The sequence below is a fragment of the Alosa alosa genome, chromosome 18 (genome assembly GCF_017589495.1).
Source record: "Alosa alosa isolate M-15738 ecotype Scorff River chromosome 18, AALO_Geno_1.1, whole genome shotgun sequence".
Classification (NCBI taxonomy): Eukaryota; Metazoa; Chordata; class Actinopteri; order Clupeiformes; family Clupeidae; genus Alosa; species Alosa alosa.
This window is the reverse complement of record NC_063206.1, coordinates 24,737,760-24,984,095: the sequence shown is the minus strand read 5'-3', so window position 1 is coordinate 24,984,095 and position 246,336 is coordinate 24,737,760. Positions and strand designations below refer to the sequence as shown.

Sequence of the window (246,336 nt, the reverse complement as noted above, 5' to 3'; positions counted from 1 at the left end):
TGTGTTTTCGCACTCACCTTGGTGAGGTAGTCGTGGATGTTTGATTGTGACTAGGTGTGTGTGTGTGTGTGTGTGTGTGTTTTTGCACTCACCTTGGTGAGGTAGTCGTGGATGTTTGATTGTGACTAGGTGTGTGTGTGTGTGTTTTGCACTCACCTTGGTGAGGTAGTCGTGGATGTTTGATTGTGACTAGGTGTGTGTGTGTGTGTTTTGCACTCACCTTGGTGAGGTAGTCGTGGATGTTTGATTGTGACTAGGTGTGTGTGTGTGTGTTTTGCACTCACCTTGGTGAGGTCATCATGTTTGGAGAAAGTGGACAGGCGTCTGTGTGTGTGTGTGTTTTGCACTCACCTTGGTGAGGTCATCATGTTTGGAGAAAGTGGACAGGCGTCTGTGTGTGTGTGTGTTTTGCACTCACCTTGGTGAGGTCATCATGTTTGGAGAAAGTGGACAGGCGTCTGTGTGTGTGTGTGTGTGTGTGTGTTTTGCACTCACCTTGGTGAGGTAGTCGTGGATGTTTGATTGTGACTAGGTGTGTGTGTGTGTGTTGAGCTCATCTTGGCGAGGAGGTGCTGTGGATGCCAATGTTGGGCAGGGGAGTGTGTTTGTGTTGTGAGATAATCTTACTGAGGTAGTCGTGGATGTTTGATTGTGACTAGGTGTGTGTGTGTGTGTGTGTGTGTGTGTTGAGCTCATCTTGGCGAGGAGGTGCTGTGGATGCCAATGTTGGGCAGGGGAGTGTGTTTGTGTTGTGAGATAATCTTACTGAGGTAGTCGTGGATGTTTGATTGTGACTAGGTGTGTGTGTGTGTGTTGAGCTCATCTTGGCGAGGAGGTGCTGTGGATGCCAATGTTGGGCAGGGGAGTGTGTTTGTGTTGTGAGATAATCTTACTGAGGTAGTCGTGGATGTTTGATTGTGACTAGGTGTGTGTGTGTGTGTGTGTGTTTTGCACTCACCTTGGTGAGGTAGTCGTGGATGTTTGATTGTGACTAGGTGTGTGTGTGTGTGTGTGTGTGTGTTTTGCACTCACCTTGGTGAGGTAGTCGTGGATGTTTGATTGTGACTAGGTGTGTGTGTGTGTGTTTTGCACTCACCTTGGTGAGGTAGTCGTGGATGTTTGATTGTGACTAGGTGTGTGTGTGTGTGTTTTGCACTCACCTTGGTGAGGTAGTCGTGGATGTTTGATTGTGACTAGGTGTGTGTGTGTGTGTTTTGCACTCACCTTGGTGAGGTAGTCGTGGATGTTTGATTGTGACTAGGTGTGTGTGTGTGTGTTTTGCACTCACCTTGGTGAGGTAGTCGTGGATGTTTGATTGTGACTAGGTGTGTGTGTGTGTGTTTTGCACTCACCTTGGTGAGGTAGTCGTGGATGTTTGATTGTGACTAGGTGTGTGTGTGTGTGTTTTGCACTCACCTTGGTGAGGTAGTCGTGGATGTTTGATTGTGACTAGGTGTGTGTGTGTGTGTGTGTGTGTGTTTTGCACTCACCTTGGTGAGGTAGTCGTGGATGTTTGATTGTGACTAGGTGTGTGTGTGTGTGTTTTGCACTCACCTTGGTGAGGTAGTCGTGGATGTTTGATTGTGACTAGGTGTGTGTGTGTGTGTTTTGCACTCACCTTGGTGAGGTAGTCGTGGATGTTTGATTGTGACTAGGTGTGTGTGTGTGTGTGTGTGTGTGTTTTGCACTCACCTTGGTGAGGTAGTCGTGGATGTTTGATTGTGACTAGGTGTGTGTGTGTGTGTTTTGCACTCACCTTGGTGAGGTAGTCGTGGATGTTTGATTGTGACTAGGTGTGTGTGTGTGTGTGTGTGTGTTTTGCACTCACCTTGGTGAGGTAGTCGTGGATGTTTGATTGTGACTAGGTGTGTGTGTGTGTGTGTGTTTTGCACTCACCTTGGTGAGGTAGTCGTGGATGTTTGATTGTGACTAGGTGTGTGTGTGTGTGTTTTGCACTCACCTTGGTGAGGTAGTCGTGGATGTTTGATTGTGACTAGGTGTGTGTGTGTGTGTTTTGCACTCACCTTGGTGAGGTAGTCGTGGATGTTTGATTGTGACTAGGTGTGTGTGTGTGTGTTTTGCACTCACCTTGGTGAGGTAGTCGTGGATGTTTGATTGTGACTAGGTGTGTGTGTGTGTGTTTTGCACTCACCTTGGTGAGGTAGTCGTGGATGTTTGATTGTGACTAGGTGTGTGTGTGTGTGTTTTGCACTCACCTTGGTGAGGTAGTCGTGGATGTTTGATTGTGACTAGGTGTGTGTGTGTGTGTTTTGCACTCACCTTGGTGAGGTAGTCGTGGATGTTTGATTGTGACTAGGTGTGTGTGTGTGTGTTTTGCACTCACCTTGGTGAGGTAGTCGTGGATGTTTGATTGTGACTAGGTGTGTGTGTGTGTGTTTTGCACTCACCTTGGTGAGGTAGTCGTGGATGTTTGATTGTGACTAGGTGTGTGTGTGTGTGTGTGTGTGTGTGTGTGTTTTGCACTCACCTTGGTGAGGTAGTCGTGGATGTTTGATTGTGACTAGGTGTGTGTGTGTGTGTTTTGCACTCACCTTGGTGAGGTAGTCGTGGATGTTTGATTGTGACTAGGTGTGTGTGTGTGTGTTTTGCACTCACCTTGGTGAGGTAGTCGTGGATGTTTGATTGTGACTAGGTGTGTGTGTGTGTGTTTTGCACTCACCTTGGTGAGGTAGTCGTGGATGTTTGATTGTGACTAGGTGTGTGTGTGTGTGTTTTGCACTCACCTTGGTGAGGTAGTCGTGGATGTTTGATTGTGACTAGGTGTGTGTGTGTGTGTTTTGCACTCACCTTGGTGAGGTAGTCGTGGATGTTTGATTGTGACTAGGTGTGTGTGTGTGTGTTTTGCACTCACCTTGGTGAGGTAGTCGTGGATGTTTGATTGTGACTAGGTGTGTGTGTGTGTGTTTTGCACTCACCTTGGTGAGGTAGTCGTGGATGTTTGATTGTGACTAGGTGTGTGTGTGTGTGTGTTTTGCACTCACCTTGGTGAGGTAGTCGTGGATGTTTGATTGTGACTAGGTGTGTGTGTGTGTGTTTTGCACTCACCTTGGTGAGGTAGTCGTGGATGTTTGATTGTGACTAGGTGTGTGTGTGTGTGTTTTGCACTCACCTTGGTGAGGTAGTCTTCAATCAAATTGAGCAGTTTTATTCTGAGGTGTTTGAGTAAGTATAAGCATATATATTCTTTTGATCCGGTGAGGATGCATTTATCCCAATCCATGAATTAGTGAAACACACACAGCACACAGTGTACACACAGTGAGGTGAAGCACACACTAATCCCGGCGCAGTGAGCTGCCTGCATCAACAGCGGCGCTCGGGGAGCAGTGAGGGTTAGGTGCCTTGCTCAAGGGCACTTCAGCCGTGCCTACTGGTCGGGGTTCGAACCGGCAACCCTTCCGGTTACAGGTCCGTTACAAGTGCTAACCAGTAGGCCACGGCTGCCCAAATGCCTTGATTGGATTTCAATTGAATCAGATTCCAATCAGACTAAATGTGCCCGTTCAAAGCTCTAAAGTAACCTAATGAAAGCTAATTAGACTAAACACAGACAAGAGTAGTCAGGCAACTTGCCTCTATATGGACACACGGACACACGGACACACACACACACACACACACACACACAATTACCATCTGCCCCGTATTGACAACAGAAAAAGCCTGACAGTGAAGAATATATCACTAAATATTCAAGTATCATTAAATATTCAATATCCATCTTTCTGGCTCTGTAGGTTACACAACAAAATCGTGCGACTGTCCTTGTTTTGAATGTTTCCTTGTTGTCTTGTCCTGCTTTCTGTTAATGGTGGAGCCTCTCATCTCTCATGTGGTCCTGTCATGTGGTCATCAGAGAGAGGAGTATGGATGAGCCCATGAAAGCTGTGTTTTGTCTGTGCCGTAAACTGAAAACAGTCCACACGTTTGTCCTCTCTGGACAGAAACAAGGCTCCTGCCATAATTACCGGCTGGGCCTTCACAGGAGGAACGGAACGCAGACTTAAAGGTACTTTTATGTGGCACTTGTGAGACGGCCCCAGGGACACGTCACAAACATAAACCGCAACACAACCAGAGACTTACGCAAGGTTGGGCCAAGAGGGACTCATGTTCTTGTTTGTTGGGAAAATTATTCCAAGCGTAAATAGATCAGGAAGTGGGACAAAGAAACCCTATTCCTCACAACCACAAGTGTATCATAGCTCAGCAGCACCTTACCAAACACTGGTGTGAGTACTGTTTACCAGATATGTTCACAGGGAGAACAGCAACCCTGCATTTACAGCGCAAGAGAAGTGCTAGTGCATACATACCGTTTTCATCAGCCAGAAACAGTAAAGCCTTATTCATAGTGTACGCAAGCTACACGAACACAAACAGAACCAGCTGGAGCAGGAGGGGCCTGGCGCCTACTTCCGTAGTAAAATGTGCCGTCCAATTTTTTTGTAACGCAACACAAGCGTGAGTGGCATGTCCGAGGGAGAACGGCAAACCTGCATTTACAGTGTAACAAAAGCACATCTGCACACGTACTATTGGCATCAGCCAGAAACAGTAACATACCAGTGAGGTTGAGCTTTGGCACAGGTAGGGGTTCTGTAGGCACGGGCCGGTAGGAAAACAGGGTGAAGAGGCCTCTGCCAACGGGCAGTGCCATGGTGCGCTGGCACAGCAGCAGGAGCCTATTACAGACAGAGGAGGGAAGAACATATGGACTGAATTTATGTCCATTCCAGAACACTCAGTTGACCACTCGCTCACTGCAGTGCAATGTTTCGATAAGTTCAAATGCATTTATAAGGCTCAAATGAGAATATGGCAAAAGTAGTAATTCATACACATTAACATAAGCAGTCATTAATCAGGCAAGTCTCCTCCATCATATATTTTATTATTATTTCACTGTATCCTAAAAATGTACAGTACAGCTTTACATACATTTATACATTCATTAATTCATTCCACCTTCACTTATTCTCATAGGTTCAGAGTCAAAGATTCAGAGTTTAGGCTACAGGGTACTGAGTAAGTCGTGGGGTCAAGTGAAGACACAGCCAGACCTGATTTGACTCACTACAGAAGTGGAAGCTCAACGCTGCCGATGTGTCAACCATGTAAATCTGCATATGTGCAAGACTCCACCAGTAGCTGACATCTGACTGCACATGACATGGCTAACCCCAGCAGCACTTTTACTTTCTCCGCTTCAGCTCTGTCTGCCTGCACTACTGAAATCTGCGGTGAACACACCGTGCCGTTAACACGCCTGAGTGACTGTAGGAAAGTGCGTGTGAGAGAGTAAATGCATGCATGCATGGTTAACTGCATACACTTCTCTCTGTGCGTGTGTGTGTGTGTGTGTGTGTGTGTGTGTGTGTGTATGTAAATGTGCGTACTGCATACATGGGTAATTGTGTGTTTGCTTCTCTGTCTGTCTGTGTGTGTGTGTGTGTGTGTGTGTGTGTGTGTGTGTGTGTGTGTGTGTGTGTGTGTGCGCATGTGCATGTGTGTGTGTGTGAATGTGCATACTGCATACATAAGTAATTGTGTGTTTGCTTCTGTGTGCGTGTGTGTGTGTGTGTGTGTGTGTTCAAGAGCATTTGTCTTTGGACTTTGGTGTGCGTACATGAGAGACAGTAGAAGTGCATCACTGTGTGTGTGTGTGTGTGTGTGTGTGTGTGTGTGTGTGTGTGTGTGTGTGTACACACTGACTTGTTCTCCTTCTCCTCGATGTACTCATGATCGCTGACCTCGGGCAGCTGGGCCACATTGACGCGGACGGGCCGCGAGCTCTGCAGCAGCCGCCGCACCTCCTGCACGCGCAGGTCCTGACTCCAGATCAGCCCCGTCACCTCGGGGTCCAGGTCCGCCATGCCGTCCTCCTCCTCGTCAGCCTCACTGGGCACCGGCACATCAAGCATCTCGCCCCCAAGGCCTACCGACTGCTCACACACACACACCAACAAAACACACAGACAAACAGACAAACAAACAAACAAACACGCACGCACGCATACGTACACAGACACACAGTCACAGTGGAATACAAGTAGTCATGTATGATGGTTGCAAACACAATTTCGCATTTAAGATTGAAAAAAGTAAAAAACCTAGTATACCTATTTTAAAAAAAAAACACACACAAATACACACATACACATTTGTGTATGTACTGTATATACGAGCATTAAAATATTTTTCTAATTTAACTCTTCGGTAGCAAAACGGATATAGGCAAGTAGCGCTAAAAATTCATCTCAGACTTTCTAACATCATAAAACTTCAATCCTCTAATGCATGGTTAGTGCCCTCTCTCAAACACATTCCAGCTTATCACACTTACCGTTTTGGCCTTGGTAGGAGTGACTTTGTGTGCCTGTTTGGTGAGGTCCTGCCGTCCAATCAGTGCACAAACATCTTCGGACCAATCAGAGCACGGGTGCTCTCGGCACTGGTAGATGGCATCTCTGATTGGCAGGGCCGCCCCAAATGGTACCGACTCGAGGTCCTTCAGAGTGAACCCTTTAAAATGAACACCAAGCATTAACAAGCAATTAACTAAATTATGAATTAACTAAATGGACTTATTAAACTACATGTTATGTTGCACAGTTACGGACTTTAATACTGGTATGTTTTTCAAGCTGTGTGAAAAGGAATTACATTTTTACTAATTTATATAGTTATTAGCAAATATCTCCTCAAGGAACTTGACCGGTGTAAGGGACCCTGATATTAGAGAGGTATGAAGACAACAGGCTTCAAACTACGTAAATTAATCAGTTACACTTGAAAAGCACATTATTGTTCTAATTTAAAGTCATCGGTGGGGGGTGTGTTTGGATGCAACAGGTGTTTGCGTCTGACAGGCGGAAAGTCGGAGTGCCGCACCAGCAGAGGTCAGCCACTCCATCAGCCTCTCGGCCAGGTTCCCCTGCGGGGCCTCAAACTTCACGCTGCTCTCTCTGCAAACATTCACACATGCGCGCGCACACACACACACACACACACACGCACACAAAGATGATGAGTCACTTTTTTTTACTCAGAAGTTATTTGGGGGGAGGCAGGTGACAAATGCCATCTGATTCCAGCGTGTGGTTTAGGGGCCGTTTATACGAGAACGATTGCGAAGGAAGACGACAAAATATTTTATCATAAGTGCCTTTCGTTTACACGGCGACCCCGCCATCGGGGCTTGAAGACGCAAAAATCTGAAGACTCCTTCCAGAGTGTAGAGTTTTGAAGACGACCCGGGTTGCGTCTCCGTCTAAACCAAAGATCCTAGATTACCTCTCTGGCTAAACTGTCAAATTAGAATGTCTGCGCGTGACGTACCGGGGTTCTATCACACCACCACTAGTGCTGGGCGGTATGACCAAAAATGTATATCACGGTATTTTTCAAAATTCTTACGGTTTCACGGTATATGACGGTATTTTATTTCCCCCATGCATAATCAGATGTTCACAGCATTTTCTACAGGTTGAGAGAGGAATTGCTGCAGTACACCAACTAAGGATGGTCTATTTTACTGTCATGATGTATAAAAACCACACTAGTGGTAATGCAGTTTTGCATGCCCCCCGAAAATGATGCCGTTTACAAAGAGCCACTCATGATTCTAATGAAGAATCTAATCAGAATGCAAAGACAATTGCAGTCAAAATACAGAACTTTTACTGTGCAAATTTCACAAACAAAAGTAGTGCAACTTGCAATAATTATACTTTTTTTGAAAATTATACAATTTAAAATAAAACCTCTCTGCTAATATGCTTACGCTGTCAAATAGGCCTATCATAAACATGCCTTGTTGTTATTGTGTGGTTTACATGACGTTAGTGGTAGGCTAACGTTAACGTCATGTGGATGTGGATGTCTTGTTAGCCTGCCATGAGCTTCGGTTCGGTTCGCTAGGCAAAACATTAAAGGAACCATATGTAAGATTGTGGCCAAAACTGGTACTGCAATCACTTTCAAAATACTGAAGAGTGATGTATCCCCTCCCCCTCCCCCCTGACTCGAGGTTGCCAACCCTGATGGCGAAACACTACTGACTTCGTGATTAGTAGATAGGTGGAGGGTGGCGCATCAGGCCAAAACACAACATGACATGACAAAACACAACATCAACATGATTTCTTAATGTCTAGTGACATATCAGGGCCATTTTATGATTAATTGAAATATTTTTCTTACATACGGTTCCTTTAACAAAAAAGTTTGTTTTGGTGCACTGATGACAGTCAGGATCATTTCTAACTAGCCAGCTAGTATTGCTCAGTGCATGTCTATAACATGCTTTACTTGCTACCTGGATCATTTCAGCGAATATCCTTAAGGTGAGATGAATGATAAGAACATTAAACTTCACTGTGTTGAACAATCTCAATAGAATTTTCGTGACGGAAATCCAGAAAGGGTTAAAGCGGAGCTAGTAATCAAGGATCTTTGGTAAATCCCTTTCAATGCAGTATCCCTTAACATTTTTCCTTAACTAAAGAAACAATTGAAGGTATCCTGTGCAACACCCTTAAATAAATCCCTTACCTAAGGAGAAATTAAGCCTTAAGGGTCATACTTCAGGGGAAAAACTTGCCTCGCCTCACTAATGCCTCGCAGTGGCACCATGCGTGCGTGTGAAAAAAGTCCCGTCTGAAACACTGTCGTGCGGCGCAGCGTTCCAAACGTTGTGTAATCAAATACACTGGTATGGCGGTATATTAAAAATTCATATCATAACGAAAATATACACCGGTATACGGTGTGAACCGGAATACTGCCCAGCACTAAACACCACCCAGCGGTCTGGAATGCATATCCAATCGAATATCATATACTCTTGCGTCTTCATATTTCCCCCTGAGAATGCTCGTCTAAACGCGAATAAAAAAATGAAGACGAGACGCCACTTCTGCATCTTCTCTTTTCATCGTCACCGTATAAACGTAGCCTAAGACTAGTGCCACAAAAGGGCACCAGGGACTGATGAGTCTGATAACAGACTGCACTTCTGCCAAGTCTCAGGTCTCGTTGAGGAAATCAATTACTCTGCGATAAGATGATTTCCTCATTTATTTATTTATTTTCTTAACTACACAAATCCTCTGAATGCAAGTAAGTGATAACAAGGGTGAGAGCACACTCCTGATCTCATTCAGAAAGATAATAATTACAATAACGATATTACAACCCAACAACAACAACAAACATCTTTCAAGCATTTGCACTAGATGCTTTCCAAGAAATGGATAAGACACCAGGCCTTCAATGACTAATTCTACTCAAAAAGTAGTCACTGTTCCATAGATCCCGATGCTGAAAAAAAAAAACGTACCTCCTGATTTCGGGAATTTGATCACAGATGTTCTTCTTCTGCCCTGTGATGGAGAAGCACAGTATTAACAAAGATAGATAGATAGATAGATAGATACTTTATTGATCCCTCTTTCTGATGGGGAAATTCAAAGGACATGCATAAACAACTGTGTGCTTACAGGTCATGTGTGGCAAAATAAAACTTCTGCCAATAATGCGTCATCTCTAAACCATATTACATGTACAATAAATTCAATTCTGTTTTCTCCTCACCCTTGGAGACCATGGAAAGTCTTCATTTGTGCTATGCAAAATCACATTATATGCCTTCAGCACTGTTTATTCATCCAATTACTATTTCCATATTGCAATATGTTTATCATGCCCCCCCGCACTCTGCCCCCTCCACCCCCACTGCCCATGGGAGTGTCTTATTGTCAGAGGGGCACAGCATGTCAATCTCAGACAGACACAGTGACCCGGCCTGTGAAAACTCAGCTCAGCTCACCTGCAGAGATCTTGGCCAGGTATTTAGAGACGTTTTCCGACACCGCATTCTTGTCTCCAGCCACGTACAACGCGTAACTCTAGAGAGAGAGAGAGAGAGAGAGAGAGAGAGAGAGAGAGAGAGAGAGAGAGAGAGAGAGAGAGATAGATAGATAGATAGAGAAAGAGAGAGAGAGACGGAGAGAGAGAAAGAGACAGGGAGACAGAGATATATAGATAGATAGAGAGAAAGAGAGAGAGAGACAGAGAGAGAGAGAGACAGAGATGGATAGATAGATAGATAGAGAGAAAGAGAGAGATACAAATAGATAGAGAGATTAGAGATTAGAGAGGATGAGGGGAGGGTTGGTGGAATGAATGGGTCAAATAACATAGTGGAGATGAGGGGTGGGAGAAAGAGAAGGAGACAGAAAGAAATAACAAATAAACAACCGAATGAAAGAACAAAAGAAAGAAAGATATTGGGTGGGAACACGAGTAATGAAAGATAAAAAGAAGAGAGAGAACGAGAGAGAAAAAGTCAGTAGGGGTGGAGGGGATGAGAGAAGCCGATTGAGTATCTGCAGTGGGACAGCACCGTTGTGGTTTTAGTGGCAATGACTAAACCCGTCTGCTTTAGAAAATAATAGCGCAAAGACATTCAGACTTCCAGGCTCGTCCTCATTCATTCATCACATTCCAGTGTGCGGCCGACCACGGCCCAATTTTAGCGTGCTTAGAATGACGGGCTAAACATTGCCTGATTTTGTAGTCCATCAGGACTAAAGCAGGAATCTGAAGGAGAGAGAAACAATTCTGTTCCGGCTGACACAGGAAATTGCGTGTGAGAGAGGGGTTGATGGAGGTTTAAACAAGTTAAGCAAAGCCAGTAATGTTCTGTCCGGTAATCAGGTGGATGGTAGGGAAGGGGATGTAGTGTGTGTGTGTGTGTGTGTGTGTGTGTGTGAGTGTGTGAGAGGAGGACTAGGGTAAATACAGGCTATAATTGCATGACATGTCGTTAGTGTCTCTCTGTCCATTGTGCGTCACTGTGCTTGGCACGATGGTAGGACAGACAAACCATCCCCTTCCCCCTCTTCTGTCAAACACACACAAACACACACCCCACTCAGCGTCACTCCTCCATCAACCTCCCACCATCACTCATGATTCAGACCTCCAATGCTTAATTAAGGTTAGGCAGCTCTTATCCAACACACACACACACACACACAGACACACACACAGACACAGGAGAAGAGGGACACAGATGCCATTGGAGGAACTCAGAACAGACCGAGTAAACAGATGGAAAAATGTCACTGTGATTAGCTGGGAGCAAAATGCCGACTAACTAGTTGACATTTCCATTGAGCATGCGAGAGCTACAGCACCATGTGACCCCACATTTGCACCTCTGTTATTAAAGGATTCCGTCATGACCTCCCGTCAACCCTGCAGGAACTCGCCGAGAGGCAAGGTAGCACTTTCGAGTGGGCACGTAGCTCTGCACCTAGATGTCTTACTGATCCCAACAAGACGCTTAGGAACACTGCCCCCTGCTGGGCATGGGCCACTGAGGAATCAGTACTGCCTAAACTCAATACATTCTTTCCATGTTCCTCCTCCTAGGATACACTATATCCATTCTGCACCTAATTCTGCTAATGAAGGATTCTGTAAGCCACGCTGTGCGTAACTACTGTGGTAGAAGTACTAGAGACCAAAGAAGCACGTGTTACAGAGTAACCTGGCCCATAAAAGCTGTAGGTGAAAAGTAAGCAGAGGTCTTGTCTGAACGTTCCTGTGGAAAGTCACTGAATGTAGCTACTGTGAGAAAGTCAACCCATTAGTGAAGACAAAGTGCTTTTCAGGGGGGCATCATTTACACATGTGTGATAGATAAGGCTTCATTCATCATCACATCACTTCTCAATGCTGATAAAAAAAAGAAATGCTCAGCCACTTACAAGCACCAGTAGTTTGGTCCTCTCGCAAATGCCAGGCAGGTAGGGGAAAGGTGGCACGTCCTCCCCTCTGAGGCAGTGGCGGAGCCAGCCAAACACACAGGGTGGCTCCGGCGTCAGGAACGAGGGCCGGGTCATCTGCTCCATCTGGGCTGAGGGGGGCAACAAGGAGGGGGGATTAGGGGCAATTTAGGCCATGACAGAACAGCATACGATACAGTACATATGCCAGTCTCCCCAATCATCACACACCATGAACCTAACAATTGATACAGCCTCAATTATCTCCATCTCGTCCATCCTAATTCTAGATAGATCCAGAGGGAGTGAGTGATAGTTAATGAAGAGAGATGAGAAGAGAAAACAAGAATTAATTTGTCAAAAAAAAGTTGGCAATAGTGGAAGAAGAAAACAGAGAGAGAGAAGAAAAGATGTGAGATGCTGAGAGAGGGATTGTACGATAGAACAAACCAAAAAAAACAAAACAAGACAAGGGAGCACTGGCCATTCTAATGAGAGGCCCTATGACGGGCGCCTCCATTGATTTGCCACTTACCCTGGTCGATCACGCAGGACTCGTGGAACGTTTTGATGAACGAGGGGTAATCGCGCCAGTACAGATCAATGTACTCCTCCAGCTGCAGGTCTCTGATGAGAGAGATGGGGAAACAATCAGCACCAGCCTTCAACACTAACACCACCTCCACCCGACCAACCTGACCCCACACCCCCACACCATCTCAACCAGGGGTTCTTCATCTCAGCTTGGTCAGCTAATCGATACTTACACTAATACTAATAGCAGCCCTAACCAGCCCATGAATCACCAGCAGCGCTACGTCACAGCCGTAAGAGTCCAGACTCAGAGTAAAACACACGCTGAAAAATGAGGCTGGGGGACCGGGGGAGGTCGACACTGGAGTGAATTAATGAGACCTTTCTGGAGGACTAATTTGGCTCCCCTTTCAGATATCAGAGCTGTATCTAGGTCTAGACAACAAAATGTGTTTTCAGTCTGAATCTTGTCTAAATGGTTTTTAATGTTAATAAAAATGGTCCTCGAATTACCACAGTGCAATAATTCTGAAAATGATGGGCCATCTCTTAAGATTCCAGGTTTCAAGTTTTCTTCCTACAAAGTTTCTTGCCTGTTGCCTTAGTGCTTGGACAAGAAAGATTAAGAAACAAGTTCAAGCTGGGCTCTGTTAAGTACCTTGTGACATTGTCTTATGTTATGGTACCAAACTAAACTGAATTAAATATTCTACTCCTGTTAATGTTTATTATCTAATAAATAATTATACCAAGAAATACAAAAAAAAAAACACTTCAAAAAGATCAAAGTGAATAGAACACACAGGGAAGTGTATCTTGACTGTTTGTGAGCTTGATGGTCTTTTGGGCCCCCACTGTCAACTTCAAGGCAGCGCTGCCAGTTGACTTCAAGGCACCTAATCCTAACCTAACCCTAGCGCCTTCAAGACGGTACTGCCTTGAAGTCGACGATGGGGGCCCAAAAGACCATATAACAATGCGTGTGGTAAAAGTATCTATTGTTACTCTAAGGTCCCCTACTGCACTGTAGCTTGAATGTCATTTCTCTTAAGTCACTTTGGATAAATGCAACGTGCTGTAATGTCATATGTAAATATTTAGGGCTGTGCAATTAATCAAATTAATTCCTTAATTATCAACTATGACTTGCAATCATTATGAAAACATCATTATCAAAATGTAACGATTTTTTTGCTGCATTTGCTTTAATGCCATCTTTTTGACTAGTGCATCCCTTTGCTTTAAAGTGGTAACAGTTGTATACATCATCTTTTTTTGCACAACTTTGTTTTGTTTTTTTCAGTTGAATTATATTTAACATTCAATGTAACTAGTGCAGTGCCTGTTCAAACATGTCATTCCTGTAGAAAACCTGTAGCCCAATTACATGCCCGCAGGTATGCATGCTTTAAAAATAGGATGATAGGGAAAACATCATTCCAGCTAAGCATTCAATAAATATTATATTAGAATATATTAGCCTATAATTGATGTGCAGTAAGCAAAATTTAGGCATGGCTGCATGTGATATTTTTACAAATCAAAATGACATAAGCCTAGCAGCTGTTTTGAGTTAGGGCTATATGTTTATTGTTAAGCTTATTGAATAACTTCCTGATAAGAGAAGAGAAACCATTTTGTGGAATGACGCATAATCATATGAAATTTGCAACGATGTGACTCAACAATCTCTGATAGTCTATAAGTGTCTGCCACTCGTTGTCTGTAGCTGATCGAAATGACATAAGCCTAAAGCTTTGATGTAAGGCTATATGTTCAGCCTATTGAGTAACTTAATGATATAGAAGGCAAACCATTTTGTAGAAAGATGCATCATCATTTGAAATTTGCAATAATGTGACTTTGGTAACATACAGTAAGTGACATGTCGCTCTGTCTGTCACTCATTGTCTAGCTGTGTGGCATTCTGAAACGTCTTTAAATTTTACATCATTTTGAATAGCCACTGCATACCCGTGTTTGTTGGCGTATTGTTGCAAAATCTGCGGAATCATTTTATGCAAGCAAACTACATACATGTCAGACATGATAATCATCCAAACATCTTGCATCTTGACCTGTGCCCTGATATAGTGCTGCTCTGTGCTGTGTGAGAGGGGGAGTGGCTTCAGTATAGTATATATACTGTAGTAGAGTGAAGAAAGCCAATGTGTGCTTCTTTTACAAATTTATTTAACAATATATTTTGCATTACTTATCCAAACAATGTCAAACTTGGCGCTGCACTTACTCGTGCCCGTAGCAAGACACCTGCCAAGTTTGAAATCAATCGGATAAACGGTTCGAAAGATGTGCGAATAACGGACAGACATTCCTGTAATGTATAGATAGATAGATGGTGATGGTAGCATAGAGGCTAAGGAGCTGAGCTAGCATGCAGTAGGCAGCCTAGGCTGTACACAAGTGTGGGCTGATACAAAAAAACATTTCAATAAGGGCAAAATGAGTAGAATGCGAAGGGATTTTGGGAATGTTAAGGTCTTGTATTGCACTTCAGCTTAAATGTTATTTCTCTTTTGATGTCGCTTTGGATAAATGTAACATAATAGTGCTGGGCGGTCTGACCAAAAATGTATATCACGGTATTTTTCAAAATTCGGTTTCACGGTAAATGACGGTATTTTTTTTTCATGCATAATCAGATGTTCACAGCATTTTCTACAGGTTGAGAGAGGAATTGCTGCAGTAGATTGACTAAGGATGGTCTATTTTACTGTGATGATTGATGAATAACTCCACACTAGTGGTAATGCAGGTTTGCATGGCCCCAGAAAATTATGCTGTTTCATGATTCTAGCAGCTGCTCGTAATCAAATAACCGGGTATGTCGGTATCTTAATAATTCATATCATAACGAAAATATACACCGGTATACGATGTGAACCGGTATACAGCCCAGCACTATAACATAATGTAATGCAATTAGAGACGTAAAAGTCTGGGCTCAGAAAGGAAAAGTCCTGCCATGTATCGGTTCTACCTGTGCCCTTAACACAGTTGATTTCACTAATTACTCTACCTGGCTTAAAGGGATATTCCACCATTTGGGGAAATACACGCCACCATTTGGGGAAATGCACTCGTTTTCCACCTCCCCTTGAGTTTTACCTTTCCCCAGTTCATCCAGCCGTTCTCTGAATCTTAAAGTAACACTTTTAGCTCCAGCTCATTGAATCAGATTAGACCGTTAGCTTATAGGAGAGATGCTAACGGTCTAATCTGATTCAATGAGCTGGAGCTAAAAGTGCTACTGTCAGACTCAGAACGGCTGGATGGTGGAATATCCCTTTAAGACCTGTGCTAAGACCCGAATCACCTGAAAAAGTGAATGGTTGGAACAAAAATGTGGCAGGGCTTTTACTTTCTGGAGCTGGACTTTTACACCTCTGAATGTAATATATGGCGTAGTCAGTGGAATATGTAAAGGTAAAAAGGTAATAATTCAAAGGTAAGTGACAGGCCAACCTGGCCATCTGCTGCAGGAGGCCCACTAGGGAGCGGGCTCCACTTCTTTGCAGCTCGTCCAGCTTCAGGTCTTCGTAGAGCAGGTGCAGCACAGCGAACAGGGACGGGATGTGCTGAAACAAAGGGGCCGAGGAGTCCACACTGAGCACAGACATCTGCTCTTCCCTGGCACCAGAGGGCGCCAGAGTGCCCAGCCCCGGCACCCCCGCCACATGCTGCATGGACAGCTGCCAGTGGTAATCCGAGCTGCGCAGGTAGTCCCAGTCCTAAAAAACATTAAGACCTTTTTGTCTTAATCCTGGACCCAACCATTGATGGATCGTTAAAAGTCTTACAACTCAGGTATCATGACTTTCACAACAACACTACACTATGCAAACAAACTCCATTACATAGTCGTGATGACCTTCGTAATGCCAAGGATTAAATTAACGCAGCATCCAACAAGCTAAAAACCCATAATTGATTATCACCCATCAGCCAAGTCCTGAGGATTACATTAGAATGTGACCTTTTGACTCTGTCAGCTAATAACGCTTAAATGCCCACTTCTGATCAAGCCAATATCCCTGATGAGGTCAGTCAAAGGGTGAGACAGACCAAGACAATTTGACAACTATTTTGATGTTTTTGCAAATTTTGCATTGATAGGTGTATTCAGGACATTGAAAGCATTATAAGAAAGATATCTAAATCGCACATGAATGATCCTTCTTAACCAAAAACAAACAAACAAAAAAAAAACGAATCAAGCACTTCTAAAAACGTTTCAAACAGCTCTTTTAATAACAAGGATTAGAGACATCAATGCAAGTCCCACATGGCTCCCACTGAGCAAAACCTGTGCACTGCTAAAACAGAGGGCACTCCTACCTCGTCTGAGCCCGTGTCGGCAGGTCTAGCCTTCTTCGGAGCGACTGGGGAGAGGGGCACTTCAATATGGAGCTGTGGAGAGGCAAAGGGGGTCAGGGGTCATATACAAGTACATCTCAGATGCGAGTGGTCCGGCCGCTCTCTTAAGGACAAGGAGGAGGCCAATTTACACAACCACTACCACCACCACACTTTAAAAAGTCAGCAGTGCGTATGATGTTGGAGCTAATTTTAGATGTGAAGAGGCAGCCTTTGTGTGCTTGTGTGCGACTGGAAATATGATAGCTCGCCTTTAATTGTCAATCCGCCTCTTCCTGTTATCACAAAAAAACACACATTTAAAAAACAGAAATTGATGCTGCAACATTTTGTTGTTATTGCTATTGCTGCTGCTGTTATTGCTGTTGTTGTTGAGACGTCACTCACGTTGCGGGTCCACGTCAGCCGATCGGTGTTGTAGCCCATCATCGTCATGAAGCAGGAGAGGAACAGGTTCCACTCCTGGTGTGTGCTGGGACCACCAGGGGCGTTGTAAGTATTGTACCACTTGACCAGCACTTTCATTGCCATGTCCTTGGGCAGAATGAAGCGGATGGCCTGAAGGCATCGTCTCACTGGGGGAGTCAGACAGAGAATAATAAAAAACAAACTCCGCTGCATCTCCGTAGGAATTGACATCCGCAATTTCCCCCTTGGGGATGAACAAAGTAATTATCTATCTATCTATCAACACCAAGACGGACATCGATGAATACTAACTGACATCTTTGGAACAGCACGGAACAGCTTAATAATGCTATGAATCTTATTTTACGGTATTATGAAATGTTTGATTCATTATACATAATAAAATCATGTCTACTTACTAATGACTACATTAAAGTGAAACATTAATATTATTCCAAATCCCTATTTCACTGTTCTAAACAGTTTACATATACATAACATAAACTACTCTACTAATATAACAATAGTGTCATTGACGTATAAAACATAGGTTACTGGATTTGTGTTGCAGTCGTTGAACAACGGCAATTAAGTAGCCCTTAAAAGCCATCATAAGCATCTACAGTAATCTAATCATTACACTAATAGCAAAAAACATTAAACAGATAGGTTTGTGATTTCTAAAATATAAATATCAACCTGTTTGTGTGTAATTTTAATGTGCATCTCACAACATGTGTACTAAATCACTGCCTTTACAGTCCAATTCAGCAAATTTAAAACATTACATTTAAGAAATTTAAAACTGTCCGTGCAATTTAAAAGCACCACATCATCAAGCCAATAATGAACTGTGGTCAGTTTCTTCCTTGTTCGACAAGCTTCAAAAGGTCAAAACATAGATGGATGGAATGTCATTTCATTAGTCGCAGAACCCTGTGCTTTTAGACTAAATGATTAAGGCATGGTGGACAAGCTAACTTTAATTGCTGGGTGGTGGGGGTAGGAAGGAATATCAAGAAATAGGGGAGAGATTACAGACAATGATGTCATACGATAAAACAGACCTATTAGTGCCGCTAACCAGACAGAGCTCCACCCAAAACCTATCCAACCCAAATCCAATATGCATATTTCAAATAGTCATATTTCATGTGCGCAAGTACACACACACACACAGTCTACTTGTGCAACAATGCACATGTAAAAGGCCCCTGCTACAAAACTGAAGTTGAATTCCAGGTAATCAACAGCATGGGCTTGCTCAGTGTAATGAGATCGCCTTGGGCACTGTTCTGGCTGAGCACCATTAGGCTCGCCATCTTAACGCGGCGTTCAGCAACCTTAGCCTTCTCTAGTGGCTCCCTTGCTTTGTCTAAAAATGAGAATGAATGGAAAGAATAATTTTGTTAAAATTTGAAAAAATTAATATTATTATTAAGCTTTTAGCCATTCTTACATTATCAATTTGTGAAAATACATAGCCTATACACAGAGTAAAATGTGTAAAAACCACATACATTTCAGTTATTTATCAACTAAAGTCACTTCTTTGCACCCCAAGTTAGCAATGGTGTCAAGATCCCAAAAAAGGTCATTCACAACTGGATTAGCACACTGTCTGATCTTGCAGCGTGGGGGCAAACACATCAAAAGACATCTCCAAAAGTAGGTAATTCACAGAGCGCAGATCTCCATGTAGACCAAATGCTATGTCATGCAACATAGCGAAAGTTTAAGTTGCCCCGCGCCTCGAAATGGCTGCAAAATTTAATGGATTCTTCCTTAGCTCATCCTACAGCTTTTCCGACAACTTTCATGAAAATTGTGTTGGCAGTTGTGTGTACTCCTTAGGGAAACAAAGAAATCATCTAGAAGGTAACACTGTATTTGAACACTTGGCAGAAATGTCAAGGTCATTACGTGCTTACATAGCCAGCAAGGTAGATGCTTATAATAAATGTAATTGCTCTGATTATTATTTTGGTAAGGTAAAAGAGACATTGGAATGAGAACCATTTAGAATCAACCTAAAGACACAGCGGGGAACACTCCTCAACTTGTTTGATTGGCTTACGTTCTGACTAGAGGTCTGCAAAAGACTGTTTTTTACAGTCCCGCGCCCGCCCACTCCTGCAATAATGTGTCATTTTTTGTCTCGCTCCCGCCCGCATCTGTAACATGAAGACTGTCAGATGTCTGATTTAAGTTTCTTGGTTCTGAATGTAGGCTAGGCTACCTTTCTTTACAAAGACACTTGACTAAACACTGAAGTAGCCTAACGGTGCCCTCTTCCTCTGTCATGCTTTCAATTTCAAGTTGTGACAGGGAGCAGCAGGAAACAATTGAAAGCACGTAAACGACTAGGCTAGGTCCCTCCATCAGTTGGGCTTAAAGCCCGTTTAATGCTGCCTAACAAGAACATCCAGCTCAAATATACTTATGTACACTACAATATTATTTCCATTTAATTTTACGCACATATTTAATTTGCTGGAATTTGCAGGAAATTATCTGTTTCTCCCGCACCCGCGAACACACCCCTCTCATTCCGCCCGCTCCTGCAAAGAGCATCCAAAACTTGCATCTAAAGGACACAAATATTTTGGCAGCCCCAGAGATTTTTTTATCATTACCGGTATTTCTGGTAAAAATAAAAATAAAAAAACGCTCTTTTGAAAGGAAATGTTGCCAACTCCTGATTTAGTGGGTATACCAGAGCTCATCTGTCCGAACGATAAACATTCCAGCCAACCCACATGATGTCTCGGGATCACAGGAGGGATGGGTATAATGTCAACAACCTTACTACAGAATGACAGACTGAATCTTCTAACAGGACTTATTTTTCGCCAAAAAGGAAGTGCAGCAGCAGCAGTAGCAGCAGTAGCAGCATGGCCATGCTTGGGTAGAAACGACGATGGTGGGGGTTGTTGAGAGGGATGCAATTTTTTACGTTATCCCTCTGCAACCACTCGAGCTCTCGTCAGAGGCTGTGAGGGCTGAGCTGGCAGCTGTGATTCAAGTGCGTCGTCACTAACGATGACAGCAAACGCAGAAGTGTGCGGAGGGAGGCAGGTTGGGCTTCGTGGCCGTATGTGGTGGTCTCATGTGTCTGCCATCAACTCACCGAGCTCCGATGTCGCTATCTCGGGAATGGTTATCCTCTGCATTGAGCCATTGCTCAGCTCCTGAAACAGACAGGGAGACGGATCAAACCGGTGCACTCAAGCATTTCACACAAACAGGGAGAACAACAACAACAGTGATCCGACGCATTAAGGACTCAAAACAAAACATGTTTCCAGGCATTCAGCCTCTAGGCTTTTAAACGGTCCTTTTAAAAGGTAGCTCCGTCATACAAAACGATTTGGGCAGGTGAGAGATTGAAAGGTCTCCCAGCAGGAAAACATGTCACAGTGATGTTGACATCTAGGGGCCTGTGGGCAGGTATGGCAGCCCAGAGATCTGGAGCCTTATTGACCCTTGTCTGCACACTGACAGACCTTCAAACTGGTTTCTGATGAGATATTGGTCCTTCTTTTTATTTCTTGTCCTCAAAAATGTCAAGTAGTCTTCAAGTAGTAGCAATAAGACACACAACAGGGGAAATTACCGGGTGTGGTCTACACAATGCCTCCAGCCACACACACACACACACAAGGGTATAGACACAAACACACTATACTGTATATAGATATATCCAAACATGTTCTCACACAGAAAAAAAAAAAAGAGAGAGACACACACACACACTTTCTCTCTCTCCCTCTCTCTCACACACACACACACACACACGGCTCACCAGGGTAACTCTGCTGCTGACGGAGTCTCGGAGTGTGTGCACGTGGGGCACGGTTTGCTGGAAGTTGAAGTCTTCCACCCAGGATGTCTCGTGGTGCTTGACTGCGCCCATCCCGTCGGCCACAGGAGAGGGCATCACACCAATCTGAACCCAGACAGAGGAAGGGGCAACAGAACAGAACAGGGGCAAAGTCAGAGACAGTCAGACATCTATTAACCTCACTGACACACATCCGACAATGAATCTCATTTACCTGCATGAGGTAAAGCCATAAGCCAGTGCCCTATAAAATACCCAAATGCATGCCTTCATGGTGTAGACACGGTAATGGTTATGGAATTTCTATTAAAGGTTAATAGTACATTTCTGCTTTTGTACATCATGCTCTTATGACATTTACATGTTCTATTTTTTTAAATGTTTAATCAATGACTCATTTCAGCTACAGTGTTTACTTTACTACATCCTGTGATTAAGCATCACTTTGATCCATCCACTGGCCAAAGTGCATTAACTTATTTGATTCATAAGGAATAGCCAGGACTAATGTTATTATTGATCAAGCTTTAGTAATTACTGATTGTACCTTTCCAGGCTGAGCCATTCCTACAACTCTATTTAACTCCGAGACGAGCTGTCTGAAGACAGACTGACTCTGACAAGACTGTCCAAAATATCTTACTTAAGTCATTTTGAATGCCCCTGCTGTGCATAGCTTAAGCAGCTTTCAAATCAATGTGTCTGGCTTGAAGGGAGCATTTTTCACTGAAAGCACAGATCCTTTCACACATCTCCTATCCTACTCATTATAACTCTCACTGAGATTGTTATTGCTATGGTATTTAGCAGACGCTTTTATCTCAAACGACTTACACAATTAACAATATCAGCAAACACTACAATAACATTAAGAGCATAAATTATAGAAAAAAAAAACAGATTTTAAAATAACCTCATAATAATAACAACACTGATTTAAATTAAAAAAACACATCTACTACTACTAGCAATATTATTATTGCTGTTGTTCATGTCAATCAATAATATCAATAATAATAATCATCGCAATCATCATCATCATCATCGTCCCCACATGAACCCCCCATGAGTGTGCACCTCCTCCAGGTTGCTGAGGTGTCTGACAGTGGACTTGGCCGGGGTGCTGACACTGTCCATGGAGCTGCAGTGATGCGGCAGGCAGCTGATCACGCTGAGCGACGGCGGCAGCAGGCCCGGCACAAACACCTTACTGACCTTCAGCCAGAAGGAAATGCCAATCAATCATTAATCAATCTAATCAATAGAATACATTACAGTTTAAACTACCAAATTCTATATGGCTCCACGCAAAACAATTCTGTTCCGACTGAATTACATAATGAACTTGACACTACACGTCGGCGTAACTTAACTCACCCAAAAAAAACAAGATGACTGGGTAGTATGATTATTTTTTTTGAGAGCAATCATGTGATTCTAGCCCAAGGGATGTCTCATGGACAGATCAAGCTGTTAAGGTCAGTAATAGCTGGTGATTAAGTGATTGTTTACCCGTGTAACTCCAGTGTACAAGACCAGGCTCCCGTTGACCTCGAGGACAAGCATGCAGTCACGGTCCTGAGGAGAGGAAACTTGTTAATTAACGTGACAACCGGTAACTGGGAGACAGCCAGGAAGAGAGCAGGAAGCAGAGCAGGATATAGCATTGACCATTTTGTGGTTAATAACACAGGAGAATTAAAGGATTACAAAATGTGTTTGTATTATTAACATAAATCCCTCCAAATTGATTTCCGACCACCCGTTTTTCCAAAGGGCCCACCCATGTTAAGCTATTTATGACCTGTGCAGTGACAGAATTAAAGTGGAGATACGCCTTATGTCAATCTGTGCTTTGGCACACCAAACGTGTGTGTTAATAAATCAAAATTGAAGGAATAACTTAATATGAATACACGGAATACATGACACAAACAGTTAAAGGAGGAATTTGGGTGTTTATTGTGTGTGTGGAACTGTGTGTTCGGTTCAGATTTTTTCTGTCTGAGAGAGAGAGAAGAGAAATGCAGAAAATGTGTTGTTTTCCTACAAAGGTCTGCAGGGCACACACACTCACACACACACACACACACACACACACACACACACACACTCACACACACACACACACACACACACACACACACACACACACACACACACACACACACACACACACACGAGTAGAAATGCTACAGCACACGGCTGTCTGCAGGGCCTTTGTCATAATAATGTAATATTTGTCAAGGCTTTTCCATTTGGATACACAAAAGGCCTCGTGCGCCTAAATCTAAGCACTTGAAGCCATGTTTGAGGCAATGTGCGTTGCAAGAGGCATGGCGAACGAAGCAAAGAAATGTGAGTGAGATGACTCATCCCCATGCCTGTTCACTGCAGACATGCCAACACACACTCACACACACACACACACGAGTAGAAATGCTACAGCACACGGCTGCGTGCACACATCCAACAGAACACTATTCTGGAGCAGAGACAGCCGTGGGTGCATTTACAGGGTACACTCAAAATAGTGTAATGTGTTAAAATAATTCACAGTAATTTCACAAAGGCCTTTATGAATGAAGAGGTGTATGTAATGAATGGAGGTGTAATGAAGAGGTGTAAAAATATGTATAAAGAGAGACTGATTTACCAAGACCAATTCTACTTCAAAATCTGTCAAGTTGGAGTTATCAATGGAAGGAAATTTGTTCACGCCTTGGCTTTACCTGCAAAGGTGCAGCATTCTTGGCTGGGATACTGGACACGGACACAAAGAGGAGTTGGGGTGGATGGTTACTTTCTAGGAATTTCACACATCTACAAAAAAAACAAAAAAAAACCCATCACATTAGGAATGACACAAATGTCATTAGGGAACACAGGGGTCCACGTCAAAGAATGAACTCAACGAAGGTGACACATCTGTCATATCTGTGGCATCAAAAATTCACCATCATAAAGTCCTGCATAAAGGCCTTCACACCAAAGAAAGTTAATGTGTTCAAATGACCTTTAGAGGGGTAGACTAGTGGTCACCCAAGGAGGTATGGGAAAAAAAGGAAGAAAGTTTTAATTGAATTTCTGATACTGCAGTCATGGCAGATGAGGACAGAATTCTATATTAAGCTCCATTACAGCTTTGTCAGCATCAAATAAATGTCTTAATTCATCTGCAAGTAGGCGAGTGGTTTTAACTGTACTATATTAAACGCTGGAAAATGAGTTCAAATAAAATATTTAATTCAACACTATGTGATGCAGTAATGCTCAGCCTACACCCTGAGGCTGAGCCTTTAATTCAAAAATTAAGGCTTGTGCCAAAGTGTTTCACTCCAGAGAAGAGGCCCTTGGAGACAGAGAGAGCTGTTGTAGATGGTGACGGTTGTGATGTCCAGCGAGATGCTCACCTGAGCTCTTGATGAGACTCCACCAGGAAACACAGGTATTTGTTCTCACACAGGTCTGAGGTGATAAACACTTTAGATGTCTGGCAACTCTTGTCCCTATCAAAAGAAAAGTGCACTCAAATCAAAATGTGCCCCAAACTGTCAAACTTTTCCAGTAAAAATGTATGACCAAGTGAAGCAATGACTGCAAGCTCTCCCAACAATCATTTTTTATATACATGTTGAGCAAATTGATATGGGAATTTCATAATGGTTTAGTTCCAGTGGCAAAACAATATTGGTCCTGAGTCACCCAAACCCTTTTCCTCTTTCTGTGATCACAAAAGCATGAATGCAATGGGATTGCTCTATAAGTGAGAGTGTGTGTGTGTGTGTGTGTGTGTGTGTGTGTGTGTGTGCATGAGTTTGTGTGTGTGCATGTGTTTGCACTTCAGTGTGTGTGTGTGCACAGCTGACAGACCTGTGTGAGGTGGAAGTCTCACTCCACAGCTGCTCGATGCACAGGTCCGGGATGATGGGCTCTCTCTCAGGTAACAGCGCCGACTCGTTCATGGTGCTGTTGGGTGAGGCCAGCAGGCTGTGCCCGCGGGGCGACGGTGAGTGGCACGACACGTTGAATCGCTGGGCATTGCAGAAGGATGGCGCAGCTATGCCGGGGTTGTGGGAACGGCTAAAGACCACAGGGAATATGTTTGAATACGTTCAGAACAGCACAAAACATATGGTGGTGCATCAAATGTCTGCGCTATGATGATTTGTAACAACTTCAAGGAATGACTTTCACTCCAACTGTTCTACCTTTGCGAAAAGGCTTTTGATGTGAACGTAAAGCATTTCTCTATTTAGACTAGTTCAGAGTATAAGTCGGGTTTCCATCGCAGGAACTTACATGGTTTACGCCTCATACATGTCTCACACCACTGCATAAGCCACCCAGCAGTTTCAGGGCCGCTGAAAAGTACCTACCCCTGAGCAGGGACTAATTTCACCCCTGCAAAAAGTTCCTGAAAGTGATCATACAGGAGCGGTTCCTACGGTGGGGACTAACAAAGAGGTGAAACCCCTAAAAACTGTCTCCAAGTTCCTACAGTGGAAAACGGACCAATATTGGTCAGCAGTGGCCATCAGCTTACCTGAGGGCGGCCATGTTGGATATCCCAGGGGAGTGGGCACGGGAGTGCAGACTGGGAGAGGCCGCCAGGCGGCTCTGGTTGTGCAGGGTATGACAGTGAAGTGGCGAGGCGGGCGAGTCCAGGGGGGAGACGTTGCGCAGGTGTGCACCCAGGAAGCTGGCAGCACCTGTTCCTGGTCCGGGTTCCGGGCACTTCAGCAGCACTGACTGCTCCTGCCACACACAGGGTCAGAGGTCAAGGGGTCAGAGGGCAAAAGTCAGAGTGACCGTGATGACAACTCACCCTTCTTCCAGAGACAGACTGAGCCAAACTGAATACATATCCAGACATTGGTGAACCGATGTTCTAAAGAATCTTTGATACAGATTTTATCTACTGTATATTTCCAACTATCAAATGACAAGGGAAAGCAGAGAGAAAGAAAGAAACTGACAAATAAACAATAACGGAAAGACAGACAGAAAAACACTGACAGACAAGCAAAGAGAGAAAGACAGAAAAAGAGAGACAGCATGACCAGAGCAGTACAGGAACTACTGCGGGTAGAGAAGCTAACATGCACATGTAGAGTACCACAGAGGTACAGGAACTATTGCGGCTAGTGAAGCTAACATGCACATGTAGAGTACCACAGAGGTACAGGAACTACTGCGGCTAGTGAAGCTAACATGCACCACAGAAGTACAGGAACTACTGCGGCTAGTGAAGCTAACATGCACCACAGAGGTACAGGAACTACTGCGGCTAGTGAAGCTAACATGCACCACAGAGGTACAGGAACTACTGCGGCTAGTGAAGCTAACATGCACCACAGAGGTACAGGAACTACTGCGGCTAGTGAAGCTAACATGCACCACAGAGGTACAGGAACTACTGTGGCTAGTTAAGCTAACATGCACCCCAGAGGTACAGGAACTACGGCGGGTAGTGAAGCTAACGTGCACATGTAGAGTACCACAGAGGTACAGGAACTACTGAGGCTAGTGAAGCTAACATGTACCACAGAGGTACAGGAACTACTGTGGCTAGTGAAGCTAACGTGCACATGTAGAGTACAACTTACCTCCACAGTGACTTTGCGCAGCAGCCACACAGTGTGCGTGCACTGCACTGTATCGTAGGTCATGATGATGGAGGGGTCGCAGGAGGTAAACACCACCCTCAGCATGCTGTCCGACACGTACTGGATGCGAGGAAGGTCAAACAGGGCTGCAAATACAGGAAGCAAGTCTTCAGCCTCTCAGGGAATATCAACATTGACTTCATGCAGCACTGTGCAGATCTGGCTGAGTGTGATGCATGCTGAACTCAACGCAATGCAAATCCAGAATACATCACCTTCACAGAGCTGTATTTAGTCGACTGAGCCTAATATCATGCTATCAAAAAGACAGCTACAGTTAACACTGATGATTACATGAGCGAAGCCCTGAAATACTAGCATCAGGTAGGGCTAGGATATATGACCTAAAATACATTTAAATCATTTAACAGATTTAACTTGGAGACAATAAATCCATGATAGCTTTTCTTGTATTAGCAAGTTTTAAAATACTACTTTGATAAATTACTTGGGGATAGTAAATGTCTGTATAATATCCTGATCTGTTTAAAGGTCTCAAAAATATTATGAAACCCTGGTATGTCATTTCTAATGAACATAACTGATAATGCAACATGGACTAAGCTTCAGTGCCGTACTACCTGTTGACCTGCACACCAGGGGAGCAATCTCATCCAGAGGATGCAGCATACTGAAGAGAGAGGGGAGAGGCTCCCTGGGAACAGAGGAGAGGGAGAGTCAACTACTACACATAAACATTATACATCATCCATCTTCCAGAGATCTCATGGAATCAGCTTCACCGAGGACTGTGAAATTAATCGCAATCTATTGATTGATAGTCAATTCTGACTTTAAAAGATTATGGAAATAACATAATCGCAATATTATAAATATTTAGCTGCAGTCTGTTTTGCAACAAAGCTCTTGCTTTGTCTTTTCTTATTGACGGATTACAGTATATTAGTTCTTACTAATTATATTCAAAATTCAATTTTAATTCCCTGTTAATTTTTAAGTTTAGAACGTTTCCAAAACCATTGAGTATTAATGTAAAATTATCGTAATGTCAGTAATGACCAAAATATCTACCCATCTTGACCCAGATGTTTCCTTTTAAATTTAACAGTAAATTCATTAGGTTTTTACATTGATGTAGAATGGATGTAAGTGATATTCTTCTCTGCAAAAAACCATCTGCTTCACATTATCACAACACTGAATCATCACTACCCTCCCCAAGGACTCTAAGTGGTTAATTATTTCCACTCTAGGTTTAACATGGAACCAGGCATCATTATGAATGCGGTTTCTAATTCTATAGGTTTTACAATGGTATGGCATTTCTGTATCATTATCAAAAGCAGGGGGTCGGTTAGACACTGCCTGATAAAAATAAATCAGTAGGGCCTAATTTATTTGGCGGGAAAAGTCCAAAGTCTGTAAGCAAGCAACATTCTTGTGCATGAAATACAGCTATCGTGTGCCATATAGGAGCATTTAGCACACGGTCATCAATGTTTGAGCTTCAATGTCTTGCCCATGACGTTAAACTTTCAAATAAGATTTTGTCTAGTTATTAAATCAGCTTTGGTTAGAGACTTTGCCCATCATTCAAATGAGGGCCCAGCATATGGCCAGGCCTCAGGTATCCTACCTGCTGGGAGGACTCATAGGAATATCAGAGGTGAGGTTTTTGCGCTCCAGCAGGAGGCCAAACATGGTGGGCCACAGCGTGGAGACCTGGAAGCAGACGAGGAGATGCCGTGAGGACCAGTTTTGAACCATTTCTCTAACCCCCGTCATCTACCTAACCTTATCTACCCAAACATGACCCACACACTCAAACTTCATACTAGAAATGCCATGAGTGAAATAAGACTGCACCAGATGCACTGAGGACAAGTTTTTAAAAGAACACGCCAACTTCTTGGAAAACTAGCTCATTTGCCTTCTACCACAGAGGTAGATAAGAAGCTAAATACCCTTCTCTTCTCTGTGAGTAAAATAGCCCAGTCTGACACTGTTAGACCAGTTAACTTATAGCTCCCTTTTAACTGATCAAACCCACTTCCAGTGAACTAATGCCCAACCCCTGTCAGGTTCTACCCTCATCTATCCAAACATGACCCACACATTCAACCTCCATACAAGAACTGCTACGAGTGTAATGAAACTCTGACAATAGAAACACCAGAACCAGCACCATTATGTTTGTCGGAAAGTAGCTATTCCGATAACAAAACATGTTTTTGCATGTCACTTACTCTACAGACACTTTTTTACCAAAACTCAGCGATTAGCAACACAGGAGAGCCACGTCATCGTGTGTTTACGCCAAAAACATTACACATGCCAGGATATCTAATTACTCTGTCCACGCCACACTGGCCCGGGCTCTCAGGGATCCCCTTCCTCAGATGGGAGTGGGCCAAATTACCCATTACAGCTGCTGGTAAAACGAAATGGACAGGTCCTGGAGAATATCAACCATGTAGCAAAACAAGGAGATTATGATTCACTCCCCATAATTATACCTCACTGTGGAATATAAAGACTCTGCAACAGATTGACTACCAAGGGAATTCCACATCAGTGATACACACAAGAAATCCAAATGCAGTAGCTCCTGCAATTATACTTTATTTTTCAAAGAAACAAAAGATACAAATTCTCATTGTATGTTTATTTTTAGGATGCATCCTAAAAATAAACAGAGGCACTCCCCACATAAACAGCTTTGATGTACACGATTCTCCAAAAAACACTAACAGTGTCCACTGTTTTCACTAAAGCAGAGTTCAACATCCAATCGGAAAACATACAGGTGAATTGATTGATCTGTAGCCATATTATATTTTACAGAATTCAAGCATGCAGGAATATGCCTCTCCGACCTATTTTCATGATGGGCAAAACAGATTTCAGACACAGGCTTACAGGACAGGCCTAAACCTCAGCTTAAAGTGTAACTGGAGTAAAAACAACCTAGGGTCTATTTACGGTAGTTAACAAGTTCAAGCTTTTGATTGAGAGCACAATTACGTTTTTGGTGGAGTTTTGTGCAAGATCGTGAACACTGAATGAGCTTATTAGTGAAAGCTAAAGGGGCAGCTAGCACATCAAAAAACAAACGCTATTTTATACCACCCTATTACAGACCCTAGGTTGTTTTCACTCCGGAGTTACGCTTTACCTTTTAAACCTTCTTTGGTAGGTGATTGGTGTGCAATGCATTTTCACACACCTGTAAAACCATTTCACTGTTCCCATTACTGTTTTCTTCATCATCATCATCATCATCATCATAACACTTAATTTCAATTCATGGATGCAAAAGGAATTTCATATGAGGAGACGGTGAATGACTTACCTGGAAAGGTAGGGGAGCAATGAAGTCTTTTCCACTCACACTGTGGACATTCACACACGTGTCCTGGGCAATGCAAACTGTATGCTCCACAATCTCCTTTGCTGGAAGCCATAAAGGAACAAACACATGAGCAGCTATAAGGCAAATGTACTGTAATTTTTTACAGTTTAGTGACAAACAAAAACCTCCCAAGAATGCACTTACAGGACTTTTTATTTTGTGGAACCCTGAAGTAGCACCACAAGGCCTGAAAAGATAAGTAAAATGTGATCACCTATATCATTATTATCAACACATCACAAATTTGCAGTTCAGTAGATTCAGTTAGTTCAGTTCAGATCATGACTAATGAGTATAAACTACCTGCTGCACTGTGCTGTCCACAGTAAATGCCTTGTAGACACAGGAGGCTTGGCCTTTGGTTCCACGGCTCCAGATAACCATGTTGCCAGCCACATAAAGCTCCTCCTCAAACTCAATTTCATCACCAGCGCCATCTGAACCCTTTCTAAGTTGCCAGGATTCCTGCCACACAGAGTTTTCAAGTTATGCTGATTTTGTTCAAAGTCCTGCCCATCATGTGTATGCTTGTTTTGTTCAAAGAGTAAAATTAAATCATGTCATTTAAATAAAGGGTGAAGTCAGCTCATACCTTCTCTCGCTCATGAAGAGTGACCTCTTGAAGGGACCCCACAAGCCCGGCCGCGCCATCTGAGGACCACAACTCAGACGCAGGCTGCAGCTGTCGCAGCTGGATGTTAACGGCGTTCGGGTGATTTTTGCAGTGCTCACGACCGAACGGGACAAACGACTGCAGTTCCCCAGCGGCTATCATTGTGGCTCTCTCTTCATAGACGTTCGACATGAGTTCCCGATATCAGCATTATTTCTGCAAAAGTTGAAACCAAATGTCAACAGCCTAGCCTAGTATCAATACGCATGCAATACCACAGGGCGCTGTCTTACAGCATAACATTTAACGTTAGTTATCTGTTGACAAGCTAAACACTTCTCACTCAAAATAGCTAAGAGTTAAAACTTGGATTAATAAAGTAATGTTAGACCAGACTAGTCTAGTCAACTAACGTTGTTCAAACCATCGTTTGATATGTAACGTGCCTTGCTAGCTAGCAAAATGACAAACTCAGTTTACTCTAATGCTAAATGCAACGAATTCTAAATCCTGACAGGTCAGCATGTTACATGCTTTTGTTTCAATTTACCATTCTTCCTCAAAAACATGTTCACAAACTCTCCAGAACGCAGTTGATACAAGACAGGAACCTGTCAACTTTGCGCATGAATCTAACAAGTTAGCTAGCTAGCATAGTCAGCTAACCTAGCTCTATGCGCGGGCGCATTCATTTTCACATGTTTGCGCTGATTGGGCATTAAGAATCAAGCTAACAAGCTAGCTAACAAGTAGCAGTGAAGCTAACACAGTGCTAGCTAGTGATGGGTTACCGGTCTAACCTGTTAATAACAAATTGTATGGCTCTTGGCTCGGAGTCCTCGTATTTTCTTTATATGATTCCGGTTTCTTTTATATGTTGCATTATTAAAAAATCGACATACGAACACAGAAAAGAGGGAACTCATCGATAATAAACACTCCTTTTCAAATGAACGCGGACATCTTGCTATCCCGTGAATCTCCTTCAGACTTCTCAGCCAATCATGAACGAGGCGAAGAAGGGTTGGGTTTGACGAATGCAGCAGAGAGGTTTTTCAGCAGGTTCACGTGAAGGTGAGATGCTACTGTGTAAGTGGGCTATTTGCAACTGGAGACGCATGATTTTGTGGCCAAAGAGACACTTTGTTACTTTTTTTCTGAATGTAAAAGTTACACTTTCTAATTGACTCACTGTATCTCACTGTCATTTGTCCTGCCCTCCACTTAGCCCCCCATACAACTAAAACACTTTCAATTCAATTTACCACACGTTGACATTTTGTTGGGTAGCCTAAGTTAGGCCACCTCAAAAACACCAAGTCCCCAATAATGCCCCATATTGAATCAGACAAAAGGGTAATTCTGTGTCAGGTCAGGCAGAGAGTTCAAGAGGTTACCACAGGGCAATTCCATGGATTTTTTTTTTTTGTAACATCCATCCAACACCAATAAAATGTGATGATGTGAATGATTACATGAAATTTGAGCATTTGCTATTTTTGGTTGAAGAATGTACATGAGAAAAAATGCACAAAAAATGAATGTTGTCATTCACATCATACAAATGCCAAGGCATTTCACTGGCGTTATGGATGTGACCAAAAGTCCATTTTCCATAGAATTACCCCACACCATCTCAATTTTTCTCAGTTTGTCTACATGATGTCTCAAACTAAGACCTGTAAACAATGTTTTATTAAATTACAATGTTTTTATTGTCATTGAGATGAAGAATCCCCTTTTCAAGAGAGACCTGGCAGCAGTCCAAGAGGAAAAGAGGAATGAGCTCAAATCCCTTGCTTTGTATGGCTATTCTCCAACTTTGAGATGTCATAGTTGAAGATTAACAACTGTTTCATTGGCAAAGGAAAAAGGCTTTTTTTTACAAAGTATTAGATACAGCAATAATTGTGTTGAATAGTGACAATGGTGTTCATTTTGTTTCTCAGAATAAATTCACTCCTTTTGAAGGTTAGATTTTTTTTCATGGTTTTCATTGAGACCAAGATAAATGGTTTTACTCAACCTTAGCAGGGCTGTCAATAAATGTGGAGGTGCAACAAAAGATGCAACATTAAATCAGAGCAAGTACAGTACATTTCAGAGCATACAAGAAAAATACAATGATCACTAATCAAAACATTTGAAGTTTGGATAGACTCAGACTCAATGGACTTAAAATATCTTTAAAATCATTGGCATTTATATGTCCTCAGCCACGCCTTTTGCCCACCATGAAGGGACCGTCCACCGAAGAGCAAGGTAACTCAAGTCAAAGAAACACTTAGTGAACAAATGTTTGTCTTGTACTGTATTTGCACTGTCAGTAGCTCAAGAGAAAAAATTGTATCAATTTCATTTGACTTTGTAAATTATAACTGATGTGATGTCAAAAGGATCAAAGGTAAGAACTTAATAACAATGTAATGTCAATATGCCTATGGGGACCCTAAAATTTATCCGCACCTTTTAGACACTGACAACAAATTCCTTGCCCTCATAATTGTATGTAGTTACTAATATGCACTGTTTGGTTTTTGAAATAAATTAGTCAACATAAACCTCACTCTTTGTGGTATTTTAAATTATTTTGTTGAAACTGTTGATTATGAACACATCAGTGACTGTTATTTTACATAAATGAATGAGGTCTTCTGAGGTGCATGTGATATCTAGCAGGAAAAGTCGTGCCTTCTCTACTCTCAGTTGAACCACTCTAGAGACAGGTGACACATGGTGGGATGGAGATGGATGTGTCAGGTCAGTGTGAATTCAATAGAGGCTGTGAAGAGGCTCCTCTGCCACCCATTTGTGTGCTCTAAACTAGTTTTTTTGTCTTCCAATATTCTTCTTTGTCCCGCGGTAAATCGTGAGAGGAATGTGAATGCACATCTGCTATTATACTTGATTATTTTTCAATATTGCTGTCCTCTCTGGTACCTATGGCTGTCATCACAGAAGCCTATAGCTTTCTGTAGAAATGAGTATATCTGTACTGCTTGATTCATGCATGTCTGTCACAAACAAATAATGACCACTTGAATAGTTAAAGCTAATATGTGACTTGTTGTACAGCTAGATGTTGAATGATGACAGACAGATGGACACAAGGATGTATAAAAGAGGTGTAAACCTTGTTTAACAGGCCTGGTTACCCATGGTAAAATTAGCTTTTGAACAACAAAGCTCTACTGTAATTGTTGTGGAACCTTTTTTTCTAAAGCTTAAACCCATTCTTCAATAAATAAATGTGAACTTGGGACACCGAACTTGCACAACAGCCTGATGTAACCCTGGAGATGGCCCCAAATCAATACAATAATAATAATAATACCATCAGTGCCCTTCAACTCAGCGGCCTGAGGGACCAGCAGCCTGTGATGCACTATCTGCTTAACATCGGAGGAAATGAATGTGGCTAAAGGAGAGGGAAAGCATAATTTGATTGGTCCCAGTGACTGCTGGTCTCAGGAGCGTTGTCCTGCAGTCTGTGGCTGTGATTAGCAGCCTAATGATGTACTGAAAGCATTATTGAAGGTAATGCCTTCCATGTGGCTTGAATTAGATGTATTTTACAGCATTAGTTAGGAGGCAATGAAGAGTTGTGCGTTTAATTGATCCATTGCGGGGATTTCTGACTATAACAAGATCACAATCCCTCTGCGCTCGTGAAGGAACTACATGCAGATTTCCATTTCAACAGTCTTGTTATTGATTTGGTTGGATACTGATATGAATTCCATCAAATTCAGTGGAATTCAACTTCAGCTATTCCTGTTACATCTTGTATCTAAGGAAACCAAGTATTTGAAAACATCAATATGAATTTAAGGCACCAAAAAGTTGTATCCAAATTTCAATGCAAGTGTACTGCAAAAAGTTAGATTATATTTTCTGTAGCAGTAAGTATAAGGCAGGATTGTCCTGTTCCAAATATCTAAAGTGAATGAATGAAGATTAGGCAGTAACCACCTCATAGGGTGGGCAAGTCTAATATGCAGTTACCCTTTCGATCACCTCCATAGGTGAAGATATAAATTTGCTGGCGGTTCCAACCCTGACAAGCTTCCTCCTCTTTGGGCTGATTTATTGGGCCACATCCTGGTCCGTAATTCATTCATTAATCACATCATTCTCATGGATCTTACCACTGGAGATAGGGGAGCAGATAAAATCATTAAAAAGACGTTAAGGTCACGCTACCAGATATGGCACCACTGCTGCATTAAACCATAACAAGCATCTCAATCTATGCCACCTTACCACCTGCTGCAAGAACAAATATGACCTGTGTACTAAACCTACAGGCACTTCCATGACCGAAAATCTACATACTGTAGATAAAATATGAGTGTTGAACAGATGTGTTAACAAGAACAATAATATGAACATTCCTGTGTGTTGGGTCTCAACCAGATGCAGGTCTAAATCATAATTTTCAAGAATATGATCGTGTTTCCTCTTAGCTTGTATGTAATCTAGTTTGCCATAATTAGATTAGCATTATGATTCAATCAGTCTGTAGTTGCAGTGTGGATGCCTGGCCTTTTCCATTCTACCTTGTGCCGCCCACAATACACAATACTGATGTTCAACACATGATGTACCTATGAGGGTAAGGTATTATGTTACTGAGTGACAGTAGGTACATTCGAGAGGGATGTTGTTGCATTGTCTTGAAACTCAAAGAGGAATTATTTGTATGGGTATGGGATGATGACAGTTTGTATAGGAGGTCGCTGCAATGTCTGAAAGATAGGGAGGATTACTCTCTTTTGTAACAGAGCACAGATATGACAAGACACCAATCCTCTGCTGACACTGAGGTGGGATGTGTGCACTAATTCACTCTTTCCCAAGCTAATCTGCTAAATAGGGTTTGTCTGTCAAAACCAATGAGGAGGCTCGGAAAAAATGTGTGGTTTACTCTGGTGGGTGAGTCATTCATATACACGAAGGCATTCCTTTGGAGCGTAGCCACAGCATCCATTTCAATGTGCTATTTGTGACAGTGGACTCGAGCAGGCGCCCTTGTAGTCAGCATGATGCTTTAAACAAAAAATAGGGGTACAACAAATCAGATATGAGTACAGAATAAATGGAAAATAAGTTATCTTGAGATATATAATCCAAATTGGTTTAGGTGAAGTGATGAAATGCCACAGTGTGTCTGCGCAAAGTAAAGCGTTTCAACAATTGCGCATTGTTTGGCGATTCCAAAACTTCCTCACACGCTAAAAACTGTCAGAAATGTGCTGTCTCCTCTGAGTATGTCATCACATGATGAGTCAAGACAAAAGAAAGTCAGAAAGCATTCTATTTTGTTAGAGCAAAACTTAATTTCACGATGGTGTGCCATATGTTGGGTATGCGAGTGCGCAATGACGAACGCGCCAATCCCGCTGGAATTGTTATGACGTATAAAGACTGATCAAATCTGATTGCTCCTAGTTCCATGAAAAGTGTTCAGATGTATAAAACGAGGGTATGGGGAGATGATCCAAACAGACGCCAGACAGTGAAGGAACCACGGAAAGCGCCAGCTTCAACTTAAGGAGATAATACAAAAGGACTGTGATTTCAGTACCACGGTCAGCGCATCAAGGGGTTCGAAGAGGATCATACCATACAACCTACGTGAGTACCTGGATATTTTCATCACTGAGCATAGACATTGACGATTAACACAATTGGTTTGAAGCAATCATTGTTTCTCTGCATGCCATCGAGGCAACTTTAGACTTTTTTTTCCAAGAGCCACAAAATTTAAAAAGAATTTAAAACAGATTTCTACTGGAAGAAATCTGAGGAGCCTTTACATTTCATCACTTTGATCGAACCCACAAAGATTATAAACGGGTTACTTTTCCATAATCTACAGTAATGTACCATAGTTCGACTTATTTCTGAATAAAGTTTAACGTTTTTACAACCTATCACATAACTTTCTTTGATATAGCCCAATTAATAAGATCTTCCCTTAACAGGTGTAAAGCGATGTTACAGAGAAACGGCTCCCAGCTCTTGCTCATAATAGCCCTGTGCAGTGTTTTGTATTCCCGGACTGTGAGTTTACCTTATGCTTCTATGAGGTAGGTGCACGATTTTGACCACAAATCACAATTTTACGTTAATATTTCACGACCGCACTACACTTACCGTTAAATGGACAGTGTCAAATACAACCTATTTGTTGTTGAATATCAACATATATTCAAAAGACAGCAGCCCAAATGAATGTATGCAATGTCAAAGATTAGGCTAATTGTGGAGTTTGAACTCTATTTACATTGACTTGCTCCTGTTGGCATTGACTAATATTTCCGATATGCAATAAAGATTCATTGTTTGACTTGCTTAAGTTATCATTACCAACTGGTGTTGTTGTTATAGGTCAATCTCTTTCGTTGTGTACTGTAAGTAAAGATGGATAGCCTAAATAAAAACATTTTGTGTTGGCAGACCCTCAAGGCACGCAGACGGTCTTTTCACGAGTGGTTACAGCAAACTTTTAGGACAGTTATCCGCGAGAAGATATTTGGAGTCATTGATTGGAAAGCGAGTAAGGTAGGTAGCATATAAACTGTAAATTAATTACACTAAAACGTTGAGTCAGAAGTGCCAACGACGCTTTCATGTTTTTTCCCCATCGTGTTTCATGTTTTTTCCCCATGTTAAGCGCACGTCTCTGCCTCCATTACGCAAAACGTAGAAACAAACTACAAACAGAAAAAAATCAGAAACTGAGTAGGCTAATATTGTGGGACTTTTTTTCATTAATAAATTATGCATTTTAAATTACTTTATTTTCAGAAGCTCGCAGTTGTAGACAACATCTGTATCCATTCTAATCTAAAGACACTAAAGAATAAAAAATCTAAAGAATAAATATGGTGAATGCAATTTCTAATGAATGATTACAGGCATGTAGGCATCATATCATACAGTGCCATGACTTCTGTGGAGAGGCAGCCAACAAACAGGTTTTCGTGTATGTTTCAGTGAGGACATGATGGAGGACCAAAGTCCAGTAAAGCGGCATTCAGATGCAATTTTTACAGACAACTACAGCCGTTTCCGGAAACAGATGGCAGTGAAGAAGTACCTGAACTCTGTCCTGTCGGGACAGAAAAGAAGGTTTGTCTGCCTACTGTTCAATCTCTCTATCAAAACTGACATGGTAGAATACAACAGTATATGAGAGAGACCAGGTGCAAATTCACTCAAATACAGCAGTTTCATACTCAGTCTTAGACTTGGTTCCATGAAATTACTTCTTCAGGATTTGCATTTGTGATTCTCTTTCACACTGTCCAGCCAAGAAGACCCTCCTAATGTACAAGAAGAGTCCACCAGAAGTGAGAGCGCCTTCCCAGAAAGCTTTGACGATGTCAGAGTAGAAGACTTTTTCAACCACCTTCAACTGGTGAGCTCAGGATTTTGAGTTGTCTAAAATGATTGTCCAACAGTGGAATCTTCCATTCCTCAATGTTAGCAAAAATGTTTTGTTTTTGCCCAAAAATATGATAACTACATTTCTGTATTCTGTTCTGACAATTATATATTTCTCCATGCATATTCCTCCCATTCTGCAGCCATTATGAGGAAGACCCATTGGAGAGGATAAGCCAATCTGCCAACCTCATTGATGTGCCATATGCAGAATATCAGAAAGGACATCAACATTAACAAAATACTGTACATTTCAAATTAGAAATATCACATGGTTATCTATAAATGACAAGTTTACACTGTATATACCAAATATATACTGTAGAGTGAGGTGCAGGACAGTTAAACATGTCTGTTGGCCCTTGAACCCAGAAATTTGCTTCGAAAAGTCCTCTGTGAATGGTTTCTCAATAAATGCATTGAATGAAGTATTGGGCTGACAAAGAACAATCACAAAATCCTGACCTAAGGTCCATAGCATTTAATCTACCATTGAGTACCATGCCTGGATCATATAGTGACGTAACATTCTCCCAGTCTTTGGAAAAATGTCCATGCATTTTGTAAATCTGAATAATTTTGTAAAAAGTATATCGATGTTGCCTCTACCTTGATGCTAAAATGGCGGGGACAATGGGGAACATGGGTGGGAATCGGGCATGAGAGATTTTTATTTTTATTTTTTTCATTCAAGGAAAATAAAAAAATTTGAAGAGCTAAACTCTGGCTGTAATCCATTCAAAGTGCCACCTTCTACCAGACTCTAAACCCATAAGCGCATAAGAGGACTTCTATTCAAGTCACATAATGGACACAGCACCTCGTGCTGGTAATAGTGCTAGATCCGTTCTCTGCTTCTAAAGAGTTGACAACAATATTGAGGTATGACATGCAACTTTAAGGTGTTTGTATCATTCTTTGTTAAAGTGTGTGTGTGTGTGTGTGTGTGTGTGTGTGTGTGTGTGTGTGTGTGTGTAAAACACTGCTGTGTAAAACAGCATTAATCACAATATGCATAACTTCACTCTAATTTAGAATTAATTGTATTCAGACAAGACTGCTTAAACACGCATAGATTAGAAATAAATATTGAACATCCATGTCTCATTTATATATTTAGTCAATCATCAATAATCATTTAATAAATTGTAGATTTCCACAGAGAGATCTGTTTTAAGATACATGTCATTTCAGTGCTGTCATTAAGCTTGACTTTAGATAGTTAGGTTATTTATTCACAACCTCTGAATGGTTTGGTGAACTAATAACCCTTTAAATAGAGACCTGTCTGGGTCTCAGGGGGAGAACATAAATCCCACAGCCTCCAATTGACAAGAAAAGCAGCCTACAGTAAAAAGGACATTTGGTATATAGATTTTCTACCAGAGACCTCATGGTCTCCTCATAATGTAGGTGATGTTTTTGGCAAATGAAGGATCAATTCACTTCAGATTTCTCCAGACACTATTGGTTCATTTGTGATCTTAGACAGCCCCATACCAGCAAACCACTTTTAGTATCCCGTTCAATATCAAATAAGCATGGAGTCTAGCTCCCATGCCGTTAGTGCAGTACGATGATGTAGTCATATGGTTTTGTGCGGGTGATGGAGAGGTTCGAAAATAGCTGTAGACTGAGTCAGCATAAAGTGTTTTGACGCATAAATGTCAAACGCACTGTGCTGTCTAGGAGAGCATGAACATTAGTGATGTTGTGTTTTAATGCCCCATGCCTACATTCATGATGCATTCAGAGGATGTTATGATTTAATGTGACGTGTGGGTGCCTTAAATGTTAAATTCAATTAAGTGGGGTTTTTTTATTATTAATAATGAGTACATGTCATTTGAATATTTAGATCCACATCTTTTAGATTAATCTACAGTACAAAAATGTAATCTTGGAATACAGAACACCCAAGTATACAAGCTGCCAGTCAGGAAATAATACACATTTATTAATGTTACATGTTGCAACAAATGTTTTTTATTTATGTTTTATTATGTGGAAAAACATAATAAAAAAGTAAAACAAAGGCTTCCTCAAACTCTGAATAATTATTTCAGATCATACAAAAAGTCACATGCAACACACATTGAAGATATACACACATGCACAATAAAGTGTGGATGATGCATGATCATAGTCCAAGGTTTCCCATAATTAACCTTGTGTTGATGGCATTAACCTGCTATCTGTGATGACTTCTTCAGCATTGTCAGATGATGATGGCATGGTGTTTGAACTCCATCTCTGCTAGGCCTACTCTGGCTGTGATTCAGCTCCTGGTACTTGCAATTACCCCTTATGTATTGTGTCATTGGGAGAGATGTGCATCGGTATAGAATAACACACAATATGATGTGAAAGGACACAAAATGAATAACGGTTTGTCACATTACGTACCCATCACCCTGTTACTAGAGGGCAAGGAAAACTGTTTAAAAAAGGAGAAGAATAAAGACGTGACAAATCTAGAGATGAGTAAATGCAAAAACAATTTTAAAAGTTGTTTTTTTTTCTAGCAGAGCAAATGTGAATTATGACAACAGAGATGGATAGCCAAGGGTCAGATTAGCAAAAGAATGAAGTAAATGTTTGGGTGAAAGTTTATCAGTTTTATCTTTCATCACCTCGTGTACTAAAATATTAATGTGTATGTATAGTTCATGACATTTACATTTTATATTAATTTGCATATGCATTTATTCATTTAGAAGATGCTTTTTCCAAGCCTTTACAGAGCTTACAAGATATTTCTTTAGAAAGAGTGGCTACACACTTTTTGGACATAAGTCAGACAAAGTGTAATGTGTAGATCCCCTGTTGAGTTAAATTAGAATAACTTTTTCATGTTAGCTGTTAGAAATTAGATGTGGTATGTTTTCAATTAGTGAATTAGTGCTCAGTTATTCCTTTCCTATACCCAATGTCCATCAACATAATTCAACAAAAGAATGTATCACCTCGCCATCCACCTCACTCTGTGTGTGTGTGTGTGTGTGTGTTTATGTGCAAGTGTGTTTAAGTGTGTCCGTTCCCTGTTGCAAATCACATGGCATGTGATTTTCCGAGCCTTGTGGGTAGGGTAGCTACTCTCATTAGCCCTCATTATTTGGGATCTAATGGTCAGTCGGCCTGCTGCACGTAAAAATAGACCAGCCTCTGGTCCACTCTGGCCAGGCCATTCTCCATCACTCTGGGGTAATTGCAGTGCTCCCACTTAAAGTGATTTCCCGCAGAAATGGACAGACATTTTTTTCTTCTTTGTCGATTTTTCTTTGCTTGGTTGTGTGTGTGTGTGTGTGTGTGTGTGTGTGTGTGTGTGTGTGTGTGTGTGTGTGTGTGTGTGTGTTTGTGTGCGTGTGTGTTTGTGAGTCATGTGATTATTACAATATTTCTGATCAAGGTTCAGGTTTATGATTCCATTAAGTATTACATCAAATAAAATTGGTTAATGATGCAAGACATGTAGTGCTTTATGTCACCAATCGATCCCAGCAGGCAGCAGTAGTAACCAGGCATCCATAATGTGGAAATCTATAAGCACAAGATCAGAAAAACCTCGAGAATGCATTTCTGCTTGTAAACAGGCAAGATCACCCTGTGGCAAACTTCTCTGAAGAAAACTCACGGGTAAAGCACCTTTCTGAATAGTACGCCTGTTTCCTCCCACGCTGTCATAGCATCGTTTGTATGGGCTAGATGACACAGCCGTCTGCACCCCCTCTCTCCACCCCTCTTGCCCCCATGCCCGATGGCACAACAGGGCTGGCATATGAAGACTGGTGGCCTGACAGCAGGCAGCGAGGCCGACCTTTAGCTCTGTGACTTATGTCTTGGTGACAGGTGCCAGTCGCTCATCATGTGCATCACATGTGCACCCAGTACTAGTCATCCGGCCCCTCAGGCCTGGGTACCATGTGTGTGTGAGTGTTTGTGTGAGTGTCTGCATGTGTGTGTGTGTGTGTGTGAGTGTGCATACAGGTGTCTGTCTGTCTGTCTGTCTGTGTATTTGTTTGGATGAAACTACTGAGAGATGGTGTGGACAGAGGAATGTGAACAGGGGTGTAGTCGTAAAATAAGAGGTGTGTGTGTGTTTGAGAGACAGAGAGTGTGTCTGTTTGTCTGTAGGTGAGTGTGCATACAGGTGTCTGTGTCTGTCTGTCTGTCTGTGTGTTTGTTTGGATGAAATACTGAGAGATGGTGTGGAAAGAGGGATGTGAACAGGGGTGTAGGCGTAAAATAAGAGGTGTGTGTGTGTGTGTGTGTCAGGGTTGTGCAAAATTTGAATTGCAATTCTGCTTCCTGTTTGCTACCTCAATTGAAATGCAAATGAAATTCAAGAATTGAATTGAAATTTAAGAGCAATTCAATTCTGGAATTTTGCACAACCCTGGTGTGTGTATGTGTGTGAGCAGAGGTGTAGAGGTAAAATAAGAGGTGTGTGTGTGTGTGAGCAGGGGTGTAGTGGTAAAATAAGAGGTGTGTGTGTGTGTGAGCAGAGGTGTAGAGGTAAAATAAGAGGTGTGTGTGTGTGTGAGCAGAGGTGTAGAGGTAAAATAAGAGGTGTGTGTGTGTGTGAGCAGGGGTGTAGTGGTAAAATAAGAAGTGGGTGAACTATGAATTCTGTGATCACAATAGGTGGACTGGGCCATGCGGTATATAGGATTTTTTTAAAAGGCAGTCAGAACATGTAACGATACCAGTGGTATTAAATGGTTCCTAGAGTGTTGATGAGTGTATTATGAATGTGGATAATACAGTGTGATTTCTGAATGTTAAAAGTTGCAATTGGTAAATAAAATCTTTTGAGAAGTGGATAAACTGCAATAGGAGGTGGATAAACTGCATTTATTTGCGTTTAGCCTCCACTCCATCCATGGATATGAGTGCCAAAGAAAGAAAAAAAGTAATTATGCTGGTGGTGATGGAAGAAAATATGCTGCTGATGTGATCAGTAGCTGTAATGTATACAGGGGTATGTATGTACATACAAATGTTGTGTTGACAAACAAAAAATTACATTGACACAATTTTGTCCATTTAAGTTCAATAATAGAACCTTACCCGTGCCAGACATCTCATTTTCTGCATTCTAAATGGCATGACTCACAGAGTGCTGAGAATCCGCATTCATCATCAGTTGGCTGACATCTGTAAACATCTGTTTCTTTCTCTCATAACATGCCCTGCTGCCTGGTGGCCCCTTTGTTTTCCAATCCACAGGTTTAATTTGGGTCTGCTGTAGTCGGAATCAATAAATCACATGAACAGTAATACAAATGCAGCCTCAGAGCTGTGTGGTCCAGCAAAGGGCAACTGAGAGATTAATTGGAGTTGTGTGAGTGGCCTAATGATGGAGCATCTCACGTGCAGACTCCTGTTGTCATCCCATCCCTCCCCTCTTCTCTTACCTGGTCCTTAGCAGAGGCGTATCAAGCTTAATCAAAGCAGGGGCGGTTCTGGGTTAGGGAAGTAAAATAATCCCGGCCACATTATAAATAACTCATTTCTACATTCTCATGACAAAAAGTGTGTGTGTGTGGGGGGATAGAATTATGTTTCAGCAAAAGTGTATAACACCCCTAACCCCCCAGCATGCAACGCTCATGGTCCTTAGAGTTTCCCATCATTCCTTTTTTAAGAGAACTGTTCACCAACAGTGGCGACTTTAGCTAAAATATTCCTGCTCTTTTATCAACCAAGCTGACCTTAACTAAGTCCACAGAGATGAATTACCTATTTGAGTGAACAGGCTGGCTACTTATTGTCTCATTCATACTCTATGAGTTTTTAAAAGCTGCTTATCTGCTGATATTTAGGTCCCTCAGTGTAGCTGAAAAGGGATGATTTGTTCAAAATCATGTTATATAGGCTGTATGCATTACTGGCTACATGAGAATGAAATAAGTACATTTCAAGGCAAATTGATGCCATAAGATGAAATGACATTGTGTTTTACTCATAACAAGAGAAAAGTGTTAGAATCATATCAGTTCAACCCATTGTATGCAGGAGGTATTTTCACTGACCGTTGTCGAGCCATGTACACAGCTGCATCAGGACAGAACACGATTTTCATCAGGAAGAAAACTATTTTGGTATTTCACGTCAAGGAGAGAAGCATTGCTAAATCAATTAAAGTGCAGCAGGGAGGCTGTATTGTATTCCTTGAGTGAAATGTCCTTGCAAATCAAAATCATCCATTTTGTGTTTCATTACATTTTAATCAGGAGTAGAAATTGCTCTAACACGTGTAAAATTGGCCTGGGGCTATGTTGCATCTAAACAAATATCTAATGTTAAATGTTGTTTCAGGGCACATCAATCACAACTTAACATCCAAAGCCAGCTATCCTCATTTTGCTGAAATAACAGGGGCAAACAAAACAGTGATACAGATCTCCATATCTAATCACTGATAGGTTTCAGGATTTGAAACTCCCCATATCCCCCAATAGTTTTGATGACTATGAGAGTGCTGGGGTTACCAAAGTTTTCAGGTCATGATAAATGCATTATTATTTGCCTCTTTCGGCACAAATCTCACAAGGGAGACAATTACTGCTGTCTACAAACACCTCTTCTACTCCCGCAGATACCAATTCAAATCTCACCACGTAGCATGATAATTGTTCTCTGTGGGTGCAGGCCCTTTGATGTTACATTAAACATGCTCCGAGTCCATTTTACCGATCAGATATACCATTAAACAATTAAATTCAATTCTCAAATTGAAGATCAATCAGCACTTGCAAAGATGACAAGGCTGTGGCATGACATTGTGTGACGACCAGTAATCCGTCATTTGGGTCAATGCATTATGGGCCCAATCAGTGTGTGGGGAAAGACCTAGATATTATAAACAGTCAAGTTTAATTCGATCAGTTTGCCCTTCAGGTCGCCAGGCCTAAAGGTCTTGGTTTAATAGTGCATACATACTTTAATGAAAAGTCCCAAATTAAGAAATTTAAAGCAGTGTATTAAACAGTACCTTTTAAACAATGGCCAATTACTAGCCCTTGTACCTTGCAACTTATTTTAAGTTAATATAGTTTAACAACCGCCGCCGCCCCCCCAACAAATTTTATTGAGCCAAATACACCCCAAAAAATGCACTAGAATAACTCCTGACAAAAAGATTTGGGAACTGTTTGCGAAATCAAGCAATAGACTATCCGCTAGTTGTTATAATTGTTTGATTTGGGTAGATCAAAACCATTTCAGAAAATCCAAGATAAAAACAAAATTGCCTATAAATTGACAAACACGGAATCTGGCTTTCCCCCCAAATCTTGGCAGTATGGCACCATCTAGGCAATAACTTTGGAATTGCAAAGGAGGCTAGAACAGTAAAATGACAAATATTTTATTTGAAACAAACAAATATTTACATTTTGGACCATATATTTTCCATATGACCGGACAATACATATAAAAAAACACTTATAATATAAAACTTTCACATCAATTCTCTTGTATTTACAAATATAGTCCTTTTATATACAATATCATTGACATCAAACCATTGACATCATTGTTCAGTCTAACCTTAGATTATCAACAAGGACAGACATGAAAATGGTGAATATAAAGATTTTTTTTTTAAAACAATCTTTAAAAGACTTTATGGGTTGTGGTTAAGAAAAATAAAACCTGAGTTAATATGAAGCAGCTTGCTCAGACTCCTCGCCTTCCCTTTTGTGCAGTTGTGTGTATGCATGTCCTTGGCTGTTCAGAGTCGGCGAATGTTCCGCTTGCTCTGCTTGCTACAGGGCAGGTGTGTGGCCACAGAGCCCCGAGACCCGGGGGAGCAGGAGCTACCCAGCACACCTGTGCGGCAGGCCGAGGAGCCATGGAAGGCGCCCAGGCAGAGGGTGCAGAAGTCGTACGCGCAGCTGGCACGCGTGCACACGGCACGCTTCATGGCGGCGTCGTAGCGCGCGGGTGAGCTGCACTGCCTACAGGACTTCAACCCTTCGTCATTCTTTAGAGTCCTGGCAGCCTATGGTGAAGACAAACAAGTCCAATCAACAGTCAGCAGCTTCAGGGTAATCTGATAAGCAATACTGTTATATGCCTTTTGTTATAATTTTGCTTAATTTCTTTGTTTGTTTTTTGCCCAAATATGCTTTTTGTAAGTCACTTTGGACAAAAGTGTCAGTCAATCTTAAACTACAAAATACAATAGGTGACAAGTTATGGTGCTTTCTATTTGTCTTGTAAATCATCGTACACCCACTCGTACAACATGTACGAATTAGTGGCGACAGGAACGCATTTCGCTTGAGCCACGAGGGGCATTAGCAGGAGGCTAGTCATTGTTATTGTTTTGTGCTACATGTAGCCTCTAGCTAAACGGCTGGAAAAAAAATTGTTTCATTGTATTGCAGGCACAGCAAAACTGTGCAATGCATGAATTGGCGACCGGATTGAAGCAGCAATGTAATCTAGTGTGTAAGAGCATTACATCAACATGACCAACACAGTACATATGCAAAAAAAATACATGTCATCTCATCTCAACTATGGGCGCAGCCATGTTTGTTGTAAGGTCAGACGACGTCCCACCTCGGGGTACCCTCAAGTACTCGAGGTAAAGGGCGTGCCCAAAATGCCGCAAGAAAGCTGGGTAATTTACACTTTCCAACTCGGGCGGCGGATTTACGAGACAAATAGAAAGCACGGTTAAAGCAACATTACGAAACAATGTACTAGTTAGCCAACTATAAACGGTATGCAAACCTGGCAAACACTACCCAGAGCCTTGTTAGCTCTGCTAGATGCTTACTAACATTCAATGCACTATCCTTTAGTGATAGTCAACAATGTCACATTGCAAAAGATTTCCCTTAATTTTTTTTGCAGCGTGTTCCAGCCAGGAATATATTACTACATAATGCACATCCTGAGGTAAATTGGTAAATGTTTGCAATTTCTTTTTGCCTTGAGTTTTTTGCCAACATTTGCAACAGTCTGAGGAGGTAGTTCTCTGCGAACATTCAATGGAGCTGGAAGTGTTACTGTTACAATGGAATATTTACACCAAATCGTTCAAATTTAACTGTTCAAAGAAAACATGTTCACCATGAACGTTCGCCACTGTTTGGCAAATTTGAACGCACCTCAGGATGGCTGGTGAGAACGACCATACCCAATCAAAATTAATTTGAAAATTATGCAAAAAAAGGTTACCTGATAAAAGCATACCTTCAAAAGTGGCAAAGTGGTGTATAATGTTGCTTTAGGAGAAGACAACTCTTTGTGTGTTTGAAGAACCATATCAGAAAGATAATACTAGGTAAGACCTTACCTCTTGGAATTTGTGGAACTGGCTTGTCTTCCTGCAGGTAGCTTGACCCTGTGGCGTGCCTTTGTTCATGACCACCTTCCTATCGGGGGTGCTCACTGGGGTGGACGTTATGCGTTGAATGGACGACAACACCACCCTTGATGGGGCGAAGTCTCGCGAAAAGGAACCAGTTGGTCTGTTTTCCTGCTGATAAATTAGAGACTATTTAAGAACTTCAGATCAACAACAGATAGCACGGAGGGGTGTTCACTCTAGCACACCAGGCTACTGAATGGGTTTTAACACACTGAACACAGAAACCTGCCCAGCAGGCCTCTCCACACCTTTCCTTGCATGTCATTAACATTGCTTACATCTGGACATTACCATATAACTGCCATTGGATATCTCCTAAGCAACAAAGACTTCCTTAGTACTCCTTACCTGTATTCTCTGTTCAGCTGCTCTGCAGCGCTCAAATGCTGAGCGTTCTTGACGGATGATATCTCTCCAAGTGTTGCTCACTTTTTTACAACTGAAGGAACAAAGAAACACTTAATTTAGAAATGCATTTTTTCGTAACACTGTAAACAAACACAAACCAAATGCTGTTGCTCTGAATCAACAGGACAGTGCTGATTCTGTGAATTGACACAACACATACCTAATTAAGTCTGAGTCCTCAACATGCCTCAGTATCCTGCTGAGAATGTGCCTCATGTCTCTTTCCATCAGAGTGCTGAGAATGTCCAGGCATTCCAGACCCATTTTCCCACCAATGACGTTCTGTAGGCCGCTGTTGTTTGCCAGTGTGCTTATGACTGACCAGTCATAGTTCTGGGTCTTTTTAAAGGTTTCTGACAATTTGCGACAAACTTGTTGTTGAAACCTCAGTATGGGAAGAGTGGAAGCTGACTGCCCAATTGTGTCTGGTGTGCTTTCTTCAATAAAGTGAGAAGAGCCACTCTCCTCCAGTCCCTCGCTGAAGGGCTCTCCAAAGTCCACATCGCTGTGCTCATGGTGGCTGTTCTGAAGAGACAGATAGCCACTGTCCTCAGACTGTACATTACCTCTCACAGTCTCATCCTGTAATGTCCTTGCAAGAGGTTCTGGTGTGAGGCATTCTTTGTTTTCTTTGCCTTTAACAGCAGAGTCAAAGTGAAAAGTTACTTTCGACACACCTGGAGAAGGCAAAGACTTCACAGATACCAGTACACATTTTTTCCGGGGAGAGGAATTGTGGTCTGGTTCGTCCGCGTTGACGACACGTTGTTCCGTGCAATATGAAACGAGGGATTCCGCAGACAGGGGGCACTTCATTTCCGTATTCTGGAGGGAAAAGGTGAAATTGGACATCAAAATAACGTTAATCACAGCGGTTTTACCTCTTTAAGTGACTGAATGTATTAAAAGATATACTTGTTAGTAGGCAAAAACTACTAACGAATCAGATATGGCTATCGTTGAGAACAGTTTCTAACTTACACAGAAATAAAGGGTAAAAAAAAAAAAGACCAAAATATTTAAGGCCAAATTAGTTGAACTACCAAAGTAACAGTGCCCAACCACGTTAAGATAACTTTATATTGTGTAAATTGAGCTAAATATGAGATTTGGCAAGCGACCCATTTCAAGTGGGCTACACCATTTTGTGACTAGGTGACAATGACTACTAGCACTAGGTGTAAGCTTTGGTCATCAAAGTTAACTTTTATAACATTGATTTAGTTTCCACGTAGATAATATTGCTGTGCTAATGTTAGTCCAAAAGATGCAAACAATGTCAATACCAACTGCAACTATAGCGTTACACTTAAATTATGGATTGCGCGCCATGAAAAACGGGGAGTTTAGCTAACTAGCAACAGCCATATATGCAACATGTTGCTAGTGTAACTACATTGACATGACTCGTTGAGCCACCTAGCTAGCATTCTATAACTTAACTTACCAGCTAAGATTGCTAACGTCAACTCGTGTCATAACTTTCATGCCATGGCATGGTATGCCAATAAAAATAGCTAAGGCTTATGGCTACGACAGACACCCTTAACATTAAACAGTTTTCGAATTTCACAAAATAGTCAATTGACCTAGCAAATGTATCGTTAATGCTAAAGTTATCAAGACAACAAGCCAGCCAAACTCCTGGAGGGATTTCCCAATTCAAGAACAACCTCTGCAAGATATCCTCGCTTGCTATGACTTAATTTAGCAAGGGAACTAAGTAGAACCAGCACAAAATTCTCCATAAGTCTTACCTTTTCACACGAGGACGATCTCTTTCTTTTGCCGCGAATGATTTTCATCTGATATTTTGTTGTATAGTGTCCACATAAAGAATTTAGCGGCAAACACAGACCCAGTGAATGAGGATGGTGAAAAAGCGCCAGTTAAGAATGGGTTTGAAATACGCGTACAAAATACACTAACCAATGAGAAGCAGCCGGGACTTTTACCTTTAACTGACTGAAAACAGGGAGTAACCAATGAACTACAGGAGATATTCTGATGTCACCACGTTATAACGTAACGCTACGCGCCTGTACGTCCAGCAGTAGCAGAAAGGGAGGTAAATAAACAAGAAATGCAACGCACATTGATTTAAACGGTTTAAAAGTTTGGCGGTATTAAGTGGGTACAGCTAAACACCCTAATGCATTTTCTCTTGTGTTCTCTTGTGGCAACACAGTCGATTGAAACATTATTTTTATTTATCAGTTGCATTTCAACAGCTTCTTGCATAAAGACACAACACATTAACATGCATTATGTCATAGACATAGATAGGCACGGTGCCTCGATGCCTGTGTTTTAAAACGAATAGTTTTAAATCCGTGCATTACCGGAAATCAAAGCAGTCAAAAACATTTGGCGGGACGACCACTAAACGAGTCCACGGAGAAAATAATAGAAAACGTCAGGTGACGAGTCAGGTTAGCTCTCACTGTCCCCCAAAAGGTCCAGAAGGATTTCTTGTTGAGAGAACTGTTGCAGACACACGCTCATTTCTTCTAATAAATCCTCTCCCAAGATAAATCCTCGGACATCATGCATCGTTTTCCCAATACGATGATCCGTGACGCGATCTTGTGAAAAATTGTAGGTTCTGATCTTTTCTGATCTCCCTTTGCTTCCAATCTAAAACAAAATTAATTTTAATAAAGTTTTTAAATATTTATAAAATACTTATTCCTATAAGATGTAACGCAAGATACACACAAACGAAAGCATATCAAGCACTAAAATAGTAATAAAAGCATAACACTAAAGAATATAATTTAAATAGCACTAGGCCTACTTGATCTGCATACACATACAGATAATAGATAGGCCTATGATTATAGAAGTTAAAGGGCTGACTCTTAAACTTTACTGGCCTACCTGTAGTTTACGTGTCTGGTATCTTTTACTTGTCTCTTCCTCCAGTTTCATGCTGTAAAGCTTGGCTCGGAGCACCTTCATGGCAGTTTCTTTATTCTTTATCTGGGACCGTTCCTGCTGACACTCAGATACCACTCCTAGAAATCCAAAGAGCCCCTAATTGATTAGCCTACTAAAAACTACAAAGAAAGACTAGTCTCCTGTTGCTGTTGTGTTGTTGTCAAATTTGACTGTCAGTTTATGGTTATGCCGAGTAGACTACACATAGCAAAACTTCACAGTAGCAGATCTGTTGTAAATTTGAACCATGTTATCCCTCTCCTCACCTGTGGGGATATGGACGATTCGTACAGCACTGTCTGTTGTGTTGACATGCTGTCCACCTGCACCACTTGCTCTCTTTGTCTCAATTCTGAGATCTTTTGCCTGAATGGTAAATGTGATCTGAAAATCGGAATAACATTTATAGTCAGCTAAATTATTACATTACATTTACATTACATTTAGCAGACACTTCTTGACCAAAATATGGTAGCATAGGCCTAACAACATGAGTATCCTGAGTTGAACATACAGCAAATTTTCCAAAAATTCAACCAGTAGGCTTTTGCTGATATCTTTTGCTGATGCTGACTGTGTGTTTTAGTAGAAATTCTTTGCTTTGATACTCTGTATTCACATGGTTCCTTATGGTAGAGGAATGAAACTATAGAGGTCGGATCAATATGGTGATGAATGATTCCCTAACCTCTGTAGGCTGAGGGAGAATTGCAACGGTCATTGTACTGGTGTGCATGCGGCCCTGTTTCTCAGTTTTGGGGACCCTTTGCACGCGGTGGACTCCAGCTTCAAACTTCATCTTCTTATAGCTCAAGGGCCCACTAATACTGGCACTCCCATGTCTCAATCCACCTATTTGGAAAAAAATATATATGGACACAGGTATTGTTAAAGGTACACCATTATGTGTAGTTCCTTAGTCATTCTCTTGATGACCAACTGTATTGTATGTTTTAGGTACGTTGGATTAATGTAATTCCCCCAGACAGAGTATACTAGATACATGTGCACACAAACAGACACTACCCCATCACCAAGGACAGACTGGAGTTATAACTCGGCTATACAAAACAGGAAACATAAAGACTATGCAGGTAAGCCATATACAATAAAGAGATCAGACATAGGCACACACAAGATTTACACCATCTGTCGACTTCAGTCCTGATTTCTGAAGGTAACAACAGTCAAAAAATAAAAAATACATACAACAGCAAGAGACCTCACAAATAAGTCATTTGCAGTATAATGTATCTAATATTTTCTCAGATTATTCTGGTATAGTGTTAGCCTGGGTTTCTCCATGCTGCTGTGCCAGGCTAAGATAGTGTATTTTTAGATGTTGAAATTACTTCCATCTTAATAAAGCATATTAACAACTCTGTGTCCTTATGTAAACATCCTCCCTTTCAATTCTTAATATTCACACAAAATGATATGTCGGTTCCTGCTGACCTATTTCGCTGGATGTGTACTCCAGTACATCAAATCCCCATCCTTGGAAGGCAGCAAAGCTCTGGTACATGTCAAACATTTCTGATGTAAAGAGCATTGCCTCCTGTCCTCCAACCCCAGCCGTGACTTCAAGGACTAGATCACTCATGTCTGATTCCTCGGCAGGAATGATGAGAGACAGGATCTGAAAGTAAAGGGGGAATTACTTCTGGCAAAAGTGTCAAGTTGTTTTGATAATGGAGCCAATGGGACTACTGTTATTAAAACAATGCTGGAGCATATAGGCCCACCGTTTGTCTCAGGTCTTGAATAGCAGTCTGGCAAGAATCTCTTTCCATTTCTGCCAATTCACGTAATTCTGGGTCATTGTCTGAAATGGCAAGCATGTAATCACATTTCAAAACATGTTAAGTGCACAGGAAATCTTGGACAAGGATTTCAGTTTAAGACATAATCAATCAGATCAAAATGTTCACCCTTAAGTAAAGCCTCGGTTTCTTCAAACTCTTTCTGTTTTAATTTGAGGTCTCTGATTTGTTGGACCAACGGCGTTAAAACCGAGACTCGGATCCTCTTCTGACTTAGTTCCTCCTCGCCATGACTTTGATCTTCCATCGTGTTTATGATTTTCAAACTAGCCTCGTACTCATCTTCCATTTTCTTCAAGTATTCCTGCAACGATGGCTTGGAAAATATTTCCTCCACTGATAAAATCTTCGACAGGAACACTGACTGAGTTACATGAAAACCACGAAGCGTTATCATGTGCCCAAACATCGAGAGAGTGTGAGGTGAATTTCTGTTCGTTTGCTGCCTTGCACATAAATGTTTGTGGTACAGTCTTTGTAGGCAGGGAGCATGACAGGTGTCAGAGACCCGACTCAGAAAGCATCTCGTAATCCGATCGAACCCACACTTACCATAAAGTAGCATAATCGACCTACTCCTGTTCATGGGTATTCCTCAAAACCAAGAATAAAGACCACAACTGTTGACTGGAACCTGAGAGTGAAATGAGCCATTTGAAAATATTTATGTACTGTCAATGATGCATTCTGTAGCGGCTAAATTAACTGCAGTATTTGGCTCAGTCTACTATTTTCATGTGTTCTCAAGGGCGCAGACATGTTGTAAAAACAACGCGTGCGCGATAAACATTTACCGTAATGACAGGAGAATGTGTTCAGAAAGAAAATCATCATAATGCATTTAAAAGGGTTTTATGTAAATATGGGTATTACTTTCACTGAAATGGATACTTTCATTGAAAGCGCTTGACATTATACTAATATCTCTGTGTAGGCTACCTCAACGGCCAAGGCCTATGTGACTATACAAATATAATGAGATGTTACTGCTACACTGTTTACAGGGTATATTAGCACATATATGCACAACCCCTGCCTGCCTGCCTCCCTCCCACAGCCTGGATTGTGCCCTTACTTAATACTAAACACTTAATATTTGACCAATGGCTGTAACGCTATTAATTCAAACTATTCTTGCACTGCTATAGTTTATATTACTTTGTCTACATTATTCTCTTATATGTCCATATTTATTTTATGCTGGTCTCTAGACTTTATTCTTGCACCTGCTGTTGGACTTACTTATTTGCACCATCACCATGACTCACTCTCATAGACCACCTTACCATGCATACATTAACCCAGGCTGAATTTCCCTTTGGGGATCAATAAAGTATCTATCTATCTATCTATCTATCTATCATGTAATAATCTTGCATCTTCATTGTGCAGCTATACCCATACATTGTCAGCAGGTGGCGCACAAAGATTTTGGATACTTGTCTGTAGTAACCCTAGCACTGTGCACCTTGGCCTTGGCCTAAGAGCTGCTTACATCCAGAAAAGCTCTGATACTTTCCTGGACGCAGACGTTTATGAGTCCATTGCTGTGGTTTGATTACCTCATTTGAAAGCCAGATTTAGTGATGTAGCATATGTGGTGCTCAAGAGCTGATCAAGCAAGCCAAACATGTTGTTTACTATCCTGGGCTTTTAGAAAAGACTGACCTGCAGGAAAAACATGCTGTGGGCCTGCTTAGTTCTGATATTTGAAAATTGAAAAATATATGTATTCCAAATAGTATAAAACAGTGAGGTCAAACTCAGAATATCTGAGTTCATTGCAGTCTGCTAAAGAGATAGTGACGGTTGACAAATAAGAAATTAAGAACAAATCAAAACCAGCTGCTAGTTCTATAAACAAAGATTTTAGAATTCCATAGAAAAAACATTGGTATATCAGCCAACGACACACCCATGGAAAAACATTTTTTCATTTCATTTCAGAACTTGTATAAAACATTGTATTTGCAGACAAAATACAGATTGATAATCAAGCAGGCACAATTGTTCTATTATAAGTTATACCCTGAATATCACTCTTTTTTGCACTTTGTTCCAAAGGTAGAATCTAGGGCCTTATATAAAATCAATAGGCATGCAGTACAAAGTTATAATGGTCCTGCCATCCTACAAAGTTTAGCGCAAGCTAGAAATAATACTTTAAGATATTAATGCCCAAACAGGGCTTCCAAGATCTAAGGGCAAAGAAAACATGAAAACAATCTGAGACAGTGCTGCAACTATTTTGGTCAGATTTGACATGGAATGAGCCACCTTCTAAACTGGGGCAGGTGCTCTCAAGGTGTTCTACTGCTTAGGGAAAGTCAATAAACTGCTCATGAAGTAATACAAAATGTCTAAGCCTCAGTTACAGTAATACAAAATGTCTAAGCCTCAGTTACACAGTCCCACAACATTCAAACAGTAGTCCTACGTAGCTACGTAGCTAAATTTCATATAGGTAGCCTATCCCAGTTTTACTAGTAACTCGCAATCTCAAATAGAGAGTAAAAAGAAAATGACCCACACACAATTTTCTAGCTGTTGTCCTTTAGGAGGCACTATAGATCAATGTCCCAAATGACATCTTGTTTCCAAAACTACATTTCCTTACAGTTTCATACACTCTTCTGCTAACTTGTATTGTTACACTGCATACTTTCTCAGGCGGAGTCATCTCATAATCATTAAGACACCTGAACGATGTAGCAGTCAAGCCATAGGTTGTGTGGAGAGTTGCACTGACGGGGAACTAGTAGCCAACATTTGATTGTTCTGGGGACATTTTAGGGGAGTTTACCTGGAAGGGGATACTTTGGGATAATCTTGTTCAGAATTCATGGGCTACCACAAGTCTACACAGCAGAAGCCATGTATTTTCTTTATATCTTGGTCTGCAACTTTATCCAACTGTCTCCCATCTTAAATGTTATATGGTTTTCTTTGTTTGTATTTGTGTTGTGTGCATTGCATGCTGGCCTGTCTTTGACATGCTCACTTATCATTTCAGTTGGACATCTTGATCCATATAGGCTGTGGGTTGAGTAGGATACTCATATTGTTTCTAAACAAGCTACATTATTGGAAACACTATCCAATATTTCAATATCCATCTCTTTGTAGTTTGAGGCTTTTCTTGATAGTTACTTATAGAGCAGAGGAAATGTGAAAAAGAAATGTAATTAATCATAATCATTAATCAATAATCACAAACAATGTGCACAGCATGTACATATAAAGCTTTTCATTTGACGTAAGCAGTACAATCAAATGTTAGTCCCCTGAACACATGAATTGCCAATGCCATTGTCTGAAATGTCCAGCAATGGCTAAAAAAATCTCCAGACTGAGCAAGTGTGTCCTGCAGATTGGGTAATCAGGTCAAGACCTCACATTCCTGAGCAGCTAGCCCCAGGAGAAAAAAGAGGGCTAATCTTCTGCAAAGTTACATACTAATTATTCAAGGGAACTGAATGAGTTTGGCTGATATGGGTCAGCCTGAAACTTGTGCTGTGTCACTATAGATTAGCTTACTACACCTTTTTTTCTCAGGTTAGGGGGTGCATTAGTTTGCTAAAACATTAAGTTATTCAGTGAAAACCCAAATGCCCCAATGCCAGCGGCCTGAGTTTGTATTGATTTTTCTGATACAAATACATATTTAGCTCATAGGGTGAATGTGTAAAGTGTGACCTGACAAGGATGACTGACAGTCAGATATCAATAAAACAAAGCACTTTTGTCCTATTTTCATTGTGGATCCACACCCATTTTATGGGAGACTGTTGTGGGAGAACACCCACAAGGACGTAAGAGAGGATCCAGCTGCAGGGTATGTACCAGACGACCTTAGCCTTTTTTATGTTGATTGCACAATAAAGGATTCATAAGGAGTGCTGGAAAAATACAGAGGTTCTCATGTACATCTCATCTCATGTCCATCCGATTAGGCCTAAGGATACAGAAATACAGTAAGCAAATCCTCTCTTGATATCCTGCTCAAAATAAGCTCTGGATATGATATAAAGGGATTGTGATCAGCTGTAGTTCTACTCTGTGTCAGAAAAAAAATGGAATCTACAACTAACTACAACCACAACAAATATAAGCCAGATTTGATTTGATTAGTTGCAAGCTATTGTTGAGTCAATACAAAGTATGTTGTCAAGATATTCAGAAGTCTTGGTGATTGTCCCATTATATTATGAATCTGATGTTTTGAAAGCTTATTGACAGTTTCCAAAAATGTGAAAATGATAAAAAATATTATTCTGATGACCTCAAAGGACTCCAAAGCTATAGTCAGGACAGACACACACAGCGACAGAAGCCAGGTCACAGGCACAACAACAGTCAAAAGTCTGACCCCGATACTTGTCACTTTTTTGGTTTGTGGTGGGTCATTCCACGTCAATTGAACCAGGGCCCACGCACTTAGGTCTCAAAAAAATCTGAAAAAATTACCAGGTGTATGTTATCCAGGAGACACACTGTAAAATTACTCTTATGTAAAATCTATACTTTCCAAGATACAGCCTATTTTACAGGGGGAGGGGGGTGTCGATTTTGGTCGGCCTCTTTTTTTTGTCAAAGTTCACAAGCCCACAGCGCAATAACTAAACCATGTAGGAGGCTCAAATTTTGCTTGCTGGTACATAAATAAGAATAGTATGTAGCAAAATCGTCACACTTGGTCTGGATGATCCTGCATGGTCATAGTTGTCCCTCAAAGTTGATAAAAAATGTATTGGAGTTTTTGGCTGGGCTCTGTTTAGGCCTTCAGAAGACATATTTGTACTCAACATAGGCTCTTGATTTATTTTCCTTACTGAGATAAGTAGAAACACTCTCACAAAAAGCAATGAACAGAAAATAAATCCCTTCAGGGTCTGAACAGCAGACCTCACAAGTCTGAAAAATAATTTTGGTTATCATTTTCAGAGCGCCCAAACACCTTGTGGGAATATACAAATATTTTTTTTAATATGTTTTTGTTTATTCTCCATGATCCCTTCTTTTTAAAAACACCAATTTGACTTGTCTTATGAAAATCTTTCTTTTTTATTTTCCACCCTGAACATGGGCAAAATGCCCCATTGACATCAATATGTTTTGTATAGAGCTACCACAGGTTACTCAATACAACCACAGGTGGCACTGTGCAAATGCAATGCAGAGCATGCAAAATTTGAGCCTCCTACATGGTTTAGTTCTTGCGCTGTGGGCTTGTGAACTTTGACAAAAAAAAAGAGGCCGACCAAAATCGACACCCCCCTCCCTCTGTAAAACTGGCCGTATCTTGGAAAGTATTGATCTTACCTACAGTAAGAGTAATTTTACAGTGTGTCTCCTGGGTAACATAGGTACACCTGGTAATTTTTTCAGATTTTTTTGAGACCTAAGTGCGTGGGCCCTGGTTCAATTGATGTGGAATGACCCTGGTCTATTTGTGTCCGTCCATGTGATAGGTCAACAACAACAAAAAAAACCCACAGAACTAGGGCTCACACCTGTTAGCCTACTTCCGTTGAACATCATAGCCTACTATTTATATGTTGACAGGAACATGTGGTTTGAATGGAGTTGTTTTGAGACCCTTAAATCACCAAGCTCCACTGGCAGCCTGTAGCCGCTGGCATCAAATTCACATCACTAATGCTGGCCTACAAAAGTGATCTCCGGTTCTGCACCCGAAGAACACTGCCTGCCACTGCCACCTGGACGCTCACAGCAATCCAAACTATTCTTATCTGTGGTTCCCCAATGGTGGAACAAGCTAACAGTTACTAACAGAGCAGGGGTGTCCCTATCTATCTTCAAAAACCTCTTGAAGATCCAGCTCCTCCAAGATTACCTCCTCTCCTAACACTACTAACAACCAAACACACTTGCACTTACCATGACTTTCTTTTCTTTTCTGTCTATCACCCTGATTTAACTTGACTCAGAACTGTCATTCTATTTCTTATGCAAGGTAGCACTTATTATTAGGCCACAATATTGTCTCCTATTCACACTGTAGGCTACCTTGATAGTTCTACTGTTTGGAAGTCGTTGAACAAAAGTGTCAGCTCAATGTGAATACATGTAAATGTAAATAGTGTAGTTTACATCACAATATCTGTTCATTGGCCCCATTGCAGGCCTCTACCAGACAATGACACTTCTCATCAGGAAGGCCAACATAATTTACTAAGGCCTTCCCTTACAAAAAATAACTGCAGTTTTTCAAGCATAAGGCATGCATAAATTCATACAGTATTTTGGAAATGAAAAATTGCATTGCACTGCACTTTATGTGCATGAATATAGTATTTTGGACATGAAACTGCTAGGTCTACTGCATTAATTGTAGGCTACTTCAGAATAACTGCAATAGGGCCTGTATTTTGTTATAACTGCAGTTATTTTTGATTAGGCCTATAGTTTAAAATAAACACCTCACAATAGCCATATCGGTCCTACCCTGCTGATAACTTGTGCAGTGAAATGGCAAGTTTCATTCAGAGAACTAGAAGCTAGTGCACTGTTTCCACAAGCCACAACACTTACTGCACTGAAGCCAAATAGACTGGTAGGCCTATTTCGTCTAAAAAGCCAATTGTCTCTTTAAGAATCAACACAATACTCCACAGTGACGTGCATAACTAACATGCTTCACTCGCCTAACATCGTCTACAGCCAGTCAGTGAAAAATCAATGCTACCAGAACAAATCTGTATCCGTGTAGGAATTAGAACTAGCAACTTGGTAATGCGGACTTGTACGGCCTTGATGTGCAGCGAAGCTCGAGTTTTGTAGTGGGTCGCCTGCAGTGCTGTAGCGAACCCAGGGAAAACAAACCTATAAACTTTGTAAGCAACACTCGCACACGCGTGGGAACATGTGAAGCAGCGAGTCAACTATTTTACGTGAGTAGATTTTCATTTTTTTTCCACTTGTGTAAGGATCCTGTTCTAATAATATACGTAATATATTATAAACCTAATATCGTGTGTAGCCTACATTCAGTAGACGTATGACAGCCCGTCTCCTACCTATCTACCTTCACCAGACTGTGAACGTCAATTAGATGCGGTTAGGCTATTCACTGTGCCCGTAGATCACAATAAACTGTCAATTTTGTGGCGACCGAATCAGTGCAGGTGCAGACTTCTAATCACAGTGCCCAAAGGCTGACGATGAAATGCAAACAATTTCAAGGTCAAAATGAATAATTGCTACCTTGCAAATTATCGCATTGCGCTGCTGAAATGTCAAGGTGTCTCCTGTCGCATGGTAGCAAGTGGTGATGTCGGAATGTGAGTAGCCTAGGCTACTTCAGAGCGAGTGCTGAGTGCACCTCGGCTATCCACTCAAACGCACTGTAGGCTACTGCAGATGCTCCTGTCTTTAGTAGTCAACCTATATTTAGCAACTGATGTACTGTGAGCTTGAAAATGCAGGAATGTGTTAAACGTGCAGTCTTTATCTTTAATTAACGTGTGTGTGTGTGTTTGGTCAGCTGAAGCGGATGTTGTTCCCCTTAAAGATAGATAGATACTTTATTGATCCCCAGGGGAAATTCAAGGTCTCAGTAGCATACAGACAACACACACACATTCACTTACAGCAGAAAAACTAATTAAAAGTATATAATATAAAAACACAACCAAGCAATAAGGACAGTAGAAGATAAAGAATATACTAAAATACAAATTATACTAACTAACACTTAATCTAAATCAATTCTAAAAACAGTATCCACATAGTGGTGATTAATCAATCAAGAGGCGCTTGCAATGACTGAGGCAGGGACTGAGCCTGTGATTCTCTGTGCATAGTAAGGTAAGGTAAGGTGCTCTGTGTGAGTGAGTGTCACGGTGATAGTGCAAATGAGTAAGTCCAACAGTGCAAGAATAAAGTCTATATATATATATATATATATATATATATATATATATATATATATATATATAACTATTTTAAGAAAAGGTATAAGTGTGGCCACAGTTTGGCTGTGGCATGGAGGGAGGGGTTATGCATATGTGCTAATGTGCTAATATAGCACGCAAACAGTGAGGCAGAAAGACAGTGGTAAAAAGTGGCTAGTGGACAGACAGTATACAAACATGGAGGGGGTGAAGAGGCAGACAGACTATGCAGAGAAGTAGGCTTATACACTTTTTGAATAGGCAAAAGTTGCCTAGCCTACTTTGTGGTCATATGGTAGGCTATTTTAGACCCATGATGCAGATGTTTAATGTTGCAGCTGCAGAAACCACAAGGCTGCCCTTAAAAATAGCCTTTAACTGGCATTGTGTCTGTGTCATGTGTATCCAAACAATCAAAACTTCAAGAGATTTCATCAGTTTTTCCAAACTTGTACAATTTATTACAACTCCATCGTTAATGTGTTTCATGTAGCCTACTTTGTAGCATCGTTCTTGAATTTCCCCTGGGGATCAATAAAGTATCTATCTATCTATCTATCTATCTATCTATCTATCTATCTATCTATCTATCGATCAAACCTGACTGACAGCTCGCTTTAAGTTTGCATATGTTATCATCAGCTCGATGGCCGCTGCTGGTGTATCTTTCTGAGATTAGCCCTGTGAGTTGCTCACAGGTTCTTCATTTTGCAATGTGGACTGTTATCCCTATCAGCAGCATCAGCAGCAAGGATCATGATAGCGGTTTGCTGCAGCTGGCAACAGAAGAGTTCCCCCGGGATGTTGCCAAGTTGATCCTCACACACTTTCCTGATACTTTATCATCTGCTTCATAAAGCAGCGCTTCTGTGAAGCAAACGACAACCCACCAACACATGCCAAGGTGTTGTGAATATGAAGCACTGGCACAAACAAGTGTGCTGACACTATTGAACTTGCACAGACACATAAGCTGCTTCTTAGTGGTGGATAATTGTGTATAAAAAATCTTGGTATTCCGTGAACCCGCTCTAGGCTACTACCCGAGGAGTTAACTGACATTTTGCATTTCAGTAGTGAGCACAGAGGGATCCATAACTTTTTGGCAATGAGATTGGGTTGGATGCCACAGACATGAATTAAAAAGGCCATTCGAAGAGGCTGGGAGGACATTTTGGGAGAGTTCATCATGTGTCTATTCAAGGGCAGACAACCACATCCACAAAGGTTGGCGTGGTACAGATAGATTTTCATTATAAACAGTATAGTGTAGTGAGGTTTATAATTTGTAGAGTTTAGTTATATTTGTTGGTGTTTTCAGGCCTGTATCAGGACAGTGAAGAGATGACCGGGCGTCAAGGAGAGAAATGGGGAGAAGGTTCAGGAAATTTCCTCAGGCCGGCACCTAAGTCCGCTCGTGCTATGGGCCACTGGGGCCACCGCTGCACCAGGATCTGCCCCCCTCCACTAAGTTTATAATTTTACTTATTTTAAAAGCCACTGCAACTATAGTTCTGGATTTCCAATTCGGAAAGTATGATGAAAAGAAAGGTTTCCTACTCTTGTGCATTCTGTACGTTATGTTTGTCTATTTCAGGTGTTTTAAACCTTGGTCTGCAGCTTGGTGGGAACACACACACATAGTCTCTAAAGGCCAAAACTAATTCAAGGTCAAGTGTCTGTTGTAATTCTTAGTTATTGGAATGATAACAGCAGTAAGATCTACCATAATATGATCTTTGTGTTCACTGAATACATCCTGGCCCAATCTATTTAGCACCACCCACTATGGGTCATGTAATGTATAGAATGTTAATTGGGTCCAGAAAGTCCTCTTTCTTCTACAAGGACTTTGTATTTACATTGAAATAGGGTCATACTCAGAGCATTTGCTGTTTTAGGTGGATGTAGCAAGCCAGAGCCTTTCTGCTGAGCTATGAGAATGTGATAATAACAATTAACTGGTGGAATGTCGGATCTCATTGCTGGTGAGAAAACATGGCAACACCGACACAGTATATTTAACACAAGGGCAATGGAATGGGAAACTGTGAAAACGCAGATGACTGGATTGTTTGAGCTTAATAATCTCATTAGTACTAAGACGTGAAAATATACTCAGTATCACTTGCTTGCTTTGAGTAGTGAAAGGGTCTGTTGATCTTATTGGTCATGAAAAGTTCATTGGAAAGATTGTGTTGTAGACCTTATACAGTTGAACAGTCGTTTTTATTTAAGAGTCCAATCTTGATAATAGTTGTTTTGCAATTTGACAGGTGAAGTATGTTGTGTGTGCGTGGTATGTTAAATGTCGCCACGCTCCACATGTTGTGTACTATGTTATATGGGTGTGGTATGTTGTATGTGCATGCTGTGTGGGCATTGTATAAGAAGTTAGGTGTGTGTATATAGGTGAAGTGGATACGCACTGATGCTTTTCACACGTGAAGTTCCTAATAGAAAAATAAAGTTCTTTGAATTGAATTGACATAATTCGATATATTTCTACTTTCACTGTTTAGACACACACAGACCACTTATAAATGGAGGTAAACAAATCATTGCAGTAAAGTAGTGAGTAGGTGGTACCACTAAATGATACTAGTTTTATCAGCCAGCTGTCTGGTTATTCAGTATCGGCTTGGCAAAGAGGCTAATTCCTTTGCAGCAAAACCCTGCTGAGTGAGCCTCTGCCAATTGCTGACAGGCTGACAAAATCATCACTGTGGGCAGAGTATGCTGCTGTGGTGTTCCAGTGTTTGTCTAAGCATGGCTTGGAACTTTAACTCAAAAGTTCTAAGCACCTGCTTCGTTTGGCTTTGACCAGCCAGGGAGAAAATCAACTCAAGGTCAACAGGGAATGTTTGCCGCCACATTCCAGAACATATTCACATCAGAGTTACTCTGATGGCTAATGACTGATACTGAGCAGCAACAGCACCCAGTCATTCTAAAATAGAAGCATTATGTCTAAGGGGAGCCTAGGCTGTCGCTCGTATTTTAAGCCCTTCTTACCCTCCCACCAAAGGATGATGGGAGAACTTAGAGTATTACATATATATCAGAAGGTGAACTGAGGTAAACAAGCACTGCATGCTGATCAGGTGGATTTCGTTCTTCCTCTGCATTATTTTGAGCTAATGATTTTGTTTGGATTTATTGGGCTGTTAGTGTTGGAAAGATGCCAACAGAAGTAACTACTGTAAGGATAACAGCCTACCCTGTATTTCTCTCTCCCTATTATCTGATGGGCGATCTCATACTCTGTATGCTGCTTCAAAGATGGCAGAGAGCTGACAGAGGCTTTTTTTGATCACAGCTTCCAGGCGCTGCTGTCCCCTTTTTTTAAAATTTTTTTTTTATCTGATTTATTACAGTCTTAATCAGCACTGTGCCTCTGCAGTAAGGAGTAGGAACAGATACTTGCGGTGGAGTATTTGGTGAGAAGCGTAGAAGGAATTGAAGCGCTTGCCAAAATGCATCTGAACTAAAGCTAAGGAGGGGTGACTTGCTTGGCAGTCAAGACATTTGTCCAGGCTGCCAACATGCCTCCTCTGTGGAAGCAGCACTGCTAAGATGACTTCTGAAGTATCCTCACAATGTAGCAACATGTGACATGACTAAGACTGGCCACAACAGCATTAACGCTAATCTCAAACTGCTCTGCAGTTTGCTAACACCCCGCCAGGTGTATAGATGGGGTATGATTTATTTCAATTCATTTATTAAAGTTTGACATTGCAGGGTGCATCAGCATGAAAACAGTTTTTTAAAACATTGTGCAACCACATAGAATAAAAAAAAAATATATAGCCTGTAATAAATAGTTCATTAGAAAAAATATATAAGCTTGGTCCTAAAGAGGGTAAAGTAAGGCTCCATTAAATAAGATTGTTTCTAAATTGGAGTACTGCAGTCAGCTTTCTCATACACACCATTACAACAGCTTTCGCATTAACTATGCCTCACAATGTAGCCACAACTGAGCACTCGGCCTTTAAGGTGAAAAATAAAGTTATATTCTGTAACATTATTTATTATAACCTATTTCTGACCCAATTACTTGTAATTGTAAGTAAGGTATATAGGGATAGGGATCAACCATCAAATAGGCCTTTGTGTTTAGTGGGCCATGGGACCTTGGAGAAAAGACATGTGACTGGGAATTAGTTCTGTAGTCTTTCAGACTGGTGGAGACTCTCAGCACAGCACATGTCACATGTAGGATGTTTATCAGTGTCATGGGGCATAGAAAACCTTACAAGAGAAGCCCCCACTCTCTCTGGAAAACAAACAATCATTTTTACCTCACTTGAGTTGCTGCAGCCAACAGTTACAGCTTCCAGACAGCTCCCATGTTCATGCCCCTAGAGCAGGGGTGGGCAAACTTTTTGGCTCAAGGGCCACATTGGGTTTTGAAAATTGGCTGGCGGGCCGCACATACCCCCACCCACCCCCCAACGACACACAAACACACAAACACACACACTCAAATACATTTTTTATAGCCTATCATTTAGTATCAAAAGAATTTGTTTTCAAATATTTATTGCTTAAAAAATACTGCTAATTTGATGCTGTTTAACTAGAAGAATACGCCTGGATTCAGGGGAAAATAGGGCAGGGGGAATGTCTGATTTCGAGCAAAGCTTTTTTCGATAGCCAATTGCAGAGAGGTGGCAGACCTTGTGAGTATGCACATGTACTGGTATGGGGGTTTCATGAAAATACCGCCGACAGCGAACTAACAAGCAAAACGATGACGTTTAGTTTGCCTTTGTAGCCATCTCTGGTTAGCCTTTGCTTAGGCAAATGAGACCTAACTTCTGCAGAGGTTGAAAACAACGAACTTCAATTTCTTCAAAAATCGACTCTAAACATGCTTCAATTACGTTTGTATCGGCAGCCATTTCGCACTGGTTTCAGTAGGAACTTGCCCACCCCTGCCCTAGAGTGTAGTGCTGTAGCTGCCTGGCTGCTTTAGCTGTTGGCTGCAGCAACTCGAGCTAGGTAAAACTGATTGTTTTCATTTAATTTCTCCTTCAAGCACTTAAGCAAGCACAGGTCTTCTTACAAAAACCTGCCCACGGTTTCACATGTGCAGCTGTCAGCAGTGCATTAAAACTACTACTTTGAGCTTCGTCTCCATAAATGTATCAATTAACTCTCTAATCTCTTGACGCTGATAAATATCTGACTTGAACCTGGAAGAGAAGTATAAGTAAGTATAAGTATATATACTCTTTTGATCCTGTGAGGGAAATTTGGTCTCTGCATTTATCCCAATTCGTGAATTAGTGAAACACACTCAGCATACAGTGAACACACAGTGAGGTGAAGCACACACTAATCCCGACGCAGTGAGCTGCCTGCAACAACAGCGGCACTCGGGGAGCAGTGAGGGGTTAGCCTTGCTCAAGGGCACTTCAGCCGTTCCTACCGGTCGGGGTTCGAACCAGCAGCAACCCTCCGGTTACAAGTCCGAAGCCCTAACCAGTAGGCCACGGCTGCCCCTAAGTAGCAGAAATATTTAGATCGTTCTTTTTTGTGAACACAGCCAAGGTTAATTAAGGTCACACAGACTGATTTAACCTTTTGTTTTTTTGGCACGAGGCCAGTTAATAATGACAACCCTTCATGATCTACGGGGCTGTTCAAGCCAGTTTTCTGAGCACTGGCACCTATGAGTACCACATACCTGTTGTGGCCAAAATCATCTACACCCTTTTGAGAGGTCAATGTGGACTCCACTATGCAGGTCCAGTCATGCAGCACGCTATCAATGCTTCACTAGTGTGAGATGGATGGGGATGCTAACGTTACAGTTGTGTTCTGTAGTTGCCTGTGGGCGCGTGCCTGGGCAATGGTTTTGATTGCGCTTTGATTCCTTTGCCAGCTCCGCCTCAGGTCTGATGTACAGTAACAGGAGAAAGATACATTCACCGAGCCAGACAGACTCTGTATCTGTCTGTCTGCAGATTCCCACTTCTCTGGCGTGTCGGAAGAACAGTCCTCAAGAGTCATGATGTCTCTAGAACATTTGGAACTTAATGAGATTTCAACTGCCTTGCCATATTTAGAATCTTTGAGTTGAGAGGTTGATCAAATGTATTTGAAATTCTTTGAAAACCAGTCACTGGAATCTCATTTTTACCCTGTCTGCATGATATCAAACCCCCATTTTTTCAGGCAGATGGCTTCATTTATGTCAACAGATTCGAACATTTGTCCTGTCTGTGGAATGTCAAAGTGACTTTTTCACATAGTTTTTTCCTGTTTTCCTTTCAATCCTGTTTTATAACAGCTAATAATTCATTGTAATCAGTCATGTCTCAGGAATCCATTGCTTTTGTAATGTTAAATAGTCATTAGGTAGTAGCTGATTGATGGTATCATTAGCAATGATATAAAGAAAAAAGAAAACTAAATAGCCACTTAACTGATTACAAAAGTCTTATGATATATATATATACACCTATACCTCAAAAATATACCTCTTCAACATGGTTCTCATGGAACGGAAAAATTTACAGTATAGTTATCATTGAATCTAATGCCACAATCATGAAAGACATTAGAAGGAGACCGTTGACAATGCCGCTCATATTTCACGTCATATGCTGGAGAGATTGTCACAGTGTTTAGGGTATAGACTTTTCCCTGGGTCCTGTGCCAGGTATGTCATGTGAAGTGCTCTCTGAGACACCACTGTGTGCCTCTGAGCACAACGAAGAGAGAGAGAGAGAGAGAGAGAGAAGAGAGAGAGAGAGAGAGAGAGAGAGAGAGAGAGAATTACATAACTGTGCTTGGCCCAGGGTCTCTCAGCCAACCAAAAAAAAAGTAAACTTTCAAACTCATTTCAAAGCCTTCCACAAGAAAAAAGAAATACTACTCACAAAGTTTCATTAAACCAATGACTGTTTAAAAAGATAGTTGTTGCACAGAACATTTGTTAAGTGATAGTGTAGTCGGAAAAGAAGTTCTACATCCCAGGTGTGCTCCCCGAAGAGGTGACTTAGTTTGCGGGACTTGTAGCCTACTTTGTGTGAGATGCTTGGGAAAATTCCATGTGAAGGGATAAGGAGTCTGACCCCAGAAGAAAGGGCAGAATGTTGAAAAGGTGCAGTTTAAGCTTTAGTAAGCAAAGGATGGATTATCGGGTATCCCAACTTTAACCCTAAAAATCTTAACCTACATGATGGTGTTGTAGTTATATGAAAGCATGCATAGTTATGTAAAAGAACTAGTAAAAAAGTATTTTTAAGCACATTAAACACATTTTACTGCTTAATGGCTTCCTGCTGACAGATAAACTTACTAAAGGGCACAACAAAACTGTGATATCATCTTTGAAAAACTAAAGACATCTGTGGTAAAAACCTAGCCTAGTGTCATGACGATTTTACACATTATTTCCTGTAAAAAAAAGTTTCAGAAGAATTTCATGAAAGGTCATCCTTGGCATCGAAGGACATTATATTCCATTCCATTTCCTTCCTCATTTAAAAATAGGGCCAAGCCTCCCACCGAAGCGAGCATCAGGGTGTCCAACTGTCAGTCACATAGTTGTGTACTACAAATGTACTTATTTCTCCTCCACATCCTGTTTTTCTTCCTTTAACAATATTACGCTGCACATCTGTGTGTGTAGACCTACATGTACGTGCATGGGTGTTTTTGTGGTGTGGGGTGAATGAATGGGTGTATGTTGGGAAGGGGGGTGGGGGTGGGGGGGTGGTGGTGTTTGTGGGACATGGTCTCCTTCAGTCAGAGTCACAGTCTAACCACTGAAACCTAGTTTTAGACCAGACGGGGAGTAGGTGGAAGCATGGATGTCATACACACAAATAACCTCTCTCTCTCTGCCCTCACTGTTGCCACACGTTTACAGCCAAAACCAAATGAAAACAAGGCCTGAGCCAGGTCTATTTTAGAAACGTCCAAATTTACGGGTGAAGAAGGCAGCCCAACGGCAAGGGCACTGCTGTCAGAGGGCAATAACTGTTTTGGAAATAGCCCCTCAATCCAGAGGAGCCTCTGACTAATGCGAGAGTAGAGAGTTATGCTTGGCAAACAGCTGGAAAATAAAGTTATTCCTAAAATAAAGTTAAGTTACCAGTGGCATCTTCTTCACTTAGGAATGTTACTACGTTAAGTATGTCTGATATAACTGTAAAGGGGAAAAAATGTCCACATTCAGACATCTGAAACAAAGCAAAGTCTCTATACTGCATTTTAATCTGTCAAAGGACTTCTTGGATTATGTCCACTTTTAAACAAATGCTGGCAAAAAGATCCCAAAGCCCTCCACTCCACTCTGTGAGGGACTGCACATGGAGTGAGTCATTGGGTAAGCAACAGCCCTGTCATGCTCTGCCAGCCCTCTCCGTAATGTTTTCAAGATGCTGCTGCGTTGCGTTAAAGGATTTAACAATCTGTGGAGTGCGGCACGTCTTCAGTTGCGGACTGAAACCCCTCCGATTTCCTGGTGAGCCACCTTTTGAAGTCATCGAGTTTGTATATAGAATTAAAACCGACACAAGTATATGATAATCGCAGCTATAGGCAAAAAGTGGCAAAAGGTGTATTGTTTGTGTTATCATAGGGATTGGCTCAAAGCTCTCGCAATGGGGATGTGTTGCATTTGGCTTTTCAAGGTTGCTGGCCCTTGTGAAGCATTTCGGCACCCTACCAGTCTCTCCTACTGAGATTATGACCACTCACAAACTCGCTGTTTACACAAGTGTAGACTTGAAAGGAAAAGGGCTGATTGAGTTTGTCAGCCCCTCTGTACTGTCAAAATATCCATATCGGTTCACTTTATGACAACTTCACAGTTCAGATTCGAGTGGGCGTTGTAGTGTAGGCCTACTTCACCCAATGAAAATGTGTATCAGATAACTTTGTGACTTATTGCATGTTACAGAATTAAGAACAGCATCTGCATCTGCAAATGAATATGCATACTTTATGACAGTGAGAGTTCAGATGTCAAGGGTTTTTATGGGAGGACCACTCCCTTCATAATAGTTCTCCAGTGGAAAGTTTCACCTGCAAACAAAACTCTTAGGTATTTGTATGCTTAACAGAAAACGCTTATGTGCTTTATATTCTCATATACAGAAAACTGGAATGGTATAAAGGTTTATGATATAATTAAGAGCACCAACAGTTGGGAAACAATAATGGAAAAGTGCTATTTTAAAATGCAATAGAATGATATTGCCCAAATAGGCTATCATGGCATCACTGCCCATTACATTAGTTATATTAACAAAGTTTACCAAAGGGACATGGTAGTACACTCTTGCATATTTTTGGAATGGACTACTGTGGTCCACTTCAAAATCTGGGAAGTGAGATGATCAGAATAACTGCAGATCACATTACAGGAAGCATTGCCCTATATGTGTTCCTCAAATTCCATATAAAACGATGTCATCCAGAAATGATTGAGCACTTGTTTAAACTTACATATAAACATATGCCAAATATGAGATTATTATACAATTAAATTTAATTCCAGCAGAAGTTGACACTATTGGGACTTGTAGAGTAAACAACAAGTTGTTGGATTCTGCTGAAATTATTTCACCCTTTTGACCACTGTAATGCTTACATGTCTGTTGTCTATTTTATAAAAGACCATAATGTGCCTACACACTGGCCTACACCTCAGGGGCAGGTGTGCTTGGGTCATAAAGGGACAAAGGGGACTCTCTTAAGATCCTCGTGGTCTGGCTAGAATGATTTAGTGCTATATCAGCCTAGAAAAAGTCAATTTAAAGGCAGAATCACACAAAATCCTACACAAAAATAATGTGGTTCCATAGCATTATAGGCTATAACAGGCCTAACAATATAGACAGTACACATAATGTAGGTACTCTATTTTTTATTTATCTTTTTAATCGTGAAACCAAAACTTATTTGGTTAATAATCTCAAAATTAGCCCACATAATATAGCTTACTAACTGAACCTTTCATATCTCGAATATTCAAAACTGTAGTAGCTTGGTGGCGATCACGCTTGTGATGTGGGACGTCCCCCATGATGATGCTTTTGTTTCGTTGAACTGAACATGTGCGTGGCTCGTTTATTCAGCGCGAATTTGCCTTCAGAAACCAAAGACTTTCTCGCAGGTGGATGAACCCCCACATAGGTAAGACTACTTTGTCGTTTTATTACTAAATATTACTCTATATTTACTAAAATATATGTACTGCTAGTTTTAAATTCAGATGATTGCGATTAACGTAATCACACCCACTGTATTTATTCAACCCAGCGCATTCATCTTACCAACACAAACTGGGAACAAATAAGTATACTTGTACTAGGCTACGTTACTTTATCCTTATTAAAGTCAGTCTCGGACATATAGGTTTTGGGCAGGTTAGCTAGGCTCTGTTCTCCAAAAATAAATTTACCGCCTTTCCGCTAAAGGAAGTATTTACGCGCGAATGTATTTTTACACATACTTATCGTTAACACGTTGCTTCTATTTGGTATGTTGTGGTTGAAATCGATGGCAGTATATATATATATATATAATATATTGTTGTTGACACAAAGCCTCAAGTTTATGCTGTTGGAGTTGACCAACATGTTGGAGTAACGTTGAGGCATGGAGTAGAGGACGGGAGATTGATTGTTGGATATTTTAACTTCAGTGTAAAAAGCTGCTACTGCGTTACCCGTTAATTTTGGTGTACTTATCAGAGCGGTCGATAAGTTAAGTTGGCACCACACCGGAACAATATCTCTAAGCTGTCCCTCGGGTAGGCTAACGATAACTCACCTAGTTGTCAAAGTTTCTCTATTCAACGCGATTAAACCACCAGAACGTAAATATTGACTTGGTACCAGCTTAACGTTAAATGCCTTATGTGACGAAACGTTAAGGTGTAGCTTCACAGTAGTTATTCGTAGAATTCACAAAATCAGTTTGCGGTTAAGTAAACACGTGTGCCTGTATAGCTAACTCGGCTAATTGGGCGCACAATTCATTGTCGTGCTTGACGGACGCGAAACCGGCATGTGAGGTCAATTTGCGTGTACACTGTCTCCTTCTACCACTTCTTCCTCCTTTTTTTGGCGTTTGGGTGCATTACCTCGCCGTGTCATACCGCTGTCGTGGTTAATTTGTATCATAGGCCGAAACTTTAACGCAAGACACTGGACATGTTGCTTTGTCGAAATCCTAAAATGTAGCTTCACATGTTTTGCGATTGCCTTTTAACTGATAATGTAACTCTCACACGGATGCTCGTGCTTACTCACATGGGCTCTATTTATGTACTCGGTGACATTTGAGGGCACCAGAATGCCTTCTTTGTCCTGGTGAGAAATTCAGGAGAACAGCTGGGGTGATGTGCAGGCTGTTTGCCCTCACTGGATGCACTCCATTCACTTTTCAGACGCTTATCAGATGAACGTTTGTTAACTAGAAAATGCAATTCCAGGGAATTACCATTGCATGTAAATGCAAAAAAACTGCATTAAATTACTTACAGTATGATTATTCAGATTACATAGACGTGTCCAGTATTCTTGAAAACCACTTACTTGATTAGATGTTAGCTTAGAGTATATGACAGTCAGTAAAAATAAATTGTTAATTCAATATTGATCAACATTCTTTGTTTTAATACAGCAGAATGATACTCAGAATACACTAATGAACACTTAACAACCAATGTAAGCTTGAAGTAAAAAAAAAAAAAAAACACAGTTGTGTGTGTGTGTGTGTGTATGTATGTATGTATGTATGTATGTATATATATATATATATATATATATATATATATATACATACACATACATACACATATACACAGAACTTGATAATTCTTAAATGGCAGCAAGAGCTAGAGGTCTCAGTTAATTGTAATAAATAGGTCACTTTTGATGGTGATATAGACTGAAGAACAAGATTCAGCACTTCAGATGATCAGTTTTAGACAGAACTTAGGTTAGAATCTTAATTTTCACACAGCACAGCTCAGGTCTAAAAACAGGTCGAACCGCATAGCAGTTTCACAGATGTCACAGCACATGATTCAAATGTATGCATGCTTCATATAGTTGTCGGCATAGTCCTCCTGCAACAATATAATACTCAGAATGTCTCAGTGTAGATCTCAGATCTACGTCTATAGTTCAAAGGTATGTGCAGATATGTTGAGATATGGTCACATGTTTTTTAGGAATTAATGTTAGTGTTAATGTCAGCGATGTATGGTTGGCAGGATGTGCACACAGACAGGCACACACATAATGTAATACACGGTCATCACCACACTGGTCTGGTCTGGTCCCTAAAAGACAAAAGCAAACAACAGGGCTTAAAATTCATTTTTCAAAATGGGGGGGAATTCCCCCCTTAGGTTATTCATGTAGGGGGGATTTACACAATTTGGGGGGGGGGGTCGATTCTGATACCAAGTCAAGAATTGCGATTTCAATACTTGATACTTTTTTTTTTTAAAAAAGTGTTTGATTTTGGGGCCCCCACCACCCTGACGTCATCAGTAATATATACTGTAGTGGGATCATTCACAACAGTGGACATCCTAGATTCTGCTTGACTCTCTCCACACACACAAACACACACTGAAAATGATAGCTTATGTGATATGTTTCTATCATATATTTTTTAATTCATATAGAGTGTATTTATTTAATAATGCATTTTTTTAAAGTATAGCATTTTACTAGTAATTACTAGTAGCTAAACATATTTAGTAATTTGAATGCCTCATATTGACGTTTAACCTATAACACTTAGGCATATCTTTAATGTGGTGTGTAGGTCCAATTGAGTGCACATTGCTGATGAGTAGGTGTAATTGAGTGCCTGTCACTTTAAGAAAATACGTGAGAGTAATTCTATGGAGTAATTAGCCCCCCTTCAAACTGATGGTTTTAGGCTATAGTCGCTAGTGAATAAAAGTTGTGCATAGTGCGGTATGTGTATGCTAATCATTATGTTTTCTATGTCATTAGATACAATAAATGTTCAAAAAACTAACATGTCGAAGACAATCTTTCTGGGATCAAGTGTTGACGTGACCTGAGCTAGCAGGATAGTTACAAAGGGGCTCTTTCCAGATGTAAAAGTTTGCCATGGTAGCGTAGCCTATTTGCGTAAGCGCAAAGTGGTTCTCTCTCTCGCTCTCTCTCCGTGTGTGTGTGTGCGTCTGCATGAGGCTGCATGTTCAATTCAACTCGGTAGTTGATCAGTCCGGTCAATAGCACCGCATTCACGCCACTTAATGATTGGCTATATTAACGTCATCAGACAGGCTGTAAAAGTGTATGCGGGAATTTCTCGCATTATGATGGCTAGAGTTGCGGGACTTGAACAAATTATGCGCAATACCCGCAATCCCGCAGTGAAATTTAAGCCCTGAACAAATTAGAGTTATACCAAAAACATGGAATGTGTACAATTGTTCAATACAACTTAGATATTTAAGTGAGGTTGTTGCACCATAAATCTGTAATGGTAGTTAAATATACTAGCCTATAGTATTTCACTGCAAACAAAGCAACATTTTGTGTTTTATTAATTTCTGTTTAAGGATAGTTGACAGCCAAACCGTTTAAAGTAAACAGCTTAGAACACTTTGTAGGCAAAGGGTGTGTTGTTGCTGTTGATAATCATAAACTGAGTCTTAAAGGAACCGTATGTAAGAAATGTATTTCAATTAATCATAAAATGACCCTGATATGTCACTAGACATTAAGAAATCATGTTCATTTCAAATACTTATATCACTGACAACAGTAGTCTGGCCAGGTTATTGTCATTTAAAAAGTGAAGTTGCAGCCCTCAACTGATGTTGATGTTGTGTTTTGTCATGTCATGTTGTGTTTTGGCCTGATGCGCCACCCTCCACCTATCTACTAATCACAAAGTCAGTAGTGTTTCAGCATCTGGGTTGGCAACCTCAAGTCAGGGGAGAGGGGGAGGGGATACACCGCTCTACAGTAATTTGAAAGTGATTGCAGTACCAGTTTTGGCCACAATCTTACATATGGTTCCTTTAAGGGCCAATCTCAATTCTCTATTTTACCCCTTCCCCCTTCCCCTTAGTTTTGCGTGTGCACGTGAGACGAAGGGCTATCTCAATTCTCATTTCGATCGAGGAGTAGGGATAAGGGCAAGGGGTATATACCCCTTAAAACCAAGCAAGATCGGGAGCTTACTTGAAACCGAGGGGTAAGAGAAATACCCAACATAGACCGCTCAGACCGGAAAAACAAGTACACCGAGAGATTCATTGACATGAAATGTTGGCATTAATAAGGATTATAAAATTAAAATGGTAATTGTTTTATGTTGCTTTCAATCTTGTGACCATATATTAAAGGTCCTGTTCTTCATGAGGAAGTTTTCAAAAATCGCTGTTTTGTGAATTTTAACAGCACATCATTATTTGTGCGAATGTCTTGCATTTTACATATTTCCATGTCTGATACATTGATCACATTTAAACATTATACTTTTTGTGAATGTTGTTTTGACCCTAATTTATTTTCACATAACACATAATTTTACTTGTCTTAATTCTAACCCTCCTTAGGAAAAGGATGTAGATTAGAAGTATTAGTTTGGCGCTGCCAATGCTATATTTTCAATGAAACTATGTAGAAATTGGATTGTGTTCCTCTGTGCTTAACCATTTGTCTTGTTTTGAAAGTTTTGTTGTCATTTCAAAATTGTTTGTGACTTTTTGAAAAGAGGTGGCTAATTTTTGGTCACAAGGAAGTCATGTGAACAGGGAGGCCAGTTTAGGCCAGGATGCCTGGGCACTGTCCATCAATCATCTCCACAGGTGGTGGAGGAGAGGCTAGTGGGGTGTATTACGAACCAAGGTTACTGGCTTGCCTAGGTCGCTTCAAGAGTAACCTCTGATCTCAAAACAATGTCGCTTAAAGCGATGGTTCGGGGTAATTTCACTCTAGGGTCCTTTGCACCATGACCCTGAGCCAAACACCTTCCCAGAACCTGTTTTCCCTTGGTCGATCCCTGGTCGATTAGCGCTGTCAGAAAATAATGACTTTCTGCAGGCATAATAGAACCAACTTAGTATCTCGTAAATTACCCCGCTAATAACCCTGAATGGTACGAAACTTCTACGGTAGTACAACTATGTTCTTTACTCATAAAACGAGGTACCAGTTTGCAACAATAAGAAGCAATACAGGCAGGAAAGCATTATTTTGGAGATCAGTAGTTACTCCCAAAGTTACAGGGGTAAGCCAGCTTCGTTGTGTACCCCTTCGGTAACTTAAGGAGTAACTGCTAATCTCAAAACGACACATCACTGTGGAAACGATAGATGCTTGGTACAGTGTTCTTTTACCACTTCCACTTCAGTGCTAACTTTCTAAGTCACCTGGGTTACCAGCAACCTCACTTTGTAGTATAGGCCTCTGGTGAAGCTGCTAAACTAACTGCTTTCGCTGGCATGATGGGTTGGTTACTGCTCCGATTTCATGGGTTGCCGTGTTTGCCCATGCTGTAGCCACCGATCCCCAGCTAACTATTCTCTGCATTGTTTTTAAACTGTGATCCCAGTCTAAGGAGTCTAAGGAAGTGGTGGTAGAAACCTTCTTTGTCGCTCAGGGGAATCTCTATCACCTCCAATGCAGGACATCCAGCTATACCACACTACTGATTGAGCTAGTGGCCTGTTTTTTAACTATCAAAGATATGTTTTAACAGTTGTAAAAAAGTAGAGTAAGAGAGATGACCATGAAGTCTGTGACTGGTTTCAGAAGCTCTTCAATTAGTACTTCCAAATTAGAAACAATGAAGTATAACAGGGAGAATGTAATACTCTCAGGGGGCAAGGCCAACCTTTTTGATGTTGGACTCTGTGGCCTCTATAGGGAAAGGATTAGCCTACTGTCTGGGAATGTGCCAGTGCTTAATCACTACGTTCATTTGGCTTTGGAACTGCTAAGATCAGATATACTTTCCTAGAAATAAACAAAAATCCCAGGCAGTAACTGGTAACACCCTGGACAAAAAACAAAGGGACTCCATCTTTAGGTAAATATGCTCTCAATATATTAACACATATTTACCTAAAGACGGAGTGCCTTAGTTTTTTGTCCTGGGTGTGACGAGCTACTGCCGGGATTTCTTTGTATTTGTATTTTGTACCCGCCTTATTAAAGAGCACCTGTTGTTGGATGAACCATTGGAGCCCAGTGGCGCTTCTTTCTAACCTGACAATAGCCAGATGAATTTCGCTCCGCCTAGCTCCACTCATCCATCTGGAACCGATCCATTGAAGTGTTGCTTCAGAAGGCTGGGCCTAATCAAACAATGCTTGCATATGATTGAATAAGCCACTTGTCCGTCATCTATTGACGTGCTACTTCAACCACTCACATCGAAGCCAACCCGTGACGCTGATAACAGTCTCACAGTCGCTTCTACACTATGTCACATCTATGAAACTCCGCCCTCGCCCTGATTGGCTGAACCATAAAGTCGGTTGCAGAAATCACTCTCAATGGAAGAGGTCCCAGATGGATGTGAGTGAAGCTAGGCGGAGCTAAGCAGAACGACATTCATCTGGCTATTGTCAGGTTAGCTTCTTTCCCCCATTGCATACTTTTCTACTAGTTAATGTATGGTCTACATTTTTGTGTTTATGGTTACTTATCAGAAGCATCAGGGGCCTGTGCTACGAAGGGAGCTTAACCTACCCAGATGTAACCTAGGGTTACTTTGTTAAACCGGGGTTGACAAAACCTGGTTATCTTAAGTGGTGTTTAATCGGTACTACGACGCTGATTATGAAGTTGATTTGTTGAGCCGGGGTTAATATAATTGGAGTTTGTGCGCGTTCACATAAAAGGGGCGTGTTGCAGCGCAAGTCACCACTTTCAGTGATGACGCGATCACCTTATTTTACGGATGAGGAATGCACAATTATTATGACAAGTTACGAGGAATTAAAACCCACTCTACGACAAAAATCAAATACGTCGGCAGTGAACAAAGCAAGGCAAGGCTGTTGGCAACGTATTGCAGATCGGGTAGCCTAAATGCCTAAAAGTAAAGTTTTATTTCCACATGTTCTTCAAATATGTGTTACAGAGGATTAATAGCTTGCGGAATGTATGATATGAGTTGAAATAATTAAATTGCCTCTTTTGAGTTCATAGAAATGCCTACAGATGTAACACAATTTAGAAGTGGGCATATAGATCACAGTAATAGGATAATTGAATGTTTAAGTAGCCCCCATTGACTGATCTAGTGTATGCCTAATCCTGTGAACATTTCGGATGAACAAGTGGTACTATTTGCAAGGCCTGAACAGAGAATCCCACAGTATGGAATTGATTTTAGGACATGTTTAGAATGGTTGGTTTCTGTTTTTGTGACCTTTTGACTGAAGATTACTAGAAAAGAGAGACTGAGAGACTCGGGAGAAGTTTTTATCCCCAGGCCATCCGAACTCTGAACTCACACTATACAGACTTTGCACACATTCACTCCTCAGCACTCTCAAACATTTCCCAACTCTGAACTCGCACTATACTGACTTTGCACTCATTCACTCCTCAGCACTCATGACCCCCACACACACACACACACACCTACATGACATTTTAGCACTTTTACATCCCTCTCCCTATGCTACAGACCTTTTTATTTATTTTCTTATTTCATCACACGTGAAAACACACACACACATATCACATATCTTTCTCCAACTTTTGCACATCTCCATAGAACTTTTTATTTATTATTTTTGATTTCTCCTCCATCTATCTACACATGTCCTTGATTGCCTAGCCTTACTGCCCCCACCCTATCCCCAAGGTTTCTTCCTTGGTAAGGGAGTTTTTCCTTGCCCCTGTTGCTCTTGGGTGCTCCTTGTTGGTGCCCCCGCCCAATCCCAATCCTCCCCCACCTTTCTTATGCAGCCCTTGCCACTTAATCTACTAAACCCCTTCTACTGCACTTTTACCCCATGACATGAGGGGTAAGGTGAATGACACCATGTTTGGACCATGTCAATAGTTTCTCTAGAATGGGACAGGATCTGTTTCATTATGAGCATTAAAAAATCATTCAATTTGTGGTTTAGTTCTCAGCAGTCTGTGAATGTGCCTCGGTTCCGTGTGTGTTTGTGTATCTAACTATATGACATTTGTGCATTTCTTACTTCCAGTAACTATATGCATGTGACGATAAACTTCCTTGTATCCTTGTAAAATGTTGGCCTGTTTATTCAAATCTGAGCCGTGGAAGTTTAGATGTTTCAGATATCTCAAGTCTCTACTATTCAAGGACCCGCTGAACCATAGTATGTTGAACCTCTGGAGAATTTACATTAACCCCTAATCTCATAATGGAAATCTAATCAAAGACTGTTAAGTCATTTATCTGTCTACCACAGAGATGTCACTGTATGTCTGCATGAGGGGCATGAGGGGTAAGGTGAATGATCTACCATGTTTGGACCATGTCAATAGTTTCTCTAGAATGGGACAGGATCTGTTTCATTATGAGAACATTAAAAATCATTCAATTTGTGGTTTAGTTCTCAGCAGTCTGTGAATGTGCCTCGGTTGGCACGCGTGTGTGTTTGTGTATCTGAAGCTCATTTCCAACGATCCAAATCGCCTGTGGTGGAAAAGAGTCTAATGGAGCTCCTGGGCAGCTGGGCATTTCCATAGTGAATAAAAGGCCCAGAATAGAGATGATGTCTGGGACTGGGGGCCTGTCAAGATGGCTATTGTTTGCATGCCTGGGGCTCAGCCTGGTCCTTCACTGTATACAGCGTGGCTGAGTTATTTGTCTTTATAGGGTTGTAGAGGATGCTTTGTTTGATGCAGGCTGGAGCTGTTTGTTTTGTTGGTTTGTCTTGCTTGACAGGCTCTCTCTCTCTCTCTCTCTCTCTCTTTTGTTTTCTTTCTTTCTTTCTGTTCTCGCTGTTTTTTTTTTTCTTGCTTGGCGGGCTTTTTTTTCTCTCTCTCTCTCTCTCTCTCTCTCTCTCTCTCTCTCTTCTCTCTCTCTCTCTCTCTCTCTCTCTCTCTCTCTCTGTCACTTCCAAAAACATCTCCAGAGCATCCATTTCCTGGGGATCACCGTGAGTTCAGTGCACAAATGTGAGGGAGAAACTGAACGTTTATGTTTTTTTGTAAGAGTGTGTGTGTACACGCTTATGTTTTGTGCGCTGGCACCGAAGAAGAGTTTTGACAGCACACAAGTGGCCAGTCATCTATCTGACTGGACTTTAGCCAAGGGAAGACGGGAGAGGGAGACTCAGGCCCGCTGCATCATCTGTTATCGCTCTCAGGATGCCTCCAGGAGGGGCGTTCCTTCAGTGGATGTACTGGAACAGCTAGAGGTGGGAGGTGGGACCACTCTGAGAGTCGCGCAGGCTACTAGACCACCTCGTAACTATAAAATTGACTTGGCTAAGCCCCTATGCTTTAGTAGTCTCCTCTGACTGGAGAGGCTGCCCAGGGATATCTGGAGTCAGTGCACGCAAGGGAGTTTCCATCTCTCTCTCTCTCTCTCTCTCTCTCTCTCTCTCTCCCTCTCTCTCCATAGCCTTTGGAACATCAATCACAGGAGTAAGTTCCAGATATCTGTAGTCTTGAGGAGTGTTTTTTATTTTATTTTTTTTATTTGAAAAGTCACCTTGGGTTATGTGGTTCTCCGGCTGTGGGATTGAGATGGTAGTGCACGCTATCTATCTGGGGTGCGTAAGTACAGAGCTTTGACGCAGCTGCAGCTTAAACCCTGTTCCTCAGTCTGGAGGATTTTGAATAAATGTGATACATCTGGCAGGCAGAGCTTAGTTTGGAGCCTGCAGCCTGCATCCTATAGAAGCCTGAATCTTCTAGAAGCCTCTGCAGTGAGTACACTCACAGTGAGAAGCCTGTGGAGTGCTTCAATTAATTTCTGCCTCGGCGTGTTTGTATTGTTTAGCACAAGTAGTTCCTGCCCGAATCAATAACCCAAGACGATGTGTATTTGTTTGTTTTGTTGTTGTTTGTATGTGGGTTTGGCAGCGAGGGAGGGAATTTAGACATAAATTAAAATGTTATTAGTTAGCGGGTGTGTATGGGGGATGGAGTGCTCTCAGGATGCCTGAGTCCGGAGTCCAGAGCAACTGACCCAACAGTGCACGAGCAAGAGCGGGAACTGAGGTGGAGTTGTGTGGAATACTATTACTATTACTATACTATAACACTTGGAATACTATTACTCACAGTTCTATGAGGACGACAACTGGGAATCGACACTGGGATGTCTCATCTTGTAAAGCTGAAGTTGTCATTTTTATATTCATTTTTACTAACCCAAATTGGTTTCTTGCATCATGTGGACTTCTGTGAAAGAGGATATAAATGAAACAGTGAAGGTGAGGAAACGGTGAAAGCGTGTGTGTGTTTGGTCAGAAAGTGCATGTGACTTATTTATGTGTCTTTGTTTCAGATTTGATTCCAATCAGTGAATAGCCCAAGGATCAACCACAACCAGAAAAAACGAAAATGACTGCCTTCACCACTCCAAGAGACAAGTAAGTATATCACATCACTACAAATATTCACGCAAGTGGGTATTGTCTGCATAAACTGTGAGTGTGTGATTGATTGTATTGTGTGTAATTTGCGGTCATAACTCTTACCAGGTATCATGCTGTCTGGATCATCTTTTTCATCCTGGGACTTGGAACTCTATTGCCATGGAACTTCTTTATGACTGCAACCATGGTATTGTTAACAGATATTCCCCTTACCTGTACAGATGTCAACCTTGAAATAAGTAGCAGCTGCTAGGGCGATGGTACGCAGGGTGTTCTTTTTCCGCAATGTGACAGAAATATTGGGCAGCTTTTGTTTTATCTGGGTATCTTAAATTGTCAGTGGGTAGTTTCCCGCACGTATCTAGTCAGAACACTAGAAAAAGAGTCATATGGTTGCCCGGAAACATTGCTCAAAAAGTTGTCTCGTATCATCATCCTTGGGTACCTGAGGCACAACACGCCATGATGGGTTTTGTCTCTTCCTCTTGCTGTACAGATGTGCACTGATCAGTCTTTGCGTTTGTTATGTTATTTTTACAACCGATCGATCTTTGCAGTATTTTTACAACTGAACAATCTTTGTGTTATTTTTAGAACTGATGATTAATCTCTGTGTCATTTTTATAACTGATCAATCTTTGCTCTTCTCTGAAGTATTTTGTGGAGCGGCTGAAGGATTCACCAGTTGCGGTCGGTAATGGTACGCTGAATGTCACTGTGGCAGGAGACGGCCGCAATGTCTTACAAGCGAAGTTCAGCAATGTGATGACGCTCTGTGCCATGGTGCCTCTTCTCATCTTCACCTGCCTCAACTCCTTTATCCACCAGAGGTACGCAAGAGCTCACCTGTTCTCCGACTTGCTCATTCACATTAACATCAGTATTAATTAAAAGAATTTCTGTTTAATGCTTCAAAAAAGGAATTTGAATTTGGCCATAATTTGCATTTTACATTCACCATTGCTTCATCACTTTGATTGTATTCTGCATTAACACCAAAAATCCACTGTCAGTAGTCTTATCTGACTTTTTTTTTAAGTGCCCATCTACTTTTCTGCCTATCTCAACTTTGTCCCACTTCCAACTCTCACCCAACTGACTCCTGCACCTCATGCCTGCTTTGGTCTCGCCTCACTATGACTCCCTCTGTTCTCCTCCTCCTGCTGCTGCTGCCCTGAATGCGTGCCTGACCCTAAGCGTACTCCTCTACACCTTGCACACCCATCTGCACCTCCTCCTTAGCTCCACAGGGGTCTGTCGTGTCCCTGGGGTGAGGGCTCTGTGAGTCCAGGTGGGTTTGCGTGAGACTGGAGTCCACATATGGAGCCATATGATCCCACCCCCACCCCACCCCGTTTGAGGCTTGCGTTTCTTGGGGCCATGTTTGTTTTAATTATGTGTGGGTACGGGGAAGGATTGCCAGGGATCTCTGATCGCTCCACTCCCCTGTGTAAACAGTTCCCCAGGAATGTTCTACTCACAACTCTCTCCCTTCGTCCTCCTCCTCCTTGTCCTCCTTTTTGGTCAGGATCCCTCAGAAGCTGCGTATCTCCGGCTGCCTCTCGGTCATCCTGGTGGTGTTCCTGATGACCGCCATCCTGGTCAAAGTGGACGTGACCCCGGTGCCGTTCTTCACGCTCACCATGATCAAGATCGTCTGTATAAACTGTGAGTGTCTGTCCGGAGGCATGCTGTAGCCTTACTGTGCTGTATCCCTGCCATATGCCCTGTATGCTGGCCAGATGGCTCAGACAGGCCCTAGCACTAGCCCAAGTCCCTCAGTTTTAATCAGGCCAGGCCAGTGTCATTGCAGGCCAGGGGACCTCCTGTGGTTCTGCCATGCTCCAGTGTTCAGGCTGGCCTGGTTGTTACACACACACACACACAAACACAAACACAGCCTGCAGTCCCTGGTAGTGGTTATGTTCAGCTCAGTGATGGGTTGTGGTCAAGTACCGAAATTAGCTCCAGCCAAATGCTGGTAAAATGTTACATTTGCTGGTCACAAAATAATCATTTACTATTGAGTGGCTGGTGAATTTGACCATTTGTCTGTTCGTGACTAGTAGATACTCCCGTTTTGGAGAATTATTTTCCAACCCTGGTTGTAGTAGTGTTCAGATAAGTGCCTGTTGGTGGTTGTGCCTGGTTGTGCTCAGCTCTGAGAGGAAGAGAGGAGTCCTAGATAAGCTTGGTGGTTGATGTTCAGATTCCCTGGGCAGGGGCTCAAACTAAGGAGCAAAGCCTTGAAAGGGAGGGAGATGAAAAACTGGGAAATGAACTTTCACCTTCCTTTGCTCACGCTATGCTATTCCATGCTGCGTTCTCACACTTCACATCTTAAGTCCCTTGTGCGGTCATGTTCTCAGTCTTGTGTCCATGCACTCCCTTCCATAGCCTTTGGCGCCGTTCTGCAGGGCAGTCTCTTCGGCCTGGCGGGAATGCTTCCTGCCTCGTACACCACACCCATCATGAGTGGCCAAGGCCTTGCTGGGACCTTCGCCGCGTTCTCCATGATCTGTGCCCTGGCCTGTAAGTGCCTCCCATTACACGTAATAAGACACCACATTAGTACACAAAGGTTGTTATTAAACCACAAAGTAATTCATTAATTCGTTCATTCAACCTTTATTTCTTCTCTAAAGTTCATTGAGGGTAGTCCTCATTTTAAGGGATGCTGAAGCCTAATTAGCCATGTGTGTATACCTTGTCCTAACAACCTGTTTTTTTTTTTTTTTTTAGCTTTTTACTGTATTTGTCAATTAATTGACTCTTTTTACCAACACTACCATAGTACTGCATCCTTACATGGTAGTTCAATTACTACACAAAGCCAGACAAACAGGAAACACTTTTCATCAGAGTTGGATAAAAATCCCCTCTGTTTCCAGCTGGGTCTGCCCTCAACGACAGTTCCTTTGGATATTTCATCACCGCCTGCGTTGTCATCCTGTTGGCAATCTTCTCCTACCTCGCCCTGCCCAAAATGGTATGAAATGTTCTGTTTCTGAGTCATTTGACCAGCGCTGGTTTAGACTGTAATGCAGGATGAGGACGACGAGTCAGAAATTCACAAAGAGGGATCTAGGATGTCGAGGGGGTTTATTTGTCCTGAAGGAATATTATCCTCTGCATTTAACTCATCTGGGGTCTGTGTACACACATACTTAAGCAATGTTTAACTAAACAATGGAGAGTCATACTTTTCATTCCGTTTCATATTTCATTTTATATGTGCCATCATTGGCTGCATGCCAGTACTGTGTGGTTATGTATGGGGTATTAACTTGAAAGATGTTGACTTATTAAAAAGAATTTTCCTGGAACAAGTCTTTCCTGTTGTGTCCACTGCAGGAGTTTTTCCAGTACTATGCCGAGAGCAGTGGGCCACGGCCTACTAGTGACGAAGAGAACAAGATGGATCTGCTGAAGAAAGGTATAAGTCGGCCATGAATTCTCTATAGATTCTTTCAGCACTAGTAAACATCTAAATAATTTCTTGTGTGGTTTATCCCATGAGCCAAAAAGAATGTCTTTAATTAAATAGCTTGGGGAACCAGCCCCCACACCCCCAACCACTGGGAAGTATGGCCTTCTCATTCCTCCACAAACTTACCCCTGCTCCCCACACCCAAACCAGGGTTAGCTGAGCTGTTTACAGTACAGTTCCTGCCTGCCTTGTGGTTTCTGAGTGGAGAGCCAGAGCCCATAGTCTAGACTGTAATGATGCTGCTTCTCCTCTACCACCAACAAGAACTCTCAGTGTTCCTCTCATCCAGACTGGGCGTCAGGGCCACCATGTTTAGGCTTGTGCTGCAGACGTTTATCTCCATGTTGAGTCTCGTTCGTCTCCCCCCTCCCCTCCCCAGACGGCCCTGCAGAGAAAAGGCCTGTGGTCAGTCTGACCGACGAAGAAAGCAAGCCAGCTGTGTCTGTGTTCGCCATCTTTAAGCAGGTACAATATTCACTATGGAAGACTTGTTTTTTTCTTCACCCATACACTAGGATGATTGTCTGTGAGAGCTAAAGCAGTGCATGCACACAGTGAATAGAGTGGTGTTCACCTTGAGGGCTAGAGTGCATTAAAGTGTATTAAGTCTGATCAAGTCGAGGCAGGTCATGACTTTCCTATTTGGGTCAAATACCAGGGATTCAGGAGTCAGCAAATATCAGCAGTAATATCAGCATCATGCCAGTTAACAGATAATATTCTGCCATTATATCATATGTTAAAGGCCTCTTTTAGATTAATGTCTATGTGTTTGTTGTCTCTAACCTGTAGATCTGGGTCATGGCTTTGTCTGTGTGCTGCATCTTTGCGGTCACCATCGGTACATTCCCTGCTGTAACTGTGGACGTGAAAACCACAGTAGCTGAGCCTGGTGCTTGGGGTAAGGAGCGTGTGTGTGTGTGTGTGTGTGTGTGTGTGTGTGTGTGTGTGTGCGTGTGTGTGAGTGTCTTGGTCTTTGTCTCAGAAGCACTTTCTCTTTGCTGATTGTCATCAATTCAGCCTCAGTTGTTCTAAGGTGATTGTTTGTTTTTCTTTCTTCGTCAGAAACTTATTTCATCCCCGTGTCCTGTTTCCTCCTCTTCAATGTGATGGACTGGGCCGGACGCAGCCTGACCGCTGTGTGTATGTGGGTGAGTAGTGTGTGTGTACATTTTTGAGAGGCACAAAGTAAAGGCTTCTTAGAAATCCCCCCAGAAAGCAAGAAGTTTGTTTTGTTTTGGTGTTCGTTTTTTTTTTTTTTTCGTGGTGGAATCCCACGTAACATCTGTTCTCTGAACCTCATTCCACAAGCTTGCTGGGTGGATTAAAAGACATTTCCTCTGCTCTGCCTTGGGGTCCATTGGTTCAGACAGAGTAATGACACCCAAGAGGAATTTTTTTCCATGCTCTCATCTCCTTCTAGAGCAGATCTTTTTATTAAAAGGAAAAAGAAAAGATTCTGGAACATTCAGTTGGTGGTATCTCGGCGTGTGGTTGTTTAAATTGACTTGATCCTGCTGATATGAACACAAGTATTTATCAGACGTTAACTTTACATTAGCTAAAACCTAATAGTTACACATTGTGCTTGATAAATGCGGCATATAAATAAACACTTACTGACTTACTAAATGTACCAGTTTATTCTCCATTAAATGCTCTCTACTCATGCAATGCCTTAAGCCCAATTCACACCAAAGATTCGCGACGAGATGAGCTGTAACATTCTATAAACCAGCAACTTGCTGCAACGTTCTAAAACCTAGCAACTGCGACTAGACATGGTGAATGCTTTTCGACGGCTTTCAACAGCTGGCAACGATGTGCAACATTTAATTCACACTGCTGCAACTCCTTTCTGCAACGGTTTCATCTCGTCGCGAATCTTTGGTGTGAATTTGTCTTAAGGCATTGCATAGAGAGCATGTTCTACATGTAGACAAAACTGGAGGAAATCTGAGGCAGAACTGTGGTTGGCCTCCTGCTGCTCGTCCTGTGACTGGGTCAGCACACAGTCCTTAGCCTCTGCCCCTGAAGGAGCTTAATGGCCACTCTCACAGACACATGTGCACGTAGCTCCACTGCACAGCTGAATTCTGCCGCTTAATTGGCCCAAACATAGTTTTATCCATTTACACTCACCCCGAGTGCACCTCTCAAGGCTGCCTTTTTGCTGAATTAATTACTGACCATGAATATATTTTGGTTTTCAATCTACAGTTATTTTGTGTTCATTCTGATGTTGATTAAATCATATTGGGAGGGGACAAAAAAAAGAAAAAGAGAACTTGGAGTCAAATGAGTGCACACAAGGCGTTCCAGGAATGAGTTTCTACGAGAACTCACTTCCCCTCTTGTAACCTCTGCACTGCTCTGCTACCAGCTGAGTGAAGATCATGTGTTTTACAATGAAGAGCTTGTTTCTCCTGCCCCTCTCCAAACATGGTTGTATCTGTCTCATGGATGACCCACCCCAACCCCCTGCACTTTGAGTGGAATCTAATTAGAAGAATTGGTTTAGGGGCCTTGAGGTGGGGTCTGCTCTGAATGTTGCAATAGATGCCAAAGAATGTGGAGTTCTTGGGAGTCTTGGACTGGGAGCTGTATAGTTTGATTGTGATATCTGTTGAAAGGCCGAGCTAATTGCATTTGGCAGAGTTGAGTAGGTCAGACGGGTTTTATTCCCAAAACCTCAATGATGAGAAAGTCATCGGAAAAAGTCCACAATTCTTTCCCTTCGTAGTCCAATTGTTCCAGAGACATTTTAGCTGAATGGTGCCACAAGCAAGTGTCCTTTACTGTTGAGGAACATTCTCAAGTCCATCAGTAACACAGACACAATTCAGTTGTTGTCAAGGTCAGACATGCTTGCGTTAAGCATGATTGTAGAAGATGGTAAATTATAAACAATTGTGTCCTTCTGTTGTCTTCTCTTGCCCTTCTAGCCTGGGAAAGACAGCATTCTGTTGCCCATTCTGGTGTGTGCACGCGTCATCTTCGTGCCACTCTTCATCCTGTGTAACGTGCAGCCCAGACACTACCTGCCTGTGGTGTTCAGTAACGACGCCTGGTACATCATCTTCATGATCATCTTCGCCTTCAGTAATGGCTACCTGGCCAGTCTCTGCATGTGCTTCGGTCCAAAGTGAGTACAAATACATGCAGGGTGCGATTTGTAGGGGGGGATGGTGAGGATTTCCCCCCCTCTGGTTTTCCTATCCCTACTTCTGCTAAATTATTTTTATCCCCGGTGGGGACAATATTTATCCCCCTCTGCCCCTCATATTGATTAATGCTACTTCATATAAGTAAAGCGCTGCAACGTGAGAACAGTCTAGTAGGCTAGCCTACATAATAATCTGACATCAGAAACGCACCGTCACCGTCAGCACTCATGCTGCTGACACAGTGGCTGCGTGATAACTTAATTTGGCCTTGATCGTGCAGGACATTTCAGAATGTTGAGTGTGTAATCCATCATAAATGGCTAGTTTCTGTGGAAAAGTTAGCTGGACAAATGAAAGAAAACGAGAAGGATTCAGTGAAGCATAATAATATTTTAGAACCTTCAAAATTAGAAAACTGATGCAACTGAGATGGAGGACAACTGCACGTAGAGTAAAACGTAGGCCTATTGTCCGAAGGAACTTACATTAAATGAGGAGATATTTGCTGAATGTCATAAAAAGTGTTACAGAAATTGCTTGGCATCGCTTATTCAATGGCTCTCACCAAAACACCTGTAGTTTATGGAGGGACTAACGAGAAAGCACTCGCTTGATAAATCAGCCAGTTGGCTAGGCCTAGTAGACAAATAACTTTTAGAAATAATCTGTACTGCAAAAATGAATGTTGGAGGGTATTTAAACTATCTAGCGGGTGTTTTAACAGCTGCAAGAAATAGAAGCTTCATGGTCTTTATGTTCTGGTTAAGTGAATTATTTTCATAAAACTTCAAGTTGCCCTATAACTTTACTCTCCAAACTCTTCACTGCACTGTAGGCAATTAACTGACAGTATGATAGGCTATTTATTTTCTGTAGGCTACAATAGACACATTTATTTTTTCAACTTTTGCAATATTACGCACTTGGCTACTGAACGCCAAATCAGCAGGAGAGAGAATGCACGAGCCTACGAGCGTAGCGCAATGTGTAGGCTATTTGGTTACCAACTAACACTGTTAGCCAATTCACTTACTTTAAGACTTCAGTGCCATCATATACAACGTTTTTTTACACAACAAATACAGAAAGGATGGAGGCAGCAAAAGTAGAGGAGTCATTTCAGATGGGGCAAGAACAAGGTGAATTTGTATGCTTGTCAAAACGTAGTCCTACCCTGCATTAGAGGAGCTGATCATCATACCAAGCACACTCGCTATTTAAAGTCATACACCACGGTAAACTAAAATGTTACAAAGGTGGCAAAAATAATATAGGGTATTATTAGCCATGACATTACTAGGCTATGAATCGTTCGTTCATTTTTTTTTGGGTGGGGGGGGGGTTTACAAACTTATTCAAAATCATCCCCCCCCTCTGGTTTTTACACAAATCGCACCCTGCATACATGCATGCATGGTGTTTGGGTATCAGAAGTTAATGCAGGTTTTAGGTGCTAATGCGGCCACACCGCAAAGCATTAAACTGCCCCTACTGACCTTTTGAAATTTTATGTAATGCCACACTTTAACACTTGTATCAGTCCAAAATATATTTAACATTTTAATTGGACGCAAGACAGATGTCGGTTTATTTATTTTCCCAAAATGGCTTGTAGCTGCCTCATGATTGTTTCCATTCCGTCAGATGTCCTTGCGTTTGCGTAGCGGCAGTCTCATGCCTTATTTTGTCTCCCTTCTCAGGAAAGTGGCTCAGCATGAGGCCGAGACAGCTGGGGCCATCATGGCCTTCTTCCTCTCCTTGGGCCTGGCGCTGGGAGCCGCACTGTCCTTCGGCTTCCGGGCGATGATCTGAGAGACTGACGACTCAGCGGGGCACCTGTTCTCTTGAGCCTCTCCCCCTGCTGAGGACTCGGACTTTGAGTTGTGAGGGGTCAGGGTGGGGGGGCTTATATTTTCATTTTTTTTTGACCAGCCTGTCTCGCATCACTCAGAGCCAGAAGTGCGTGCGTCTGGTTGAGGTCACAGAGCCCAGGAGAACGCCACCTGCGCTACTTCCTTCCCTTCCTGTATTAATACCGCTTCTCTGTCCTGTTAGGAGGGACTGCTACATTAACTGTGCCAGCAGCGGTCAGTCAAGTCTGTGTTGCTGCCGCTCCTTTGCAAACCTGGTCCTACGGAAAACTGGAGAAAAAAAAAACAAACCATGTGTGTCAAATGTGAAGAACAATGAACCCCTTTTTATTACAGTTTAGGTGCCTAATTATGAAGTGTAGACTAGTCCTGTAAGTGATGTAGAATTAGTTTATAAAATGTTGAAGAAGATAGTTTCAGGTTGTTTAAAAATACAGTGAACAGTTTCAGGTTGTTAAAAATACAGTGAATAAGGCTCTGTAGCATGAACTGTTAGATCAGCTTGTAAATGCATTGCACTGACGCTTGTGCCAATTGTCATTTGACTCAGTGCAACAAAAATGATGCAGCTATTAGTATCTTAAGTACTCACATTTGAAATGTCTTTAAAAGACATGTCTGCCTGACTTTATCAAGCCAATTAAGTTACTTAGGTCAACTTTGTTTTACAAAGGCTTCAGGTTTATAATTCAGCATTGCATGTATATGTACTGTATGAAATGCCTGTTCCTTCAAACATTTTTAAAAACTTAAGATGAAGGAAAATCTATTTTTAGCCTTACTAGATGTTTAGATTTTTGTTTTAAATGGACCTTGTGGTAATAGAAGTTTTGGTTGACCAGTGTTTCAACGCTTCCTTTTTTAAAAACGATCTTTTGTATTCTGTATATAATGAGCCTGTGTTGTATTTATCATCTGTGTGCATTCTAACGGCTCTCAATTTTTTAAAAAGCACAATGTGCAGTCAGGTTTGGTGTCTTGTCTGTTCAGAGTGACGACTCTGGTAAAATGAGGTAATGGGGAGTCTCTGCTCTGTCGCCGTTGTATGTAAACTGTTGTCAACTGCCAAATTGTAATTTGTGATGGGGAAAAAAAAATACAATATGTTTATATAAAATGCGTACATATTTTCTTCTGTGGTATAATCAGATTTGACAGATGAAGCAATTCTGTTTTCTATGTTTTGCCAATTCTGTGTTTACTTATACTTAAACTTTACTGTCAGCTGTCAACCTAAGAGCTCAAAGACCAAATACAAGCCTGTAAGTTTAAACATTACTCTGTTAAATTACACATGCACACATTAGCACAGGGTGTGTTAGCCCCCAACTTGATGCAATGAACATGAGACATGACCAGTAGTAGTCACACCAGCCTAGAAAACAAGGCTTGCCTCTTATGCAATAAAACCCTTGTGCAGGAGATTTTACACACTGGTTACATTTTGACTGTGGTATGATATTGTGTGTGTGGTTTAACAATAATGAAGTCTATTCAATAAAAGGCCTTTCAGAGACCTACAGTGAGTATTTAACCCCCTTAAAAGTTGAAATATTCTCACAAAAATATTCATCCATTCAGTTTTATTTAGTATATAATTTATATTGCAGAATATATGTACCAATAGTCTTGATATTTTATATTCAGAAATAGTACAGAGGTGCCATTTATTTTACCATAATTGATCATTATTAGGTAATGCCTGTAGCCTGGCGAGCCAGACCCACATTAAAATGTAGGGTCTGGGCACTCACCGTTCGCAGTGCTCAGTCCGAGGGGCGGGATAATCAGTTGTCTTTCAAATTCCCTCTGCACGCAATAGGATATTTGTTTTCAAGTAGCAGGGAATTCAAGCCAAACCGTTGCAACTCTGCCATCAATCATTATGTTAAGCCCACCAAACGTCTCTATACACGATTTCAATGTCCTGATTAAGTTTCGATTTCTGGAGCTCACAAGCCAACGGAGAGTTGCTAGACTAGCCCTGGCAGCAAATGTAATTAGTAATTAGTTACACTAGTAATTGTAGGGGCGCGTCTAGATTTCTAGGCTATAATGCCTGTGAATAATTAAAGAAAAAAAATCGCTCTGTCTAAGGGTCATTCCCCTACAGAGCCCCTAAGGGGACATGAGCAAAATAAAATCTAAAGTTTAGTTTCATGTGCTCACCTGAAACTTTCATGTGCACACGCGAAAGTTTCGCGTGAGGACATGAAACTAAACTTTAGATTTTTTTTTGCTCATGTCCCCTTAGGGGCTCCATATTCCCCAGGTTGTAAAACAGAATTAATTAAGACTAAAGAGACATACTGATTCAAAATATTGTTGGTAAAATACCAGAATATTTCACTGAAAATACAGGAAGATATTTCAAGTGATTTTCTATGTCCAACTGAGCAGCACTGGACCTATACGAAGAAAGTGGAAGTTGACTTCACACCACTCGCTTCAAAGAAAAGGTTGACCCCTCCCCAAACCATGTGTCAAAGAAAGATATTTACTAGGAAGGGAGGCCACTACAGTTCAGCCATTTCTCCAAAAATCTGCAGTGCTCATTGGCTGGAACTGAGCAGCTGATGCAGGAGCCTGTAGTCAGAGGAGTTGTCTAAGAGGACTGGATTGGAGGGTGGCAAAACAAGCCATTGTTTTAAAAGATCCTATATGGCTGTTGCTGAAGACTTTTTTTTTTTTTTTTGGGGGGGGGGGGACTTTTATGGCCACATGACAGATTGAAATATGGCCAATCCTCAAAGCGCTGCCTATGACGTAAATATAACACTGCAAAAGAAATATCCCAATTGTGAAATAAGGCAGTGTTAACATCATTCTGTGGGGATTTTTCTCAAATGTGGTAAACTTTTTAGAAATGAATGGAAATGGATACATATCAAAAGAAAACCTCTTGTAGTTAGTTGCACGACTGACTTAAGAGTTGTAAGGCAGTTAAGCAGTGCACTGTAAATTTCCCTTGTGGGACAATAAGGTTTATCTTATCTTACTATACAAATTCTACATAGAGGAATTTGCGACTGTATACACTGTCCTCAGGCTGATTGGAAGCAGATTTGAGTTTAAATCAGATCAATTTCCTCAATGCCACTGAAAAACTTCACTAATTAGTAAATTTAATATGTGGGTACATATCACCAACATGGGTCACATGTTCACAAACAATGGCCAGTGTAGGCTACTTGCAGGCAGAGAATCAGTGTTTTTTCCCAGCATTTCAGGTTGTCACGCCAACATTAAGTTTGTGTGTAAGATTTAGGCCGATATTTGATCTTGTTTACTGTCTTCCACATTGTGGACGCCTCTTATATTATAAGGTTTTTAAAGCATGGTTTATCATTAAATCTGGGGGGTGCTGAACTTACACCTGTAGGCCTGTAGGCCATTGCCCAAAAGATTATCCTTGAGCAGGGACAAAATTATTGGATGGCACGAAAAATATGAACTAAACATTTACATAATAATGATCATTGGCATTAAGTAACATAAAACTGAAATCCACGATAGAAGTTTAACAAGCGATGGGATTTAACCATTGACTCTAGCCTATGATTTAACTTGGTGTTGCACGTTGAAGTTGTCTCCTCCACCCACTAGAGAGCGCTGCATCGATCTTGCTATGTGGTAAGTCAGGGACTCTTGTTAAACAACGTTGGTGGTTTCCCATGGTCACCAAAGAAGCGTCCTAACGTGACAAACTCCTAGTAAGCGGATCGAGGAATGGAAATGCGATAGAGTAGGCTAAACTAGTGTACACTAACCTCGAAAATCGTTCATTCTGACGAAAATAACTTTATCTCAGTCTGATCATGTTATACACAAGGAATTGTTTATAAATCAGCTGGTCTGAGTTAGTGTCTAAACTATTGTCATAGATAGCCTCTCAGCTTAAACGGATGACAGCCTACGTCTGGAGATTGTTGTCGCCATATGGTCAGTGAAACGCCATTAGCTTAACGTTACATTAGCCTTTATTAGCCGACAACATGGAGGATATAAGGCCGCCGTCCCCTCTACTTCATCTGGATCTCAATAATTTTGACAGACCTGATGCAGAAAGTTGCAGATATGTGCTTACTAGTCCCCGCTCATTAGAATCATGCTCCAAATTGGGCATCAAACCAGTTGATCTCTTGTTTAAGCCCCTTTCTGAGTTCGTGGAGAAAAACAAAGACATGCCATTGGGAGCCACCACGAAATTGTACGAGGCTCACGAAAAACAACGAGTTCGACTCCTGCGCCTCTGTCGAGAGGAGCGAGAGAGGATTATAGAGGAGGGTAAAGGTATTGGGGCGTCCTTAAAACAGTTTCCTGCCCTTGAAACAGTTCTTGAGCATATGACTGACAGCCAAAGCACAGAGACTAAGAGTAGAAACACCATTGAAACACAGAGAAAGCTGGAAAATAAGTTAGTTGGGATTAGTTTGGGCCGTCGGAGGTCTGTGAGTTTCAGTGAAACAACCTCCTCTTTAGCCACTGGTGACCCCTTGGTCCAATTCCCAACTTACGATGGCAGGCTCCTCAGTGCCCGCAGCCAGATTGGCAGCAGCAACCTGAGCCTGGGAGACCTACGACACTCTCCTGCCACCGAGAGGCAGCTGGAGAGACTCACCCGGGACATTCAGAAGAAGATGAGCATAACGGTGCCAGAGAAGGACCGCAAAATCGCAGCCCTGATGCTGGTCAAGCATGAGGACGAACAGGTGCGGCAGCGGCTGAGCGTCTGGGAGGAGCGGCAGCGCCGCGAGGAGCAGAAGCAGGAGGAGGTGCGGCGTCTCCGCAGCGAGCGCCTGAAGAGGAAGGAGCTCCTGCGGAGCATCCGGCGCTGGCAGGAGGACCTGGAGGTGCGGCGGCAGTTGCGGGAGCGGCAGGAGGAAGAGCAGGTTGGGGTGCGCGAGCAGGAGATGGCCCTGCACGAGGAGCGCTGGAGGAGGCTCGCCGAGGAGCAGGAGACGAGGCGGATGGAACGCGCGGAGGAGGCACGCCGCGAGGCCGAGGATCGCAAGCGCTCGCAGGAGCGTCTGCTCCATGACAAGGAGCGTGAGGAGCTGGAGGAGAGGGAGCGCGAGCGGCGCCTGGCCTACGCAAGGAGCCCCTGGGGCCGCAGCCGCAGGAGGACCCTGAGGCCAGCCGCCGAAGGCCCTGCCCCGGCCAGGAGAACTGTCGTGAGGAGCTGCGCCACGTGCTCCTCAGCAGGGAGGCGCAGGAGCAGACGCGAGCGATAGAGGACGCCAAGCGGCGGATGCTGGAGCAGAAGCTCATACGCTCGGGTCAGAACCGGGCCCAGGTGCTGGACGCTCGTCTGCAGGAGCTCCAGCGCCGCGCTGCCCGCGAGGACGAGCAGATTCGCCGGGCGCAGCTGCGCGCCGGCTGGCAGAGCCGCCAGAGGCTGCAGGAAAAGCACATCCTGGCACAACTGGGGCAGCAGCGTCTGGAACAGGCAGAGCAGCGGGCACGACTGCAGCTGGCCAGTCGAGTCCAGCTGCTCCGCCAGGAGAACCGCCGCAAGGAGCTCTCGCACCAGCAGCTGCGCGAGGAAGCGGAGCGTCAGGAGGAGGCCGAGAGGGAGCTGCGTCTCCGCGCAGCCGAGCTGAAGGACCGGCGCTGCGAGATGCTGCAGAGGGAGCGGGAGGAGCAGCTGAGGGAGAGCCGGCGGGTGGCGCAGGCCTCCTTCCACATGAGGGAGCGCGTGCGCGAGCAGACAAGCAGCCGCACCTTCAACAAGATGGCACTGGAGGCCCAGCTCTTCACCAGCCTGGGCAAATTGAAGATGTGAGATGTCAACCCCAAGACCAGCTCCCTATCACTGACCATACTATTGCCTACACTCTCTCAGAGTACAGACATGCTTGAACACTTCAACAACAAGAGTTATAGCACTTAAACACTTAAACAAGACTCTTAGACTAAAATAAGAAACTGTTATTCATAAGAGCAGCCATAAACAAGAACAAAGAGTAGAGAAATGTCTGTGAAATGTAAAGAGAGGCGAATGTACATTGTACATTAAAAACTCACAGTCAAAATCCATAGCTGTGGAGTTAAATAGTGGAGTTTATTGTGAAAACCAAAGCTTTCTTAAAAGTGTAACTCAAACAGGAGGATTATAATTGTTCAGGTCAGTAATTATATCACAACTCTGTTGAAACTGTTTTTTGTTGGAATCGTAGTATGTGTGTCAAATGTGCTCCAGTATTTTTGTTCTGAACCTATTGCCAAGAGGAATGAGGTATTACTTGAAACAAACCACTTCCAAAGGGAGGGGGCCAGCTCAGGGATTCAAAACTTGCCAGATGTGTGTAAGTCCAGTGTGGTTCATTAACCAAAGACAAACATTACTATCCCAGTATCAGTATGAGGTAGATTGTTTTTTTAATACAGAGATTTGCATTTTCTGGTTATGGGTAGATTGAAAGGTGCTATTTTTATAGTTAAATATTTAATTATTTATTTGTCCACATCTAGTTATTTATGTAAATGAATATATTCATAAGAAACATAGTTTTTGTCTTTCTCTCCAATGATGGTTCTCAGAGACATCAAATAATTGAAAGATACAATGTTAAAAATAAAATATCTTATTCAATCTTATTATTTTTTACAACCCAGAGTTATTGATAAAGGGGCAAAGTTGGATAAATAAATCCAAATGAACAAAAAATTATTTGAATTCCTTTTATTTATCAAAAGTACAATTAATACTCATTTCACTGCTACAAGTTCACCTGTAATATGGCTTCTGAGTCAACAAAATCAAAATATATTTTACAGACCTCTCTGAAGATAATTCTACAGCTCTTAATAATTGTTGTGTTTTGAATAAATGTACATTGCTATGCAACCTGCTTCATTTGCAACTATGATAACGACACAAATGTAAATTTATTATTAGCTTTAGAATGACTGACAATGCTACTTAATCACATTAACCATTCTGCTAGTTTAACAATATTCACCAGTGCTCCTGATCATCGCTTCTCCATCAAACCACTGAAAAGCTCTGCAAACGCTATCTTGCATATTAAGTATTTAACAGGAATGTAGAATGAAATACAGAAAATTACCGCATTAAAAACATTTAGTTTTAAGTAATTTAATTGATCAGTCAGAATTTTAACTGACCAAAACTGACTTTAACTAAAACTTTACTTGTTCAAATGGCTTTTAACGTGTTGCCCTTAACTTTAATGGCAACATTAAAAAACATAAAGATCATTCCAATAGGAATGAATCATGCTGACCTTCTTCACCTGTCAGAAATATTTTAGTACTTTGAACTAGCAGGTGGCCAGTACTAAATCTTTGAAAATGTTCATTCAGTAAAAAACATTCAACTGAGATCCTATGCCCAGATCCCTGAGTGAAACTCTTGGTCTCTATGGCGATCTGTGTACATTCCTCACAGAAAGCTTCAGCTGACTCACTCACACTACAGTTTACAAAAGCTTGATGGGTGTAGAGAACATGTCGCTAGTTTAGCCATCATAATTCAAGTGTGATCTTCAGTTTCAAAGGCATTCAGAAAAACATAATATAATATTTACAATAGGTGGTTTTGGTTAGGCAATTTTCCATCATACAACACTTTATAAAATGTACCATTCCTACAAAAGGGAAAAAAAACATTTGCAAATGTCATTCATACACACTGTGGAGATATTCTAATTGTGTGTCAATCATCATGCAGTCCAAGGGCAAGTAGTACAGGAAGTCCAGCTCCAATAATGAGGATGAGACTCTCTAGAATCCCTAGCCCCCCCTGTTGGTAGGCTCCTGCTCCTGCATGGTGGGGAAGATGGTTGGATTGGTGCTGCCCCCTGTTGCTGATCTCAGGGAGTACATGTACCGTTGCAACATACAGGAAAGTTCCAGCTGAGAACAGCAATCCGATGCCAGTAGCACTTAATCGATGCTGAGGTGATCCTCCAGTCTAAACAATGGAACATTTCAACAATACACTGGATTAATAGTTTTCACATAATAATCCCTATGAAGCAACACTATAATACCTTCTAATCACTATAATATCTTACTACAGTACTTCAGCTATGAAGAGTGAAACTGAATATTATTTTCTCAACAGTTTATAATTAGTAGTTTCCCAAAATAAAAACAAACAGCAGGTGATACAGCACACCAATATACAAAGTCCTCCTCAGGTTTGGATGAAGGGGCTCTTACAGCGTTGAGGATGAAATAGGTGCTGATGGCCAGGACAGGGGCTGCGGCCGCGAACGCCAGGAGATGGTTCTGAATCTGTTTACGCTCCAGGCCTGCATGCATGAGGAAGGACACCAGACCAAACGCTGCCGGAGCCTAAGGACACAAGGCAGACAGGAGACCAGATTCACCTTGCTGGACACGTATGACCTTAAAGCAGCACCATGCCAGTAGCTTACCTTAATGTAACAAAATTCAAACAAAAACTCAAAGTCATGTTGATGGTAAACAAACTTATGACAGGGAGAAATGTGCACCCTCTGCAGCCCTAGCCTAACCGGCTACTGAGAACCAGTCTTGCAACACAGGAAAGATGGACTCTAGCAGTTTTTTCTCTGTTCCTCTAAAGTCTATATTCGGAAGTAAAAAAAAAATCCCCTCGTGGCCTTCAAACGGCTTAAATGTATCTTTACACCTTCTCCCACATTTTGGGAATTGGGATCCATCTGGCCCTGCCCCTGCCCCCTTACCACACACACTGTTCACCTGCTACTGGCTGCTGCAGCTGACACATTAGCTAGCTTGTCTGTGGTTCTATACCCTTATGATGCACTAATGAACTGAGGCCTGACTAGTCTACCCTATTTTATATAATGTTAGTCTGAAATAGTGTGTGTCTCAAGCTTCACCTGGTTTGGTTCAACAAATATTTAAACTTATCATCTTTATTCTAATACTATGCCTACTATGTCTTCATGTCCAATAGGCCTGAAATCTTCAGAAATGTCTGAACTTCAGGCACAGAGAAAAAAGAAAGAAAGAAAACTCATGTAGATTGCTTAGGAGAGGAGGGCCATGCTGAAGCATGCTGCTAAACAGTGCAACGGGCCCCTCACACTTAAGGAGAAATAGTAGAAGAAGACACTTTTTTTATATTCACTTATTTTTATCATACATATGATATCTTTGGCCACAAATTTTTTTTTAGTGATTTTATAGTTTGTTTTCTTTGTAAATCTCTGGTTTTGGGTCATTTCATACTCCGTGGAAGCTATGCACTATTGTCACTTCGCGTGCCCTTCTCACCTTTTTCACCCCTGACCAGTTTGCATGCCTGGTTTATTTTTGCGGAGGGAATGTGCAGGACTGAGCGGCGGTCATATTTTTACCACTTTGCGGTACATCTGGTTTCACTTATGATATGTCTTATGGTGAAAAACATAGTAGATATCATACAGACATATTTACAAGGTTAAAAACTTGATTTTCACAGGAGGTGGTCTTAAAAGGCTTCCAAAAGTTAGTTAGACAAGAATAAAGAGTGTCGGACCTCAACATGAGTTGTTGTGAATCCTATAATGCTTGTCTGTAATTCCAACTTTATAGTTTCTAGGTTTAGTTTTAGCTGTATAGGTTAGGAGTACCCTTTCGTGTCCTCATTAGTTAGCTGCAAAACACACACACTGATGGAAACAACTAAACAGAAGGTATGTCAAAACATCTTCAGTAGAAACTACAGGCAAAACCACACACATGGGCCCCATGGCTGGGCCACCTGCACCGTATGCCGGCGACCCGGGTTTGATTTCCGCCCCGTGCTCCTTTCCGGATCCCACCCTGACTCTCTCTCCCACTCACTTCCTGTCATTCTCCACTATCCTATCACATTAAAGGCACAAAAAGACCAAAAAATATACTTGGAAAAAACAAAAAAAAAAAAAAACACACACACATGGACTTCTCTATATTGCAGAGATGTACCAGATAACGGAGCCCACAGTATGTGGAGGGTAACATGTTCAATTTGATCAGAAACTGATCAGATAAGTATTAATGACCAATGGAAGCCTGGGTTTTGAGGAGACGGGTCTGGTCTTGACTTCAGCTCTTTTATGCTGCATGGTGTCAGTTACCTTGTGCAGAATTACTGCGAAGAAGACGATGACTTGTACAGACACCTGGGAGGAGGCCGCTGCAGCACCCAAGGCTACTCCATCCGCTACACAGTGACAAAGTACAAGAGTCTGTGAGCATAATGGAGAACCGCTACGCAACATTGGCAAACAATGATCTCAGCCAGGCCATTCAAAGCTGCTATTAAGCAATTTCCCCTAACACACTGCCTTTGTGTTTCAATAAACAACGGTGCTGCAGATTCAAATCGATAGACTTGCATGGTAGACTAAAACCGATAGACTTACATGGTGTTTTGTGTGAACGAGTGAAAAAGAGGATTGCTATGCCTTTGTGCTTGCTGAAGGCATTACATTACATTTTATTCAAAGGCAGAATGCGTCTGGGCTGGTAATGGAATCCTAGACTTCAAAAAGATCTAATCTTCATAAAGTCCTGCCCTACATCTTATCTAAGTGTCTGTAGACAAAGCATGAGTATGAGAGTATGAGCCTGCCACTGGGATTGTAGAATTAGCACACTGTGGACAAACACTGTTATTAGAGGGACACGCAAACCTTTTTTTTTGTTGCCTTTATTCAGATCAGATAGTAAAGAGCCTGACAGGAAGCGAGTGGGAGAGAGAGATGGGGTGGGAAATGGGGTCAAGAAATGACCTGGAAACTCAAACCCGGGTCACTGTGGGTACTTTGTATGGGCTCTGTAGCCAGTTGTGCCACAGCATCCCAACAAAAAAACGCTTTGGGAAATAAGCTTCTTTGCCGTCTACCCTAGAGTTCGATAAAAGGATACATACCATTCTCTTCTCTGCGCATGCAATAACCCAGTCTGAGGCCCTAAGTCTAGCTTAGCATAACTCACTAGAAGTGTGTTCCACCAGTTAGCCTATAGCTCTGGGTTAACCTTTAAGTTTCTTTTAATACTTATGGTTATGTAATTTAGCAGACACTTTTGTCCAAAGCAACTTACAAATAAAAACAATACAATAGATAAAAATGAACAGTGAACAGTTTTAAAATGTTGGTAAGACTACATTAATGAAAAGTTCTGCTGACCTACCTGCTGCATGAATCACAAGTCCTAAGGTAGCTGTGACACTTGTGCTGCTGGACATGCCTGTTCGAGGATCTGGAAAGAATTAAGCACAAAATCCATAGCATTCAGTGGACCTGTATCTTACCAGAGGTTGGAAATTAATAAAATAAAATAGAGGATGGCTATCTCAATCACAATTACATAAGACATTCCAAAAGTGCAGTAACATCACAAATGTGTTTGGAAAATAACCCAAAAAAGGCAAGCAGTGCTCAAGGGATTATCTGCATCTCTGTGCAGATAAATTAAAACCAATCACTCAAGCAAAGTAGGTGTAGCTTTCTGGGTGATGAGTCACTTGTTAGTGATTTGAGTGGCCTTGCCATGTATGGAGCAGTAGCTGCCAATCTGGTCCACGACAAACATGAGGGTGAAGCCGATCACGAGGGAGACGCCGATGAAGAAATGGGGTGGTAGGCCTTTCCCGGCAACCAGCTCAGGGCTATATTCACTAGTGTTTCCATTGGCTGCCATCCTGGAGCAGACATACTCTATAGTAAAAGGGAGGGAAGAGTAGAGAGGGGAAAAACATTTATCACCAGAGAAGGAGCTGACCTATTTGTTTAGGTCTATCTATTTTTTTTTTTTTCCAGCAGGGCTGTCCCTTGATATTCAAAAAAAGGGAACCTCGTGACTGTTCAATGAATGAGCCTATGTAAAGGTGAGATTTATCTCGAGAGGGCTTTGATGCCATTGTTATTATTATTATTATTATGCAGTCCTCTACATCCACACCACTCAATAGACCAACTAGGGATACAGGTGGGTTTGGCTAGGCAACCCCATCAGTAAAGCAATAATGCTTTCCCCACGTGAAAAAAAAGACATATAAACAGGGCTCCTCCTCTAAAAACAGATGGGGGTGATGGGGCGTCTGTTACCCAAAAGACATCTCTACAACTCCACCTCACCTCTCGATGAATTCTCCATCAACTCCACCCCTTCAGGAATTATAACAGCAAGAGCGGTGCCACATAGGAGCCCTGCCCCGAATACACTGACAAACTGCAGCTTTTGCTGCAAAGAAGACATAAAACAGTGACTTAATAGCAAATATGTTGTAGACTACATTTAAACCACAAGTGACCAAAGTGCATGCAGGGTGTGGTTTAGGCAAACAGCCTACAGCACTAGTAGCAAGGGTTCACTAAGTATGACTATCCAATCAAGCATGCAACATTAGATACGCTCTAAAGGCTATAACAAGATATCAACCAAAGATATCCGGATTCAGACAACTGTCAGGACTGAAATCCTGACAAATCGGGTAACATGATAGTCAGCTTTACTCGGTTTCGAAGTCGTGATATTAGTTTGAAATGTGAGATATTCTAGTCTACATCTCTATTGAAGAATATGTGGTTTATATGTATCTCTAACACATATTGCATATTGTTAAAATGTAACTGCCATCAGTAGCTTGTCAGCAGACGTTATTTATTGCGTCTGAACAGCAAAGCTGTTAATTAAATTTAAAAATACCATAACCTACAATTCTAAAACTAAAGAGGATATATTGTGAGGAGATGCATCTCGGTCCGTTAGTTACTTACCTCTGAAAGTCGGATTAAGAGGGGTATCATTCCTAATATAAAACATCCTACGAACATAGCCACTGATATCAAAATAATTGCCATTGCCCCGTCCATGGCTTTGGTAGCAAGCAGAATCTACCAAATCTAGGGTCATGAAGTTAGCTGGCTAACGTTAGCGATGATAGTAAACAAAATTGAGCCAGTAAAACACTCAGACATCAGTGAGATATACCCGACAAATGTGATTTCGAGTTTTGCATGACCATAATTTATCTATTCCAGCGAGCTCATGACATAGCGAGCCCTGAGGCACAAAGTCAAAGTTTTGACTGGTACGGCTGAAGTTTCCACGTCGCAGAACTGCACGTCTCTCTCTTCTGCAAAGTGGTGGTATCGTTTTAAGTGGACATTTCGCCAGAAAACCTAGCGTTAGAAGGCGGGAACTACAGCAGTACAGGCCACTTCACGAATACACTCAGGAACCAAACGTAACGTCAGCTCCTCACGGTCTTTGACCCTCGGCATTATTTCCCTTTATATGGGCTCAGAAATCACAAGACTACCCCATGAGAACAGTGTGCCTTCATGCTCTGGCTGGGATTAGAACTATTTAACTGTATCACTACACTGGACGGTCATCGTCTTTATGTGGTCAGTGTCTCCTAGCAAGGCTACAATGCAACAAATGCAATAGGCTACATGCAAGAAAATTTGGAGTCTAAAACAAAATCAGTTCATTAGTAAATGCCATTTTATTGTTCAAAGACTTGGAAGGGGTTGACAGTGGTTTCTGCCAAATATACAGTCTTTTTTTGGAGAGAGAGAGAGAGAGAGAAAACGTAGTTAATTTACAAAATTATTAAAAACTGGGAAATCCCCTAAATATGAAAAATTGCCTCCAGTGACAGATTTCATATGGAGAGAGTGGAAAAGAAACAATTTGTGATCGCAGAGACCAGAGTAAACCAGGAAACATGGTGACTGTACATACCATTTTTTTTTTAAACTGCTTACAACTGTACAAACGTAGTCATAAATACCAAAGCATAGTGTTGAAGAGCAGTGCAGTTAATCTATGTACACAAATATATATTTCACAAATTAAACAGCTCCATTGACCACAGGCCAATCCCAGGCAAATCTGCCTTCATGATGAAACAAACAAACAAACAAACAAAAATAGAGAGCAATAAATATGGAATAGATTATTCCTAATGTGTAACACTATTTGCCACTGCTGAGATGTTAATAAATTATTAAAACTATCAAGATGTCCATGTACAGTCGGATACAGTATGCAGCGGGGAACAATTCTATTCTTAGAGAATGGCATCAGTGCATTCATACATTCATCTTGCACATCACCTGGCTACATTGAGTAATCTCACTAGTCACTAGAGCATTCAACCTCCTAATGAAGGTCATAACTAATTAGGTCACAAGCAAACATTCCCAAAAGATGAGACAATACAGAATTATTGTGTAAATGGCTTGAGGGGGAGAAAAAAAAAAACTCTGTGAACTCACTGAGGTTTTGTGGAGTTCAAACAAATTACTTGGGGAAATTGTGAGCACAATCACACTTCCTGATCTCACGTGTAGTGTACATGTATGACCTCAAATCAATAGAGGCAGACACGGGCCAAACGGCAACAAAGTTCAGCAGCACATCATAGGCATGATCCAATCTTTTCTATAGCTTTTCAAAAACGGCTAAATCCAGAGTGGATGCCTACATATTGCTAAAGTTACTCATCAGCAGGGAAACCGTATTGCTACTGAAATGGATCCTTTGTCATAAACCCAGAGGATCTGGGTAATAGTCATGAACATAATATTGTAATTATATCTCATATATTTAATGACTTAATTACAGAGGGAATGTGCATATCCAAATAACATTGATTAATAAGGCCGACACATGGGACATTTGTAGATTTAGTAACTAACTGTTTAGATTAGGCAATGTTTAAAAACCACAGTGGTCAGGAAAGCTTATTAGTGAAATCATGATTCGTTAAAAAATTAATTAGTATATGTGAGAAGAAAAAAAGAAATCCTAAGTCAGTCCTGTACATGACTTAGTCCTGGGATGTACAGTCCTGTACATGCTGTGCATGTTGATATCATTTGTCAGAAGACGTCATTTCGAATGAGCTCAAGCTCTAATCAGTTTCATTCCAACTCCTCACAGAAATCAAAAGCAGCTCAAAACATGAGGAACTTTTCCGCAGACGGCATGCACTGGTCTCACATTCATTCCACTTTTAAGCAAGAGCTAACCTGACTGAAATTGATGGATCTGGATAGGAACGACATTGGGAGTGTTGACAGTGTGAACACCAAAGCAAACCGCGAAACATTTCCGCTCCTAAGGAAGTTCTTATAAGAGTAAATGTGGGGGTGACGGACACCCAAGTCTTTCACAGAAGCTGGCCTACTATAAAAGAGAAACCTACTCCATAGGCTATGCAAAGTTCGAGTTATGAGAACTTGACCCATGCTCTGTACGCCAAAAGCAGTCATTAGACCCCATCAGAAGTTTTAGTAGTTTCGTTACTAGGAGACAAAGGTTCTGACAACCACGTCAACAGAACGTTTTACAGCTAGTTCTCCATCGAGGTGTTCTGTACAGTATCAATTTTTTCTGAAGTCTTAACAGCAGTGGACAAAACCAAGATATAGACTAGTTAACATAATGACAACACTTTACACTTTAAGAAGATCGAACTTAAGGACTTAATTAAGAACTTAAGGACTTAATTAAGAACTTAATTTGGAGGGGGACAAAAAACAAATCAGATCACATTATTGACCAATGATTAAAAATAACAAAGGGATATAACAATGTAGTGTTTTCTCTCAGGGAGTTTGGAGGGATGAATGAACAAGAGAGTGTGAGAATATTAGCAGTTTAGAGTCGATGACGACCATGGGAGCGACACTCCTGAGGTGTTTTTTTTTTTACTAAGTCTCTCATCTCAGCCTGGGGATCCACAGGAGGGACCTCAAACACAGTCGATCTGTCGTCATGGCCCCAAACATTCCCAACCACTATCCTGCTGTTGGTATGTGTGTATGTGTGTGTGTGTGTGTGTGTGTGTGTGTGTGTGTGTGTGTGTGTGTGTGTGTGTGTGTGTGTGTGTGTGTGTGTGTGTGTGTGTATACACACGTACATGATAGGGTGGAGGGAAGGGAGAGGTGAGTGCTTGTCAGTCGATAGAGTATAACATGTGAGTGAGTGGGGTTTAGCTAACTTAAGTAGAAAAGGAAACGCTATAACGTCAGCCAGTTCATCTCTCTGGAGTGCTGACCATCAGACGAGGAGGGGGTGCGGAAAGGCTGGAGGAAAAAGCGGCCCTGACCCCTGACCCGCCAGCACAGGCTACTGCAGGAAGGGGCGCGGGTGGGCATCCAGGAGCTACTTTCGCCTCCTAGTCAGTGTTTTGTTGTTGATTTCTTGTTGTTGTTTTTTGTTGTTGTCAGTGGCAGAGTTCAGTGGGGGAGCGTGTCCCCTACCCTGACCGTCCCCCCCCCCTACCCGAGAGGGGTTACTGATGGACCTCGTTGGCGATGAGACGATCTTCCCCAGACTGAAAGTCGCCCTCGTTGACCACTGGGTTGATCATGTCCTCGTCCTGCGAGGACCCCTGGCCGTCGTTGTCACTGCCGCCTGAGCCCAAGTCGTCCATGTTCATCTCTTGCAGCACGTGGGCAATGTACTGTAAGCAGAGAGACCAGGTATGCATTTCATTGTCTTTGTACTTCTACTCAGCACAATGACAAAGTTAAATCTAATCTAATCTAATCTAGATAGAGGGCTTAAAATCATGACAACAGAACAAACAGATCACACAAGAGAGGTCAACTATAGCTGGGCATTGCCACTCACCCCACAATATAAAACACATCATGATACATGTCAACTCGCAATAGAATACATGATATTTCACAATAGTACTGCTGAAAGTACAATTTAAATCAACTTTTATATGGTCTTTCTAATCGAGACATCAGTCTCAAATTGTGTTGCAATAACAATCCACACGTAATAAGTAGATACAAATACAGACAAATACAGTAGTAATTAAGTCACAATACGAGAGATTAATGTATTGATCCAGTGCTGTGAAAAATAGTATTGTAATCCAATAATACATAGTTGTATTGGAACAGTTAAAACAAAATGCAAAACAGCAGTGGTTTTGTTTTGTTTCCACTTTAGGTATGTTCAGTATGCCAACACAAATCCGATGTTTAGTATATTCAGATTGTATCTAGACTAATTTTATTCTGAGCAGCAAAAAAAAAAAAAAAAATGTTAAATGCAATTTTTGCAAATATGATTCAAACCACATTGGAGGTGAGCCTGATGAAGCATTTAGCCTTTATCCACATTTGGAGGTGGTTAGAAATGCAATTCAAATCAGATGTGTGCAGAAGCATTTCTTATCTGTGCGGGACTTACCGTGGCCTTGGAGGGCGCGGAGACATTTGGTGGACGACCATTCTCCACTCCATCTACATCTGAGCTGACATCAATCTACAAGATACATTATGGTCAATATGGCTGACAAGAGAGACCCTCTTTGGTTGACAAAATAATCTGAAACAGTGATTAGAAAAGGCTAAGGACATCACAATGTAACTACTCAGATTCGGGTGGTCTATCAACATGCTTTTCCTTACCTTGTAGTTATGAGCACTGAGGTATTTAAAATGGCCAAAGGCGACATGGGAGAGGCAAACGATAATGGTGATAATCAAGACGATGAAAGTGAACATCGAGGTGGGGGCCCGAAAACCTACAGGCAAAGAGAAACGAGAGAAGAGTTTGGTTGAACACTGAGCTGGAGAAGATGATGGATCCACCTCTCAACTAACAAACTGGTCTCAAGTCAAGCCAAATTCCTTCCCCACAAAAGATTTTAACAGCTTTAAAAAATAATGACAACAATGATCATATTGTTTAGAAAATGACATTATTTTGGCCTGAGTGGCCTTCCTCAGTTTGGCTCAACAGTCCTGGTCTTTCTCGGGGCCCTGCCCTGTTAAGTTGAGCCTGCTGCTTCGGAGAGAGGGTCTCACCTATGCGCACCACAGAGAAGAAGAGAAGCCAGAAGAGGCAGAGGATGGGCGCAGCCACCACCTGGTTCACTGCACCCGAGTGGATCTTCTTGTCCAGTTTGGAGGGCAGGTAGGCGTAGTACATGTTGTACCTGTCGACCAGGTGCTTCAGCAGCATGTACATCAGGCCTGGGGAGAGAGGAGCGAGAGAGAGCGGAGAGCGAGAGAGAGGGGAGAGAGAGAGAAAGAAAGAAGGAGAGAGATATTTCAATGCCATGGAGGCAGGAGGGACAATGCTGAAACAGCAAATACCATCACAGAATCACACATTCTATGTACATTGAAGCAACATATACTGTAAACAGTAGCTCCCCACAGCAACTGTTGTAGTTGTGCATGAACATGCCTGTCCTGTCAACATAGCATGGGAGATGCACACAAAATCCATCTAACCTAACCCACTAGGGTTTTCACATATAACTGCACTGGTATCATAAAATAATTTATTTGTTCACTATGACATTAAGTTGCTTTGCCACTGCATGGTATCTGCTCAACTCGCCTCGGTTTAGGTACCAGGTTTTCCTTTTCCACTGCAAAAAAGTACCCTCTTTAATGTAGCTGGGTGGCACAGCGACACAGAAGGAAACTAGCATGGCGGCATTAACATAGGACCCACAGTAATAACACCATCAACAACGGAGGAAATCAAGGAGAGTTTGTTTCCGATTCCTGGTATGTGATTGTTTGTTTAAACGTTCATTTTAATCCATGAGAAACTGTTCGTTAATTCATAAGTTGATAGAATGCTAATTTTTCAAAGTGCAGGATGTTATTCTATTGAATTAACGAATGGACCTGTTGCGAAGAACAATTTTCAGAACTACACTGTGTTACGTTATTACCATTAACTGCTTGTTGTGCTAGCACAGCACTGTATGGCTGAGGTTGTTTTTTAAAAATGATGGGCTTGGGGGCGCTGTGGGTCCAAGTGCCCACGGGGACCCAGGTTCGAATCCGACCTGCGGTCATTTCCCGACCCCACCCCATCTCTCTCTCTCCCACTCGCTTCCTGTCTATCTTCACTGTACTATCTGAATAAAGGCAAAAAGGCCAAAAATATACTTTAAAAAAAAAATGACGGGCTTGTCCAGAACACAGCAATGTCAATAGCGACCAATCAGTAACCTGCAATACTTTCACGTCACCTTCTGGTATCGCCTCAGCTCGCTTGGAACCTCAACAGAGGTGATCCCAAAAATAGTACCAGGTACCAGTTTTTGCTAATAGAAAACAAAAAAAAGTAGAGTAGAGTCGAGTCGAGGCGAGTTGAGTAGATACCATGCAGTGAAAAAGCAACTTTAGTGAACTTGGGAGGACCCACCAGTAACACACAGTACTGAGTACAGTATGGCAGCATGTGTGTAATGGCAGGCGTCCCTGCTACCATTGTCTAGTGTACTAGAGATCTTAATGATAATCAGATAAGAAGATAACTTAAGTGGGGGGGATTAAGCCTTCAACATACTCGCCACTCCCGACCGGTAGTGCAACAATGTGACGTCACGGGAGCGCCGTAACCATTTATACTCGCGCTGGTGGTCACTACACTAGTTGCAATATTCTCCTGAATTGCCATTGGCCTCAATGGCAGTAAAAACTACCCTCTGTGATGATACTTCAGACTTCGGTTGCTGCTATTCACAACGACAGACAGACAGACAGACAGACAGACAGACAGACAGACACTTTATTCATCCCGAGGGAAATTTTAGCTAGCTGGCTGGTGCTGAGAGATGAGTTTGTGTAGCCTAATTTCCTAAGGTGGAAAGAGATTTTTTTTCAGGTCTTAGATATCCTTTGGTTGAAAATACATAACTTTGTTACCTTTTGCTGGATTACTGGCATGTCCCTGGGTCCTAGTTCTTTCATCTTAATTCCCTGTGTTACATCTCTCTCTGGTAGCTTCATTAACTTATCCAGCAAACTATTTAAATTCACAAACTCTCGCTGGTAACCTAGCCAGGTTAATTTCCCTCTCTTCTCAAACTGACTATTCAAACATCGCGTTTATTTAAGATGTGGGCTAGGCTATATGAAATGCCTGAATGTGGTTTATGTTTGTATAGAGGCACGCATGTTCCCTGATCTTGGCTTCAAGCTCATCCTGCTTGTCGCGCGCATCTGAAAAAAAATCTCCTGTGCACGACCTGCCTGCGCGAGGCTGAAATTTCTTGTGCGACAGAGGAAATGACGCAATTTTGACGTCACATTGTTGCACTACCGGTCGGGAGTGTATGGAGAGTATGTAGTACCAGAGAATGTCTAATAAGGGGAGAACTGCCACTCTCGGAAAACTTGAGGTTAGTCACGTAACCCCGGTTCTCTGATAGCATGAGTGAGGTATCTCTCTGTGGGACACGCCCCCTCGCGAGTTCCCCAGAAGCCATTATTTCATTACGCCAGCCACCATTGGCTGGACGACTGATGTATGCGACGTGGAGGAGGTACTTCCTCTTCCCTTATATTCTATGCGCCATAGCGTCATTGCTTCAGTCTAGCTAACCAACCTCTTCTCGCCACCGGCAAGGAGGGTGGTCTGGTGAGATACCTCACTCATGCGATCAGAGAACCGGGGTTCTCTTTCAAGCATTCATTCGGTATCTCACTATGGGATATCGTGACTCCCGGATTGCCAGACAAGCTTGCGATCCCCAACAACATCAGTGCGCCCCCGGCGTCCCAGTGCCTAACACTGAATCGCCAAAGTCGGGGCTGACATCAAGTCTAAAACCTGACAAGCGTTGTCGGGTTTGCCCAAACACTGCCAAGCATACATCCTCTATGGGGAAGCCCTGAAATAAAGCCCATGATGTCGACATTCCTCGAGTGGAATGGGCAAAAGTAAACCGACTGGGGGTTGTAACCCCTTAGTCAGTATAGGCCAGGGCAATAGCCGCCACAATCCATTGTGATAGGCGGCTGCTTAGTGGCGGTCTACCCAGATGTGACTTTGCACAAGACACAAACAGCTGTTCCGTTTTCCTTAACTCCGCTGTTTTGTCCACGACGCATATAGCGCCCTGACCCGGACAGAGCGCATTCAGCCGCTCCTGCTCGAGGGGAGGCGAAGGTGGGTTAAGCATAAAATAGTTCAATCGGCGGACCACGACAGTGACGGGTTGAAAACCGGAATGAGCGCTGGGTTGGGTTTTAATACAACCCTCGAAGTCACCCGGGAAAAATTGCATACAGGCTGTATTCACAGATAGGGCATGAATATCACTTACGCGTTTAGCAGTAGCCAAAGTCACCAACAAGGCCATCTTGAGTGAGAGCACTTTAAGATCCAACTGTTGTAATGGCTCGAAGGTAGGGCGATTTGAGCCATCAGATTTGAGCCACCACATTGCTGTGGAGTTTCCAGTCTCCGTAGCGGGGGTTGCCCCTGGATAATAAATCTGCACCCAAATTCAATACACCGGGGACGTGTGTCGCTTTCAACGACAGGAGCCGTGTGCTGATCCATAAGATCAGTCTGTGTGCCAACGTGTGCATATGACGAGACCTCAGTCCCCCCTGCTTGTTGACATAAGCCACCACAGTGGTGTTGTCTGTTCTGACCAAGACATGATGCCCTCTCAGGATGGGCAGAAAATGTCTGAGTGCGAGCCAAACCGCCATCAGTTCTAGACGGTTTATGTGCACACCCCGTTTATCGACCTGCCCTCGTGAGTAGCTCCCCAGCCGCTCAGCGAGGCATCCGTCGTCACCACTTTCCTGTGTAGGATAGCACCCATCGTAGTTCCCTCTGTGGAAGAGTGGGCGTTTCCAGGGCCTTAGCGCAGCGCAGCAGGCTGCTGAGATTGCGACAGGGCGATGGCAGTGACGCGAGTGATTCAATCCCAGCGACGCCACCCATCGCTGAACAGCCCTCATGTATAAATGGCCGAGGGGTACGACCACCTGCGGAAAAGCGCTTTGACTTCGTTCGCTGACAGGCGCGCTCTGAATGAGACGGAGTTTAGAGACAGCCCCATGAAGGTGGTGATCTGACACGGGCGCAGCACGCTTTTCTCCCAGTTTATTCTGAAGCCTAGTAACAACAGGTGCTCCGTTAGGAGAGCCGTGTGCTGCCGCGCTTCCTGGTATGTCTTGACCACCAGCCAGTCGTCGATAAAAGTAGCCAGGCGTAAACCCTTTCCCGGGCGATAGCGCGCCGGTGACCTTGACGAAGACTCTGGGGCTGAGCGCAAGGCCAAATGGGAGGGCAAGCCACTCGTAGGCCACACCTCGAAAGGCAAACCTGAGGAACTTTCTGTGGGGCGGATAGATCCGTTATTAGGGAGTGATTGCACGCCATTGCCACTGAACATGCTCGTGACTTTTTGCAAGAGCTTTTTTGTTCATTTGACAATTTTTTGCATTCTTTTGATGGATACGCCCTCGGCCCGGCTGCGCACCGAGACATTTATTTTTGAAGGGGGGCACTGGTGTGTGCTTGTGAGACTCTGTTGGGGCTCAAACTGGCACTCCAGGTCTCTTCTCCGCAGTGGGCTGTGAACTGCCAGCGCCTCTGTGGCCTCTGCACGCCTCTTGGTGGGCAGTGAACATGCCTCTTTGAACAGGCCCAGGAACGGGGCCGGTGTGAGTCGAGGAGGGGGGAGCGCCTGGCTGGACTCGCCCCCTTGCCTGCAAAGGCGTGCTAAGCAGGCTTCTTCTTCCCTCGCTCCCCTCTTGGCTTGGTGGGGGGTTTTGCTGACCTCCCTGTGTCGGGTTAGGGTTAAAGGGCTTTTTAACCCAGGCACCTTTGAGCTCGGGGGTCTTACCAAGGCTCTGAGTGCCAGTCTGGGTCGGGGAGCTGGCGTCTGGGGTGTCGGTACTGCGGCCAGGCGTGCAGCTGCCTCAGAGAAGCGTCTGTCTGGGTGCTTTGGGGGGGGGGCTTGTGCCTTTCTGGGGAGGCACAGCTGCAGCTTCACCGTCCCGTTTCTTTTCCCTCACACTGCTTTTTGCATAGTAGCCCGCGGCTGGTCCAAAGAGGCCTTTGGGGTCCACGGGCACATCTAGCAGCTGGGTCTTCTCCTTGTGGGAGAGGCTGGAGAGGTTGAGCCAGCGAGCTCTCTCTTGGGAGACCATGAGGGCCATAGCCCGTCCCGCCGTTTGCACCGCACACCTGTGTAGCCGTAGGCAGAGGTCTGTGACCACACACATTTCGTCCCACACAGCTGGCTGGTTGGGGGCGGACGAGAAGTCTTCCTCCAGCTCGGCTTGGTAGGCCATGAGCAGAGATGAGGTGTGAGGAGCTCTCACCGCCGACGCCACTGCTTTGTAGCTTTTTTCAGTCACGGCGGACTGGAAATTGTCGGCTTTGGAGGGGAATGCGGGTCCCAAGGGCGTCATCGCAGACTTCCGGGTGGGGTGGAAATGGGAGGCCAGGAGCGGTTTGACAGGGGGCAGATGGGAGAATCCACCATTCCAGCGCCGCAAGCCCTTGGGCCGGGTTTTTCACTGAGAATGGGCTGCTCCATGAGCGTGTGGCTTCCTCGAGGCACTCGGGGAAGACGGGCAGTAGGTGTCTGGTGGAGCTTTTAGCCTTCGGGAGCCTCTTTCCCTCGTAGCGAGAGGACACAGTCTCCTTCTGGAGTAGTAGGTTGACGGAGTCATCCTCTGAGATGAGTTCAGCTTCGTCAATCGCACCTAGCATCCCATTGGGCTGTCTTCGGTGTCGGATATAGGCGATAGAGCGCTGAGCTGGTCGCCCCAGCTAGTGCCCAGTTCTCCAGCGCTGGCCGGCTCCTGGGAAAGGGTTGCTGACTCAAGGGGAGGGGGGGTCATCCGCTCCTAGCATGGGGTCGTCGTCGGTGAGACTAGCTAGGCGTGCTAGCCTATGTCGGCGAGACCGGAGGGAAAGTCGGGCGCAGTGTTCACACACTTCTGGGGATGTTAACGCGGTCTGGGCGTGTTGCAGCCCCAGACACGCGGCACACACCTGGTGGGTGTCAGCGGCCAAAATCTTGTTCCCACACAAACACATCCTAGCCGGGGCTTTGCACTTCCTCGCGGGGAGGGGGGGGCACTGGCGTCGACATGTTGTTTCGCTACTGTTTGAGGACAGGCTAGCGGTTGCTACTGTTTGGTGACAGACTAGCTTTGGAGCTACTGTATGGAGACAGACTAGCTTTGGGGTTTGGAGGCTACCGTTTGGAGACAGACTAGCTTTGGGGTTTGGAGGCTACCGTTTGGAGACAGGCTAGCGGGCTACTGTTTGGAGACAGGCTAGCGTGCTACTGTTTGGCGACAGGCTAGCAAGGGAGAGGCTACTGTTTGGCGACAGACTAGCCAAGTCCAAACCAGTGCTCTTCGAAGATGGAGCGGTGTTAAGGTAGCGTTTGGGGACCGAGTTGTTACCTCGCTCAAACAACAGTTAAGCCACCAAGCCACAGCACCTGTATACGAGAGAGCAGAGGTTTTAGACTGAAGCAATGACGTTGCGCCGTAGAATATAAGGGGAAGGAAGGAGGAAGGAGGAAGGAGGAAGTTCCTCCTGTGGTTCCACATGAGGGCGCTCGTCCACGAGTGCAGAATGCAACGAGGTCTATGGAGCTGTACCCCTCAAAATCCACTTTTCTCGGGATATAATTTTTTTACATATAATTTGAGTATTGTATTCGAAAGGGGAGGCAAAGAAAATACATTTGGTTGAGTATTATATTTTTTAAAGTCACTTAATTGTTCTAAAAAGCCTTTCAAATGTGTCAATGACGTCATTCATTAGCACAATGCTAGCGTATTATATGCAACAACAGCCCAACCTGTATGAGAAATCAAAAGGACATAAGTACTCGTTCATTCAACTTTTGACCTATAACCCATGTTGAATTTATACAAACTACAATCAAATCTGAGATTTGTCAACGACAATCAGGTGAAGGAGACAAATTTAGCCGTCTAGATCCATTGACTCCCATTCATTCTGCACTCATGGCGATCGCCCCCAGTGGAACTCTGGTGGAACTGCATCCAAAATTCGGTACAATGGGACTTAATACGGAGTGGCAAGGCTCTCCGTTGACGGGCTCTGGTAGTACCCTTTAGGAAGGCAAGTAGGACATGGAGCCAAAGATCGACACAGCCAAATATGTCTCTGCGGCTTCTTCTTGAGCAGTACAAGACACTCTGTCTGTGGAACAGCCTGCTGGATTGTGGGACTTAAAAATGTATGTTCTCTTCGTCAAGGGAGATGTGAACAGCTGTGAGTTTAACATTTGAGGTTATCTAGGGCACCTTCAACAGAAACATTTAATAACATTGTAACAAACCTCAGATGATGCAAATATATCCATTTTCATCAACCTGTTTTTAACTGATGCATGAGTAGCAAGTTCAATCTACACCCTTACCATGAATTTAAGAGAAACTATGCAGTTTTTTGTCATTTCTTTGCTGTTTTCTCGCTTTTTGCTCGAAGGTTTCTCTGCAGAGCTCCCCGTACAGCTTCAGAGTATAATATCGGTCAGTCTGCCGTTTTCCTCCTCCGACAATGGTTCACTTGCTTTCTGCTTCTTTTCGCTGGCTCTGCCATTACGAATGTCTGAGAAACTCCATCGCTACCTTGTTCTAGCCGGTGCCTGGCGTGTATGTGTGTAGTGCAGTAAAGCAATTCTTTACATCACGAGGCTGCGAGCTATGGCTGCAAGATTTTCTTTCTCTGAGGCCGCTGGCCCGCCGGCCCAAAATTGCAAGGTTGGTTTTTCCACTCACGGGCGCTAGGGGGAAGCGAGACGGCCACCATTCAACCCGAAAAAAAGTCATATAACCATTACAAGACTTTGAAGCTGTTCAGTTAAGGTAAATTAAGCCAAATGTTCCCCTTTAAGTTAATCATCTTCATGAAGTTCAACAGGAATTGATGCACATTTTCATATGCTAAAAATCCCATAACTGGATATGGCTAGATGGAAACAGAGCTAATGACTGGAGTGGGAGGCCTACCGAAGGGCACGATGATGGGGCAGGTGATGCTGTAGGTCATGACCACGGTGAAGACGTTCATCAACCAGGCGTAGGCCGCCCCGAACTGGAACTCATAGGCCTGGTGCTGGAAACACAGAAATAAGATTTGAGGTCAAGCCTCAATCCTCAAACCCTCCTGAGGTTGTGCAATTATCAACTAAAGTTGCAACAAAATGTTCGTCAAACGTCTGTTTCCTGTTGATCAAAGCAATGAATTTTAAAGCTATATGGAGGATACCGTTCGTTCATGTACGTGCACATGTTCCACTCAAAAATGTAACAAAATAAAGGACTACTACCACCACCACCACCATCACCACTACTACACAATATGTGAAGCTAGCTAGAGCTACTGTTTTGCACACCACATGTTATAACACATTTTACAGTGTGTAGAAAGATGCCATGCCACACCAAATCAAAATGACATAAAATGCCTTAAACCCATCTACAACTGTCTGAAGCCATGCCCATATACAGCATAGTGTCTCAATTAGGGTTGCAAAATTCCGGGAATTTTCAAAGTTGGAAACTTTCCATGGGAATTAACGGGAATATACAGAAATGAACAGGAATAAACGGGAATTAATGGGAATAAACTGGGAATTTTTAATATAGTCTATAACAGGAAACTTAAATGTGGTGGACAAAACCCCATCTTGCAGCATAATATTAGTTAAAACAACCTGATTTAATGCAATTTCAGTCAAATTTCTACCTTGCACATACATCAATCCCATGCAAACAGCAATCAGCATAGGCTACTAGACATAAAGGAAACCTATGGTGTGTTCATGTGCATGGGGAAAATAAATTCCCAGTGAAAATGTCATCTCATGTGGGAATAACTGGTGTGAAACTGGGGGAAGTTTGCAAACAGAGTTGCCCAGTTATTGGCTTGTCGTCACTTTTGTCCTCATTCAAATGGGTGTACATAATTTTGCATAAACTGTAATGTGACGATTAATCTGTCTGATTACACTTGACAACTTATATATAATTTACAAAATCTATAAGGTTTGGTTGGGGTGGTATGTTGTGTCATTATATTTTTATTTGTTTTACCATTTTCTGGGATTCTAACTGAACAAACTGATTGTCAGTCAATGTTCCAACCAATTGGATTTTGTTGTTGAGTGGCGTGGTGTATCTTGGGCAGTTCAGTGGTTTCATTGTTGCTAGCTTAGCACGCTAAACCATAGGCAGATAATGGGATTCCCGCTAGCATGCTAGTTATCTTTGTATACTAAGCTAAGTGAAAATACGAACAAACAAATCATATTGCTTATTACGAAACAAAATGTTAATGTCTGTATATGAAACAGTAGGAATTACCAAAAATGTCCAGTTAATTCCCGTAAATTCCCATTTATTTCCATAATTTCCTTTAATTCCATGAAAGTTTCCAATTTGGAATATTTCCAAAATTCCCCAGCTTAACTTCCCATGGAAAGTTTCCGGTAAGTTTCCGGAAATTTACCAGAAATTTTCCGCCCCTTTGCAACCCTAGTCTCAATGCAAGTGATTTCAGCAAGTTTCACCATGAAATGCATTACTGATTCACATTTCCATCAATTCATAATGTTCTCCTAAATATTCTCAAGAATGAACATGCTCCACTCATTTCAGAAAATCCCCTTACATCACAATCCAGGCCACAACTCATGACAACAAGTACTACTGACACAGCACTGAGAAACATGAAGGAGAATTATGAGAACGAACCCTCTTGACGTTCCTCCTCTCAGCGGCTGAGCGCGCGAGTAGGAGGCGTATCATGTACATGAGCAGACCGGGGATCCGCAGCAGGTCCATGGCATTACCGATGAACGCTGACGCAATCACGTAGTTCACAAAGAACGCCCCGTTGTCTGGCAAGAACACACACCTATGGCAGCAGAACACACAACTAAAGTTAGAGTTTAAAGTCTAAACCAATACCGTAACTTCTCAACTATTAGCCGCGGCTTATACATTGATTTAGCAATATTTCTTTAGCTATGAGGTTAATACACGGGGGCAGTTAATATGGTATTAATATGGTTTTGTTTCTTTTAACTTGCATAACACACTGTCCTGCTACCCGCTTATACACAATGCGGCTAATAAACATGAAAATTACTGTAGCTGATTTAAAAAGGTGAATGTAACTGGTTTTCTTAGTTTCTTGTGAGTCAACAACATCTTAAAATCCACATCCTTATACTACCTTTGTGAATAATTAGGAATTACAAAACATATCTCAAATGCCAAAAAACGTTGGTAATACTCACTCAAATCTGACAGCCGCCTTGTCTAGGAACGTTGTGTCAAATAGCCAGCGGAAGAAAAGATCCAAACTACAATTTGAAAAGAACAGACAACCAAATGAATTAGGGCTGACTATTGGCAAGAATCTGGCAATACGATACGCATCACCATACATGGGTTATGATTTGCAATATATTTCAATACTGCAATTTTTAAGTCTAATTTTATACAAACTGATATTTAAAAAAAAAAAAAAAAATATATAATACATCATAAACATAAAATGTAAGTAAAAATGATTGCTTTGCACAAATAATTCAGCACACTGTACAGTACCGTTCCGCCCATGTCAATAACAAAATTAAGTGCTTGCATGTAAACATTAATACATTTAAAAAAAAAAAATAGAAATTTTTTTGAAAATCAATACAGTATTGCTGAATAAAATATTGCAATATTTGATATAATCAATATTTCCTTACACCCATAAAATTAACAATACAAATTAATATAAATATGAAGGTCATAAAAACAAATGTATATTATGTTTCATAAGACGGAAATCTTTTCATCATGTCAACCAACACATCAACGGTTTATAAAAACAAACCGGATCAGCAGTAGGTGCAGTACCTGGTCAGTCCAAGAGATGGCAGTAGTAAGACCATGAAGATGAGGAAGGTGTAGCACTTGTGCATGGTGGTCCTGTTCTCCCCAGACCTGATGGGGAATGAGTGGGTTGAAAAACACACTGTTTGAATCCTAGCTTTGTCATTTTGTTTATTTTACAATTAAACGTATTTCTCCTGAGTGTTGGTGAATCACTCACACACACACACACACAAACACACAACACACACACCTAGAACTAGTTTGACCGTCTTCACCACATATGTGTTTCCTGTGTGCTCGAGCTCATGCAATTCTGTGAGTGCCTTTATTTGACCAGTCTTTTGGGTCTGTGCGTGAGTGTGTGGGTCTGTGGGTTGTGTTGGGTCTCTGTTAGCCCTTTTCCACCACCAGAGACTCTGTGAGTGCGTCGATCTGTGAGTGCGTGGATCTGTGGGTTGAGCTGTGTGTTGTGTCGGGTCAGATACCGTGTCCAGTGGGCCTCAAAGAAGGCGGAGTAGTAGACAATGGTGGGGAGCAGGGAAGAGAAGCTCCACAGCAGCAGGGTGGGGAAGAACTGGGTGACGATGGGATTCTGGAGGACCACACAGACAAGGTCATGGGGTGGGGGGGGGGTGGGGTGGGGGGGGGGAGGAGGTGTAGAGTGGTTAGGGTGTGACACCATGAAAGCACAGTGAAAATGCTCTGCAGAGAGGTTTCACTGCACCTGGAATTTACACAAAGCAATATTTCAGACTTTTCCCCCCTGCAAAACCTTCATCTCTGTCGGCTATACCTGAAGCCAGCATTCCTGTCAATATTTTCCATTTTTTATGCTATAGAATTTGAACCCAAAGTAAACTACATTCAGTAACAGACAGAGGTCAGGGTGGAGAAAATGTATTCCTGAATATTGCTTTAAAAATGGAACACACAACACACACATTAGGACCAGAGAGAACCTCGATGAAGCCACCTGATAAGTGTCTGTAATTGCACTTACAAACGGTAAGGCTGCTCCCATCCATCACACATAGAAGCAGCCCTGCTCAGCGACCTAGACTATGAACTTTTATACTCAGCTGATCTCTGGCCTGAGGCTTCCATGGATTGCACCATGGTCTAGACAGAGTAGCCACTTCCTTAACATGGAAACTTAGTGCTATATACATTGGAGAGGAAATGGGGTTCAACCCAACTTTTCAATGCATATTTTGACCATTTGAATAAGAAATCTGGACTGGAAACACTTGACGTTTGCTTAAAATCTTGAAATGAAAACAGAATATGATATGCTACGGGGGGTGGATTAACTTCCTAATCACAAAGGGTGCAATGCAACTTTCTACTGACCGCCAGAGGCGGTGCTTAAAGCACTTGGATGTCCATCACATGCACGTGTAGGTCGAGTGTTTATATCAACAAAGTCACTTGTGACAGGGGTGACATAAGCCACCGCACTGGTACTTAAGGGACACTCACCCCTGAAGTGACCTCTTGATATCTTTTCGTGAGGAAGTAGGTTTGTTGGAGTGTGAACGTAGTAGACAAACGTCTTACAAACTTTTGGGTTCAAGCAGCGATTCTTTTCGCCCTCTTTAAGACTGCGATTAGACTGAACTACAACTTTGTTTCGATGAAAGTTATCGGGCAAGTCCATTACCTCCATTTTTACGCCGTTACGAGTGGGCTCGCTCTACTTCGGCTACTGATAATATTGGAGCTCACGTTTGGTTGAGATCGTTTGGGTGTTTTCGCCTTATTCCAATATAATATAGGCTATAATATTCTGAAACATTGGATGTAATGCTTTTTTGTGTTCTCGACAGCGCATTGATAAGAGTATCTAATAAAAAAAATAGCAGCTGCTCGCCAAGTTCTGGTTTCTGACTGAGCTGTTTATAATTTCGTTCGCGGTTCATCACTCTTTCTATCCAACGGGTGAGCAGGGTTTCGGCCTACCCGCATTGTAATTTAAACGTTTTTATATTACCAGTGCAACACTCACCCCCACCATCACTGGATATTGCACCCCTCCCCCACATGGCGACCACGAACAACGAGGTGACAACGACCTTAGTCGTCAACAGCCATCAGACACACAGACCCCAGATGCTGCCCCCCTCCATCATCACTGCTGATCAGGCTATCGCACCTCTCCCTCACATGGTGACCAAGAGTAGTGCGGCAACAATGGCTTCAGCCAACGGCCATCAGTCTCTAGCCACACGACAACCCTCTCAGAAGCACCCCTCCTCCTCCTCCTCACTCTCCACTCCCCTCCCCTCATCCCCCCCCAATCATTACAGCTGATCAAGTAAGTTATCTTTTAAAAAAACTTTAAAAGACAGCCTGGCCTGACAGACTGTGTCCAAGGCTGCTCAAGGCCTGTGCTGCTGAACTGGGGGAGCCACTGAAGCACATCTTCAACTGGAGTCTACGTCTCGGACAAGTTCCAACACTGTGGAAGACATCATGTCTCACCCCCGTCACCAAGAAACCACACCCCAGTGAGCTTAATGACTTCAGGCCTGTCGCTTTAACATCACATGTGATGAAAACAATGGAACGACTGGTCTTAGGTATGCTCAGAGCCCAGGTACGCCATGCACTAGACCCGTTACAGTTTGCATACAAGGAGAACGTGGGCGTGGACGATGCCATCACTTATCTTTTACACAGGACACATTCTCACCTAGACAAGGGGAAAAGTGCTGTGAGAATCATGTTCTTTGATTTCTCAAGTGCTTTTAACACCATCCAACCCTTCAGACTGGGAGACAAGCTCTTGCAGATGGGTGTGGATGCTCACCTGGTAACCTTGATTACAGATTACCTGACCGAGCGACCACAGTTCGTCAAACTGAAGAACTGCCTCTCTGACACTGTGATCAGCAGCACCGGAGCACCACAGGGAACTGTGCAATTGTAGGGTGTATCAGGGACGAGCAAGAGGAGGAGTACACGAGCCTGGTGGAGGACTTTGTGCAGTGGTGCAAACTCAATCACCTTCAACTAAACACTTCAAAGACCAAGGAGATGGTGGTGGATTTCCGCAGGTCTAAGCCCACTCTGCTACCAGTCTCTATTGATGGGGTCAATGTGGAGGTGGTAAGCACCTACAAGTATCTGGGTCTCCACCTGGACAATAAACTGGACTGGTCAGCCAACACTGATGCACTCTACAAAAAGGACAGAGCAGACTGTACTTCCTGAGGGAGGCTCTTGGGTCCTTCAATGTGTGCAACAAGCTCCTCAGGATGTTCTACCAGTCAGTTGTGGCCAGCGCCCTCTTCTATGCTGGGGAGGAAGCACAAAGAAGAAGGATGCTGGGCGACTTGACAGGCTGGTAAGAAAGGCTGGCTCTGCAGTGGGAGCTGAACTGGAGTGCATCACTTCAATATCTGACAAAAGGACCCTAAACAAACTGATCAACATCTTGGACAATGAATGTCATCCACTCTACAGCACTATCAAAAAGCAAAAGAGCTTGATCAGCTGGAGACTTAGAGCTCACTGCCATGCACAACTGAAAGGCTGAGGAAGTCATTTGTTCCTAGGGCCATTGAACTGTTCAATGCCTCACTAAAGGGAAGAGGAGAGATAGACTTCTCTGCTTAGTCTGTCTGCCTCTCCACCCTCTCCATGTTTGAGTACTGACTGTCACTACTGCTTTACTACTGTTTTACTAATGTACACAGCCTAATGTTTTACTGCTACACTGTTTTTTTTTTCATGCTATATTAGCACACATGATCAATGGCTGCGGTCAGGCTTCTGCTACAATACTGAATGAATGAATGGCTATAACCTATTACCTCAACCTGTTCATGCACTGAAATAGTTTTTTACTCTACCTTGTCTACATTATACTTTACTCTACTATTTGTCCATATTATTTATGCTGGTCTCTAGACCTTACTCTTGCACTGTTGGACTAATGTTGGACTACTTTTTGCACCTTCACCATGACACTCACTCTCTTGAGCACCTTGCCATGCACACATAACTAAAGGACTTTGGTTGGACTACTTTTTGCACCTTCACCATGACACTCACTCCCTTTAGCACATTACCAGTCCCGGCCCTGTCACTACAAGCGTCTTATGCTTGATCACCCTCAAGCACATTGGACTTTCTTAATTTAATTTATATAGTGTATTTAGTATTGTTAGTTTTCTTATCTTGTACTGTCTTTATTGTACAGTGGAGTTTACCATTTCTGCTGTTAAGGTCTGTCTGTCTGTCTGTCTGTCATGCTGGGCTGTGAGAGTGTATTCGCTCCTTATTGCTCTGTGCCTAATTGGTTTGGTAGCCTAACGTTGCCTGTATTATATACAGTATAGTTATTAAGCTGTGACTGGTTTTATCAGGCAGTGTCCGCCTTCGAGTAAACGGACATGTTTATGATTTGTGTGGATTGTCGGGCCCCTCTTGAGCCTGACGATGGCCATGATGAGTGTCCAAGATGCCTTGGCATGGAACACCTAAGGCAGGGGTTAACTGAACAGGCATGCATGAACTGCAGTTGCCTGAGCTGACACCCAGGCCGCTAGGCTGGCCCAACTGGAGGGCAGGCTGAGCTCTCAACCATCCCCTGTACACAGGGATTGGGTAGAGTCCCCCCAAGTCACTGAAACGCAGGGCAGAGTCACGGGAAGTCCCCAGTAAGAGTAGAGTAGTCAGAGTTTGCTGAAATCAAGGCTATGCTTCTTGACCTGCAACGACTCGAAGCACAGCCTGCTGGCGGTTTCGCTGCCGCCGCTTCACTGTCTTCGTCAGAGGCACTGCCCCCAGTGCTGTCCCCAGCTGTGGAAGCCCGGGAGGAAGATGTGCTTTTCCTCTGAGAGCTTAGCGACTGTTGAGTGGGGGGAGGAACAGGCAGATGTGGTGTCTCATGACTCTAATGCCAACACCCTAGTTGCTACCGGACCTAGTTCACAGAGGTGCTCAGTCGTTAGCCAAACATCAGCGGTCAAACCTGCTGTGAAAATAGCGCTGGCACGCCTGGGGTTGGACACACCACCGGCTGAGGTAAGTATTCAGAGTGGCTTTTTTAAGCAGGCCTCCTCTTCTACTACTTTGAGCGTTCTGCCTTCAGCTCCCTATATCGAGGAGCTGCAAAAATGCTGGTCAGATCCCAGACGCTTTCCCCATCTCCCCAGTGACTGCAGAACCCTGGCGAACATGCATGATGCATCCAGTTATGGTCTGGACTGCATTCCAGGTATAGAACCGACCCTCACGGCCCTGATCCTCTCACCTGAGGAGGCATTAAGGCCGGACACACGCCGTCCCCAGCCACAGTGCCGTTTAACAGATGATTTTATTGGAAAGAGCTATGATTCTCTGCATGCTCTGCGTGCATGGCACGTATTGGTAACTCAATGTCACATCTGATTGTAGCCCTGTCCCAGACCCTCCAGTCCTGGAGTGGACCCATTGAGAGTCTGGTTCCCTGTACTATACAGACTCCTGGACAGGCAGCCATGGCGCCTCCCCGTACGCAGAGACCTCCTCTCTCAGCTGGGTGGCCAAATCTGGCACCCGAACCCAGCACGATTACAACTGTGGGTGTGGCCTCTGAAGGGCCGAACCATTGTTAGGTACATGTGATCCGGCAGTGGTGCAGATCATCCACAGCTCACAAGCACCTTCCACTAATGCGCTCTACGCCAACAGCTGGGAGCTTTTTGTTAAATGTTGCCAAATACATAGATGGGAACCAACAAGTTGCCCGGTACCAGTTATCCTTAATTTCTTAAAGTCACATCTTGATGAGGGCCTTGCAGCTTCCACTATAGCTGCTATATCGGCTATGCATAACAGAGTGGACGGTGTAACAATGGGATCCCATACACTGGTGACCTGCTTTCTTAAGGGTGCTCAGCGACTAAGGCCCCCTCAACAAAGTCCAATACCCTCCTGGGACTCTGGTTCTAAAGGGAACTATGTCAGCACCCATTCGAACCACTTGGAAGGTCAGACTTAAAATGGTTCTCCTTCAAAACTGCTTTTCTCTTAGCCATGGCATCAGCTAAGAGAGTGGGGGAGTTACACACCCTTTCTATCAGCCAAGAGTACTTACAGTGGAGTCCTGATGGCACAGGATTAACCTTGTGGCCAAACCCTTCATTTTTGCCCAAGGCCTTTTCTTCATCTTATGCAAACCAGCCTCTCAGCTTGGCGGCCTTTGAACAGGGGGATGAGCAGGGGCAAAGTGATATATTAAAAAACTTGCACATTTCTAAGGTTCTATAGGGTCAATGTAGCCGCAAACAACCCGTTAGCCACAGCCACCCTCTCAAGCCACTCTTAGACTTCATAAACGGGAAAGAGGTCTTCCTCGTGACCTTGTTTCTATTTGTCATCCAGGTGCTTTAAGCACTACCTCTGGCGGTCAATAGAAATTAAATATAACGAAATATAACGAACGGTTCTATGAATTTCGGATGACCGCCAGAGCTTGGCAGTCGGAATACTGCAGAGAAGATTGCCAAGAGGTCACTTCCGGGGTGAGCGTACCTTAAGTAACGGTGCGGTGGCATACATCACCCCTGTCACAAGTGACTTTGTTGATATAAACACTCGACCTACACATGCATGTGATGGACATCCAGGTGCTTTAAGCACCGCCTCTGGCAGTCATCCAAAATTCATAGAACAGCGGTAACATTCGTAACCATTGTTTTATTCACATACATTCATATTTGTTACCATTTTGTCAGATGTTTTCATGTTCCCTGACCACCTTACATTTTGATCCCATAACTGCATGAAACAGCTAATGGAAGTGTGCACTGATTTGCTGAATTTGCAAACAGTTTAGCCAACGTTTCTAGAATGGTTAGTGCTCATAAAAGACACAAATGAGTTGGACAGAAACCCAGCTAGTGATTGGTCTTAAACTGTCTCTTACGCGTCTCTGCAATTGTGATAAATATCTCAGTATGACGAGACGATCTAAAAGAATAGTAAATGAAACAAACAAACAAACAAACAAACAACAGGTCCTCCAAAGAGGTAAGGTTGTAGCTCTTACATTTAGGTACTCCACGGGTTTAGTTACGTTGAACTTGTCCATGGTAGAGATGATGATGGCAGGCGTGGTGAGGAAGAAGAGGAGGATAAAGAGGAGGCAATTGATGATCAAGCAGCGGACCCACCAAGAGAAGCCGCCCAAAGATAAGTGCTCCCTGTCAGCAGAAAAGTAGCACAGTTTCCGCCAACAATGACTTGGACAGGCTGCATTGCAACATATACAGCACATACAATTTATATTCAGTGTTTTTTTATATTTAGTTTTATGCACTTTATGTTAACTAGGATTGTCTTTTAGTGCTTCTATTTACTATTATTTATTTACTTTTCCCCCCAATTTTTATTTATGTGAAGCATACCGAATTGCCTCGTCTATATTATGTACACCTGATTTCACCTGAGATCAATGACAAACACCTCTAATGCATCTCTCTAGCGCAGGGGTCTCAAACTCCCGGCCCACGTCCGGCCCAATTCCGGCCCGCGACGTATGTCAAAATAATAATGTAATCCGGCCCTTGAGGGTATTTTTAATTGCGACAAACAACGATACTGATTAAAATAGACGATAGATCCAAGTACGATGACAAATCTCATTTGTACTCTCCTCCACTATTTACTAGACATCCAGAGCTTGATTCAAACCCAAAATCGCTGTGCAAAGTTTCCAGGAAATACTTGTATTACACGCGAGAAACACAAAGACGTGCATTTGTAATGACGCGGAAGCGATACAGGCCATAGTTTTGCAAAAATTGAAGCAGAAATAGGCCTACACCAAATGTTGAAAAACGTTCACGTGTGATGAAGTCTTAAGTTGGCTATGTTATTCACCTATTCTGATTCTGAAGGATAATATCCTTTTGGAGATTATGATCAATCGTCTATTCACAGTAACAGTCACGGTGCGTCTGTGAATGGAGGCGAGTCTTTGTGTGTATACAACGGTGTCCACTAAGCATACCATGCTTATTTCGACCCTCTGCCCAACATAGCTTGGAGGTTGCAGTGGTAATCGTGATGATGGTGTCCGTAATGGACGTGGTACAGACAGCAGGGCTAGTAGAAATAGGGCTTTAAAGAACTACAAAGTTACGCGATATAATGCAAACTTCTGGGTACTTAGATTACCCGCGATAGGAACTGATTTGACCAGGATACTTTATTGTAGGCCTTGTGGTTATAGGCTAGTAATAGTTTACTATTTTTGGTATACATCTTAGGTGTTTTCCTGTTAATTTGTTATGTGGGTAATATGACAAAAAAGAAAGTAAATCTGCTCAAATATGTTCATCCAGTATTTACTGAAAGGTGCATAATTTGAGGAGCTTGCCATCCAGTGGCAAATTGGGTAAATGTACCCCCTTCATAAACTTTTGTTTATACTCAAAGATTTGTACATTTACAGTAGGAATTTATCACTGACCACTTTCAAGCCATGGCCTTTTGAAAATTTGATATGGTGTTGCTTTTTAACCCTGACTACTGTGACTACCAGTCCAAGTAAAAGGGTTGAGCCGCACCAGTAGACATTTTGGGGGTCTGGGGCGTAGGTGACAGTCCAGTCGAAGGTGTGCAGGCTAGTACTGAACTGGGATGACCTGGGTTGTCGTCGGCATTGGCAGCCACCCTGGCACTGACACGCGTTGAAGTCCTTCAGGATCCTGACACATGGATAGAGAACAACAGATGTTTAAAAGGAATTTCAGCTACATAAAAAAAAAAATTCCCTACCTAATGCGCATGCCAATGACAGCAATCAACATTTTACTTGAAGCGCTCATTATTCAGAAATACTGGACCACCGAGTGTTGGCACTACTCATTCAATTCAATGGAACTTTCTGCAGCATTCAGAAGGGGCCGTATAATAACACACAGCATTAGGTGTGTTAATAAGATTAGCAGGAGAATGTTCTAGAATGTGAATATATATTCACATTCTCTTTGACAGATTCTATCAGTCAGTGGCACAGTTGTTGGGGCTGGACACTCACATGGCGGTCATGGCTTCATTCTGGAAGGTAACGAAGGCCATGCCCAGGGGTTTGGTGTTGACCTTCTCCCGCTCCTTCTTGTACTCCTCTCTCAGCTTGCACTCCAGCTTAGTGTAGTAGTCGATGGCCTCCTCCTACCAGACAGGATTAGCTATGATTCAGTGCTGCACACACAGCTATTAAAATAGGCACACACCCCCACACAAAACTGGTCATGGAAAACCTTCACAAATACACACACACACACACACACAGCGCACACACACACACAGTCCCTGTAGCCACTCCTCAGAGTTCCCTGAAGGTAACCGAGTACACAGTTTCCAGGATCAACTACTTGGTGCTGTAGACTAGTGTGCCAACATAATAACTCATCAGACACAACATTCAGATTGGCAAGGGCTGGGTCCAGCAATGAAGTGTTAGATTTTAATCAACTCATATGGTGCAAACACACTTGCTGCTTCATGTCAAGCTGCAGTAAAGATTTTTTTTAAACCAGCAAACTAACTACCTAAAAGACACGCAGAAACCTTGCAAACACCAACAACAGTAAAGTTAGCACTGCTACAAGCGTGCTAGTATGCTAACTGGTGGCTCTTAGCAATGCTGTGGTGTGAAAGCTCTTTTTAGCATGCGCTTTCACATGAACATTTGCCATTAAAATACATCTGAAGATGATAGCAAAACTGTTTACCTATAAACACATCAATAAGCGACTCATTTCTGCAATCTGTTGCCTTAAAACTGAACTGTTGCTTGCCTCCCCCTCAAGTACATTATCTGCCTGCCAACATATCAGGTTCCCATTCATGCACATTACTGGCAGCCCTGCACTAGGGAGCAACACTAACTGACAGTTCTGCCCTCCGAGGGGACTAGATAAAAACGTGTGCAGAGAGCCATGTGTCTCGTCTGGGAGTACGTCACTTCACGATTCAGTAACTTCAGCAGCATGAAGAACAGAGTTGCTGCACAACGGTTTGATTTTACAGTAGTTAATTAACTCATAATTACGTAAATTAACTATACAATAATTAACACAAATAACTTCTTCTATATTGTGGTCTACGTGTTCTATAGTTAAAGATGCACACACATTCATTCACATTTACCCACCTGTGGGGGAGAAAAAAGGTGCAGTGCGTGAAATACGGTATGCGTGTCTGAATGCATGTATGTGTTTGTGTGTGTCTGTGTGTGTAGTAAGCACATCTGTAAACATGTCTGGCATACTGGCATGGTATGGTATTCGTGTTTGTACGTATACATGTTTGGTGTGTGTGTGTGTGTGCGGCCGGCCACCACACCTGCTCGCAGCCCTTGATGACACAGCAGCACAGGTGTCCGCAGGGCTTGGGGTTGATCATGGTGTGGATGTGCTCTTTGGCCTCGAGGTCTGTGAAGAACTTCTTACTGCGCTCGGTCTTCTTCCTGCAGACACACAAACAAATCAGTCCAACAACAACAACAACAACAACATGGGCCTCAAGGTATGGGTGCCTTTGGAAAATAGATTTACAGTACTGTGCTATTCTGCCTCTCAGCTGCCACAAGCCTTCAGAGAATCTACAATAGCTCTTTGAATAGATTTAAACAGGTGCTGTCCCCAATCTGAGGTCAGGACAACATCATGCGAAACGTACCACATGGTCAGGCAGTTTCATTTCCATGTGCCAGGAAAGGGACTTTTTGTGTTCATTACAAGGTAATTAGGGGTCATATCCATGACAACTGAATTGGAATATGTAATTTTTACCTTTCAGAGTCCAGGTACATCAGCTTGGCCACATCGTAACAAATACGAGCCTCCAACACCACACAGTTCTCATAAGCCTGTCTGTAGAAAAAGCAAAAGAAAACAACCGCTTAAAAACATGGGATTTGATCCAAAAATGTAAGATAAAGTGATAAAGTTATGAGTAATCTTTCCCACTTCAAATCATTATATATCTACTCACTATGATAGCCATCTATCTTAATGTGATTAGCTACCCACTTTCATCCAGTTAACCCAATATAAAAACTGACTCATCATAACCATGTCCATGTCTGTGCTCCGCTGCGGTTGACCAGGTCTGGCCCTAGTGGTTTCACATCTGTATTTCTCATCTGACTCAGAACTGACTCAGCATCAAACCGCATATAGGTCTCCATCTCCTCTCTGCTCTTCTCCATCTCGGTTCTGCTGCCTGGTTTACTTTCCTGACTTTCTCTGACCCCTGCTCTGACTGCAGGTGTGGGTGTGGGGTTGGGGGCAGTGAGGAATATTGGTACCCGGTGGAGAGGGGTTGCACTAAGGGTGCCAGAAGAGACAAGGAATGCCGCAGACAAAAGAGCGTGTCGGCTCGGCAAATTAAATTACTCCCGACTTCGTTCGGCGCTCGCAGTAGGCATGGGTGGGGGTGGGGTGGGGATGGCTGGCCGAGGAGCCGCAGAGTGTTCCGGAACACTCAAGCTAACCACATGGCCCACATCACTCAACTCCTCTGGCTCCCATTAGGGGCAATTAGGCCACATAGGACTCCTCTTGTCCAAGCAGAGCCAGCGGGACAGAAGAATTTAAGTTACGTATAAACGCCTGAATAAATTGTCCAATGTGACTCGTACCTTAAATGATGTCACCCCCCCACCCCACCCCCTCAGCCTCACTCGGCTGTTGGGTATTGAGTTTCTGACTGAGTTAGGCATTACAATAGTTTCATTGATTTCATTTATACATTTTACAGGAATGGTCATCTCACTAGAAGCGAGTCCTGGCTACGGATAGGATGGAGGGACTACTTACTCAAAGTGATTCTTTATGTGCTTCTCCTCAGCATACTTTGAAATCCCATTGATAAATAAAGTGCGCTTCACCTAGTAAAGAGCAAAAAGGCAACAAGCACAAACAAGCCAATTTGTACATTAATAGAGTGATTGATTCAGCTAAGACCAATGCAGCATTGAAAACAATTTAATCCAAGTGTTGTCAGGAGTGTTCCTCATAGCATCATACTCAGGCCATTATTTGATCAATTTTGGCAAGTGTGTAAGTTTAGCATGCAATGCTGTCTATGAGTTCTTTGGAGCAGGCCTGAGGTGTGTTCGAATGTGCAAGCAAAGGCAAACGTTTGTGAAACATTTTCAAATAGTGTTTTGTTTGCTTTTAGCTCGCTGCAAATGTTTGTGACAGGGTATCTGCACATTTTCCAAGTGCAAATTTAAAGACTTTAAAGACCTTTTAAAGACAATGAAAAAAATAAGACTATACCACAGCAAAAAGATACACATGACAACTTAAAACTGTTTTATGCAATAGTTTTTTATTCTACCAACCCCCACCCCATTTTGGATGTCTAAAGAAGTTACCAAATATATTTTGGCGAAAGAAAAATAATTGTGTGTGAATTACCTTCACACCTATAAATGCCCTATTTTAGGGTCTGGGCTGCTTGCTTTTAAAGCTGGCTGTACATATCTGGTTGTGCTTACTGGCTGAGGCTGACTGTTCTTCACCTGTGTCTGTAGTAGCCTAGGCTACTTGCCAAAGACATGTGCACTGGACTGGATTCCCTTCAATATGTTTTTCAAGCTATTTAAATATTTTAATAGGCCTACTTTATATAATTTACTATGTGCATCTTGTCCCATATGCAGCACAGCAAATTAAAGTTAATCCACTACTTTACATTTTGCATACCAGTTGTATCTAAACCAATCAAAGTTTGACTGAAACATTGTAAAACCATTGACTTGTTTTAAATTAAGAGGTCCTCCTGGCATGATCCTGCTGAAAACTGCTGGTTTCATCTCAAACACGCACGCATTATGAACACACGTTTTTTTTATGTAGCCAGTCGCCGACATTCAAAAAATATATGGTTATATTTCACAACTTGCGAAGTAGGCCTACTGGGAAACGCTGGCAAGAAACCTGCTGACATATATTACAGGTATTATAACTTAGATATTTTCTTCGTTTGTCTTCTTTTTATGTCAGTCCGTGGTTCCTTCATAAATTGCGCAGCAAATAATCAGACGAGTGACAGAAGCACTGCACATAATTTGATCAACGTTGCTGCGTCCGAACAAAGATTCTAGATGCCCAGCGCAATTCCAAAAAGGAGGACAAATGAACATCCGGCGGCTTGAGGCTGCGCCGGACGCCAGACAGGGCTTTTAAAATCCATATGTCCAGCCTAAATTCGATCGTATGGCCAACCTATCGCTAACTGGCTTACCAACTCTTTCTCCCGCTCACATAGGCTACCTGCGTATCCCTCAGGCCTCTGCACGAAAACGTCAGGCATATTTGTTCATAGCCTACTGTACGTTTTTCACACCTTTAACCACACCCGTGAAAAACATCTTCACTCTGCAACCACTACACTTCCTCCCGTAGCCTCATAGTCACTTATACAATTGCTTTTTAAATACATGAAACCTGATGGAGACATTTCACTCGCTCTCTTGCACTTTCGCTCACTGGCTACATGGGCCCATGCATAAATGTAATACCTCCCTTTCGAAAATTCAAGACATCCAAGACAATTTAAGACTTTTTTAGGCCTTAAAAACCGAAAGTTGTATTTAAGACTTTTTAAGGATCCGCGGGAACCCTGTGTGAACACACAAATATGTCTGAACACACGCAAACACACCAAGATAGTTCACAACAATTTGAAAAGTTCATGGAGCAGTCAGAGGAAAAATCTGATGAGCCTGACCCAACCCAACACTCTCAAAACGTCATACCCACTCCCTCTTATAACCAGAATACAGTACTACAACTTAGAACATTTCATACTATGCCAATCCTGCTGATTTCAATACAAAAACATCAGTCACTCCCACACTTACACGCACAGACATGTCTATTCATGCACACACGCACCTCCTCTACCCCCATTGTAATCTGTCCCCTGTAGAGTCATGTTTTGTTTTATGTTGTCTGTGATTACAAGCTCTGTCTAGAATTTCAAAAAGTCTTTGTATAATGTATGTTTCATGTCTTTTACACTTAGGTGGGTTTTGTAAGGTTTGTGGGTTTTTGATAATATTGTATAACACCTATGGAAAAACTTAAAAACATTTTACATTACTGCCCAGTGATTCATAAAACAAGTGTAAAAAATGGATCACAAAAGAGAAAAGTTTAAACAAAATTGTTCATATTGTTCATCTAAAATGTGCGTCAGTGTGCCCAGATTCCAAATAAAACCATAATAGGGAATGCACACAGGGGAAAGGTTTGTTGTGGCTCTGACGACGCTGCTCACCAGGTCATCTTCTTTGTAGTGCATTTTGGATGTGTGGCGCCTCATGCTGTACACGGTCAGCAACAGGTACAGGAAAGCGAACGTAGTGTGCAGCCATAACAGGCTATCCCTGTGTGTGTGTGTATATGAGAGAGAGAGAGAGAGAGAGAGAGAGAGAGAGAGAGAGAGAGAGAGAGAGAGAGAGAGAGAGAGAGAGAGAGAGAGAGAGAGAGAGAGAGAGAGAGAGAGAGAGAGAGATCTTAGCAAGTATTAGCACTCAGACCATAACAGGTGAGCACACACACACAAACACACACTCTCCTCTCTCTAAGGGGAATTTCAAAATAAATCTGGAGGACAAAACAAGACACAAACACACTCACCCCGACTTCAGGTTGGCTATAGTGGTTCTCCCGAAACTGTACGCATTACCCTCTGTTGAAGAAAGCAAAGCAAAGCATGTTTTTAGAGGAAATGTCAATATTGCACTCACATGTGTTTGAGGCAAGCAGCCTGGAAGTAGGGCAAAGGCCACTGATTGAGGAGGAGGAAGCGAGAGAGCTGGATGCACACGAGTGAGGCACAAGGAACACACAATGGCTTCTCATCTGATTTAGTCTCCTCTTGCCATAGCACGCAACGCTATCATCTCCTTGTTCAATAATCACGTCTTCTGACCAAACACAGGAAGCCATATGAATACTTACTGGTTAATGGTACAAGGATACAAGGAAGTTTATTGTCACATGCATATAGTTGCTGGATGTAAGAAATGCAGTGAAATTATGTCTGGTGTCAGCCTATTTGTGCATTTATGGGGGGTAAGTATAAGTATAAGTATAAGTATAAGTATATATACTATTTTGATCCCATGAGGGAAATTTGGTCTCTGCATTTATCCCAATCCATGAATTAGTGAAAAACACTCAGCACACAGTGAACACACAGTGAGGTGAACACACACTAATCCCGGCACAGTGAGCTGCAACAACAGCGGTGCTCGGGGAGCAGTGAGGGGTTAGGTGCCTTGCTCAAGGGCACTTCAGCCGTGCCTACTGGTCGGGGTTCGAACCGGCAACCCTCTGGTAACAAGTCCGAAGCACTAACCAGTAGGCCACCGCTGTAGAAGAGGGGTTTAGTAGATTAAGTGGCAAGGGCTGCATAATAAAGGTGGGGGAGGATTGGGATGGGGGCACCAACCCCCAAGAGCAACAAAGGAGCACCCAAGAGCAACAGGGGCAAGGAAAAACTCCCCTGGTATGAGGCCGGCATTAAAAAAAAAATAATAATAATAATAATAATAATAATAATAATAATAATAAACAAAACTTACTTCTACAGTCAATTACAGATTCTAACTGAAGCCTGTGTGATGTGTGCACCAGAAATTCAAATAAAATATTGTGTTAGCGAAATGCCACACTGCTGTCCTACCTACAGCACACAATTTACTATCTTTCTTTCAAGATCAGTATACGAGCAGTGCAAAGTGACTCGAACCCTGGCCGACCGATGTACAGGATATGAAGCCCCTTCCGTGAGCCCCACGCCCTGAGGACAAACTGCATGTGTGTCCACTCTCCAGCTCAAGCTGGTGTGTGGTGAGTGTTCTGGCGCACAATGGCTGCCATGCATCACCCAGGTGGGTGCTACACATTGGTGCTGGTTAGTGAGGTTTCCCCTTCAATGTAAAGTACTTTGGGTGCCTTGATAGAGCCCCATATAAATGCAAGTCGTTGTTGTTGTGGTGTTGTTGTTGTCGTCGTCATCGTCCAGTAGCTGGTCCTCTTACCCAGCAGGTTTCCTGAGAAGTTGACAGGCAGGACGATGCCGACGGAGAGCACGCCCACCACCACCAGCAAGCCGATGATGTGGCGCTGGAAGGACAGGTAGTGCACGGCGTCCTCCCCGCACTTCTCCCGGATTTCATCGTCCCTGCAGGGAAGGACAGAGAACACAGCGCATTGGCAAACATAACTCACTGCCTGTGCCAACACAGACACACCACATCCACGAGAACATCTTAAGGTAACCCAGGGGAACCACATTCACTCTAACCATTGTGAGTTAAACAACTACAGTATGAACAAGCAGGGGGGTCTTCTCTTGCGTATATGTATACATGCATACATACATGTATATATACACACACACATACATACATACATACATACATACTTACTCACTCTCTTTCTTGCTCTATCTCTCCCTCTACCCCTCACATTCTCTCACACACACATTTGCATCTGTTGACACACATTCATTATCAGACATTATAGATAGGATTAATGGGAGGCCCAGTAGAATTGTAGGATGGGGGGGGAAGGAAAAAAAAACAACTCACTTTATTCTGAAGATGGCTGTTAACCAGGAGCAGAAGCCCTGCAACACAACACACACAGCAGATTAATTAATTGAGATCAAAAACATGCCAAATGAATAGCCAAGAACTACAAAAGATCATGTCCTTCCCAAACCATAAATACAATATTAGTCTGTGAACACTGAGAGAAAGCGTTCTCGTTGTGTGTGTATGTGTATGTGCATCTGTGTGAGACAGGGAGGGGTGTTTAACTATCTGCAGACATCTTGACAAATATCATCAATACTCATTACAAGAGCACGCACGCACGCACGCACGCACGCACGCACGCACACTCCTTTCTGGTTGCCCTTGGAAGTGCTTACATTGTCTCTCTGGTCGTAGTCGACGGAGCTGGAGATGGAGGTAAGGCGCTCGTAGCGGTCAGGCGTCTGCGACTGCATGGCGGACGCCACACTGCACAGGAGGAGAAGGAAGAGAGCCACAGCGTCAGAGCCCGACGACTCTCCTGCTGGCCAACTGGGCCCACTTCAGCCACCACCACACACTTAAGCTGAGCCTCCCCTTACCTGGGGAGCTCAACAACACCCATGATCTAAATCAGTGTCTGACCACGCTCTGAAATGACCCTAGGAGGCTACCGTACGGTAGGACATTTCATTAGTACAATGAGAGAGCCACCGGTAGTGTGGGTCAGTCCGACGCTGTGGTGACTCGCTTGTTGCACTAACCTGCGGGAGCCTCTGTGGAGTCATTTCATGCAGTGGCAGTTAAGCATCCTGACACACACACACACTCATCATTGGGTGACAAGTGCATATGTGTGTGTGTGTGTATGTTTGCACACAAGTTAGGCGATAGTGGAAGACGTCTGTGTGAGAAGAAAAGCACCCGGTTACCCATGTGGAAGGTAAGGTCATGCAAACTACCACACACACACTCTAGAAAACACAAACGCACACACCCGACAGAAAAGGTTTAGTGAAGATTAAACACAAACTGAAAGACTAGACCCACCACCAGTCGGAAGAACGGTGTTTGTAATCCTGCTCCACATTGGGTGACCCCTTGCTCTGTTTTAGTCGACAGGAAATACTGACTACAATACCCATAATCCCATGAGAATAGGGACCAACAGTGGAAACATATTCATATCTTAGGGCTGACTTGTTTGGAATGTCTAACATCAGGAAATACAACTTCCTCAGAGAGTTCAGGGTGGGTTCTAATACAGACATCGACTGAAAAAGGGAGGAGGGTTACATGTGTTTTTAAGCAACCAAAGTTGGGGTGGTTCCTACTCAACCACGGGGCGAAGGCTACCTTTACCTTTCCCTGTGCGCGTCCTGCCTCTGTGGGGCAAAGGGCACACTCAGACAGGCCGAGAAGCGCATGCTTTGTGAGAGAAGTGAACACACACACACACACACACACTGATTACAAAAAATGTGGACACAGATTGAGACAAGGCCCAGATTGTACTGGGTAGAGAGTGATCAGTAGTGCAGCTACAGACACGAGAGGGCCCTTCCACTGAGAGAAAGACATAAAGAGGGTGAAGAGGGGCTGAACGGATCTCATACCGTCTAGAAACGAGAGGAAGAGTGTTAATTTGGAAAGGTAGAGCAGTGGGAGAAAAAAAGAAAGAGAGAAGGAGACAGAGTGGCGACGTGGAAAAAAACAACGACAAAAACAAAAACATACTATTCCCGTTCGTCCAGGCGCCGGTACCGTTGATCCTGTCTTCAGAACCAGAAAAAGAAGAGGGAGAGAGAAATTTGAGTTTGGCTTAAGGGCTTTTCAACCCCTGGTGTCTGCAAAGAAATAGATTCCTGTCAGCTCTTTCAGAAGACCCCTCCCTGCCTGTTACGACCCCAAACTGCGAGGGGTACTGCTCATAACATCTTGACAAAGGGTTTTAGGCATGTGGGACTGCATGTCCACAGAGTGACAGCATACAGACAGCCCCCTCGAAAAGACAGAAAGACCCTTCATCTTCACTGAACTGTGACCTTCACTGAACTGTGAGGTCTGAGCACAGTGCCCAAATGCTTCAGCTGGTCAAACTCAAGATCTGGACAGGAATCGCTTACTGGGTACAGTACACAAGGAGTAAAATATGGGTTATATAACATTGTACAGAACTGGGGGGGGGGGGGTGAACATGCACCATACTACTTTCTTCATACAAGCTGAATGTCAGCTAAATCTCATAACCCATCATGACGCTATGATCACATGACTGGAACAAGAAGAGTGTGTGTGTTGTGTTGTGACTAAGACTGATCCATACTAGATCGTAATCTAATGAGTCATGAAGTGGGAATCGCAAAAACTATGAACATCCAGCTGCCAGTATCTGCCACCATGGCGCTTACAGTCACATGACAAGAAGCCTCTTCCCTAAAACTAAAACAAGAGTCACATCTGAACTGAAGATGAGCCACTGGACTTCTGTGTCTGATTCATGAAGTGGATGAAAGTGCCTTCAGGAGTTCATAGTATCAGTGAGTTTAATGGCCTTTTTCTCTGCGCCTCAGCTGGGTCAGTCTGCCGGCAGGCCTCTATGGTGGGGCTCCCAGCTGAACAAATGTGGTGTGGGGTGATCGAGAGCGGCTCTCGCCCTGAGCAAACAAACTCCGGAGCACTCCGGTTTGCGGCGGCCACGCTCTCCTGCTGCGCGCTCGAAAGGCTACACCTTGTTTGGGGTTCTGGGGGTTGGAAATATCAGTGTGGCGATCCCCCCCCTCTATCTGCAGTAGAAGAAAGAGTTTGTGGTGTAACAGACTCTGTGGTATTGTAGCCGATGAGGACGTTAACACATACAGACGCCCATCAGGACCTCGGAGAAGTGTAAGGCGTTATCAGCCTTAATGAACATACAAGATGGATGAGATGTGACATCAGTGTCTGATGTGTGACTTGCCTCACAGCCTTTATTTGAAAGGGGAGGGAGGGGGGAGGGGGCATACAATGTACAAATAAGCAAATCATAGTGTAAATCCTGTAAAAGAGGCAAATGTCAAACCCTACAGTACACATATCAACTGCATGATTCATATGCAAGATAGGCTGTACCTGGGAGTTGTGTCATTGGGCATGCTGTCTGAATTGCACAGACATGCTGCATCCTGGCTTACCTGTCTGCATCTGTGACCAGGGCCAGCCGACCATAGTCCCATGCCAGCTTCCGCAAGATGGAGAATACAAAGAGTAGAACCTATGGAGAGAGGAAAACATACATCCATATAAACATACCTATGTACACGTACCACTACAACTACCACTACCACTACTACTACCACCATAAGAGTATTTTCAGCTTAACTAGTGCTTCAAGTCCAGTAATGCATGAACATCCAATGCAATAGCATCCACCACACTGGACCATACATTTTCAAACCGCAAGTGGCAATTAATGCTCATCATTTAGTTGTCAGCTTTTGTTTTCCCATCCATCAGTTGATCCATTTAAATTGATGTAAAGAGAGAGAGAGGAAGAGAACGGTAGAGAAGAGAGAGAGAGAGAGAGAGAGAGAGAGAGAGAGAGAGAGAGAGAGAGAGAGAGAGAGAGAGAGAGATTAAGCAAAAGAGAGAGGGAGCGGTAGAGAAGAGAGGGAGAGAGGGAGCGAGAAAGAGAAAAAAAGAGGGAACGAGATATGTGAGTGTTTTGAGTGGTACGCACCAGGAAGCACATAAAGTCAAGGGCGAGGACCGTGGGCACGCCTCCGAAGGGGAGACCCTGCAGCACAGTGCTGCGGATGCGGGCGGAGAAGCACCAGGTCTTGTTGTCAGCAGAGCTGGGGTCCACCTCCTCCGGCCTGGGCAGGGCCTCGGCCAGGCCACCAGCCCAGAGCCCCATCAGCACAGCCAGCACAGGCAGCAGCATTATCACTGCCGCATCCTGCACAGGGGTGGCGCAGGGGACACACAGGGGGGGACGGGAGGGATCGCACAGGGCACAGAGGATGGGGGGGGGGGGATAACACAGGTTTAGCACACTTAGCATAGCACACAATTAGCATAAAGTTTAACACACCATTTGACATTTAGCACACTTAGCATTTAGCACATTTAAATGTAGCCTGAGCTTAGCACACTTTAACACAGTTTGGCATAGCAACACAGCCCGAGTTTATCAGCGCACTTTACCATCAGGAGTTCAGCACACGTTCATATGGCCTAAGTTTAGCACACGCACACTTTAACATAGCAGGGGTAAAGGCAGGAGGTGTCTTTCTGTACATGAGCATCAAGCAGTGCAGTTACATGTGAATCATTAAAGTCTAGCCGACATGCTAAAGGAACAGAGGTGATGATGGGTGGCATGAGCTTTCTTTCTCTCTCTACTGCTGAAGTACCACATCAACACAAAGTTGAGTGGCATAATGGCAGAGCCGGCGAAGAAGCAGCGAAAACCCTTGACGGAAGATGCAAAGAAAAGGAAAAGAGCTTCAGACCGAGCGAGGGGGAGTTTCGTAGAGAGAAAGCATCAGGCTTGCCTGGTGTCCCTTTAATAAATTATTTACAAGACATGCTACATGCCCTACAAATGTCTTACACAGCACAGCAGACAACACACATCACACATCACACACACTGGCACAGTAGGCACTCCATAAAACACTAAAACTAAATAAATGTTTAGAAAGAGCACTGTGAGCCAAACGAGGCGTTTATGCCTCTGAGATAAGATCTCTGTTCAGCTCTACAGAGTTGCAGAACTCATAGAGCTGCACTGCACACATCCACTCTTGGTAAGAATCACCATTCCTCATCCCTCAAACCTTTTATTTGCACCTTCTTTTCTCCTTTACTGGATTGGGCTACCTTTCTGTAACAACAACTACCACCAATGGCAATAAAGTATGCCTAGCTATGTACTTGAATTTAACCCTTAAAAGGTGTGGGTTTCTAACATAGATTTTTTGCAGAATGGAATACTATATTGAATTGATATTCTTTAAAGCGTTCATTTTCCAACATTCCCGTACACCTTAGAGAATAAGTAGGTAAAACTGAACACTTCAGTGAGCATGTGTGTTTGATGTAAATTACAAATAAAAGGGAAAAGGCATCAGAAGGTCAGAAAGACACAAAAAGTAGAAAGCAACCCGGAAGCACTCTCAAAAAGTGTGTGTGATGGCATCTGAGACAGGCAGTAGTAGTCCACACAAGTCTCTCTCCCTCACACACACACACACACACACACAGTCTATTGGAGACTCACTCTGATGCTCTTGTTCCCTTCACAATGGGCTTGTTGATGGGACACAAAATAGCTAGCATCCCACGGACATTGCAGTGCTAATCGAGTTAGGGGCTAACCGCGTAAAACTCAGCCACATGGCCGTCTACATTACAGGCGGACGGCCTCCACCGTGGAGAGGGGGCAGTCACAGGCTCTGCGGGTCTCCGAGTTGCTGTTCCGCTGCAGCCTTGCTCCCGAGCGGCCAAAATACATCTGAAAGGCAGCGTCTGTGCTGGGTCATGTGACTACCAATAACTCATTTAGTCTCCAGGAGGCCTCTCTGAACAGGCAATTCAACTCAGCATCACACTGCAACACAACTCAGCATCACACTGCAGACAGCAGGCTAGGCTAAATACTATAAAGGGCTGTTGTCAGTTTAATTATTTACTTTTTCAACTTCTATTATTCTTTTCATTTTTGCTCTCCTTTATGCTGAGCGATACCGGTATAGGCAAGCCTTTATTTTTTCCATTAATGCCCAGGTCAGGCAAGACAAGGGGCTGTATTTTGCACCCTGGTGCATGGCGTAAAACTCATTTTCCACCCGCGCAAAGTTTAATTCCTTATTTTGCACATTTATTTTTTTAAACAATGCGGCCGGGGTGTGGCAATTAACAACTTAGGGAGTGGCTTAGCGCATTGTCTAAAAATCGCTATTGTACACCTGGTCAGAAGTCTGTATACTTCTGTTAATATATGTTATTTTAGAGCGCATTGTCAACAGTCATATTGGCGGGTGCACAACGCACCATCCTTCTATCATCCATGAACGCACACCAGCGCACGTCCATGCAAAACATTACAAATTGCACGATTACAATGGGAAACAAAATTAGAATAAAATATTACAAAATACTGTACATCTCATGATGAGTAGTTATTCACCATCATTTGCAAATTAGTAATGACAGTTAAAGGAGAATTCCGGTGTGATATTGACCTAAAGTGTGTTGAAACATGATACCGAGTGTGAACGTTTGTCTCATAGCCCATCTTGGCTTGTCCCCTGCACTCCAAAATCTGGCGCTAGTTAGCCGATGCTACCAACAGCTTTATCAATGGTGGTGCTTCGGCATCGGGCTAGCCATGCAAATAAATCACTGTTTTACACCATTTACGAGGCTCAATGTATCTCCACACTTCATTAGTAGACTTCCGAGGGCCCTGACATTTAAAACGAGACATTGAGAACTTTGAAAAAGCAGTGGTAGTTTACTTACAAGATGATTTATACAGACAGTATCTTCAATGGGTTTAGAGTTTGCAGCCATCTTGAATTTAGTCACGATAAGTCGAAATCCAGTAAGAATTAACAGGTATGATAAGGGATCAGATTCCAAAAATAATTCAGTGGAAATGCATGGATTCCAGTTGCTGCTACAAGAAACTGGAATCCATGCATTTCCACTGAATTATTTTATAATTATTACACAGCTGAAGACGCACTGTCACGAGAAATAAGCAACTCCTCTGCAGGATAAATGTTTTTTTATCCAGTCATTTGAGCAATATTAGGGTAAGTGTTGCTTTTTTCAGCCTATGTTTTCGATGGTAACCCATTGTCAGTCAATAGTGAAAGTAACTGCATATAACTGTCTTGTCGCTGACTGACACCATGGTGAAGTTAGTTTCACTTTGCCAATGAGTTCAAATAATAGAGCAGTGGTTCTCAAATGGGGGTACGTTAAGGCACTCCAGGGGATACGTGAGATTTTAAAATATACATATATTTAAAAAGTAGAATCCATGCAAAAATACTTTTTATACAATTATTTAATAAATATTTCAGAAAAATATAAGTTCATAAAATTAATTTTATATTTCAGTAAGCTATTCAATTTCATTATCCTAAAAACCCAGAGTCCCCCCCATACCAGGATGGTTCGACCCAACCTGTCACATGCCACCCGCCATCTCCTGTCAATCAATGTCAAAACTCAAATAGGGTGACCAGACGTCCCGGACAGTCCCGATATCCAAGCAGTTGTCCCGAATCCCGAATCCTGCCCTAACTGTCCCGAAAATTAAACTCAATCAGAATACTCAGTAGTTATTTTCTGATAAACATTAAAAACTGTCCGTAGAGAGGTTGAGTCGACTGCATGCAGCCCCCGACGGAAGCTAAGTGTCTGGATGCAGCCCCGGCTACTTTGTTTCTTTTTTGACGTTCTATAATTAGGCGCGAATATGCACTGATTTTAGCTCATTTTCATTCATTCCTTGAATGAACCCCAACACGCCGCTAAAAAGCAAAAGCGTCTATGCAGGTACCGGGAGGAGTGGGTGGAGGTACCCGTGGATTGACAAAGCCTTAAGCGACGAGATGAAAGCATTCTGCAAAGTGTGTAGAAGAGAGTTTGGTGTTTCTCACGGAGGGGAGGCGCCATGTGTGCAAAAATAAACCCGCCTAATGTCCGATGTCGTTTTAACATAGCCTAATCTACTTAATCTATACTTAATCTAACAATTATTTTGTATTCTTACTTAATGACCCATAGTTTTGGCAAGGCTTGTTATTAGCGTTAGGGTATTATCCTTATCCTGAAAGGTCTGATTTGCACTGTTACGCAGTCATTGTTTTTTTTTTTCACAATGACTGTGAGGCAGACTTGATGTTTGAATAAAAATGTGTTTTGGTACAGGTTTGAAAATTCAATTTCTTTTATAATCTTGTCTATGTAGGCCTACAACCCCCACCCGCTTAAAAAAAAAAAAAAAAAAGCCCGAATTTCAGCCAATCTCATCTGGTCACCCTAAACTCAAACGATGGAGTCGTGGTTGAGGTGTAGCGGTAATTCGAGCTGGTTAGGGGGTACTTGGCTGTAAAAATATTTCACAGGGTGTACATCACTGAAAAAAGGTTGAGAAACACTGTAATAGAGGAGCGCAAATGCGTGAAGGCTATGCTAGGTTTTAGTAAAGCATGGTTTAGTGGAATGACTATTCCATACAGTCTCGCAAGCAGCCTCCTTCAAATGTGCTGTTGAATGTCAAAATACCGATGCATTTATTTGACATTGCGCTTTGCGCCGTTAAAGGGAATGACAGATGTCATTCTTATTGGTTTAAATGATGTTACGCCCCAAACACACCCATGACTGATTAAAAAGCCTAAGAACACCTTGTTGCGCCATGCGCTCGACGTTTGATAACGAAAACCCTCCCATGTGTGGACTGGACATCCTACTAAATTTGAATAAGCTTTTGACGAGTGACGATGCACTTTTGACTGTCATGATGGGGCCCAAATAATCAAGCACTGGCAAGCACACAAAGTACACAGCATAGTAAAAACATACAAAGCAATTGGCAACATAGATCAATGCACTGCAAAGAGTCTGGAAAATAAAGGGTAGCCTAACCGCCTAGAGAGAGAAAAAGTGGCTCTTCCCAGTGCCCAGGGCTCTACAGTGCGCCCATTTCACTCGCACATGCGAGTAAAAATAATTGCGTGCGAGTGCAAAAAAATATTTAGGCGCACTGGTGCGAATGACTTCTAGCCAAGTCAATGTTTGCCTACAAAATACACCGCAACATCGCAAAACATTACTGGTGCGAACCATAAAATCATGTCGCCAATATAGCATAAAAACTACACCTCCCATCAACGTTAGCAGTTTTCGCGTTGTGACTAGCCAGCCAAGATACCAAGTAGGCTAGAACTAATTTCTTCAATCCACCGAATTCATCGGATATATGAGGAACAGGATAAGATTCTGAGAATGCAATGAGAGAAGGAAAAGGTAACATGCATTTTAGCCCAGTTGATGTATTGGGTGCAATATGCATAATATAGCTGTAGCTTAACAGTCACAAAAGTAGCCTCCCATAATAGTCTCCCCGCTTTCTTCAAAGAGAGAACGCTACAGACAACTCCAGGCATCCATGCATGCTTGTTTGTTTTACAATCGAATACAAGCTGAAGTGCAAAAAACGAAAGTATGCATAGGCCTACCATTTGACAACTGCCCCCCATCAATGCAGACATTTCAAATAGATATAAATATCACTGATTAGACCATGTTGGGTTTTGTGGAAGAGAAAATTCACGGTTTTAGTAGTAGGCCTAGTATTGGGCAGTATGCAGTCAGAGGTCACCCATGGGCATTTTAGGATTAGCTACAGGTGGATTCACAAATACATAAATTGGCCTAGGGACCTACATTTGACAGGATAGCCTACTTCAGGCTATATGCAAATATGGCAATGCATTATATTATTTTACATTAACAAAATGTAGAAAAATAGACCGGACTGAAAATGAAGTATGCACTGATGTTCTTTAACTGTTGGCTGCAGTGTAAAGTTACATTATGTGTAAGTTAAGTATAGAACTGACTGTGCCTCCAGATTTTTGTCTGTGCTCCTAAATTGTTTAACTTGGGCGCACAAGTGTTCCTGGAAAAAAATGTTAGTGTAGAGCCCTGCCAGTGCCTGCTAATGGGTTTGGTGGAGGGCTATACATTAGCTTTTATGCTAGGAGATTAGCCTAGATGATTGGGTATTTATGAAGTGCTCCATTACTAAAGCCTGTTGTGACAGTTGTAAGCTCATCTAAACAGTCTAAGGTACCGCTGAGGTCATATTCATGTCATCACACAACAGGAAGGATAACAAAGGGCAGACGGATGAGACAGGAAGGTGATTGTTGATCATGTACGACTAACTGCTATTGTCTCCTGTTTTGAAAATATGAGAAGAATTTATTTGAATATGACAAGAATTGAACTACTTAAAATATGCTGCATTCAAGATACAAAAATTCAGTTTACACTAGCATGTTAATTCTAATATTCTGACATTCTGCCAGCTAAAGATACTACAAGGTGAACACTACTTAATTGTCCAGTGAAATGGGTGACAGGACAGCATGTAGGCCAGACTACGAAACAAATAAAAATCTTGCCTCTGATCCAACTTTTAATCCAACCTCAAGAGCCCGTCTCTTTGTTGTCACCACTAGTGTGCCCCATAAGTCACGCTTGCCTCTATTTGGAATAGACCTCGATCCGCCTTTCAACCTAGCCGCCACACAGTCAACAACAGAGCTGCCAGCTCAGTACAGCTTCACCTTACTCAGTGTCACCACGTTGCATAACCTCTGTTGTGACTCAACTGCCACAACATGTGTGCCTAACAAGACTGTGCAGATGGAAGTGCATGACAATTAGCGTCATGTTGACTATGAGAATACCACGGATATAAACGAGTGTGTACTAATGTGTAATGTTACCGCAGGGGAGAGAGAGAGATGCGGTTCTGTCTGAGCATGCAGCACTGCTTTCTACTGTCATGTAGAATTCTGATCAACTGAGCCAAACTCAGAATGATTTTGACAAAGCGAAAGAACACTGAAGAAGTATAGCTTTAATGCACACCTGAGCATTGGTTCATGAAACAAGCTAATGTAACATGTTGCTGTTCAGCTTTTATACCCCTTGAAGTCATCATTGACCTGAGACCATCTGCCCAGGTCACCTCTGACCCTTAGTAATAGCTCTGTTTGTTTTCACTTAAACCATTCTTCTGTTTCCATATACTAATGATACTAACCATTCTTCTGTTTCCATACACTAAGGATCCTACATAATTCAGTTTCACAAAATAATAATGTTACACAAAATAAAGATACTACATAAAAGATACTACACTACATGCACGCACACAGGCACACACAGTGAGAGCATGTCTTGGATGCGTCTCATCTGGTCTCTCCAGGAACCAGACTGGAAAAACTGGTTAGGGAGAGCATAGCCTAAGCCCTGCGGACGAACACCAGGGAGGAGCAACCCAATCAGACAGACTATGTCAGGGCAGATACACAGGCAAAGAGAGAGAGAGAGAGAGAGAGGGAGAGAGGGAGAGAGGGAGGGGAGAGAGAGAGGTGAAGGGTGAAAGTATGATAGGGAGTGAGGGAGTGAGAGACAGAGAGAGGAAGAGGGGAAAAATAAAATAAAAATGGTGAAGGGTGAGAACAGAGGGAGGGATAGAGAGAAAGAAGGAATACAAGAGAAACAGTGAGAGAACAACTGACAACGAGAGAAAGAAAGAATGGCTAAGGGAGAGAAAATGAGATATGACAAAAGACAGAGGTATAGGACCATGGGAGGAAAAAGCACTGGGCAGCCTGGGCCACTATAAAGAACTTTATCAATGTGAAGACAAACAGTGCTCTTATTCGGACAATGGGTGTTGGAGTGTGGGTGTGCGCACTCAGCCCTCAGTCACAAACTCGACACAGATCTGCTTGGCAGCGTGCTCAGACATACCAAGAACACGGAAACTACTACAACCACTATTCCCTCTCAAAACCGCCTGACGAGATCCATCACAATCCACAAACATTATGGGAGACAAAAAAATTAGGATACATCTTCGGAATGATTAGACCAACAGTCTGGGCTTAAGGCAAAGCCACTATATACAATTGTCCATTTTCAACTACTAAATGTCCCAGTGCATGCCTTAACGTTATTAACTGAAATTAACGTTAACCCGTAATGATCACCTGAAAGACAGGATTTTAATGGAAACATTAATAAACTAGGCAATCCAGCAGTAGCCATGGACTGCTGCCACAATCTTCAGAGTCTGTTTAGAGCGGCGTAGAGTCAGTGTAGTGGGCTTGTGCAGAGCGGCCTCGAAGCGACAGGCCTCCTTTCTCCCCTCCTTGCCCTGACATCACTCACAAGGGACACAGAACAATAAACAAACGGAGTTCAGGCAGTTCAGGCGGCCCTGCTTCGGCCCACTGCGGTGGAGATGCCACCCATTCCGTACTGGCACTGACACTGGCGTGCCAAGGACGGGGCATTGGACGAGTCAGCTAGTGAAGGATGCATGTTTTTAGACTGTCCAGCAACTTTTCAACAAACTCCTTTACCAGTTTCAGTCTTTTCATGCATGTGAATCCGTTCTTGTGAAAGATGGTGGACCTTCCCGATTACTCAAAATAAGGAGGACTATGGGTGTAAAGATACATCAAATCCATGGTTTGGTTTATATCTTGATTCTTTTTTGCCACGGTTTAGTTTCTACCTTGGTTTTCTTTTTTTGGGGGTGGTGGAAATGAAACAGAGCTCAAAGGACTATCTGTATTTGAATCTTTGGGGCTGGGGAGGGGTGTGTATTGCCATTCTGTCTTCTCGAACCAAAACACAAGATCATGGATGGTTGTTTCACAATTTTGGTTGTGGTATGCATATTGTTACAGGCCTAAGTTACGTTCGGACTAGGTGTATTTTTTTCGCAGCTGCCGGCGTCCGTTTTACATTATAATCCTATGGAGTAGACTGTGTTTTCAAAAAAGTCTTTAGCTTCATTTAAAATGTAATTGCGGGCGTCTTTTTCTGCAGCTCAGGGCTGTTTTTAAAGTTGAGAAATGTTCAACTTCTAGCGGTAAAACGCCCTACGTCAACCTGTTTTTTGACAGCTGACCAATCACAAGCTGATAACCGGAAAAAAAACCCGCTTTTTGGAAGAAAGACAATGGCAGATTTTTAAAAACAAAATCTGAAAAAGCGGTATGCACAACTTCTCTTGTCAAAAAAAGAAGTCAAGTCTGAACATACCCCAAGGCAGAACTAGGACCATGGGTAGGCACAGGAGCCTTCACTGACAGTAGGCACATATGGAGCTCTTTTAAGCATTCTAAAACATTATAAAAGATTAAGATAAGATTAAGATATAAAAGATATAAAAGACTGAATTACCCATTTAGATTAACTGTAGTGTATAAGTGAACCATGTGTTGGAAAGTATTATTACAGGTCATTAAGAGAGGGCAAAACCTAATGTCCAGGAGTTATGAAATCACTGGATTTAGGCTAATCACATTCACAGGCTTTGCCTAAATGCACTCCAGAGTCACTGCATTGCTGTCATGGTTTCACAATAGTGTACACTCAGACACCAACAGAGCACATGAAAAGAACCCGGTGCCACCTCACCTTCCAGTGCTGTTGCCATGGCCGGCTCTCACCACATACAAACACAAACAGAGCTAGATGGGGGCAGCGAGGTGGACCGCCTCACATGTTGCTGCTTTACTTTAACTTTGCTTTAGGCCTGAAGGTCTGCAACCTAAACGTTAGTGATGATGACTGATCAGCACAGCAAGGAATTCAAGGTACACATACACACAGACACACACCTCTATTTGGGCATGGCAATATCATGCGTGTTTGAAGTATTTGCTTAATTCTGTGTACAGCTTATCTGCTTGCCTCTTCCTCCACCCTTCTGCATTTCTATCCCTCAGCCCGGCCAGTCTCCAGCAGACGAGTACCTGATCCTAAGCTGGGTTTAGCTTATGGTTTCTTCCTGGTAAAAAGGGGGCTTTCCCTCGCCACTGTTGCACTGTGCTTGCTCTAAGACTATGCAATGTGCTTTGAGACAATATTTGTCTATTGTGAGTGGTGCTATATAAATTCCTAAAGCTCAACTGAATAATCTGCCCTGGTAGTGAAACTGACCTGTGAACAGGTGGCTAGGTTAGCGGGCAGCTGCTTGCTCCCAACAGACAAGACAAGACAAGACAAGACAAGACAAGACAAGACAGCAGAGATTGGGAACAGCTGACTCACAATTGTAGATTGGGCAGAAAATGGCCAGAACTGAGGAAAAAGCTCCAAGGCTGACCAAACTGTTGAGTGTGTTCTAACACAATGTATACACACTTTTCACAAAAGTTTTCAAAATGGATCTTTGAAATCTATGAAAAATTAAGGATATCATTAACATAAATCTGTGAAATTATTGTTGTGAGACAACCTAAAATATCAACGTAAATGTTGTGAGACAACCTAAAATATCAACGTAAGCCTCGATGTGTGACTTCCAATTATGAGAGCCAGAAAAAAAACACACACAGGCTGAAACACGCCGTCCCAGTGAGAAGTGAAACAAATGCCCCCTGAAGAGCTTCCCTTTAGGATAAAACTCACATCCCGTCTCTGTGGGATCCAACAGGTTCAGTTACCCAGCTATGTACTTCTGGGTATAGACCCTTTCAACAAGGTAAACAAAAACAATGCTTGAACATTCTATTTGGGCCCCAATCTACTTCCTCTGCATTAAGATAACATATGGAATGTTAAAACGGAAGTCTTGTGGGGCCAACTATGATGCTGATAATGGAACTCTCTTGAAAGGGTCTATTCAAGATCAGTTGTTTATGAGGTTGATTGCTCTGTGCGATCATGATCGCTTTCAAGCTATCCATGCAGCCACTCCAGTGTTTCCCACAGAATTAGATTCAATTTGTGGCGGTAGCTGACTTGGACAACGGGGGGGGGGTATTAAGATCGTCTTGATAGTGTATAGGTCTAATTGAGTGCCTGTCATTTTAAGACGTTTGAGGGAACCCTTGCAATTGTAACACATTTGAAAGGCTGCTGATGTGTGGATGCAATTTATAACGTTTTCTACATAGTTAAAATAAAGGTTCACGTACTTCTCCTTGGGACAAGCACTTTTGAATTTTGGAAAACACTTTTCCATTTACATCGGGATTTTTTTCAAACATTCAGTGTCAGAGTCAATAAAATGAGCCCTGCAACGAAATTGACAAGCAGCTGTAAATAGGCTAAGCATGCTAAATTCGACATCCAAACAGTATTCTAACGTTAGCTTTGAGATACTGCTTGATTTCATAACTTAACTTAGTTTAGTCTCTTCAATGTAGCCTACTATGTTGTGATAAGACCTTAGCAGAGTTCACTTCAATGCAGCAGTTTTGAACAAATTTGCGCAGCATGGTCACGATGCTAAGCGGATTTAATAGCAATTTAGCCAGACGTCTTCTATACAATGCTTCTATGTGGCAACAACAATCCTTCAACAATCGTGAATATTTAGTTAAATGCACATGCAGAGGAGTGGCAGCGGGCTACGAGAGAGAGCGGGGCGGGGCAAGGAAAGGCTGCGTGAGTAAAAAGCGCAGCTCAATGGCAATGCAAGGATTTGACCTTATATTTAATTTAAATTAAATTAAAACATAGAATATTAATCTGTGGCGGCCAATTTTCATTTTGTGGCGCCCCGCCACAGATTAGTCAATGTATGGGAAACACTGCACTCTGAGAAACCATTGGCATACTATTAATAATAATAATAATAATAATAATAATAATAATAACAACAACAACACCACTAAGGGGTACATATGTCTAGATAATTTTATAAACTCATATTTTTTTTGTCTTGGTAGGCTTTTGTACATTTTAATCACTAAGCTTACTTAAGCTTAGCGACATAACGTGTGGATAACTGATAATTCATCTCCTTGTCATATTGTAGGCCTATCATACTGTGTTGTGATCCTGCTGTTTTCCCAACCCTGTTGTCACTTCCAACAAACTGATAAACTAACACACTGGTCTTATGTCTCCTTCCATTCATGGGGAGACACAATGCAGACGAGTAGACGAGTTTACTCTAGTCTACATCATCAACCTTGGGGTCGGGACCTGTCACCTGAAATTCAAATGGGGTTGGCTGAGATATTGGGTTCTTACAATTGACCAGTACATTACATAAAAATATATACATTAAATAAAATAATAATAAAAACATTATATCCAAGTTAAGTAAGTAATTGGATTCTTCATTACAATCTAGCTATGTAAGCTAAAAATAAACGTAGATCAATGCTTGATCAACCTTTCAAACAAAGTAGCAAAACAACCAGGCAAGTTAGTCAAACAAACCATTTAGCTTGCTAGGACATTTGGGTATACAGCTCTCAACTGGATGTGACAGCAGAGATGAGATGCACTCTCTCACAAGAATGATTGGGGTTGCCAACGTTTTGTGACATCAAAATAGGGTCACCTGTCAAAAAAGGTTGGGAACCCCTGCTCTACATAAACATTCGTGTTTCGGAATCGTTTTGCATTCCAGTGTGTACAAAGATTTTTTTTTTATCAAATGCTGTGTAAATGTAGCCTGGCGAGCCAGACCCACATTAAAATGTAGGGTCTGGGCACTCACCGTTCGCAGTGCTCAGTCCGAGGGGCTGGATAATCAGTTGTCTTTCAAATTCCCTCTGCACGCAATAGGATATTTGTTTTCAAGTAGCAGGGAATTCAAGCCAAACCGTTGCAACTCTGCCAATCAATCATTATGTTAAGCCCACCAAACGAGTCTATATACGATTTCAATGTCCTGATTAAGTTTCAATTTCTGGAGCTCACAAGCCAACGGAGAGTTGCTAGACTATCCGCTAGGGGCGCGTCTAGATTTCTAGGCTAGTGTAAATGCGATTAAAAAAAAGAAACGCATTAAAAACAGTCAGTTTAAAAAAGAATCTAGATGTAAACAAGCTCTAATACAGTAAGTAGTACTTTGAAAAGTGCTATAAAAATAAAGATGATTATTATTAGCAGTATTATTATTATTATTATTATTATTATTATTATTATTATTATTATTATTATTATTATTATTATTATTATAATATGACTACTACTACTACTACTATTATTATTATTAACTAGATGTATCGCAGAGCGACAAAATATGACCGCCGCCCAGTCCAGCACATTTTTTCCACAAAAATAAATCACGCTGAAAGGCCTATATGATTCTAACTAAATTGCATTATCCACACTTAATTCTCACTGGTATCTGCTAGACAACAAGTACCAAAACATGATTAGTTCATAGATTTCACATGTAAAATTCATTTTATACAACCCCACCCCCATCTTGCCTGTTCATTATTCTGAGAAATTCTTGAATTGTGTGCATGTGTGCGTGTACATGTTTATGTTTATGTTTATGTGTGTGTGTGTGTGTGTGTGTGTGTGTGTGCCTGCGTGTGCATGTGCATGCATGCATGCGTACATATGTCTACTGTGTGAGTATGTGTCATACGTATGATTACTGTGAATGTATGTGTGTGCGTTTGTATCTGTTTATGCACATGTGTGCATATGGAATGGGTTAACATGACCCCTGGAGGCAATCATATGGAAAAAATTGGTCATCCTAGGCCCTACGGTTCTCAAGATATTCACAGAAAACTGTCTGCCCTACCCTCCTTTTGGGGGGGGTCCAGTCCAGCAGGGGGGGGCTACAGATCAAAACGAAAAACGATGGTTCCATGCTATCCATGTGGGGTTACATGCCCACCAAGTGTCGTGTAAACCGGTCTTTCAGTGTCCCAGGAATCCTTGTTGGTGTACGGCCATTTACAGGCCAATGAGTGTACAGTCACTAAATGTACACATAACCTAATTTTTTTAGACCCCCCCCATGGATGAAATTCTACGAAACTTGGCATACCCCCAGAGAATGCCAGGTCAATCATACACATAAAATTTGGTGCAGTTCTGAACATCTTAACTGAAGATAGGGGTGATTAAAGCAGAATAATATTGCATTTTCATTTTTTACCGGGGGGGGGGGGTGCAAATCACAAATGAGTGATTATGAGCCAGGTTGATGTGGGCCCTTGAGACCAACATACCATAAAAGAGAACTGTGTCTGCCCACAGAGAACTGTGTCTGCCCTACCCTCCTTTCGGGGGGTCCAGTCCAGCAGGGGGCTGCAGATCAAAACGAAGAATGACGGTTCCATGCTATCCATGTGGGGGTACATGCCCACCAAGTTTTGTGTACCCCGGTCTTTCAGTGTCCCGGGAATCCTTGTTGGTGTCACGGCCACTAAATGTACACATAAATTATTTTATTGTAAGGCCCCCATGAACGAAAGTTCACAAAACTTGGCATGCTTTCGGAGGGTGTCATAATGATCCTACACTTTCAATTTCGTACAGTTTTGACCATGTCAGCCAGAGATATTGTGATGAAAACACTTAATTTTTTGCTTTCTCATTTTTAACTAGGTGGCGCTATACATGAAATAAGTGGTAATGGGATGGGTTGACATGCCCCCTATAGACCAACATGCAAAAAAAAGGTGGACCTCCTAGGCCCTACGGTTCTCGAGATATTCACAGAAAACTGTCTCCGGCAACCTACAGGCCAGTTGGTGTATAGTAACATAAATTAATTTATTGTGTGGCCCCCCCATGAACGAAATTCCACGAAACTTGGCGTGCATTCAGAGGGTGTCAATGATCCTACACTTCCAATTTTGTGCAGTTTTGACTATGTTAGGTCACAGATACCTGTGATTACAACACCTCATTTTTACTTTTTTGTGTTTAACTAGGTGGCGCTATACAGGAAGTGAGTGGTTATGGAATGGGTTGACATGGCCCCTTGAGATCAACATACAAAAAAAAGGTCCTCCTAAACCCTACGGTTCTCGAGATATTCACAGAAAACTGTGTCTGCCTTACCCTCCTTTCGGGGGTCCAGTCCAGCGGGGGGGCTACAGATCAAAACGAAAAACGATGGTTCCATGCTATCCATGTGGGGTTACATGCGAAAAAAAAAAGAAAAAAAAAAAAAAAAAAAAAAAACTGACTAAACCTATATGTCCGCCCCTTCGCTGCGCGGCGGTCATAATAATAATAATGATACATTATTGAAAATTATTGCTATTATAAGTTAGCCTGACGAGCCAGACCCACATTAAAATGTAGGGTCTGGGCACTCACCGTTCGTAGTGCTCAGTCCGAGGGGCGGTTGTAATCGGTTGTCTTTCAAATTCCCTCTGCACACAATAGGACAGCGCTATGAGTCCCATGCGTTTCCCAGCAGCGGAGCTAGTTGGCTAGTTCAAACTTTTGCCAACTTAATAAAAGCTTAACTCGTGTCTCACTGTTTGCCAACAGCAACATCCATCTTATTTGTGGCAGGGAATTCAAGCCAAACCGTTGCAACTCTGCCATCAATCATTATGTTAAGCCCACCTAACGACTCTATACACGATTTGATTGGCCTGATAGAAGTTTAATTTTTCGAGCTCACAAGCCAACAGAGAGTTGCTAGACTAGCCTTGGCAGCAAATGTAGGGTGCGTCTAGATTTCTAGGCTAATTAGAAGTTCAAAACTGCCAAGAAACCAACAAAGGCTCAGCACAAGGCAAAGCAAAGAGTACAGCCAGAGCCCGTCTACGGAGAGCCTCCCCACTCTCTATTAATCCCATACAAACCGAATTTGGCTGCAGTCCACCAGAGTTCACCTAGATGGCGATCAAGGGCAAGTCCAAAATACATGGGGTCCTATGGAGCTCCATGGCTACATTTATTGTTTTCACCTATTTAACAACTGAACTCAGATTTTATTTTATTTTTCGCAAAATGGATATGGATTATCAATCAAAAGTGAAATAATCCGGGAGTCATGTCCTTTCGTTTTCTTACAGGTTGGGTCGTTGTTGCCCATAACACGCTAGCATTGATGCTATACTATGCTATGATCATGCTAATGAATGACGTCATTGACACGTTTGAAAGGCTTTTTAGAACAATTAAGTGTCTTTAAAAAATATAATACTCAACCAAGTGTATTGTCTTTGCCTCCCCTTTCGAATACAATATTCAAATTACTTGAAAAAACATTATATCCCGAGAAAAGTGGATTTTGAGGGGTACAGCTCCATAGACCTCCATTCATTCTGGACTCGCCCGCGAGCGCCCCTAGATGCAGTACCACACCGGAAGAGTTCCGAGAGTGAAGGTTCTCCCCTTATTAGACATTCTCTGGTACAGTTCACTTTATTTGAACAAAAGGCTCGTCCTCAACGCTGCTGGGTTCAGAGGCCTGTGACTCAGTAGCTCTAACCACTTTTGCACATGTGGCTACCTCCCCTGCATTATGGTCCAAATATGATTATGTAAACATCAAATGTAATTACGAAGTCACCTGATCTGGCTATCAGCACGGGCTACACACAGAGAGCGATTCTGATAATGCTTGTTTTTAATCTACGCAGATCAGATTGCTCTGACACATTTGCCGTGTCAGGTGAGTGGCCGCGCAGTTACCTTTTCTGACTGAACAGAGAGTTCTGACGGTTGAAGGCAACAATAGGCTACATCAGGTTGTCCAGAGAAACTTACACAAGAACCTTCCATACAGCTCCACGTGTTTTGACCAATGCAATCTGACAACACTCAAAATCCAATATCAACGTCTAGAATATACAGTCATCTATCAGCTCTAGAGAAGATAAAGGAAGGAGCATTGCTCTGATAATCTTCAGCAAGGAAAACGCTTCAGGGACAAGGGGTCCCGTCAACCATTAACCACATTACACATCATTACATCTGCTTCATGGACCTGAGAACTCATCTGACACACACATCTGTGATTTAAGAGGGTTGTCCTTAGCATCAGTCGACCAGCTAGAACGCTGAAGAGAAATTCAGTCACCATGGCACAGAGTCCCTAAGGCCAAAGCCATCCAGCTTCAAAAATAAAAGTCAAATAAATATGTAAAGCGAAACAAAACCGGAATAGACAGAGGAGGAGTGCAAAACTAAATATAATCTATAGGGCTAAGAGAAAAACAAATGAAATCGATCAATCGATGAAGGTCAATCAGTCCAAGCAAAGTGCTGCGGGAAAACCTGAAATAGTAGCCGAGCCAACACTCCATGTGATGGAAAGAGAAGCACCAGTGAGCCCTTATGAGTTACCTAGCAACTGAGGCAGCACAAGCCTTTGTGTACAGGGCGACACACACACACACACACACGTTGAGAAGAGATTAAGATGATTGGTAAAAGTGAGTCATGATGTGATGAGTTGCTGAATGTTGCTACCGGACATCAATCTGAAACCTGAGACCTCTCAGGTCACCATCTCATACGGAGACCCAATTCCCACGCATCACACATCCAAATGTGCTTAGTCACCGTGGCCAGGACAGCACGTTGCCACTTTGTAAACATACTGTGGGAGTTGATCAGGTGCACCCACTGACTAAGAAACAGTTAGTTACACCACACTGGAGCCCAAATTACGACAACATCCATTCCTAGAAAAAGCAACACTTTTATTGCCTATGTTGACAGTGTCGCTGACATATAGCCGAGCATAAATAGAGGACTTGCTATGGACTTGTGATAAGAGAGGACAGTGAGGGTCACTCGAAGCTAGAGGTGGGAACCTGATGGATTAAAGCTTGTTACTGGCTCTTGTGTGTGAACTCATGAGTGGAGATGGATATGAACGCTATGTAATGCTACGCTGATGACCCTGGCAGTCTGCCTGTCTGTCATTGTCCACAGTGTGTCTGTGGATAAAAAGCATGGCGTGAATATTTTAAGATGTTCAAGAATGGGCACTCTAAATTAAGCATGAGAGAAATCCACACCCTCAAGAGCAAGGAAAAAATGCTTCAATCCATGATCTGAAAATCAGCTCAACGATATTTTGAAATAATGACAAAGAATAGTGATTAGATGTTACTTTTAACTTGGGCCTATATGCAGATGGCTACACAATTTTAACATGACTTCCAACTACTCCCAGGTACCCATGCCAGCCACAAGTCTGAACAGGGATCTTTGTCAGGTTTCCGGTTTCTAGGTAAAATACCATCATGCTGCAAACAGGGTTTCAAATGCTAAACGTTTGTTTCGCAAATCAATCGCAGTAATTTAGTGGAGAGTTCTTCAGGATTACAATCAGGATGCTCTCGACCGAGACAAAAGGATTGACACTAATCTCCAGATTATTATGATACAACACTCTGCCTAACATTACATCATCTTGTAAAGCAACGTTAGTAATAATAATGTTGTACATAACAGAACACACTGGAGAAATTAACAAAACAGGGGTTAAAAACAAATGTGTGAATATAGCGGCCTAACGACTCACTTCAATGACCAACTGCACGGGTGAGCCTTGCAGTCATTGGCTAACTCAAAACAGCATCTCCAAAATCATCCATGAATTCAAAATTGCCGGAAAAGGAACAGAGATTTTTCAACATCGAACAGAGATTTTTACACTTCTGGTCGAAGCCGCAGGAAGTTTTCTGGTCCCCCTTTCAGCACTTGTCAGTAGCTAACGTCATGCCGCCAAGAAGACTGATTGCCAACTACTTGGCCCCAACCATGCAGGATGCTAAAAGACATACGCCTATGGTCACCCCCAGAGATGGAAATGTAGAACTAAGAGGCTACGGTTCAAAAAATAAATCGCATAACAAACACACCAGATGCATTTCAAGCAAACACATCTAACGTTAGCAGGATATTTGTGGCCAGATAATGTAGACATTAAATTAGCGTTAGTCTAGCGTTAGCTAAATATAAGTACACAATGTACAAACAGCCATGTACACAATAATACCCAATTTTACAAATGCAAGTTGGATAGGCCATTGCTGTTTGCCACCTGCGATTAGCCAACGTTACAGCTAATCTTTACCAAATTAAAACTGCTTGGGCAATGTTAGAAGTGACGTTAGCTACCACCACAGAATCAATGTAAATGAGCTTGAACAGATCAAGTGCAACAGTGTCATTACAGAAAACTGAGGTTAATGCTACCAATACATATGCCCCATAACCAACCTAACTGTTTGCCTATCCTTGTAATGTGACAAACCGGTGTACATATGGTTGTAACATTTGTTAGCTGCACATAGCTAACGTTACATACAGAACTTCACAAGTATAATTCGGCGTCTCCCCCACACACACACACACACACACAATACTTAACACCAACGGTACCAACCAGTTTGGGTATTGGCATCCATAATAAGGGCATTACAGAAAATATCTAGCATTATCGTGTTTGACAATTACTGTAAGGTAAGGCCAGAGCAGCAACTGCTGTGCCATGACAGGTGGCTAAATTAGAAGCTAGCCAGTTTGCTGGTGGTTGGTTCACGTTCTGATTCCCGAGACAATCCAGCGAGCTAGTCAGCTCCTAACGTTAGCGGCAGCAATAGCCAATATTTTTCATTAAATATACAACCAAAGGCCAGCATATATCTAATATACTTTCAAATTGACAATAACACCATTGACGAATATTCGATTCAATCACTTGTTTTTGGATGTCCCATCAGAAACAATAACGTCAGCTATCACTAGCTAAAGCAGCTAACTAGACTAGTATCTATCTTGCCAGCTTTTCAATCGAACCAAGGCAGCCGAAAACCAACCGCACAGGCTGGCTTCGCACAATTGCAACGCTGTAACTTTGAACGTACATACATTACCTGGCGGAGAACTGCAATGATTTTTCAATCCGCTCCACAGTGTATATACAGTAACGATATTTGTCTAAAGTGTTTCCAAAGCTAAACATAATAAACCCGCTCAACATTAGTCCATGAGAGACTTGTCCATTACCTCTCTGTTTATCGCCCGCTGTCAATCCAACCACACCGCCTGCGTTGTGCAGCAGCAGGATTTTGACCATACAGATGAACTAACGTCAGCTCTCATACAGTGAATGTTCCGGAAGTTATCTGCCCCCCTGTGGCCGATGAATCCAGTGATTTGTTTTCAGGAATTCAGATAAAACATATCTGAAGAATGTCCTTTAAGCATTTGGCTGTCACAAGGCTTTCATCATCAGAGCACAAGTATTAATTGAAATGCAGGGTAGAGAAACTTAATTAATTCCCTTTATTAACTCAGTTGTTTTAATTTCTATCGTAACCCCTCTTTTTACTTTTAATATTCTTTAGAACATGGCATTCCACCTGCTTTAATATGTGCATCAGTTCACTTGCATACATCTTAATCTGAGAGCATTCTGTGATTTAATGTCTAATACGGAATTTAAGCATTGTCGCATACTTATGACGTCAACTTGACATTGTCAAAGCATGAAGTGCTGAGACGAGGTAACGTGAAATGATACAATAGGTTTTATTCTTGTGTTTGTAAAAGATTAAAACCAACAAACAGATTTTCAACTATTTGTCTATTATATTTACAATTGTTTCAACTTCTATGAAGGATGCATATGACGTGTTTACCTTTCGGTGCATGAACCTAACCGAGGGTTTGCTAGGGTCGTCTAGCTAGCTAGCTAGCTAACAAATTATTTTACCTCTTAAAATACCGGATGTTACACTGCTCTTCCATATTATTTCCTTTCTAACTATTTCACAGGAGCGATGGCATTATTAAGATCGATTGGAGTGGTACTCTGCGACTTGGCATCAGGGGCTCAGCACAAAGCTTTTAGGTAAGTGGACACTTACTGCTACAAGGTCTTCATTCTTTTTTGTTGTAATAGGATGATCACACTGTCCTTCAGTCTTTAGACTTATGTTACTGTTGTTGAATGTATGTGACGTGATATTTGTGACACTGTGTTGTAAGTTATGTAGTTATTATTTTATTTAGGAAGAGAGCTTTTAATCAGAGAATGAATGCATGTGGTCAAATAAGGTACAGTCTAGTAATGTTGGAATTTTGATACATTCATGTCAATTGAGTTAGAGGCATTTAAAACTCGTGGTAATTTATTCAAACGTTGTGGAGTGACAAGATAGTTGTGTTGCCTGTTGCATCATTCTTTGTTGATTTGAATCCAATGACTAGTTTGTGTGTGTGTGTGTGTGTGTGTGTGTGTGTGTGTGTGTGTGTGTGTGTGTGTGTGTAGTGTGTCAGCCGCTGTCTCAGCTATTCAGAAAATGAGCCGGGTCCGAGTCGTTGATAACAGTGCTCTTGGAACTACTCCATACCATCGCCCACCTAGAGTCATCCATGTTTATACCAAGAATGGAGTCGGCAAGGTTGGTGACAGAATCTTGCTGGCCATCAAAGGACAGAAGAAGAAGGCCCTCATTGTGGGGCATAAGATGCCAGGACTAAGAATGACTCCACGATTTGACTCCAACAATGTAGTTTTGATTGAGGACAATGGAAACCCTACAGGAACAAGAATCAAAGTCCCCATCCCTACACATTTACGAGAGAAGGAAGGAGAGTATTCTAAGTTATTGGCTATTGCACAGAGGTTTGTGTAGTGAGCTGGACTGTGTTGATGTAGTTTGCATATCTGGGTATTATTTGTGTTTATCTGATTAAATAAATCTCTATGATGACACAGCACAGATGAATGTTCAAATGCTGTACATTGGGGGTATCTGATACTTGATGTTTTAATAAATGAATTACTTTTTACTTTCATGAGAATGAAAACACACAATGCAGTCTTAAGGGTGTACTTGGGCAAACTATTTCATGTGAAACATTTTGTCTTCAGATTTTCAACCAAACATTGCAATTCCAAACAAAATTCACCATGCTATCATGTGAATTTGTGATCATGTTCTTGCGAACCACACCTTAGCAGAGGGCCATATCAGAAAAACAGTAACAAGAAATTCAAGAAAAGAGAAGACAAAAAGCAAGGCTTGATCTAGGATTATCTATGGAAGCCTGTTTCTGCCACTTAAAGAGAGCCACTAACTAAGTAAAATGTTTTAGATTAAAAGTTGAAATTTTATGGTTCTGGTATTTGGCAGATGCTTTTGTCCAAAGCGAATTGCAATATATGAACACTACATTAGTTAACAGTAAGTTTGAAATAAAGTTGAATAGCCTACATTAAGCATAATACTAATAACAATATCAAGTAACAGCAATGAAAATAATGAGTTTTCATATTAACAATAACTAAACACCAACCATAACTCTAAGAGAATGAATTACTTAAGTGACATTTTGAGATATTAGATCAAAATTTTAGGATAAAAGTGCAGTTATGAGATGCAAAGTATCTCAAAAATGTTTGACTAAAAAAAAAAAAAAAAAAAAAAACACATGCTGATTTAGTATCTCAAAATTCTCTTAATTTTGACTTAGTTTGTTACACTTTTTCCCCAGGAGGCAGAAACGTACAGAGTCCCCAAAGGGAATTTATTCTTACTGAAGTCGGAATTTACGTTCTCTCGCAATGTTTTTGTGTTCCCTTTTAACAGGTTTTGTTCCCTCTCAAAGTTTGCAACAGAATGCAAAACTAATTGTGAGGGACCGCAAATCTATTGCAAAGGAACGCAAAACTATTCGGAGGAAACCCAAAAACTTCTCAAATATCCCACCTGGTATAACAAAAAATGTCCCACCGTGACCCTTTGGGGGCTCCATAAAAACAGGCCTCTCTATGAAGAAGTTTTTCAAGAAAAAGAAAAAACATGGAGGTCTGACAGCTGGCTAAACCAATAAAACGAACAAAGGACAGGACAGCTGCACAGAATAAATCCCCAATGGTAATGTATGTGTATTTGCTTTTCTGAAACCAATTCAAAGCTAAATTCAGACAGGACACCCAAAGAATCCCATTTTTATCTGCTATATAGGTTTTGTGAAACAGTCATAAAGATACAATTTGGTGTAAACATAGCACAGTGCGCCACCTCAGCAGTTGAAAGGTTGAATACTTCTATAACATAATTTCTTGAAATATTAATTGGTTAAGTTAGGATTTTTTTTTTAAATGGAAAAGGCATCTTGTGATATTGTTATTTCTCAAAAAAAAAAGTGCAAAACCAAAACCGAGTTTGTTTCAAAAATACATGAAGAGATGTCAGTTGATCCTTTAATGTAATTTTATCTTAATGGTTACATTCAGGTAAGTTGTGGTGTTGACTGAGGCTTATTCTAAAACAACAAATCATGATTATGTCAGTTCATCTTGTACCTCATGATATTAGTCTTATTTAGATAGATAGATAGATACTTTATTGATCCCCATGGGGAAATTCAAGAAATTTAATTCATCAGTCATCAGTCAGTGATAACTGATTCCATGGCAAGAATTCAGTTAGCAGATATAGTCATTCTTTTAAGTCATACAGTGGCATAATCCCCTGGCAGACAGAGAATCCATAGCCATCAAAGATCAGTAGTACCTGCAGGATCAGAGCCGTATATAGAAACCGACGGCTCTATGCAGGATAAGCAGCTGTTGCCATCTAGTGGTCAACGATGCATTGCAATGACAAGGTTAGATTTCTGTACCTGACATGATCTTGAAATAATTAGCAGCCGTAATGATCTCTGTGGGATTACTCAAAGTGAATGATAACTTCTGATTGTTCTTGTTGTGTCTAAATGCACGTTTTGTTAATTCACAGTGTCTGGTAAAAATTAGTGTCAGATTATACAAAAAAAAAAGTCTCCTAACCTGGCATAATAAAATATGTAATATTTATACCTGCTAGAGAAATGTCATACTTATCAACAATGCAACAAAACAGCATTTACAGTGCATAGAATAAAACAACACAGTATGCTGTGTTCACCTTGACCATGCAGACAAACTTTAAGACACTGCAATATAAAAAACGTGCTGAACCTTCCTTTTGTAAATCTGTTTTATCATTAATTTGCTTTTCAGACTGAGAGCATAAGCAGACCTATACTGTTTACATAGACAACCAATAGAACCGTGGCAACCAACTCTTCTACCTGGTTAACTACCAGAGTTTGCAGCACATATGGTTACTGGTGGTCTAGGGCAGTGGTTCTTAAACTGGGGGTCGCCAAAAATATCGGAGGGGTCGCGAAATTATTTGCATGATTTGTCTGGACATTTTGCTAAAGGTTTTTAGTCAAAGGCTGCCATTGACATAATGCCTTTGGTGTTGACATAGCCTACCTATAAGAGAAGACATGTTCTGCCTCTGCTTCCAATGCCCATCTCACAACTAACCGCCGGTTAGAGTAAAGGGGGTCGCAAGACTTGGCACATGTTTTTTTTTTTTTTTTTTTGGGGGGTCGCCAGACAAAAGTTTAAGAACCACTGGTCTATGGGAGGTTTGGCAGCGGTGTGCTGAGTGGATGTAAGGTTAGACTACGTGGGACTTTTTAGGCTTTGCAGGCAGCTCTGGATTTTATGTTTTGCTTGTTCCTCTTCTCACAAAGAACTGGCCCAGCTCAACCACACATGGTCATGAACAGCCACTAAACGCAACAGAGACAAAAAGATGGAGGAGAGCAATTTAATGTGAGATGTCATGATTTGCCCAAACATTGTTAATTGTTATACAAAAAATCTAAATCATTTAACAGGTTAATTACCTCAGTTAAGTTCATCTCCGCTTCCCCGGTTCCATCTTTGTCTAAATCTCGGAAGGAACCTGTGGAAAACCAACATAAAATGATGAGGCCACTTGGGACAACTGGACTGTATAAACTCCAGTTTCTAAACTACCAGGCTCAATCACAGGCAGATTAATGGAATGTGAGGGGACATACGGAACATGGCCTCCAGCTTGACCAGACAGCAAATGAAGTTATCAAAGTCGATGACCTCGTTCTCTGCATAACGGGCCACCAGGATCTGGTTCAGTTTATTGTTCAGCATGAAGCCTAAAGCAAAATGGAAAATATTTATAATGCTTGACAGGTACTGCACAGAGTAATTATAATATACACATTATAATGTCTGTCTGGGTGTATCATCACAAAAAGGTAGACAGGTAGACAAACCTGCTGATTCAACAGCAAGGCGCATCTCATAAGAGCTCATGGTCCCTGATTTGTCAAGGTCAAACTGTCTGAAGATCCCCTACAGAAAGACAGCCATAACTTCATACATGTCACAAGTCTTCCTATGTTTGTTTATTATTTTAAATGGGTCAAGAGAACAGGGGCTATAGGGAGAGAACACAGGTACATTCATATGAGTCAATATTACCAGCCACTTTCTGATTTTATTCCACAGAATCTGAAACTCCACCAATCCTAAGCGGGCACTGCCATCTTTCTGCATAAATGTCAAGGTCAAAGGTCAATCTAAGGGCAACAACATTTTCAGACCACCTCAAATAGACACCTTGAGTGCATTAGCATTTAAAATATAAATATAACCAAAGGATACATCCATTAGGTTGACCATGGTCCTACAGGATTCCATACTGAAGCCATCAGTCTTAAGGTCCCTATCTGAAATGACAAAAAGAGCAGTCTAATAGAACAAGATTTTTTGGAAGTTCTCTTTTTTAATTGTTATCGTTAACCATTTTGATCGTTTAATATAATCTAAGAATATGAGTAATGTGTGGACTGTTCTGACTCACGTTTTGACACCACTCTGTTGAGAATGGTCCGTAGCTCACGAACAGAGATTTCCATATCCTGGAACCATGAAGATTATCATGGATGCAAATTAGGAAAAATCATACCAATCATCTCACTAATAGATAATCATATAACTTATATGTAAGTTTTAATAAATATTGGCAAAAGTATTTCATACTCTATGTACTAATTATACAATGAAGCAGACTGACCTCCCCTGCCAGTTGAGAAAACATAGACTTGAAGCCATCATCAATGTCATCTTCTGAGATTTCCTAAATTTGGAAAAAAGAAAAAAGTGTCACCAGAAAATGAGAGAGGTGAGTACATAATTTGCCTAATGCTAATGAAGTTGAAGTCGTGATGAGAATGCAGACCTCATCCTCCAGATCGGCAGAAATCACGTCATCCAGCTCCCTGTGAATGGAACGGCAATACAATCATGCATTCTTTTTCCAAGATGACTACAATAAACTTGAAAACACACATCTACACAATGAGCCATAATTTATTTGGCAGGCAAAGTGCAAAGTCTGTCAGCAAGTTCTTGTGCATGAAATTCAGCTATTGTGTGGCATTCATCAGCTGACTCATCCATGTTTGCGCTTCAATGTCTTGCCCATGATGTTAAGATAAGAATGATGAGTCTGCCCTTCTAGGGCCCGAAACGTTACACGTGGTGATATACCATTACAAAAACGCTAAGGAGCAGATTCTGGTGTGCAAACTCATCGTTCTTATCTTTGCATCTGCTTTTCTGTCCAGCACCCAGTATTTATCGTTTTTGGATGTGTGTGCTGTATCTTTGAACTCTCTTGCCCATGATGTTAAACTAGCAAATAGATTTTGTTTAGTTATTAAATCAGCTTTGGTTAGACTTAAGACTTTGCACTTTGTCCTTCAACCAAATTGGGGCCCAATAGCTGAACATAAACATTCTTTCATACTGGTGCTCTATCTCCACCCAGAGCAGGTACAGGGCGCAGAGGTGCCAACTCACTGCGTTTCCGACTGCTTCTCGGTGAACACCCGCAGCACAAAGTCGGCCTCCTTGCTGGGCTCGAAGGTGGAGGGGACGACGAGGTATTCGCCGGGCGGCAGCCGCAGTCTCGTGCTCACCTCCCGCAGGTTGATGAAGGTCTCAGAGCGTGCGGCCGACGAGTGGGATAGGAAGAAGTCCTTCTTTAGGTGCACATTCTGGCAGCCGGCAAACTGAGCGCAGACAGAGACGAGGGAGGTAGACATGGGGAGCGGTGAGCCTAGTGTGACTGAATACTAGTTACGAGGGGGTCACTAGTTTGGCTTACGCTTGGTATCTGGCATAATATGGCATGTGGCGTGCACCATCACTCCATCAGTCTTACCCATCACTCATAAAAGGTGGGATGCTTATAGGTAAATGATAATAGCATTTGTTTTGTTGACATTCTGTGAGAGGTCAGTATGTGTAAGTGATGGTAATGTAGGTAAGTAAGCTGTTTGTTTAGGTTTGTTGAATTTGTTTTAATCTACATGTGCAAATTCCAGTGTGAGAGAGGTCCTGCTTTCAAATAAAATGATAAAAGGCATAAAACCCGTACTCTCCATATTAGCAGAACAGTGTGTGAGTGTCAAAATGTCACCATACAGTATGTCCAGCACAATGAATGAACCTGCATACTCGGCCAGAACACTAACAGATAGTGTGAATCCATACCTCGTCTGGAATCTGTACAAAGAGAGGAAAGCAAAATTAAGTAACAATTAGATATGAAAAGAAAGGCAGTCATTTTACCACAGTGTGTGTGATCAGGTAGCTAGACTGAACATATGAATATGACCACCCCTAAATGACTGAAGCCATAAGAATGTCGTTAAAACAGACCATGATGACACACTGATTTCACCTCATAGACAGCGAAGCCGATGGTGTGCATGTCCTGGCCTTGCTTGCGGTATCGCCGGCGATCCTTCTGCATGAGAGCCACCAGGAAGCTGCAGGCCACTTCGTCATCCTCGGGGTCGTCGTCCTCCTCCAGAAGAGTGATCTTATACTGGGGATTTATCCAGAATGTGTCTGGGGATGAACACAGAGTGATCTTATACAACAGCTTCAAACTCATTTTGATGCAACACTGATTGTACTGAAAATAAAGTCTCTGACATTGATAATTTGTGCTCAGAACGCTTGCTATTGCAACTATGTAACGTGGTTAAATGGGTAGGATCAAGACCCTTTAAGTGTTTTTTGACTAACTGGGTACATAAAATGGCACTGAATGTCGATGCCTAAGGCCATAGATATGAATTGTTGCTTTAGTGAGGTGCTTCACTCACTGGGGTGGTTCCGGCAGCCTCCTGCCGTGCTCCCTCTCCTCCACGTGCCATGGAACTTCATGGTGTTCCAGTGGCTCATGTTGTCTCCACTCAGCGCGTCCGGCGTGAGGTTACAGATTTCCAGCCGCGAGAACTGCCTCAAGAACTCGTTAAAGGACATCCTGGGAGGATACAGTTCAGAGCATGAAGTCAAACAGAGTTTACGACAGCTTCCAAATACAATATTTTATGCTGGCCATATGCCCATTTTTTATCAAGAAGTGGAAATATTTTACCAAAACTCCCCATCCTCCATTTGTAAATGGAGGTCCTCTCTCTCAGATGGATCGATTTCATCCCATTCAGGCGAGCTGAAAACCAAAACCAGGAAAATATTTAACATGGGAAATGTAGTTTTGTACTGTAGCATAGTGCTGATGAGGTTTTCATAGCTTGCTTGTAATGCAATGGAACAGCCAGGGAAATGCAAACTGAAACGTAATCTTAAGCAACACAATAAAGTTATTCTACATTAAAATAACAGCTTCAACCTCAGTGTGATGCCACACTGACTTACAATAAAGAGAAAGAAATCTCTGACATTGTTGATGTGTGCCCGGAAAGTCTGGTATTGCATTATCCACCACTATTATATACCACCATTATCCACCACTACTCCACTTGTACACTTGCACACTTGCAACCTGTTGTTGTTGTCCTGAACACTTCTGAACACACTTCTGCTGCTCTTACATAACTTGCACCACTATGCCACTTGCATACTTAGGTCAAACAAAACTACCTCAGCCATTTATTGGCCTGACTTTTGCACTATTATATTGACTGTCTACTGTATGCACAATTGCACAATTTCTACCAAATTTTGCTGCTCTTATTTCTTCATTGTATGTGCCTTCTTATTTTTTTTTTTTTATATTGTTTACTTGAATGTTATGTTTGTCTGTGGACCTAATTGGTAAAATATGTCTTGTCTCCACCGTGGGATAGTAGGAAACGCAATTTCGATCTCTTTGTATGTCTTGACATGTGAAGAAATTGACAATAAAGCAGACTTTGACTTTGATGTAATGCTGTTGCTATGGATAAGGGCTTGATCTTTTTCTTTCCCCTTCACACTAAATGGGTACCCAGTAAATTGATAACTGATGAAAAGAGGAATTCCTACATCATGTTACTTTACTTGCATTAACATTTACTATCTGTTGGCATACTAATTTGCAGCTTTTGTATTGACTTTCGTAGCTTTTCTCTTTTCATTGCCCACCTCTCTAGTTTTGTCTTCAGCTTTGTCCATGTACCTGTGTGTTTTTCTCTGTTTACGTAACCTTGTCCATGTCCCTTGTTGGTTTGTTATGTACCTATATAAGCATCTTTGAGTGTCTTGAAAAATGCTATAAAAAATTATATGTATTATTATTATTATTATTATCTGTTCTTTTGATAAAAAATGAAGATGAGACGGTCAAGGGGCCATTCAGATTGACACAGTCTTTTCACCTCCAGTCGCTCACTGACCGTTGCAGCGCACCTTTCGTTTATAGAAAAGCGAGGAAGCAGAAACAAAAAAGCGAGGCTTCTGAAAATGTTTTGGGAGGTGAAAAAAAGAGTGCTCACTTGTCACTCCAGGCCCCTGTCCACTCCACCTGACCCCAGGGGTTCCTGACGCGGATCAACTTCTCCATTCCACCTCTGAAATCCACCTATCAGAGGAAAGCAGGAAGTGACACACATCACTCTCGTCATCATCATGAATGTAAACACACCCTAACTAATATCTTCACACAATAGAAAGGCTACCTGTTTAAGGCCGGTCACTGAATATGCATGACCCTTCACCAACTTCTTAAAAGTCACAGATTCCATATCGAAGGCACTGGTGATCTGAAAAACACATTTTACGCATAAATTACAGCTCATATTTCTGCAAGAAATATAACAGTTTAAATTATACCGGATTCAAAATTATTACAATTGTGTGGTGTACAAGCACAAAAACAATGAAATACAGTATGTTTTACATCATATGTCCACATACACAGATACATAATGAACACTACATACTGTGTGCTAGAGGTTGAGCCCTTACATCAATCGAGCATCCCAGCAAGGAGCCTCTCTCAAGAGCTTTGCTGATGATGCGATACAGGTCCCGCGGTGGTCGCTTGAGCTCATACATCTCGGACACGCCCCCGGTGAAGTCTTCAAACCCTTCAGTGGTGCTGCCGCCAGACAAGGCTTCATAAGAACCGTTCAGCCTGACACAAGGAGACAGGAAGTCATCATCACAACACAACACTATAGAGTACAGGATCTTTAGAGCTCAGACAGACTTTGAGGAAGTTTGATATTGAAAAGGGGTTGGAGGTAGGTCATACTTGGCGTAGGCCTTCTCTAGCAGGGCACTCCAAAACTCATTGCCGTCAGCTGAGTGGACGAACATGAGCTCGCCATCCTTCACTGGGAGCCGGTCATCAATCACCACGTCCGTCCATTCACCAAACTGCCAGAACTGAAGGGTTGAAATGACAGGACAACCACGCATCAGTCAGAGACACAGAAGGAGCACAAACTGATACTGCTGCACATCTGATATCATCTGCCATAAGGGATAACTACACTTAAAGGGACACCAGGCAAGCCTGATGCTTTTTCTCTACGAAGCTCCCCCTAGCGTGTGTACGTGTCAATACGTGTGCGAGCCCTCGCTCGGTCTGAAGCTCTTTTCCTTTTCTTTGCATCTTCCATCAAAGGTTTTCGCTGCTTCTTCGCCGGCTCTGCCATTATACACACGTTTGCAACAATCGCTAGCGTTTCGTTAGCCTGCCACTGTGCTGGGGATGCAGGATGTAAACTGATCCTGCTTCTCGCGATGTCTAAGACTTTGTGAGACTGAAGGTCGGCGGGTAGGATACACCGAACTTGCAAGTGGGATATTCTTCCTACAGGCAGTGAGAGTGGCTTCATTCGCCCTGTAATGAGTCATTTAACCATATACCGACTTACGAAGATGATTAATTAACACGAAAACGTTGCCTGGTGTCCCTTTAGTTTAACCAGTGACCAAATCCTTTTCCACAGACCTGGGAAATTTTCTCACTTCTCACATTTCCAGACACAAATTATCTGGATTTACAAAACCTCAGTACCAACTAAAATGCAGTTTCCTATAGCTGAGAGCTCCCTTCCTATCCACACAGTTCAGGCCTTAGTACCTGAAAGTGGAAAATTCCAGCATAGTCCTCCTGGAAGCTCTGGCCGTGTGGTACCACTCTGTGAAGAAGTCTCTCATTGAGAGTAAGGGAAGCAATGGCTGCCAAGAGCCAACAGTCACCTTGGGGGAAAAAAAGATAGAGATAAATGCTACCGACTGCTTCCCTGGTGAGCAGTACCAGTGATGACCAAGAGGGGGAGTGGGAGAGCATGGTTTTAGGCCAACTTTAAGCTCTAAACTAAGCTGACCAAGGCCTACACAGAGGCCTGTGTGTCAGGGCAGGACTCATACTGGGCCCACACTGTTTGCCATCCTGAGGAATCTCCCACTAAAAGAGGAAATTTCCACAGCCAGGTATCTCTGCAACTGTACCTCGGGGCCACTGTGGGCTACTAAGGCCAATACTGACCACACACAATAAAAACTGAAACCCAGATTTCCTTTCAGTGAGATACACATTATAAAAATAAAAAAAATGATCTATCAAGTGGGCGAGCATGCAATAAAATCTGCACAACTGACTACTGCCCTGCCTACTTGAAAGTACAAAGTGACTGATCACTGGGAGATCGTTGGATGACTCAACAGTCCCGTCACACCCTGGGCAGCTATTCAAATATCACCCTTTGCTCTGACTCACTATAGGGACACTCTAGTATGGATCCGTTCCTCCCTTTCAAACACGGGGTGTTGCTACCAGTTATAATATGCTCCAAGGGAATAGACAGAAGGCACATGTGGAAACGTTGACATAAAACGGGTTGAAAATGTTATGAACTATATGTGATAAACTTGATCTCACCGAGGGCTCCTTGGCAGATGTCCGTCCTGGTAGCCCCACCCAGAATAAACTGAGGGTCATCTGTCAGGTCCTACAAGGAGAACATAGGCCTAATATAATATAATATAATATAATATAATATAATATAATATAATATAATATAATATTGTAGACATCATAATATAATTCAAATAAGATAAAATCAAGACTCTTGTGAGCTTTCAAGTAATATTTCCCAAATAACACTCATTCATCTAACTTAGAATGAAACTATTTAGCAATCAGATATACTGTGCAGAAGTATTCTCCACTTCTTTAAAAAGTCTTTATTGTGAGGTGGTGTTTTTTGTTGCTGACGTAAACATAGGCCAGTGAGCAGGCTAGCAGCTGAGCTGCATAGTGCTAACAACTGTAGCAGAGAGCACCGAGGGGTGGGCTGGAGTCATACTCAGGCTCAGCCACGCTGGGAGGGCCTCCAGTGACTAACCCACCAGGCATGCGTCTGTTGAGCCCATGACTGTATGTGTCCACAAACGCACTGCAGAGTTCCTGGATACAGGAGAGTGAGAAAATACATAAGAGCTAGGCTATGACTAGGCCCGGACATGAAGGATTGCTTAATTTCCACCAAGGAGAGCCCACAGCCACTAGGAATTCTGTTCAGAAATATACAGGGATCATTCTCCACTGTTTCTTGTAGAACTGTCTCTCAACCTCGTTGTTGTTATTAGGTGTTTAGGTGTTTATTCTTGTGTTGTTTAAAATTTTTTAACCTTGACTTTTCCCATGCACTAACTGAAGTTGCACCACTAATTTTGTTGTTTGCTCTGCTTACAATGACCATAAAATCTTTCTATCTTCTATTGAGCAAATTACATAGTTTGTAATAGGCCATTCTTTAGTGGTAAAGTGAGAGGGGTTTATTTTTTGAAAAATGAAACCATAGGAAAAAAAATCCCTGTCTCTAGGCAATGTTAATACAATATCTGGGCATTCCGTTTGGGGGTTTGTAAAATGTTCCCTAGCCTTGCTCACTCTCTCTATCTCTCTCTTGCTTTCGCCCTCACCGTTGGCCTTAACCACTCCACATCACGTGTCTTGGAGGAGTATGGCGCCAGCTCCTTGAAGCCGAGCGAGGGGGGCTCGGCCGGGAAGCAGGGGTCCTCAAAGAGGCATCCCGTCTCCAGACACTCCTGCCTCAGGGCCTCGAAGTCCTGGTTGAGGAAGTGCAGTGCCTGATCGTTGGATCCCATGCCCTCTGCCTTCAGTCTGTCCGCACTGATGTTTGCCGAGATCCCTCCGTAGGAGAACATACTGGGGCAGATAAAAATACAACACGGGGCTGTTAGGGCCTGCAGTGGACGGGATGTGGGGGTAAAAATAGCCCCAGCCTCAGAGGTGGCAAGGAGCAAGCAGGCAAAGGGGGGGCTGGGCTGGGCTGGGCTGGGCTATCAGCTAAAGGGGTGGGGTAGGGGGGGCTGTATCCAGTCATTTGGTTACTCAGTGGCACGGCATTCACACCCACATCCCCACACACGTTTGCATTGTCTTACAGCTAGTAAAGGGAGCACGTGCCAAAGCAGGGAATTCCTCTGTTTACCAGAGTTTGGATGCCTGACACACATACACACATAAGGTTCGCTTTAACAACAAACACATCTCAAACATAAGTGTGAAAAATAGAAGAAGAAAAAATATAACAGATAACAGATTAGAATCTTGGGATAAGATTCATAAGATGTAGAACTCAACTATGATAAAGGGCTGATTTTGAAGCAAAGGCCCATATGGCACTTCAAGTTCTTCTGTGGTAGTATGGTTTTTCATAGTATGCTCCTTAATCACATTAAAGAAAAAAAAGAAAAAATAATAATAATGCTTGAGTGGAGGGTTTAAGCAAGGAACTACAGAGAGCTTCTTAAAGAAAATAGCCTAGACTACAGCAACACAAGAGGGTTGAAAACATGGTACCTGAGTATTTGTGGGGAGGCGGTGAGGAGCTTGAGAGAGGAAAAGGGTTCATATCAGTCAGTGACATGCCACATGTTCAACTATCACACTATTCAAAATGAGGTGAAAAAGCACTGATGTAACACGACACAACGGGAGGGGGGCAGATTCTCATCAGCCGATTGGGAGTTCTGTTGAAACTTCAGAGCCAGCTGGTGGGAGGCTCAAATATTGACACAGTGTGTAAGACAGATCCCTTTCTAGGCTGCCTGTCTACATCCAGGAGAGGCCAAACAAGATATCTGCAAACGATTCCTCCTAAGATGAAGATGCAAAATGTAGGCATGGATGCTGGAGTAACTTACAGTAAACCAAAGGTTCTTATTTAATTATGACCACTCTGACAGAGAGTTAAGGAATGCCAATAGTGTAATTTCCCCACACACCGATTATCCATTGCAAACATTTATCAAAGGTCCGTCTCAGACTAACAATGACTGCATCCTTATATTATGCTATTGGTTTGAGAGTGATGCACTGGCTTGGCATCAGCACTCAGTAATGCAAGTGAAGCAGTATGATGGAAATGTGGTTTTGATTCACCGCATTAGAAGCAAAGTATCTCAAGCTCATTTTTTTGAAATTGAGGTCCCACTTATCTGGACAGTCCACTTATGTACTTACTATGTACTTGTAATTTATGCACAAGCTAACTGTAAGGTATTATTAGACATAGTTAGCCTCAAATCATGTCAGGCAGTTGGTAAGTACTTGGCAGTTTCAGGAAAGTTATTTAGGAAGAGTATTTATGAAATAATAAACAGTCATGTATCTATTGTATGGCTGTGATGGATTTGATTTGATTTTTGTGTATGTTACTGATAAACACGCATGGTAGACTGCAGTGCAATGTCATTAATGTGCAAAAGCTGTTTTTGCCATGTTTCAGGCTACAAAAGGATTCTTGCCAAATCCTCCAACCCTGCTGGATGTAAAGGTTGTCATAGTGATACTCCAGTAGGGTGTTTAGTATTTGAGACACTGAACAAATGGTTATGGTAGCACCACTATTACACTCTAAACAATCTCAGAATAACCCATCACTGCTGCTGCTAAATGAGTTGGAGATCAGTCTCATTCACTTGCTGGCTCTGTGTGTGTGAGCGAGCGTGCGTGTGTGTGTATGTGTGTGTGTGAGTGAGTGTGTTCACATGTTGATCCATAGAGCTAGAGAAAGTGAGGAACTGCTGATACAGTCAGTCTATATGCTGTGTTGTCACAAGCACATAAGCTTGGACAATTCACCCAGGAACAGAAACATCTCATTAACTCAGCATGACAGGACCTGGGCCTCCTGATACAAAGAGTCCAAGAGACCTTGGCAACAATGAGACACACAGTAGCAAGCAAGCAAGCATAATGAAAGACAGTGACTTACAGTGACTTAAATTAAGCATGTGTTACTGGCATGCTTGAAGCACTTAAAATTGCCTGTAAGGTTGTGAATTATTTACTTACAGTGCTTTTCATAAACATTAAAATCGGCCTCAGTTGTAGTAGTTGCTACAGCTGGAGAGGATATTGAGGTTGGTGCACATCGCAAAATTTGTTGCGGAGACACTTTTTATGTAGATTTTGCACTTTGATTGGGCGGTAACGTTCTATCAATGTTTGATACAGCGGAGTTCTGTTCTTTTAGTTAGAGGTGACGTTCTGACACCGACGTTTAATTCACCCTTACATTGAACAACATTCGTAGCCTATCTGCCGACAGAATTTGACACAAATCAAAATAACTCATTTAATAGAATACACCAGCTGGATCTTTTTCCCCCAGGAATACCCACGGACCGACGGCAGAATGGACGAAAGGGACTGGTCGAGAAGCAGGCCAGTCCTCCCAGTCAGTCCACATTTGTCTGCCTGGTTTCACTCAAAATATGTCATTCATGCAGCGACATAACCGCAATGAAACTAGTGTGGTTGGTCAAGGGATCAAACGTCAAACTTACCGCTTTGAAAGGTCCCCGTAAAACCTTTCAGTTAGCTTCGTCAAATGGGGTTGTCGTTGTTCAATAGCGGTTAAATCTCAGGTTGGATTTAAGTATGTAGACAGGATTCTGCACACTTGGAAAGAGCTGCAGTATGAAGCCCAACCCAGCAGGGGGAGGGGCGAAGGGACAACACCGTGCAGTGCAACCTAAATCCTTCTGTTGACTTTTGTAGTTGCAACTTATAGGCCTACCATAATTTTTTAACATAGCAATTGTTTGGAAAGATGAAACTCAGAGCTGAATATTTATGTTTACAAACACTGGCTTTATTAATGTTGACAAGGACCAGTTCCATTAAAACATCAGAGAAATATACATATAGATAAGATAAAATAAAAACAGTTTAGATATTGGCACTGAATTTGTTAAAATTAAAATACCGGAATAATATACTAAATTGAAAATGAAGAGTTGTTGTCTGATGACTTTGGAGTCCTCTGAGTCTACACCATGGCAAAGGTTATCCACTGCAAAAGAAAAACAATGACACCTGCATATGAGCACCCCAAACAAACTAGATATAAACATGGGTGTGCCAAAAATAATAAGTTAAAAGTAAAAGGATTTTTACCTGGAAGAAGTCCAGTTCAATAGCGCCACTTCCCTCCGTATCAATCTTCTTAAATACTTCTACAAAAAAAGAGAACAACTTCATGAGTAAGAAGCTATCTATAAGCAGTGCCACCATCTTAAATTAGGCTATACATTAATGTAGATCATTTCACTATTATCATGCTATTGACATAGGCCTACTTTGCCCATACTAAATACTAATTCCTGAAGTGGTGTTTGCTGTTGAGTGATGTCTTAACATTAGGAAAGTAGATCAAACTTACTGAACATCATCTCCAAGCGCATCACGCAGGACACAAAGTTGTCAAAGTCAATGGTCATGTCTGTCTCTCCATAACGTGCTGCCAGAATTTGGTGAATACTGTTGTTCAAGGTGAAACCTGTTCAGAGAGGAAATGCTTTGAAACAACTGGAGATGTAATGGAAATGACATTACAAATAGATTACAAATTCAGTCTGCATATAATTCAAAGTAAGAGTGTCTTCTTATGTTCTGGCCTGGGATAATGATGATGAGATGAGGATGAGAAATAAGGTTCTGAATTTAGTTAAGGTTGCATGGCACATCACTTTGAACCATATGCCTTTTTAAAAAATATCTGTAATAAACGGCCACATCTCTGAATGATACACTGGCAGTGGGGTATACTACGAAGCACGTTAGACATATCTAGGCTATGTAGAAATATCGAGGCTTGACAAAGCCTTGACTCAGGGGTATACGTTAAGTGATACTACGACAGCAGTTATGTAATATATTTGTCAAACTAGCCTTTTAGCTCAGATCTGCGCTGCTTCGTGTTGGGATGACGCTAATAATCGTGAAACGTGGAGACGCACAAGACCACCTCTATTTATGTCATGAGCCCTCTCACTCCACCGGGTTACCACCTTAATTGGTTTCCACTATCTTCCACTCTGCTCACCACTCTCTCTACTCAGCCTAACTAGCTCCACCTGTCCCTGCTCTGCTCTAATTACTCTGCCAGCCGCGCTTGCATTACCCACTAACCTCTCCCAGTATTTAAAGCCCTGTCTTTCAGCTCTCCTTTGTTAGATCGCCTGCAAAGCTCACACCGAACCTGTTTGCTCGCTTCTGGCTCACTCTTGTTTTGTGACCCCGACCTGCCTGAATCTTGGATACTCTTCTGCCCCAGAAAACCAGACCTGCTTTCTGCCGTAACGACTCCTGATTACTCTTCGATCCCGTAACTCTGACCAGCCTTCTGCCTTGCTACTACTAAATTTGATCTCCCTTTGAACTGTACTTCTGCCTTGTTTCATCCGCCCTGTTGTGTCTGTGTTTCCCCCAGGACTTCCGGACCACCCACCACCGGGGCTATAGGGACGATCGCTGTTACAGGGGACACAGACACCGCGCACATTGGACGGAACCCTGTATCCCTGTTATTCCCAGTAACCCCTGGAGCCTTCACTCACTCCCTACTTCCCTTTTCCCTTAAGTTTAATACATTTTCTGGTGTGACGCAATTGTGGTCCTCTGGTCGTCTGTCTGAACCGTGACAATTTAAAACAATTACTTCCGCATTCATGAGCGATAGCTTAATCTACACTGCGGTAATTTTTTGTGTCTAACCTATAACATCAAATAAATCAATTGTCATCAGTTGTTGTATGGTATGCACGTCCAGAGTGGGATATTTGCACCCACAGCACTAAGCGCATTCGAGATCGAAAATGTTAGTAGAGGCGGAGCTCCACCTGTAAGAAATATGACCAAAACGAAGTTTCTCACGTGTAGGATTCTAAGACAATTGATTGGTCAGTGTGCAGTAGATTACACGATTTGAGCTATAACTTAGCCCATAACCTCCTCCCAACCAGGTTTGGTTGACAGCATAAGATACCATGGTGATATAGCGACACTAAAACAGATCCACTTTCGTGTCACAGCATACCCTGGCTTTGAGCGCAACATACCTCGCTAACCCACTAATCGAGATTCGTAGTACACCCCACAGGTGTCTTGTTTTGAAAAAAAAATAAATAGCTGCTTTTGTAGTTTCCATCAGTAAAGTAATACAGAACTGAACAACATGGGCAGCACCATAGTAGACATTTAAAAATTTTATTAAGTTGAGATGCATTTGCTTTTCCCTGTAATAATGGTGAATATCCACATTGGAAAATACCTGCTTCTTTTAAGGCCATGCGCATCTCCGGCGTGCTCATGCATCCAGACCCGTCCAGGTCATTCTTTTTATAGATGGTCTGCAAGACAGAGACAGGGTCACTTTGGGGTCTCAGTAAAACATGAACAGACATGCTGGGTTGTGCTGTCTCATCACTTCACTGCAGACAACACAGCTGTCTGTTTGTGTGTTTTTCCAGCAGCTGGCATATAATATTGTGCAAGAGTTTACAGACATAGTTCTAACTTGGATGTGAGTCTATTTGTGGCGAGTATGAGTATCCCTTACCAGATAATTCTGAACTTTTTTCCAAAGTGTGGCAAATTCTCCAATGCCTAGTTTGCCATTACCACTGTCCTGCGCAAGAGTTAAGGAGAACATCATTTATAGTTACTGTGATTTATAGCAGTGGTTCTTGAACTTTTTGTCTGGCGACCCCCAAAAAACATGCATCAAGTGTCGCGACGCCCTTCTCTCTAACCGGCGGAATTTGGTTTCGAAATGTTGTGAGATGGGCATTGGAAGTAAAAGCAGAAAACGTCTTCTCATAAGTAGGCTATGTCAACACCAAAGGCATTAATGCCAATGTCAGCCTTTGACTAAAAGTCTTTAGAAAAATAAAATGTGTTCAATGCAAACCATTTTGTGACCCCTCTAATATTTTTTAGTTTAAGAACCACTGATCTATTGTTTTACAGTCTGTCATCACGGTCTTACAAATTGAAGTGGAGATTTAACTCATTGCATGTTGGCTGCAGGAGCTACTGTAGACACATGACAAGATTGATGTTAAAGGATACGTCCATGAGATTGACCATTGTTCTGCATGTGACTAGACTGAAGCCATCTGTCTTGATATCTGTTCCTGTTGACAAATTATTCAATCTCATTATTCACAGTGCTATTTCTTACCTCATGCGTTATAACATATAGAAAGCGTCTAACTTACTTTTGGCAACTATCTTGTTGAAAATCGTCCTCAGCTCTGTTGCAGAAATTTCCATGTCCTGGGAGGAAATTAGCCGTTAAATTTAATGAATCACTGGTAGCTTTAATTTCATTGTACCCTGAGGCAGATGTACTTACATCTCCTGCCAGCTTTGAAAACAATCCCCTGAATCCAGGTTCCACCTCATCTTCAGATACAACGTCCTGGAGAGCAAAAAAAAAAGAAATCCCAATGTAGTTTTGAATAAAGAATAAACAAGAAAAGCTTGTCCAAACTAAATAAAGTAATAACAGACATAATATGGCTTACATAATCTAGTTCAGCATCGACAGGATCATCACAAGGTCTGTAGAAGACAAGGAGTAGAGCAAATCAAATGCAGAATAATGAACAGTTTTAATTATTTTTTCATCCATTGCTCATCCGAAGTGAAATACAAACAATTGTGTGTTAGTGGTATGTCTTGTTAACAGGGTGATGGCGCAGGCTATTTTTTACTTTTTTACTTTGCATAAATAAAGTAGGCTAACAGAGAGATAGAAATAGATACATAGAGAGAGAGGAAGAGAGAGAGGAAGGAGAGAGAGAAAGAGAGAGAGAGAATGTGTATGATCCTTACTGCATCTCTGACTGTTTCTCTGAGAATACACGCACACAGAAGTCTCCGTTCAGGTGCGGGTCGAAGGTGGAGGGCACAATGAGGTACTCCCCCGGTGGCAGCTTGAAGCGCGTGCTGACCTCCCTCATGTTGATGAAGGTCTCCGAGCGCGCCTTCTGAGCGTGGCTCAGGAAGAAGTTCTTGTCCAAGTGGACCTCCGTCTGCCCGTGGAACTGCAGAGGGCCAAAGGTTGGTTGGGACATGTTTAATAAAGCAGTGGAACCACAACTACTCCTGTTCAGTCTCAGAGCATATGAAGCCTTTAAAACCAAAAAAACTTCTCCAAGAAGACATAAAGCAGAATGCTCACCTGAGAGGGCACCTGTAAGAACAAAAAAAGACGTACATTAGGATTTCCAGTGAAACTGGAATGCATTACACTGCCATATAACAGCTAAATTTGGAGCATATCCAGCAAGCCCTTGCCATCAGAGGTTGACAGCTGTCAGTTCACTAGTCCCCTGTCTCTCACCTCGTATATGGCGTATCCAATGGTGTGCATGTCCTCTCCCACCTTCCTCAATTTGCGGCGATTCTTCTGGATGAGGCCTATCACGATACTGCAGCCCACCTCATCATCCCCGGGGTCGTCATCCTCCTCATTCAGGGTGATCTTAAACTGAGGGTTCATCCAGAAGGTGTCTGCAAGACAACACGAAACCATCACACAAAGTCAACAGAGATGATAATGATGATGACAACAGCAACAATAGATTAACAGTAAAACCTTTAATCATCCTCAGACACCTTGGGAATAAATTCATGATTCATGATCATAGACTGTGGTGGTTTCTGAGAGTTGTGCATGTTTACCATGGCTAGCATAGCATGGGAATACCCATTCGAACTTCCGGCAAATTTGGGATTTGCTCAGCAAATGATTTGGTTAGAGTTTAATGCACCAGTTTAAGCTTTATTTCCCTGTTATTTACGCTCCTGCTGGAGGTCATAAGTCAATTTACCTTTCCCAGACCCACTCTCAGTTACAACTGAGAAGGGTCTGGTGTCAACCAGGCTATGGCTAGCATGCAGTGGTCACCATAAGTCATTTTTCATGAGATTCCTGGCTGCCACTGTTGTGCCCTTGAGCGAGGCACTTAACCCCAAGTTGCTCCAGGGTGAAGCGGAGGCAGAGATTGCTGGCCCCTACAATTGGCATCTGTAAGTTACTTTGGATAAAAGTGTCGGCTACATGCTTAAAGAAGTCAGCTAAATGCATAAGTACTGTACTTGACACAGACATGATAATAAAGTTAACATTAAAGTTGACTGATATTTAGCAGGCGCTTTTATGGCGACACGGTCTCATAACGGCGGCATCTGTTGTGAGTAACGTTAGCCCTAACATGGGCTTTGAGGTCCGTCTCTTACAGGGGTGGTTCCTGCAGCCTCCTGCTGTGGAGCCTTTCCTCCAGGTCCCGTCGAACTTGCACACGCTCCAGTGCTTCAGATCGTCAGAGGTCAGAGTGTCAGGGGTCAGAGTGCAAATCTCCAGCCGTGAGTAGTGCCTCATGAAGTCACTGTACGCCATCCTTATAAACCACAAACAATACAATTTAAGTTGATTTCACAACTACTATAATAACTGTAATATAACTAATACTATACTGTAATCCAACTACTGTATATAACTATAATTATGTTTCTCAAAAGGGTTGCATTACTGTATTCAGGATAATAATATTCAGTTAATAATATTAACTGCTGATAATAATAATGATAATTATCATGATCTGCTTTTCTGTGATCTGTGGTGTAATTCAAAGTGGGAGGGCTCTCCTCTGCAGTATATCTCCTCTGTCCTCCTCAAAAATAATACAACACATCTACGGTACTCTCCCTTTGATATGTAAACACAGAATATTTATCTACACAAACAGACAAATAGTATGCAGAATTAATTAAGTGGTTTAATTAAATATTCACATTACCAGAACTCCCCATCATCTGCCTTCACGTTCTCACGCTCTGAGTCATCAACATGACTCCATTCAGAAGAACTACAGGAAAAGGTACAAGTGGGATGTCAATTTAACCAGAGACTTTCTAATGAGGAGACACAGCACTCAAAAAATCCTCCATAGAAATGCATGGGGTTAGTTTGTAACGCCAATATGGCCGTTGTCTACACATATCCCACCCCTTTCACGGCAAAACATCGAAATGTGAATACATTGAGCCAATCACGTGGTGTGATGTGAATACATTGAGCCGATCATATGGTGCGTTGTGAAGACATCGTGCCAATCATGTGTTGTGAACTCGTCGCTGGAGCAAGGTTGGTGTTGTAAAGCCTTGCACACACGCATTTCTGCCGTATAGGATGCCCGATGAGTGCCCAAAAAGCGTTGCAATATGGCCGCCGAGTGGAGGGACTTGCCTAAAAGGACTTTGATTTAACTTCAAGACTACATTAAAATAAGCCTGACACACAAAACAGTCTATGTTCTGAACAGTGGGTCTTACCCATCGCTCCATGCTCCAGTCCACTCCACCTGCCCCCATGGGTTGCGCACCCTCACCAGCTGCTGTTTTTGCCCTCGATAGCCCACCTGGTTCACATTAATTAATTAATTAATTAATTAATTAATTAATTTGTTAATTAATAATTCATTCATGCATTCGTTCAGTCATTCGCTCATTCATTAATTTTCATGATTGTGAGTGTAAACCCATCAGTCACCTCTACGGCTCCAGTCAGTGAGTAGGCATGGCCCTTCACAAGCTTCTGATAGGTAATGGCTTCTGAGTCTGCCGCACTGGTGATCTGTAGCAAAAGTAAATAAGGTCACCAAAACAGAACTGACTCTTAAGCCTTAAAGCAACACAAAAGAACTTTTCCTCTGTCGCATGCACGCTATTTGTTTATCACCGGCTTTGCAAATAAGGATGTCCACAGACAAGAGATAGAATATAGTAGAATATGTTGCATGAGTTTATGAAAGTAGCCTACGATGTATTGCGACATCAAATGCAAGTCAAATTTGAAGTTTCTAATGTCTCATTCCATCGAAATACAGATCCGCTACCCGATCTGGCAAACTTACATAGTGCGGTTATAGCCGATAGAGGGCCGCGAAGCGAATGCAGAAGTGCCGTTCTCCCTGTTACGAGTTGATGAACCACTGAAACGATTTTAGGTACATTATTTTAAGGTACAAAAAACTCTTTGGTGTTGCTTTAAGTCTCTTGCATGTATAATCTAATGATGAGAGTAAATGGGTAGTAGTTAGTGATGGGATCCTACATCTATGGAGCAGCCAAGCAGCGCTCCAGAGTCTAGGGCCTGCCGGATGATCTGGAAGAGGTTGGACGGAGCTGTCCGCAGTTCATAATTCTCCGCTATCCCTCCAGTGAAGTCCTCAAAGCCCTCGGTGGTGGAACCTCCAGACAGGGCCTCATAACACCCATTCACTCTGAGAGAGGAGGGAGAGACATAATTCACCCCAAGCTTTAGGCCTGTGCTTGAGCTATCAGCTTTGAATGCCCAACACTGGGGTCATTTCGTGCTTTAGGGATTCTTGGAGGCGTCTTATGTGATCAGATGTGGTGTGGCAGCTAAAGCACTCACTTAGCATAGGCCTTCTCCAGCAGGGCGCTCCAGAACTCAGAGCCAGTTGCTGAGTGAACAAATAGCAGCTCTCCGTCTCTGGTGGGCAGACGGTCGTCAATCACCACGTCCACCCACTCCCCAAACTGCCAAAACTGCGGAATTACGAGGAATTCACTAATTAGTACAGACTACAGCAACATTCTTAAACTCTAGCACAGAAATTGCAACTCTAGAAATGTGTAAACAAATCAATCTTGGCTAGATTTACCCACATGAGAGGCCCAAAAAGGACTGCCCACAATACACAGCCCAGTAAAGGAATGTAGTGGTTGTATGCAAAGTGGCCAACCTGATAATTGCATCTGTTGAGTTAAATGAGTGCTGCAGGGAATCATTCCTAACACATCTCAAATTAATGTTTTCACCCATTGTATTAGCCTATTGTAATTCAAGCTGGTTACACAACAGGAAAAGAGGAGGGTGCACATTTTGGTCAGCAGTGTTCGGCCATTAGAGGAAAATCAAACACAGACAGCGCATAAACACATCACACTGGCTCTTTTCCCTCAGAGCAGCGGTGTTTCCCCTCCACTGAGTCACACTGGCTTCCTATCCAGGCTAAAACTTTCCTCTGACCACACCCAGCAACTCCCACAACAAAACATATGGGGACACCACTCTCAGCTGTGAAACCCTGCCATGCATGAGAACTGGTGTGTGAGTGTGTATGTCTGTGTGTGTGTGTGTGTGTGTGTGTGTGTGTGTGTGTGTGTGTGTGTGCTATCTGGTCTCACATAAAATGCCTGAAAGATGACATGTGACAACAAAAGAACGCCATTACATGAAAATAGCCAAAACTAACCACTGAATGAAAGACTTGATGAAAGAGGGAAGTCCTCTGCTTCCTTTTTTACACCTTGTCTTGTAGCTCAAATTTACTTTGTGGCTTCATAATACTAATAAACAAAAATGTAAACATACAACCAATGCACCCTCAGAAGTGGCTTGCAAATGAACTCACCTGGAAGTGGAAAATGCCGGCGTAATTGTCCCCAAAGCCTTGGTCAGAAGGAACAACCCTAGCAAGGACATCCTGATTCAGAGTCAGAGAAGCTATGGCTGCCAAAAGCCAACAGTCACCTGTGGGAGAGACAGATGTAGCATAACATGTACTTGGGAAACATCTCAGACTCTAGCATTATCTATGTGAATGACGTTTTATTTCACTGTCCATTTTTCACTTGCTTGTCTTGTGATAAAAAAAGTCTAAATTTATACAGCTTATGGTCATCCAACCCCTGAAGTGGACTTTGTGTGGCTAGAGTATCAACAAAGCTCTCTTTCACTGGCAAAGAGTCTCCTTCATTCACCGTTTCCCCCTTGCATGTTAGTACATCCTTCCAAATTAAAAAACCAAGGCCATGACTGTCTTGTTTTGAAACGAGTGTTTATTTACTCAATCAAATTAGAGGATATAAATGTCTTAGATGTCATCCTTCATTGACTTCACATTATAGCTATACTATAAAGCTCCACACTCACTCACAAGAGTGAAGAAGACTCACTTCACTCTATAGGCGGAGCTGTTTAAATAAACAGACACATTATGTGTGAGAAGACTCAGAGTACATCTTTTCAAAAACCACCCGGTCTGGCATGTGGGTCTTCCTGCTGTAGGGCCTCCTGGCAAATCACACACACACTTCTGATTCAGGGTTATTATTCTGCCAGACACAGAAACCATGCTGGTCCCAGATGTTTGGTCTCTGACCAAAGATTCTAGAGTGCTCCGCTCCAAGAGGGCGTTAAGGTTCTGACTTTAAAATTCCATGTATTATCAAGAGAACGTGACAATGACAATCGGGACATCTAATGGTGCTCCTTAAAATAACTTTTGAACGCATACCCAATGGTGTCATTTAAGAAACAATGGTGTTTACCACTGAGGAAGAAGCATTTTCTCATGTTCAACACCACCCACACATGGGCTTAGCCAACATTATCATCACTCCTCTAGAGCTAGTGGATGGCATTTACACTAATCTACACTATACACACAGAAAATGCCACTATACCAAACAAGTACAGGCACAAAACAAGTGACTCATCTTCACGCAATACATACTCTGCACACACTCTGACTGTATGAGTGCCAACATAGCTGATTTTATAATACTGAGTACTGAGGCAGCCTTCCGCTAGGCTTTTTCTGCTGGATGGCACATACAGTATACAGATTCAATTCAGAATAGACTGAGCAAACACTTCTGAAGGAGAGGCGGGTCCACGGTGGGTCTGCCCTGATAACAGGCCCAGAGAATACAAAAGCTCCTGCAATGTGGAAATAATTAGAGCTATCTAATTTGGCACAACCTGTGCATTGCACTCACCCTGAAAAAAAAAAAAAAAAAACATACCCCTCCTTCATTCATTTGTATACCAAGTATAATGTGAATAGCTAATGCTCAAGGTACTTTCTGGCAACAAGTGGGCTATGTTTTGATTCTGTGCATGTGCATTTGTTGTTTTTTGACTTAAAGGGAAACTTGGCAGGATTTCCCCCTCTGCTGGAGAAATTGTGCATTATGCTATTTCAAAACTGTGGGAAAAGGTAACGATAAAGCACATGGATTTGTTTACAAGCTAGCAAAACGGTTAGCATAAGTTCGACAGACAATGTGGATGTTACAAGGTAAGAAACACGATTTAAAACGAGTTTCTTGTTTCTCACTTCTCTTTCAGGGACGGTAGTCTCAATGTTGCAAGGTTGGTTTTCCGCCTGGGGACGCTAGGGGCAGCGGGAAAAGTCACCATTTTCACCGGAACAGGTCATTTAACCATCCAAATGATTTCTAAACGGGTTTATTACGTTGAAATAGTTGCCAAGTTCCCCTTTAAGGAAAAACTTTGATAAAGTTGATATAATGAGGTACAAAGGCATTCATTTTAAGTTGTTTTCATCATAGCTTGTAATAAACACTGACGGCGAATCATGCATTTAGACACAGAGAGCATTCTGTATGTGCTCTTACCCAAAGCTCCTTGACAGATGTCTGTTCTTGTGGCTCCTCCGACAATGAATTCAGGATTGGATGTCAGTTCCTGAAAACCCATATGAAGGTTTTGTCAGTTTCAACATCCAATATATTAATTATTAAGAACAATGATTCTTTTACTTTTAAAACCAAAAAACACACATTATAATGTGTGTTCTGGTTCAGTGCATTATTTTTGCATGAGGTTGTCAACTTGTTGGAAGCTCTGAGTGAAATAAGTGTTACAACTAAATACCTGATGAATGAGTCATCCACTTCACTGTTTTCATGCACCATGGAAAATATTTTTTTACAAAAAATTTGACTCCGACAAAGTCAGGAAGTTAGGTTAGGAGTCAGCGCCGACCACGCCCATTGAAAACCTGTGCAATTCATTCGCATGCTACACAACATACACATCTTGACTGGTGAGAATAGACTATACGCCTCACTTGTAAGATTTAGAAAATAAACGATTCCTGAATAGACACACAAAGGATTAGGACAGATGAACCGAGGGATAATTCAACATTGTCTCTTGGCCATACCCCGGGTCTTTTCCATTCCACGCCTCTGGTTTTGGACGACCGTGGCCCCAACTCATTAAATCCGAGGATTTCAGGTGCGGCAGGGAAGGTGGGGTCGCTGAAGAGCTGTCCACGGCTCACGCACTGGCTCCGCAGCGACTCGAAGTCTTGGTTGAGGTACTTCACTGCATTGGCGTTAGTGCCAAACCCCGCTGCCAGTGCCCTTTTCTTGGCCAACGTGGATGCCACCCCAGCCATGCTGCTACTGTAATCTAGTTTTCCCACTTCTGGTCTTCCCGTCGGTAAGACTGAGGAAGAAAACGAAGTTACTGTTGGGTGGAAAGTTTTGCATTCCTACTCCGCCTCTACGTTTGCTACGTTTCGCCTACTTACAGGCGTGGTTTGGCATCATGTTCTCTCCAGCATCGTTTGTTTACACTACGCTAGAGCGAATTGACACTGCAAATTTATATATTTTTTCTTGTACTTATTACTTTACTTGGGCCATAGAATTTAATAGTCTCTTTGTATTTTAACCTGTATATTGGTTCTTGCGCTTGCTGAGGCATAATAGTGAAAATCTACCATTAAAAAACACAGCTCTGACGAATCCCAGATATTATACTTGATCAGATGAAACAGGGAAGTATAGCCCATTGCTAAGGGAGAATACAGAAGGAAGGTAGAAAAGAAGTTGCAGGAGAACAGTGTGAAGGAGGACTGGGCGGAATGAGGACAATCACTGGCCTGAGGAAGAGTAGCAGCTCTGTGGAGGGAGATTTGGACTGAGCGAACCAGCTGAAGCACTTCTACAACAGGTTTGACTGCCCTGCTCCAACTCCAACGGCAGTGGTCTGTCCACCACCCTCTGCTGACTCAGACACTGCTGACTCAGACACTGGTCTTGCTTGCTTGCCTGCATGGGCGTAGATTTGCGTGGGGACCGAAGGACGTGTCCACACCAATATCAAATTACGACTGAAATGTCCCCACCAATATTCAGGTTGAAATTTGGGGGCTACACAAAGAGTTAAATAATTTCTCACTTCAGTGCTGCGGATCATCTCGTACAGATCTTGTAATGTGCAGTAGCCTATAAGGGTAAATCGCGCTGATTTGAAGTTACCTTAACTACCAGTGAGCCACAGTCTCCTGCGCAGCATTGCGCAGCGCTTCAGCTTCACTTCGGCATATGAAGTGCGTCCAAATTCACCCATTCTTCTCTTAGTCTAGGTCAGTTTTTAAAAGAAATTAACCCTGAAGGCAAATCATGTTAATTTTTGGCATACAACATTTTCAGGGGTTTTGAAGGGTGCTGAATTCAAATCTCCTGTATGCCAGGCTCAAAAATGTCCCATAATGCCTCAAAATGGAGAAATCCAATATGGCCGCTGCCGCCAGGTCAAAATCTAATTAACCACTTATCTTTTAGACTGTACAAGGTAAAAACCTGAATGTAATGTGCTTTTATAGGTTTTCACATATAGGGAATTCAATGCCATGCTCAGATTTAAGATCAAGACTAGAGAAAATGCTTGAAATGAATGTACATGGTTAAAATTGTTGTATTTTTCATGAAAAAAGAGGACCATGAAACAGGTTGATGGCTTTCTGAAGAATTTACTTGAAACATGTATAGAAGTAAGGTTGATTACCATATTTTAACTATCTATTTATATTATTTATCTGTATTTTAACTATTTATTTAGTATTTGAAGAAAATGCTTGAAACTCTTAAGCTAAATGCCTATTTTAACTATCTATTTATATTATTTATCTGTATTTATCTATTTATCTATATTTTAACTATTTATTTAATAATGCATATTTACCTATTTATTTAGTAATTAATCCATTCTATTCTATTCAATTCTTTAAACTTCTTGGTATGAAGAGGTAGGCTACACACTTAGGCGAGGATCACATTAGCCAGCGGCAAACGTAACGCGACACTCAGACCATAATACATTTTGTCTCGTTCCTAAGCAACACAAACGGTTTGTCAATTGAATACGCTCGCGTTGTGCTTTGAAAGTTGAACCAAGTTCAACGCCCAGCTTGTTCAAAGCTTGCGTTACGCCAGCGTTGCCACCGTTCCGCTGCCGAACCCTAGAGAACAATAAGAAACCTGCCGCTTGCCGCTGGCTAATGTAATCCCCGCCTTAGGCTATCCTAATCATCCTCATCCTCCTCCTCTCCAGCAGTGTTCTGACAGGTGCTGCTGCAGCTGCATGACTCCATGCATAACATGCCACTTTTCCTGCAACTGCAGCGCAGGCTTAGACATCCCTTGAAACAACCACAGGAGGTGATCTCCTTACAAGCTTTTGGAATTGGTGGAAGAGATAGTAGCTGTGGCACTAACTGATCATCCACATTTGGATGGCCATGATAAGTATGTGTTGTGTTCGGGCCGCTCCTTGGCTCAGTTCTGGGTAGCTAGACGCCATCTCTGGCTGTCTCAATCTCAGCTCCAGCAGGCAGACAGAGAGCGTCTTTTGAGAGTGTCGGTGGAGCCTGGGTCCATGTTCGGCCCACAGGCAACCACCCTGTTGCAGCAGGCGCGTTACAGCCGCTGCTGTGCAGAAGAGGTGTCAGGGTCTCTTGGTAGGCATGCCAGGGGTGCTAGGCGCCCTAGGGCATTCACGCCTGAGCCAACACCTACCTTGGGGCATCCGTCTTGGGGGCCGACTGATGTCAGGCAGCGGCTTCAGGCATCCCAGGGGTGGGGTAGCCGCCCACAAGCTGGCCGGGGGGGCCAGCGTGCTAGTGGCCGTGGCCCCTCCAGGTGCCCTTGTCGTTCCTGACAATCTCCGGGCCAGCCAGCCTCGCCTCTGAGCTCGATGCAGGAAGGCTTGGCTGGCCTTAGGAGCGGATCCATGGGTGCTCTTCACCATGACCCATGGGTACCACCTGCAGTTCAGGACCAGACCCCGTGGTTACCTTGGTGAGCAGTGCCATGCACGCTCAGACCTTATGTGCAGAGCTGTCCACCCTCCTGGACAAGAGGGCGATAAGGGAAGTCAGGTGTTCAGACCCCCAAGCGGTAATCCCAAGAAAAGCAGGTTCCAGCCTTCCCAGGTCACCACCTTCCGGGGCATGGTCCTGGACTCCAGGAGGGCATCCGTGACTCTCTCACTGGCGAGACAGCAGTCTTTCGCCACATGTCTCAGTCGCTTCACGTTGCACGCCCAGGTGGAGTGGAAACTCTGCCTTCGCCTCTTAGGCCTTATGGTGCAGGTAGTCCCCCTTGCCCTCTTTCAGATGTGCCCAGTGAATGCGGACCGGTGATTCGTCGCCGGGTCGTATTTACAGACGCATCCCCAGTAGGCTGGGGCGCCGTTCTCAATGGTCAGGGCATCAATGGTCTCTGGACAGAACCTTGGCTATCCCAGCACATCAATGTCCTGGAGCTGAGGGCCGCTCTCCTTGCCGCTCTCCCCTCCCGCACTTTCTACCGTGGCTAAGAGGCCAACATGTGATGGTGAAGACCGACAGCACGGTGATTGCGGCCTACATCAACAGACAGGGGGGCTTGGGGTCTCCAGGTCTTTGCAGCCTGGCGACAGACCTGTGGCTCTGGTCTCATCCCCTGTTCAGCTCTTTCAGAGCAGTTCATGGGCCTTGAATGCTGCGGGCGACATCTTGTCAAGAGGGGGCCCACATCCCGGAGAGTGGAGGCTCTAGTTAGCTTCTTCCTATTCACAAAGGCTAACTGGCTAACGTGTTTTTAGTTTCTTATAATATATTAATTATTCAGTTAGCCTATACATAATCCTCACATAACAATCTTCACATGCTATTACAGACGTATTACATGGTCCTAAACCAATTGTTATGATATTATGTTATAGTTTACCTGTTACTGCTGAGCATCATGTGAGGGGAATGACATAATTCACAAGCGCCTCCTCAGTGTATAGGTAGAGGGTGTGGCCTCATTCAGGGTTATATTATAGTTAATAATTATATATATAGTTAAAATACTATGTTGGCAGTGGGTAGTGGAGGAAACTCCGCCCCAGTAAGGCAGCCGGGCCTGACAGACTGTCCAAGGCTGTTTAGGATCTGTGCTGCTGAACTGGGGGAGCCACTGAAGCACATCTTCAACCTGAGTCTCCATCTTGGAAAACATCATGTCTCATCCCCGTCCCCAAGAAGCCACACCCAAGTGAGCTCAATGACTACAGGCTGGTCGCTCTAATATCACTTGTGATGAAGACCATGGAGCGACTGGTTTTGGAGATACTTAGACTCCAGCTAACCCATAGACCCGCTACAGTTTGCATACCAGGTGAAAGTGGGCGTGAATGATGTCTCCTACACAGGACACATTGGGCGTGGGCGACATCTCCTACACAGGACACATTATCACCTGGACAAGGGGGAAAGTGTTGTGAGAATCATGTTCTTTGACTTCTCCAGTGCTTTTTTAAAGTATATTTTTTGGTATTTATTTTTATATTTTATGCCTTTAATGCGACAGGATAGTGGTGAGTGACAGGAGGTGGGTGGGAGAGAGAGTCGGGGTGGGATCCGGAGGGGACCACAGGGCGGGAATCGAACCCGGGTCGCCGGCGTACGGTTCAGGTGCCCCAGGCAGTTGCGCCACGGCTGGGGCCTTCTCCAGTGCTTTTAACACCATCCAACCCCTCAGACTGGGTGACAAGCTCTTGCAGATGGGTGTGGATGCTCACCTGGATTACAGACTACCTGACAAGTTTCTGTGAAAATGCTGCCAATCATGTAATTCTTTTTACCTCTTGTAGTGGAATCTTTATATACTTTATGTGTGTGTGTGTGTATGTGTGTGTCCGTGTCTGGAGTGCAGGTGTGAGGTGTGGGCTGTAGCTCCATGGTCTTCTTCACCTGCTGTCTCTGAATAGCTCGTCCTCCCCATCTAATGCCATTCTGTCTGAGAGCTCGCTGAACTCTTTATAGACAATCCAGTCATTTCCTACAACAGTGGACACACAAAACAGCAAACATCACTATCCAAGCTCACCTAACTGTCATCAAGATGACATCCATGGCAGGTAAGCTGGCTCCGGGGATCAGGGTATTGGCACCAATCACCATCACACAGTGAAGTTCAACCAACAGGACTCCAAGGCCCTGAACCTCCAGTGTCTTGATGGTAGGCCTTCTCTTTGATGATGACTCCCTGCTGAGACCATGTCGCTTGGATACATCAGGCCGTATTCTCCCAAGACCCGTGAGGTTGTTTGTAAAAGACCAACAGTAAGGATCCTAAGTATGCAGTTGCTTTTATATATATGGTGTTTATGTCTAGTGTTCAGATAATGGTAATTATCATTATTGGATTATGGTCATGTGTGCATAGATACTCTTGTACAGATGTCTAAAAACACTGACACTGAAATAATTGTGCACATACACTGGCATACAATATAAACATGTTTAAACTTAAATGTGTACATTCTTAAAACAAATGTGTTAGAAACAACACAAACTGTGTTGTCCCTATCTGGACATAAAGATGTGTTAAAAAAAAAAACAACACAAGTTGTGTTATTTTCAACACATTTGTTGTAAGAGAGTAGTATAACAAAAGTAATGTGTTAGAAACAACACAAGTTGTGTTGTCCCTATCTGGACATAGAGATGTGTTAAAAACGTCTAACTCAGATTGGACACTTGTTCACTAAATACACACTCACTTAATAAGTGGTGTGCAAAGGTCTGTTTGAATGGGCACCATTCTTCCCCTTATTCATTCAGTATAATCAACGTCCTTATTCCCAACACTTGGCGGCCATCTTGGTATACTAATATAATTCAGTATCTAAATTAGAATATCAGATCAAAGAGTAGGCTAAAACAAGGCGGTTCAATTACTGGATAGCTGTAGGGTGGAGAGAGGCAGCTATGAGTGACAGCTGAAAGGCTAAAAGAGACTCCAGCCAAAGGTCATTTATATCTATGGAATAATGGCAGCCAAGGTACTCTGTTATGGAATTACTGTAAGATTGCTTGATAGGACTAGGTGTTACAATCCCTGAAGATTCAGAAGCCTACTACACTTGTCTTGAGTGGGTTGGAGATGTCCTCTTGGGTAGGGTTGGATTTGGTGGTGATGTTCCCACCAATATGACACATCTTCAGTTGTGTACCCCATCCTCCTTGGGTGTTTCGGTCATTTATCACAAGACACTCTCAGAGAAAGACAAAGCAAAGGCAGAGGACTTCACATGGAAAAGGGGAATGGAGTACCCTCTGCCTGTAGAGTAAATAGAGACAAGGGGAATTGTTTGATTACATCTGACAGCACGCAGGGCCTCCATCTGTATTGATTCAGCTGGGTGTCGACTGGATAACCACCAATGTCAGCACAATTCATTTGCTTTACTGGGTTGAGTTTTACCTGTGAAACAGACAACAATACACTGTACACATTAAAACAAAATCCAACAAGGGCATGGTGGCAGTTAGTAAATGAAACGCTTTGATGTTAATGCATGGGACATACAATATCATTTAAGTGTCCTTCACATGTAATTGCCCCGTCATCTTACTGTACAAGTCATTTTTACAATTTCCCAATAGGTACCATAACCAGGAGCAAAAGCATGTAATTTATCTCTCTGCTACACTTGAATAGTTAATTTAATGGTGGCGCAACAAGAATAGGTATCATCCAAGTGTCCCTTGGTAAGAATAGCTTTCTCAGCCTGACTCTTTCTTGAATCTCAGGGAAAGTTTGGGAGAGAGAATTCAGTCAACCTCATCCTCAGTGGGACACATCTCCAGGGAGACATATCTCCGTGATCTCGAAGGCAACTAACTATTATCATCCAAAATGTTCTCAGGACTTGCACACACTCTGAGGGCTTGTAAATAGTCATAAATAACAAAGCTGCTCATTTTTTTTTAACCAAATGTTTTGCAACAAAAGCCTCTGCAAAGGTCTGGAGAGAGCAGCAGACCTCCACCAAGGCCAAATGCTGTATCTGGCAACATAGTGAAAAGAAAACTAAATTATTCAAGCTGCCCTGTGGGTTGAAGGTATGAAATTCAATTGGTTCTTCTTTGGAGTATGTAACACCTTTCCACTGGCATTGGACTGGTAGTTTTTTTTTTTTTTTTTTCATAGACATTCCTTTGTGCGATTAACTGACACATTCAAGCACTAGGTGCTGTATAGTTTGCTTTTGTTTTGCTATAGGAACTTGATATCCTAAATGTGGTAGGTGTAGCATGATGTAGCCAGTTAGCTATGCTCGGGGCAGGAACACAATAGGAGAGGGGTACCAGCGCTGTGTCTTAGCCCCTCGCCTCTATGTACTTCTCAGGCTTACTTGATTTCCCTCAGGGCTGTCCTCTTTCTTTCACCTCTATGGACATGGACACACACACACACAAAATCAGCAGTAAATCAGCAATTCCTAAAGAGACCTGCAGAGGGCATGCTGTGGTATACCTGTGTGCAACTCTTAACTGCACACATAAAACCCATTACCTAAAAAATAAATATAAGGTTTCTTCACAGTAATCTTACTGCCTAGTTTATGTATTAGTTAGACCTTTGTTCTCTTTTGCTCATTCAGAACATTTCTTTTGTAAACATTAAAGAATGGTGTTAGACTACATACTTTGTACAACCACAGGTTGATCATGAAGGGTATTTGCATGTGCATGAATGCGTGTACAAACAAAACAAGCAGCATAAGCATTTTCTTCTTATCTTGTCTTTACAGGATTGTCAGCACTGTTTGTTTTTGTTTTGTGTTCTCTGAACATAGTTGTTTCCTAAAGTAAGTGTGTTGTATAGATAGATAGATAGATAGAAGCCTATCCTTTTTTTAATATTTCCACATTTGCAAGTCTAATCTGCAGAGCGAAGAAAATAACAGAAATATACACCAGCTGTATCATAACTTATTTGCATAATTTTTTTGGTCTATAGTCTCTACAATAAAGAATGAGCAAATATACATTGAATGTTAAATGGACTGCATCTATATAGCGCTTTTCCACTCCTCCAAGCACTCAAACGCTTTACAACATCATGCCTCACATTCACCCATTCACATTGTATCGAAGGCGGAGGCTGCCATGCAAGGCACTAACCTACTCATTGGGAGCACTGGGGTTAAGTTGGGCTCGAGCCTGCAACCTTCCGGTTGTTGGATGACTCCTCTACCTTGTTAATAATATGTTCTTGTTGTTTACAATGTATGAAGAAATCCAGATGAGTCAATGTTATGACAAATTATGAGAGATGTGTCCACCTCCTCTGGATGAAGATTCAGAAATACTATGATGACATATAAGCACCCCCTATTACTGTATTACACAGAGAAACCCTCCAGTTATCACAGTACACGTTGGGGTTTCATGCTGTAGGATAATGGTTCTCAAAGTGTGGGGTGGGCCCCACTAATGGGGAATAGAGACATGACAGGTGGGGCGCGATAAACAGGAGGAAATTAGTTTTTTGTGCCTTTCTTTAATAAAATCTTTTTTGACAAGGAAGATCATACATTCAAAACAAAATAGCCACACACAAACATAAGAGTCATAAACAGACCGACATATGAGAACAAGACGTGAAATGTAACGTGGAACCAAAATGCAAAAAAAAAAAAATGTTTTACCATTATGTTACCATTTCGCCAGGATGATGGGGTCAGGTGGGGCTTGAAAATTCCCCACCTCCAAAGTGGGGAATAACAGAAAAAGTTTGAGAGTCTCTGCTGTGGGCAGTGGTGTAGTCTAGCTTGCTGTAGGTATATTGCTCAGCCTGTAGTGCTTAAGACAAGAGCACGGACAAGTGGACAAGGACAGATGTCTGTAACATCCTCAAAATCTGTCAAAACACAAATGTATCTTGATATATCGATATCTTTAGATATTTCAAGTGGCTATGTGGGCATCTTGAGGCTTTTTATGTGTGTATAATGCGTAGACCTGCGTACTGCATAATGTAGACTACACCACTGGCTGTAGGGATTTATTTTCCAATACAGACAAACCGGTGGAACTTATGGCTCATCCTGCAGCTTAGCATTTGTAGGCTTTCAATATATGTGTATTGGCAATGGCATGGGTCCTGCCTTACCATTTAATTGCTGTCAGACTCCACCCTACACCCGCATGCTAAGTGTCATGACTCAGATTGATCTGGTGCTATGAGTTGACATGACATGAGAGCAGCACTAGCCCTGCCTAAAGCAGGTAAGACTGTCTGCTGCCGCCCCCACACCTCTTTCCTAACCGGCTGCCATGGGAACAGACAAACCAGCGGCCAGACTGGATTAGCCAGTTTTGAGCTTCCCTCTATTAGGTCACAATAGGTGTTGCTCTTTGCAGAGTACACACTTGGGCATTGCGTGTGATCACTGTTAGATATAGTTCATGTTTCAACAATAATGGCATGTAATATAGGCCTATCACCAAATAGAAAACAACATCTGCAACATCATGCAGAGCCACAGAAACAGAAAGTTCTATAGCATGTTCTGTGCTATTTCATCCTTCAGGTTCCACAGTCAACAGTGCAGCATTGCAGACCATGTGTGTCATTATGCAGATGCACAGTAAGCCATAGACTTTGACTGCTTTGTGGATCACCTGATCAGACTGGAAATGTTATTCAGTGAGCAAAAACAGCATATTCATATCCAGTAGATAGATGGTGTCTAAATGCATCTTTCTCTTCTGTTTTCAGTGGTTGTGCTTGGCTACCAAGTACCAACTAGCATTTTGTTTTCATTCAGTTCCATTCTCTTGCACAGTTTTATTGGTTTGAGATTGTTGAATATCAAGAAAGAATTAAATTCAAGCCTGCTGGCATTTTGTAACTAAACTGAAATATCCATCACACACACACACACACACAAACACACACAGTTGTGCTCATATTTACATACCCTCAGAATTTGTGATTAGCCAGCTTTTCGAAAATATGACTTATCATGCAGAAAACCTTTCTTTTATTTAGGGATAGTGGTCAGGTGAAGCCATTTATTATCACATATTGTGTGCCATTTTTAAACTAGATGTACCGCATAGCGGTACAAAATATGACCGCCGCTCAGTCCTGTACATCCGTTCCGCGAAAATAAATCACACTTCAATTTGTCTCCATCTTTTACTCCATCCCCCACTCTTGAAACTTTTGTGTATGCTTGTTTGGCATGCCTGAGTGTGTGTGTGCGGCTGCACAGAAAGTAGCCTACTGGTGCTGAAAAGGTGAATAGATTGTAGAAAAGAAGATGTAGCATTGTTATAAAACCTTTAAAATCTCTAAACAATCACAAGTAGGGCAGTTCATCACAGTTCATCCATTGCAACTGGATTGATGAAAGGTCACTTACACCTGTAGGCTACATTGTATTTGGGAAAAGCAAAAGGTATCAGCATAATGTTATTTATTTATTTATAAACAAAAACATCTCTGTCTGTTCCATGCCGTTTTCAACAGCTATCAAAAACAAAGGTAATTTTTGGATGGATGGATTTTTTGTGAATGTTTCTTCTTCTACATAAGATTTTAGTCATCTTTAGTTCATGTGATACTTTATTGTCAATGCACAAATTAAGTAACAGTAGTCTGAAACGAAATGCTGTTTTACATCTAACCAGTGGTGCAAATAACCGACATGTCCAAATGGGCCTTGATGAAATGCGTCGCTGGACTGGACACATTTTAACGAGCCAAAGTTGAAGAGCTGTTGTCCGTTATTGTTCGTGCAAATATAGGCTGATTCATGTTCCCTTGCATTGTGTAACTGAGGTCCATGGCTAGTCTGGCTTTCACCAGACCAAGCTCAATCTTTTAAGAAATCAAAAAATAAATAGCGGGCAGATCAGGCTGGGTTCACCCAGCCTAGTCCATAGGCACCCGATATTGTTTAATTTTCCGATTGAGATATCCACGCACTGGCTATTCTAAATGCAAAAATGCATCAGGGAGTTATGACAAAACTGTAACTAACAAACTAGATCCTAATAGAAAACTGTTAGCTTCCCTACGCTACAGGTAGGCTTATAAGGTAGGCATTTACAACATAAATTGTCAATAGGCTATGCTGGCGACACAAATAAAATCTCCTTTGGAAACCAATGGCTTACGCCTTACAGTATCAAGCGGACTTAAACTGCCATATCGTGGCGAGAAGTTGTAATAAAATTCACGCAGCTCCATGAGTCAAGGAAAGCGCGAATGAAGTAGCCACTTCTAAATGGGACCCACTACACAGTAGCTTAAGGTGTGTTGCTAAAGCAGCCATAATGAAATGAAGGTGTCATTGTTTTGATACTTCACACACACGTGCTTTTTAATTTCACAGACTACAACTACCAAGCTGGAATCAAAGCACATCGATTCCCCTCTCACACCCTACACGCACGCAAAACTGTATCAGACCGGTGTAAAGTTGGTAAATCTTCCATTGCACAGAATGATTTTTGTAGCACGTGCAACAAATGACAGTCGAAAGATACAATTACAGTGCTGCTATCAATTTGCTTGGTATAACCGCATTTATAGTTTTCTACAAATGCAATCAATCAAATTGGCCTCCATCACTCAACCAACGCTTAACGTAACATTACCTAGGTCCTTATTGATATTATAAGATTAACGCACCTGCAGTAAAACCAAGCATGTCCGATAAACATCCTCAGATTTATTTCGGCTTCAAGAACAAATGGGAATTACATTTCATGTGAACATCGTCCTATCCTTATTAGACGTTCTCTGCGGTCCTGTAGGAAGCGTCCGTTGTTTTTCCAACCCACTTTTAACTTCCAACAAAATTACGCCTCACTGCAACTATGCGCCATCTAGTGGACAAACGACTACTTATCGCCAATACTGGAAATGCAGCCATGATGATGATGATGAATATTTGGCTTTCTTTTAATCCTACTGAATTTGTTATTATGTATCGGCTGTTCTAATACCGATAGTATGTGGGTGCCTGTGTGTGTGTGTGTGCATGTGTATAGGCCTATGTGTGCACTGCCATCTACAGGCCAATGAGTGTACAGTCACTAAATGTACACATAACCTATTTTTTTTTAGACCCCCCCATGGATGAAATTCTACTTAAACTTGGCATACCCCAGAGAATGCCAGGTCAATCATACACATAAAATGTGGTGCAGTTCTGAACATCTTAACTGAAGATAGGGGCGATTAAAGCAGAATAATATTGCATTTTCATTTTTTTTACCGGGGTGCAAATCACAAATGAGTGATTATGGGCCAGGTTGATGTGGGCCCTTGAGACCAACATACCATAAAAGATTCTTCATCCTCAGTGCCACGGTTCAGGTAGTTATTTAGGAAAAACTGCTTTTTTTGCGGTTTGGGGGGCCCACGGGGAGTGGCCCCGGGATCTAAAACAAAAAATTTTCGTAAAAAGTCTAGTGGGGCTACATACCCACCAAATTTCATGTGCCCCGGTGGTTCGGTGTCCCCGGTATCGTTGACCAAAAATTCAGTAAGTAGATGAAAAAAAAAAAAAAAAAAAAACTTTGACAATCCCTATATGACCGCTTAGCGGCGGTCATAATAGGCTAATAGGGATCACTGAAATCACCCAAATGGCTCTGATCAAACTTTTACCTGAATGTTTGGTCTGATAATATGTACACAGTAGACAGATGGCAACACTAAATCCAATTAAAAAGTACATTGGATCTGCCTATAAAAAATAAGTATATATTTAACAGATAGGCCTACTCAAGACATGACCAACTTATGTGTTATTTGAAACAGAGATGTTTAAAACCTTTTGAGGTTGAGATGCAGGAAAGATTGAGCTGGAAATACAACAGATAAAGAATGCTTTATTACAAAACTGAATGATATAGCTCCCATTGTCCTACACCTTCCTCCTAATGCATCCTTCTCTTTTGTTTTCTGTGGTTGTACTTGGATAGGATCCAAAATGTGTTATTTCGGTTTAAATCTGTTCTGTTTAAAGTTTCATCATTTATTAGGATAGAAATTCAAAACACATGGTCTACGAAATGTATGACTGCAGTTGCTGAAGTGTGTGGAAAGCATCGCTACCTTCTAATGAATCATACGGCACAGAAAAGGACCGTGGAGGTCCAGCAGGGAAATGTGGACACACCTGTTAACTCTCAGAGGATAACGACTGACAGTGACTGTAGAGGCAGTGTTAGCCTACTTACTTTCTTTCGCCACCCCAGTAATCACACCTGTTGTTATTTTTGTTAACAAACCGGTAGAGTATATAGCTTTCTGCTCATCTGATTGTGGCAGAATACCATCTGCGACAACTATGTCGGGAATAGCGTCGAAGCTTCAGCACGACCGGGAGAAGGCTCAGGGCATCGGATCAAACTCGCATGCAGTAAAATACCTAGGTCAAGATTACGAGGTGCTGAGAAGGCAATGCCTTGAGTCTGGGCGACTGTTTAAAGATGATACCTTTGAGGCAGGGGTGTCTTCTCTTGGATTTAAAGAACTTGGACCTAGCTCATTTAAAGTCCGCGGTGTCACCTGGAAGCGACCTACGGTAGGACAACTGTCTGTTATTTTGTTTTTTGTGCTAACACTTTGTTGGGAAAGCTTTGTCAGCCAAGTGGGATATTTGTGGTAGCCTACTACATAATAGGTCAACCTAAGAATATTATGAAGTGCACTGAGCATTTTCAGTGTAGGCTAGTTCATCTTTGAGGGCCTACTCAATTTTATATATAGCCTACTTGATTTACTCTATACCTTAAGTGTGAAGTATATATTATAGGCTATATTCTGTTGTTATTTTGACTTTTTGGGGCCCAGGGCTCCCTTGAAAAAAAGATGGTAAAATAAAGGATACAGAGTTCCATTATCAGCATCATAGTTGGCCCCACAAGACTTCCTTTTTAACATTCCATATGTTATCTTAATGGAGAGGAAGTAGATTGGGGCCCAAATAGAATGTTCAAGCATTGTTTTTGTTTACCTTGTTGAAAAATAAATATTTAAAAATATAACATCCTTGTAGTAGTGTTTAACTTTGTGTTGTTGTTGTTGTTGTTGTTGTTATCCAGGAGCTAAGCCGAAACCCCCAGTTTATTCTTGAAGATGCCACCAGAACAGATATCTGCCAAGGGGCTCTTGGTGAGGATAATTAGGCTACCCAATGCCAATCTCTACTTGTTTGCAGAGAGAGCAGGTGTGCTTCTCCAGTTTCTCTTGTTCAGCCACTCCTTGGTCTTGTTGCTGCCAGCGCCTAATCACAAAGAGACAACTAACTGCACAGACACAACCTTAGCGTACGGGTGGAGCTCTGGCCGAGATGGAAAATTTCATTGGGCTCAGATGATCGAACCATATTTGAATAGATTTAATTTGCATATTATAATTATCTTTATAAATTCAACATTGTCTGCAAACCATTTCTATTCAAATAGTGACAAGTGCCCCACAATACCTCAGAAATTGTTTACATACAGTTTAATTTATGACTTTGGTTGTCCAGGCTTTAGAGCATTCATTTCACAATATGATCAAATTGAACTGCATATACAAACATGTGCGCTCCTAAGGTATTTCGGTTGGCACAGGAAACAACATTGAGCTAATGGTAACTTGGGGACAAACATTTAAAAAACAAGTTTTAAAGTCAACATCTTTTAGAGCATTACGCTAAAGTCTGATTCATTTTCATTTCAAAGTGATTGCTTTGGTTTTGAACGTTTCAACCGGAAATAGAAACAGATTGAATGGGCAGATTAGCATCCTGCATGCAATCATGTAGTAGTATAACATTTTATTACACAGCTCTTCAGTGTGCTGCAGAAAGCTCCATTCACATGAATGCTCTCTGACTCCATATATATAGCCCATCACTTACACTCAGAAATTTGATATGACTACTTTAAACTGTACATTTTTAATGATCATGTTTATTGTCAATTGTAAATGTTTAATGATAATGTACAGCGAGAACAATAAACATCACTTTGGATAAAATGGTCTGCCAGGAAACACAAGCAAATCCTGCACGCCCAATATCAGACACGACTTCCTGAGCCTCTGGTTGGCCTTCTGATAAAGTCCTGAGCTTGTTGAGAAAGTTTATAGTGGAATAACTTTCCTGGTGTTTGCTTGGTTGTTCAATGTCCTTGGTTTAAAAATGCCTGCCCTCTTTCTATAGGGGACTGTTGGCTACTGGCAGCCATTGCCTCACTGACTCTGAACAAACAAGTCCTGTCTCGTGTTGTTCCTTCTGACCAGAGTTTTGAGCAGGGCTATGCTGGGATCTTCCATTTTGAGGTGTGTGACAACCTCAACTCCTACTGCACCCCCACCCCAACCCCTCTCCTGTATATTACATTGTGTTCCTTCCTTAATTCTTTGAGGTGTGACGAGTATTTTTGCAAGTCGTTCCAGAATATTTCTGAACAAATTTGTAACTTACATTAGCTGCATGAAAACTTTGCGTGTTGATGGACTTTGCCTGCCATGTAAATTAGGGCTACTGTTGGTATAATGTATCTGCACTGTGCTGCTATTGGCTTGGATTCAGTGCCATTCAGAGCCTGTATTGTCTGCCCCTTATTTCAGTTCTGGCAGTTTGGGGAGTGGGTGGACGTTGTGGTTGATGACCGTCTGCCCACCAGAGACGGAGAGCTGCTATTTGTTCACTCAGCAACTGGCTCTGAGTTCTGGAGCGCCCTGCTGGAGAAGGCCTATGCTAAGTGAGTTGATGTGAACATAAAGCCACCTGTTTCATCTGTGTCACTTGATCCATCTCAAAATCAGAATCAGAACTTTGCCTTGTTAATGACCAAGTATGTTTTCACACACAAAGGGAATTTGATTCAGCTGTTGGTGACTCATTAGCAGTACAAGAAAAAATATATACATAGTACACAATGCAGTGTACAGTAAGCAATATCGACAATGCAAAATATACAAACAATGTGCATATTACAGACGGGGCACTACAATCTATAGTCCTCAGGGCACTACAATATATAAGCTATAGCCATACAATTATCTTCCTTCAGGCTGAATGGGTGCTATGAGGCCCTGTCGGGAGGCACCACCACTGAGGGCTTTGAGGACTTCACTGGGGGGATCGCAGAGGCCCACGACCTCAAGCAGGCCAGACCAGAACTCTTCAAAATAATCAAGAAAGCCCTGAACAGAGGCTCCCTCCTTGGATGCTCTATTGATGTGCGTCTTAAAGATTCTGCAGAGCAATGAAATATATATTAATATTATTGTTAATGAAGCTGTTTTTAGGTTTGTTTGTTGATAGGCCACTGTAGGAAGTCCCTAACCTATAGCAGAAGGAATTTAACATCTTTATCTGTATATAACTGAAACTTAATCTTACAAAACCTTGTTACACTCCTAATGTTTTATAGATGATCAGACAGGCAACAGATTACTTCACTGTTCCACTGGGCAGTGGTGGCGTAGTGGTAGCATAGTGTATATAAATGTAAGGCATTATTATTATTATTATTATTATTATTATTATGTAGCCTAAAAGTTGTGGGTTCAATTCTTGGCTTCCACCATTGTGCCCCTGAGCAAGGCATTTAACCCCAAGTTGCTCTAGGGTCAATGTAATCCTTTGTAATATAATTGCCATATGTAAGTCACTTTGGATAAAAAGTGTCTGCTAAATGAATAAATGTAAGTATAAATGTTCCCCATTAATAACGGCAGTTTGATGATTTGGGAATGTGTTTATTGTGCAGTTACCTACCAGGTTTCCTCTCATGACATCAATCAGGGAACACCTTTAAAAAAAAAAATACTCTCATCCCTGTGTACAGATCACCAGCTCAGCTGATTCGGAGGCCATCACATCACAGAAGCTGGTGAAGGGACACGCATACTCTCTCACTGGAGCTGATGAGGTGAGAACACCGTCATGGTCGCTCTTACTGTCACGTTTTTTCTTAGATAAGGCACTGAAGCATCAGGAAGCATGAGGGTATCTCAGGATCTCAGGCGATTGGCTGAGTGACTTTGCCTGGCTTTTATACAGTAGACACCTATTGGGTGGGTTTACATGGGCACATTTAATCCGATTAGAATCAGATTCATGCCTCAATCGGAATACGTATATAAACTGTTACGATGGTGCCAACCAAGCTATATATAAACACCTTGATTGGAATAAAACTGCCCAATCTGATTGTAATTTCAGTGGGATTGAAAGGGGTGGTATAATCCATTCCAATCACCATACACTTATTCGATAGTTTTTTTTGTGTGTGTGATAATCGGAATCTACAAAATTCATTCCAATTAAAAGAAAAATGTGCATGCAAACGGGGACTATTGAGATGATTGCAGGCTGTTGCATAGGACCAGCAGTTGATTACAGGCTCAGCATGCTGTCAATCACTTGAGTCCAGGGCGTGGTCAGGCCTGGAATGGGTTGACAGGAAATGGTCTAAACAAACACAAAAGACAGAAGGAAAATAAGGACTAGAAAGGTGGGCTACTGGGCAGAGGGCAGAAAAGGACAACAATATGACTTTGTGTTGAATTGAGTCCTAAACTGACTACATTGCCACTCTTGTTGCATGCACAGTCCACAGTTGTGCCCTTGGCAGTAAAAGGTTTGCAGTGATAAATTAACCCTGTGTGTGTGTGTGTGTGTGTGTGTGTGTGTGTCTGTCCAGGTGCGCACCAGGGGTGGTTCGGAGAAACTCATCCGCATCCGAAATCCCTGGGGTCAGGTGGAGTGGACAGGAGCGTGGAGCGACAGGTATGTCCTGAGCGGCTCGGCTCTTCGGCCACACGTCACCAGACTGCAAAGGAAGACAATACAACAACTTCCCTCACAAAACCTGTTCCTGCGATCATGCTGTCAGCTGCACTAAGTCACAGTGTTTTGTCCTTCCTGCCTGTAGATCTTCTGAATGGGACTCTGTCAGCGATGAGGATCGGGACAGACTGAAGAACGCCTCAGAGGATGGAGAGTTCTGGTAAATCCTACACTTGTGTAACATGGTTAATCATTCTTCCCTTTGCCATTGTACCAGAAGGTTACTCTAATGAATACTTTGGTTTATTGTTCAGTCATTCTAAAATATTTGTGCATGCAGCAACCTGGAACTGAATGACATTACCTTCTCTTCTTCCCAGTTTGATTGACTTGCCTGTGAAAACCCATTGCTGAATATTTGTTGCAGAACAGTTCAGTAGCTGCACGGGGCAGCCGTGGCCTACTGGTTAGCACTTCGGACCTGTAACCGGAGGGTTGCCGGTTCGAACCCTGACCAGTAGGCACGGCTGAAGTGCCCTTGAGCAAGGCACCTAACCCCTCACTGCTCCCCGAGCGCTGCTGTTGATGCAGGCAGCTCACTGCGCCGGGATTAGTGTGTGCTTCACCTCACTGTGTGTACACTGTGTGCTGTGTGTGTTTCACTAATTCACGGATTGGGATAAATGCAGAGACCAAATTTCCCTCATGGGATCAAAAGAGTATATATACTTACCGGTATATATACTTATTTTTGTCAGAATATACAACTGAGAATCCTGGGCTGAGATGCTTTCATATAAGCACAACACAAGAACACATCTGTTAGACTAATGTTGTAAGAAAAATTAAGTGCAAGCAGACAGAGGCAGGTTTGAAAACTGAGAACATAGTGAAACATTTATTGGTTAACAATGGTGTTAGAACTACGAGCTCGGAGGCCAGCATATGAGCTCGGAGGCCAGCATAGCCCACCGCTTAAGGCGGTGGCCTACTGAACCTCCAGAGCAGTGTCTTCCCTCTGCATTTAAAGCGTAGCCCACCTTCTTTGATTGTGTCAAGAGGAAAGGACTCATCATCAAATGATTAATTGTCGTCATGTGTCCTCATGTGGTTACAATGGGTCATGTGAGCATTTGATTGACAAAGGTCACAAGAGCAGTTTGGTTGACAAAAGGTTTGGCATGATCAAAGGCTGGGGTGATGATTAAAATGACTGTTAAAGTACATACACTCTGGAATTTCTCACTACACTAATACAAACACTTTACCATTGATTTGATGGGTTTGATGGGATCCACTTCTCATAATACCTGACCAGACCAATGAGTCTGACTAGGGTACTACTAACCTATGTTTAACCACTCAGACCAAAACAGGTCATACCCAGGTTGTGGAAATTCAGACTGAACCTTGGGCGTAACCCAGGGTGACATTAGATACAGTTTGATTTCAGTATATTTAGGTTAGGCTTTGTATGTTTATCTGGGCCCGTTTTGTTCATATATTCTTTTCAGACTATAATGTTGTTAACTGCATCATACTATACCTTGTTATATACCTACCGTGTTTTCCCCGTCTTTTTGACCTAGTCCTTTTTTTTTTTTTAGATAAGGCACTGAAGCATGACCCTGTCATGAACCACCAGAGAGTATCTCAGCATCTCGGGCGATGGCTAATTGACTTGGCTTCGCTCTTTTAAACAGTAGCAATGAGATGATTCCAGCCAGTTGCAAAGGACCAGTAGTGGTTCTAAATCCAGCCCAGGAACCATGCACATCTTTTGTCTAACCTGTATTAGCTGGGGTGCAGTAAAATAACCCACATTGACCCCTATATACTAAATGTTGACACAGGCTTAACTCTGGTCAAATGCTTTTAATTGCTGACTGGGCTGAGCTCTTGACACATTTCTCGCTCATAAAATGTGGACACAAACACTGTATTTGTGACGGTCTCACTTTCTCTCTCTCTGTCTTTGTGTGTGTGTGTGTGTGTTTGTTTTGTGTGCGCGTGTGTGTTTATTTTTGTGTGTGTGTGTGTGTGTGTGTGTGTATGCACCAGGATGTCTTTTTCTGACTGGTTGCATCATTACTCGCGTTTGGAGATCTGTAACCTGACTCCTGATGCCCTCTCTGATGATGAGGTGGAGAAATGGTCCCTGTCCAAATTTGAAGGAAGTTGGAGGAAAGGCTCAACTGCTGGAGGCTGCAGGAATTTTCCAAGTACTGATTATAAATATTATATAATAGTATATGTAGTATTGTATATGTCTGTTGAGTTATTGCTGTTAATATCCTGATGAGATAATAAATGTTACTGCGCGTCATTTCGATTAATTTTTATTATTTTCTTTCAGATAAGTGCCTCACTTGTTGAAAGTCAAAATCAAGTTATGTTTAAGTTCTTTTGTCACATTAAAATATATGTGTTCCTGATAATAGCTGTAATAGAACAGATTTATTTTCAGAAGATGCATTTGAGCTCCGTTTAAAACATAGAAGTTTGCATGATTAAATTCATCTACTGGCTACAAGGTTATCTTTCAGATTTTCGCACTAATTTCCAGTGAGAAGTGATGTGTTTGAGTGCTGAGTGACCTGCAGTTATGTTTTGCTCCAGACTCCTTTTGGCAGAATCCTCAGTTTGTGATCAAGTTGGATGAGGAGGATGATGACCCTGATGATAACGAGGTTGGCTGCACCTTCATCGTGGGTCTGATCCAGAAGAACCGTAGGAAGATGAGGAAGATGGGCCAGGACATGCACACCATCGGCTTCGCCATCTACGAGGTAGGTCGTACGGATCCACCGTATCCACCGATCCAATGTTTGAATTTGATTGGTCACGTACAATTTAATGCAGGCAATGAAAAACACTTTATGATAACATGAATCAGCAGACAATTATTGCCTAATATAAACAAATGATGTAATATTAGCAAATATAATTCTATATGTAAAAAATTGTTTGGGAGGTGTTGGTGATATTTTTCTGTTTTTTTTCCCTTGTAGGTGCCTGACGAGGTATGTATACAGATGATTGAAAAAGGAATGGGTTATTGAGGAATGGTCAGTATATTTGAACCTGATGTGTGGGGATTAACTGACATGGCAAAATGATACTGGCTTGTGAGTATACCTTTGTATAAAAAACAATGTCATGTTTTGTTTAGGCCTTTGTCTTGACACCTCATCTGCAACCATGCATTGCTCATCTACAGTTCAAAACCACTGCATGTCCTCAAACAGAAGTGACGATGCCCTCTAGTGGCTGTATATATAATTCTCTTTTTCTTCTTCATGCCTTCTAGTACGTTGGGAGGAGACAGGTTCATCTGAATAGAGACTTCTTCTTGCGCAATGCCTCCAAAGCTCGCTCGGAGACCTTTATAAACCTGCGCGAGGTCAGCAACCGCTTCTGCCTGCCTCCCGGGGAGTACCTTGTCCTCCCGTCCACATTTGAGCCCAACAAGAACGGCGACTTTGCTGTGCGGATCTTCTCTGAGAAGCATGCTGACTTTCAGTAAGGTTTCAGACATGAACAGTTTTATTAAACCAATTCCAAGTTTAATTGGCAAACATCATTAACCTGGTTAGCACCAGACCGTATCTCAATTGAAATTGGGTCTGGACAAGGTTCATTCACCTCCCATTTCCAAACGGCGTCACCAACAGACGCCGATAAAAATGCCTCTGGACGCAACTGGATAGACCTAAAGCCAATGAGCGCAATGAAGGAGATGACATATGCAAAGCAACAAATAAGCATTTTTCAAAAACTGCTTTGATGTCATCATGTTAAGCCCGCCTCAACGGTTGTGATTGGTGCCCGGGTTTTAGGAACACTGGAAATGGGAGTGAATGGCTTGCCAGACGGACCTGCAGAGCAAATTTAAATTTGCCAACGTCCGTCTGGATTCTCCCAGGCTAAAACATCATTACTATTGTCCAAGAAATGTGTTCAAGTTTATTGTTTCAGGCTCTTATGTAATTTTGCGCTAAAATGTGATCTTTTTGATAAACCAGGGAGTTGGATGACCCTGTTGATTGTCACGTAGAGGAGGTATGTCACTGGGGGATGGGTTTAGCTTTACATGATTCATAAATATACATATGATTATTTTGTAAAATGTTTCTCACAAAAATGATTCACTAACAAGCTACATTTATTCATCCCTCTCTCTCTTAGGTTCATGTTGATGAAGATGATGTTGATGACCGGTTTCGCAACCTGTTTGGACAGCTGGCAGGACATGTAAGCCTTAGACTTACAATATTTTATATCATATACACACATACATATATCTCATAATATTATCGTACACACACATGCATCTCACATTATTATATATAATACATAAATACATTCAGTATAGCTTAAAATATTATAGCCTATATCATACACACACTGTACATTATTGCAATATACACGCATGCATCTCACAATATTATATATCATACACACATACATATATCTAACAATATTGTAGCATAACTGGATAGAAAATTACTGTCTAATCATAGGTATCATTTCCGGTATTCATTTTGTTGATTTTTCTTAACAGGATTGTGAGATTTCTGCCTTTGAGTTGCAAAGGATCCTTAACAAAGTGGTTGCGAAACGTGAGTTGGAGAGTGGTGCTTTGTGTATTCTTTTTAAAATTTAAATTCAAAGCCAAATTTACATGCAAACATCCAAATTTACAAACATGGTCAGAAAATAGGGGGCATTCAGCTGACTCCTCTTTTATTTCAGGTTCTGATATTAAGACCAGTGGGTTTAGTCTTGCCACCTGCCGTAACATGGTCAATCTTCTGGATGTATCCTTTCCCCGATTAAACATACATTTGTTTTTGTGTACGTACATGTTTTTGTGCATACGATAATTGTTTGGCATGGGAGAGACTATGAGATTCCTTAACATGTCTTTCTTAGAAAGATGGGTCTGGCAAATTGGGCCTGGTAGAATTCAAGATCCTGTGGACAAAAATCCAGAAGTATCTGGTAGGTGTCTTATCTTATGACTTAACAAACATGTGGTCTGGTTGTTGTACTACCCACTACCACCACCAGCTTGATAGAGGCCCCATATTATTATAACTAACTGAAATATTTACATATTTTGCAGTCTCTTAATATGGACCTCAAGGTGTGAAACAAGAATGATTTATGTGTGTGGTGTGTCATCATGATGTTCTCAAATGATGATTAATTGTGTGTTGTGAATTAAATGTTCTGTCTCAAAGGACTACTACCGTGAGAGAGATGCAGACAAAACTGGTTGCATGAGTTCAGCTGAAATGAGGATGGCTGTCGAGGATGCAGGTACATAGTAGTATGTAACACGTATTTAGTTAACAACCATAATCAGACACCTGGATCTAATACAGCAAAGCTTCTAAGAGCTTGATTATCTAACAGGAATGTGTCATTACAGGTCTGTAACTCAACACTACCAAAAAGGGGTACAGCTGAACATCTGTAACCCCCCCCACACACACACACACACACAGTGACATCTATGTCTTTCTCTCTCTCTCTCTCTCTCTTACTCTCCCCTTCTCTCTAATTCAGTCTTTATTCTGTATTCAACATGATTTATTTGGCTTTTGTCACCACATTGTTTCGTCTCGTCTGTGTCTTTCCCAGGATTCTCCCTCAATAACCCTATGCATCAGGTCCTTGTGGCACGCTACAGTGATACCAATCTCTCTATTGACTTTGACAACTTCGTCTGCTGCTTAGTTCGCCTGGAATCACTGTTCAGTAAGTCTGTGTGCTGCATAATGTAGGGCACATGCAATGTACTGTGTGTACACACACACACACACACACACACACACTCACGTGCACACACACACACACACGCGCACACACACACTCAGACAGACAGACACACACACACACACACACACGTATGCAAACATGCATGCATGCATACACACACACACGTACGCATGGATGCATGCATACACACACACACAATTTCATTAGTCCTCATACTGAAAAATATTGCTGGTGTACTTCTATAGAGACATTTAAGACTCTGGACAAAGATGATTCCGAAACTGTGGAGCTCACCCTCTTTGAGGTAAGGAGAGCATCCTTCCCTATGTTATTAATTATTCAGCTCTACTAAACAAACATTTGCAGACCAGCTGTGTGTTACTAAATTTCACTCATAAGAACATTCACTAATGTTATAGACTTCATTGCTCATTTTTAATTTAACATGTTGCATTGAACAGTTCATCTTTCTCTGGAGTTAGAGTATGACGCACACTTCTGTTTTGTCCTACAGTGGCTAAATGTGGCCATGCTGTAATGGCCCTGTTAGAAGAACAATGACCAGGCCTTAAGGTCCATCCCCTTTGGCGGAGTGTATGCACTGTTTTGCAGTGTCCTGTTACTTGTTATTGTGCTCTATTTTTGCTTCCCATCAATAGCCCTTTCCTAATAGTTTCTCTAATTCAATTTCCTTTAGTTTTTTTTAGGGTAGCTATACAACATGCTGTGCTAAAATAATGATCTAGCTCAAGTGATTCAGAGCATTTCATGTCGTCACATGTTTCTGCAAGTTTTCCTATCTTAATTCTCTGTGTGATATTTGAAATCCATAAAGATGATGAATAATTCTTCAAACCTAAATCCATGAATAGGTCCTTGCAACTGAAAGAAATAGTGCATTTATACGCTTTCTTTTTGTCCATGTTCAGGAAATTAAAAAAAACTATTCCACCCATATGCTGTCTTCAAGGCCAGTGACTCATTGGACGATTATTTGTGTCTCCTTTTTCAAGATGTGTTACACCTCTGCCCCAAGTCATTGTAGCACACCTCCTGCATGACAGGATAACACATAGCCAACTCTACACATTCCTTTGCTCTGCTGGAGGAAAGCTTGTCCCAGCATGCTGGTGTGGACATACCATACTCTTACACAATTTTAAGAATCTGTGTGAGAGAAAAGAGTGTGTGTGTGTGTGAGTGAGAAAGAGTGAGTGATGTCCTGTAGCCTACTACTTTATGCAATGTGTATTTGTCAGAAACTTTTGTCATAAGGAAAGATGGTAGATGGTTGTCATAAGGAAAGATGCTACTGATGGTGGGCTGCAAGTGCAATTATGGAGCATTTTGAGACATGTGCATAAAGACATGTGAATCTCCGACTGTCATAATTTCAGGTCTTGTCTCCTAAGCGAGCAAAGCCCCATTGCCAAATAAGGATCTCATTATCTTGCTCTTCTTGTCAGGTTAAACCTGCCATGTAAGCTTTACCCTTATAAGGAAGTTGTCTCAAATCTTCTGATCTTATTGGCTCTTGGTTACCTGGTAACCTACACCTGAAATATATAAGGTTTATTAATTAGGCTATTTCATTTAGAGAGTAATTTTCACATAGAATAGCTTACAAACAATTTTGTTTAAAATTAAAAAATAAAAAAATACATCACAACCAATACTAAAATCTACATTGTCAAGAATGTAACCAAGCCAAGTGAAAACTGGTCCACAGAAAATAAACTAGGTCTATCAGTACCCCAAGGAAACTAAAGTTCTCCAAATTCTAGGATTTTTACATACATTACACATACGTAGTGGGAATGGTATTATAGCATTTCCCCTGTAGAACCTATAGGCTGGAGTGCCCTTACATGAGGGACTATGGGTCTATGACAGGGGTGGGCAAACTTTTTGGCTCAAAGGCCGCACAACAACCCATCACATACAAAAATATTTTTTTATAGCCTATAATTTAGTATGAAAAGTATTTCTTTTAAAATATGAATTGCTTAAAAATACTGATACTTTTATGCTGTTTAACAAATGTATAAATTGTGCACTGTCGCTTTAAGACAGTCGCTTTAATTCACGTTTATTTCTTATTTTCTATAAAAATTATCTTCTGCCTGCTCCGCTATGGCTAGTGGTGTACCTACGGCTGGGCCCTCTCACAGCTTTTAAATGGTCAGTAGTGGGAACTACTGTTGCCTTCATGATTTCCTTTTAAAAGTTTCTTATAAGAAGGAGATATCATCAACATTGACAAGCCAGCTGGAACCTGCGGCTCTCTCCCTCTCGTGAGTACAGACGCGTTCCCAATCAGAGCCATATAAAGGTACCTTTATATGGCTCTGTTCCCAATTAAATGGATCGCATAATGTTCACGTTAGATCAGCTGCAACGGAGATAACTAAGAGTTAACTTAGTTTAACATGATGTTATATCTCTATTCAACATGATGTTTTGACATTGACATTGCAACCGTTCTCTAAGGAGAGTGAAAGCGGTTTGCAGTAAGGCTAACCAACGTCGTCTCTATCGCAGGAAAAAAATAGCGAGCAGCCTGATAACCAAATGTAATGCTCGGCGGGCCGGATGAAAATGCTCGGCGGGCCGCAGTTTGCCCACCCCTGGTCTATGACCTCTGCACAGCATGGGATTCTCCCTAAAACAAACTGGATGTGTTAACTAGCCAACCAATTCACTATATTATTTGATTCAAATCAAATGAAATGCATAAAAATTGTATAGGCCTAGTAGCCTACAGCTAAGTAGGCATATTTAGCTTAATCAGGCTTACAAGAGAACTTACTAAAAATGAATCTATTGCAGCATATCGTGTCCAATGTTTAGGTCCCTTTATATTTCAAGAAATGTAAAATATTTCACGTTATTTGAAAAATGTACTAGCCATACCTTCAAATAGGGCCTAAAAGAATCAGGCTTGTAGGCAGAATGAATAGATCTCTATAGGAGCCAATGGGCTACATGGATTTCTAGTATCCGGAAGTTAATTTCTCCCGCTGGAACGTCATAGGAGAGTTAAAGCGGGGAGGGCCTGCGCATAAACCTACTCTCATCTTTCCAGTGGCTCAGCCGACCTCTCTGAGAACGTACAGTCAACATGGTAAGTCTGTTTCATTCTTAATGTCCATGTTATATACATTTTCCGGCGCAGACTGAAATAACTTACGGGGATTATTGTCCATTCATGTGGATTCATTTTTGATGTATTGGAAAGGTGTGTGCCTCATGTTAAAAAAAAAAATGCCACCATTAGCCTAGCGATAGTAACCTCAGATCTAACACTAACGTCACTATTTTCGAAAGCACGTTTTATTCGAAAGCTATGTAATGTGAGCATCGTGACAAGCCATAGATTTGCACATAATGTTGCTAATTACGTGGATTGAGGGTTTGTCGTTACATCATGATCTGGTTTCAGGGCGGTGACTTGCAACAGATTTAGTCGAGTTTTGTCGTTAAAATCTTCCCAATACATCTGCGCAGCAATCCTTATAACATTGGAATTCAGATTGTGTTGAGACGCACAGATACAGCGTCGCATGAATGGGAAAAACCCGACACATCTTTTGCGTGTCTTCAGGTGTGCTTACAAGTGTGGACTTGTTCTGCTAGCGCAGGAATGTGGAAGGCCTGGAAAAAAAGTGAAATCTGCAGTAGCCTATCATTATCAGAAGCATAACAACTTGTCATATTGCCTTTCCCATTCACTTTAATATTGCATTTAAACAAGTGAATGTGCGTCTAAGTCATTGTAAGGATTGTATTGTAGGCCTATTATTTGATGACTGCATCGACAGACATCACCTCAAGTTGAATCGAGCAACCTGTCTTTCCCTGACACTCCCTACCTGAAGACGAGCTGGAAAAGAAGTCATATTGTTGACTTAATGCCTAAAATGGCGGTGTGTCTATCACTTATCGACTGCTGAGCATAAGCTAGCAACTTTCAGGCATATAATGTTCAAGCATACATAACATTACCAGCAAATCTCAGTCGAATTCTGCTCGTGAAAGAGTTTGTTTTAAAGGTTACCTCAAAAGCTTTGAGAAATTGAAGGTCAGTGTCATTACAAGAGTGTAGAGGGAGGAGCTGCAATTTAAAGCTTGTATAACTAGTTCTGAAGTTATGTGCTGTGTGTCTTAATGGTGTCAGTAACTGCATGGGTTCAGGCCATGACTTAGTGATCATTGATGGTGCAGATGGTCCCTGAAGTTAGCAGTTTGTCTGCCACTGCCTCTTATGTGGGAATCCCAGTCCCCTATAGTCTTCTGTAATGTCTGACCGTTTGGGTAATAAACCATGACAACAGTGACCCTTTCAAGGTTTCAGATGAGTAATTTGGAGTGAGGGCCTGCTTGGAAGAGAGCCAGGTGTTTTTTTATAGGATTGTCATTACATAAGAATATGTGACATTACATTTCGCTCTAGGAACAAAAGCCATACTTTAACCATAAAACTATTTAAATCCTGATCATGCTGGTCTCTAATATTTTTTTTGTGTGCGTCTCCTCTCTTGTGTGTTGGTTGTCAGGCCTCTGGAGTAGTGGTTGATGATGGTGTGGTTAAGGCGTACGAGGAGATCAAGGTGCACCACAGGGGTGAGGTGCAGTGTGATCGGCTCAAGCTAGTCATGTTCCGCCTGAGTGACGACGACAAGAGCATCATAGTGGATGAGGAGAACTCCCTCAAGATGAAAGATGTTGCGGATGTGGATGACGTCTTCTCAAAGCTTGTCAGCATGTTCCCAAGCAAAGACTGTCGCTACGCACTGTATGACTGCTGCTACAGAACCAAGGAGACTGAAAAAGAGGACCTGGTCTTCATTATGTGGTCAGTATAAATGTGATTTCTTTTAAAGAGAATGGAGGATGGGCATACTTGCACCTGGTTGTCAGCGCTCGAGCAAATGTATCTCTTGTGATCATCACTGTTACGGGGAAGAGGTTACCAGGGTGTGGGCTGAAAATGTTTACTTCTAACGTGACAAGCTAATCCACCATCACCTATGTGTGTTTGAACTCCATGTTGAATTGTCTTTGGACTAACAGTACAAAATGGTTGCCTGGCCTGGCCTGTCCCGTCCCATCTTCATCTGTGAAGGGTCTAACATTATAGCCGCAGCTATTCAGCAGTCAGGCAGTGACTCCACTAATTCAATCACCTGATCACGGCCTCCACTCCATTGATTAGCTGCATCAGGCAACATAGCCCAAGCAGTACGTAGACCCTGAGCAGCAACAACAGCCCCTTTATAGCGAAGGCCGTCCACCCCTACCCGAACAATTCATTTCCAAGGTTCTACGCCAAACCAAAATACAGAACTGTATTGTGTTTGCAGGCATGTTGATTGGTCAGACCGTGTGTGTGTGTGTGTGTCTGTCTGTCTCTGTCATGTTGTAGTTCCTCTGTGCTTGGTAGAGGTGGTGTGCCTCCCTGAACTCTTGCTGTGTTTTGTGAAGGGCCCCTGACGAGGCCCCACTGAAGAAGAAGATGCTGTACGCCAGCTCAAAGGGTGCCCTGAGGAAGAAGCTGCCAGGTGGGTCCTTTTCCCCTCTTTTTTCAGAACGGTAAAATGAGGTACTGAAATTGTTGAACAGTCAGCAACATCTACAATGAAACAGGATTAAGGCCATATGGTGCCCATCACATGAGCAAATCTGACTCCGTCTGTCTCCAAGAGAAGTAATTTATCGAAGGGAACTGCGGAGTGTAATGTCTCCTGTTGGCATGTCCCCACCCAGTAACCATTCGTTCTCCTCGTGATCAGGCTGGTTCATAATCTGCAGAGACCCCTGCTGGACATTATTATTAGAGCTGCTACTGTATGTTCCTCTGCCAGGCTGTCAGAGAATAACTGGCTCTACTTGTAGAACCTATTTTGTGTTCTCTTAACAATACTGTCAGTGACCAGGTAAACAATAACATGTAAGATGACTGTCACTGGAACTTATACCAGGGTTCCTCCCTTAGGCCTCAGTGGATAGCAATTGCATAACAGTATCAAAAACGTTTTATTATTTTGTGAGTGACCGTGCAGAATGAGTAGCCTGAGAACGGGGCCAGTTAAACCTGTCAAACCTTGTTGATGTAGGCCCCAGCCGTGGCGCGGCTGGCTGAGGCACCTGCACCGTACGCCGGCGACCCGGGTTCAATTCCTCCCCGTGGTCCTTTCCGGATCCCACCCTGACTCTCTCTCCCACTCACTTCCTGTCATTCTCTACTGTCCTGTAAATTAAAGGCATAAAAGGCCAAAAAAAATATACTTAAAAAAAACCTTGTTGATGTGTTTTGTTTTCCCATGACAGGGCTTAAGATTGAGTGGCAGGTGAACGATCTTGCAGATGCCAAGGACTCCTCAGTGCTAATAGAGAAGCTGGGAAACAGGGGAATGATCAAGGAGCTGGAGGGCAAGCAAATGTAAATGCCACATTCTCACATGCACCAACAGAATGGTCCCAACAACAGTGCAGACGAATTGCTTAAGTGTTTTGTTTTTTATTTTTAGTTTATTTTTTGTTAACCTTATGTCTGCCTTGGAGAGAGACTTCAAGGGAGGAGAGGTCATTTCAAAATGACTTATCCAAACTGATGAATTCCCAAAAAGGAACAAACCTCCTGATCATTCCTTAAGACGGATCAGTTTTGTGGGTTTTTTTTTTTATTTTTATTTTTAAATAGTTGTTTTATTTTGAAATGTTCATTGTTCCTTATGCTTTGCTCTTTAGTGCCCCCTTTCTGGTTCATTCCATTTGAAGGGGCTTTTTATTATTCTCCAGAAGTGCATATCAAAAGCTGCTGGTCCCCCCAGTGGAAGCCCTGTCTGAAAGACTAGGCTCCAGGCTACATTAACAGACCTGATTCTCCCCATTAGGTCCAAGTCAGGACCAATTTGCTGAATCAGTCAGGTCTGTTTGTGTCGGGTGGTGGGGGAGCAGGCAGTATCTGTTACTCCAGTATTCACATGGGCGTTCAGCCGTCGAATCAGGCTCTTTGCTGTACTCTTCTGTTCTACCAGCTGTAATTGTTACATTCCATTAAGCTAACTAACATACTCTGTCTAAGCGTTGTTCATTCTTTGCCACAATAGGAAGAGATATAAATAATAAAAAAAGATTATCTGAACCATACTGTGTGTGTTAAATTATTGTTAAGCATTTGTTGAATCCTTCTGCCCTTGACTTCATGAACAACAGCAAACAAAACAGGCCTTTAAAGCTACATTGTAGTTTATTCTTTATCAAATTCATACATTTTTGTTACCAGCCAGCTACAGAAAGTAGCAGGCATACAATGTAATACATCATTGTACCTTAACATGTTCCGACTTGTCTCAACCTTTGACAATACAAACGATAAAGTCATTGCACTAGTTGATGTACATTTAACGTACATGCGGTTTCCCTTAACACTGAACCATTGGGGACTTTAAGCAAAGGCAAATTAGGGATATTTTCTGACATGGTCAGAAGTTCATTAATGGAATGTTTGTCAACATAAAAAAAAAAAAGATTTGTAACACATTTGTCTACATTTAACAATGAGAAGTTTGTCTTTTTACTCTTTTCCTTGAGTATTAATTAAACTACAGTACAACAAATCAACTTGCAGGAATGCATAACTCTGCTCATCTTAAGGCATTTTGGCAACTTGTATAGTGTTTGTCTAACTCAGACAGACGTCCCCTCTTTCACCTCCCCAGTCTCTACCTGAAAGACATTTATTTTTTAATTGTTACATCAGTTTGAACAAAAGCAGCAAATATTTAAAATGTATTATATATCCAGAATGCCTTAAAAAAAAGAAGTCTGAGGAAGTATTTTTTATATTTCTTTTTTTTAAGTGTGTTACCTTCGCTAGAAGTTGGTCACTGAGGGCCTTGACTGTGTCCTTCTCTTTGGCGAGTTGCTCATGACTGACTTTGAGGAGCTGCTGGAGTTTGGTGGCTGCCTGGCCCAGGTCCTTGGACAACTTCTTTTCCTTCTCCAGACGCTCCTGTGGGCCAAGTAATGACATTTGCGTTAAGCAAAATCTACATGCCAGAGGATCAATGTTGAATCATGTGATTTCTGTTTGGCACAAATATACCGCCGGAGCCATCCAACGCCCATGGGCAGAAATGGCTTTTATGTCAACCGATCAAAATGACTCAAAACGAAGTTAAAATATATAAAACGTTCCCAAATATATTCAATGCTGTTGCCATCTGGTGACTAAGGAAAATAAGTTATACGATTCATTTTCAAGCATCAAAGTGGCGCCAGGGCTATTTCAAGTCCTTCATAGATCAAAGACTTTACATTAGCATGGCCTTACCACCACAGCCTGAAAAAGAGTTGCAAAGAACACATGCAGAAAATGTGTTGGCTGGGTCAGAATTCTGTAGGATCATGGCTGAAGAAGCCATCTTAAAATCATGTGAAAATCCTTTATATGGCAAATCAGGGGTTTCACATTTAATCACATTTTCACAATTGTAGGCTGTTGAGTTGTATAACATTGGGAATTTTACATCTTAAGAAATGGCTGACTGGATTTTGTGGCTTACTCCCAATAATTATAGATTACCTGATAAAATGTGAAACCTGTTGACTGATGACTGGCCAAAGTCAACAAACTGAATGGGAGTAAAAGTCACATAATCCAACGGTCACATACGAAGGCTTAAACTACCCAGAATGTGTCATACTCAGATTCTAGTCAGAATATGAGTCTGATACTGCTCCACTGGGATGTGATTATGGCGCGCGTTTCAATCGATACAGGGGGTGAATCCTGTAGGAAGAACACCCAAACCATCCTTCTTCTCCACAATTGCACAATTGACCCAAGAGTGTTTTTCTGCATTAAAACAAATCAAATAAGCCGTGGAGACAGTATTTTTCATTGATCAACCACTACAGAGCCTGCTCCGGTATACGCTATAGCTCCAAATCGCAAACAGTGGATTAGCTAAGGGCCATGAGCGAAACGCTTCCCAAATAGCATTTTTTTAACCAGTAATATTGTTCAAAACAGCATCAAACTTCGTCAGTACACTGTTAATCTTACAGAAGACTGAGATCTCACACGGAGCATGACGTCTATTGCCGGAAGGTAATGCCTTATACGGACTTTCCTTCGAGAGGAGCTGGTAGGGGGACAGTAACTGCCAAGCATACGGTAATTTCTGTATGTAATACGAACATAGTCTATTTACTGTATTGCTAAAGCTACAGACATAACGATACTCCTTGGTACCCCAACAGAAGGGTGCCAAAAAATGGCACTAACAATGGAAACAAATAATTGCGTCCCGTACTGTACCGAACTGAACTGTGGAAACACACCACTTGTGAATTCCATAAAGAATATTCATGTGAATAAAATCCAGGTTCCAGTGAGCGGTGTGCTACCTTGAGTTCGACCACATCCTCCGTGTCAGAGGCAGGCGTGTCCCCTGCGGCCTTCAGTAGATCCAGTTGGGACTGCAGCTCCATCACCGTCCTCTGGGCCTACCCACGCACACACACAGAGATGCAGATATAGCACTAGTCCAACCCACACATGAAGAGAGGCACGGCTATATAATCAGTCCAACACACACACAGACACACAAGGAGAGGCTGAGATATATTGCCAGTCAAACACACAGAGGAGGAGAGTCTGAGATATATACCATCAGTCCAAAAACATGTCGCAGGAGAGACAGAGACATTGTTTGTGCAACACAAACGCAGGGAAGGAAGAAACGAAACACACACAGTGGACATACATGTCATTTGAGTGGCTACCCTCTGGCAGGTGTCTGCGCGGTCCTGTGGCTAGACTAATCAGAGGAAGGCTATCTTTACTTTTGAGGCCATCCCACTTCTGAACTTCAATATGCTCCCAGCCCCCTCCTCCTCCCTCTCCTGGGACTAATCCTCATACACTTACTTACACCCATTTCTGTCCTGTTCTTTCTTATGGTCCGGTCTTATATGTTGTTATATCTTATATGTCACTATGCCTGCATGATGATATTGCCCCTCGGGGATAAATAAAGTTCTTTTGAATGGAATTAAAGCAAAGCAGATACTGGTCAGCGGGTGGTGAGGGCACAGAGGTGGACAGTGGTGGTGGGTTACCTGCTCAAACTCCTCGGACATCTGCAGCCTCTGGCCCTCCTCCCCATGAAGTCTCTCAACCGTAGAGGCCAACTCCGCTTGGACCTGCACGAGAAGTGCTGAGACGTCAATTTGGCGAACACACACAAACTCTCTCACGCACGCACACACGCACACACGCACACAAAAGAAAATACTCATTAGTAAGGCCTCAACCAAACCAAAGACTTAAAAGTTGATAAGTGCAAGCATTTGTGCGTGTGTGTTCCTGCTTTGCTTGTTTGAGTTTGGGTGTGGGTATAGGTGTGTGAAAGTACTCATTGAGGGTTAGTGCTCAGTCCAGTCTGCTATGTAAGCAAAAAGTTGAAAAGAAAAAGAAGGAAAAAAACACAGTGAGAAAGTAGAATAGGAAGACCGGAACCTTTAACTCAAAAAAGAACATGTAGCAGTTAGTGTGAGAAAAAACAGAGTACACCTCCGCTTTCAAAAATAAATAAATAAATGTGAGCATGCTCGTCAGAGTGAGGAAAGTGCCCGTGGCCCTGTTCACACTGAGTTTTAAAATGCATCTTGGGTAATCGGATCACAGGTGGAGAGCCAAGACACAACAACATTACACATGTTACACGTTACACAGTGTTGTGCGTAATGTAACTACTTTTTCGGGTAACGTGCTACTACTGAAAATTTGGTAACAAAACGTAGTTTCTTTTTCAATTTGGCGCAACATTACTTATCCCAGAGAGAGATTTGACAGCGACACTGCTTTCTCAGCTGCGCGCTTGTGCAATAGTCATGAGCTCCACACAGTATGTGAGAGGCTGGTAGCATGAAGAGCAATTATGGCAAGCGAGAAGCAGCCAACGCTAACTTTTGAGGAATGGAGGTATTCCCATTACTTCAAACTCGTTGAAACTAAGGGGAGGACTGTGAGTGTAAGGTGTACACTGTGCCCTAGTGAGAAACTTTTGTCCACTGCCGTTAACTCAACGGTCAGCCTATTGATACAATTTGTACTAGCTTTGCATACATTTTGGGGTAGCCTGTTTAATGAAAGAGTATAAGGCTATAAAATAAGCCCTTGCGTATTTTGTGTTCACCTAATATGCATAAGATGTATCGAGACTATGTTATTTGATATTGTTTCATAGGGGTTTAGTGGTGGTGTTGAAGCCTATAATAGCCCAATGTTTTCTTGTCAAGTGCTCTGTTTGTGGCATTTTTTATAATAAAGAGCACACAAGAAATACCTGTCATTTCCTCCATAGTAGAACTTTATGTAGGCCTACACATTTAGGAACAGATACTGGGTTCTGCCCAAAGTCGAGCATAAAAGTGACGTAAAAATGTAACGAGTAACGTAAAAAGTTACCTTCCATAGAGCGTAACTAAGTAACGGGTTACTTTTTTAAGAGTAACAAGCAAATGCTACTTTTTAAAAGTAACTTTCCCAACACTGTCTGTCAAGCATCTTCAAGGAGGGTGTCTGGCTGACTACTTGAGCTCATATTCAATCACTGCCAATGTCACTTCCTCTAGAGGTTTCATATAAATTTACATTAGCATTTACACTACAAAACATATGCGGTAAAGTGAGTCTCAAACGGTAAGCGGTCTGAGTAATTGAATAAAAACGGGTTTTAATGGTTGTCTACACTTGGTAATATTTAGTATTACCTAAGGTCTCCTCTGCATTGAAGCTTTAGTAACTTTAGTTAGTCTCCATTTTGTCGCTTTGGATAAAAGTGTCTATGAATGAATAAATGCAAATGTACATGTACGCTTGTTTTTGGCATTATCAACTTGTGATGCAATCACCCAAGACACATTTTAAAGCCAAGAGTGAACAGGGCCAGTGATGACAAGGGCCGCAGCCACACTAGTGAAACACATAAAGATGGTTAGCATTGTGAACCGACTGTGACGCATTGGACATTTGGAGCAGGTCAGCAGGAGTCAAGAAGAATTTCAATATCTCTAGCTCATGATGTTTTACTCTCTAAGGGAGAGGAAAGGTATTTCCTTTAAGCCTAAAAGCCCACTAAAGTTATATCAACCATACATAATTTATTTATGTTTTTAAATTATTTTTCTTTAATAAAAACTCCTGTTTGCTGTGGTGCCCAATATGTCCAACGCTTCCCAGCAGGCCTTGCAGGGTGCCCCGGCGTGGTTATCGCACCCCAACCTCCGCACGGACAGACCTCAAGCTCTGATTGGCCGTTCTGCTCCTTCTTATCCTCTCTCTGAGTGTTCTCCGTCATCTCACTCAGCTGTTCTCTGACCTGGAATGGGAACCAGGCACTCAGCACACGTATACCCACAATAACACACTCACCACCACTCATAGGGTTTTTTTTTTATCTGTCTTGTTGTCCATCCTCCCTCCCTCCCTTCATTCCTCCCTCCCTCCAGTCTTAGCCCCTCCTTCTAATTAATTTTGTGAACGACAGGAGGATGGTTTCTCCCATTCCTCCATCCTCCTTGAAAAATTAAACATTAATTAGAAAAGAGAGGCTAACAAAATGTATTAGAAGGAGGGGCTAAGACTGGAGGGAGGGAGGATGGACAAAAAGACAGATGAGAAAACTCCAGAACCCAAAGTCCTGTTTCCGCCATAACCCCTCCTGGACACTAGGTGGCACCACTCACCAGAGACAACTCCTCCCTTTGAGCCTGTGCCTCCCTCTGCGCCACTTCCAGCTGTCGCTGAGTTTCCTCTAACGCAAGCTTCAGCTAGGGAATTTACACAGAAATAACATGAGTAAATATATGGGCACAAAATCATAAAGACACAACTTATGAAATTAAAGAATAAATACATCAGCATATATGAATGGATACATGAGTGATAATTAATGCAGCAAAGAATAAATATATGACCATAAATGAATGAATAAACAGCAAAGAATTTCAGATGAGAGAGAAAGAGAAAGAAAAAGAAGGAGAGAAAGAGTAAGAAAGAGATGCGTTACCTGTATCATCTCCTCAGAGTAGTTGTTGCTGTCTGACGTGGCCGACTCCAGCTGCTTCTCCAGCTGGGCCTCCAGCAGCAACACCTGCTCCCTCAGCTGCAACACACACACACACACACACACACACACACACACACACACACACACACACACACAAACGTCAAACACAAACGTCAAACATGGGCGACACACACACACACACACGTCAGACATGGGCCACATACATGTAAAACATGGGCCACACACACACACACACACACTCAAGCGCACACACACACCTGCTCTGAGTCTGCCGTCTCCTCCAGACTCTGCACCTTCTCTAGAGCCTGAGGAGAGAAGGGAGGCAGCACAGTTACACACAAAGGTAAACAAAGCTAAATGGAGAACTGTTCACCCCCGAGACCTTAAGAGAACCCTAAAGTATATACTGTACATCTTGATTTATTTCATATCTGAATTTGCATGTGCACGCACGCACTCACACACACACAAAGAACTGATAGTTCTGAGCTTCACAGGTTTTGGATAATACTACATGCAATTTCATGTCATCCACCACACACACACACACACACACACCGTTTTGAGCTGGTCCTGTAATTCCATGACCTTGGCCTTCCATCCTCGCTCTTCCTCCTCCACGCTCCTCTGCAGGTGTTTCAGCATGCCCTCCTGTGCACCAGACACACACACACACACACCTGAGCCAGCGAACACCATGTCTAAACCCACTGGGATTGACTTACTGTACAAGCTAGCCTAAACATGTTTAAAGGCCATCTGTGTGTACCGTCTCAGCCAGGACAATCCTGTACTGGTCACACTCAGCCTGTAGTGTGGTCTGGCTCTCCTCTGCGACTCGCAACTTCCCCAACACCTCCTTGGGCAGAAAAAAAAGAAAAGGGGTATGAGACCAGATATCTGACACACACACATACCCACAAACACATCCATGCCAGTGAGGTCCAACCAGAGCTCTGAGGCTTACCTCTACTTCTGTGCTTGGCTGTGGTTCCTGACTTTGTTGCCTTTGGTTTAGTGTCTCTTGTGCTTTCTGTGCAAACTCCTGCAACCATTTGGTCTGGAAATAAAGCATGCAAGATGATCAAACAACTACCCTAATGCAGCAAAACAGGACACTGAAAGTGACTAAATAGCAACTGAGCTTTAATTCATCGTCATCGGGCACCTCTTCTGTCTGGATATTGATGTGTGGAAAGAGTGAATGAAGAACCTCTTTGGTCTCTGCTTGAAATGCTGTGAACTCTGCCTACAGATAAAAAAATAAAAATTTTCATTAATGATATGGGCCGTAACTATAAACCTCGATTCAACACATTGAATGTGAGAGGATGTGAAGTTCTGGAAAAGAGAGGAACTAGTTCTCAGTCCTGTCAAGTTTAGTTTATTTTTTACTCAAACTGCACTCTAACCAATACATGACTTTGCATAAAGACTCATGTGGTTTCAATCGTAGATCTGCAGTTAGTGCTGCTTTCACAATATCCGCTGCAAACCACACACACACACCACACACACCACACACACCACACACACAGCTTATCTTCTGTGGCTCAGATGTACAAAGAGTGTCAAACTTCCTTACTTTGTCATCGCCCTTTGATTGTTCCGCTTCTTTCAACTTCTGAAGCTCCTGTTTCAGTGAGGTGACCAGTGCATCTCTTTCTGTTAGGCTGAGAGAATGGGGAAACGGCATCTTACAAATCAGAATGAACATCGGTCAACTGAAACACCTTCTTTGACCCCCAATGTAAGCCATGAACCCAAGCATGTGCAGTAATGTCCGTTATGATCGATGAGTTAACAAGCAAAAAGGTGTAAACAAATAACAAACAACAGAGGAGAAGTAAACAAACAACCAAAGAGGAAAAGTAAACAAGTACAGTAAACAATAAGACATGTACCTGCTCTGCAGAGATGCCAAGTCTGCTGTGTGGTCAGGCAGCTAGAAAACAAACAGATATGAGGCATGCATTAGGAGAAATGTAGCCGGACTATGGGCGGAAGGTGACGGACCCTGTGCAGGACATGCAGCAGGTGGACGTGTGTGTGTGTGAGAGTGTGTGTATGTCTGTGAGAGTGCGTGTGTGTGTGGGAGTATCTGTGTGTGTGAGTATCTGTGTGTGTGAGTATCTGTGTGTGTGAGTATTTGTGTGTGTGAGTATTTGTGTGTGTGTGTGTGAGTGTGAAAGTATCTGTGTATGAGAGAGTGTGAGTATCTGTGTGTGTGTGTTTGTTGGAGGGGATGACGACGCAATCTCACAAGATCAGCACTGCTCTTGGCTTGCTTCAGTTCCTCTTCAAGATCGACCACCTGCCTCTCTCGCTCCCTCAGGCTGCAAGCACAATGTGTTCAAACAGGATTTAGCAAAGTGCAGCCATGATGCTCATTCATACCACTACAGTCACTAAGAGTTCTTACATTAGAACTTAAAATTGGGCGAAGCTTGCCAGTGTACATTAACAACAGATGTCAAATCTGAGGGAGTGTGGCTCAGTAAATGGGGAACTGTGGCTGTGTACAGTTTATTAGCTGATAGCCATTAGCTATTAGCTTATGCAAACCTGAAGGACGCCTACCTGTTTTGTAGTGCTTCCAGTTCAGCTTTGCTGTCAGCCTGTTTCAAGAAGACAGTAATGGTGAATGGACTGCATTCATATAGCACTTTCGTTCTCATCAGAGCACTCAAAACACTTCAAGCTAACATACAGTACAAACCTGGCTTGATACACTTGCTTTCTCCTCCTTTGCTTGTTGAAGTTCAGCTTCCAGCGATGCTAACAGCGACTCCCGTTCTTTGAGACTATAGAGATGGGGAAAAAAAAAAGTGTAAGACGCATTACTTGTGAAAACGAAGTGAAAACATTAACCTGTCAGTTTGACAGAGAACACTTGGGAGGCTGATCGAAAGGGGTAAAGGTCCAACACTTACCTCACCCTTAGTGTCTCCATTTCGCCTGTCATCTCAGCCTGATGTAGTGGGACCAGAGAACAGACTATGAGCCAGCCTCAAAACATGCGACAAAACTCAACTACTGGACTTATAAGGTAAATGTTCTCTGAACGGGCTGAAAAGCAATGTTCCATATTCATTGATAACTTGTGTAGATAATGATAAAGGGCGCACGTACATTGCTGATATTTTTTCTCTCCATCTCTTCTTTCAGACTTCTCAGCTCCTCTGCAAGCGATGCTGTCAAACTCTGCTGCTCTCTGAGGTATTACAAGAAACACTCGTGAGGGTTAAATCTGTACACATGCCATGGAATTCATACAAAAATGAACACACATGTCATCATCAAAAAAGTGCTGACAGGAAAGCTAATCATTATTTCGTGGATGAACTAGGCTCATTTATAATTTGACCTGATAAATCTGATGACAAATGATAAATCTGTCCTGTCGAGACACATTTATTTTTCCTTGCTGTGTGATATGATGTGGGTGTATCCAATATTTAAGTTGTACACATTTTAAAAGGAACACTGATATGAACAAATATAATAGCTATGGCTTCAGCCATGTTGGCAGAAGATAGTTTGAACTGGGAGGAGACACGAGTCATACATACTGGCTAGGGGCTTGTTCGGCCTCTGTAGTGTTTGCAACCTGCAGATAGAGAAGTTCATTAGCACAACTGACAAAATGCATCATAGTGTGCTGCTAGAAACATTAACTTGTAAACAAATAATCCATAAATAAATAAATAAATAAATAAATAAATAAATAAATACTGTACTTACAGCACTAGTGATACTATCAGTTTTCATTTCCGCAAACTGCTTCAGTTGCTCTTCGAGGGCTGCCAGCTGGCTCTCTTTCTCCTTGAGACTGTGATAGATTTCACACTCACACTGAGTAATACTGATATTAAAGCAATAACACACTCAGAGAACTTTACAGACTTATCTATACAGATAGATCATGGAAGAATGCAGCTTTGAAAGACGATACCAGAGCAACTATTCTCCAATAGCTTTATTACATGGATATATAGCTGTATATGTCTTCCAAATTAATGAAAATAAACTTCTCTAAAATCAGATGCAAAAATCATAAAATCTCAGTGTGACACACCTGTTCTTCACCTGTTCCAGCTCTGCTGCAGATTCTGTCTGCTAAAGAGCAAGAAAAAGAGTCAGATTTGATAAGAAAAAAATAAATAAATAAAAAACAATCAGTCTGAGCTCAGTTTTACTGCTCTTTCGCAATATCCAAGTGCCATTTGGATTTTGTCATTAAGATCTCTACATTTACTAATCACATGCTTTTATTTTATTCATCACTTATGGTAAAGGTTAAGCAAACATAAAAACAAAGCACTCTGTTGTGAACTCTCTGATTTAAAAGGCTTGCTACAACTAGCCCACCACTAGCCTGGGTGTGTGGATTTAGTTCAATGTGCTCACAGACATGCCCACGACTAGTTAGGCCCTGGGTGTGTGGATTGGGTTCAGTATGGTCGCAAATATGCTCTCCATCTCTACAGCTAGGCCCTGGACATGTGGATTCGATTTGGTCATGTGGTGCGTTCCAGTGAGGTGCTTTGCGGTGTGGTTCGGTGTGGTGCAGCCTGGTGCGGTTCGGTACGGTGTTTAGGCTCAGGCCCCTCTCACCATGTGTCCGTCGTCCTCCTCGCGGCTCTGGCTGGCCTCCAGCAGCACATGGATGGAGCCCACCTGGTCCTCCAGCTGGGTCTTCTCCAGCTCAGCCTGGGTCAGCTTCTCCTCCAGGGCCTTCACCAGCACCTCGCGCTCCTCAAGAGCCGCCTCCGCACTCGACACACGCTCCTGCAGGTCTGCAGGGTCACACACGGACAGGGAGGCCAGGTCAGATCACACACTTTTAGTGCTTTCATGTGGCTGGGAAGTGAGAAGGCTCCCACTTTGGAACTCCATACTTTCCAAACATTCACTTGACAACAACAAACAACAACGTTGCTAATGTTCATAGGCTAGCTAACCAGAAGGCGTGATGTTAGCAGTTAAGTAGTTACTTAAAGTTACTCTGGAAAATACTGTTTAATATCACAAATATTATGAGTATAACATAAACAAACAATGAAGTGACTTATTTGGGCATGGAACAAGTCCATTTTTTATTGTCACTAGCACCTTCAAAAGAGGAACTTTGAGAGACAGGCTTCTCTTGCCATGTACAGAAATGTATGATCTTGTGTGTGAACTTATAGAAACTATACACAGAGGGTGACGAAGAATGAGAACCACATGCGTGAGGGAGGAGTGAGACATGTATTGTACACACACACACACAGAGGACATTTTTTTGCTCAATAAGAGGAAGGAGCTGATGTGAAACGCTGCATCGCACTTGTGTGTGTGTGTTTGTGTGTACTGTATGTGTGTGTGTGTGTGTGTGTGTGTGTGTGTGTGTTTCACAGAGCCTCCTGAGGTCCCGTTCTCCTCACCTGTGAGTGTGGTGCCCTCCTGCTTGCCCTGCTCCAGCTGGGCCTGGAGGCTGCGACTGGTGCTCTGGGACGCACGCAGCTCCTCGCTCACCTCCTCCAGACGCCTCTGCAGAGCCAGCTCGCTTGACGCGCGGCCCGCCTACAGGGAGCAGCAGAGAGACACACATGCACACGGTTATGGAGGTATAAAAGGTGCATAAGTCGCGAGCACATTTAACTGCAGATTTTGCATGCGCACACTAAAGTCACAAATGTGTAACAGTCAACTTGAAGCCGTACATTTTTATTTTTTTATCCCTTGTTAACACAAAATAGTGGCTACGGGTTCACAAATCCTTGTTACAGGTACACAAATCCTATCCTGCATCACAACTTCCAAGAGTCATTCACGCGACACTTTTGCTCCAATCGTTGCAGCACAGTAGGTGCAAAAGACATTCACCCACCCGTGTATGGAAAAAAAATATATATAATTTGTGTCTTGTGTGGAGAGTTTCAGTTGTTGTTTTCCTGACAGATACTTTAGCACCACGCAAGGTGATATAAATCGCATGTGTGCACGCCGAACAAATCGATAGAGAAAACAAGGCAGCCGGACCTGGATCCTGGAAGTTTTTCAGTCAGTCTTGGACATCTGCTGTGACTAATGTGTACTTGGTCAAATATAGACGTTTGCAAGCGTACACACACACGCACCAAACAGGATGCATGTATGTGAGTGACAACAAAAGGTGGTGCTACATGGCTGGGGTGGAGGACACTGAATGAAGTGGATTCATATGAATGTGCTGAGAGTCCACACACACACACACACACACACACACACACACACACACACACACACACACAGCAAATGTGTTGGTTTTCTCTAGATTCCAGGTACATTGAAAAACAATCTCTACTCTACAAAACCAAGCCACACCAATCCCCCTTTCGGAATATTCATTGCTCCATTACTTATTTTTTTTCACATTTTGCATCATATTCATTGTGCAACTTGCTAGAAGTGAGAACCGCCATCTTGTTCCACAAAGTTCCCCTTTTAGCAGAATGTCTGTTCTGTTCCTCCTGACTCATTCCCTCCGGGTGGAGGAAGAATGCGTCAAGGATGTGACGTGAATGAACACTGACTGACTACGACAGGAAGACTAGAGTTTGCGTTCAGAAACAAGAGGAGCAACGTTAAGACCTGTTTTTTTTTTAAATGACTCAGGAGTGATCTGATCATGAGGAATTGTAAGGATTCTACTAGTATGAGTATGTGTACACACACACACTCTCTCTCTAAAAAAGCCTTACAGTTCTAGTTCCAAGTTGGCATGGCAGCAAGAAAGTGACAAAAAAAAGCAAAGAAATGCTGACAAGATTTTTCTTATTTTAGAACCTAAGCCACACTCCGCTGGCAAATGTGCCGTTCTCCTTGGAATTCCATTTCTTTTTTTTCTTTAATCCCTCAAACCGCTTCTGGACGTGCCTCACTGCTCCAGCACGAACACATTCCACATTCATTCCGTTTTTGGAAAGAGTCATGTTTCCCCCCCACCCATCTACCCCACCCCTCGGCTCTGCTCTGGCCCAGCATTCCAGACCCAGCAGCACCAGCAGCAGCGAGGGATCAGTGCAGTGGTGGAGGGTTCCGATAGCATGTTGGACAGCCTCATTAAGGGAGAAGGGGTGGAGGGGAGGTGGAGGAGGGGGGGGCAATAAAAAGAATAAAAAAAAACAGGATTTTCTTTTCTGTGTTCATTAAATTACATTTACAGTACATATGTTCATTATGCTGACGCTTTTATCCAAAGGGACTAATAATGAGGACTAACATTCACTGCTGTCTACCACAGCACCGAAATCAACATGGCAGAGCATCTGACAAGAGTGGTCTGTTTATCAGAGTGTGAAATAGATAGAGACAAAAAGGGCAAATCTACACTTATCGCACTGCAGTTAAAGTACATGGTACATAGTATGATGAGGTGCTGGGTCCAGGAATTATCTGAATGTGCGTTTAGCCAGTACATTTACACAATCTCTAAGATGAAAGCATGCATCTTAAAGATGTAGGGAGTTCTACATTATTTACAGTACGTCTGAGACAGAGAGTCTCTTCTGATCTACATGTCGGCAGTATTTAGTTACAACCATAATCAGACACCTGGATCTAATACAGCAAAGCTTCTAAGAGCTTGATTATCTAATAGGGACGTGTCATTACAGGTCTGTAACTCAGCACTACCAAAAAGGGGTACAGCTGAACATCTGTAACCCCTACAAACACTCAGACACACACACACTCACACACACTGACACACACTGACACACACACACACACACACTCACTCAGACACACTCACACACAGACACTCACACACTCAGACACACTCACTCAGACACACTCACGTAAAAACACACCCCTTGAGCCAACACGGTGTGGCACGTGGCCAACCTCACCTGCAGCTGTGAGAGCTGGTTCTCGGCGGCCGCCACCTTGGCCTCCAGGCCCTTCCTGATGTGCTCGTCGGCCTGCAGTGCCTCGCTCTTCTCCCCCACCTCCTTGCTCAGTTTAGCACACTCCTGCCTCAGCTTGGCTAGCTCTGCATTTTGCCTGGGCAAGACCAAAGCAGTTCCATCACATTACAATTACTCACTGTTGCAGATGTGGTTTTTCATATGATGCCAGAGTGGCAGACAATGGCTTAAGCAAGCTGACTCAAGCAACAGACACAAACACAAACACACAGACAAACATACGCAGACACACAAACACAGACTGAAACACAAATGCAAACTTTCGCCAGAGTGTGAGTGTGTAGAGGGGAGAGGCGGGTCGGCGGGGGTCAGAGAGTGTCTGGATGTCTGGTCTTTGATGACTCACTTGCTCTCAGTCTGGCTGGTGGCCTGGTTGAGGGCGTCGCGCAGGATGGAGTTCTCCTGCTGCAGACGAGCCATCTGAGCACTCGGGCCCTTATCCAGCTGATCCTGCAGACTCTGGACCTGAGGGGGAAGACCATACACGCACAAAAACATGAATATACACAGAGACATATACACCCACACACATGCATATTTATATGCATGGCACACACACACACACACACACAGATATATAGTCACGGATATATACACACACACACACATCTGTAGGCACAATTTCCCCTTTGTTGCAGCACTAAGTGAGTTGGCTAATGTGTTTGCAGTTCCCTCTGACTTTTGTTGTCAAGAAACACACAGACACACAGACACACAGACACACAGACACACAGACTGGTCCCTATTCACGTCTTGACGTGACTTAGTTTTTCTGTAATGATTAATCGCCTGCACCTTTTCAGTCACACAGGTGTGGTTGGTGTTTGTGTGTGTATCCGTATCCGTGAATATATATCATTGTGTGTGTGTGTGTGTGTGTGTGTGTGTGTGTGTGTTTTTCCGTGTATACTTTTGTTTGTTTGTATCCGTGTGAGTGTGTGTTTCCATGTATGTGTGTGTGTGTGTGTGTGTGTGTGTGTATGTGTATGTGTAATGTGTATGTGTGACCTCTGACCTTCGTCTTGTACTTGTGCGTCTCGGCCATGTGGTCCTGGTAGCTGGCCTGCATGCGTGCCTGCAGCGCCACCATCTCCTGCTCGCGGGCACTGAGCTGGGCAGTGAGGCGCGCCTCTGTCTGTGCCACCTTGGACTTCTCAGTGGACAGCTCCTGCACAGGAGGCACACCACTCCAGCGTCAATCGTCACATTTCTTACGCTTGTCTGTTCAACTAAACTAGGGTTAGCAGTAGTTAGTATACTATCATATTTCTTACTGGTTCAACTAAACTAGCGTAAGCAGTAGTTAGTATACTATCATATTTCTTACTGGTTCAACTAAACTAGGGTTAGCAGTAGTTAGTACACCATCATATTTCTGACCGGTTCAACTAGTACTAGAACTAGTATTGACAGATGCCATAGTAATTCCTAGCTATCGTCTCATCTGCACAGTATCTTAAATGTTAAACCTCTAATGCTGTAGCTATAACTCTGTAGTGCTTAAATGTTAATAGATTAAATGTTATTCCATTACTGTAAGTCGCTTTGGATAAACGTGTCTGCCAAATGAATAAATGTAAATGTGACTAAACTAGAATTAGCAGTAGTTAGTATACTATCTTAACTCTTACCTGTCCAATTAAACCAGATTAGTAATAGCTGTTACGACCCCCTGTGCCCCTTCAGGCCTGACATGGCCATTGCATGGGCAATGCCGCCCTAGCTTGCCCAATTAGCTAATCATACACACCTGGTGAAGGTGTGTGGGTATTTAAGGGGTTGTTCTCTCTCTCGATTTGGGCACTTTTCTGTTCTGGGTTATCGCTCCTCCACTAGCACTTTCTTTCTATCTTGGTACATCATACTGACTTTGGCATACACACACCCACATTAACACACTTGCATACATGCTTTTACTTTCCCCTAGAAATTTTTTGGTAATGGTTATTTATTGCTTTTGGTTACTTTTAAATAAATACTTTATTGGTTAAAGTTATCTCTGTTGTCCGAACTCCCTCTTTATGTTGCGGCTTAGAGCCGGGTCGTAACATAAATTGGGGGCTCGTCCGGGATATAGTGAACACTTTGGGAGTCTGGACTGTGGAGATTTTGGGTGAGAAATGTGCTGGTTGTTGAAATTCCCTAGTGGTGTAGCCTAGCTACTTAATATTGATATTGGTCAGAATCCGGTTAGTAAGAGTGCTCCAGCTAGGTTGCTAGCAGCCTCTCCTTCGAAGTACTATTTGTTATTTTGATTTGTTAATGTTCATTGTTTTGAGGGGTAATCCTGGTCGGGGATCTCGAATTCCTATCGGGAGCACGCTATTCGCGCAGTCTCACTGTGACAAAGTTCATGCGTTAACCAGTCGCCCCGAGGCCGGCAGGCCCTGGAAGACTAGCGAGGTGAAGTTAGTTTCTTTGGTGGTAAGTAGGTACCGGAATTCTATTGAATAACTAAGTGGATTAACATTGATTAACACCAGCAGATTTCTCACTAGAAGTTTGGAGCATAATTTGGGATGTGTATGTGGTAATGGTAAGTGTATGTCAGTTTTAAGTATAGTTTACTGATTGTTTGTTTGTGTAGTAGAGCTTGCTTTCACCCAGTTGAAATCCTTACATTAAACATCACTTTAGATCAGCTCAGGTAGCTATTGCAGAGATGGTTTAATGATTTTCATACTGGAGGGTAGTGAGCACTCGTCTATTTCTGTGTTTGAGAGTGAGGGCCTTTGGTTAAGCTAGTTTAACTTAAGTTAGTTAAAAAAGTTTGTTTGGACGTTTGGTGAAACCACATGTAGCCTAAGCCAGGGTTGGCTAGGATTTGAAGAATGACTTTGGTAAACTTGCTTGGTGCAAGTAGTCATTCATGTGTGTAAGTAAATTGGCCCGTAGTTGTGTAGAACAGTAGAGAAGCTGTTACTTTTAAATAAATACTTTATTGGTTGAAGTTATCTCTGCTGTCCCGACTCCCTCTTTATGTTGCGGCTTAGAGCCGGGTCGGACTCGTAACATAGCATGTTTCATTTTTTCATACTGTTTCTACCGTTTCTAGTAATCATAAGTATATAAATTACATTAGTATACGGCAAAAGCCTCATTTATGGCTGCCATTCCTATGCCCTTATAAGGATAAGATAATTTGCTGACAACAAACCAGTCACTTCACCATCTTCTTAGAAGACAGACACAACAAACCAGTCACTTTACCATCTTCTTAGAAGACAGACACAACAAACCAGTCACTTCACCATCTTCTTAGAAGACAGACACAACAAACCAGTCACTTCACCATCTTCTTAGAAGACAGACACAACAAACCAGTCACTTTACCATCTTCTTAGAAGACAGACACAACAACCTCCCATGTGACTGATTACATAATAGAGGTTGTATATGGCCTTCCCTGCGTTGAGACCTCCCATGATTGACTGCAAACATGTGACCTGTCACAATTGTTGAAGTACCGGAGAATCATAAGAGCTCTGGGAGTGAGTTCAGTTGATGTCTGAATGCCTGCCTTGTATGTGTGCTGACCAACTGACACACTCGTCGTAACAGACAGACAGACTTCTACCAGCCTAAGCTCAGTGATTCATCTCAGTGTGATGTATGTGTGACCGGTGAATTCTGTGGGGATTACCGGCATGTGAACACAAGTGGCTGACCAACACATCACTAAGATAAATGTAGTAATGTTGACCACTGCAAGAACATGTCTGTGAGAACCATAACATTATTTGATGAGGATAACAAAGTGCATATTGACAGCATGCAGGGCTTAGCTCATCCCTTTACCCCACAGGAAGGGATTGTAACTATGTGAACATAAGCAGCTGGTGTACACATACCCAAAGAAGACAAGAGGAAATGGACGCTGTTGATTACTACAAGGATGTGACTATGAGAACTGTACATTTCCTCGTTGAAGGACAAAAATGTAGTTTTGGGGAACTTTGGGGGAAAAAAATGGATGGATGCTGGACAAGTGACTATGAAGGCTGTGTGTGTGTGTGTGTGTGTGTGTGTGTGTGTGTGTGTGTGTGTGTGTGTGTGTGTGTGTGTGTGTGTCTGAGAGAAAGTAGAATCTAGTCCTTCCCCCCCACCCCACCTTGGTCATCTCACGGAGGCGGTTCTTGGCGGCAGTGGCGTCCTGTTGCTCAGCAGTCAGCTGTTTTTCACGTTCCTCCAGCTGCTTCTTCAGCACTGCCACGGGGTCGCCCTTCTGAGTGGCCTGCAGGGGGCGACACAAACCCAAAAGGGCATTTACATTACATTACATTTGGCTGACGCATTTTTAGCCAAAGTGACTAACAACATGGTAAACAGTTTAAGTTTTAGAGCAATTCTCAACAATTTTAGGACAATTTGTTCAACAATTTAGGACATGAGGGACCACACGCCAACATCACAACATGGTCCTGAAACTGATGACAAGCAGTTTGATAATAAATAAGGCATGTTTTGTGTTCCTGTGTAAACAAGGTGCTCCCAACACCCAGATCATTGGTTTGATAGCCAGGGAACACATATGAAAGGGGATGTGTGTACAGTGGTTGCACTGGCTAAACATGAAAAGAAAGTTCAACAGCTCTTGAGGTAATGTTCTTGTTCTATGATGTCAGATAAGTGAGATTTAGATAAGAATGTCCACAAAGTGGCTGAATGGCAAATGTCGACAGTTTAGAGCTCTCCATAAGAGAACCATTTGGCAAATTGTTTGTCCTTAAATGTTTCCTATGGCAAACAGTCACTATTTACCCGGCTGACTGTTTTGAGTGACTGGCTACAGAGTTGATTGATCGTGTCTGAGTAAGTGATTGATTGGGCTGTGGCAGTGCAGTGCAGTCTGTGAACTGTCTGTTGTTTGCTGCTTAGCAACAGGGCCACTGTAAAGGGGGCAGTAGAATGGGTGGGTGGAGCTCTGGAGAAAAGGGGAGGAAATAGTGGATGTGTCTTTGTGGCAGAGACAACTGATGAACCTAAGCTAGCAATAGCAACTATAACATTTTAAATGAATAAGTGTTGTTTCAGTGAAATGGTGATTAGTTAGAGATCATTAAAGGCATGGATGTTTTAGGTTGGCTTATAACAATATACAAGTTTAATCAAAGTCCTTAGCTGTTAACTAGTTAGCCCAGATTAATAGCAACGTTCCTTTTGCTACCTATTCACAACCCATTCCTGTGTGAACGTTAGCTAGCTAGCTTGCTTTGTTAACAGACAAATTTAATTGGCATATAGGAAAGATGCTGCCTATATAAGAAGATCTGGATGTCCTGATATGGGCAAAGATGGTAATCGGATCTCTTTATATGGGCAAAGATGGCAGCCTTTGGGTCTTTTTTGTAGGTGAACTTCAGAGGTCTATAGAGAATGTGTGTAGATCTGTGGAGATATTGGGTGGAGTTCAGTTCAAAGTGGGTGAGATTTTTGGAGAGAGGGGGTGTCCTAAGACAGTAAGTGTAGATCTGTAGAGGCATTTTGACGCCTCCTCACCGTATGCCAGGTTCCAACTCCAGACTTCTCGCTCAGGATCTCAATGAGCTGCTGGGCCTCCCCCTCGCTGAACATCATGCTCTTCACCGTGGAAACCAGCGCCTTGTAGGGCAGGTACAGGGCGGCGTCCACCGAATCTGTTGCCACGGCAGCTGCAAGACATCAAAAAACATTCACATCATACTTCCAAATTGTGCTGGAAACACAACTTGGTCAACAGTGCTGGTTTGCAACTTTTCTGCAGACTTCACTTCACGTAAGTTTTTCTCACACTCTTGTGAGTGCATGCTTAGTGCTGTAACTTTTGAGGTACACACACACACACACACACACACACACACACACACACACACACACACACACACACACACAAAGACTGGCAGAGGGCCTCTGAAAGGGACTGGGGTGGAGAAGGAGAAGGCTGCTCCTGTTCCTCTGCAGACGTTACCTCAGGCTGCCTAGCGCGAGTGACTCCCCCTGCCAACCACTGAGCTAAGCAGCTTCCTAACCACACGCAGGGTAGGCAGGCAGGCAGGAGCCAACCAGCTACAGAGGCATTACATCCTCATAAACATACTCGATCCTTGTGAACGGAGCATTCACTCATTCGCTACAAAGTTATTCACTATATAGAACACTATGTAGTGAATGAGGGCATGTTCCAAACACAGAATTTGAATCTCATAGTAAGATTCTGTTTACATACAACTTATGTATCCCAGTTCTGTTTCCCATTTGAAATCTACCTGTTATGTTATGGAGTTAGTAGGCAAACTATTGGCCTACTGATGGCCTTCTGTGTTAGTCCCAGTGCATTAGTGTGCCAATGTGGCACATGTGTGATCCTTGCTTGGTTATTAGCTATGTTGAGGGCGGTGGCAGCGTCTTATTAACCACACGGCAGCCAGAGTACACCCTCAAAAGTGGCCACCAAGAAGCTATAATCATCAAACCCGCCCTTGTTTTGGAGCCTTGATCCCAGATGAGGGGCCTGTTGGCAGAGCGAGCCTGACAAAAACCAGCACACGCCAAAAACCACAGCTAAGCACTTAGGTGAAGTGGCAAGACATGCGCCGCCTCCTCCACTCACCAGGCTGCTAGGGTAATTAGCCAGCGCTAACAGGATGGAGGCTAAAGGTGGAGGCAGCAACACCACTGTGGCCGTAGCAGCAACAGCAGCAGTAGCGTAGACTGGCATGGGCAAAAGGGGGTAAAGTGGCACAGTGGCACCAGACAGAGATGGTACACTGGGCAGTGCTGAGATGTGCTCATTGTTGGGGCACTGGAGGCCTTTGTGGTCTAAAACAACAGGGCAGTTGAGCGAGAACACAGTTTAGACAAGGCCCAGACACTAGCGGAGGAACGGGGAGCCCGGCTCCTCCTCCTCATCCGTGAAAAGGCCAGGGTTTCTTTGCCAAGCTTTGCTCACCTGTGTGTGTGTGTGTGTGTGTGAGAGAGTGAGTGAGTGAGTGAGTGAGTGAGAGAGTGTGTGTGTGTGTATATGTGTGAGGGAGTTCTCCACAGTACTTCGTTCCCATGGGCACGGTTCCATCAGAGGCTTAGGATGCAATACCAGAGAACAATTCAGAAGGAAAAAATGTCTTACTGGAGTTGTGAATCAACCAGGCAAAAACAACTACTAGGGAAATGTAGGAAACCTATGCGTGGAAAAACACTCATGCAAGCACAAACCAGGCTAAAGTGTGAACTAATGACTTTTCACTGCAAGTAGAGAAAGTTGAATTTGACTTTAGACCACAATCAAAGTGTGTTTCCATTCCAAGATCATTATTCATTGCAAGCCCATTTTAAACAAGACTTCTGCTCACACCTAAATGTTGATGCTGTGATCACCATTTATGTCATTAATAGCACTGCTTGTAAAAACTACCACATAGGTATAGCTATGCAGATTGAATGAAAAACTTTGTCCAGTCTTTCAATGTGTAGCATGCATTTGATCAAGCAAGGCACTACCAAAATGTAAATCATGGAAAAAAAATGGATGCAAGTGGAGCTTTGGTGTACGTTTACATTTAGAGTTGTAGACATCACAACCAATCTTTTATGCATCTCTTTCTGACGGTAACAACCACCTCTCGATGAGTCCTCCCGAAACTTATGTGATCACAATTACATGCACTGCTGGTATTTTAAGACTTTTCAACACCCCAGAAGTTCAAGCAGTTATCTCTGCATCTGGCAATGCTGAAAACAAACCCCCAGCACACACAGACTCACAATGATGGATTCACTCTGGGCAGCTTAGAGAACAGTCTGTGTTTTGGCTAATGCTGTTCCTGCTCAAAGGGGTCATTTCCATTTTCTCCAAAGGGCTAATTTTAACTACTAGATAAACATCAAGCGTGTCCATCAAACACTTAGATCTATCCACACATGGGGCTATCAATGGCACAGACTGTATCCTGTTATTCATCAAAGACTACCCAGTTTTGGGACAATAACTCAACAAAAAACTTCATACAGTCTAAATATACCCCATGTATCCAAAATAATACAGGGGCTATTCATATCAAGTCATGTTATATCATAGAAATGCTGTTGAAAGAGGCAAACTAATGGTACTGACAGGCTACTCTACAAGTCCCTCTTAGTCAATGTGACAATGTTGTACTTGTGCGATGCTTGCTGGTGTACATAAACAAACAGACAAACACACCACCACCATTACAGAAGCAGCCTGAAGAGTCCATTGTTCCCTGCACATGTGGGCCTAGGCAAGCGCACTGTGGTGGGGCTGGAGGTTTTTTGTTTGTTTAGCATTTGCTTCATATATGAGCGAGAAGTAAGTCCACTCCACCCTATTTTATTGAGGTAAATGCAAATGAGGATGTTGACTTTATTATTATTATTATTATTATTATGAACCCTGCTATTGACAAATAAGGGCCAGAGGACAGGTAACATTGCTCACCTGGCTCAGCCTTCTTCTTGGAGCCTCCCTTCTTCTTGGAAGGGGCCTCAGCTTTGGGCTCTTCAGCTTTGGTGGGCGCAGCAACAGCAGGGGCAGCTGGAGGGGCACTTTTCTGGGCGCCCACTGGGGGCACTGCCATTACGGGAACCTCTTTGACCACAACCTCGGGCTTGGCAGGAGCGGGTTTCGGGGCGGCGGCCTGCTGGGTTTGGGCCGGCTCCACCTTGGCAACCTTCTTCTCCTTCTTCCTCTTGTCCTTCGGGGAGGGGGCTGCGGGAGCCTCAACCTGAGCAGCGCGGGGGGGTGCGGCCGACACAGGCGGGGCAGGGGCAGCAGCGACGACCGGAGCTGGGGCCGGAGCGGCAGCCAAAGGGGCAGGGGTGGGCGCAGGGACCGGAGCCACCACCACAGGCTCGGGAGTTGGGGGTTCGGCGGGCGTCTCGGCCTCGCTCAGGTCAGGTGTCGCGGTGTCCGTGTCGGGAAGCTTCCCGTTAGGCTTGTCGTCCTTCTTCTTCCCTCGGCTTCGTTTGTCCAGCGCCTTGTCCTTCTTCCTCTTGTCCGCCCGCTGGGGCTGGATCTTATTCAGCTCCTGCCTTTGCTTGGCCAGGGCCTCCTCGTACGACGTCTCCTTCATGGAGAAGGTGGAGACCAGGGCGATACCGATGGCCGAGATCAGCATGAACCCGCTGAAGACCATGATGCCGAGCGTTTGGGGGTCATAGATGTCCATGACTGCCACTTCAATGTCCAGTAATGCCTGTTAAAAAAAAAAAAAGAGATGTCAGAAATTAAACGAAACGGCCTGCAATTACACAGGGCTTTAAAAGCAAGAGTCATCAGTACTGGAAGTAATCCATAATCCTAAATATAATCTATAAGCATACAGCTTGAGGATATCACTGGCCTAAATACTTAACCAAGATGTCATGCAGTGGCAAATTGAGCCATTATCTGAAAGATCTTTGGTTTCAGTTCAGAGTCCAAACACACCCTCCGAGCGGTAATCACATCCCTCCCCCTGCTTCACTTTCATTCAGGAATACGTAAGACACTGTTGCCATAAAGCCATAGACACATATATTTGTATACTCTTCACAAGCACGCTACATTTTTGCCAAGTCGCACAACATTTTAGTAGAAACCAAGAGGTGCATCAAAATTCTTCGGTTGGCACCGGGAAGCCATGCCAACACTGGGTGCCATTCTGTAAAAATAGAGCCAAGACCTAGTCTCCTTCAGCCCTCTAACAGAAAACAGATGTATGGGGCAAATAATACATACAGATTACACTATGCCCACACTAGCCTCAGAATGCTGACTTTTAGACAGAGGTGGGCCCTTTGTAGCCCACCTCCACCCACCCATAACAAAATTTAACCATAGTTGGCACAATCCCCAGAGGCACATTTCTGCCAAGCAATTCCAGGCTAAGTCACTCTTTGCTTAAGAGGCACTGCATTTTCCAGTAATATGCCCATCAATGAATTGTTGCTATGTGGAAAGTCTTGGGTGTAAGATAACAATGTAAGATAAAGATACAAGCAAGCTCACTATGGTTTCCATAGTTAGGAGTAGCTTTAGAGACAAGAATCTCCAGTCCAGAGACATAAAGGGAATAAGAAATACTTCTCTATACAAGCTAAACTGAAAGATACGGTGCATTAGTAATCATACATATTAATATACCGTACATAAACTGGATAAGATTGTATGCATGTAGCGGTTAAAAGTACACACCAATGCTCGTCTTTGTAAATGAAAGGGGAACTGACCAAAGGGAAATAAGCAATTAATGAATTATGACGCACAAACAACTGCGGCTTTCTCCCAGTCACTTTGCTTCGCATGATGTTCACGATCTTGGGACACTTCTGCTAAACTTTCTAGTTTGCATCCGGCTGCCTTTCTGAGCCCAGAAAGTCAACTGCAGCACAAACGCATAAAGGCAAAAATCATACAACACTGATACAGTCCCGGTTTCCTTTCATACACTGTCATCTTATGTCTGTTGCATTAGCGATGATTGCATCCTTAAAGTTAATGAGATGTAGTCTACACAACAATCTTGAAAACAAACGAACTTTTTACCTCAAAAAAATAATGAACTTGAGGTCAAGATCGTGTTCAGTGTCGCAAGCTGGTCACGGTAAATTTTAAGCTGACGTTGCCTATCCCAGCTCGCCCCGCAAGTAACGTTGGAATAACATCAACTCTTCATTAGTTTTCATGAATCAATGCGCGCATAGCCTATAGTCTCTTTCTTTCTGTCTTTAGTCCATCAAGGTGTATACTTTTTGAGGAAAAGAAATCAGGCAGCTATCTTTGAGTGATACACCAAGTTAATTCAATGAGACAGCCAAGGAACCATAGTGCCCCCGATCAAGCTAGCCCACTGGAACCTGTGATCAGCATTCATTATCAAAGACATGGACGAGCTAGCATTAGCAAGACTGCTATGCATAATAATTTATCATATCTGATTTGTCTAGAGAAGAACCACAATAATAGTGCACGCAAACAATCACAATAAATCACTTACTTAATTAACAGTGCTAGCTGGGCTCGCTAGTCAGTAAGCTAGTGGTCAAAGGCATCAGAAACTCATCAAATGGCAGGACGCCTGTCCCATCATCAGCATCTATGAACGGTGGTTTAACAACGTTACTGGCTGCTGGACCCAAATTAAAACCAAACCACAACTAAACTGTCTTGTTAGCCACCTAGCCTTCATTGTCTATCGCATATCCTACTAACATAGCTTTGGATAGATTACCCTAACTGGCTACTAAGATGGCAATAATCCATTAAGAAATCGTATAAACGTGGTCAGAAAACTGACCGGCATAATCGTCTTTCTACAAACCTTTTTTTATTTTCTGCACACGTCAGTCCGACCAGGAAAACCGAAAAGCTCCAGCGATGTTTAAAATATTTTTCTCATCCAAAGTGAAATATGTGGCTATCCCAAGGCTCAGGCTCTGTCTCGATGTCTCCCTGTATCCGTGGTCTGTGGAGTCGTGGCACTTTCTGTGAGCTGGCACAACGCCGGGTCCGTGGCCCACTGACTATTAAAACAGACTATATCTAATTGGTTAGAATATAATCACTCAGTCGCATGTAGCCAACCAAGTCACCGATCTCCAGGCAGTATGAGATATGCGGAAGTCTGCGCTAGTAATACTGGGAGCTGTAGTTTTTCTGTTTATACCAGGAGGAATGTACTTTTATGGACCATGCATAAAGATACAAGCTACATCATTGACAACCACATTACAGCTTGCATTCTTGAAACCATGAGCGAACGTTATAGACTACAACACTGTATTTTAGGTCATGTCAACATTCTCTATCACACACACACACACACACAACAAAACACACACACACACACACACACACACACACACACACACACACACACACACACACGTAAGGGAAAATGTATTGTAGCCTACACCGCTAATTATTGAAAAATAAGTCCCGACAGGGCGAATCGAACCCCGACGCGCAGCGGAGGGGTTTTGCTTCGACCTGAAGTCCCCAGGGCTCAGGGGGCCCTGAAGCTCGAGCCTCTGTTTTGAGGTCTATGTTCTCCACCAGGGGCGTAGCACAAGATCCTGGGCCCTATGGCAGTCCTGATGGGCCCCATGAGATGAGAAAGAGAGCTAATAAAGAGGGAGCAGGTACAAAACAGGCGACAGCATCGTTTTTAACACATCTCTGTGTCCAGATAGGGACAACACAGTTTGTACTGTTTCCTTTTTTTATTTGTTAATACGTGTTGAAAATAACACAACTTGCGTTGAAAACAACACATCTTGCGTTGTTTTTTTAGCACATCTCTGTGTCCAGACAGGGACAACACATTTGTTTTATCTGCCTCAGAGTAGGGAATTGTTGGCCTACGGTGTGTGAGATTTTTGTCATGCAAACAAGGTTGTATGTCTTGCGAGGACCCACAGTTCAAAGAGGATGTTAAGAAAATCTGACAGTTGTCTGCTATAATTGTTTTAAATTTCAGTGTCCAGTAAGCACCTTCACGTATCTTAGACTCTATTGTCATTAATGAATTGGGTTTGACATTTACTGTACTCAATTACAAGGCTGTTAATTTTAGCCCTTTGTGGAGCAGGAGATTTCAGACAGCACACAAAGGCAAATATGCTTTCTTTTGTTTACTCATGGGCGTGTAAGGACCTGAGTGTGAAGAAAAAAAAAACAATGCACATTAAGCAATGAAAGCTACAAGTCTTCATGACATTATATCTGAAAACATGTGCATTATGGTGGCACTTCAGTGCCCCCCTGTGAAATAAAATATGTGTGAAGATCTTAGATTTGTTTGTGTGCTCCACACTTTTTCACTTTGCTCATGTGAGAAATAACCCAAAGAGTAAGGCAGCATGTTGCTAATTTAAACCTTTCATTTGACTAAACTAGTTCCACAAGCTTTGATAGAGAGATAGAGACAGGAACATGGGGAGGCACCAACACCTTTCTCTGTACACAAGAACAAAGAGAGTCAAAGGGGGAATGTTGTCAAAAATATGTGCCTGTGCATAAGTGGTTATGATGGAGTAATGACGTCAATTCTACGTAATCTTTCTCAGGTCACTAAGGAATGGATCTGAGCACCGGCATCACTTATGCCAGACTTGCTTTGAGAACAATAAGCTCCAATCTATTTTTAGCTTACAATTTTCTTGACTTGTACAGTATTGTTGTGCTGACATACCAAGAAAACATCAGTGTTATGCTGTCTGTTTTTTTCTAAGCTGCTTACAGTTGCAGAAGAATGGAAAGTCATGAGTCTCCTATAGGGCTACAGGTGACTTCTCACATTGTATCATTACAATACACATGCAGCTTTAATACACACCAGCATTGATAATAACACTGCAACTTTGTGACAATCTTGTGGAATCTTGCTTTGGGACAGTTTGGGACAAAGACACAACACAAAATGTAATTTAATTTATGCTATGACGATCTGTCAGTCCAGACGGACAGAGTACACAGCTTCATTACTTGAGTAAAAGTACAGATACCCTTTGCTGAAATTTTACTCTAGTACAAGTAAAAGTACAACAGTCAGATGTCTACTTACTTACGTAAAAGTACTGAAGTACTTGTTTTTAAAAGTACTTGAGTATCAAGAGTACAAGAGTAGCCTACATTTTCTAAATATTGCATTACTACTGCCACAGTGCTTACATTTATGTACAGAAACGTCCTACATGAGTTATGAAAAATGTTAATGTTAATGCCTTGGAGAATGTAAAAGGAATTGGAAGTAAAATCAAATCATTTTCATCTTTTTACCATGTTGCCAGGGATGGACAGTATTTCTAATATATGTATTTAAAATACGTATTTCAAATGCAAAATACTATTTTGTAATTGAAACACTTGAAGCGAAAACTATCATTAACTTGTTCAGAAAATTGAAATAGTCTGGCAAGGTGGGGCCACAGGTTGGCACATTCCCGGGATGGACCTGCTGCGTCTTATCTAAATCTGACCATGGAGTTGACTTTGGCGGAAAGCTGAAGGTGATTGCTGACGTTTGAGAGGGAATTGCTGAAGGTGACGTTTGAGAGGGAAACAACAAATTGAGGGTTTCCGAGATTTTTCTTTTTTCCTTTTTTTTTAGAAGTAGTAACGGGTACTCACGGTTATAGATAGAAATGTAGTGGAGTAAAGAGTACAATATTTGCCTCTCAAATGTACTTGAGTAAAGTAATGAGTACTCCCCAAAAATTATACTTGAGTTAAGTACAGATCCCTCAAAATTGTACTCAAGTAAATGTACTCCGTTACTGTCCGGCTCTGTGTCAGTCATACACTTCAACAGTAAAAACTCAACCATGAATGGTCTGAATTATGGCTGTTTCCTCTGCCCCATTCTAATATCTCCCTTTGATCCAGCTCCAGGATAAACAGCAACTCTAACATGACAGGAAATTATTGGATTAGCCATTTTAAGAGGCTCAGATGAAGATTTGCTATAGCTGTGCAGAACATTTTTTTAAACTACTGACCAGCTATAGAGCCCCAGTACTATAAAAAAAATATTTGGTTTGTACTTAGTGGCGTGTTGTATTACTTACAGCCACTTGTCCATCCCCACAGTTCGGTCTGTCCCCTCTTTGTCACACATTGGTGTTGATGTTCAGCAGAGAGGTTACAGCAGGACACCCACCATAGCTCTGTTGACTTTTTCCCTACTCTGTTTCACCCACCGGCTCTCCCTCCCTGCCTCTCCCCGATTTCTGTTTTCCCATTTTCTGGCCTAACCTTGTGACTCACTGTGGAGCGGACCACCGAGTGTTTACCGCTGACCTCTGTTCTGGCCCATCCGCCATGCATCCAGCTCCGCGCCGGTTTACCTTGGCAGATGGAGAGTCTCTTTCCTTGGGCTCCAAAAGAACATTTCTGTTGATGTCCACCAGGACACTGCAAGTAAGCAGTGAACTGTAAACCTGTCACCTTTATATTTAAAGTGATCATTTCAGCAAGAGGCCAGTTATTTGTCAAGTAAACACAACATATTAAAAATGAAGTAATGTCTGTATCATCTAAATAATAAACCACTGTAGCCCAGGCCAGGGTGTGAGGTGAGTGCCTCTGCAACAGAGTATGAGATGGCAGGACACCCTACCTGCTGTCACCATGAGATCAGTGACTTATCAGACTTTAATTCACCCTACAACTTCCTGAAGTACATAGGGAACACTCCAAAACCCACAATGATCTTAAGATAAGATGTATTGTATTTGAAGAATTCTACAATTTGCACAACCAACAGTTGCTTTCTATTTAGGCTCTGGCCATTTTAGCTTCTGAGTCATTAAGCAAACTAAAATGTTCATGCAGTAGAAAATATTTAAGTGTTCAGGATAACAGACACAGACATCAAGTTGCCGGGTGAGTGGTGTCATGGTGCATGAACAAGAGAGGATTTCTAATCAATGAACCATACATGCATGGCCTTCACTGGCTCTATCTCAAACATTTATGCAACCCTGGCACACTTATTTTCATTTCCTGAGTTTCATTTTGCAGTTTCGATTGTTTAACCAGCTGCACTCAAGTGCATGACGCATATCTTATTGACAGTTTAAGGTGTAGTCCAATCCTAAACCTTCTAAACACACTTTCTGTGTGCAATGGATTCTAAATGTAGACCTTCACTTGCTTTATGTTTCCCATCCCACACTGCATACAGGAAATAGCTGGCTAAAACCATCATGACTAACTGTGCTTTTGACACCAAGCAACCACCATGACTGAGCTTATATAGTGGAAAATGTGCAGCTATGAACCATGTGTTAGGAGTAGCAGATTTGTGTAGTGCACTTTCTGTGACTAATCATATGACTCAAACCAACAGTGCCGTTAGCATATCCTGTGTCATACAGGATCCTGTTGG

General features: G+C 42.5%; 14 protein-coding genes across 28 annotated transcripts in view; 6 read left to right on the top strand and 8 right to left on the bottom strand.

The window, feature by feature from the left end:
* anapc1 (anaphase promoting complex subunit 1) overlaps positions 1–31,682 on the bottom strand; it is a 57,555-nt gene extending 25,873 nt beyond the window's left edge. The window contains exons 1-29 of the mRNA XM_048269177.1: positions 31,459–31,682; positions 30,638–30,874; positions 30,349–30,510; positions 30,190–30,232; positions 29,986–30,086; positions 28,270–28,355; positions 27,254–27,327; positions 26,613–26,758; positions 25,550–25,761; positions 24,877–25,086; positions 24,417–24,512; positions 23,736–23,826; positions 22,516–22,581; positions 22,081–22,218; positions 20,965–21,108; positions 20,290–20,350; positions 17,139–17,326; positions 16,713–16,784; positions 15,840–16,105; positions 12,355–12,446; positions 11,802–11,950; positions 9,854–9,932; positions 9,365–9,407; positions 6,916–6,989; positions 6,368–6,546; positions 5,737–5,966; positions 4,588–4,706; positions 4,382–4,386; positions 18–50 (exon numbers count right to left, since the gene is read on the bottom strand). Of these exons, the coding sequence (XP_048125134.1) occupies positions 18–50; positions 4,382–4,386; positions 4,588–4,706; positions 5,737–5,966; positions 6,368–6,546; positions 6,916–6,989; positions 9,365–9,407; positions 9,854–9,932; positions 11,802–11,950; positions 12,355–12,446; positions 15,840–16,105; positions 16,713–16,784; positions 17,139–17,326; positions 20,290–20,350; positions 20,965–21,108; positions 22,081–22,218; positions 22,516–22,581; positions 23,736–23,826; positions 24,417–24,512; positions 24,877–25,086; positions 25,550–25,761; positions 26,613–26,758; positions 27,254–27,327; positions 28,270–28,355; positions 29,986–30,086; positions 30,190–30,232; positions 30,349–30,510; positions 30,638–30,850 (3,372 nt within the window). The 5' untranslated portion in view covers positions 30,851–30,874; positions 31,459–31,682. The remainder of the gene's footprint in view (positions 1–17; positions 51–4,381; positions 4,387–4,587; positions 4,707–5,736; positions 5,967–6,367; positions 6,547–6,915; positions 6,990–9,364; positions 9,408–9,853; positions 9,933–11,801; positions 11,951–12,354; positions 12,447–15,839; positions 16,106–16,712; positions 16,785–17,138; positions 17,327–20,289; positions 20,351–20,964; positions 21,109–22,080; positions 22,219–22,515; positions 22,582–23,735; positions 23,827–24,416; positions 24,513–24,876; positions 25,087–25,549; positions 25,762–26,612; positions 26,759–27,253; positions 27,328–28,269; positions 28,356–29,985; positions 30,087–30,189; positions 30,233–30,348; positions 30,511–30,637; positions 30,875–31,458) is intronic.
* A 4,471-nt stretch (positions 31,683–36,153) lies between these two features.
* Positions 36,154–38,831, top strand: LOC125311703 (vasoactive intestinal peptide). Its single transcript, XM_048269980.1, has 6 exons — positions 36,154–36,295; positions 36,646–36,750; positions 37,121–37,225; positions 37,661–37,795; positions 37,976–38,084; positions 38,254–38,831. Exons 2-6 carry the CDS (start codon positions 36,656–36,658, stop codon positions 38,260–38,262), a joined length of 453 nt encoding a protein of 150 aa, XP_048125937.1. The 5' UTR covers positions 36,154–36,295; positions 36,646–36,655; the 3' UTR covers positions 38,263–38,831.
* A 6,684-nt stretch (positions 38,832–45,515) lies between these two features.
* fbxo5 (F-box protein 5) lies at positions 45,516–49,972 on the bottom strand. Of its 2 annotated transcripts, none has more exons than XM_048270464.1 (5): positions 49,667–49,972; positions 48,070–48,734; positions 47,850–47,940; positions 47,427–47,612; positions 45,516–46,118 (listed from the first exon to the last, which is right to left on the bottom strand). In XM_048270464.1, exons 1-5 carry the CDS (start codon positions 49,712–49,714, stop codon positions 45,849–45,851), a joined length of 1,260 nt encoding a protein of 419 aa, XP_048126421.1. In that variant the 5' UTR covers positions 49,715–49,972; the 3' UTR covers positions 45,516–45,848. The 2 variants fall into 2 exon arrangements, with proteins under 2 accessions (XP_048126421.1, XP_048126422.1); XM_048270465.1 differs by having other exon boundaries at positions 47,427–47,609.
* A 125-nt stretch (positions 49,973–50,097) lies between these two features.
* Positions 50,098–53,454, bottom strand: mtrf1l (mitochondrial translational release factor 1-like). Its single transcript, XM_048270463.1, has 7 exons — positions 52,781–53,454; positions 52,595–52,674; positions 52,305–52,488; positions 51,538–51,701; positions 51,116–51,233; positions 50,790–50,926; positions 50,098–50,546 (listed from the first exon to the last, which is right to left on the bottom strand). The coding sequence occupies exons 1-7, from the start codon at positions 53,256–53,258 to the stop codon at positions 50,343–50,345; spliced, it is 1,365 nt and encodes a 454-aa protein (XP_048126420.1). The 5' UTR covers positions 53,259–53,454; the 3' UTR covers positions 50,098–50,342.
* A 5,858-nt stretch (positions 53,455–59,312) lies between these two features.
* On the top strand, positions 59,313–90,814 carry slc29a1a (solute carrier family 29 member 1a). Of its 6 annotated transcripts, none has more exons than XM_048270109.1 (13): positions 59,313–59,586; positions 81,079–81,163; positions 81,275–81,356; positions 81,824–81,999; positions 82,698–82,837; positions 83,567–83,701; positions 84,061–84,158; positions 84,524–84,605; positions 85,039–85,124; positions 85,452–85,560; positions 85,725–85,810; positions 87,605–87,804; positions 89,527–90,814. In XM_048270109.1, exons 2-13 carry the CDS (start codon positions 81,135–81,137, stop codon positions 89,636–89,638), a joined length of 1,335 nt encoding a protein of 444 aa, XP_048126066.1. In that variant the 5' UTR covers positions 59,313–59,586; positions 81,079–81,134; the 3' UTR covers positions 89,639–90,814. The 6 variants fall into 6 exon arrangements, with proteins under 6 accessions (XP_048126066.1, XP_048126070.1, XP_048126067.1 ...); XM_048270113.1 differs by lacking the exon at positions 59,313–59,586 and adding an exon at positions 68,620–68,938; XM_048270110.1 differs by lacking the exon at positions 59,313–59,586 and adding an exon at positions 68,975–69,076.
* Positions 90,815–93,396: 2,582 nt separating this feature from the next.
* On the top strand, positions 93,397–96,160 carry LOC125311746 (coiled-coil domain-containing protein 177). Its single transcript, XM_048270058.1, is given in 2 exon segments — positions 93,397–94,826; positions 94,829–96,160. Coding segments are annotated over 2 exon segments (1,788 nt in total). The 5' UTR covers positions 93,397–93,692; the 3' UTR covers positions 95,483–96,160.
* A 260-nt stretch (positions 96,161–96,420) lies between these two features.
* On the bottom strand, positions 96,421–102,858 carry LOC125311596 (zinc transporter ZIP9). Its single transcript, XM_048269811.1, has 7 exons — positions 102,429–102,858; positions 101,787–101,892; positions 101,199–101,366; positions 100,840–100,908; positions 99,780–99,865; positions 97,888–98,022; positions 96,421–97,636 (listed from the first exon to the last, which is right to left on the bottom strand). Exons 1-7 carry the CDS (start codon positions 102,522–102,524, stop codon positions 97,379–97,381), a joined length of 918 nt encoding a protein of 305 aa, XP_048125768.1. The 5' UTR covers positions 102,525–102,858; the 3' UTR covers positions 96,421–97,378.
* A 281-nt stretch (positions 102,859–103,139) lies between these two features.
* tmem63ba (transmembrane protein 63Ba) lies at positions 103,140–158,542 on the bottom strand. 5 transcript variants are annotated; one of them, XM_048269329.1, is made up of 25 exons: positions 158,440–158,542; positions 138,635–138,853; positions 138,090–138,169; positions 136,654–136,692; positions 136,279–136,344; positions 135,315–135,405; positions 134,971–135,008; positions 134,419–134,561; positions 133,010–133,061; positions 132,648–132,756; positions 130,175–130,245; positions 129,146–129,226; positions 128,697–128,820; positions 127,387–127,520; positions 126,914–127,054; positions 125,392–125,545; positions 118,838–118,944; positions 118,374–118,460; positions 117,764–117,829; positions 117,216–117,378; positions 115,470–115,575; positions 107,499–107,666; positions 107,100–107,215; positions 106,879–106,953; positions 103,140–106,132 (listed from the first exon to the last, which is right to left on the bottom strand). In XM_048269329.1, exons 2-25 carry the CDS (start codon positions 138,836–138,838, stop codon positions 105,962–105,964), a joined length of 2,586 nt encoding a protein of 861 aa, XP_048125286.1. In that variant the 5' UTR covers positions 138,839–138,853; positions 158,440–158,542; the 3' UTR covers positions 103,140–105,961. The 5 variants fall into 5 exon arrangements, with proteins under 5 accessions (XP_048125286.1, XP_048125287.1, XP_048125289.1 ...); XM_048269330.1 differs by lacking the exon at positions 158,440–158,542 and adding an exon at positions 158,307–158,427; XM_048269332.1 differs by lacking the exon at positions 136,279–136,344.
* Positions 158,543–158,837: 295 nt separating this feature from the next.
* mrpl14 (mitochondrial ribosomal protein L14) lies at positions 158,838–160,252 on the top strand. The gene is made up of 3 exons (XM_048269334.1): positions 158,838–158,939; positions 159,211–159,286; positions 159,707–160,252. Exons 2-3 carry the CDS (start codon positions 159,216–159,218, stop codon positions 160,071–160,073), a joined length of 438 nt encoding a protein of 145 aa, XP_048125291.1. The 5' UTR covers positions 158,838–158,939; positions 159,211–159,215; the 3' UTR covers positions 160,074–160,252.
* A 1,048-nt stretch (positions 160,253–161,300) lies between these two features.
* capn1a (calpain 1, (mu/I) large subunit a) lies at positions 161,301–174,533 on the bottom strand. Its single transcript, XM_048268919.1, has 23 exons — positions 174,404–174,533; positions 172,413–172,441; positions 171,509–171,755; positions 170,463–170,532; positions 169,662–169,780; positions 168,825–168,958; positions 168,536–168,704; positions 168,247–168,330; positions 168,064–168,149; positions 166,725–166,799; positions 166,450–166,610; positions 166,020–166,189; positions 165,830–165,841; positions 165,134–165,345; positions 164,511–164,550; positions 164,346–164,408; positions 164,133–164,190; positions 163,934–163,998; positions 163,751–163,819; positions 163,543–163,621; positions 163,309–163,422; positions 163,132–163,190; positions 161,301–163,014 (listed from the first exon to the last, which is right to left on the bottom strand). Exons 3-23 carry the CDS (start codon positions 171,752–171,754, stop codon positions 162,988–162,990), a joined length of 2,112 nt encoding a protein of 703 aa, XP_048124876.1. The 5' UTR covers position 171,755; positions 172,413–172,441; positions 174,404–174,533; the 3' UTR covers positions 161,301–162,987.
* Positions 174,534–174,689: 156 nt separating this feature from the next.
* LOC125311149 (calpain-2 catalytic subunit-like) lies at positions 174,690–186,347 on the bottom strand. Its single transcript, XM_048268920.1, has 21 exons — positions 185,915–186,347; positions 185,364–185,433; positions 183,353–183,471; positions 182,350–182,483; positions 182,026–182,194; positions 181,462–181,545; positions 181,245–181,330; positions 180,710–180,778; positions 180,150–180,310; positions 179,251–179,420; positions 179,089–179,100; positions 178,740–178,951; positions 178,430–178,466; positions 178,258–178,323; positions 178,121–178,178; positions 177,972–178,036; positions 177,460–177,528; positions 177,172–177,250; positions 175,282–175,398; positions 175,017–175,075; positions 174,690–174,912 (listed from the first exon to the last, which is right to left on the bottom strand). The coding sequence occupies exons 1-21, from the start codon at positions 186,149–186,151 to the stop codon at positions 174,889–174,891; spliced, it is 2,097 nt and encodes a 698-aa protein (XP_048124877.1). The 5' UTR covers positions 186,152–186,347; the 3' UTR covers positions 174,690–174,888.
* A 12,417-nt stretch (positions 186,348–198,764) lies between these two features.
* Positions 198,765–210,364, top strand: LOC125311776 (calpain-2 catalytic subunit-like). Its single transcript, XM_048270096.1, has 21 exons — positions 198,765–199,413; positions 199,934–200,003; positions 201,043–201,161; positions 201,453–201,586; positions 201,899–202,067; positions 202,679–202,762; positions 203,537–203,622; positions 203,768–203,842; positions 205,684–205,844; positions 206,242–206,411; positions 206,634–206,645; positions 206,933–207,144; positions 207,648–207,684; positions 207,811–207,876; positions 208,187–208,244; positions 208,378–208,442; positions 208,558–208,626; positions 208,869–208,947; positions 209,272–209,388; positions 209,655–209,713; positions 209,924–210,364. Exons 1-21 carry the CDS (start codon positions 199,177–199,179, stop codon positions 209,945–209,947), a joined length of 2,103 nt encoding a protein of 700 aa, XP_048126053.1. The 5' UTR covers positions 198,765–199,176; the 3' UTR covers positions 209,948–210,364.
* A 2,062-nt stretch (positions 210,365–212,426) lies between these two features.
* On the top strand, positions 212,427–216,556 carry cfl1l (cofilin 1 (non-muscle), like). The gene is made up of 4 exons (XM_048269469.1): positions 212,427–212,533; positions 213,966–214,264; positions 214,894–214,970; positions 215,740–216,556. Exons 1-4 carry the CDS (start codon positions 212,531–212,533, stop codon positions 215,853–215,855), a joined length of 495 nt encoding a protein of 164 aa, XP_048125426.1. The 5' UTR covers positions 212,427–212,530; the 3' UTR covers positions 215,856–216,556.
* Positions 216,557–216,642: 86 nt separating this feature from the next.
* Positions 216,643–241,957, bottom strand: rrbp1a (ribosome binding protein 1a). Of its 5 annotated transcripts, none has more exons than XM_048269464.1 (31): positions 241,768–241,956; positions 238,905–239,661; positions 235,970–236,121; positions 234,582–234,704; positions 231,486–231,638; positions 230,817–230,935; positions 230,393–230,546; positions 227,945–228,083; positions 227,133–227,314; positions 226,594–226,634; positions 226,260–226,347; positions 226,088–226,125; positions 225,648–225,729; positions 225,449–225,486; positions 225,235–225,319; positions 225,096–225,133; positions 224,779–224,851; positions 224,420–224,460; positions 224,101–224,188; positions 223,684–223,764; positions 223,483–223,575; positions 223,285–223,374; positions 223,074–223,166; positions 222,773–222,820; positions 222,495–222,590; positions 222,172–222,255; positions 221,724–221,804; positions 219,541–219,624; positions 218,827–218,925; positions 217,283–217,426; positions 216,643–217,140 (listed from the first exon to the last, which is right to left on the bottom strand). In XM_048269464.1, exons 2-31 carry the CDS (start codon positions 239,632–239,634, stop codon positions 217,102–217,104), a joined length of 3,396 nt encoding a protein of 1,131 aa, XP_048125421.1. In that variant the 5' UTR covers positions 239,635–239,661; positions 241,768–241,956; the 3' UTR covers positions 216,643–217,101. The 5 variants fall into 5 exon arrangements, with proteins under 5 accessions (XP_048125421.1, XP_048125424.1, XP_048125422.1 ...); XM_048269467.1 differs by having other exon boundaries at positions 226,594–226,631; XM_048269465.1 differs by having other exon boundaries at positions 238,905–239,663; positions 241,771–241,956.
* Between the last annotated feature and the right edge of the window lie 4,379 nt (positions 241,958–246,336).

Bases quoted from the DNA above. Each gene is read 5' to 3' on its own strand.
- LOC125311596 (XM_048269811.1), bottom strand. From the start codon at position 102,524: ATGGACGGGGCAATGGCAATTATTTTGATATCAGTGGCTATGTTCGTA. The intron at 100,909-101,198 runs GCAAGGCCACTC...AATTCTTTCCAG, and splicing joins CAGCTACTGCTCCATACATG to ATCCTCGAACAGGCATGTCC. The intron at 97,637-97,887 runs GTAAGAGCCCCT...TCCATTGTTTAG, and splicing joins CCTATTTCATCCTCAACGCT to ACTGGAGGATCACCTCAGCA.
- slc29a1a (XM_048270109.1), top strand. From the start codon at position 81,135: ATGACTGCCTTCACCACTCCAAGAGACAA. The intron at 82,000-82,697 runs GTACGCAAGAGC...CTTTTTGGTCAG, and splicing joins AACTCCTTTATCCACCAGAG to GATCCCTCAGAAGCTGCGTA. The intron at 85,125-85,451 runs GTACAATATTCA...TCTAACCTGTAG, and splicing joins TGTTCGCCATCTTTAAGCAG to ATCTGGGTCATGGCTTTGTC.
- LOC125311149 (XM_048268920.1), bottom strand. From the start codon at position 186,151: ATGGCTGGGGTGGCATCCACGTTGGCCAAGAAAAGGGCACTGGCAGCG. The intron at 181,331-181,461 runs GTGACTGATGGG...AATGTGAACCAG, and splicing joins CACTGACTGGAGCCGTAGAG to GTGGGCTATCGAGGGCAAAA. The intron at 175,399-177,171 runs GTATTTTCCAAT...CTCTCTGAACAG, and splicing joins CATGGCCTTAAAAGAAGCAG to GTTTCACCTTGAACAACAGT.
- tmem63ba (XM_048269329.1), bottom strand. From the start codon at position 138,838: ATGCTGCTGCCTGTGCTGGCTGTGCTGATGGGGCTCTGGGCTGGTGGC. The intron at 117,379-117,763 runs GTGAGTATTACC...CTGCTGCCATAG, and splicing joins AAGGCGGCTGTCAGATTTGA to GTGTGTGTTCTTGCCAGACA. The intron at 107,216-107,498 runs GTGAGACCCTCT...CTTTGCCTGTAG, and splicing joins CTTCTCTGTGGTGCGCATAG to GTTTTCGGGCCCCCACCTCG.
- capn1a (XM_048268919.1), bottom strand. From the start codon at position 171,754: ATGTTCTCCTACGGAGGGATCTCGGCAAACATCAGTGCGGACAGACTG. The intron at 168,331-168,535 runs GTAAGGGCTCAA...TGTGTTTTTCAG, and splicing joins TGCTGGGATGCTCGATTGAT to ATCACCAGTGCCTTCGATAT. The intron at 163,191-163,308 runs GTATGTCCCCTC...GGTTTTCCACAG, and splicing joins CAAGCTGGAGGCCATGTTCC to GTTCCTTCCGAGATTTAGAC.
- mrpl14 (XM_048269334.1), top strand. From the start codon at position 159,216: ATGGCATTATTAAGATCGATTGGAGTGGTACTCTGCGACTTGGCATCA. The intron at 159,287-159,706 runs GTAAGTGGACAC...GTGTGTGTGTAG, and splicing joins GCTCAGCACAAAGCTTTTAG to TGTGTCAGCCGCTGTCTCAG.
- LOC125311776 (XM_048270096.1), top strand. From the start codon at position 199,177: ATGTCGGGAATAGCGTCGAAGCTTCAGCACGACCGGGAGAAGGCTCAG. The intron at 208,948-209,271 runs GTACATAGTAGT...TGTCTTTCCCAG, and splicing joins GATGGCTGTCGAGGATGCAG to GATTCTCCCTCAATAACCCT. The intron at 209,714-209,923 runs GTAAGGAGAGCA...TTTGTCCTACAG, and splicing joins TGGAGCTCACCCTCTTTGAG to TGGCTAAATGTGGCCATGCT.
- rrbp1a (XM_048269464.1), bottom strand. From the start codon at position 239,634: ATGGACATCTATGACCCCCAAACGCTCGGCATCATGGTCTTCAGCGGG. The intron at 225,320-225,448 runs GTAAGTGTTGGA...CCATCTCTATAG, and splicing joins ATGGAGACACTAAGGGTGAG to TCTCAAAGAACGGGAGTCGC. The intron at 217,427-218,826 runs GTAGCACACCGC...CTTGGCCCACAG, and splicing joins AGGATGTGGTCGAACTCAAG to GAGCGTCTGGAGAAGGAAAA.
- mtrf1l (XM_048270463.1), bottom strand. From the start codon at position 53,258: ATGAACAGGAGTAGGTCGATTATGCTACTTTATGGTAAGTGTGGGTTC. The intron at 52,675-52,780 runs GTGAACATTTTG...TTGCCATTTCAG, and splicing joins AACCGAGGCTTTACTTAAGG to ACAATGACCCAGAATTACGT. The intron at 51,234-51,537 runs GTTAGGGAATCA...TCCGATTTTCAG, and splicing joins TTCTCCCTCAGCCTACAGAG to ATCACATTTACCATTCAGGC.
- fbxo5 (XM_048270464.1), bottom strand. From the start codon at position 49,714: ATGAAAATCATTCGCGGCAAAAGAAAGAGATCGTCCTCGTGTGAAAAG. The intron at 47,941-48,069 runs GTATGTGTTGTG...TTGTTCCTTCAG, and splicing joins GAGGACTCAGACTTAATTAG to TTGTAAAAAAGTGAGCAACA. The intron at 46,119-47,426 runs GTAAGGTCTTAC...TCTTCACCATAG, and splicing joins AGTTCCACAAATTCCAAGAG to GCTGCCAGGACTCTAAAGAA.
- LOC125311703 (XM_048269980.1), top strand. From the start codon at position 36,656: ATGTTACAGAGAAACGGCTCCCAGCTCTTGCTCATAATAGCCCTGTGC. The intron at 37,226-37,660 runs GTAGGTAGCATA...TGTATGTTTCAG, and splicing joins TTGATTGGAAAGCGAGTAAG to TGAGGACATGATGGAGGACC. The intron at 37,796-37,975 runs GTTTGTCTGCCT...CACACTGTCCAG, and splicing joins CTGTCGGGACAGAAAAGAAG to CCAAGAAGACCCTCCTAATG.
- cfl1l (XM_048269469.1), top strand. The intron at 214,265-214,893 runs GTCAGTATAAAT...TGTTTTGTGAAG, and splicing joins GACCTGGTCTTCATTATGTG to GGCCCCTGACGAGGCCCCAC. The intron at 214,971-215,739 runs GTGGGTCCTTTT...TTCCCATGACAG, and splicing joins CCTGAGGAAGAAGCTGCCAG to GGCTTAAGATTGAGTGGCAG.